The sequence below is a fragment of the Armigeres subalbatus genome, chromosome 3, assembly GCF_024139115.2.
Source record: "Armigeres subalbatus isolate Guangzhou_Male chromosome 3, GZ_Asu_2, whole genome shotgun sequence".
NCBI lineage: Eukaryota > Metazoa > Arthropoda > Insecta > Diptera > Culicidae > Armigeres > Armigeres subalbatus.
This window is the reverse complement of record NC_085141.1, coordinates 164261453-164506850: the sequence shown is the minus strand read 5'-3', so window position 1 is coordinate 164506850 and position 245398 is coordinate 164261453. Positions and strand designations below refer to the sequence as shown.

The 245398-nt window shown below is 38.6% G+C and overlaps 6 protein-coding genes and 5 long non-coding RNA genes across 20 annotated transcripts; 7 read left to right on the top strand and 4 right to left on the bottom strand.

Moving 5' to 3' along the window:
• The first annotated feature begins 19852 nt into the window (after positions 1 to 19852).
• On the top strand, positions 19853 to 20337 carry LOC134227883 (uncharacterized). Its single transcript, XR_009983783.1, has 3 exons — positions 19853 to 20025; positions 20083 to 20161; positions 20224 to 20337. It is a non-coding gene; the product is annotated as an uncharacterized LOC134227883 (long non-coding RNA).
• A 3392-nt stretch (positions 20338 to 23729) lies between these two features.
• On the top strand, positions 23730 to 24480 carry LOC134224569 (uncharacterized). The gene is made up of 2 exons (XR_009982981.1): positions 23730 to 24005; positions 24143 to 24480. It is a non-coding gene; the product is annotated as an uncharacterized LOC134224569 (long non-coding RNA).
• Positions 24481 to 41064: 16584 nt separating this feature from the next.
• On the bottom strand, positions 41065 to 42255 carry LOC134226668 (uncharacterized). The gene is made up of 5 exons (XR_009983535.1): positions 42012 to 42255; positions 41731 to 41944; positions 41561 to 41648; positions 41331 to 41462; positions 41065 to 41264 (listed from the first exon to the last, which is right to left on the bottom strand). It is a non-coding gene; the product is annotated as an uncharacterized LOC134226668 (long non-coding RNA).
• Positions 42256 to 42419: 164 nt separating this feature from the next.
• LOC134225966 (ubiquitin-like protein 7) lies at positions 42420 to 43889 on the top strand. Its single transcript, XM_062706434.1, has 2 exons — positions 42420 to 42710; positions 42777 to 43889. The coding sequence occupies exons 1-2, from the start codon at positions 42566 to 42568 to the stop codon at positions 43802 to 43804; spliced, it is 1173 nt and encodes a 390-aa protein (XP_062562418.1). The 5' UTR covers positions 42420 to 42565; the 3' UTR covers positions 43805 to 43889.
• Positions 43890 to 54364: 10475 nt separating this feature from the next.
• On the bottom strand, positions 54365 to 57137 carry LOC134219084 (uncharacterized). Of its 3 annotated transcripts, XM_062697766.1 has the most exons (5): positions 56981 to 57132; positions 56472 to 56913; positions 55269 to 56015; positions 54728 to 54885; positions 54365 to 54661 (listed from the first exon to the last, which is right to left on the bottom strand). In XM_062697766.1, exons 2-5 carry the CDS (start codon positions 56764 to 56766, stop codon positions 54536 to 54538), a joined length of 1326 nt encoding a protein of 441 aa, XP_062553750.1. In that variant the 5' UTR covers positions 56767 to 56913; positions 56981 to 57132; the 3' UTR covers positions 54365 to 54535. The 3 variants fall into 3 exon arrangements, with proteins under 3 accessions (XP_062553750.1, XP_062553749.1, XP_062553748.1); XM_062697765.1 differs by having other exon boundaries at positions 55269 to 56920; positions 56981 to 57137; XM_062697764.1 differs by having other exon boundaries at positions 55269 to 56913.
• A 5544-nt stretch (positions 57138 to 62681) lies between these two features.
• LOC134219595 (DNA ligase 1) lies at positions 62682 to 216237 on the top strand. 4 transcript variants are annotated; one of them, XM_062698383.1, is made up of 5 exons: positions 62684 to 63170; positions 63235 to 63345; positions 113865 to 113921; positions 134734 to 136098; positions 215902 to 216237. In XM_062698383.1, the coding sequence occupies exons 1-4, from the start codon at positions 62828 to 62830 to the stop codon at positions 136068 to 136070; spliced, it is 1848 nt and encodes a 615-aa protein (XP_062554367.1). In that variant the 5' UTR covers positions 62684 to 62827; the 3' UTR covers positions 136071 to 136098; positions 215902 to 216237. The 4 variants fall into 4 exon arrangements, with proteins under 4 accessions (XP_062554368.1, XP_062554367.1, XP_062554366.1 ...); XM_062698382.1 differs by lacking the exon at positions 215902 to 216237 and adding an exon at positions 205212 to 205425; XM_062698381.1 differs by lacking the exon at positions 215902 to 216237 and adding an exon at positions 211081 to 211347 and having other exon boundaries at positions 62685 to 63170.
• On the bottom strand, positions 75925 to 110575 carry LOC134219596 (uncharacterized). Its single transcript, XM_062698385.1, has 2 exons — positions 109618 to 110575; positions 75925 to 76934 (listed from the first exon to the last, which is right to left on the bottom strand). The coding sequence occupies exons 1-2, from the start codon at positions 110118 to 110120 to the stop codon at positions 76055 to 76057; spliced, it is 1383 nt and encodes a 460-aa protein (XP_062554369.1). The 5' UTR covers positions 110121 to 110575; the 3' UTR covers positions 75925 to 76054.
• LOC134219593 (HEAT repeat-containing protein 5B) lies at positions 165438 to 208687 on the bottom strand. 4 transcript variants are annotated; one of them, XM_062698364.1, is made up of 8 exons: positions 208560 to 208687; positions 206246 to 208236; positions 205903 to 206176; positions 205769 to 205801; positions 181608 to 184764; positions 177276 to 177878; positions 173588 to 173602; positions 165438 to 166036 (listed from the first exon to the last, which is right to left on the bottom strand). In XM_062698364.1, the coding sequence occupies exons 2-8, from the start codon at positions 208204 to 208206 to the stop codon at positions 165693 to 165695; spliced, it is 6387 nt and encodes a 2128-aa protein (XP_062554348.1). In that variant the 5' UTR covers positions 208207 to 208236; positions 208560 to 208687; the 3' UTR covers positions 165438 to 165692. The 4 variants fall into 4 exon arrangements, with proteins under 4 accessions (XP_062554348.1, XP_062554349.1, XP_062554350.1 ...); XM_062698365.1 differs by lacking the exon at positions 173588 to 173602; XM_062698366.1 differs by lacking the exon at positions 205769 to 205801.
• A 6249-nt stretch (positions 216238 to 222486) lies between the features above and the next one.
• LOC134224076 (uncharacterized) lies at positions 222487 to 223329 on the top strand. The gene is made up of 3 exons (XR_009982836.1): positions 222487 to 222577; positions 222637 to 223096; positions 223150 to 223329. It is a non-coding gene; the product is annotated as an uncharacterized LOC134224076 (long non-coding RNA).
• Positions 223330 to 226027: 2698 nt separating this feature from the next.
• Positions 226028 to 227197, top strand: LOC134223940 (uncharacterized). Its single transcript, XR_009982779.1, has 3 exons — positions 226028 to 226341; positions 226399 to 226933; positions 227010 to 227197. It is a non-coding gene; the product is annotated as an uncharacterized LOC134223940 (long non-coding RNA).
• Positions 227198 to 227634: 437 nt separating this feature from the next.
• On the top strand, positions 227635 to 243377 carry LOC134225751 (uncharacterized). 2 transcript variants are annotated; one of them, XM_062706096.1, is made up of 4 exons: positions 227635 to 229276; positions 229371 to 229440; positions 242064 to 242108; positions 242176 to 243377. In XM_062706096.1, the coding sequence occupies exons 1-4, from the start codon at positions 227780 to 227782 to the stop codon at positions 243240 to 243242; spliced, it is 2679 nt and encodes an 892-aa protein (XP_062562080.1). In that variant the 5' UTR covers positions 227635 to 227779; the 3' UTR covers positions 243243 to 243377. The 2 variants fall into 2 exon arrangements, with proteins under 2 accessions (XP_062562080.1, XP_062562079.1); XM_062706095.1 differs by having other exon boundaries at positions 227636 to 229276; positions 229368 to 229440.
• Positions 243378 to 245398: the final 2021 nt, after the last annotated feature.

Sequence of the window (245398 nt, the reverse complement as noted above, 5' to 3'; positions counted from 1 at the left end):
AGAAGTTACGTTATTTCTGGGTTAGAATTCTAATTTAACCTTCTGTCGTGCTCCAAAAACTAACGTTGTTCGTGCTCTGGGTCATATTGACCCCAAATTAAAATTAGATTATATCACAGACAAACAGACATAACACTCGTCAAATTTCCAGTTCGTTTATTTTACTGGTCAATTCAAATAATCATTAGTTGACCAATCAATCACTCGTGGCGCGACATCGGATTTGCTCTTGACGTTTGCACACTACCGCATCTGGTTCGTGATTTGCCCAACTAACTGAAATCACAGATGTCGTTAGTGTTTAAACGACGATGGATTTGATGAGTGAATGTTCAATGTGGTCTGTTTGTCTGTGACTATATGGTCAACTCCTGATTTTTGAATGTTACGAAAGATAAATCAATCATCTTTAGGACGTTACCTAAGATTGACCATAGGTGGCGGGCACCTTGTGGTGATTTTTGTGCTTATTTTAGTTGTATCTTAAAATCCTACCCACTTTGAACTGCAACTTTTCAAAAAGGATAGCAACAAAGCATGGATTTGATATGAGACATTGATTAGTTTAAAATTTGGTCGCTAGGTGGGGAGGTATGACTATTATTTTTGATCACCCGATATCTGATATATGGAATATTGTACTTGTAAATAATTCGTATCGAACAAATGTGGAATTTGTAAAGATGATGCAAAGGTCGTCTGAAGGAAATGGACTGCCCTGTGACAGGAAAAGTAATTAGGAATTTTGCAAATAGATGGCGCTTGAATCGAACCCGAACTGAACGTGTAAACACCTTAATTCACATCAAATTATTCGTATCAGCATAAAATGGCAGCTTCATCACATGATCCACAGGATGCAGACGATCCCCTGAGCAAAGAAGGAAAACGAAGGAGCTACAACACATCATGGAAACAGCGAAGATCAACGATACAAGTAAAGAACAATACAAGCAATCATCAACAATAGAGGCCTTGATAAGAGAAACGAGGACAGGTATGTGCTACCAATCGAACCGTCAAAAAAAACAGCAGCCAATCGAGCAAGAGACCTGTTAAGCAGCCAAAACTACGGCTCAAATACTGAAAAGGGCTAAATTCGATTTAACACCATTTATAAATAGAACCAATTTTTAAATGCATTTTAATTTGTTTCGCAAATCAATGATAGATTATGAAATGCAATTGTTTCATTTGTTGGATTCGATTGTCATGTGATGAACACATTAAATAGCGATATGTAAAATTTTACCTGGATAAATCATTTCTTCCTTTTCATCTGTTGTTCTTTGATGAACAAGATTGGCTGCAGTGTTGGCAGAGCTACATTTCCTATCCGCGTTTCTCTTATCAAGGCCTCTAATCAACAAGAAGCAGAGGAACCTACGGAAAACGAACTGACAACACTGACACCGATCGATGAACCGCTGAAGAGGCTATCGGTCCCCTATGATCAACACATCACCCACCAGCTACGCCATCGACTGAGAAAATTCGGCATCGATTTAGTATTCTCCAGCAGAAGCAATCAACTGAAGACACTGTGGGGCCCCACAAAGGATAGAGTAGAAATGTTGAATAAGGCAGGGGTTTATCAAATTAATTGTTCACAGTGTGATAAAGTATATATAGCTCAAACAAAACGATCGTTAGATGTATGGTTCAAAGAACACATTGCAGAAGTAAGTAAGGCTAAGAGGGAAACTGATAAGGATTTAAATTATGAGTTTAGGTCTAAGGTAGCTGAACATGTATATCAGGAAAATCATTCAATTACGACATCAAACATTAAAATTTTAAGAAATGTCTCTTCTCCGTGGAAACTTGATGTTGCTGAGAGCTTGGAAATCTATCGACAGGTACAAACGCGGTTGTTGAATAAAGATCAAGAAAATTGTAGCTCCTGGCTCTTTTCAAGTTTATACCTAAGCATTAAACGCAACAAGCGAGTAGAAGTAAGCACCGTAGTAAATGTAACTAGATAAGTACCAAGATAAATTATTATACCTACGCATAGTATGCATAGTGTAAGCTGCGATCATTTTCTTCAAGTCGAGTCAAGTAGGTTGAGTCACTGAAGATGGCCTTACTATTGAGGTCGAAATACGTATCTGTCAAGATACAATTAAGTGGTGAAATTTAATGGGATTGTACAAACTCAAACCTTAATTCAATTCACTTGAACGAAAAGAAAGTTGAACATGTTCAACTTTAGGAACGTCAATTGAATTCAACTGAGTTATTCAATTCACTTGCCCTGTCAAAACGTAGCATTAGTGTTACTATGGTTAAAATGTGTTCCCAGGTTATTTTCTTGGCCATCTAAGAATTCTCTGGAGTTAAGGCCCTTGGGTCTACAGGTGTAACCAAAGTTCAGCCAGTCTATTTCAAATATGCGCCATGCTCTTACTCTTAGTGATAAAAAAAATACGTACACAGTATATGTTCTAGATAATCCGACAAATCTCTGGAGGCCTTTGAATCTGTGTCACCAAATATGGTAGATACTCTTAGTGATACTTCGATTTAAATGCGTTCACAGTATATGTTCTCGGCTATCCAAGAAATCCCTGGAATTAGGGCCTTTGGGTGTACACAGGCAATCGAAGATCAATCAGCCTGTTTCAAATATGGTACATACTCTTAGTGTTACTATGTTCAGAATGTGTTCACTGTTCATGTTCTTGGTCATTCAAGAATTCCCTGAAGTTAAGTCCTTTGGGTCTACACACGTAAACGAAGATCAGCCAATCTGTTTCATGTTACACTACATGTTCTTAGTGATATAAAGAAAAAAAATATGTTCAGTTTACCGTATATATTCATGGCCATGGAGAAGGCCTGGAGTTGAGAATTTTCTAGACGCTATTTATATTAGAGTGCGTTCACAAAATTTTTTTGGTCATTCAAGGAATTCCTCGAGTCAAGGGCTTTGAGTCTACACCCGAACAAAAGACCAGTCTGCATAGTTCAGATATGACACATGCTCCTAGTAATACAAAGCGGGTACATACTTCTAGTAATTCATTGGAAATAATGTGTTCATAACATATACCCTAGGTTGACGATGAGATTCTTGGAATACAAGAATTTGGTTTAAATAGATAGTAATGAGTATTTACATAATAATTGGCATTCATTCAGTTTTTAAAAAAATAGAAAGCTGTAATGTTATAATATTATTACAAATTGGATGCGTTGAAGTTTTGGCATTATAGTTTTCTATTTTTTTTTCAAGCTGAGCGAATGTCAATTATAAGGTAAATACTCATTCGTAAGGTTTATTCATGCGTGATTTATTGAATTTTTTCTATGGTATTCATGCGTGTAGACCCAAAGGCCTTGATTCCAGGAAGTTCTTAAACTACCAAGAACATACAGATCCCATTCGATTTTGGTAACATAAATCTTCGAAACGCGTTGTCAAAATCGAATGGGATCTGTATAATGTAAACGCATTCTAATCAACTTATCAATAAGAGCAAGTACCATATTTAAAACAAACTACCTGATCTTCGGTTACGCCTGTAGACCCAAAGACCCTAACTCCAGGGAATTCTTGGATGCCTAAGAACATATACTGTGAACGCATTTTATTTATTTTATCATCAAGAGCATGTAGCACATTTGAAACACACTGGCTGACCTTTGGTTACACCTGTAGACCCAAAGGCCTTAACTCCAGGGAATTCTTGAATGTCCAAGGACATATACTGTGAACGCTTTTTATTCTTAGTATCACTAAGAGTATGTACCACATTTGCAACAGACTAGCTGACCTCTGGTTACGCGCGTAGATCAAAAGGCCTTAACTCCGGGTTTTACTTGGATAACCTAAACATATTCTGTAAACGCATTCTATCATTTGCATCACTAGAGCAAGTTGAATAAGAATAAAACCTTTGGAAGACCCTACCGTATTATTTATGTTTGCCAAAAATACTACGCCTCAAATACATGAGATCTTAGGGCCGATGCCCACGTAGCGTTTTTTCAACGCTGCGTGCACGTGGCGTTGAAAAAACGCAGGTGTGCATCGGTGCAGCGACGCTGCGTTACCGCTTTTTCCCGATGCACACATGCGTCCTTTTAACGCCGTGTGCACGCAGCGTTGAAAAAACGCTACGTGGACATCGGCCCTTACATGGAACAAAATACTCAAACATAACTGCTGACTAGTGCCGCCTCTTGGAAGAAATACTCATTATACTGAGCACCGCTTTGTAGTTCCTTCCCATTTCCTTCAGACAATCTTTGCATCATTTTTACAAATTCGAAATTAGTTCGATAAGAATATTTAAAATGTACAATATTCCACATACCGGAGTATCTCGGGTAGTCTAAAACAATATTATCATAGATAAATACCACCACCTAGCGGCCAAATTCTAAACTAATCAATGTCTCATATCAAACCACATGCCTTCCTGCATTACATTTTTGAAAAGGTGCAATTTTTGGATTTTTAGATATAACTACACTGAAAATTATGTTGCAGTATTTTTAACTATGCATCTGTGCTTGAAAATACTATTGCATTTTATTGTTATATTGATTGTATTTGTTATTGAAATAACTGCACGGTATTCAAAACTGCGGTACTAATGCAGTTATTTTTACTATACGCATAGTTAAACTAAGCATGATGCAATAGAAAAAAAAATTATTACTGGCTGCCATATTGCCTGTTGTGATCGTGTTGTGAACACTATTTTTTTCGTTGCTTAAAACTCCTCCGACACGCCGATTTGTGATTTGGGATAAAGATAAATAATTCGAGAAAGAACTCAAACAAATTATTAATATTATACATCCTGGATTAATGGTTTGTATGCATTATAATAGTAATTTATCTATGCAACTCATATTTATCATTTTCTCCGATGCAGTAAATAAAAAGGACGAGATCAGAGTGCAGAGTTGTTCCGAAGTAAACGAGACGATACCGAGAATATCAAGTTCCTCATAGCCGGGTTAGAGAATGACTTAAATCACAAGGGGAACGACACAAGTTTTCATGCCGAGAATATCATGCTCCTCAGCCGAATTAGAGAATGACTTTAATCACAAGAGGAACGACACAAGTTTTGAAGACCGTAGAAGACAAAAAAAACGCATAAAATATTGCGTCTTTTCAGCTGGATTTGCAGTATTTTTCGGCTTGGGAAAACTCGTGTCGTTTTCCGTGTTCCATCGTGAATCATTCGTAAAACTAAAACCAAGACTAAAACATGTAAAAAATAAATGGGAAATAAAACGTTTCCGATGCAAGCCAATCAACAAACTACATGTATTACATTATGACAATAATGAGCAATGCTGACGATTCCGCCGTCCAACAACTGCACCTAATTAGTTAATTTCACTAGAAAATTATTTTCATTTTAAAAACATCCCATGGTTAAAAATTTTACCTAATATTGTAGTGGAGTTGACCATGAAACATGGTAGATTCTACCGTTGTGGATTCATGACAATCCCATGGTAAAATTAAACGCACATTCTGTTCGAAACAAATGCGACATGTAGTCTTACTGCAAATCAAGTGGTGTTGTGCATTTAATTTAAACCATCAGAATGGTAATTTTTACCGCAGCGTTGTTCTCAGTGTAGAGGCCTTGATAAGGCCTCTAGATATAACTAAAATAAGCACAAAAAATCACTGTTTTTGTACTCTTTTTAACGAAAATCCCTCCCCGCAAGGTACCCGCCTACCTATGATCAATCTTAGGTAACGTTCTAAAAGATGATTAATTTATTTTTCGATCCATTCGAAAAAATCCGGAACAGACCAAACAATCAAAAAGTTACAACAATTTCAATTTGAGGTCAATATGACCCCAGAGCCGAGGGGCTGTCAACTCATGTATTTACGATTCATCTGCCTGAATTGAAAAGGCCGAGCCCCGAGCACAGACAACGTAATTTTTTTGATAAAATTAGACTATAGCCATAGCGGTTATTTTCGAGATTTTTTAAGCGAATTTGCACCTAGCGGACAGATCTCGGCGAGTTTTACAAACTATTATTGTCGCGCTTATCTTTTTCTAGACTTTCGCGGCGGTCTTACTCTCGCAGGCTCGACTGCGAAGGTAGACGTCAAGATAGCCGCCGGGTTAAAGATAGGGAAAATTTTCCCTCTCAAAACAAAACCACGTGGTTTTCGCCAAATGACAGCAGTACTCGATTGTATTAGTGAGAGGCAACCGAAGTCACTGAGTACATGGAGAGTGTTTATCATGACAAGTGCATACGGTGGGTAAGATTTTTAATGACTCTGTCGTGTTTAGTGACTGCTGCGATTACCTGAGAAGCAGCCAGCAGGACGCCGCAGTATTCTATATTTTCTCGAGATGCATAATATAAGAATCAGTTGAAAAATAAAAAAAAAAGATTTTCAAAGTAGCCTGAGGTCAGATCGTCCCCACAGCACAGACAAAATGTTAAAAGGTGTTGATGTGGTTTTAGCATAAACCAAATATAATCTATAACGAACCCTGAGATAACAACAGAGTAGTAGGATTATTAAATTAAAAAATATGTATTGTATTCAGAAAATATTCTAGAATAATTTTTGAAGGTATCCTTAAAATATTTCAAAATGAAAGTGTTGCGTCTGCTTGTCTGTGCCCAAAAACATCGGGAGGAAATTTATCCAAACGTTTACTCAAGGAATCCCAAAACGATTCCTGAAAGAATCCCGAAGCGATTGCGGAAAAATACCAAAACGATTTCGGAAGGAGTCAATAAACAATTCCAGAAAGAATTCCAAAGCGATTCAGGAAAGAATGCGCAAACGATTCCGGAAGGGATCTCAAAAGGATTCCGAAAGAAATTCCCGAATGATTCCGGAAGGAATCCCTAAACGATACCGGGAGAAATTTTTAAACGATTCCTAAAAAAAGTCCCCGAAAGACTCCGGAAGGAATCCCTAATCCTCACACGATTCTTTAAACTATCTCAAAATAATTCCGGAATAAATCCCCAAAAATCTCAGATGTATTGTGAAATGAATTCATACAAGATATTCCAAAACAATTCTTGGAGGAATCCGTAAAGAGTTCTAAAGGGAATTCATAGAGTCATCCAGAAGGAACTTCCAGAAGATTTTAGAAGGAATCTAAAAAAAAAGGTTAATGTGGAATCCTACAAAGATTCCCGATGATATCTTGATTTTTACGATAATCCTGAAAAAGTTGCACTAAGAATAAAAAAAAACATATATTTAAATAACCCTGAGAAGACTTCGAAAAGAATGCAGCTGAAATTCCAGAAGTTATTGTAAATAGGGAGAAGAACCATTTGGGCAGCACCCCATATTCCCGTCCGCTTCTTTTAAAACTCAATCGCGTTCCAATCACATGATTTGATTTTATGTATATCACTAGAAATCTGAAGATGCTTGCCATGTACCAAAAACCAAGTAATTTTGTTGTAATGCGTCCGAGTAGTAGACATTGAGGACGGGAATAAGAGTGCTGGTCAAATGATTCGATACCCTATTAATATAAATTGTCTTGACGGAATGAAAATTGAAAACATTAATACTTAGCTTTTTTGCTTTGATGTCAGGTAATCTCTACGGACTAGGAACATTGTTATCTGCCTTCCTCCTGATTTTGGTCGTGGTGGATCCTAATCGCTGGAGATACGATAGTTTGTCACATCGATCACAACCGAGATTGTGAACGCTTGTGCTGATTGTACCCATGTTGATATCCGATCACCTGCGAAGAGTTTCTTCTATTAGAGAACCGGATCTAATATTTTCTCACTGTATCTAGTAACCATTAGTAATGACATAGCGTGGGTGTATCAATAGTCGCCATATATAAGAACTTAAAAAAAAAATAAGTGAAGGGCATGTGGGTGGACTTTATATTTCATGCGAAAGGTTTCACTTCCTGCTTTGCTTGTTTTGGGGGAGATCAAAGGTGTTTTCTTATCACATGAATATGCTTTACCGATCTTAACTTGTTTTGTGGTGATTTGATTTGACAACTGGTGCTTTAGCTACAACTGGTACATCTTGCCTATTACGTTTTCAAAATAAATAACATCAACATGACACAAAGGAATGTAACAGGAATACACTTTAAGCACATTAACGTTTTTTAAAATCTTATTATCCTTAACCTGATGTAATTCTAATAAAAACATAAAAACATCTAAAGCTAATGAAGTAGTAAAGTATTCGACTCACCTCTATAGCATTCCCTTTTTCATTATCCTATAATCTATAATCCCGGTTTTGTATTAAAGGTCAAACCTGCATGTTGGCCACCTCCTTGTGATAATGCTTGATGAGAATTCATGCTCTTTTCAGACGTTTTTGAATCAATTCTCCTCCGGGCACTCAAGCAATTGTCGATGAACTTAATCTGAGCCGATAATTTCCGCGTTCAGTAGAACTGGTCTGTCCACATCTACATATGTACACTTGTCAAAAGTCTTAATTCTGTGAGCGCTTCCATTCCGCTTCCATTGCTGGTCAAAATCAATATGCGCATCAAAACAAAAAAAGTTTTGACTATGACCTAAAGTTTGACCATCCGTATGTTAACTAAGTTCGTCCACTTATCCAAAGTAATTTGTTTGTGACATGTGACTTATCTTGCCAATGAGCCACAAATATGCTGGTATCTAAACACCTCCAACTTTCACGGTTAAATCATCTAGTAACAGCACCTTTCCACGTTTCTGGAATATCCGGATGAACAGTGAAATTCGTCTCCGTTCCTCAGACCCGAAATTTGTACCACGATGCAGGTACAATTTTCATAACGGTGGCTATAAATTTAAAACAGAAATTGGTTAGGCAAAAAAAGTATTTCATCAGTTTAATATTCATAACATAATGAAAACTATTGCGAATGGTTTAGAACAATTCGACATTGTTGTTTCAAAAAGGCGAAAGTCGCAAACGTAAACATTGACTTCTTCTGCAGATTTCAGGAAGATAAGACTTCTGGCGGCATTTTCCACTTCCGTTCGATAGAAGGAGCGGAGCGCCACCAGTTCCAAGTGATTGTTAGCTGGGAGCCGTCCTAGTTGTTGAAGAATTTGCAGGAAAAGGCATTGTTTACGTTTGCGACATTGGTCCTTATGAAACAACCGTGTCGAATTGCCAATCAAGAAATTGTTGAAAGTAAGATGAAGACATGCATTTTAAAAGTTTCTTACCTTCATCCTGGTTAATCAAAGTACGCAGATTGTCATCCGAAACTGGAGTTATTTTAGTTCTTTTGCCTTGTTGATAAAATACTACGTGTCGCCGGTGTCGTATACGAGTATAGTATACTATTTCTTCTACACTGCTCTCCAATCGAATTATTCAGATCTCACCGTTGTTTTCGGTTGCTGGAGGTGTCTCATGCGAACACTGAAAACTAATCCACTCGTATATTGAGAAGACATTTATCTTTTTGTTGAAATGAACCAGTTTCTCCAACGCTTCGGCGTTTACCTCCAAATGCGGAACAGGGTGCAACCGGGCAAAATACTCCACTTGCAACAGCCGGTAATTGTTATGTTTCGGTAATGCTGGATCTATCATAATGCCGTTGGCGTTTGGCAACGCTAATGCCGGATCACTTCGACGCGATTATTTTGATGAAAACTGGGTCTGTTCGGGGTGGCTTTAAAATTAGCAATGGCATATTGAATATTTAGCACTACTGTGATCAAAGCACCTTTCAACACAATATAATCCTCTATTACTCTATTTGATCTCAAACGTTTCTTTAATCCTTTCAAAATACTATTCACCTTTTAAATCAATCGAGAAAATGTACTTTGTCTACGGACGCCGGAAGTAAAAAAAATTCCGGCACAAAATTATGGCGATGAGAAAAAATGGCAGTTGATGAAACCGTTGAACCGGTTGAACCAAGATGAATACTCCATCGCTTGCTTGGCATGTGTGTGTATCAGATGTATCACGATGAACACCGTGAATACATACGCATTTCGCTTTTAGTCGAAGGCACTTGGTTTGCGCCTAAGATGAATATGAAGCTTCACTAGAGTGGTTTGTGTCATATTTAGGTAGATTCCTGTTCGCTTTTAGACATCCTTCCATGCGGGCCGCTGCCACAGTTTATCGTTTTCTTCGGTAAACTGTAAACTACAGTGAAAACCAAAACTACCCAAGAGTGGGTTGTTTGCACTCTAAACCGTGGTTTGGGCCAATAACCCAAATTTGAGTAAAATGACTTTTCTGGCCTATACACGGTTACTGGCTAGAACCCATTAATGGGTAAAAAAGTATACATTTTTCAATAGTCCATCGATCTGTCAAAAAGCGGGTAATTTTTTAAATGAATAAATGGGTAAAAAAGTACTCATGCTCAGAATTTATTTGAAGTTTGAAAATGTGCAATTTTTCACCCATTAATGGGTGAAAAAATAGTTGTTTAAAATACTTTTAATTTCTTGTCGGGTGCAATTCTCCGCCTGTTTTAAAAATGAAAACGGTTCACGCAGGAGGAAAACGATGTGGATAATTAAAATAAACGAAACACGTTTACGTAAGTAGATATCCCATATAAATGTAAATGTAAATTAAACAATATTTACGATTTGTATTGATTTGTTATAATATGTCTACAGCGGATTCCCATACAATCTTGCCATACCGTACCAGAACCGGAACCGGAATAAGAACGCCTCTCCAAATGCATCAGGACAACTATCAGAATCAAGATCTGAACGGGGGCCACCGTTTCAATATCCAGGACGAGGCCAGTCATTATCGTGACTATCAGAAGCGGATCGTGGATATCAGCATCCAAAGCAAAGCCATGGCAGATGATGGCAGAAAAAAAAACGAAATGGGATGTGTTAATACATATTTTTTTTTTGTTTCATTCTGAATTATTGTACGTATTAATTGTACTTGATAAATAAAAAATATTTAAACTGTCGGTTTGTTATTCACTTGAAAATGCCCTTTAAAATAATCTGCGTATTAATCTGGGTACTGCGGATAGAGCCGCTTTTCTGCGCTCAAGCGAGCAGAGGGATATTTTGAAATCACTCCCATAAACAAAATTATTTTGCAGTTACTTGGCTGTCAAACATTTCCCGTTCTTCGAAATTCTCTTTCCACGCTGCATGAGAGCGCACAAATGCGCTAGACTCTACATGACTTTACGATTGTTTACATACATTCATGCTGCGATCAGCTGCTGAATCTCGTGAAATTTCGTAACGAATGCTTTTTAGTTGCATTCCCACTAAATTTCCACTTGAAATATAATGTGAGAATAATTGTTACAAAGAATACAAAACTCAAACAAAGTTTATTTTTATTTTTTCCCAAAATAATAACAATACTTCTCAATATTAGATCAGAAACGAACATAACCACAATCTTCAATGTTTGGCTCCGGCACAATAGAAAATTTTGGCTTCAGTTTGACAACCAAATCGATTCTATCCGCACCACCCAGGTATTAATAAATAATAAATCTATTGTTAAAAAATGGGTATTTATTTACCCATTTTGTCAGGAATTTCATTTCCTTCGATGGGTAAAATAGTACCCATCTTTTGACATAAACAGCATTTACCCATTAATGGGTAAATCGGTTTTACTCATTAAATGAGTAGTGGCGGTTTTGCCGAAAATGGGTGCTATAGTACCCATTAATGGGTTTTAGCCAGTAACCGTGTAGGTACACTCAGAATTAAGAAAAAACGAGGATAGTTTGAATTTTAATCATTTTAGTGATTTGTATCATTTAAACATTGTCTAGCATAAACAGTATACTAACAAACAATAAAGTTTATACAAAGCCGGATTTTTGCTGGAATATTTAATATTGTATTACTAATGTTTGCAAGTGAGACACGTTTCTGATCTGAAGACGTAAAAACGTCCCGCATAATTACAAACTGTACATGGATATTTTCCCGTACGGTCGACAACAGTATCCTTTACTGTTGACAACTGTAAATGAACAATTTCATATAAAGTTTTAACAGTTTGTGGTACGGTTATTTGACAAATAACAATATGTTGAATGGGTTGTTAAGTTATGTCACCATAAAAATCGTCTGTTTTCGCGGGCAAAATTTTCGCTCAACAGTATGATAAAATGTTGACATATAATGCAGGAAATAAAGAACATTTTAGAGACAGCATGTTATATGTTGACATTTAGTGATGATGTCGAGCAGTTATGGTTGAATCGATTGAAAAGTATTCGATAACCGCAACGTAAACTGTGAAGCTATATCTTACTTCGTAATAATGATTCTGACCATATAACATGTTGTTTTTTATTATGCGGGGTTTCATCTAATTATAATATTCTGCATTCATTTAATATATTTTTTCTGATTCGCCATTCATATTTCTAGATTGCTTTGAGAATAGGTCGTATGTGCAAAAGAGAGGCTCTCTTTGATCACGCTCTCTTTCGCTTGTACATAAGCTAGTTTTGCATATTTTGCCACATTTTCACTTCAGAACGCTAGACAAAACTATAATCTTTAGATATCTGCCAAGAAATCTGAAGTAAACTTTATTATAGATCTGTAATAATCGAAAGAGAATGGAGGCAAAGAGAGACTCTCTTTTGCACATACGACCTATTCTCAAAGCACTCTAGATTTTAAAATGTAAGTAATGCTGTAGAAAACTATAAACATATTTATAGAATAAATTAAACATGATAAATTTTACTTTTACAGGTGCTCCCAAAAAGAAAAAAATTTCTGCACAATCCGTAATAAATCAAATGACAATATGAGACCAAAGTTTTTGAACTGAAGTGATTTTTGTATTTATTGTGGCTGAATAAGTTGAACAAAAATGATTAGTTCCATTGTGACCAATCCGTAAAGATAACAGAGAAACAAATCAGCACCGAGTCCATTAAGTATTGGAATGGTGTTGTCAGGGACTAGTTGATCGATTCTGTTGAATTGAATTAAAAATAGCGACCGATGAGAAAATCCCTGTAGTAGGCTACCAATATCTAGAATACCAGAGTAGGCTATTGGAAATAAAGGATTACTTTCAAGATAACCACCATAACTACCTGACGTGTTTCTTTAGAACTCCTACATTGGCGACGAGGTGAACTGGATTTTCAAGAAAAGGCCGCGGGTTATCAAGAATCCATTACACAGAAGAACTAAGATCTGGATTTACTGCGGAAAATGACTACGGTAATTATAGACAATTGGGCAAATTTGTGGCAGAAAAAAAAGCGTACAATTTTATTTTAAAGCAAATCACATGATCTAATTTGGCAAATTTGAAACGTCAAGGATGACGAAGAGAAGTCGATTCTAGTCCGTGAACCTGGTTCGTTTGCGTAGAGAATGTTGAATTCAAGTCCGCACATAATATCCAGGAAAACGAAGGGAATACAAATTATTCCAGTCCGTATAACTGGTGCAATGGCGAAGGGAATGCAGAATTCCAGTCCGCAAATGAAATCCAGGATAACGTAGAGAAAAAAAATAAATTCCAGACCGTTCACCTGGTATACCGGCGCAGGGAATTTAGAATTCCAGTCCGCATTTGATGTTAAAAACGAAAGAGATCTTTTCGTTCAAAGTTCATTAAGAGAATAAGTTTTTTTTCTTGTCGCAGTTAGGACCTAAAATGAAAAAAAAAAATGTTTGAAAATTTTGATTGGCTGCCATGGTAACCACGATTTACCTCAGAACCATAACCGCCGTTACAAGGCAAATGACTTTCGCTTAATTTAATGTCTACTTGTTTGAATTTCAGTTACATTTCAACATAACTCCTTTCGTAGAAATCGGCGATGGTCCGACGTCTGCCCGGTGGGAGAGTTGGAGGGATCAGTTTGTTTCATATTTGGCGTTGAAAGGCATCGATGACCATGATGAAATGCATCGCGCGCTCATGTGTTTTGGAGGCTCGGATGTCAGGAAGGTAGCCCAAAACGTTTGTGCTGATGAACATTGTGTACTGGATAACCCATATCATGCGGCCATGGAAACTCTGGATAACTATTATGCTCCCCGAATGTCTATACGCTACGAAAGATTTAAATTTCGCCAGATGCAGTTCAACTCCAACGAGAAGTTAGACGATGCGTTTGCGTTCCCAGGCTTCGCTATGCGGTTATGGAGAGCAAATTGAGGAAATGATGATGGACCAAATCGTGTTCGCAACTACGAGTGATGACAAGCTTAGAGCTAAATATCTTGAAGCGGATACCTCGCTGGACGAAATGTTGAAAATTGGCCGAACCTACGAGTCTGTGAAATTTCAAATCAAAGCATTCAGGGGTGCACAAAAACAAGGATTCGAAACAACGGAGGAGGTAAATATCATTGAGAAAAAGGAATTTCAGAAGCGATGTGCGAGGTGTGCAGGAAATCATGGAGAAAATAATCGTTGCCCAGCACGCGATTCGCATTGTAATCGGTGTAAAATGCCAGGCCATTATGCGCGATGCTGCCGTAAAAATATGAAGAAACCATTTGAGCGAAAATTCAAGAAATCACGTGATTACAGGGTGAGTCCCAATAGGAAACTGAAATTTGTTCGCGAAGTGGATGACGTTATTGCTTTTTGCATTGAAACTTTTCGTTTCAACACTGAAACCATTGACACTTGTCTTCAGCGACTGCTTCCGCGATAGAGCATTTGCACATTTTATTCACTTATACATCTATATTTCTGTCAAAATGTGCATTTGACAACTAAATTTTCAGCTAAAAGCTCTATTTTTTGACACCGGGGCACTCACACAACCAATCGACATCAGTTGTCAAAAAATCAGGAGTACCAACTTGACCACTATCTCCTTTTCGCCGAGTGTGGCGCTGAGTGCTCGGCGCGGAAACCCAAAGGTGGGAATAAAATTTTGGGGCTTATGCGCAATACTGACAAGGTGGAAGTCCGAGAATTATTTCACCTCAGTGCAAAGAGAAGTATCACAGTATCTGTCGGCGGCGTGAATGTGCGTTTTGTGGTTGATACTGGCGCCGATGAAGATGTGCTTAGCGAAGATGACTGGAAGATGCTGAAACGAACTGGATTTGCTGCTTTCGATGTGCGAAAAGGTAGTAAGAAGATTTTTCAAGCATATGGATCTCAGAAGCCGCTAGTGGTCCTCGGCGAAGTGGATGTTGAAATAAAGATTGGTTCTACAAGCTGCATTACTACGCTGCATGTGATCCAAAACGGTAGATGCTCGCTGTTGTGTGGAAATTCTGCAGAGAAACTTGGAGTCGTGAAGTTCCTTCATGCTCTCTCCTCTGATGAACTGCCCTGCATCAAAGGTAAGACTTTTGAAAAAAATATTTGTCCAATTTTATTCCATATTAAAGTATCAAATATAATTAAAATACAGATATGTGCGCATCTATAAAAATAGACAAATCGGTCTCTCCCGTTAGACAAGCTTATCGACGTATACCCATACCTTTGGAAGAGATTACTCTGCTTAAATTAAAGGAGTTAGAATCTCAAGGAATTATTGAAAGAGTACACGAAGCCTCAGAGTGGGTTTCACCAATGTTAGTAAAAAGGAAAAGCTCTGATGAAGTTAGGATTATTATTGACTTGCGTGAAGCAAATAAGGCCATTATCAGGGAAATCCATCCTTTACCGACAATGGAACAAATGATAAGTAAACTTAAAGGAAGTACAAGGTTTACAAAGTTTGATGTAAAGCAAGCTTTTTATCAACTGATGCTCCGAGAAGATTGCCGGTACATCACAACGTTTATTTCACCGTTTGGTTTAATGCGGTATAAACGATTGGTTTTTGGGTTGTCTGCTGCGCCTGAGTTATTCCAAAAATGTATGGAAACAATCCTTGGTGATTTTCCGTGGCTCATCGTTTTTATCGATGATGTATTGATTTTTGCTCCGAACGTTGAAGAACTTAAGGTACACACATTATTACATAAAATTTACATTATAGAACTTTATAATAACACTATCAAACATGTTATAGCTCCGTACGGAACTAGTTCGAAAGCGCCTGAAGCAGAAAAATGTGATTTTGAACAATGCAAAAACTATTGAAAATGTCAGCCAGATTGATTTTCTTGGGTATCATTTATCATCAGAAGGCGTCAGAGTATCTGACGAAAAGCTTCAAGCTGTAACTGAATTCCGACAACCAAAATCAGCCGAGGAGCTTCGAAGTTTCCTTGGTTTGGTCACTTTCGTCAACCGGTATATACCCAATTTGTCCACCATTTCAAAACCTCTAAATGCTCTCACAAGAAAAGGAACAACATTTATTTGGAACGAAGAGCATACACAAGCTTTCGAAACCTTAAAATCAAGTTTAGCTAAAAACGAAACTTTGGCCTTTTTCGATCCGGAATTAGAAACCTTTTTAGAAGCTGATGCCAGCCCGGTTGGTCTTGGGGCGGTCCTGTTCCAGGTTATTAGCTATGCATCTAAAACGTTATCAGAAGTAGAAAAGAGATATGCACAAACCGAAAAAGAAGCATTGGCTTTAGTTTGGGCACCAGAAAAATTTCACTTTTATCTCTATGGAAAGTTCTTTTGGCTAATAACGGACCACAAGCCATTAGTGTCGATTTTTGGGGACAACGCAAAGCCATGTGCTAGGATTGAAAGGTGGAAACTTCGTTTAATGTCTTATGATTATAAGGTCATATATCGTCCTGGAAAAGCAAATATTGCCGATCCGTTCTCGAGACTATGCGCGGGAAATGGCTCAACTGTAAAGAGTTACGACGAAGAAAGTGAAAGAATCATATACCAGGTTGCACTAGATTCATGTCCAATCGCTATCCCTTTATCAGAAATAATTGACGCAAGCAAAAACGACATTGAAATTTCAGAACTAGTGAAATGGTTACCGTTTCCCGTAAAACGATGGCCCCAAACGTTGCGTCAATATAAAGCCATTTCGGTAGATTTATCGACAGATGGTGAAACTGTTTAAGTACAGGACACAAGATTGTCATTCCAAGAATCTTACAGCAACGGGTGCTACAGCTTGCTCATGAGCCGCACTTAGGGATCGATGCCATGAAGAAGCGTCTTAGAGAGAAAGTATGGTGGGTTCAGATTGACAAAATGGTAGATGCATACGTGAAGTCTTGTAAAGGTTGTCTGCTTGTGTCAGAGCCAAATGTTGAGCCAATGTGCAGAACACAGATTCCGGATAAGCCATGGTGTAAATTGGCACTAGACTTCACTGAAGTAACAAGCGGAATACACCTATTAGTATTAGTAGATTACTACTCCAGATATCCTGAAGTGGAAATTATGTCTTCAACAACTGCGAAATCAACAATATTCAAGTTGAGGATGATTTTTGCCCGATTTGGATACCCAGAACAAATAGTATGCGATAATGGTCCACCATTCTGTTCAGAAGAATTTGTAAACTTCTGTAGAATAAATGCAATTAGTTTAAATCATTCCGTCCCGTATGCTCCATTTCAAAATGGGCTTGTGGAAAGATACAATAGATCGCTACTAAAAACAATAAGGATAAGTTTCGCTATGGGCAGGGATTGGAAAAACGATTTATACGATTATTTGTTGGCATACCGTAACACTCCCCATTCAACAACCAATATATGCCCATCCAAATTGATGTTCGGTAGGACACTGAAGGACAAACTTCCAGAATCAGACAGTACAAAAGGACAATGCAGTTCGAACGATCTGAAACTGTTGAACAAAACAAGGAAAGAGAAAGGGAAAGAATATGGTGATAAAACACGCAGAGCGAAGCACTCCACGATCGACGTCGGTGATCACGTTATTCTGAGAAACTTCACGAAAAGAAACAAACTCACTACAAACTTTAATCCACAACCATTCCTTGTTGTGAAGAAAACTGGGACAAGGCTAACCGTGAAAAACCTAGCGAGCGGTGTCATAGTGGACCGTCATATAAACCACGCCAAATGTTTAATATCTAACAATCCTTTCAGAAATAATGAATGCTCAGATGTAAACCCAAACAATGCTCATCCGGAGACAACGGAGAACGAATCATCAAACACTATGAAACCACCTGCACCGTGTACTCGATTGAATCGTGAGAGAAGGAAGCCTGATTATCTGAAAGATTATGCTGTATACAAATGCCCTAGACTGCTTTAGATATTGTGTCAGAAAATGTTTCATTTCAATTTTCGAATTATGGATTACGAATTACAAGCTAGAATACCTTAAATTATAATTTATGTAACCTATTATTTATATTACTATAATTTGCTTTATGTTGTTAAAAACTATCATTAAAATATAGGAGAGATGTAGTAGGCTACCAATATCTAGAATACCAGAGTAGGCTATTGGAAATAAAGGATTACTTTCAAGATAACCACCATAACTACCTGACGTGTTTCTTTAGAACTCCTACAATCCCGACCGAGCATATACACCGGAGCAGATTGAGAATGGAGATTCTGCGAAGAACGGAAGGGAGTGAGGAAAGGAAGGAACAGTTCGAGGAGCCGCTTTACGATGCAATTTCCGTGCACGTAAGATTGTTTGATGCTGGTTTATGAGAAAACTATTGAGATGGTGAATCAAGCGATCTCCGAAAGATTTCGGGCCTGGAAGAACAGGATATCAACGTACGACATCCTGACGGGACGAATTATTGCTCCGAGCGTGAGCACCGTCATCGAATTTGCCGTTGCACTTTAGTTACAGAATATTTCAATTATACTTAATTACCTTCTGATGTGAAATAAATAATAAAATGTAATTGGTGTAACCTAAATTTTATGAAAGGAAATAGAATTATTTTTTATCAATTATTTTTGACAGATCAAAATCAAAACTATGATTATTAAAACGCTTTTATTCTATTTTTATATACTGGGAAGTTATACTATGTGCTAATAAGTTGAAGTTATACCACCGACAAACCGACGTGCCTGCTAGAAGGATTTGGTTGAAAAAATACGGTAATTATTTCAAATAAAAATACGTTAGAACACTAACTCCATCTGTCCAGTGATTTACACACCATCCAGCGTAAATATGTGTGCATCGGAAAAATGTAATTTGTTAACAAACAATACTCATTTATAGGTAAATGTGAGTGAAACTTAAGAATACACTGAAACTAAGTGTGGAGTAATTTTTACCATGGTCGTGTAGTAAAAATGACAATATCTGCGTACTGTCAAAATAAATTGTTGCCGGGGTATATTTTACCACATTTATTGCGAGAACAGAGAAAACTTCTAATTTTGCGGAGCAAAGAAGAAGAAGAAGACTGAGTGTCGGAAACTTCAAATGACATGCACTGTGCGAAAAGTGTTGATATTCCTGTATATCAAGAATATTCGATAAGTCTAAAATGTTTCAAAATCGCATAAATACGTTCCGAAATGCCTTTAAAGTACCATAAAACTTATTTATAATATATTGCGGCATGTAACACTCGTTTAAAGTTACATATTTTCTTTGATTTCAATAATCAACATTCACACCAAAAAAATCAAACAACATTATTTTCCGTGCATCAAGTAATTTGACGTTTGCGGAACCACTCTCCGACGGTCGACCGTCGGACCCTCGTTCGAATTTTTCTATTTTCTCGCAATATAGCACAGAGAAACAGACGACTCACTCAACATATGTTCCATCGTACACCTTTTTAACGGTTTATTTAACTTTTTGTAGGTGGTCAATCGGCCACCGATGGCGCTTTCATCGATTTTGCTTGTGTTTGACGTTTGCACACTACCGCCATCTGGTTGCTGCTTGGCCACTCACCGGGATTTTAGCATTGGGCGACACTGTTTTCGTGACGATGATTTGGATTGCAATTTGTTCTAAGTGAGACGTCTGTTTCTCTGTGTTTATAGTAAACATAACAACACCAGCTCCCGAAGCTCAATTAATTGCTTTTCATCAAAACGCGTCATTTTGTTTTCTCTCTAGAATTATTGGAAATTTTAGCTTTGGAGTTATTTTTGTTATATAATACAAAAAAAAAGCGCAAATGACAATCGAGTTATACAAATTGCTCGCCCAGGTTTTAGTTGAGGATGCAGAGCTAATTGATGGTATGTATGGCAGTTTATTGAATAAAATTTTTCGCTGAACACTATTTCTTTCTTCAGGCCGTTATGAAAACCCGGAGCTCCTGAAAATGGTCGAGAATAATCGCAACCGGAATCGTCAATTTATTCTGTTTTACCGGTAAGAATATTTGTTGTTGGTGTTTATTGAATTCACACAAAGATATTTTTTCTGTCGTCAAGAAACAGCCCCATAGGTGATCGGCCATTCGTCCATCATGGCATCCGACAAGTTATCTCACGAGAACACCCTCACCCTCTTCAGTCAGTATGATTTCTAGAGGACGCAACCGGAACGAAGGAAAAAGGGGAAGATTATGACACACTTTTACACCACCAGCGCTAAGCATGGCTGTCGGTCACTCCGGGCTTGACTATTGCATAGCGAATGGAAATATTAGATACACCCTGGTTTTTGCAATGCAGTAACACCTCAAAGAATAAATAAAACATTTTGTACATTGAAAAATCATGCTTTAGCATTATTTATTGCCGAATACTGTAGACAAAAAAATTCCGTCAAGAAAAAAGCTACATAATGCAGTTGAATTTACTACACAATTATTGTTATTTTAAATGCAACAAATGGTTAATTTTTTAACTATATAATTCGGTTTAGATAACCATGTTCCATAGTAATTTTGACATTTGTTTGTGTATTATGCATCCATGGTAAAAAATACTACACACTTCGTTTGAAATAAATGCGGTATGTAGTCTGCACAAATCAATTGGTGTTGTGCATTTAAATTAAACTATCAATATGGTATTTTTTACCACAATGCTGTTTTCAGTGTAAATTTTGCAATCGGCAGTTATAATAAATTTAACTTTTATTGCCCCTTCCTCTTATAAAATATATTTTTGGTATGTTCCGCTTAAATTAAACAATATTCCAATTTATTCTTCTCATAAAATAGTTCTTTTCTATATTGTCTATGCGGGTCATCGCTGGAACGTCGCTGGACCGTCGCGTCGCTCAACCAACGAGCGCTTTCCAGTTTGGTGCTGTAGCGATGCATTGAATTTGCCTGCGTCGCTGGAGCACTTACTGGAAAGGGTTGCCAACGACCAGCGACGTTTCAGTCGAGCGACGTAGTTGAGACAAGTTCATACGTTCTTGATTTTATCTGCATCGACAATACTATTAAAAATAGCAACGGAGACAAATGTTCGATTTAAACATATCTGACTATTTTTCGTTTGTCGTGCACAAATATCGGTTGTCAAAATTCATACAGTTTGTTTTGTTGTTGGTTGGCCGCAGTTTGTTTTGAGAAATTTGTTTTACCTCGGGCTTTGCATTCGTGTCGATTTTCGGAAGTGGATCCGTGAAAATGGACGGAATACGGTCAGATAGAGTGCCTAAAAATACAGTCTGTTGGTTGCTCTGTTGCGAAAAAACAGTTCGAGAACAAGGTATTTATAGTTTTTCCTACAGCATATCCACATTTTACGCATGTAACAATTTGATATTTCAGAATGTTTGATGTTTGTGGATCCTCCGGATAAGGACTAATTATAAAGCGGCTTCGAACGGGTTTTCAATACACCAAGGAAAAAGGAAGAACCTTAAGACGCATATCGTTTCCTGGAATGCCCGCAGAGCAAGAGCAACGGAACTAATCGTATTTTTCATGTTTGCTGATCCTTCATATGATTCTGGATAGGAGGCGCTGGCTGGAAAAGAACTCGATCCAGATCCATTCAATTTATGTGACATAAAAAGTAAACGGAGAAGTAATGGAGAGTGAAAGGGTCACTGGCAGATTTATTTTGAAAACGCTACACAAAGGTATAGGTGTTTCGAGAGCTGTACCAGTATACATACAAAGAATACAAAGTGATAAAGTAATGCATAGTGCCGGATACATCATGCCCTAGTGTAATAAATGTGTTATATAGGATTTTTTATATGGATAAAACGATAAAATATGTATGACGAAATAAAAAAACATTAACAAAAGACTTCTCAATAGACAATTTAATGTACATTTTATTTTCTTGAATAACGAAAATCACTTTTCAGGCATGCGAGCAATGTACCCAGCCCATCAACACCCACCGTATTTTATGCCATACCATGAATTTTTTGTTGTATTTTATTTAAGTAATATTCTGCTTTTTGCGTTATTACTCGAGCAAATCATGTTCCATTTCCAGTTTTTGTATCTATACAGCGATGCGCCATCCTGCACTATACTTGCGCTGCAATTAATACATAAAAAACAAAGCTTGTGTTTTCCACTACAAACATAAAAATTGCATCACAAGAGTTTTATTCAATTTAACTACTTCAAGCAACATAAGTTCAAAGTAACAAGAAAGTTAGGTACAACTAATCAGAAAATTTCAATGGCAAGCACATTCGCTGTGCCTTACGGTTTCGTTTAAGCTTTTTTGCATTATTCTGTGCATTTGTAGCCTTTACTTGCTTCAAAAAACCGTTTATCAATGTATTGAATATTTTGTCGACTACTATTTGAAAACAACCTTTACAAACAGTATCTCTGAAATATTCATAGTCAAGGCTGTCCTTCAACCGGCTTTTAACGCCTTGATGATTTTGGTAAAGAAACTTCCTAAAGTTTTGCTTGAAGGAGGCGTAGCAACATAAGCCGATGGCGTACAAATTATTATTTGGAATATTATATCTTCTGCCTGCAGTAATTTGTTTAATATTACAAAAATTGTACATAGCGTCGACTGGGGGACCGTTTTCTTCATCCGTCAATTGTTTGTGACACTTCCGGTGAGATAACTTATTCACTGAGGCTCCAAGTACATATACTAAGCCATTCAATTCCTTCATAGGAATTTCAAGTGGTACCGTTATATCTAACGGAATCCGTTTATAACGGATTATCGACTTATCGTGGCTACATTCATGTGTATCATTCTCATCTAAAAGAGGATGAACCGAGTCCTGTTTGCAATTACTACCATCGATTAGAAAATTGTTCTTTTCTACGATTGCATATTTGTAAGCTGCACCGAATTGCAGTGCATCAGGTGTGTCATTACTTCCGCATCGGCGACGTACTTCGGAAAATAAGTTTTCAAGGCAGTCTTGCATCAGGGGTTTAGTGGGTAGATAATCGCATTTGTATGTTATCACCAGCTCTTTCCATAGTAGTTTTAGAACATTTATGTTGTTGATTAATCCATTAACATAATTCGGATGCCTTTGCCTTACAGTTAATTTTTTCGATTGTTCAGCAGCCTATGGGTGGAAAATCATCAATCAAAAGCTTAGAACTTAAATATTAGTGCAGCTTACCTTTGTAATATCAAAGCACGTTTTATCAGTGAAGTACATTTTACTGAGAGTGGTTTTGGCAGCTTCCAAAAACTCCCAGTGACATGAATCTTCTTTGATAGCTGCCTTGAATATCTATAAATCAAACTTTCAACAAATTGAATAACTATGTATTCAAATATAAGACATACCTTAGAAACGCAGTCCCTTTGTCCAGAATTGAATGTGTCGAAAAGCTTATCATCACGGACAGAAATTTGAATCTATTGAACCAATAAAAAAGTTTGTTGCATTTATAGAACAGAAATCATTTGAATTTATGTTGAATATCATTGTTTATATAATATTAACATCCATTGTTTATAATTGAAAATATGTTTGTTTCTATGAGCAAGTTTTATCATTATTATTGTAAAAACAATAAGAAATCATTTTGACTTAATAAATATGCTTATTGAATTTAATGTGCATTCATCTGTCCATACCCTCGTCCGCTCTAGACACACACACCGAATGTAACATAGCATAACGAACATAACGCTGAACTGCGGCAAAAACACTGCCTACCACTCCCTCGTTGTAATGTCAGTCAAGCACAATCAAATAAAAAAGACAAAAATAATGCTTTCTGGATATTATTGCCTATTAAAAGTTTTTTTCCGCTGAAATTCGACTGTTTTCATCAATTTACGACCAAAAACTACAGGTAAGTGAAAGCATTATGGGTTTCTCAATACTAGTTCAACAAATTGTGTTATATTTCCCAAATATTCATATATTGCTACCATCGGCAAAATTAACCGTGAAATCGATTTTCTAACTAATATAAAACTTGTAATTTAGTTTCAGGTGTTTTGCATAGCTTCGGTACTTTCTATTCCCAGAAAACGAAGTAGTAAACTAACGGCACCAGTTGCACATGAAGCCACATCTACTGCGACTGCAATCGTGGGAATCAATCCGCTATCGCAACGGTGGCAGAGGTTTCGAGTTCGATTCCAAGTGCTATGTCTTAAATGGGAGATTATGCGATCATCGCAGTGTTGGCGGCTGATGATAACGTGCGCTGATAGTAATCACAGTAATGAATCGGGAGGTAAAATGTAATATTACAACAGCAATCTATCGGTCGTTTGATCACAAACTTCTGTTTGTGTGTAACAGAGGATACTTTAGCAATACAGTCCCGATTCGCTGGTTGGGCCACGACCTCGGCCCAACTAACGAATTCGGTTTTTTAGTTGGGCCAACTGACAGCCATTTGAATCTTATTGTTTTTACAATATTTTTTTCTGCGTGATGTATAGCTACACGCAGAAAAAAATATTGTAAAAACAATAAGATTTGACGTAAATTCAAAAAGAATCTCACATTGTTTTGGCGGTAACAAGAATCTCTTATTGCTTTTTGCATTGAAACTTTTCGTTTCGTCACTAAAATCATTGACACTTGTCTTCAGCGACTGCTTCCGCGATAGAGCATTTGCAGATTTTATTCACCCATACATCTATATTACTGTCAAAATGTGCATTTGACAATTAAAATTTCAGCTAAAAGCTCTATTTTTTGACAACGGTGCACTCACACAACCAATCGACATCAGTTGTCAAAAAATCAGGAGTACCAACTTGACGACTATCTCCTTGTCGCCGAGTCTGGCGCTGAGTGCTCGGCGCGGAAACCCAAAGGTGGGAATAAAATTTTGGGGCTTATGCGCAATATTATTTTTAAAATCAAGCAGATTCAAGTATTGTTGGAACAAAAAGAAAATGCTTTTGAATTCAAATGGGTTTGGATCTTGGCTAAAATAGTAACGTAGTCATTTCGCCTCGGTTTAATAAAATAATATTGTTGTTTTCATAATATATTTTTCATTGATTCAATGATAAACGTAATAGAAAACAATATTAAAGTATTGTTGTTTTTATTATCATTTTTATTAAAATAATGGAGTGTTTCAATTGAAATTACAAATATTTTTATTGAATTTGGCATTTCTTTCATTTATTATTCGTTCCACACAGTCATTTAGGAACAATTTTGTTGCGATTATTGTACATTGATGATCATTTTCGTTTTATTTACAGTCGGGATTCGCTGGTTGGGATTTTAATACTTGGGTCACTTTTTAGTTGGGTCTCCGCTGGTTGGGCGATGGCCCAACTAAAAAGCAACCGTACGTCAAAATTCAATGTAAACACGGAAAATCGGATTAGGCGTCACTGGACATCATTTGTGATGTTCAAGTCGAAATACACGCGTTCAAATGGCTGTCAGTTGGCCCAACTAAAAAACCGAATTCGTTAGTTGGGCCGAGGTCGTGGCCCAACCAGCGAATCGGGACTGTATTGCTAAAGTATCCTCTGTTACACACAAACAGAAGTTTGTGATCAAACGACCGATAGATTGCTGGTGTAATATTACATTTTACCTCCCGATTCATTACTGTGATTACTATCAGCGCACGTTATCATCAGCCGCCAACACTGCGATGATCGCATAATCTCCCATTTAAGACATAGCACTTGGAATCGAACCCGAAACCTCTGCCACCGTTGCGATAGCGGATTGATTCCCACGATTGCAGTCGCAGTAGATGTGGCTTCATGTGCAACTGGTGCCGTTAGTTTACTACTTCGTTTTCTGGGAATAGAAAGTACCGAAGCTATGCAAAACAACTGAAACTAAATTACAAGTTTTATATTAGTTAGAAAATCGATCTCACGGCTAATTTTGCCGATGGAAGCAATATATGAATATTTAGGAACTATAACACAATTTGTTGAACTAGTATTGAGAAGCCCATAATGCTTTCACTTACCTGTAGTTTTTGGTCGTAAATTGATGAAAACAGTCGAATTTCAGCGGAAAAAAACTTTTAAAAGGCAATAATATCCAGAAAGCATTATTTTTGTCTTTTTTATTTGATTGTGCTTGACTGACATTACAACGAGGGAGTGGTAGGCAGTGTTTTTGCCGCAGTTCAGCGTTATGTTCGTTATGCTGTGTTACATTCGGTGTGTGTGTCTAGAGCTGACGAGGGTATGGACAGATGAATGCACATTAAATTCAATAAGCATATTTATTAAGTCAAAATGATTTCTTATTGTTTTTACAATAATAATGATAAAACTTGCTCATAGAAACAAACATATTTTCAATTATAAACAATGGATGTTAATATTATATAAACAATGATATTCGATTGTGCGACATTTCGCGGTAAAACTTTCCGCGGTTAACCATTTCGCGGTGTACCAGTTCGCGGTCTACCATTTCGCGTTCAGTATCATATCGCGGTATAACATTTCGCGGTTTATATTATTTGGCGGTATACCATTCCGCGGTTAGTACTATTCCGCGGTCAATACCAATTTGCAGGTTTAATTTTACTAATGTTACAAGTAGTTCAATAATGTGTTCTTTAGCTTTGTGAAGCCTCAAAATTCACCTAATTATTATGTTGAATAATTGAGTTTACACCAGACTCATATAAATTCAAATCCCAACAAAATTATGTTTTTAAGCAAAACATATTTGCAAATAAGACTACCGCCACCGCACCGGGGGTGACAATGGGTCTGGGGGTGAGAATGGGTCATCGCTTTCACCGGCAGTCAGGAGGTCGAAGAGCAAAATCGTTTGAAAAGGTCTCTTATATTTTAATCTTCTTGCCCTCAGATGCATTCAATCCAATCTACAGGCATTCTAAGAGGTTGAAACAGTGACCCATTCTCACCCCCATTTGACCCATTGTCACCCCGATGACGGTATGTAAAGAATGCGAAACAACACACTTTGCCTTATACCGGGCAAATGCAAACATTTAAAGAAAGCAAAACATAACATTTTTGCTTTATACCGGGCAAATGCAAACATTTAAAGAAAACGAAACAACAGATTTTTCGTTATACCGGGGAAATGCGAACATTCGAAGAAAGCAAAACAACACACTTTGCCTTATACCGGGCAAATGCAAATATTTAAAGAAGGCAAAACATCACAATTTGCCTTATACCGGGCAAATGCGAACATTTAAAGAAGACGAAACAACACATATTGTCTTATACCGGGCAAATGCGAACATTTGAAGAAGACAGCACATGATATTTAGCCTAATACCGGCTAACATTTAAGGAAGATACATTTTGCCTCATGAATAATTTTCAGTCATTCCATCTTCTGAGCTCAACCAGAATACCATAGCCTTTTAAGGTATTAAGACAGCGACCTTTACCATATGATATAGTGTATCTTGATGACAAAGTTCATACATCTAATATTGACAATAATGTATATGTCTTTTGGAGATAACATAAAATAATGCGTAAAAGAAAAGAAAAAAATACTTGAAAAGGAAACGCAATGAAAGAAACGGTCATATAAAGAAGAGAAAATTAATAGTTGGTAGAAAAGATTGGCAAACTCTTAAAAATACAAAAAAAGTTAAAAAGATAAGCTATGCTTGAATACCGCGAAACGGAGCACCGCGAAATTGTAAACCGCGAAATAATATATACCGCGAAACGGAATACCGCCAAATTGTATAAACCGCGAAACAGATTACCGCCAAATGATACAGACCGCGAAATGGTACACCGCGAAATGGTTTACCGCGGAATGTTTTACCGCGAAATGTCGGACAACCATGATATTCAACATAAATTCAAATGATTTCTGTTCTATAAATGCAACAAACGTTGTTATTGGTTCAATCGATTCAAATTTTTGTCCGTGTATGAATGCAGCTGTCTGTTCAGCTCGCTGATCAAGTTCGCCTGTACTAGAATAATGAAGGAGTGCTGCTGCTACTGATTCACTAAGTGTACGAGCGGCCATCGAAACGTTCATTGGTGAGAATGGAGGTAACTTTATATGTTTCTCAGTCAATCTTGGGGCTAATCTTGGGTTGGCCAGTGAATCAATCGCGTAAAGTTGTTCAATGTCGCCGAAGCTAGCGATTTGACCATCGAAAACAGCGTTGCACTTTTTAAGCATATTTCGAGCGTTTTTAATGAGATGCGGTGAATCCCACATAACGTATACTTTTTCATCATCCACGGAGAAGAAAGGACTTTCGATGGTTACTCCTGCATCTTTGGCCATTTTTAAATTAGTAGCAAATTGGTCCATCACTAGAACTTTTGGAATATAGCCTGCCTCTCTAACTCGCCTTATCACTTCAAAAACAATGTTTAGTTGCTGATCGCTACCGAGCGTGTTGTGAGTTAAAAATATCCTAGACCCTATAGAAAAATCTTTAAAATTACAATGTTTGTATTACATAACCGTAAATATTACCTGTTTGAAGTTATTGAATACTCCTCTTATCATAACTGTCACCGCTTCGCTTGCCAATCGTAGTGGATCGTTTTTCTCAATTCTCCGTTTGGAACCGGTGTTAGGGAACCCGTGAAATGTATCGTTCTTTGCAGTATAACATAAGTTCGATTTTATTTTCATACCGTCTAAAGCAATGATAACCAAACGATCTTGTTCGCAGAGGTCAGTACCCCTTTGTTTCAATTTTTGGAAAATTGTGGAGTTCAACCCAGGGCCAATTCGAATCTCATTTGTCCATTTCTTAATGGTCCGCTTTGGAGGGAGACACAGTACCTTGGAACTTTTAATCATTCGATATGCCTTGGGGCCACAGAGGTAGGATGACGTAGCAAATTTTCTGAAATGTTGATTGTTTCTTCTTCCCTTGGGTTTCTTGGATGTATTCGACAAACTGTTCAAAAGAACCGGATTATTTCTAACTCCCTTTAAAAGATTTTGATTTGTTCTTGAATCTTTTCGGATCTGTTTGAGATTAGAGCTCTGTGCTTTGATTCTTTGTCGTAGTTTTTGAATTACAATATCTTTTCTTTTCCATTTGCGTTCTGAAGCGTAGAATTGTTTTCGGAGAACTTTCAATCGCTCCCTTAACAAACTGTTTGTTGCTCTTGCCGAACGAAGCTTTTCTTTCAGAATCTCGATTGCACCTTCCACTATTGTATTTCCGTTTAGATCTTCTATTAGCAGATCGAATTCGTCCTCATCTAACACTTGAACACTTGTATTCCCTGCATTCCAGACGTCTTTTTCAGGAAGAAGTAATGAATTACTCACAAGTTATGTGTTTATGTTGCTCCAGTTCGATTCATCCATCGATATTAGTTCGAATTCTGACTGATTCTCCGAAATTTTAGAATGACTAGCGTCATACATAACAATAAACTGCATATCGTCGTTATTCATTCGGAGCGGCTCGTATGTTCGTGAGTGTGAACCGTCTTGTGTGTGACCATCGAGGTATTCTACATTACAAAAGTGTTCAGTTTCTGTACGCTGATTGTCATCTTCAAATTCAAAGGACGTAGTCGAGCATATGCACCTTATTGAGGTGTCATCAAAGGTGGATACTGTGGGAACTGCTCCGATTCTTAAACTAAAAAGCAGAAATTTGATTTCAAAATACAACTACTTAGTTTATTGATTCTTACCCTTTATCATGCCTTCCGGGATCACGGAGCATAGTTTCAGAAAAATGGTCCGAGCAGATCCGCTTGCGTTGTAATAACTCCGATCCAGTAGAGGCAAAGATGCATTCCAGTTCCGGAGATTCGCAGAATCTTATCCATACACCGCAACTGCATGAGGTATTGAACTATTAATTTATTGAGCCGCAGCTGTTGACTCTAGACTTACAGTTCTTTGTCGGTTGGAAACTTGTAAAAGGACTTTCCCAAACATTTTGGCTCGCTGTTGGAACAATTTTTTACTTCACACGACCGACCCATTTTTCCGCTACACAAACAATGCAATCAACAACATAAAGATAAACAACACAATCGATGTAAACATAAGAAATGACAGCTTTATATATGTATTGATATTAGTGACAAATTGTTGACAGGTTATTTGACAGAACGAGTTACTGTCAATTTGAAAATATCTTTCAAATGTTCTTGCCAAAGACGATATTCGAGAGGCACGTCGGTTTGTCGGTGGTAAAACAATACGATATTGGATTTCTTAATTATGACAGCTTTACCGGTCAAAAATGAAGTTTTAAGAAAAATAATGCATATTTGCGGCAATAGAATAAATATTGCAATATGCAATTGCAATTTGAACAAAAATTTCAGAAGTTATCAATGCTAGATTGCTTTGAGAATAGGTCGTATGTGCAAAAGAGAGGCTCTCTTCGTTCACGCTCTCTTTCGCTTGTACATAAGCTAGTTTTGCATATTTTGCCACATTTTCACTTCAGAATGCTAGACAAAGCTATAATCTTTAGATATCTGCCAAGAAATCTGAAGTAAACTTTATTATAGATCTGTAATAATCGAAAGAGAATGGAGGCAAAGAGAGACTTACTTTTGCACATACGACCTATTCTTAAAGCACTCTAGAATGATTAAAATTTATGCACTAACATGTTCTAAAAACAATTGGAAGTATTGTTAGATTAGAGAACAATGTTAATATATTATATTTACGGTGTTGATACAATATGGACAACTATCGAGAAACAATATATCCTATTGTATACCGTAGAGCATATGGTAATTCAATTGCTTACACTGTTGAGCCTATGGTGCACTTTTATCCGAGCTGTAAGCCCGTTACCCTACTTATACATTATACAAATAATTATTGTCACATATACAATTGTCCTCTTAAAAATAATCTTAATCTATCACGAATTACTTCTGTTGTCATGTTTGTAGAAATTACATCTTGTAGTCTGTTAAATTCAGTCATGAACCTGCTGGTAGGCTCGTGCTGCGTGTAGTTCCTTGATCTAAATGGAGGATCGAAGACCCTCCGACGACGAACAGTAACCGGGCTAGTGTTGAAGTTGAGCCGGTTATAGAGATATGGGCTACTAATTCGCCCTCTCAAGATGTTACAGAAAAAGACGATGTCAGCAATTTTAAAGATGTCTATATATACGCAGTTATAAAGACGCAGGTGTGCATCGAAAAAAAAAAGCGTTAACGCAGCGTCACCGCGCCGATGCACACCTGCGTTATTTTAACGCTGTGTGCACGCTGCGTTGAAAATACGCTACGTGGACATTGAGCCTAAGAACTCATTTTGGTTACTGTAACAGTCCGTCAATAAACCACGTCTGGTACCATCGCTACGATACTTCAAGTGAATCGTTTATTCTAAGTAGCCTACTCTGGTTGAATCATATTATCTAGCCTACTACATCTCTCCTTTGTTCTAATAATGATGCAAGAATATTTGGATGTGTTGCAATGTCAAATGTACAGTTATATATTGTACAATTACAGAGTTAATGCTGCTTATACTTAGAACCTTGTTTATTAATAACATTTGTCTTTTTAATGATCTCTGATGAACAGTTGTTTATCAGGAAAGTTTCACACTTTGATCTCCTGGAATTTGGGTATCACAATAAAGAAGATAGGTTATATGTACTGAGCCTGTTGAGTGGCATTTTATCATTCGTTGAATAATAAATAAATTAATGTAGACTACATATGAATCTCTCGAAATTTTCAATAATATATAGTATTAATCTGTAAATATCTAACAAATAACATTTCAACTGAAAAAACTTGGGATTTACAAAATAGCATGCAAATAAAAACAACTATTCGCAAGTTTGCTTAAACTTCGGCTCAATATAATGGAAAAAGTAAATTTCAGCACAACGATAATCAAAGAAAGGCCGAGATTTATTATCATTGACATATTTATATAATAAAGAACACTCTTCTTGATTGGAAGTAGCACTTCGAATTGTGTGTCTTTTGTATCGCTTATTTAGTTGTGTAACTTGCTGTGATTATTTTACCATTTTGTGCCATTTCATTGCTTTTGACTCGTTGTACTTAGTGTTGTGAAATTTGTGTTGGATGGTCAGTGATAAATATTGCGAATCAATCGTTTATCATCGCTTCCCTGATAGTGATATTGTTGTGACTTGTGACTGTTTTGTTTTGCAATCTATTCGCACTATCCCCTAACTGCACTTTTTCGGCTACCGTACATCCACACTGCAAGTTTAAGAGCATCTCCATCGACGATGTCATCCGCTTGTGATCACTGCGCGAGGCCAGTTAAAGCTGACGACGAGGGTATTACTTGCATGGCTTTCTGCGAAAGAATGGTACACTATAGGTGCACCGATAAAAAACTCAACAAGTCGTTTATCAAAATCGTCCATGAGAACCAAAACCTCATGTGGATGTGTGATGAGTGTGCGAAACTTATGAAGATGGTTCGATTCAAATCCGCTGTTTCGTCATTCAGTGATGTTGTTAACACTATCACTGAGAAGCAGGAATCCGCGCACGAAGAAATCAGGATGGAACTAACAAAACATGGTCAACAAATCGCTCAGCTAGCCAAACGCATTGCTGCATCTTCTCCGGTCCTTCAACAACAAAGTGGCTCTACCCGCCAACCTCCATCAAAAAGACGTCGTCAAGAAGACATAGGGTCGCATAAACCTCTTCTTGGTGGCACGAAAATAGTTCCCGACGCCAGCGTAATAACCGTACCTGAGCCAATTCAACTGTTTTGGGTTTACCTTTCTCGTATCCATCCAAGCGCTAAATTGGAAGCTGTTGAAAAGCTAGTAAAGGATTGTTTAAAGTGTGAGGAAGCTGTTAGAGTCATTCCTCTTGTAAAACGAGGCATCGACACTAGTCGTCTGAGCTTCGTTTCCTACAAAATCGGAATCGACCCCAAGTTTCGAGAAGCAGCTCTTGACACTCAAACCTGGCCCAAAGGAATTTAATTTCGCGAATTCGAAGACAACAGCTCAAAAAACATGTTCTTGCCTCTGCTGAATACGCCAACCATCACGATTTCGCCCGAAGCCGGCTCGTCCCAGTTTACGACACCCTTATCCGGAATAAATCTAGAAGGTTAACTTATTTCAACGAACCTACATCATCTTCACTACCGGGACGCACGCTTGCCATCAGTACTGAGGAAGCCCCTAGTCGACTCATCACAGTCGAGCCATTCCTGCCAGCGATCTTCAGCCGTTCCGGTCCTGTGTTTGAGCTCGGTGAAGGGGTCTTCCGCACTGCAAGTATACACATGAAGGTAACACTGCTCTGCCTGAACAATCTCCGTTTTCCAGCGCTCTCGGTAGTATCAGCCCCATAGAGACAATAGACAATCCGGATTTATCGTGTGCTACATTGACCATCAATCGGTTGGTTCCCGGTACTCCCGTTGGTGCCTCTTCTGTATCATCACTGGGACGCACGCTTGTTGCCGCTAGCATTGAGGAAGCCCCGGATCCCCCAACGCAGTCGAGCCGTTCTCGCCAGCGTTCATCAGTCGTCCTGGTCCTGCGTTTGGGGCTAGAAATGGGGTCTTCCGAACTCCTGTGTTCGGCAAGTATGAACAACATTCAAATGGGTCTGTTCCTAAAGCTGCACTGTATTCTAGTGAACAATGTATCTCGCATATCTCCACGCCCTCCTATTCGCCCATCGTCGCTTGCCGGCCAGTCGCCTCTGCAGAGTGTCCAGGACGCACCGCAGTAAGCTTCTCGGGAGATTTTTCCAGTCCCTCTATCTCAGTCGCGCCATCTGCTGCCAGAGTTCATCCAAGTCGTCCTGGCCCTGAGTTTAGATGTGGATTGGAATCTCCCAGCACCTTACTCCAGGCAAGTACCTATGCAACAATGAACATGCCTGATTCGGATCTAACTTCCAGCAGTTCTCCGGTAGTATCATCAACCAGGTCGATCGATCGCGACACCGATGATCTCTTGATTTACTACCAAAACGTAGGCGGTATCAACTCAGAAGTAGACAGCTATCGTCTAGCAACATCAGCTCAGTGCTACGATGTTATTGTCCTGATCGAAACTTGGCTTGATGATCGCACACTCTCGAGTCAAGTGTTTGGTACTGAATACGAAGCGTATCGGTGTGACCGAAATCCTGAAAATAGTAGGAAATCTACTGGTGGCGGTGTCATCATTGCTGTACGGCGTGGTTTGAAGGCAAGGCTAATTGAAAATTCCACGTGGCAATGTTTGGAGCAAGTCTGGATATCCATCCAATTGAAGAAGAGCGCCATTTTCCTTTGTGCCGTGTACATACCTCCAGATAGAACACGTGACGTTGACTACTTAGATACCCACTGCCGTTCCGTCTTCACCGTAGTCGAGGGTATGGCAGCGGCGGATGAGCTTCTTGTCATTGGCGACTTTAATCTTTCCGGTGTTTCGTGGAGACCGTCTCACAATGGTTTCCTCTATCCCGATGGACATCGGGATTGCATCTTCTCGATGACTACAGCACGGCGATGCTATCTCAAATCAATCATGTAGCGAATGAGAATCAACGTTGCTTGGACTTATGTTTTGTGAGCAAGCAAGATGTCGCCCCGTTCATCGCCGCAGCTCCAGCTCCCATGGTTAAGCTCGTCCCTCATCACCCTCCTTTAGTTGTCCGAATTCCGGTGAGCCTGGCCAACGAGTTCAATGTATTTCCCGCTTCCGTATCATACAACTTTCAGAAGGCCGATCATCAAAGCATTGTCGACGTACTATCTGATATGCCTTGGGACGCTATACTTGCCGATAATGTCGAAAATGCTGCGTCGACTTTCTCGCATATCTTGGCATACGTTATTGACCGACATGTTCCCAAAAAAGTACACAAGAATAGCTCTCATCCGTCCTGGTACACTCGGGAATTAAGAGAACTTAAAACTGCCAAGAGAGCCGCCTTAAGGAAATACACTAAATACCGCACGTTTTCCTTAAAGGATCACTACGTCAGACTCAACAACGCCTATAAACGGGTCAGTCGTATATGCTATTCCCGATATCAAAGTAAGATCCAAACCAATCTCAAAACGCATCCTAAACTGTTTTGGAATCATGTCAACAAGCAACGCGGGGAATCTGGCCTACCTTCCTCTATGACATTTAAGGGCGAAACTGTATCATCACTGCAGGAGATCTGCAGACTGTTTTCGCTAAAGTTTGCTGACGTTTTTACCGATGAACAGCTTACCGACAACGAAGTACATCACGCAGCGGACAATGTTCTTCTATACGGTCATGTACTAGCTGTTATCGAGATGATCTCCTCTGCAGCATCAAAATAAAAGTCATCGATCAAACCTGGTCCTGATGGTATTCCATCCAATTTCCTGAAAAGACACATTTCCAGTTTGCGGTATCCGTTGCTCCTCCTGTTTCGGCTTTCCTTATCCAGTGGCATCTTTCCTTCATGTTGGAAGATTGCACAAATGTTTCCTGTGCACAAGAAAGGGAACAAACGTGACGTGGACAATTATCGAGGAATAACTTCGCTGAGTGCAATATCAAAACTGTTCGAACTCGTTGTGATGGATCCTCTGCTTTCTCACAGCAAGCAGTATCTGTCTGAAACTCAGCATGGATTCATAGCCGGTCGCTCCACTAGTACTAATTTATTGTGCCTTACATCTTTCATCACGAACAGCATGACGAAAAGAGCTCAAACAGATGTCATCTACACAGATCTGTCAGCTGCTTTTGATAAGTTAAACCACTGCATCGCTATCGCCAAATTAGACAAGTTAGGAGTAAATGGCACTCTATTGGAATGGTTCCGATCATATCTATCCGGCCGCCAACTAACGGTTGCTATCGGCGACTGCAGGTCTGATTCCTTCGTGGCTACATAGGGAATACCCCAAAGTTCAGTCATTTGGGTTCGTTATTCTTCTTACTATATTTCAATGACGTGAATTTTGTACTCGAAGTTCCCCGCCTATCGTATGCTGATGACCTGAAAATGTTCTTGCAAATCCAATCCATCGAAGATTGCTATTTCCTTCAACGTCAGTTAGAATCCTTCGCCAATTGGTGTAACGTCAACCGTATGATAGTCAATCCGGCAAAATGCTCGATGATCACTTTTTCTCGGATTAAAAATCCCGTTAGATTCGACTACACGCTTTTGAATACCAGCATAGAACGTCTGAGTCATGTCAAAGACTTGGGCGTAATTTTGGATTCCCAGCTGACGTACAAAATGCATATCTCATACGTTGTAGGTAAGGCTTCCAAAACCCTGGGCTTCATCTTTCGGATGGGTAAAGAATTTTCTGACATTTACTGTCTAAAGTCTTTGTATTGCTCACTGGTGCGGTCGATACTGGAGTATTGCTCCGCCGTTTGGAATCCCAATTATACGAACGGTGCCGAACGAATTGAGTCCGTGCAACGACGCTTCCTACGATTTGCTCTGCGTAAACTACCGTGGAGAGATCCATTACGCCTGCCAAGTTATGAAAGCCGCTGTCGGCTTATCGATCTGGAGCCGCTAAGAGAACGCCGTAACACCGCTCGAGCTGTACTTGTTGCAGACGTTTTGCAAGGCCGAATAGATTGTATATAGTGACATTTTGGAACAGATTAATATTAACGTACAGCCGAGAACACTTCGCAATAACGCTATGTTAAGAATGCCATTTCGTCGGACTAACTACAGTATGAACGGTAGTATTGAAGGATTACAGCGTATATTCAACAGGGTTTCTACAATATTCGACTTCAACCTGCCTCGTCAGACGCTGCGTCGAAGATTCAAAGAATTTTTCACTTCGCAATAGATAGCTGTTTTAGTGTTTGTGTCCATTTTTTTTTTAAGTTTTTGACGATATGTATACTTATATCTTATATCTTTTTTTTTATTACCATCATTAGGACATAAGTAGTCTGTTGATGTAGGCCTTAAATAAATAAATTAAATAAATAAATAAATTTAGTTTGATTGAAAACTATGTATTAAGTTCCTATTTAGATTCTCAAGAAACTGTTATTGAACAGCGTTGTTATTACATCTCACAAGTCACCTATTACATATTCCGTGCATGGAAGGTACCTCTTGTTTCAATACGTCGTTTTTAAATTTTAAGTTTGAAACTTACCGGTTTCCAAAATATGCCCGTCGATTTCCAGGTCATTTTTGATTCGAGATATTTAGTTTCAAGCTTCCTAAAGTAGTTCAGTGGGACTGTACTGAGAACCAGTCAAAAGTGTTATCATGACATTCCCTCTTCGTAGATGCAATATCTAGTTTTTTACATGAGGTGGAAGATGGGTCACTAAAGCATGGCTAAATTTATTGGATTATATTTTATATATTTAAAATTAATTGGATTATATTTTAATCCGAACGAGATTAAGATATCTTTATCATTGATTTCCTTCATTGTTTAAGAAAAGCTGTAACCATGGCAGCTAATGAAAATTTCCCAACAATTCAATTTCAGTTGCCAAATGGACTGAGAAACATTGGTTCTCCTACATTTGGTCTTTCGACGGACTAGTGTTACACATTAACCCTCTTCGCCGATTCTTTACTTGCGGACTGGAATTCTGCATTCTCTACGCTTCAGTACCAGGTATACGGACTGGATTTTCCCTTCGTTTTCCTGGGTTTGATCTGCGGACTGGAATTCTACATTCCCTTCGCCTGGGTACCAGATAAACGGACTAGAATGTTTTCATTCCCTTCGTTTTTCTGGGTTTTAATATGCGGACTGGAATTCTATATTCCCTTCGCCCAAGTACCAGGTGTACGGACTAGAAATCTTATTCTCTGCGTTATTCTGGTTTTTATTTCAAACTTAATTTCCACAGCATAATAAACGAACAGCGATAAAAATAAAGTTCAGTGTTTTCATTGCAGTAATATTTTTAAGCATTTTTTTCAATCACTCAAATAACCTTATCCTTCAACTCTTCTTTTCTTCTGAATTCCTGTAGCCAAAATTTTACTTATTCCAGCAATGATTTTCTTCCCAAATTTGCACTAACAGAAATTTTGACTTCATTCGCTTTTCTTGTAAGAAAAAATTGTCCTCGTCGCCAATGTAACAGTCCGTCAATAAACCACGTCTGGTACCATCGCTACGATACTTCAAGTGAATCGTTTATTCTAAAGAGCCCCGCACATAGGATACGTTTGCGTTGCGTTTGACACATTTCCCATGGGAAAACTGTCAAACGCAACGCAAACGTATGCTATGTGCGGGGCTCTTAAGTAGCCTACTCTGGTTGAATCATATTATCTAGCCTACTACAGTTACTTACCGATTAATCAATTAACTATTTACTTCGGCTTCTGAAATGGTAAAGTCATAGTGAGGCTGATACTTGTTCTCGTGAAGATAGCAGATTTTTCTGTCTGAAGGTTTTTGTTGTTATTTTTGCTTTATGGCAAGTTTTAAAGGTTTCGACTGCAATAATTTTTCACGTGTGGGTTTTTGCCGTTTTTGCGGTTTTCACAAACAACCGTGTAGACACGGCCCATAATGCTACGTTTAGACAAGGCAAGTGAATTGAGCAAGTCGCTTGAATCGAACGCGAACTGAACGTGTAAACACCTTAATTCAATTCACTTGAACGAAAAGAAACCCAGCAAACAAGGTTACTCTAACTTGACCCTAACATGAGTGTAACCTGTTAGAAAGTTACTCTAATTTTCTCACTAACGTTAGGGTAAAATGAGACTAAAATTAGACAGATCTGCAACACTTTTGTTAGATATGTTTATGTAAGTTGCATAAATTAATCTAACCTGTTAGCCTCACTTTAGAATAACGTTAGCAATGTTTCGCAGTGAGCGGTTAGGGAGTTGTGAGGGTTGTTTTGAAAGGGCTTTCATGCTGATTTATTTACATTCAGCTGTCATCCGAGGCAGAATGTACATAATATACATAACTGCCTCGAGTAACAGATGAATGTAAATAAATTATCAATAAAAATCGTCTTAGAAATTTTCTATATTTACCAAAATAATTGTTTTACATTTAGATTAACCACATTTAGCTTATTTATTATGAAATTATAATTTCAATATTTAGGATTAAAATTAAATTAAAATTAAATTAAAATTAAATTAAAATTAAATTAAAATTAAATTAAAATTAAATTAAAATTAAATTAAAATTAAATTAAAATTAAATTAAAATTAAATTAAAATTAAATTAAAATTAAATTAAAATTAAATTAAAATTAAATTAAAATTAAATTAAAATTAAATTAAAATTAAATTAAAATTAAATTAAAATTAAATTAAAATTAAATTAAAATTAAATTAAAATTAAATTAAAATTAAATTAAAATTAAATTAAAATTAAATTAAAATTAAATTAAAATTAAATTAAAATTAAATTAAAATTAAATTAAAATTAAATTAAAATTAAATTAAAATTAAATTAAAATTAAATTAAAATTAAATTAAAATTAAATTAAAATTAAATTAAAATTAAATTAAAATTAAATTAAAATTAAATTAAAATTAAATTAAAATTAAATTAAAATTAAATTAAAATTAAATTAAAATTAAATTAAAATTAAATTAAAATTAAATTAAAATTAAATTAAAATTAAATTAAAATTAAATTAAAATTAAATTAAAATTAAATTAAAATTAAATTAAAATTAAATTAAAATTAAATTAAAATTAAATTAAAATTAAATTAAAATTAAATTAAAATTAAATTAAAATTAAATTAAAATTAAATTAAAATTAAATTAAAATTAAATTAAAATTAAATTAAAATTAAATTAAAATTAAATTAAAATTAAATTAAAATTAAATTAAAATTAAATTAAAATTAAATTAAATTAAATTAAATTAAAATTAAATTAAAATTAAATTAAAATTAAATTAAAATTAAATTAAAATTAAATTAAAATTAAATTAAAATTAAATTAAAATTAAATTAAAATTAAATTAAAATTAAATTAAAATAAATTAAAATTAAATTAAAATTAAATTAAAATTAGATTAAAATTAAATTAAAATTAAATTAAAATTAAATTAAAATTAAATTAAAATTAAATTAAAATTAAATTAAAATTAAATTAAAATTAAATTAAAATTAAATTAAAATTAAATTAAAATTAAATTAAAATTAAATTAAAATTAAATTAAAATTAAATTAAAATTAAATTAAAATTAAATTAAAATTAAATTAAAATTAAATTAAAATTATTAATTAAAATTAAATTAAAATTAAATTAAAATTAAATTAAAATTAAATTAAAATTAAATTAAAATTAAATTAAAATTAAATTAAAATTAAATTAAAATTAAATTAAAATTAAATTAAAATTAAATTAAAATTAAATTAAAATTAAATTAAAATTAAATTAAAATTAAATTAAAATTAAATTAAAATTAAATTAAAATTAAATTAAAATTAAATTAAAATTAAATTAAAATTAAATTAAAATTAAATTAAAATTAAATTAAAATTAAATTAAAATTAAATTAAAATTAAATTAAAATTAAATTAAAATTAAATTAAAATTAAATTAAAATTAAATTAAAATTAAATTAAAATTAAATTAAAATTAAATTAAAATTAAATTAAAATTAAATTAAAATTAAATTAAAATTAAATTAAAATTAAATTAAAATTAAATTAAAATTAAATTAAAATTAAATTAAAATTAAATTAAAATTAAATTAAAATTAAATTAAAATTAAATTAAAATTAAATTAAAATTAAATTAAAATTAAATTAAAATTAAATTAAAATTAAATTAAAATTAAATTAAAATTAAATTAAAATTAAATTAAAATTAAATTAAAATTAAATTAAAATTAAATTAAAATTAAATTAAAATTAAATTAAAATTAAATTAATTAAATTAAATTAAATTAAAATTAAATTAAAAATAAATTAAAATTGAATTAAAATTAAATCAATAAAATCGACAAAAATAACAAATTAGTGTTTAAAACATTGCCATTTGAAGACGTGAAGATAGGATCTCTGTCCGACGATCTGAGATTCTTCTTATTGGACCAAGCAATTCTTCATGCACTTGAGCTTACAACCTAGACTTCATGCATCGCATAGAATCTTCCCCATCTTGCAGTGAAATAACGCCTATTGGTCCTGCAGCAACTCATCTCCTACACCCGGCGATTTCTCAGGAACCAACCAGCACCACCTGAAGCATAGAATAGAATTTGATTTTGAGAAAAAATATCTTGCTTTTCAAACAACAGTGTCTTACCCAGGCGAAATCCAGATGCATTCTGCTGGTTGAGATTCGTTCCCGGATGGAAATTAATATTCCGAAAAGACATTCCTCATCGCCTGGCAGTAGAGCTGTCAACCACCGAAAAGAAAAGTGCCTCCTCTGAATCTGAAAGTGAATTAAAAACAAGGGTCGTAGAAAGATATGTAGATAGGAATGAGAGCACTGAACTCATATTTTATATTGAAATATTGATTTAAACTTACTTGCTTTATCTCACCATTTTATGGTGGTCCCAACTGATGCGCATTCTTCAGGCCAGAGACGTTATGATTATAAAAAAACACCAAATCGCTGTTGGCAAAACCAATTAACCAAAAAAAGCCATAAGTAATGGTTATCTTATAATATATGCGCATTATGAAGGGAAACTTACTCAATGGAGCTGCCAAAGAAATGTGAATGCTGCCGGAGTATTCCATCCAAAACGCGGACCGTATCACAGCGACTATTCAGAGGAAACCCCATCCCATCTATGCGTTGCATCCTTGAGCGCTTCTCATCAGCGATTTCCGCCCTGGGGTGACCATGACCAGCTTCTCGTTGATGCCTGCAACTTAGTTTTGCAGATGCTGACACAAAGCCGAATGCTGAAATTCGAAGTTTAATATTAACAAGCTACCTTAATGTTCTTAATCAGTGAAAGTAAATACTTACATGAAAAAGCAATCAAACATCGCAATATACATATTGATTTTTCAGAAGAAAAAATCGCAAAAACAGCTTGGAAGCAACGTCACTTGTTTTTTTTTCTGTTTATGTTTCCAGTTTGTTGCCGGCGTTGCCAAGCACGAGAGAAAAAGAGGAAAAAGCATGACACTGAAGTGTATGTTATATGCTTTCTGAAGAGAAGCATAACTAACAGACCCTAACCAGACCCTAACATCTCACAGATTGTTACTCTGGGAAGTTGAACATGTTCAACTTTTGGCAAGTCAATTGAATTCAACTGAGTTGTTCAACTCACTTGCCCTGTCAAAACGTAGCATAATGGACCGACTTTTTGGTAGTTTTGGGTTTTCGTGTATAACCGATGCGATGCGTGAGTGACAGTTGTGACAGACGGTTTTTGTTTTGTTTTCTTGCAACATATTTGACAAGTCATTTTCTAATTTTTGCTCCGTGGAACTGCTGAAAAATAGGCAGATTATTCACAAACTGTGTTTTCTATAAATCGTTTAGTAAATTGCACAAACGTTATCATAGAAAAAATGCCGTTTGTTTATCTTGGTATCCATTTGCCGTTCAAATCGTATAAAAAAATCAAGGTGGATAATTTTGATTTGGACAACAAAACGGGTCAACTACGCGAAGAGGCCAACAAGGCAATCAGTGATTTTGTTGGCGGAGATTTCGGTAAATTAATTTACTTGATATTATTAATAACTTTATAAAACCATGTTTGTTATTTACCCCCTATAGATTTAATTTATTGCGGGGATTTGCTGCAGGATGAAGATGTTCTGAAAGACAAAGGAGTGAAAAGTGGCTCTATGATTCATCTCATTCAAAGAAAATCGGAATCTCCAATTCCACAAGAAATTCATAGTTTTACGGAAGCTGATGTCCAAGAAACATTGGGATTGTGGCGAACTGTGGATTCGTCCAACTTTCAAAAAGTTCGACATCCAGAATTTATGAAGAATGCCTTGGATGCAAATCCTGCCATTCGGAAAGATCTGTGGGCGCTCTCCATTCTCAAGGATCCCATTCTGTTGTCATCTATGCAACAACCAGAGACAATTCGTCGTGTAGCTGAAAAGCATTATATTCTAATAGAAGCATCGCGCTCAATTGTCCAGCTGCTCAACTCGAAAATGATATCGAAATCTACAACATTCTCTCCCACTATTGAAAGCGCTCTGGACGACGCTCTTTCGGATTCTTCTTCGAGTGATGATAATACATCTCCCACTACATCCACAGGCGCACGTTCCGCGCGTCGCATTACTGCCGACCAGCTGGCTTCGGCGCTGGCTATTGCGGGTTCTTCATCATACAATTCTCTGTCAAACATTTCTCAGAGAGACGCCGATAATCGCGAGGGTAGCACCACCGATCAGACTAATCAACCCTCCACATCCAGCAGCGCCCCGGCGTCAAACCGCATAACGTCATCCATGTTCATGAATGCCCTGTCGGACGTAATTCAATCACATCGACGCCAATCGAGCGCCAATTCAAACGATCCGGAACCGATGGATACTTCTTCGACACCTTTAACTGGGGCTGGCAGTGGGGTTTCGGGGATTGCAGACAACGACGTTGGTGCACAGGCACAGTCGCAACATTCAACGTTGGAAGCGAGCCTCAGCCAATACAGGGCCGAGCTGGATCAAATGAGAGAGATGGGACTGACCGATACCGAGACAAATCTACAGGCGCTGATCGTGTGCAACGGAAACGTAGAAGCCGCCGTGAATCTGGTATTCAGCGGAATGGCAAATTAATTTATAATCATATTTTTTGCATTAATGCTTATGGCACACATGTCGTAATTAGTCGAATAAATATTGACTCACGTTCATCTTAAGACATGCAACTTCTTTTGATCGATAGAGAAACTACTCGAACACACAACGCTAGATAAACACGTTAGTGTGGAAAAAGATTTACCATAGTCACTTTGCCAGTTTTAGATAAATCCTACCCCAATATGACACTCAGTGAGTGGTCGATGTTCGGTACAGATTTAGTTACGGAAGGATGTAGTAGAGAGTAGAAATAAGCATGATTTTGTCTAGGATTGGTCAGGTCGGCGACTTATTTTCCAAATGAAATTTCACTGATTTTTCTAGGTTTTTCAATAAATATCTAGGAAAACTGAGCTAATACTTATTTCAGAATAATATAGACGAATCCAAGTAAAAATAAGAAGAAGGCACACGACGATGTTAACTTTGACAGATCCTACAGCTCAGCATAGGGAGATAATTTTAAAATGATTATAATAAATCCTAGACAAAATGTAATTAAAATCTGATTGATGTACGGTACGGAAAAAGTTCTGAATTACATATCTGAAAGCTTATCTCAATTTTTTGAATATTTTCCAAAAATGTGTCTATCATACAGTTCGGAACTTTTTCCGTATCATACATCAATCAGATTTTAATTACATTTTGTCTAGAATTTATTATAAGCATTTTAAAATGATCTCCCTATGCTGAGCTGTAGGATCTGTCAAAGTTAATATCGTCGTGTGTCTTCTACTTATTTTTACTTGGATTCGTCAATTGGAGCAAGCAAAATGTTGAGTTTAAACAAAACATGACTCTTTTCTGAAATGTATTTCAAACTGGACATTCAGCTTCAACGAAAATCGATATAAATTAGATTCCCTCCCTTTATGAGGTGAACCGGTCAAAACCTCATTAATAAAAATAAAAAAAAAATAAAAAGATTCCCTCCCAAATTGTTAAAATTAAACACTTACATATAAGCAGGGTTTGAATCCAAAGGAGAATGAGAAAATCTCTCACTTATCATGTCTGTATACACTCTCGATAGGTAACATAGCTGTTACTATAATGAACTGATTCGGGGGGCTACAACTCATGATAAATGTATTTTTATAAGCCCCAATTGCGGGGGGCACCGGTTCTGATGATGTATTTCAACTTATTTTACACAGCTGTGCGAAAGAATAGGCTCCCCAACATAAAATGATCGAGAAGCGTTTTATTAAACCCCATCGATGGGGGCCGAATCAGTTTTTTTCCCAACTTGTATTATACAATATAATTTATATAATACAATTGCGATAGTTTTGTTTTCATGGCTTGTTATGATTCGAAGAGGTTCGTGCCTCTTTTTTAACGTTGTTCGTTATCTATTGAGAGCGATTTCTGCAAACCCTAATCTCTCTCATCGTAGTCGAGCCTCCCCAGCCAGCGTACTTCAGTCATCCCGGCCCTACGTTTGAGTTGGGAGACGGGATCTTCCGAGCCCCCGTTACAGGCAAGTATCGTTTTCTTCCAAGCACTTCGTTTCCTGATCCATTCACCGCTTTCAGTCTGCCGCATACATCTACTCATCGTGCATCGAACCAGACTCATGCCAGCCGCACTAAGAAAATTTCCTTCGCTGACGCCTCTAGCTTCCCACCAGGACGCACAACAGCCACAAGCACAGAGGAAGCCCCTAATCTACTCAACACAGTCGCGCCCTTCCTGCCTTCGATCATCAGCCGTCCTGGTCCTGTGTTTGGGTTTGGAGCCAGGGGCTTCCGCACTCTTCTTTCCGGCAAGTATCAACCATGTATGGACGTTTTCCTGTCTGAAAATTCTGCAGCTTTTAGTGAAACCATACAGGATTCTACTCTTCCGCAACTAATGCCTGTGATCAGCGAACTTCCGTTGCGGTCAGCTTTACTACTGTCAACCATTGTCGCCAGACTTTGAATCAACCTTCAGCTGCCTCATGCTCGACGAGATTATCAGCGGGACGCATATTCGCCGACTGCTCTGAGGAAGCCCCAAATCCCCTTAACACAGTCGAGCCAATGCCGCCAGCGATCAGCAGCCGTCCCGGTCCTGTGCTTAAGGCAGGAATTAGGGCTTCGAACTTCCAACGACGGCAAGTACGATCAGCTTGAAATTGTTACTACCCTGATTGTGTTCCGAATTCTAGTACTACCACCGCACAACGGCTTCCATCGGAAATCGCCATATACTACCAAAATGTTGGCGGTATGAACGGCCTCATAGACGACTACAAGCTGGCTGTATTGGATCACAGCTACGATATTTTAGTTCTAATCGAGACGTGGCTAGACAACAGAACAGTGTCAAGTTATGTTTTTGACGAGGGTTACGAAATTTTCCGTTGCGATCGTAATTCGAGGAATAGTAGGAAAATGACTGGAGGTGGTGTCCTAATTGCAGTTAACTCGAAACTAAAGGCGAAAATGATTGAAAACGACGACTATGGCAACGTGGAACAAGTATGGGTAGCTGTTCAACTTACCGACCGTCGAATATTTCTGGCCGCAGTATACATCCCTCCGGATCGTACTCGCGACTTGGAGCTAATTAATGCACACTGCCGCTCTTGCTCTTCGATTGCAAGCTTTGCTGCTCCTAGGGATGAAGTAATAATTTTCGGCGACTTCAACCTAGCGGGAATTTCCTGGACTCCGACTCACAGCGGCTTCTTCCGACCGGATCTCGAGTGTTCTACCTTGCACGTTGGATCAATTACTCTGCTGGACGGCTATAGCACTGCTAACCTCTCCCAAATCAATGGCATAACCAATGAAAATAGACGCTCTCTGGATCTTTGCTTCGTTAGTGGTCGTGACACAGCTCCTTTCATCAACTCTGCACCAGCGCCCCTGGTCAAAGACGTTTCTCATCATCCTGCTCTTGTAGTCACTATAGAGGAAAATATATGCCTGGATCACTTCAACCCACCGACTGCTGTATCGTACAATTTTCGGAAAGCCGACTACATCAGTATAATTGGAGTACTTTCCAGTTTGAATTGGGAGGATGTTTTACATGCCACTGACGTCAATATTGCCGCACAAACCTTATCCAATATCCTGGCGTACGTCATCGATAGACACGTTCCGGAGAAAATCGTGTGGCCCAATCGAAAAATGGATGACGCAAGGTCTTCGTTCATTAAAGAAGACAAAAAAATCTGCTTTAAAACAATTGACAAAATTCCGTACTCTACCACTAAAACGCCACTATGTTCGACTCAACTATGAGTACAAACGGCTGAGCCGTTTTCTTTTTCAACGCTATCAAAAAGACATACAGCGACGACTAAAAACCAATCCGAAATCGTTCTGGAGCTATGTGAATGAGCAACGTAATGAAGTAGGCTTGCCATCATCAATGACACTTAATGGGGAATGTGCTAACACACCTCAGGAGATTTGCAATCTATTTGCTACTAAATTCGCCAGCGTGTTCGAAGACGAGAGACTTTCAGCCGAGTCTATCACAGCCGCGACCAGTAATGTTCTAATGGCCAACCAGACGCTCGGCATCATCGACGTTGGCGTGGAGTCAATAACATCTGCCGCATCTAAGATCAAGACATCGTATAAACCTGGACCCGATGGTGTTCCAATTGCGTTTATCAAGAAAAACATCGCTTTGCTTCTAGAGCCGCTCCACTCGATCTTCCAGCTCTCCCTTTGTAGTGGAATTTTTCCATCTTGTTGGAAATTGGCTGACATGTTTCCCGTGCACAAGAAAGGAAGCAAACGAGACATCAATAACTATCGGGGTATAACTTCGCTATGTGCTATTTCCAAGCTATTCGAGATGGTTGTCGTGGAGTCGCTAAATGCACATTGTAAGCAAATTGTAAGTGTCGATCAGCATGGTTTCACAGCAGGACGCTCAACGGCCACTAACCTGCTTTGTTTCACATCTTACGTAACTGAAAGTATGAATACAAGGGCTCAGACGGACGTAATATATACGGATCTTTCGGCAGCCTTTGATAAACTCAACCACGACATTGCGATAGCAAAGCTCGATAAGTTAGGAGTTAATGGCAGCCTTCTTAATTGGTTCCGTTCATACCTCTCGGATCGTCAACTGGTGGTTAACCTAGGCGACTTCCGATCGACCGGCTTTTGCGCTACATCAGGTATTCCTCAAGGCAGTCACTTGGGACCTCTGATATTTCTCCTGTATTTTAATGACGTTCACTACATCATCAAAACCCCACGATTATCGTTCGCGGATGACCTTAAAATATTTCTACGTGTTTGCTCCATTGACGATTGCTCCCTTCTCCAGGAACAGATTCATGCCTTTTCCAACTGGTGTTCCCTCAACCGAATGGTGGTCAATCCGGCCAAATGCTCGATAATTACCTTCTCTCGAAAGAAACAGCCGATTATTTTTGACTACAATCTTCATAATACGATTATCGAGCGAGTACACTGCGTGAAAGATTTGGGTGTTCTACTGGATTCGCAATTAACCTATAGAAACCATCTAACTTTTGTAATTGACAAAGCATCAAGAGCTCTCGGATTTGTATTTAGAGTCACAAAGAAGTTTACGGATATCTACTGCCTAAAATCGCTATATTGTTCTCTCGTACGATCCACACTGGAGTACTGTTCAGCTGTTTGGTGTCCTAACTACAATAACGGTACCGAGCGAATCGAATCAGTCCAGCGTCGCTTCCTTCGTTTTGCTCTCAGAGGGCTACCCCCATCGTTTACCTGACTACGAAAGCCGTTGCCAGCTGATTGATCTACAACCCCTGCATATCCGCAGAGATGTTTGCCGAGCATTGACCGTAGCCGACATGCTGCAAGGAAGGACGGATTGTGAAACAATCTTGCAGGAAATAAATATAAACGTGCAACCCCGGCCGTTGCGTAATAATTCAATGCTACGACTCTCTCATCGCCGTACTAATTATGGATCATGGAGTGCCATTCATGGTTTACAACGTGTATTCAACAGAGTGGCATCAGTTTTGATTTCCATTTGACCCGTGACAAACTTCGACGGAACTTCTATAGAGTTTTTGCTGGCCGCGGTAATCGACGAGGGAATTCTTGAATAACTTTAGATCACATGTTTTATTTTTATATTTTATATTTCGACAATTTCTAATTGTATGTGTGTATTTTGTCATCCTAACTGTACTTTAGTTTTAGTTTAGTATACATCATTGGGACACATGTTGTCTGTTGATGTTAAACAACATAAATAAATAAATAAATAAATAAACCCTGCAATAAGTATACAATGCTCAGTTTCGTTTCTGCTTTCGTCTCGTACAGACTTTTCATTTCACTCAAAATTCGAACTTTTGATAGAAGTCCCGGAGATCCATAGTGGTATATACCATTCGACTCAGCTCGATGAGCTGAACAAATGTCTACCTGTCCGTGTGTGCGTGTGTGTGTATGTGTGTGCGTGTGTATGTGTGCACAAAATGCCATAAAAAACATTAGCCAAATTTTCACATAGAAACTCTTAACCGATTTTCTTGCAACAAGTTGCATCTGACAGAGACTGAAACGCTGTTGATCACTATTGAATTTCATAATAATTGCGAATTGCAAAAAATAGATAATATTAAAATAGTGATAGAACATAGTCACATAGAACAATAATGTGTTATGAAAAATGTTTTGCATCTATGAATATTTTCAACACAGACAAACAGACGTAACACCGAGGAAATTCCCATCGACCATGAGCTCAACGGTCGTTTTAAATTCAACTACTTGCGAGTTTCACATCCAGGGGTGCGCGCATCGTATACCTTTGTATTTGACACCTCACACTAGCGCCTTCTGTTGACATTGTCGTACTAAACTTTGTTTCGTACAACATGCACGTTAGGTGGTGGTAAAATAGCTGGGCGATGGATTTTAAAACAAATTGTTCTAGCTGTTACGTCTGTTTGTCTGTGTTTTCAAGGTTTATCCGTGGCTTGCTCCCATTAAGAGTACCATCGTACCGTACTATAAAGATGCTCGTGTTGCACGCATTTGGGCGTAAGTATGCTCTTCGTTCAGTTTCATAGTACTATGAAATTGTCCGAAAGTTAAAATTCGAACATAGGAAATTCGAGAAACTTTTGGCAGCGCCATCTGTCGTCTACTAGTGTAAATTTTCTATCATAACATTAGACGGTGTAACTGTTTTACCTTTCTTGTACATCATCGAGATGTAAGCGTAAAGGCCTGGGTGGTGCGGATAGAATCGATTTGGTTGTCAAACTGAAGCCAAAATTTTCTATTGTGCCGGAGCCAAACATTGAAGCACAGAGAAACAGACGTCTCACTCAACATAGGTTCCATCGTACACCTTTTTAACGGTTTATTTAACTTTTTGTAGGTGGTCAATCGGCCACCGATGGCGCTTTCATCGATTTTGCTTGTGTTTGACGTTTGCACACTACCGCCATCTGGTTGCCGCTTGGCCACTCACCGGGATTTTAGCATTGGGGGACAATGTTTTCGTGACGATGATTTTGATTGCATTTTGTTCTAAGTGAGACGTCTGTTTCTCTGTGATTGAAGATTGTGGTTATGTTCGTTCCTGATCTAATATTGAGAAGTATTGTTATCATTTGAGAAAAAATAAAAATAAACTTAGTTTGAGTTTTGTATTCTTTGTAACAAATATTTTTACATTATATCTCGAGTGGAAAATTAGTGAGAATGCAACTAAAAAGCAATCGTTACGAAATTTCACGAGATTCAGCAACTGATTGAAGCAGGAATGTAGAGTGAAGTCATGTAGAGTCTCGCGCATTTGTGCGCCCTCGTGCAGCATGGAAAGAGAAATTGGAAGGGGGAAATGTTTAACAGAAAAGTAACTGCAAAATAATTTTGTTTATGGAAGTGATTTCAAAATATTCCTCTACTCGCTTGAACGCAGAAAAGCGGCTCTATCCGCAACACCCAGGTAAAGGCTACATTTATTACCTTTTTGCTCGAGAAAGGCACCATCATCGCTAGGTGGATTAATTTGGGTTTTTTTAAAACAATTGGACACCGATTTGACGGTTATGGAAGCGGCCTACAGAATGGCACATGAACGTTCGATTTTCAAGTTCATCTCTGGAAGTAATAAAGGAATCGCTTAAGAAGAATATGGAACCAAACAAATTTCGTTATTCCAGCGGAAATTCGGTGGATACATTCGTGTCTTCGACTTACCGCCATAGACAAGTGATAGAATCTTATCAATGGCACTCGGACGATATGGGAAAGTGGAATGTTTAAGGACGAATATATTGCGACGGTCTTCATGATGTGTGTTTTCTTTGCCGGGCTGCGGGTCATCGGAAGGATTCTCGCCCACAACGACGCTCCGGAAATCGTAGGAAAGATCAGCCTAAAAACCAATTCCATCCGAGTTCATATGCTGGGGTTGTTCTAGTTGATCGTAACTCAGAATGCGCGGATAAGATCATTGAACAGTTGGTGGAAGATAACTTTGTGGAACCAATGGATAACGCAGCTACAGAACACTTGGAGCCGATCAGAAGAGACGGTCTTGAGAACGAAAGCAATGTGGAAAATAAAGGAAATGAAGTGGAAGAAAGAGAAGATAATGAGGCAAAGCGGATTCCGACAGCCGGTTTGCCTAACGGATTCGGAAAATTATGAAGATGTGCCAGATCCCGATCTTCAAACGATGAGGAACCCACAAGCGAATCAACGAAGAGCCCTGTTTGCGTCTTATGGGGGCATTTCGAGTTATCGTCCTAGGAAGAAAATCCGTCGAAAATTAAATTTCTGATTTCAATGGAATATTGTATGTTATAATATTTCAAAATACTTGCGGCTCCGTGGAGTCTTTAATTAAACAAATGAGCCTTATAAATAAACGATTGAAAAAAAGTATACAAGGCTAATAGAACTTTTTTTATTACTTTAGCACAAAAATACTTTCAATGAAGTAGAGATATGCTTCATCAAAGACTAAAATCACAGAGAAACAGACGTCTCACTCAACATATGTTCCATCGTACACCTTTTTAACGATTTATTTAACTTTTTGTAGGTGGTCAATCGGCCACCGATGGCGCTTTCATCGATTTTGCTTGTGTTTGTCGTTTGCACACTACTGCCATCTGGTTGCCGCTTGGCCACTCACCGGGATTTTAGCATTGGGGGACAATGTTTTCGTGACGATGATTTTGATTGCATTTTGTTCTAAGTGAGACGTCTGTTTCTCTGTGCTAAAATGATACAGCAACCAAGAACGCTTTCCTTATAGTTAAGCATAATTGATTTGTTGGCACTTATCGGTGAGTACAATATCTGAAGCTCGAAGTCCCTCTCTACTAAGAGTAAGTCACCATGCTACTACCCAAGCCATTCCTGTGTGGGTCAATACAGCCTGTTGATGTATCATATAAACAAATAAATGCAGAATTTCTCGAAGCTTTCTGAATAGTCTGATGGTACATTAAAATGTGGCTATACGTAAAGTAGCGGGTACATGAGGCTACAAAAGCCTTTTTTCACTGTCAAAAACGCAAAATTTTCAGAAATTTTCAATCACGTGGCTAAGAAAAATAATCGCAATTTTTATGACTGTAAAAGTTGCCTTGGGAAGGTTTTAGTATGAGTATTAATGTAACTAATAACATAGAACTTATCACATGGTGCAGATATGTTCTACGCATTTTTGGAATACAACTTTTTCACATTTTCCACAAGGGCGATTTTAACGCCTCTAATAACAATGAAACACATTTTCAAATTAGTTCTGATTACTTTACTTATGGATCCTGTACACCTCCGGTGGTGCAAAGGGCCGACTTGAAAGATCTCCATCCTGAGCGATGCCCGGCTATCGCTTTAACCTGTTGCCAGGTTAGATTTCGGTCGACTTCTTTTATTTCTTTATTGAGGCTTCTCCGCCATGAGCCTCTGGGTCTGCCTCTGCTGCGATGTCCCGCTGGGTTCCAGTCTAATGCTTGCTTACAGATTTCGTTTCCGCCCCTACGTAGAGTGTGGCCGACCCAGCCCCACTTCCGATCCCGAATTTCTGTTGTTATCGGCCTCTGGTGACAACGACGATGGAGCTCGTTGTTTGAGATCCAGTTGTGAGGCCACCAGGCCCGAATTATATACCGCAGGCATCTGTTAATGAACACCTGCAGCCGTTGAGTGTTCTCCACTGATACACACCATGTTTCGCTAGCGTATAACAGCACAGATTTCACGTTAGAGTTGAAAATTCGTATTTTGGTGCGTTCATTTATCTGCCTGTTTTTCCAGATATTTCTTAAACTCGCAAAGGCAGCCCTTGCTTTCTTGATTCGTGCGCCTATGTCGATCTTGGTACCGCCGTCTGACGCCATTTGGCTACCAAGATATTGGAAGCTTTCAACATTTTCCACTGGTTGCCCGGCTACTGTGAAACTGGAAGGAGTCACCGTGTTTACATCCAACGATTTGGTTTTGTTGACGTTGATGACTAAACCTGCCGAGGAGGAGCGATCGGCAAGGTCGTTGAGCTTACTCTGCATATCAGAGCGCCGTTGCGCGAGTAGTGCAACGTCATCCGCCAATTCGAAGTCGTTTAGGTGCTCCATGGTTATAGGCTGCCATAACAGCCCGCGGTTTGGTTCACGGTCAATCGCATCTACCAGAATCTCATCGATTACGATGAGGAACAGTAACGGTGATAGAATACATCCTTGCCTCACACCAGCTACGACCCGGATAGGGTCGGACAGGACCCCATTGTGCAGCACTCTACACGAAAAGGCCTCGTACTGTGCTTCGATGAGGCCGATGATTTTCTCAGGAACCCCCTTGCGTCTCAGGGCGCCCCACATATTCTCGTGATTGAGACGGTCGAAAGCTTTTTCGTAGTCAATGAATACCAAGTAATTAGTTCTGATTAGCATGTATAAAATATAGTTTATTTACTTTAAAATAAGATCAAAAAAAGTAGGTACATAATCGTGAAATCACGTTTTCATAGTTTTGGTCTTCCTTTTGGAGCCTAAACATTGTGCACTGATCATGAATACAACATAAATAATACATTTTGTGAAGGGAAAATTTCGAAGAAAAATGCTTCTAGATTCAACCAGTTGGGTAGAGTAGTTCATCATAATATATTGTATTTATAATATTTATAAATTATATTTATATATTTATATTATATATTATATAAATTATATATTATATAAATTATATTATATAAATTATATATTTATAAATCCATAAGCGAATCGAAGTGCAGAGATAGCAAAAATAAGAGTACATATTTTTTTCAAGTAGAAATTTAAAAACTCATGAATAATCACTGCATAGTTTGGAGAAAACGAAAGATCAGAGCATGAACAGGTAGCGGTAATCTATTACTTAGTACAAAAAGTAGGTACGTGAAAAGAAATTAGATGCGCCTATTATCATGTTTAGATGTACAGAACCACCATAAAATGTGAGTGGTTGCCTTTTCTCAGCAGATAAAGGCATCAGACCAGCAAAGCTTATTGTTAATTAATTGCTCCTAGTTTGGAATATTGAATAGCTACTATTATAGTCGGTTTGTTTTATTACAAATTGTTACACATCAATTTTGGAGCCAATGCCTAGGACTTATGTTTAGTAGTCGCATATCAATCACAATCACATTGCCACCAGACGTAGGGCGGCAGCTCATTAAAGACCAAACAAAAACAAAACTATTTACTGCAGTTATACGATACTACAATATTAGATAATCGAGGGCCTTGTGTTTATTGTTGTCGAATTTGACTAACGCCTCAGATATTTTTTTCTCCTCGAATCCCAAATCCAGCAACTCACTCAGCGGTATCAGATGCTCTACAATCTGTTGATAAATATCAGCACAAATAAATTCATCAATTACATTGCTGAATTGAACGGATTGACTTACCTTCTTATCGTCATTGCCTATTCGAAGCAATACCGCTGCCACGCGCTCCAATGGGAAACCCATAGATCCGATGCGCTTTACTAGATTCTGATCGGTTAACGATAACTGATTATAAAGAGTAAAATTCTTCACCGACTCGGGCTTCTCAACGCATTTGTCTGGAATAAGAAAGGCTCATGAAGGTTTTGGAGAAAAATGTGACACTTTTTGCTTCGCTTTTCGTATTCGTATTATTTAATTACGATGGGTATGAAATGGAACAACAATAACTCATACAATAATGGGAACATTATTGTATGAGTTAATGTTGTTCCAAATAATTAAATAAATGACAAGGTTTTCCAAATGTGCTCTCTATTGAATGATAGACGATAGATCTCTTACAATCGTTACAAGACATGAAAACAAACTGTGTATTATAACCCACGAATCCGTTAGTTCATATATCATTCAGCGAAAAGAAGTCTACAACGACATTCTTTCTAAATATCGTGAGAGTATACAAAGATGACAAGTGAGCGATTTTTCAATTTCAACTTACTCTCGTCGGGCTGTTTATCTTCCGCTACTGATTGACTGTTGTTCCGAGTCCTCCGTAGAGCAGAGTCCTTGACCTCGGCGTCCAATTGACGCACAATGTCCGGCACACTTTTCGATTTAGATCTCAGAGACGATGCTTCGGAGGTGGAAGTTTCTCCACCGGAAACTCCTTGAATGTAAACAGCTGAGGGTGTTTCTGTCGACGCTGTTGTATTAGTATGCCCCGGGTAGTTATAATTAGGCGTTGCCTGGGACTGGTGCCCGTAGGCGCTGTTGTAGAAATAGGCATTCGCATACGTGGATAGCGTTGCTGGACCATTCGAGGATCCCGTGTAGGGAAAGTAGTTATACGTCCCAGCCTGACCTTGGCTGTAGGATTGATGATACGAGGATTGCACCGGTTGTTGGTAGGAAGTGCCAGCGGATGAAGTGCATTGACCAAAGAATCGACTATCTACAGGCATAAAGCTAGCATTTGCGGCGGTCGTAGTAGGGACATATTGGCCATAATTAAAATGGTAACTGTTGAAGGATTTGTAATATTCATTCGCTTGATCCACCTGTTCAGAATTTTGAGGATATGCCGCTAATGGATACTGGGACTGCACTTGATAACCCAACGATTGTTGTGGTGCAGCAGTTTCTTTTTGTTCAACCGAGGTGTCTACCTCCGTATTCTTGAAATTAGATGTTTCATAATTCTCTTTCGTTTTTACATCACTTTCATTGCTATCACCCGGCCTTCGCTCTGAACCAGAATTAGAAATATCTAAATTATAAACTTGAGCTAGAATGTCCAAATCATTTATTGTTTTCAGTTCCATATTATCAAAGGGACTTGAAGTGTCATTTTCAAAATCTGAATAGTTAATTTTGTTATAGATACTGTTGTTATTGTTCAACAGATTAGTGGTCTTTGGAATGCAGAAGTTAAGTGGTGTGCTAGAATCTATCACTTTTTCAGTAGAAACCATGGCAGATGTGGCAACATCTGGGAGCACGGTTGGCATAAGAATTGTATCAAATTTATTCAAATGACCGGCCATAGAACTAGCTACCAATGTCGTACGATTTTGGTGAAGTCTTTCCTCGGATGATCCAGAGGGTGATGATTCATCATTATCTTCCTCTGAACCTTCGCCTTCGCCATCACTAGCACTGGATAGATCATCCGTATTGGGATAGGAAATTTGGTTCAACTTACGCTTCTGCTCCTCTTCAGCCAGTCGTGTCCGTTCGAGCTCTTTTACTCGAACTCGTTCTTCCCGCTCATAACGATCTTTTTCCTTGGCCACTCGCCACTCACTAAGTCGTTTAAGTACTGTTGATTCCAACTCAAAATCATAATTCACGGTCATCGATTGAAGTATTCTACCGCTGTCGACCTGAGTCAATCGATTAATGACACTCTGCGGTAGAGTGATCTTGGGAGGTGGTTTGAAGCGCTCCGAAATCTTCACCGGAACTCCATCCATGTAGTTGGGTGGACTTTGCGACATTCTCTAGTAACTACCTGCATAAGCAGCAAATCCACACAAAAGTCGATGATTTCATCAAGGGTTTTCTTCCTTTCTAATGTTATCTCCCAGTCGTGACCAAATTGGATTAATGTCCTCCTTTCTGAGTGCCTTTACCCATCGCCAAATCTGCAATCTTGAAAAATTATACAAATTTGAAACAACTTTTCCCACCCCACAATGGTAATGTTTGTACCTGGTATTTCACTATTATTATAAATTAAAATAAATAAATTTACAAAATTTTTGGCCGAGAGGAATTACAAGACGATTAGGATTATGCTTGCAAAATATTTTTTCCAGTTTTTCCACTGTTTTGTGACATTTTTGCGAATTGTCAACAGATAACGAGGGAGTAGTCACTTGTATACACGGAAAGCCCAAACTACCCATAAAAGCGCCCGAATAAAAAATATTATAGAAAAACAATACACCGAAAAAATTCTTTATATTAAATATATTTGTCGCACACATAAATTTTTGCAATTTGGCGACCCAAATATATGCAATTTGTACCCACACATAAATTCAATAACTGCATATTAGAGACCACACATACATTTTATTTGATTATAGATTATATTTGTATTTCGCGTGGAGAGTGGTTATGTGTGCACTAATTAGAATCATGAATTAAATTAATGGATTTTTGCCAATAAAAATGTGTGGAATTTTTGTAGTGTACAATGTGTTGTAACATCACTATAAAACACAATAAATTTACAATAAATTTGAATGTAGGTGAAATAATAGAAATACATTAGAATGTATTGTTATGAACCATTCATTAAATTGTAAATGAAGTTTTCGCATTAGAACGTACGGGTTGTTAAGCATCGTAACTATACAAAATTTGATATTTTTTCATACATATTTTTTTGTCAAACAATAGAGTGTATCGTAAATATATTGTTGAAATATCGAAAGAAACCCGTTCAAATTACATTAGGTTGAATTGTATTTTTATAGTAAAACAATACGATATTGGATTTCTTAATTATGACAGCTTTACCGGTCAAAAATGAAGTTTTAAGAAAAATAATGCATATTTATCGGGTACTTATTCAAAAGGACGTATGTTATTTTGTAAACAAAGATTTAAACGTCGATTTGTCCAATATGAAGGCACTCCCACGCAAACCAACACCACCAACAGGTTGCCGAAGGCTTCCCCTGCCTGCCTGTGGTGATAGTTTGCGTAGGAGTGCCTTCAGATTGGACAAATCGACGTATAAATCTTTGTTTACAAAATCACATACGTCCTTTTGAATAAGTACCCGAGATTTGCGGCAATAGGATAAATATTGTTATATTGCTAATATGCAATTTGAACAAAATTTTCAGAAATTATCAATGATTAAAATTTATGCACTAACATGTTCTAAAAACAATTGGAAGTATTGTTACATTAGAGAACAATGTTAATATATTATATCCACGGTGTGATACAATATGGACAACTATCGAGAAACAATATATCCTATTGTATACCGTAGAGCATATGGTAATTCAATTGTTTACACTGTTGAGCCTATGGTACACTTTTATCCGGGCGGCATGTTCTATAGATAATTTAATTTATTTTTAATTTTTTTAATTTAATAATTTAAAATCGTATACAGGCAAAACATATTGCAGTCGAAACCGAGGGTTATTAATTTAGATATTGTCTGTTTCCTTGGTAACAAAACGCGCCGACCATTTTTTAGGCACTATCAAAATCGTCGCCAACATCTTTATTCTAAAATTATGTTAGTTTTATTAGAAAATAATGTCAATCTGCATTAAAAACAGGGCTCAATTTTGGGAAATAATTTGATTATTGAGTACACGCAAAAAAATGTTGCGGTCGAAACTACCATTCCGAGGGTTAATTTAAGAATACGCACCGACGATTTTCAGCAGACAACAAACCCGTTTGATTTTACCATGCGCGCAGTAAAAATCAACTGTGGTCCTGGTGGAATGTTGTTGCATGAACTGAATCAGTGGTGAATTTGTCCGAATGCGTGGTTAATTTAACTGAAAATTTGTGGTTGTTTTAAAAACATGGCGTAGTCTACAAAATAGTAACCGTTACCATGGAATTTTTTTCTGTGTATATAAAATTTTATTCACAGTTGATTTGACAGATCTTATGGCCATTTCTGCTGGCGACGATTTTGGCGTCAATTTGTTTTGCGACGATTTCAAATCGTCGCGGCCGATAAGGTGAGAAATTGATAATAACAGATAGCAGATAACAAACACGTTTGATTTTACCATGCGCGCAGTAAAAATCAACTGTGGCTCATGCGGAATGTTGTCACATAAGGGCCGATGTCCACGTAGCGGTTTTGAATTTGCGTGCACGCAGCGTCAACGCAATTGCGGTAGGAAGTACCCAACATTAAATAGAATCATGCACACGCACTTGCGTTAACGCGGCGTCGACACGCGTCTCATTTGCGGCGAGAGTTACCGCAAAGTCACCGCAATTCCCCACAGGAACGCAGCGTGCACGCGAGTATTTTTTTGACATTTCTCTATTCTGTTTCTTTCCAACAAGATTTCTAATGGGAAAATCTGTGATGTGAAATAATGTGTCAGAGCGAAATCAAAACAAACAAAAATACTTCGCAAATCAGTTCATTTTGGTTTCGCAAATTAATTTGCAAATTGCAACACTTTTCAAATCTAGCTTCTTTGAATAATAGCAAAGCAATTGTAAATAGTTCGGAGCGGTAAGTGTTTCTTTCGTTCCTGCGTTAGTACCAGTCACAGTGTTTACCTTTGGAAAGAACTGACAAGCAACCATCCCATGCTGGTGGATAGAGTCAAAATCAACGCAAGTATGTGCAGAATAGTGTTGTGAATCAATTGATTTCCGAACAGACTTTGATGTGGCAGTTTTGAGTTGAGTGACAAGCAGGCAAAATTCAACCAACAAAGTGCATTCCGCGGGACCCTGTATATACACCAAGGAAGGCGATACCAGGTCCGCCATGGGCAGAATTATTAAGTATAGGTTCGATACCGAGGTTCCTCTATCTTGGCTTTTCTATTGCTGATATATGTTCATGTTTTTAGGAATGTCAACGGAAGGATGTCGTCAAATAATGTGGATTGCAATTGCAAGAAGAAACGAGATCAGATAAAAAGATGGCGAGCTACAGTAAGACTCTGGGACTAATGCGTTTCTTCTAGTGTTGTGGGCAACGCTACTGCGATCGGTCCGTGTTGCAGTGAAGTGAAAATTCCAATGATAATAACGATTCGTTTGGCATTAAGATAGCACTTCTTTGGAAGAACAACGACAAACGTAGCAACACGCCAGCAATCGCTTGTGATGCTTTCGGAGGAGGATTTTGAGCACCTTATTTGTAGGAGCGATTGCAGTATCTGACCAAAATGTTTAATGACTTTTTATTCCGGAACAAATGATTCGCCGATAAATGGAACTAATAAAAATCGTACCCCAAACGCAACAGATGCTCAATTCAAGACAAGAACAATTGAATGCCTGAATCCACTATTATTCAAGATTAATCTCCTCCTATGAAGTATGTAATAAATTTAAGTTGGAAATAAAGAATGAGCAGCATTATGAAATCGTAATAATATTCATCTATTATGATTGTAGAAAAGATATTGGGATCAAGCCAAGCGATGTCAAATATCTGTCTCTCTGTATTGAAAACGTGTTTATTCAACCAATCGAATTGTGCGGCACGATTTCAATTTCACAGCTCTACAATTAATTTCGAAAGTTCAAACTTTTCATTTTAGAAGTAATGGGTGACTTTTAAATCTACAGTGAGTTAATTTTTCTATTCTACTAAAAAGCATTAATTGAACTTTTTATTTTGGAATAATACTGAGTTACATTCACTAGTCTGTCATCACGACTTCCCGACTTCCGAATTCTAAGTTGGTGCTACGCCGACAATATGTGAATGGAGAACTCGATTCATATTGGAAGAGAATGAAAAATGACAGACTGACAACAGCTGGCAGGCGGATGACATTTGGCGTGACAGATAGGTTTGACGTTAGAAGTTTTGCGGCAAATTACCGCTTGTCGTGTGCATTCCCAGCCTGATTCAACGCCGAATAACGCTGCGTCAACGCAGCTTGAAAAAACGCTACGTGGACATCGGCCCTAAACTGGAACAGTGGTGAAATTTACTGAAATTTCATGGTATAGTTTTAAAAACAGAGCGTATAGTCTACAAGATAGTTAGTTTTTACCATTTCTTTCCGTTTGCACATTTATTAGTGTAAATCCCAACCGTATGGGTAATACTAAAGACACACTGATGGTACAAGGACCGTGGTATACCACGGTTATATACCCTAGTACATATTGTACCATGGTTTTACACGTTGTACCAGCATGGTACAAGGTGACACACCTGTGGTACAACTTGTACCATGGTACGAATACCACCAGTGTGTCATTAGTATAAGGCGTTTTTACGTTTTTACCATGTATTATTTAAATAGACGAATCCAAGTAAAAATAAGAAGAAGACACACGATGGTGTTAACTTTGACAGATCCTACAGCACAGCATAGGGAGATCATTTTAAAATGCTTATAATCCAGCTTTCCACGCTCGGTAATGGCGGCTTGTCGGTGTTTAAAAATCAATCGGTCACTGTACTATTTGACACTAGCTGGAGGAAAACTCACTGGCGAAGAGGCCTTTTTTCCCATCCCCTCACCCACGAACGCCAGTGAGCTTTCCTCCAGCTAGTGTCAAACAGTACAGTGAACGGTTGATTTTTACACACCGACAAGCCGCCATTGCCGAACGTGGAAAGCTGGATAAATTCTAGACAAAATGTAATTAAAATCTGATTGATGTACGGTACGGAAAAAGTTCTGAATTACATATCTGGATGCTTATCTCAATTTTTTGAATATTTTCCAAAAATGTATCTATCATACAGTTCGGAACTTTTTCCGTATCATACATCAATCAGATTTTAATTACATTTTGTCTAGAATTTATTATAAGCATTTTAAAATGATCTCCCTATGCTGTGCTGTAGGATCTGTCAAAGTTAACACCGTCGTGTGTCTTCTTCTTATTTTTACTTGGATTCGTCTATACCAGGGGGGTAATATGCTGTGCATCGCGCCTCCTCTGCATGTAGTATGAATTATAGATAGTGGAATATATAGATGAGCGAAGATAAATCCTCTGTCTCCAAACGAACTGTCAAACGTGTCTCCAAACGAGCATGACGTCACGATTTCAATGGAAACGTTAAGGGCTGTGACGTCATATGCGCGTGTGCACGGGCAAAAAAATCGACTCAGCCATGCTTTCGCTCATCTATAGATTCTACTATCTATAGTATGAATCAAATGTAAATAAACAATCCCACATTTTTTTCGTTAGTCAGCAGTAGTGTAGGTTACCAATATCCTACAAGATTCTAGTTCGAAAAATGTAACACTTGCCAAGCGGGGTGGCCCAGGGTGGCCCGCCTTTCCCAAGCGGCGAGGCCCGGATAATACATCTTAGGTAGGCTTGATTTGTTCGTGGATGACAGGCTTACTCCCCCCCTGGTCTATACATCGCGATTATAGATAGTAGAATCTATAGATGAGCGAAAGCATGGCTGAGTCGATTTTTTTGCCCGTGCACACGCGCATATGACGTCACAGCCCTTAACGTTTCCATTGAAATCGTGACGTCATGCTCGTTTGGAGACACGTTTGACAGTTCGTTTGGAGACAGAGGATTTATCTTCGCTCATCTATATATTCCACTATCTATAATCGCGATCGGTTCAAATGAAAATAACTCATTTTTGTGTGGAATTTTTATTTCCGTCTAACCGTGTATACCACTGTTGATTTTTCGTATTTTTATGGCGAAAAATAATCTTAAAAGAAAAACAAGGATATTTTTTTGTTTATTATTATTTTGTTTATGTTTACGTGATTTAATTTTGTCTCGGTCTCGCTGCGTGATCACTTCGAAGCTATTTAGATTTTTTTACTCGAGTCTGAATAAAGCGGTGTTTCATAAAATATTTTCCCATACAAAATGCCTACACAGAAAAAGAAATTGAAGAAAGTTAAACCTGATCCATTGGCAACTACGGTAGTTCCGGTCCAAATCAAAGCCGAACCGCTCGATATCAAGCCGCTGAGTGCGTTCGTCGAAGATCGAGTGGAACTTATCAGACAAGCGTTTTCTTGCCTGAAACCGAAGGAGGTGAAATGTCTGGTTCCAGATTTTCTTCAGGGCAAATCGATCGAATCGCTCCAGGAAAGTTGTCTGGATGAATTGCTCGGAATATCAACAAAACGACTGCTGGCGATTTTAAACAATACAAAATGTCCCACGGATACCGAATCGTCGTCGGATGAAGATGAGAAAATTGTCGGTGAGTGATTTGAACTAAAAAATGTCATTTTAGTTATTTACAGAATTCCAAAATCAAATTGTAGAACATATATCTTTGGATGAAATTTCATCGGATTCGGACGTAGAAATTGCTAAACCAATAGCAAAGAAGGTTAAGTCGAAAGATGTGAAGTCCAAAAAAGTCAAAGAACCAGGTTAGTCAATTTTATATTTTTTTTGTACATTGTAAACGTTGTAAGCGATCTCGGGAGTTATTCATTGTTGTTCCTTACTTTACAAACTTGTCCGATCTTTCTACGGGTGTTTCTTTTGGTCTAAATGAGCTGATTGTAGGCCAAATTTGGGGTCAATTTCAGTGTGAACTTGATGGTTTTCTGCAGAATTCCAACACTTGGAAAAGGCGTAGGTATGTGGACAAATAATCAGAAGGAATAAATTTTGATTGTTACCCCCTATTCAGGGTTTGAATCCAAAGGAGAATGAAAAAAAACCCAACTTATCATATCTGTATAGGGCACTGCACGGAAACATCTCTTTCTCTTTCGTTCCTCATAAATTCTGACGTTTACTGGCCTTGTTGTTTTCTAATTTCTTTGCAGCGAGAAAGAGACAAAGCAGTCCGTGCAGTGCCCTATACACTCTCGATAGGTAACATACCGTGAAAGACGTTTTTCGGTAGCTGTTACGATAATGAACTGATTCGCTGGGCTACTACAAACCATGATAAATTTATTTTAATAAGCCCCAACTGCGGGGGGCACCGGTTCTAATAATGCATTTTAACATTTTTACACAGCTGTGCGAAAAAAAAAATATGGTCCCCAACAAAAAATAAGCGAGAACAAATCGTTTTATCAAACCCCCTCAGTGGGGGCCACCTATCCGAATTTTTTTTTTCCAACTTGTACAATAGTTTAGTTCCAACTTGTACAATAGTGCGATAGTTTTGTTTTCATGGCTTGTTATGTTTCGAAGTGGTTTTTGCCTCTTTTTTATCGTTGTTCGTTTTCTATTGAGCGCGATTTCTGCAATCCCTGCCCCCATTTAAATGTTGATCTAGAAATTGTGACTGTTACGCCCTTTTCAAATGTTGGTCGAGAAACGTATATTTTTATATGTTCCACGTTCCTAGTGAGATGTTCTGTCATCATATACCTATAAATAGATATTTGCGAAATTGATAATCTTTTCGTGTCCATATCGTACCCTTCCGGCCTTAGCTACACCTTCTGCATGTTGGGTTCTCCATAGAGCTGGGCGAGCTCGTGGTTCATCCTTCGCCGCCAAACACCGTCTTGTTGCACACCGTCAAAGATGGTCCTATGCACCCGTCTCTCGAATACTCTGAGTGCTTGCAAGTCCTCCTCGAGCATTGTCCATAGGACCAAGGTTTGTGATACTAACGGATATGTTGTTTGTACTTTTTTTTTTAATTTGATGCAAACATGAGTAAAGTTGTAGCTTAAAATCATGTTAAAATATCAGTATTATTATTTATTTATTCAGACTAAGGCCGAAGTGGCCTGTGCGGTATATAAGAGTCTTCTCCATTCGGCTCGGTCCATGGCTACACGTCGCCAACCACGCAGTCTACGAAGGGTCCGCAAGTCATCTTCCACCTGATCGATCCACCTTGCCCGCTGCGCACCTCGCCTTCTTGTGCCCGTCGGATCGTTGTCGAGAACCATTTTCACCGGGTTATTGTCCGACATTCTGGCTACGTGCCCGGCCCACCGCAGTCGTCCGATTTTCGCGGTGTGAACGATGGATGGTTCTCCCAACAGCTGATGCAACTCGTGGTTCATTCGCCTCCTCCACGTACCGTCCGCCATATGCACCCCACCATAGATGGTACGCAGCACTTTCCTTTCGAAAACTCCCAGTGCGCGTTGGTCCTCCACGAGCATCGTCCAGGTCTCGTGTCCGTAGAGGACAACCGGTCTAATGAGCGTTTTGTAGATTGTCAGTTTGGTACGGCGGCGAACTCTATTCGATCGGAGCGTCTTGCGGAGTCCAAAGTATGTACGATTTCCAGCCACTATGCGTCTCCGAATTTCTCTGTTGGTATCATTTTCGGCAGTCACTAGTGAGCACAAGTACACAAATTCTTCTACCACCTCGATTTCGTCACCGCCGATGCCAACTCGCGATAGGTGGCTCACATTGTCTTCTCTTGGACCTCTCCCTATCATTACTTCGTCTTCGACGTGTTGATGACTACTCCGATCCGCTTGGCTTCCCTCTTCAGTCTGATGTAGGCTTCCTCCATCTTCTCGAAGTTACGTGCCATAATATCTATGTCGTCGGCGAAGCCAAATAGCTGGACGGACTTATTGAAAATTGTACCACGCGTGTTAATCCCTGCTCTTCGTATTACCCCTTCCAAAGCGATGTTGAATAGCAGACACGAAAGACCATCACCTTGCCGTAACCCTCTGCGGGTTTCGAAGGGACTCGAGAATGCCCCTGAAACTCGATCTACGCACATCACCCGATCCATCGTCGCTTTGATCAACCGTGTCAGTTTATCCGGAAAGCCGTGTTCGTGCATTAGCTTCCATAGCTGGTCCCGATCGATTGTATCATATGCGGCTTTGAAGTCGATGAATAGATGATGTGTGGACACGTTGTATTCGCGGCATTTCTGCAGTACTTGGCGAATGGCGAACACCTGGTCCGTGGTGGAGCGTTCGCCCATAAAACCCGCCTGGTACTGCCCCACGAACTCCCTTGCAATTGGTGCTAGTCGACGGCATAAAGTTTGGGAGAGTACCTTATAGGCGGCGTTCAGCAATGTGATTGCGCGGTAGTTGCTACAATCCAACTTATCGCCATTTTGTAGATGGGACACACGACACCTTCCATCCACTCCTGCGGCAAAACTTCCTCCACCCAAATCTTGGTAATGACCCAGTGCAGCACTCTAGCCAGTGCCTCACCACCGTATTTAAATAGCTCTCCTGGTAGTTGGTTTACCCCAGGGGCTTTGTTGTTCTTCAGCCGGCCAATCTCCTCCTGGATTTCCCGGAGATCCGGAGCCGGTAGAATTATGTTCTGCGCATTTGATTGGTCCCCCAGGCCCCCCCGTTCCCCCAGGTCCATCACCATACCGCCATCTTCGTCTGCCACATCGCCATTCAGGTACTCTTCGTAGTGCTGTCGCCACCTTTGGATCACCTCACGCTCGTTCGTAAGAAGGTTCCCGTTTTTGATCTTACACATATCTGGCTGTGGCACGTGGCCCTTACGTGAACGGTTTAACTTCTCATAGAACTTTCGTGTGGTATTAACGCGGTACAGATGCTCCGTCTCTTCACGGTCTCGTTCTTCCTGCTGACACTTTTTCCTCCGGAAAATCGAGTTTTGTCTGTTCCGCGCCTGTTTATATCGTGCCTCGTTCGCCCTTGTGCGGTGTTGCAGCAATTTCGCCCATGCTGCATTCTTCTCTTCTACTAACTGCTCACATTCGCCGTCATACCAGTCGTTTCTCTGATCCGGGGCACCGTGCCAAGTGCAGCGGTTGCGGTGCTAGCCATCTTCAAGCTGCTGCGCCTAGCTGCTCTTCCATTGGGACGTTCGTGATGTCGGAAAAGAATTTACCGTCGATTAGAACGTGGTCGATTTGGTTTTCCGTTTCTTGGTTAGATGATCTCCATGTGGCCTTGTGGATATTTTTGCGGGGAAAGAAGGTGCTTCGGACTACCATTCCGCGGGAGGCTGCAAAGTTTATGCATCGTTGGCCGTTGTCATTCGATACGGTGTGCAGACTGTCCGGTCCGATGACCGGTCTATACATTTCCTCCCTTCCTACCTGCGCGTTCATGTCACCGACGACGATTTTGACGTCCCGCAGTGGGCATCCATCGTATGTCTGTTCCAGCTGTGCGTAGAACGCTTCTTTCTCGTCGTCGGGTCTCCCTTCGTGTGGACAGTGCACGTTGATGATGCTATAGTTGAAGAAACGGCCTTTAATCCTCAGCTTGCACATCCTTGCGTTGATTGGCTGCCACCCAATCACGCGTTGGCGCATTTTACCCAGCACTATGAAACCGGTTCCCAGCTCGTTGGTGGTGCCACAGCTTTGGTAGAAGGTAGCCGCCTGATGCCCGCTTTCTGAAGTAATTTCACTAAGTAAGTGTTTACCAATTATTTGGAAGTGCAAATGTGCATAGACTGGGCAGTTACATATTAAAAGATAAGAAGTTCCATAATCGGATTCACAACTATCACAAACAGATGATTCAACGCGTTGAATATTTGCCATATTTGACTAAGACACTGCAATTCTATTTAGACAGATTAGCTAAATAGCTTGCTACTACCGGAGATGGCTCCCGGATGTACAATTTTGTTTGATGACATGAATCCAGACTACTCCAATGCCATTTGTGCTGAGTGACAGCCCAAGAGTTGATCAAAAGCTTCCCCCACACTTGAATATTGGAATAGCTGGCTCAGGATCAATAAAGTCATGTGATGCCCCATTACGAGCTAACTCATCAGCCAATTCTTTTCCAGCTATGGAAGAATGGCCAGGTACCCATATAAGGTGTAAAGTATTGACTGAATTCAGTTCCTCAATTTGAGTTCGACATGCGATTACTAACTTCGACCTTGAGTTGGCCGAGGCGAGAGCTTTAATAGCTGCTTGGCTATCTCAACAGAAGTATATTACTTTGCCCATAATGTGTTGCTGCAGTGCAGATTGCACTCCACAAATGATGGCAAATATTTCCGCTTGAAAGACAGTGCAGTGTGTACCCAGTGAGTGTGACTGTTCCAATCTCAACGCACACGAATAGACGCCTGCACCTGCTCTACCTTCGAGAAGGGAGCCGCCAGTGTAACAAACAATGCTGTTAAACATACTTCTCTCCAATTAACCAGATGTCCACTCATCCCGCGAGGGGAATTGTGTTGAAAATGTCTTATAAGGAAAACTACTAACGTATGTGAGATCACTTGGAGCAAGGAAAATTTTGTCCCAATTAACCATAAGCGGTAACAACGAAGTGTGTGTAGAACTGCGGTTTACAGGATTCTCTTCCATAAAACCGAGTACCCATAGACGAATTTCGCGCCAACTCGACCAGCGGTTGACAGCACCATCTCAGAATCGAATGAAACTTGGTGGGCATAAAGATATGGTATTTCTAAGCCAGAGAAATCTAACAGTACAAGTGTATTGCTGTTTGCAAATAATGTCATAAGATATAAGTTTATCATTTTTTTCAATAAAATACGATACAAAATCATCTACAGGCTTTATAACGGTTTCTAAATTACACCGTCCAGTGGTTAGCCTTTGCTGAAAAACAACATCTTCTTTTCCACTATTACAATTTAATATCACTTCAGTTTCGTTTCGGCAACATTGCCCGTTTTCAAAGTAATTATTTTTTTGTAATTGTTTTAAGTTACTTCGATACAAAAGTCAAATAAAACATAAACCCTTTTCAAATGTTGGTCCACAATTATATTAGATTATGCTAAATTGCTTCCCAAACAAATTTTTATACGTCCAAAATGTGTCGTTGGTTGATGATAGGCTGCTGAACCTATAATTGGCGCTGTAGGCATAAATCACGCTGATAAATTTTCACTCAATATGGACATGAAAAAAGGTTTTGTTAGAAAGCTTTTTTCCTTAAATATGTCACAGGAACATTATTCCCAGAAAAGTTAGATAATTAAAATACCTATCTGCAGAAAAATTTCATCGATTTCTGAGATGAGGTTTTTGTGATATCGATTTTAATTTTAAAACTATTTTTTTTCAGTGTAGAAATCGCTTTTTTGTTTTTGGATATTTTCCCAAAAAACTTGTGGGAATTTCACGACAGTCCGCCATACAACACTTTTTTGTAGGTCTTGTCATTTTAGAGTTACATCGATTTATAAAAAATCCATGAAAAAAAATTAGGCCCTCATCAAATGTTACTCTTGACAATTTTTGAAAAACCAAGTATGCAGAGTGGCTTAGAAATACCATATCTTTATGCCCACCAAGTTTCATTCGATTCTGAGATGGTGCTGCCAGCCCCATAGAAGGGTTGGCGCGAAATTTGTCCATAGTCGGTAAGTACAAGAAAATGCTTTTTGTTTGAGATGTTTGTGTAAGTGGGGTCAGACATTGCCATTATGGATCCTTTGAAGATAGCCTAATTTAGACTGAATTGTCCTCACTTCCCCCTTTTGCCACCACACAAGACATCCATAAGCCAAAATTGATCGTACAACTGTTGTGTAAATCCATTTGATATATTTGGGTTTAAGACCCCAAGTTTTACCAAAGGTTCGTCGGCATTGGCCAAAAGCCATACACGCCTTTTTGATTCTGAACTCAATGTTAGGAGTCCAGGGAAGCTTTAAATCCAAAATTAGACCCACATACTTTACTTGATCAGTTACATTGATTTCAGAACCAAAAAGATGTAATGGACGAATACCATTGCGATTACGTTTTTCCGTGAAAAGAACAATAGATGTTTTATTCGGATTGATCGAAAGGCCATATTGGCGACACCAACTTTCAACTACCTGAAGAGCATTTTGCATCAGGTCGAATAAGGTAGTAATGCACAAACCCACTATCAATGTTAGATAGTCGTCGGCAAATCCATAGGTAGGAACAGTGACGGGAAATGTCATATCGATGTCATGGGACTAATTTGTTAATAACTTTTTTCACAAGTTATTCACAACTGTATGTTATATATAAACATGTAGCCCTTAAATGATCCTAAAACTTTTTCTAAATTGCTCTAAATCTAAAATTGACGGCGTGAGAGCCCAATTAGGGTCAAATGACATTAATGTCATGACATTCCGTGACATTTTTTAATTTCCTTATCATGCCTCACACTTTGTATTTAGAACAATGGTCTGTTCGGCAAAGTTGTAGCATCCTTTAAGCATTACATGTTAACCGAAAAATCTGAATTGTAAACAACTTTTGAAAAAAGTTATTAGCAAATTAGTAATAGCAACCCCATGACATTTTTTTGACATTTCCCATCACTGGGTAGGAAAACCGCCATTATTGAGTAACCTCAATAGCGTATCTGCAACGAGATTCCACAAAAGTGGAGATAATACTCCCCCTTGAGGGCATCCGCAGACACTTAATTTCCTAATCGCTGATTGACGTAATGTCGAGTAGAGATGTCGGTTTTTAAGCATCTGGTGAATCCATTTGGTAATAATATTAGGTAGCCCATGACAACGTGCGGCTTCCAATATTGCATCGAAAGACACGTTGTCGAAAGCACCTTGAATATCTAAGAAAGCACCCAAGCACGATTGCTTTTGAGCGAATGCTTTCTCGATATCGTACACAACCTTGTGTAGAAGAGTCACGGTGGACTTTCCAGATTGGTAAGCATGTTGATTAACATGAAGTTGAAGAGGCATGTTTGCCAAACAGTCATCACGAATGTGATGATCGATAATACGTTCTAAGCATTTCAGAAGAAATGAGGTCAGACTGATGGGTCTAAAACTCTTTGCTTCTTCATACGAAGCACGTCCTCCTTTTGGGATAAACTTTACAGTGACATCCCGCCAGGATATGGGAAAATACCCAGTAGCAAAACTGCATACTAAAAGCTTTTTCAAAACATGTTTGATATGCTCAAAACCTCTCTGAAGTAGAACGGGATAAATCCCATCCTCCCCTGGAGATTTGTAGGGAGCAAAACTGTTAAGTGCCCATTGAATCGATTCAATAGCTATGATTCTACGTGCTTGAGCACAAGACCCATAGCTACATGAAAAGACATCAGGATCATCCGAAGATGTTATATCGACACATCCAGGGAAGTGCGTATCAAATAAGTGCTCTAACGATTCTTCATCAGAAGAAGTGTAGTCGCCATTTGGCTTGCGAATTTCGCCAACTTGGAAATCCTTGGATCTCGCAAGAATTTTTTTCAATCGACTGGCTTCACTCAAATTGGAAACATTTGCACAAAGGTTTTTCCAGCCGGATCGTTCAGCAGATCGTAGAGCCTTCTTGTAAGCTTTGCGAGCCAACTTGAAAGAATCCGACCCTGTTGAATGGCGTCTGTTCCAACTCCTTCTACACTGCTTCCTTAGCTTAGCCAAATCGGAATTCCATCTGACACATGCCAATTCGTCAACTCGTGACTGATTCTATTGGAGCAAAGGGTTATGCCTAACACTTCTGCTCTATTAGATACCATAAAGGTTGGGCGATTGCCTATGTTAAGTAAACTAAGTTCGGTACTACTTAAGTATTCCATCAAGCTGGAGCCTCTCAGATTGATATCCGAGCTACCCCAGAGATGTGATGAGCATTAGCATCACTGCCGACAATTAGCGGAAGGCCTTTTGAAGTGCAATATTTGACAACTCGTTTGAAAGCATCCGTAGGGGATGGTTCATCATGTGGTAAATAAACCGAACAATAGACGTATTTCCTGACGGGGGTTCCGCCAGTTGCGTCAATTGTGACAGCACATACATCTCTGGTTGTTAGTTCAGAGATAAGTGTAGCAACAATAGCATTGTTAACAAGCACACATGCACGCGGCATTGATCGAGAGTTTGCCATTTCTTTACTGAAAGCAGCAAAAATCGGGTTCACTAGATTACCTAGGTAGAAGCTACCCTTGCGAAAATAGGGTTCCTGCACCAAAGCCACTTGGGATTTGCCATTTTGCATAAGTCTACAAAGATTAATCGTTGCTGTTCTTTTATGCTGAATATTGATTTGAGCTATCTTAACTGAAGCCATTGCGAATTAAGATAATGCCCTCCACAACTTCAGCATTAATATGAACAGCAACGATGAAACTAAATTGGTATCTTATCAAGAAAGTCAAAGACGAAACACAGAGTACAATGTGTATAACGCATAAAGCGAATCCACATAGGTGACAATTTGTTGAAAAACTAAATAAAAACATGCTCACATTCCCACCTTTATTTAACCTCAAGTTGAGATTGAATGAGAGTAGCCGATTATTTGGAGAAGCAAAAAGTAAACTACGCCATAGCAGCGTTAGCGCAGTAAGGGCTAGATACTGTGAAGGGTGCCCTGGTGCTTCACAGGCTCCGTTTGCGGTTAGGTTCTTTTTAGACCCCCTTAACCATTCATTCGTAGGCACGGACAGCCGCATCACACCAAGAATTTGGGGTCACCTGTATGGTGGACTTCTACCACCGGAACAGGCAATCCGTAGCGTTATTCTTAGCCAGATAACTGGCTGCCGACACCACACAGCTATCTTGGCTGTTCGGGGAGAGAAGTTGACATTGACTTTACGCCAACTCTCAATGTGGCCGAACAGAAAATATTCCCGGGATATATCCGGGAAAATATTCCCGGATCCTCGTAACAACCTTGCTAAGGGTGTTCATTAGACTGGCCCAGCCTTGTATGGGGAGAAAAAAATTTGTCGAATTGTATATGCCTTTCATGGCTATCAATGAATTAAAAGTTCACAATCCAACTCCTAGTAAAGCAACCGAAAACAAAATAGGGAGTGAGTGCTAGTAATGGACCCCTTAATGACTGAAATTTGCTTCAGTCGCTCCGCTAGAGCGAGGTGAACGTGCCCCTGGAGCCGACGCACTGAGGAGTATTCCAGCCCAAATCCTGGCCAAAAGTCAAAAACAAAAATTTTAGATATTTCCATATTATTTTTCGTTTTTGAACTCTCAAATAGTAATACTAATTTGCCAAGGGGTTTTTGAAACCATATTGTTTGCTTGTAAGCAATGCTGACTGTCAAAACTTCACTATAATTTCAATGCAAGTTTAATCGCAACTGTGCATAAAAAAATGTTCCCTTTTTTTCGTGTTTATCTTGGTTATTAGTGATTTTGAAGATGAAAATCAATATAGGTATCAATGATGAGAGTATGTAAAACGTTTTCAAGCATGATTTGATCTGAAACCGTTCTCAGGTGATCCATAATCATGATATTATTTGCTAGCTTTTTTCTAACTTTTTTAAAATAATATGTTTTACAAAATTAAACTTTTAATAAGGTTCCAAACCCGTCCAAGCAACAAAATTTTCTGCGTTGGAAAGATTGGAGTTTCCTTAAAAAGCTCCTCAAAACACATTTCACGCATCCTCACGCAATCGTGACTTATTTGTATTTTAATAAAGTGAAGTTTGCTAAAAAGCTAGTCAAAAAGATAAATAATCTTGGTTTTGAGCGACAAAACTCACATAAATTATGTTTAGCTTCCAAAAAAGAGTGAGGCCAAAAATTTTGTAAGTAATGATAATCAAAGAATGAAGAATAAAATGAGAAAGATCATACTCAATGACGGATCGAGAGGTGGGCACCGCTCGTCGCAAGCACGCTGTAGTTTTCAAAGGCAGCGTTCTTGCGCCAAGGGCTGCTTTATCAAATAACAATAACTGACGCCACCGCACTGCTATGAATGCGCATAAAAACGAAAAATACACTTTGCTGTGTATACTGAATGCCTTTACAGACAATAAAATGATTGACATAGTTTTGGCCACAATTTTACTCTGCGTACTCCTATGTGCGACGTTCTGATGGTTCTATCGTATATCGATGAAAATAGTGTATTTCTAATGGCTTAGTATGTTTCAAAGGAAAAACACTGTTATTTAGTGAAATTTATTCAGTGGGACATTTATGCTGCGAAATTGAAGACAAAATTGATAATTCCAAGCATATTTGTCCCAGTGCTAGAGTATCATCAGATTACTTTGCGCTTAGCAAAAGTTCATTTTGGGTCTGTATAATAACCTGATTCAAATTAGGGATCATACACATATTACGTAAGCAATTTTTCTGGGTTTTTTGACCCCCCTCCCCCATGTAAGATTTTTTTCACACAAATGATTTTTTATTTATATGAAAACGACGTACCCCCCCTCACCTCCCCCCATAAGTGCTTACGTAATATGTGTACGGCCCCTTAGATGCATTAGGTCTTTTCAAAGCGTATTGTAGTAAGGGGCCGTACACTAATAACGTAAGCTTTTGGGGGAGGGGGCTATTACGCTCCATAGAAAAAAATGTGTATAAAAAAGCTGACATGGGGACGAGTGTGTCTGATGTTATACCTTACATAAGAGTAAGGACAGTGAGAATTGGTTCCTATACATAATTTGATCCTGAAATAAATTCAGGATAATTATGTTTCAGCGCAGATGGATTTTTGGAAGAAGCATCAAAATCAGGTTCCGTGGTAACTCAATACCGCAATACTGCGAAGGTGTTTAATGATTCCTATAAAATTTATTTCAGATTAGCATCTGATGTGTCGAGTGGAAAATTCCACCTGCTGTATGAACATTTGAAAACACATGTTTAGGACCATTTTTTCGTAATAAGTTGGACTCGACGGGAAATTCGGCCCAATAGCTTGCTATTGAAAATCGTTTAGTCACTTCGTTCCGAAGCTATTGCAAAAATCTTGTATATATGTAAATGAATTGGGCCTACCTTATAGTCATGCATTTAGAAGCACGACTACAAAGCGATGATGCTTAGGCGGCTTGGTTGGACTCACGGTCAAAGGAATTTTCGGGTGCAATTAGGCATAAAAGTATTTTCGTGTTAGCCTTATCATATACGAATGCAAAAATGGAAATGCCAATTAAATGAAAGAAGAAAAAGTGTAAATAAATACATAGAATTCGAATAAAAATGAGAGACTATTCTCACTTAAGTTTTAATATAAATATGCCAAATATGCTTCAATTATTACTTTTCAATTTTCATGATGTACAAGAAAGGCATCAACGATGTTAGGTGGATTAACCTTTTTTACCCATTGAAACTATACCACAACTCATATTCTATCTCTGAATGATTTGATAATGAAAATTAGCCTCTTCGAAGTAATTTAATACATGTTGTATGAAATTTGTTTCAATGGGACAGTTATGCTTGGAAATTCTACAATGGGACAAAATGACCCGATATTTTTTCGCCAAGTTTTCGAACAAACTATATGTATTTATTTGTTCACCATAAAATATACATTAATTTAGAACGTTTGTTGCAAAAAACTCAAAAATGATAAAAATCGACATGGGGCAGATATGCTTGGGACGGCAGTATAATGGTCCCCCCATTTGATTTATATGTTCCATTCCCACATGTTCCTGATGCCTGATGCCTTCAAATCATATGTGTCAGCTTATGCAACAAGCGTTTCAGCTGAAAATTTCAGATATTGACTTTCTCACCCGAAGGCACAATCCTGGGACAACTTTTTATATCCTGGGCCAGTCTACTGTCCATATTGCCTCTTGTCCCTCTAAATTCTTTGATAACACGTGCTATTTGTACTGCGTAGAAATTCTATACATCTGTGGAAGCATTGGAAAATGATTACGAAAGTTGTCATTCAGCAACGGCGCTCGATGAAGTAGGGTTGTGTGAGGTTGTGCCAGTTGGTCGTCAGATCCCATTGTACAAAAACTACATATGAGAGAATTAGTTCTGAAAATGCATTGCGAGAGTTCGGCTACCAGCCCGGTGCTAGGTTTCATCAGTACCCGCTAAGCTGCGGAGGACGACGGAAGTCCTTCGTAGCTTAGTAGGGAAAGCACAAGCGTACTGGTTTCGTGGGATCGAGTTTTATTTTTTGATTTGTCAATCATTTAGTTTAGTTATATATAAACTCGGCTGATCCCAAGACGAATCGATTAGTGAGGAAATCTCACATCCATTCGTGAGTTGTATTGCCTCAAAGGAAATGCAAACTCATTTTTATATATTTAGATTGTGCTCAGCTCAACGAAATAAAGTCGTTCGTTTTCATTTGTTCGTTTTGTGATTTTTGTTGCCAGTTGAGCTGAGCTAGTTGCGCTTATTACTAGGAATTTTTTTTTTAAATACAAATAAACTTGTTCACAAAGGTATTTCAATTTTGTTTTATTGCTCCCCAGAAATAAAATCATCTGGCACGTAACGCAATTCTAAACCTTGCACAAGGTGCTCACCAAAACCAGTTACGAGGAAATTGCCAGGCTTCAAAAATTCAAATTTCCGTCCATAAATCGTCGCATACTTAATAATTTGTCGAATGGATTTCATATCTTCTGATATACAAACTGGGAAACAGTATTTTCGCAGCAAAAGAAAGTACAATGCTTCTTCGTTGTCGGTTGTCACGAGCATCGGACAGGGTAATTTTCGTCTGGATAGTTTTTCTGCTTCACACAAGCTTGTTGTTGTGCAAAGAAGGATGGCATTAGCCTTGCAGTTCGCGCAGGCATATTCGATGCATTGGCATATAGCACGATGTCCTTGTTCCAATGGCAAGGGTTGTTCGGCAAGTGAACGAATTGCTCTTTGATTCAACTCTCTAAGACTGAATTGAAATTCTTCTATTATTTCAGGCTTTATGATGAAAACATCAATAAGATGGAAAGTTTCTTCATCGGGCAGTTGATCCATATCTGAAATTTCATACAAAACTGATTTGCAATTGTCTTTACATTGTCTCACGATTTCGAAGTCCACTGAAATGCATCCTGCCACGTGTTGAATCAAATGTTTAACACAAGGTTCACGAACTTCTGGTGAAATTCTAGCAATAGTGCGGATTGTTCGATCACAAGCCTGATGAGACTGAATGAGTTCATCAACAGCATGTATTATCGTATGGTTATCGACGTCCGGTATGACGATGTAGTGACAATTCATGCATAGTGCTAGCAAGCATTCTTCTGTGTCAATATTGGTTAAAGCTGTGTTGCCATTCACAGTAGTCAGTGTTACTCGGTCATACGGATGGATTAACATAGGGATTCTGAAAAAGGGAAGGTTCATTAAATGTCAGAGAAGGAAAATCCATACGATTTGACAGCTTGGTACCCAACATGTTCCGGACACAGCAGAACAAAGGGAACCGAAGCGACAATCTTTATCTAGTAACTAAAATATCTTTTCTTTGACTGGATCTTCAAGTACTAATGACGTGAAGCTTGAAATAAGTTACGTGTTTGATCAGGTGAACCTGACGTGATTTGTACGTACTGGTTACGTGACATTTTAGTGAAAGCTACAAGAGACTTCTACATTGAATGTTGTTGTCGGTGGATCGTGTACGTTATTCACTCCGATTTTGTTTTAACTATTCCCGTGTAATACCGGCTGAACCGCGTCGTAATTGTATATTTATTGCTTTCGGTTACTAGTGTCACTTTTCTGCAGTGGAGAATCATTTTCATTTTCATTTTGCAGCGTTTGGTGGGGCAATGAGAGCGCAAGTCAATCCAAAGCCGATAATAGAGAGGGTAATGGCAGAAGAGTCCGTGCAGACCACTTGAACGCCATGGGGTAGGATAAGGATGGGGTGAAGTGAGGTTCGGATTTGGAATCGACTCGACACTAATGCAAAATGTAATTGAATGCAAACTAGTCAATGATCAAAGGCTAAAATGATAATTTCAAGATTTCTAGTACAACGTTTTTCTAGTTATTAAAAGCAATATTTAAAATGCAATGTCTTCTTTTTTTCCTTAGAAGCATCTGATGTGGTTTGAAAGGCCACTTAGTCATATAGTACAATTATAAGTTATTTAATGTGTTAGCTTTTTGTGACCACTTTGAAAATATAAAAAAAAAATATTGCGTTTTAGTGTTCTATTTTTTAACTTTTATTTATGCAGAATGAAAATTAATTGACTTTGTTTGCTCTGAGTGTAGATTATGCGTTCGTCAAATCACTTTGTTTACCTAAGTCATTGTTTCGTCAATGTTTTTAAGCTGTGTTGACACTACAAACTCAATGTAAGTTGGATCCAGGGTTGCCAATACGTTTTGGGAAATGTCTGGCATGCTATACCTTAAGAATCTGGCAAAATCTGGCGAAGAAATTTGTCTTTATCATTTTTAAAATTAAGTCATTCGAACTTAAAATATGATCTAATAATGTAGACCTATTTTAATTAAGTCCAAGTTAAAAAAAAAAAATGTTTTTCTAAAAGAGGGTCTGCTTCCGCCTAAGATATTCCTCAAATCAATTCTATATTCGTAAAACTGAGATTCTTGAAGCTCATAACAATTTAAATATTTCAGAAAATTCAGATCGAATTGAATGATATCTAAGCTCTGAAAGATCTATAAATTATAAATAGAATATGAGTAATTATTAGAAAAACTTGACTTCTTTTAAAACAGCGGGGTTCGTTTTTAATTTGAATTTCTAAGTAACTCTATAATGATGTTTAATTTATTTGTAATTTGATCGATTAACAAACGGAGCTCAATTCAAAAAGTATTCAGATTAAAAATGGTAAGACCACAGATTTTCCAAAAAAGAATATTTCTAAATATAGATAATAATTGAATTTTACAAAAATTGTTCCGTCATAATTTTTATGAATTGTCCAATACAGAGGATTTTGATCTTCCACAGCCTAGCAAGTGCATCAGAAGGGGGTTAAGACAATCATTTGTTACTCAGAGTACCATAATGAAAAGCTTTGAACAAAATTGCACTCCTCTAAGACGAGTATCATGAATTTACCACTTTTACGGAGGTTCCGAATCATGAGAATGGGCTACTACAATGAGAATGGGCTACTACAATCATTCGTTATTCAGAGACTGATGAGTTTTATGAACTGTCCTCTTTACGGATGCCTCGAATCTTCCGAAGGACCTCCGGTGGCCATTCAGATCCATCAAAATAATATTCATGGTGTTTCGGATCTTGGAGGTCCAAGCCTGCCGATCACTGTACAGTGTACATGCTTAAAAATAATTGTAAAACAAAAAATGTTTAAATAAAGAAGAATTTTACTACTACTACTTTCGGATCTTCCAGAAGGACATCGGATTGTTGAATAACCAGGAATGGTGATAAACCTTGGAAAAAGACAATTTAATTACATTCTATTGGGATTATTATTACAGAACGTTGCAAGCATTTCGAGAACTCGAAACGCAAGAAATGACGCCAATAAGTGGCCTTGACATCTTTGATCTCGAATATCTGAGAACCTGCATGGTTAAACTGCAGTCCGGACCAACATCCGCGGAAGCTACACCTTCACTTTGATTACAAAAGATTGAAATTGATTCAAAAATTAGTTTGAGTTGCGGTTATTGAAATGCTAATGTACTGTGTATGACTGTTTGTACTGTAGCATCCCGAGCAGCAAACTTTTATTGGACGATTTTCTGTGACTCGATATTTTTTTCGATTCTGGTCACAAAAAATCTGTCTGATATTTGAAAAGTCTGGCATTGTGGATGGTTTTTCTTTTCTCTTTTGCTACCAAAAAGTCTTGCAGTGCCAGACATGTCTGGCATAATGGCAACCCTGGTTGGATCATGTAAAAGTGGAAACTGCTAAAGAACTTAGTTTGTTCCATTATATTTTTTGTCAAGGTTGCCTATAGCTTTAAACTGTTCTAACAAGTAGCTTTAATATCGTTGATTAATTACGGTGATTATCTATTAAGTTCTATTCAAGGTCAGGTATAGGATTCACTTTTCGGTGGCAAGCTAAAGCTTCATCATGCCTATTGCCTATCTGTTTGTAAAAATTATCGAGAATGAAGCCGTTATAAGATTGTTCATATACCATCATTATAATGTGTGGTATTTTTTATTATTGCTCTTCGAAGTGAGGCATAACAACTGACTAAAACTGGCACCACGTTCCTAGTTTTGAAAAACTTCTACTCCGTGAATCCAGCAGTCGATTGCCTACGAATGTCTTGAATACTTTGTTTTCAATAAATGCCTAGCTAGCTAAATATAAGCGTGGCTACGACTCAGCGTCACAGGGAACGCATCAGAAAAGTATTGCCGAAAAGAAGAGAACTCACATCATTATCACTGATGAAAAGGCCTCTGCCTGACTGCACTACCATTCAAGGCTCCAAGACACGATGTCCGTTGGATCACATGCAAATGCCGTAAATTAGTGCGTCAATGCCAGATATGTAACGCGGCACCAAACAAAAATAGTCAACATGTGATACCACCACGACAGGATATGTCTTTGGTTGCCATCTCAGTGCTAATGGCGTAAGCCGACCCACCGCGGCAAGGTAACATATCACTTTTCTGCAGTGGAGAATCGCGCGCAAATAATCTGTGATATGAGAACTTTGTGTTGATTTTATTGCTTACCAACGACGGCGCATCGTTTTCGCCTTGTGTTTGTTTTCCTGTGCTCTAGCTACACTTCTCTTTGCTACCGTACTTTTGCATTGCATCGAATAACAATTAAAGCGTCACGCAGATTAGAGCATCCCCATCGTTGTTTTAATAACAGTTTTTGTCTCTCACAACATCATGTCTTCTGCTTGTGACAAATGTGCGAAGCCAGTGAAAGCCGATGAGGAATCTGTTACATGCATGGGCTTCTGCGACAGAATGATTCATTTGAAATGCTCTGGCTCAAACCCAAAGCTGAATAAAAACCTTGTGAACGTGCTTCTGATCAGTCCGAACCTATTCTGGATGTGTGACGAATGTGTGAAATTGATGAAGTGTGCTCGGTTCAAAACCACCGTCTTGTCGTTCGGAGACGCGATCAATTCAATCACTCAAAGTCAGGAGTTGGCCCACGCGGAACTTAGAAAGGAGATAGGGAAGCAAGGTGAGCTAATTGCTCGTTTATCACGAGGAATCGTCCACTCAACTCCTATTCATCCTGAGTCTGGAGGGCGCCTGCGCCAACCATCACTGAAACGACCTCGTACAGATGGACTACTACCATCCAAACCACTCGCTGTCGGTACCAAGGTAGTGACAAATAATGACATTGTGACTGAGGTCATTATAGTCCCTGAGCCCGCAGTGATGCTCTGGCTGTACCTCTCCCGTATTCACCCGAGCGTCAAACCAGAGTCTATTGAGAAACTGGTGAAGCACTGCATCCAGTGTGAAGATTCAGTCAAAGTGGTACCGCTGGTGAAAAAAGGAATTGACATTAAATGTATGAGCTTCATATCTTTCAAAGCTGGGATTGACTCCAAGTTCTGTGAAGTCGCACTTAATGCAAATACATGGCCTTACGGGTCTTCTATTTCGGGAATTCGAGGATATCAGCTCAAAAACACGTAGAAGCCGCTGCTAAATACTCCAACCGTCACGGTTTCTCCTGTTGGCGGAATCTTCCCGTTGTCGACACCAACCTCTGCTCCGGAACCAATAAGCTAAATTCGGCAGCCACGATGCACGAGACCTTTCCACTAGGACGCACCGACAAAAGCATTTTGGGAGTCCCCAGTTCCTCTTACTCAGTCGTGCCTACTGCAGCCAGTGTTCACCATAGTCGTCATGGCCCTGAGTTTAGAGGCGGATTAGGGGACTCCCAACTTGTTATTCAAGGCAAGTACATCTCTTATCGACATTCATCGCCTGATGCCGATTCAAATTTCAGCATCATCGATCAACTCTCAACCTCTGCTGGTTGGTCGCCTACACTGCCGTTATACGCATATTTGTCCCGTGTTTGCTGGGATTTCCTATGTACATGGGACAGTTATGCGTAGAACGGCAGTACAATTACTCCAAACTTTCGATTCGCGCCAAGCCAAAATTCTGTTATCTCTGCTAACATCCATTCGGAATTGAGTCCGAGTTTCATCGAACGAACAGGATCGTCGCATTTGCAAGAATCAATTACCATTTCTCCGTCAAGTCTCTGCTATGCATTCATCTAGTTCTCAGCCGGTACGCACGTTTGACACCAGCTGTGAGGAAGCCTCTGTTCCACTCAACGCAGTAGAGCCATTCTAGCCAGCGAACAGCAGCCGTCCCGGCCCTGTGTGTGAGTTGGGAGACGAGGTCTTCCGGACACCAACTTTCGGCAAGTATGATCAGCCATCATCTCAGTCTCCATATGAATGTTTCCCGATTTGCAGCGAATCCACCCGAATGCCGTGCCTACAAGCATCACACAGTACTTCCGGACCTCATCATCAAGCCGCTGCAACCCAGTCGTCAAATTGTTCACCGGGACGTACAATCGATACTAGCTGTAAGGAAGCCCCTATTCCTCTCAGCGCAGTCGAGCTTCCGCTGCCAGTGACCAGCAGTCGTCCCGGTCTTGCGTCTGAGTTGGGAGACGGGTTCTTCCGAAATCCTATAATCGGCAGGTACAATCAGTTACCAGTATCTTCTGTTCCTGAGAGCATTCCGATTTCCAGTATTGCTACACCATCTTCACGCCAGTTCAACTCCATGTTACCGTATGTTTCAAGTGATAGGCGTGCGGTTCAAGAATCTTTGAATGTATTGATATACTACCAGAACGTCGGCGGGATCAATAGTTCTCTTGCTGATTATCATTTGGCCCTTAACGATGGCTGCTACGACGTATATGCCTTCACCGAAACCTGGCTCAACTATAATACCACCGTAAATCAACTCTTCGACGAATCATACTACGTTTATCGGCAAGATAGGTCATCTTCTAACAGTAACAAAAACACTGGAGGGGGTGTTCTGTTAGCTGTTCGCTCCTGCTTCAAATCTTGCTTAGTGAGTCCTCCTGGAAACTCGTCGGTTAAGCAATTGTGGGTCGCTGTAACTACTGCTGATGCCGCTCCCTTCATCTGCGTCATCTCGCTTCGTTTAACTGGGTGGTCTCGTAATTAGGACCTCGGTGACTTCAACTTGAGCTCAATCAATTGGCAGCGCCATAAATCGAGATTTCTCTTCCCGATTGCATTGAGATTCCTGATCGGCCAGACGTCTCGTTTGCTGCTTGACGCGTACAGCACAGCTGGACTGAACCAGATGAATGATGTGGAAAATGAAAACAACCGAATACTTGACCTGCTTTTCATCAGCAACGAACTCCGTGGGAGCTGTTCGGTTATGCAGGCCTCATCACCGCTCGTCAAGATTGTCAGACATCATCCTCCCTTCCAGATGCAACTCAAGATAAAACCGCTCCATAACTTCCACGAGCCGACTGAAAGCATTTCATACGACTTTTACAAGGCCAATTTTAACGGCCCAGACGATATCCCATCGCTTGTTATTTAGCGTTGCGCAGAGTAGCTTGTCAGACCACTTACTGCAGTATTCAACCTCTCGTTGACTTCCGGGGTGTTTCCGGTTTGCTGGAAGCAGTCATATGTATTTCCAATTTTCAAAAAGGGCTGCAAGAGGACCGTATCAAACTACCGGGGAATAGCTGCGCTGTGCGCCGTTTCCAAGCTACTTGAGTTGATTGTTCTTGGCAAATTGACTTCAAGCTACGCCAATTACATTTCAAACGACCAACACGGGTTTATGCCCACACGTTCAACGACCACTAACCTAGCGTGCTTCACTTCCTTTGTAATAAGACAAATAGAGAATCCATCAGGTGGCCATCAGGTGGATGCAATCTATACAGATATTTCTGCTGCAATCGACAAAATGAATCACCAGATTGCCATAGCAAAATTTAACAAATTAGGCATAAATAACGCTCTGCTCAGCTGGCTTCAATCCTATTTATCAGGTCGCAGTATAGCGGTGAAAATTGGAGATCACATTCCTCACCGTTTGCAGTCCGATCCGGCGTTCCACAGGGTAGTCATCTTGAACCGTTTCTCTGGACAAACTCAAGATGCAATGTTTCTGCGACAATAGTTTGAATCCTTTGCAGAATGGTGCCGCATCAACCGAATGACGCTCAATGTCGCTAAATGCTCGGTCATATCTTTTGGACGCAAACACTCTCTTCTCCAGCATGAATACGCTTTGGCAGATAAATAAACAGCTTTAACGAGGTCAGACCGCATCGTGCTTTCGTGCCGTGCGGTTCTTTCTCTCTTTGCGGAAGGAAGTTTTTAATACTACCCGAAGCTTTTTTTTTTTTTTTTTTTTTTTTTTATGTAACCCGTTGGCAGTCTCTCGACTCAAACTCTACTCCGGGTCCATCCCTGTTATTCCCCACGGTAATTAAATTTGCTTCTATGAGCCTCTATTTTAGATCAATAACAGACGTTCCTAAGCCACGTTGCTCAAATGGTCACTGTTTTAGGCCTGATCCAAATAGTTTTATTAAATAGTCCCCTTCAATAACATGATCACTGTTTTCACCATTATAACTATCACTCATCACTCCAACTTAACACTAGGTCTAATCCTGTTGATCCGGTGATTAAATTTGCTTCTACGAGCCTCTATTTTGGTCATTAACAGACGTTTCTAAGCTACGTTGCTCAAATGGTCACTGTTAAGGCCTGTTTTGAATAGTTTTCTACAAAATAATCTCGGTAGTATCACTTATTATCGTTTTCACCACCATACTATCATAATTACTATTGTCCCTGTCATCACCAATATCTTATTTACAGTCATGAACACACACACAATGAATCGACCTTCGAGCGCTGTTATATATCATATAAGAACCGACACTTCTACTAGCTTTCATTGGACATGTACCGAATATTTTACATTATTTCTAGTATAATTATAAAATAATTCCCACTTCTAGCACCTCAACTCAATATTGATTTTCATTCTTCATACTCACTGCGAACATGTTCCCATCCCAAATCAACTCTATCTTTTACCTAGCTTCTTCTGTCACTATGTCTACACCACCAATACCAACTTGTGTATAACCTTTTCACTAACACTTGCATAACCACACAACATCACCATTTTCATATCAACAACCACTTTTTCACAATTTCATCGAGATCAGCAATTATCATTACTATCCCTACTACAATGTTAACGCAAACAAAAACTAGTCAGTCATTTTTTTTTTCTAAATTTGCAGTTTCCATCAAACAAATGAAGCTCAAAAAATAATAAGCCTAAAATCTATCGCGAGAGTCAGTCTTATTGTAGATATGATGACAAAGAGAGAAAACTCGAATTGAAAAGCATTTTGAAACAATAATAACGCACTAGATTTTGATAAATATGACTCGTTTAAAATTTATTTTGGAATCTATTTAGTTTATTTACCAGGCCACAATTCTCAACTTAACAACTCCGAATACTGTTGCTATGGGCCTGTTGGTCTTCAAAAGCTTCGAAATCGCCTCCGAATAAAATTCAACAGGTAATAATTTTACAGACATTTCTTGAGCTTCGAATTTTTGCTAGGCTTAGGAAGGCTTATAATAGATCTTTATGTCTATGGATCTACTGTTAATCTAGTCATAATTATGTCGAATGTTTCGCACTGTGTCATTATTACTCTGTCTGTCTTAGTTATCTTATGTTTCCTACGTTATTCATTTCAATTCTATACTCATTGTAGATTATGTTACGTTTTGATGTCAGTTCATTGTCTCTATTGCTAAAGGTCACCTCCTCTCAGGCGAGTATCCTAGTTCAAGCGTATAACTAAGCACCGCTTAAGAGTTAAGCAAACGTGAAAAAATGCAGAATGTCTTGATGATATTTTCTACTGGTTAATTCCTACCTAGCTATGTTTAAGCGTGGCTACGACTCATCATCATCAGGGAACGCCTCAGAAAAGTATTGCCGCATAGCAGAGATCATTATCACTGATGAAAAGGACCTCTACCTGTCTGCACCACCATTCAAGGCTCCAAGATACGATGTCCGTTGAATCACATGCACATGCGTAAAATCAGTGCATCAATGCCAGATTATATGTGACGCGGCATTAAACAAAAAATAGTCAACATGTGATATCACCACGACAGGATATGTCTTTGGTTGCCATATCAGTGCTAATGGCGTAAGCCCACCCATCGCGGCAAGATAACCTATCCGAGGGGAGGGAGAAATAATGTAAGACAAATGCTTGAGAATATCATTTCAAGACCAAAGTCTCAAAACTACCCATACGCTGCTGCAAACAAAGACCCAAACGACGACCCGACGAATCCAACAGCTCTCCCATGCAAACCAACACCATCAACACGCACGCGAGGGTCTCTGCTACCTGTTGACAGTGCTGGTCCGCGCGAAAGCGCCACAAGACTCCCGAAATCGACACTCGAGCTCGAGTCCCCGCCCACAAAGACAAGTCACTGTTCAAACGAATGTTGCCTTAATTGACTCCCCCATCCCGGGCACAGATTCTTTCCGAAGGATACTCAATATAAGTTCCACCGGGACCGGGCCAAGCACCAGAGATTAAGGAAAATCAGATAATCCAGCATCAGGCGTCTCGCGTCTGTTATTTAAGCAGAGAAGATGTTATAGGTGATATTCTCAATACGGCCGTTCAGAATGGTTCAGCGGATGTAAATTATGGATCATTATTAGGTCTTGTAATTTTAAACAAAACATTCTGAATACACGCGATAAACTATGAATATTATTATATCGGAGTTTTTAATTAGGATCGCGAATCAAGTAAAAATACTGATAAGTATAAGTTTGTAATTAGTACCGACATTGTATTTGTGATCAAATCTGACATTGTGTTTTTAGTTAAAACTCAAGTATACTAAATACGTAACGGAATAAAGTAGTGTTATTAAAAAAATTATAATAATTTACATTATAAATTCTAATTAATATCAAGATACTGATCCAACATCACATCTTCAAGGGCTCCTCACAAGCTACACATTTCATTCAGGCACTTTAGAACGTCCATGTAGTAACTTGTTCACACTTGAAATCTGTCTCGACCAAGTTGGCAGAACGCGCCCTTACCCTTTCTGAACCAAAGGGGAGGGGTTTTTAATACTACCCGAAGCTATTTTAATTTCAACGGTGCTTCTTAGCGCTATTTGTACCCACTGATCCCGTTACGATCTTTGCAAGAACCCGTGCCTTCGTTTTACGTTGGACCCGTTTGCGGAAGTAAAATTCCGACAAGCGGTGGTAATCCTACAGGGACACCGTTCTGGGAAAAAACCTCTTAGAAGGTCACGTCTCCACGCTCAGCCTTCTTCTTCTTCTTCTTATTGGCATTACATCCCCACACTGGGATAGAGCCGCCTCGCAGCTTAGTGTTCATTAAGCACTTCCACAGTTATTAACTGCGAGGTTTCTAAGCCAGGTTACCATTTTTGCATTCGTATATCATGAGGCTAACAACGATGATACTTTTATGCCCAGGGAAGTCGAGACAATTTCCAATCCGAAAATTACCTAGACCGGCACCGGGAATCGAACCCAGCCACCCTCAGCATGGTCTTGCTTTGTAGCCGCGCGTCTTACCGCACGGCTAAGGAGGGCCCCTACGCTCAGCCATGAGCATTAATAAAAACAAGAGGAAGGGGGAGTCTCTGAATTCTCCACTTCCTTCAAAGAAACAAGGTTCCGTCCTGCCCAAGCGCGGAAAAAATAGAAGGAAGCTGGAGACTTCAGATATTCCTTCTAAATCTAACGTTGACATTATTTCTTCTCCTATCGAACTGAGCAATCAGTTCGATTTGATTGATGACGAATTTGAGAAAATCGAATCTACCTCTAGCCCAGGTGATTCGATTCATGCGAAGAAATAACGGATTCCGCCAATTGTGGTATCTGTTGCCGAGTTTTCTGGCTTTCGGAATGAAATCTTGAGTAATCTTCAGGGGATCAAGGTTTCATTTCAGATTGCTAGGAAGGGTGACTGCCGCGTTTTGCCGGGATCCTTTGACGATCGCAAACGTCTTCTTCAGTATTTAACTGAGAAGCGCCATAAATTCTTCACATACGACGACAAAACTGAGCGATTGTTCAAAGTCGTCTTGAAAGGTCTCCCCAGTGATGATAAATCACTGGATGAGATTAAAATTGAAATTTCTCAATTACTTGGATTTTCACCAGTCCAAATAATTAAGATGAAAAAGAAATCCTTCCCAGAGGGGCATTTCTCAAGAATTTTATTTAGTTCATTTTAACAAAAGTGAACTAAATAATATGAAAAGTTTGGAAAAGGCCTGTATTATGTCTCATGTCCGTGTTACATGGGAACATTTCCGCAGGCCTGGGGACATTTCCAAAACCCCACCCAGTGCCGTAAGTGCCAAAAGTGGGGTCATGGAACCAAACATTGTCACATGGATGCTAAATGCATGATTTCTGGTGGAACCTCTCACGCCAAGGACGCATGTCCTGTGAGAGAAGATTCCAATAAATTTAAATGTGCAAATTGTGGGAGCAATCATAAATCCAATTTCTGGGAATGCCCTTCACGCAAAAAAGTTTTGAATTCCCGTGCAAAATTGATGACGGGAAATTCCCAAATTCGCAAAATTCGGATCCCAGATTCGACGGGTAGAAATTTTTCAAACGCTCAAATTTCGAAACCAGTTACCGGTCGAGCAGTTCATACCCACCACAATTCACAAACAAATTTTGCCGCTCGTCAACGGGTTGCAAGCACTTCAATAAATTCCAATTTTTCGAATGTACCTACGTATGCAAACATCGCTGCTGGTAGACAAAATTTCTCTTCTCAAAATGAGGTTTATACCCATGCCCCAACGGAAAATAATGGTCATGTTGCCGATTCAGGTAACATGACTGCTTCCGATTTTGATTTTTTAACTGAAAAATTGCATCACATGATTGATGCAATGTGCAAAGCAAATACCAAAACTGAAGCAGTTCAGGTTGGTATAAAGTACACACAAAAAATTGTTATCGGACTCCGTTTTAATGGATCTAAATAATTGTGTGAAAGTTCTAAATTGGAATGCCCGCTCTCTAAAGGGTAAGGAAGATGAATTATTCAACTTCCTAACAGTTCATAATGTGCATATTGCCATTATAACAGAAACTTATTTAAAGCCCGGACTCTCCATTAAAAGAGATCCAAATTATTTTATCTACAGAAATGATCGCCTTGACAGCGCCTGTGGTGGGGTCGCCATTGTCATTAATAGACGTATCAAACATAAATTATTTTCTTCGTTTGAAACCAAAGTTTTGAAACCTTGGGAGTTTCTGTTGAAACAAATTTTGGTCAATTTTCCTTCGTTGCAGCCTATTTGCCTTTTCAATGCAATGGGCAGCAAAAGAATTTGTTGAAAGCTGATCTTCAAATTCTGACTCGCAACAAATCAAAATTCTTCGTAATTGGTGACTTCAATGCCAAACACCGTTCATAGAATAATGCTCAAAGCAATTCCAACGGCAAAATTTTATTTGAAGATTGTTCTGCGGGATATTATACTATTCAATATCCCAATGGCCCAACTTGTTTTTTATCCACTCGAAATCCTTCGACAATTGATTTGGTTTTAACGGATTCAAGTCAGCTGTGTGGCCAATTGGTAACTCATGCTGACTTTGACTCTGATCACCTTCCTGTGACATTTGAAATCTCACAAGAAGCCATTTATAATCCAATCAGCTCTACTTTCAATTATCATAGGGCTGATTGGAATTTATATAAAACGTATATCGATAGGAATTTTGATGTTGATATTCCTCTCGATACCAACAGTGATATTGATAATGCTCTCGTATCTTTGACAAATTTAATTGTCGAAGCCAGAGGCATTGCTATTCCTAAATGTGAAATTAAAATCAACTCCATTATTATTGACGACGATCTTCAGCTACTGATCCGTCTTAAAAATGTGAGGCGAAGGCAATACCAAAGAACTCGCGATCCCGCTTTGAAAGTTATTTGGCGAGATTTGCAAAATGAATTTAAAAAATCCAAATTAATCCACCTAGCGGTGACGATGCCTTTCTCGATTAAATCAAGATATACTGAAGGTGGTAACTTCGTTTTTTTACAATTCCTATCTACCAAAAATGTTGGCAATTTTGTTTTTCTGTAAAATAAGCAGAATACATTATGTTATAATCAAGTTATGACGATCGTGAAATTTTCTTTCATCCATTTTTGACAGAGAAATTATTTCGAGTATTGTTATTTGTAACACGTATTGATATGACTAACTGGTCGGGTTGGTATATAACATCATGGGTCTCCAAGACTTCTATAAAAGGTTCGATTTCGGAGTGAAATGTACACGAACATATTGAAAATTAAGCCAATAACTCTCAAGGCCGACTAGAATATGACGTCAAATACATTTAAGATTATTCAACCAACGACACCCCCACCCCCCTTCGCCAAGGCCCCAATGCCATTTTTGAACGATTCCTAAATATAAATAGAAGACTAACAAAATCGCGTACATAATATAATATGGAAATAAGGAGATGTATAAAACGAAAACTATATTCAAATTTGCCCTTGAAGGTGATTATAGAATGAAGCCAGAAATCGGCCATTTTGTAAACCACGTGCTTTTCCAATATTTTTTTCAAGAGCACGAGATGAAAGAACCATAACGCGTATGGGGCTGAAATAATGATAAATCGTTTGCTTAGTTATGCTGAACAATCATAATTTGAGCTTCGGCACTGTACGAAAACTATTACGCCAGATTTGGGGTTTTGGGAATATATGTAGATAAACATGTGGTGAATTTGAAATTCATCACGGGCTTCATTCTATAATCACCTGAAATCACCCAAACTTCACCATAACTCCACACCACCCATCATACCACACACCACCCAAACCAAACAGCATGTTGAAGCATCAATGAAACCCCTTCTTTTTCCCCTTCCAATGTATGACACAAAACAAACGCAAACACCACCATGGCCACGAGCGTACGAACCAGCAGTTAATCGTGTCGTTTTCGAGTGCAATTTCTGTTGCCAACGATGAAACGTACAACTGTGTTGGTGCGAATGCTCCGATGAAGTATAATGGCAATAAACATCATCGAGTCGGCTCTACACCAGGGTTGCCATTATGCCAGACATGTCTGGCACTGCAAGACTTTTTGGCAGCAAAAAGAGAAAAAGAAAAACCATCCACAATGCCAGACTTTTCAAATATCAGACAGATTTTTTGTGACCAGAATCGGAAAAAAATATCGAGTCACAGAAAATCGTCTAATAAAAGTTTGCTGCTCGGGATGCTACAGTACAAACAGTCATACACAGTACATTAGCATTTCAATAACCGCAACTCAAACTAATTTTTGAATCAATTTCAATCTTTTGTAATCAAAGTGAAGGTGTAGCTTCCGCGGATGTTGGTCCGGACTGCAGTTTAACCATGCAGGTTCTCAGATATTCGAGATCAAAGATGTCAAGGCCACTTATTGGCGTCATTTCTTGCGTATCGAGTTCTCGAAATGCTTGCAACGATCTGTAATAATAATCCCAATAGAATGTAATTAAATTGTCTTTTTCCAAGGTTTATCACCATTCCTGGTTATTCAACAATCCGATGTCCTTCTGGAAGATCCGAAAGTAGTAGTAGTAAAATTCTTCTTTATTTAAACATTTTTTGTTTTACAATTATTTTTAAGCATGTACACTGTACAGTGATCGGCAGGCTTGGACCTCCAAGATCCGAAACACCATGAATATTATTTTGATGGACCTGAGTGACAACCGGAGGTCCTTCGGAAGATTCGAGGCATCCGTAAAAGAGGACAGTTCATAAAACTCATCAGTCTCTGAATAACGAATGATTGTAGTAGCCCATTCTCATTGTAGTAGCCCATTCTCATGATTCGGAACCTCCGTAAAAGTGGAAAACTCATGATACTCGTCTTAGAGGAGCGCAATTTTGTTCAAAGCTTTTCATTATAGTTCTCTGAGTAACAAATTATTGTCTTAACCCCCTTCTCATGCAATTGCTACGCTTCGGAAGATCATAATCCTCTGTTATGGACAATTCATAAAAAATATGATGGTACTATTTTTTTGTAAAATTCAATTATTACCTATGTTTAGAAATATTCTTTTTTGGGAAATCTGTGGGCTTACCATTTTTAATCTGAATACTTTTTAAATTGAGCTCCATTTGTTAATCGATCAAATTGAAAATAAATTAATCATCATTTTGAGTTACTTAGAAATTCAAATTAAAAACGAACCCCGCTGTTTTAAAAGAAGTCAAGTTTTTCTAATAATTACTCATATTCTATTTATAATTTATAGATCTTTCAGAGCTTAGATATCATTCAATTCGATCTGAATTTTCTGAAATATTTAAATTGTTATGAGCTTCAAGAATCTCAGTTTTACGAATATAGAATTGATTTGAGGAATATCTTAGGCGGAAGCAGACCCTCTTTTAGAAAAACATTCTTTTTTAACTTGGACTTAATTAAAATAGGTCTACATTATTAGATCATATTTTAAGTTCGAATGACTTAATTTTAAAAATGATAAAGACAAATTTCTTCGCCAGATTTTGCCAGATTCTTAAGATATAGCATGCCAGACATTTCCCAAAACGTATTGGCAACCCTGCTCTACACTCAAAAGCGCGTACGTTGTTCGTCGATTAGTTTTCGTGATCAGCACGTTCCACATTGCAAGCTTTGAAAAGCTTTGCTCGTTGCGTTAGCGTTATCGATATTGCCGTAGCGAGGTTTCTAACCCATCGAGCAAACGTAATTTATATTACAGCATGGTAGCTGCTCAATGCTCGTAGTCCCGATTATATGGAAAAAATGGAAAACTGCCTAAACCATTTTCCTTGTCAGCTGCGAACGCATTAATCAATCTTGATGAAATTAAATAGCATGTAATTAGAAAAGTGGCTCTGCGGAATGCAACTTGTTGCGATAAAATCAGTTAAGTCTAAGTACATGAAAATCGTGTGAGTTTTTCAGGTTGAAATAATGACCATACAGACACACAAACATACACACACACACACAGACATCACCTCGATTCATCAAACTGAGTCGAATGGTATAAGAAATGTTACTATCAGATGTTCCTGTAAAAAGTTCGTTTTCAGAGTGAAATGATAGCCTTTCGGTACAACTTTGTTGTACGAGAAAGGCAAAACGTTTCGCTATTCTGAGAAATACCAACTTTGAGAATAATGTCTCGAAGTTGGATCCCAGTTCGAAACCCTTTTGGAAATTAACGAAAATTCTTAAAAAACCTCAAAAGCCAATTCCAGCGCTTAAAGAGGGAAATATAATTTTATTTACAAATGGCGAAAAGGCTCAAAAACTTGCTCAGCAGTTCGAGAGTGCCCATAATTTTAGTCTAGGTCTCACTAGTCCAATTGAGGATCAGGTTACACGAAGCTTCGAAGCCATTCTCAACCAAGATAATGTTTTTGACCCTTCGACCCTTCGGAACTAATTTGGATGAAGTGAGATATATTACTAGAAAATTTAAAAATATAAATGTGATGATGGTATTTTCTACATACTTATCAAAAAACTTCCTGAGAGCTCTTTATCCTTTTTGGTTAATTTATTTAACAAATGTTTTCAATTGGCATACTTCCCAGATAAATGGAAAAACGCCAAAGTTGTTCCAATTTTGAAGCCGGACAAAAATCCAGCTGAGGCTTCTAGTTATCGCCATCAGTTTGCTTTCTTCAATAAGCAAACTGTTTGAAAAGATTATTTTAAATAGAATGATGGTTCATATTAATGACAATTCTATTTTTGCTGATGAGCAATTTGGTTTTCGCCATGGGCATTCAACCACCCATCAGTTATTAAGAGTTACGAACTTAATTCGGCTCAACAAATCTGAAGGATATTCGACTGGAGTTGCCCTTCTTGATATAGAGAAAGCATTTGACAGTGTTTGTCATGAAGGCTTGATTGTAAAATTTATGAATTTTAATTTTCCTCTGTACATTATTTAACTGATCCAAAATTATTTATCAGATCGCTCACTGCAGGTAAACTATCAGAATTCTAAATCTGATAGATTACCTGTAAGGGCTGGTGTCCCCCAAGGCAGCATACTGGGGCCCATTTTGTATAACATTTTTACTTCTGACTTACCTGATTTACCACCAGGGTGTCAAAAATCTTCGTTTGCAGATGACACAGGTCTCTCAGCCAAAGGGCATAGACTTCGTGTCATTTGTAGTAGATTGCAAAAAAGTTTGGATATTTTCTCCACTTACTTGCAAAAATGGAAAAGCTTCTTATTTGAAACATTCTAGCAGACATATTGTCACTATGAATGGGGTTCCAATTAATTGGTCTAGCGAAGCTAAATATTTAGGACTTCTGCTAGATCAAAAAGTAACTTTTAAAAATCACATTGAAGGCCTTCAAGCCAAATGTAACAAATATATTAAGTGTCTATATCCACTTATAAACGGAAAATCAAAACTATGTCTTAAGAACAAACTTTTGATTTACAAACAAATTTTTAGACCTGCCATGTTGTATGCTGTGCCAATATGGACTAGTTGCTGCAATACCAGAAAGAAGGCACTTCAGAGGATTCAAAATAAAATTCTGAAAATGATTCTGAAGTTGCCTCCGTGGTATAGTACCAATGATCTTCATAGAATTTCTAATATTGAGACATTGCAACAAATGTCCAACAAAATAATGTCCAATTTTAGACAAAAATCGTTGCAATCTTCTATTGCAACGATTAACTCTTTGTCTTCTTCTTCTTCTTATTGGCATTACATCCCCACACTGGGACAGAGCCGCCTCGCAGCTTAGTGTTCATTAAGCACTTCCACAGTTATTAACTGCGTTTCTAAGCCAGGTTACCAATTTTGCATTCGTATATCATGAGGCTAACACGATGATACTTTTATGCCCATGGAAGTCGAGATAATTTCCAATCCGAAAATTGCCTAGACCGGTACCGGGAATCGAACCCAGCCACCCTCAGCATGGTCTTTGTAACTCTATGTAACTTTGGTAACTCTTTGTACCCTTAGTATAAATTGGGTTAAGTTTAGTTTAAGTAGAAAACATTGTAATTCCTACATGGTTCAATTCAACCAGAGGAAAAATTCTAACTGCCAGAGGCAATTGAAATGTATTAATAATAACTAAAAATATAACATAGCAAATAAGGATGATAGTGTTAAGAAAACACGGAACACCTAGTCTAAGAGATGAATGCATGTATTAGATAATTAGCAAATAAAATTGATGATGATGATGATACTACCATCTATTGTAGCAAGGCACCTGCCGATAGCACTGGCCATATCTGACAAACGATTTGATCATGATTATATTATTGTTTATATTTCATCAAACTCCTGTATGAAGGGCCAAAATGGGTGGGGTGGTTTCATAAGCAGAGACACTTATGCGAATCCACGGGATGAATAGAGAATCTCCTTCCAGAAGAAAGTTCGTACATACAATAATATAATCTAGCCCTCGTTTCCCAGATTGACCCAATAGATGGGGAGAAGAGCCCGCCCTTTATCCACGAGATGTTAACAATAGGAAGTTGGCGATTCCACTCTTCCTATCCAAATCGCTTCAATCGGGTGCCCTGATGGTTCTTTTATATAATCATATAGTTTCGATTTTATATATACAATGTAATATATACAATGAAATTCTCTCACCGAATTTCCACATGTTTGTCCTGGATGGGCGAGATAATTAGCAAATAAAATTAGTTAAAAAATAAAAAATAAAAAGCTTCAACGAGATGTTTTGGTCGATACGAAAATGACATTCAAGGACCACGTAGCATATATTCTTTCGAAGGCATCTTCACAGCTAGGTTTCCTTTTCCGATTTGCTAAGAAATTCCGGGATATGTACCTATCAGAACAAAATTCAGCACATCGAAACTATCCTACGCAAATTTGTCCGCTTTGCTCTAAGACATTTGTGATGGAGAGATCCAGTCAACCTTCCCAGCTATAGTAAACGTTGCATGCTCATCAATCTAGATTCGATTGAGGCAAGACGTAATGTGAATAAGCGTGCGGCCAGAGTAGACGCGAAGTGCAAAGCGAAGCGCCCATACGATTTGACAGCTCCTTATAGAGATGAGTGACGTTTAACGCTCGCACACTGATGTGCAATTCGGCATGTGTAAATACATGTTTGTTTTCCTTCTGCTCATAACCTCAAAATTGATCGAGTCATCACGATGGTTGCGAAGGAGTCAAAAAATATATGGAAATATACTCATTTTTACCCAAACTTTGCTGAGTAGCACCATCTAGGAGTGTTTGTTTTTCTTTTATCGCCACTCACACATTCGGACGTGAGAATCTCAATTATTGATTGTTATTTCTTTGTGTGCAATTTTCGCGCGGCGTCGCGTAGACGCGTCTACTCTGGCAGTCACCTAAAGATTGCTTCATCGGCGACCTTTTACAAGCAGACATCGACTGCCCAACGCTTCTTAGCATGCTGGACATCAACACACGCCGCCGTAACCTCCGAACGCACTCGTTCTTCAATCTTCCTGCATCCAGAACTAACTATGGGCTACATGAGCCCATACGAAGCATGTCTCGTCTATTCAATAGATGTTATTCTGTGTTTAATTTTAATGTGTCAGAGAAACTAATAAGTGCAATTTCAGTCGTGTTTTATGTTAATCTTGACAATACTAATGTATTTAGTTTTAAGTAAACGGTCATTGGGGTGACCATTTCACCTGTTGACAATAAATAACAATACAATACAATACAGCAGGTAACCACTACATATTTTGAAATGTAATATAAAATAGTGTTTTTGTATTGAATGCAAAAATGAACAGGGACTGCCCATAAAAGATTTTTTTACGTATTGTTGATGCATTGGTATAGGGAATGCCGTCATTTGGTCATTGCGCTTCGGAGTTATCACAGAAACACAGTTGAAAAAAAAACAAAGTTATCGGCGGATGTTTGAATAAAATTAAACAGATTTCTTGAGAAATGATGTCAATGAGAATCGCTGAGAATTTGAAATAAGTTTCTTGCTCGAAAATTGTCAATATTGTCGCTGTTAATAAACCAAAAAGTAGTGAAACCAAGACTATAAATTTTATACTGACGTGACCGGAAAACTGTAGCTCTAGAGTTCCATACTGCTTCCTTTTCTTTCACATCATTTTTCAACGAATCTAGGTAATAAATTTTATCCAAACTCCGTTGATTTTGTTTCAAGTATCAAAAATGCAGGCACGGAAAATATCTACCTATGCACCTGAAATATCACATACCTCCGCGAAGCCTTATTATGTTTAGGTTATGTATCTTTCATTCTTGTTTACAATGCAGGTCTTCCGCAAATGCCGAAGCTGCAATCACACTAACACAATCTCACTTAAATTGTTTACGCGGATATACAGTCATATTCAGGAAGATTTTTAGTAAAAGTTACGTGAATTTCAGGTGAGCATTACTAACGTAACATAACAATCGTCGTGATGATTTTTTTAGAGTTTTCTCTTCCAAGAAAGATAGTTATTGTCTGCTCGATAATGTGTGTCCATGTTTTATTTTTATTTTTAATTCTTTATTTAGGTGTTTTTTTAATGCTAGATTAAGTTCAACACCGGGGTTTGTCCATGTAATATTTCGTTCAAGATAGATATAAACTATAAAGTGAGCCATGCATAAGGGGATCCCTGGGCCAATGTAAATCTGAGAGCTTCTTCTTCTTATTGGCTTTACATCCCCCATTATTTAATTCATTAAGCACTTCCACATTTATTAACTGCGAGGTTTCTAAGCCAAGTAACCATTTTTGCATTCGTATGTCATGAGGATATCACGATTTTTATGATTTTTTCGCCGGTTTTAGGATTTTTTTACGCAAAAGAGTTATGACTGGAATGTTTGATGCTATATTGTATGGTTTTCTCAGTTTGATTGAGTCAAAACGATTAGTTTTGTTTTGCGTGACGTTTCGGCCTTATTTGGCCTTTTTCAAGATAGACAGTTTCACCATTAAAAAAGGCCACATATACAAGCCGAAATGCCGGGCAAACAAAACTAATCGGCCGACTAATAAACTGAGAAAGCCATACAATCTAGCTTTTTACGTTTGTTTAGAGGTCTAACCAGTTTTTTACGGACATTTTAAGATTTACGCGCTCTCAAAAATAAAATAAAAAATTGTATTGCCAAAATCGAATGGTTTTCTTGCCAAAATCGATTGCTGCCAAAACCGAAAGTTGCGAAAGTCGAATGGGTGCTATATGATCTATGAGCGTAGTATAAAATTTGGTGACAATGATAAAAAGGCCCTCCTTAGCCGTGCGGTAAGACGCGCGGCTACAAAGCAAGACCATGCTGAGCGTGGCTGGGTTCGATTCCCGGTGCCGGTCTAGGCAATTTTCGGATTGGAAATTGTCTCGACTTTCCTGGGCATAAAAGTATCATCGCGTTAGCCTCATGATATACGAATGCAAAAATGGTAACTTGGATTAGAAACCTCGCAGTTCATAACTGTGGAAGTGCTTAATGAACACTAAGCTGCGAGGCGGCTCTGTCCCAGTGTGGGGATGTAATGCCAATAAGAAGAAGAAGATAAAAAAGGCAATAATTGGAACAAACGTTGTTTGATTCGGTGAATATTATTTGTCCTTTCGTGTTCGGCCTAACGAGCGTTTTGTAGATAGTCAGTTTGGTACGGCGGCAAATTCTATTTGATCGGAGCGCCTTGCAGAATCCATAGTAAGTACGATTTCCAGCCACGATGCGTCTCCGAATTTCTCTGCTGGTATCGTTCTTGAGCTCAAGAACACGAATTCTTCGACCACCTCGATTTCGTCACCACCGATACGAATTTGTAATGAGTGGCTCACGTTGTCTTCTCTTGAGCCTCTTCCTAACATGTACTTCGTCTTCAATGTGTTGATGATTAGTCCACTCCGCTTCCCTCTTTAGTCTGATGTAGGCTTCCTACATCTCTCAAAGTTACGTGCCATAATATCAATGTCGTCGGCAAAACCAATAAGTTGAACGGATGTCGTGAAAATTGTACCACTCGTGTCAATTCCTGTTCTTCGTATTACCCTTTCCAAAGCGATGTTGAACAGCAGACACGGAATACCATCACCTTGCCGTAACTCTTTGCACGTTTCAAAACGACTCAAGAGTGCCCCTGAAACTTGAACTACGCACATCACCCGATCCATCGTCTCCTTGACCAACCGTTCCAGGTTATCTGGTAATCCGTATTCGTGCATTAAGGTCACTCCTGACGAAATCCAAGTTTCAAAGTGCTCGCGTTTTCGGGGGCACACCACTCGATACGGAAGTGGTGTGCCCCCAAAAAACGCGAGCACTTTAAAACTTGGATTCCGTCAGGAGTGACCTTAAGTAGCTGCCATAGCTACTATATTATCGATTGTATCATATTCGGCTTTGAAGTCGAATAATAGATGATGTGTGGACACGTTGTATTCGCGGGATTTCTACAATATTAGGCGTACGACGAATACCTGGTTCGCGGTAGAGCTGCCTCACAAACTCTCTCTTGGAATTCGTGTTAGGTGACGGCATAAAATTTGAAAAGAGTACCTGCAAGAACGCCGTAGCAATGTGATTCCGCGGTAGGTGCTACAATACAGCTTATCGCCATTTATGTAGATGGGACATACAATACCTTCCATCCACTCCTGCGGCAGAACCTTTTCCTCCCAAAACTTGGTGATAATTCTGTACTGCGCTCTAGCCAATGCTTCACTACCGTATTTAAACAGCTCTGCTGGTAGTTTGTCAAACCGAGCGGCTTTGTTGTTTTCAGCCGGCCAATATCCTCCTAGATTTCCTGGAGATCTGGAGCAGGGAAAACGTTTGTCCTGCGCGCGTGCTCCCAGGTTCGTCACCATATCGCCATCGTTGCCACATCACCATTCTAGTGCTTTTCGTAGTGCTGCCGCCAGCTCTGGATCACCTCACGCTACTTCGTAAGAAGGTTCCGGCTCATTTCCTTACAAGGACTTCGCAGAACTGGTACGAATATTGTTTATTTTCTAAATGATTGTTATTTATTTTGTGATTTATCGACCCATTTGCATATTGCTGAATCCAATAATAATAGATCATTCGTTTTATATCATAATTTGGAATAAATAAATTTGATCATTAAGGGTACATTTAGCTTGTTCGCTCAAAACTCTCGACGGTGATCAACACGCGTCGGAGTCGTCCGCCGCGGCTAAACATTGGGCGGCTACAAGACGGTAGGCTAGCCCAAGACTACGCGCAGCAGCTGGAGGTGGCACTCCCAACGGAAGAGCAGCTAGGCGCAGCATCTCTTGAAGATGGCTGGAGAGATATTCGATCCGCCATTGGAAGCACCGCAACCGCTGCACTAGGCACGGTGGCTCCGGATCAGAGAAACGACTGGTATGACGGCGAATGTGAGCAGTTAGTTGAGGAGAAGAATGCAGCATGGGCGAGATTGCTGCAACACCGCACGAGGGCGAACTAGGCACGATACAAACGGGCGCGGAACAGACAAAACTCGATTTTCCGGAGGAAAAAGCGCCAGCATGAAGATCGAGACCGTGAAGAGATGGAGGAACTGTACCGCGCTAATAACGCAAGAAAGTTCTATGAGAAGTTGAACCGTTCACGTAAGGGCCACGTGCCACAGCCCGATATGTGTAAGGACATAAACGGGAACCTTCTTACAAACGAGCGTGAGGTGATCCAAAGGTGGCGGCAGCCAATTTTATGTAGGCGCTTACCAAGGAATCCTACGTTGTGTTTGGACGGTAATCGATAAAATGACGGTAGCCAATAAAATTTGAATTCTTCACCAACAGATGTCTCACAGAAAACTTTATTCACCAACTCATAAACGCACACTACAAATTGACTTCTAACTAGATCGCTTTATTGTACTGGTTGTTCTTGCATGCACTACTGAAATCTGCCGCCACCAATGTTTCGTCCAGGGTGGGACGACCCTACGTTGTGTTGTTTTTGATTTGGGTGATTCTCCGGGCGACGAATGAAAAACTACTGCTTCTGAACTGGACTTCTAATTTATTGCCTCCGAGAGGCAGCGTGCCAGCTCGGAGGTTACTTTCGAGACACTGTACCAGACATTCAATTCAGAGTCGCCTTTTATAGGCGACTCTTAGTACGGAAACAAAATACAAATTATTGGGGACGTGCGCACAAACATTCAAATTTAAATCTAATTAGATTTGCAGCGCGCCAAACGCTACGTATATAACGCGAGCAGTTGGCGCGAAGCAATAGAACAAAACGATCACACAATTGAACGACAACTGCACGCACGCTTCTCTGCTGGGCTGAACCACGCTACGATGATGCGTGGAGTTAAATCAAATTCAATTAATTATCTTAAAGATAAATCGTCTAGCTCAAACCTTTGTAGGGGTATGTGGCGGGACCATCATCATCATCATCATCATCATCATCATCAGCACTACGAAGAGCACCTGAATGACGATATGGCAGACAACGGTGGCGGTATGGTAACCCAAGCAACCAAAAGTTCAGATTTTACTTGATTTTGTTCCTAACCGAACCAATTGGTTCACTTTTGGTTCACATTGAGTTCCAAGCACCTCAACGGAACTTCAAAGTTCACTTTTGTGCTCCCACCATACAAAAAATTACTTAAAATGCGAGCTGATTAAGCCAAAACATCCCCTCTTATCCGAACTTTTGGTTGCTTGGGAATGAACCTAGGAGCACGCGCGCAGGACATGCGACTTCCGGCTCCGAATCTCCAGGAAATCCAGGAGAAGATCGGCCGGCTGAAAAACAACAAAGCCCCTGGAGTTGACCAACTACTAGGAGAGCTGTTTAAAGACGGTGGTGAGGCACTGGCTAGAGCGCTGCACTGGGTGATTACCAAGGTTTGGGAGGATAAGGTTCTGCCGCAGGAGTGGATGGAAGGTGTCGTGTGTTCCATCTACAAAAAGGGCGATAAGCTGGATTGTAACAACTACCGCGCAATCACATTGCTGTACGCCACCTACAAGGTACTCTCCCAAATGTTATGCCGCTGACTAACACCAATTGCAAGAGAGTTCGTGGGGCAGTACCAGGCGGGATTTATGGGTGAACGCTCTACCACAGACCAGGTGTTCGCCATACTTCAGGTATTGCAGAAATGCCGCGAATACAACGTGCCCACACATCATCTATTTATCGACTTCAAAGCCGCATATGATACAATCGATCGGGACCAGCTATGGCAGCTAATGCACGGATTTCCGGATATACTGATACGGGTTGATCAAAGCGACGATGGATCGGGTGATGTGCGTAGTTCGAGTTTCAGGGGCATTCTCAAGTCCCTTCGAAACGCGTAGATGGTTACGGCAAGGTGATGGTCTTTCGTGTCTGCTAATCAACATCGCTTTGGAGGGAGCAATACGAAGGGCAGGGATTGACACGAGTGGTACGATTTTCACGAAGTCCGTCCAGTTATTTGGTTTCGCCGACGACATTGATATCATGGCACGTAACTTTGAGAGAATGGAGGAAGCCTCTATCAGACTTAAAACCGAAGCTAAACGGATTGGACTAGTCATCAATACGTCGAAGACGAAGTACATAATAGGAAGAGGCTCAAGAGAGGTCAATGTAAGCCACCCACCACGAGTTTCTATCGGTGGTTACGAAATCGAGGTGGTTGAAGAATTCGTGTACTTGGGCTCACTGGTGGCCGCCGATAACGATACCAGCAGAGAAATTCGAAGGCGCATGGTGGCTGGAAATCGTACGTACTTTGGAGTAGACGCTCCGATCGAATAGAGTTCGCCGCCGTACCAAATTGACTATCTACAAAACGCTTATAAGACAGGTAGTTCTCTACGGGCACGAGACCTGGACGATGCTCGTGGAGGACCAACGCGCACTGGGAGTTTTTGAAAGGAAAGTGTTGCGTACCATCTATGGTGGGGTGTAGATGGCGGACGGCACGTGGAGGAGGCGAATGAACCACGAATTGCAAAATAAATTAGCTTGTTCGTACACAATAAATACACATGTCAGGCTGTGGCACGTGACCCTTATACGTGAACGGTTCAACTTCTCATAGAAAATTCGTGTGTTATTAACGCGGTACAGCTTCGCGGTCTCAACCTTACTGTGCCACCGGAAAAAAACGAATTCGCCCTCATGCGGCAAACTCGCCCATGCTGCATTCTTCTCCTCCACATTCGCCGTCATACCAGTCGTTCCTCTGATTCGGGGGCACCGTACCTAATACCAATGGCGGATCGAACATCTCTCCAACCATCATCAAGAGAAGTTGCTCCTAGCTGCTTTTCTGTTGGAAATGTCGCTTCCAGCTAGTTCGCATACCCCCGCAACGCTGGGTAGACACGTTTGCGAGGTGCGTTACGGTGTAAGATCTACCACGGCCACATTGTCAGCTACAGGCAAATCCTGACCCAACGAATACCTTCCCCAATACCCAACTCCGTAGTACTTATGAGGGTGTCGCTGAGTCGGGGGCCTCTCATGAAGTAAGTACTACATCAACACTTCCTTCCCCTCCCAAGTTACGGTGAAGATGGTCGTGGCCAGGAGTAGTAATCCTCATGCTTTTGTGATTTTTATCCTAGATTGAGGTCAAGGACCACACCCACCTTGATTTCTGATAGCAATCTGAATAAGGATTTCAAAAGAATAACATGAGTATCACTAGTGTCCAATATACGAAGTACACCGTAACTATGCTATGCTAAATGTCACTTCCAGCTGCTTCGCATAGTCTTGAACTAGTCTATCGTTATGTGAATTTATGACGAAATGTCAAGCCCACTCGGAAGTTCTGATAATGCTTTATCGCACAACGATTCTGTCGGTTCGCGAATACGGTAGTTTTTGTTTCCAATCCGCCGGAAAACTCACATTTTGAAGCTACAACGTATTCAATATCGTTGTCTTCGTATCGCGTTGGGCTGTATGAACTCGACTCATACAATGAGTTTGGAGGTACTTGCGGGTGTACTTCCTTTAACAGATCGCCTTGCGGAATTGTCGATTAGGTTCCTCATTCGGTGCGAGGTTTTAAATCTATTGGTAATTGAGAATTTTGAGAAGCTAATCGAACGAAACTTTCAATAAAAGTTTATGACACTGTACCACTGGTACATGAGCCTGGAGATTGGCCCTTCCTCGATTGTTCCCAATCGTAGTTGCTTCTTAGATTCCTCCAGTTCTACTGTAGTTTTTGATCTGACCATGAGACAAGAGATCCGTGGGATACCAGATCCGCATCGATCGGAGTGCATACCATCAATTTTTGCGAGCAAGTACAGTGAGGTCAGTTGTGACAAAAGGTAATTCACCGACGGGTCAAAATTAAATGAATCCACTGGTTTTGGTGTTTTCAATGAATTTCATAGCGCCGCTTGGAAACTTCAGAATCCTTGTTCAGTATGTGTCGCGGAACTAGCGGCTATACACTACGCATTAGAGCGAATAGCCTCTCTTCCCTCTGATAAATACTTCATTTTCAAGGATAGTCTCAGCTCCCTTGACGCAATTCTTTCAATGAGGCCGGTGCAGCACTCACCGTATTTCCTGAACGAAATACGAACCACATTGAGTGCTCTATCGAATCGCTTGTACACCATCACCTTTGCATGGGTCCCTTCACATTGCTCAATTCCGGGTAATGAGAAAGTGGATTCACTTGCCAAGGTGGGCGCTATGGAAGGCGATATATACGAGTGTCGAATCGCCTTTAATGAATATTTTTCAAATGTTCGTCAACAGGTCTTGTTTGATTGTCAGAAAAAATGGGATGAAGGAGATTTGGGGAGATGATTACATTGTATTCTCCCGCATGTATCGAAGAAACCCTGGTTCAAGGGGTTAGATCTTAGTCTAGACATCATTAAAGTGGTGTGTCGTCTGATGTCCAACCATTACTCATTAAACGCGCATTCCTATCGAATAGGGCTCCTAGACAGTAATCAATGCAGCTGCGGTGTAGACTATCAAGACATCAACCGCGTAGTCTGGAACTGTCCCGAATACGGATTTGCGATTTATGTGTATCCATCGGAGGGATTTATGTGTATCTCTCCGATGAATGTGTATCCGAGTGCGTGTTGGCTCTTGTTTCGGACGGCAGAACGATCGCGCGATTTGCCGAAATTTTGTGTTTTGCATTGCGCGGCCGGTAATAAAGTTAATTAGTTCAGTGCGTGTTGGCTCTTGTTTCGGACGGTAGAACGATCGCGCGATTTGCCGAAATTTTGTGTTTTGCATTGCGCGGCCGGTAATAAAGTTAATTAGTTCAGTGCGTGTTGGCTCTTGTTTCGGACGGTAGAACGATCGCGAGATTTGCCGAAATTTTGTGTTTTGCATTGCGCGGCCGGTAATAAAGTTAATTAGTTCAGTGCGTGTTGGCTCTTGTTTCGGACAGCAGAACGATCGCGCGATTTGCCGAAATATTGTGTTCTGCATTGCGCGGTCGTCAGTGCCTGTTTTGTCGTGTTTCTGCTCAGTAAGCAGATAGTTCGGTAGCAGGTAGGATTTAGAACATTCGTAAAATCCGAGTTTTGGTTCTGATTTTAATGTTCGGTGAATAAGTGTGCGGTTGGACGTGTTTTGTATATAATGCGAAACATTTGTAAAATCCAGGTAACTTTGTCCTCCTTTGGACGGTTCGTAAGTAAATTGATGAATATATTTTAATATTTTTTCAGCATATAGGGGAGGAGGTTCGGTTGTGGGCACCGTTCGGTTATGGGCACCCCTATGTATCTTTTGACAGATAAGAGATGCTGTCATTCTGACAACCGTCATTTGTTTGCTATAATAGCATGATGTTTTGTGCTCAATATCAAACCGGATGGGCATCTCTACTTTGAACCTGGGTGCTGCGGATAGAGCCGCTTTTCTGCTCTCAAGCGAGTAGCGGGATATTTTGAAATCAATCCCATAATCAGAATTATATTGCAGTTCTCCGGCTGTCAAACATTTCCCGCTTTTCGAATTTCTCTTTCCATGCTGCACGATGGCGCACAAATGCGCGAGACTCTACATGACTTTACGATGGTTAACATACATTCCTGCCCCAATCAGCTGCTGAATCTCGTGAAATCTCGTAACGACTGCGTTTTAAGTTGCATTTACTAATTATCCACTCGAAATATAATGTGAATATATTTGTTACAAAGAATGCAAAACTCAAACTAAGTTTATTTTAATTTTTCCCCAAAAAATAACAATACTTCTCAATATAAGATCTAAAACGAACATAACCACAATCTTCAATGTTTGGCTCCGGCACAATAGAAAATTTTGGCTTCACTTTGACAACCAAATTGATTCTATCCGCACCACCCAGCTTTGAACTAGAAACAAATAAATTTTTCGTACAAGAAAAACAACACGAAAGTTTTTTTTGGCCTTTTTCAAAGTGTCATAAATTAAAGGATTTAATTCAAAAAGTGAGTTCTAATGCGTATTTACACAGTAAATTTAATCTATTTTGAGGCCCAATGTCGATTGCCATCAAAATTTGGCGCGATTTTTTTTTCCTTCTCGTTCCAAAAAGGCTGCGAAATTCGGTTGTGGGCATCTTTATTGGTTCGGTTATGGGCACCCTCATTTTATTGATAAATCATTCAATATCGTTTTACTTGTCCCTTAACTTATTTTTAATAACGTTTCACGCAGAGAAATGTTTTTTAAACTCAATGATATTATGTATGAAAACAACAAAAATAATTATTGTTCCCCGGCTAATAATTTTATCTGTTAAATTCAACAAAAAGTCATATTTGATTAGACGAAAAATATTGCTGTTTCTACAATGTTCCAAAACAGCACTCAAAATAAAAATTGTTGAATTTACAATATATTTTTTGGTTGCACAAAAATATTTTAAATCAAAAGAAAAGTTTTGCTTTCAACAATATTTTTCTTAAATTCAAAAAAATGTTGTAATCAAAAATTTATTTTAAATGTTATATAAAATTTCTTGTGATTATCAATATTCTATTTTTGGTTAGGCTTCGTGTGGAAAATATAACCACAATAATTATATCTGTATTTTTTTCAAATATTTACTTTACAAACTAGTTTATAATATACTATATTAATTTATACTGGATTGCTGTAGAAACAACAAGGAAAATGTTCGAATTAAATATATCTTAGTTTTAATTTTTAAAATAAAATATTTGAGTTTAAAACATATTTCAATAATTTTATTTTTTAGTTCAAAAAGGTAGATTTTCTCTGCGTGTTTAAGGCAGTTTTTATAATTAGTTTGACATAATTGTTCGAAATAATGAGTTTATTTAATATTTTTGTTCTTTGGGCATGTCTAGTCATTATACACACACTTTTTGGAACAAAGCGTTGACCGATTTGCTTGCAAGTTGCATTCGACGGGGAATGCTTTCCCATTGTTTCCTATTGAAAATTGGTCAGATCGGACTATGGGATCAAAATTTATGACCAAAATATTATTTTTTGAAATGAACGAGAAAGGCACTATTGCCGCTAGGGTGATTAATCAGGATTTTTTTAACTGTGATGCATACCAATAAAACGTAAATCAATGAAAAATTAAAACCCATTTACCTAAAGTGCTATTTAGACCTTTCTTATGTGATTTTTTTCAACATCCTCCTTAATGCACCGAGGGAGGCATCATCATTGCTAGGTGAATTGATTTGAATTTTTTTAGCGTCTCCTGGCTTTTAGAATGAATGAACTATTCCTTGTCTTTAAATCTGGGTGGTTTTTATTCATGCTTCTTTATATTTAGCTAAGTTTTCAAGGGTGCCCACAACCGAACCACGAAATGAAAATGTCCAAAAATGTCAAATTTTCTAAATTGTCAATATTTTTTTCTAAATCGATGAAATCATATTAATTTTTTTGCTAGTAGTAAGGTTATAAGTTAAGCTTTCGATTGCTATGCAAATGTCGACATAAGATCAACCAGGGCCAAAGTTATGGACCAAACACAAAAGGGTGCCCACAACCGAACCTCCTCCCCTACTGTTATTGACAAACGCTCTATATTGTCGAATAGCTCCCTATTATTCACCTTACCCACTAACACAAATTTTCCTTCCCGAGACATCTGTGAAGGTAGTATGGGTTCCCTGTATCTTCACTAGTAGATGTTGAACTAACATTTCTTCCCTTCCTTCCGTGATTGTAAGGACGTGGCCAGGTATACAACTGCTACTGTATAAGAAAAGGTACTAATCCCAAGTACCAATTTGCGACAATATACAGTAGATTGCTCAATTGAGCATTGTATAGCCACCCACGATTTGTACAATCACATATGCTATGCTATCTCTCCGATGTATGTGTATCCCTAAGCTTGACCTTGACTACATGGCGCTGGTATATAACTTTTTGAAACGTATAAATGTGTCGGTTTAACTCCCCTGGCTTTCGTTGGGTCATGTTCACCTCGCCTACACCCACTCCGCTCGGCAAAAACGCTTTGTTTGTATCTTTACAGTTCGTCCTCTGTTAGCAATGAGAACAGCACAGCAACGCTGCCCAAGAACAACGTTATAGATCTTCCCTTCCCTTCCTATTATTTTTTGTTGTTGTCCTTAACCTCAACCAAGCAGCGAGTTTTTCGGCTCCCCGGCTTCCCAAAGTCGCAAAGAAACGTAAACATTGACTTCTTCTGCTGATTTCAGGAAGATTAGAGACTTCTAGCGGTATTTTCTACTTCCGTTCGATAGAAGGCGCGGAGCGCCACCAGTTCCAAGTGGTTGTTAGCTGGGAGCGGTCCTACACAGAAAAAAATTCTATGGTAACGGTTACTATTTTGTAGACTACGCCATGTTTTTAAAACAACCACAAGTTTTTAGTTGAATTAACCACGCATTCGGACAAATTCACCACTGATTCAGTTCATGCAACAACATTCCACCAGGACCACAGTTGATTTTTACTGCGCGCATGGTAAAATCAAACGGGTTTGTTGTCTGCTGAAAATCGTCGGTGCGTATTCTTAAATTAACCCTCGGAATGGTAGTTTCGACCGCAACATTTTTTTGCGTGTAGTTGTTGAGGAATTTGCAGGAAAAGGCATTGTTTACGTTTGCGACATTGGCTCTTATGAAACAACCGTGTCGATTTACTCTTTTGCATTATAGTTCAGACAAGTGCATACTTTAGAAGAAAAAGACAAGCGCGTAGATTGTATTTAACCCATTAACATTATTTGTTGCTGACACTATATCAATAGTTTCATAGACAGGGCATGTATTGAAGAAAAAGAAATAATTGATCATACTGAAATTCACATCACGTTATCACAAATTTCTCGTGAAGCAGTAGGTCGTAGGTTCAATTCCAGGCTCGTCCCTTTCCTACTTTGTATTTTTATCATAACTCCTTTTGTGTTTTACGTTCTACTAAAACGATTCCTACTGTTATAACCTTCCCACAATTCCTAAAGATCCCGTGGCACATATGAGAGGTCGTAGAGTTCTCTGCATCTTTCTTAAGTCGGTTTCCAACTAACCATCCTTTCCCCGTCATCAGCATTCGCAAGGACGTGGCCAGGGCAGATCTCGACTGTTGGAGAGTGGATTGCTTTCATCTAAGAGATAGTGATTAGTTCCAAATCAATATCTGTGGTACTGAAAGTGATGCTACTCTCATACAATAGTGCAGACTTGTACCACCTACGAATTTGTGCGAATTGCTAACGCTAATGTTCCGGGAAATGGAAAAAGAGTTATATCGTCAACGAGACGAAAAGTGTAGGATTGCCAGTTTGTCAAATTAATATGTTACCCCGTTCGTTCGGGATTTAGGATAGATGAGCAATGGATGTTTTTGTTGAAAAAAAAAGTGGAGTACACCTCAGGTGATTCCTCATTACACTTACTCGATATTATCGTTAGGATTCACACAGCATTGCACAAATTTTCCATTAATTTTGCATACTTTCAATTGAATGTTATTGATGGTCAAAACGTCGCCTATTTTCAACATTGCTGTTTGGGCTTCAAAGTTTGTAACGAATATTATACCTTCCACTGCTTTGTCCTCGTACTTCATATCAGATGTCAGATACAACTTTTGTCCGGTAGTTACTTTTATCGGGTCCTGATACCGTTCAAATTTCAAGCGACAACCTTTACCACTTAGCTCGCATGCGATTCCAATAACAGGTTTCCAAGGGTTCGTTACGCTTGAAAATATTTCAATCGCTAGGTTTGCCATGTCCAATATATTTCGGTTTTCTTCTTTTGTGTGCAAGCCAAATTGGAGGTAAAGAATTTTGACTCCTTCCTGAAGAAAATGAACCATATCGTCGACGGTCACAATTTGATTTAAATTAACAGCTAGTTTTTGCCACAAAAAGGTATTTTTAGCAATAAACGACATGTTTCATCAATATGTTCAACATGAAGTGTCTAGTTCTTGCAAAAGTGACAAGTCTTGAAAAAAATCTTAATGTTAATAGTCAAAGCTTGCTTATACCACAAAGAAGAAGCTCATACAATGTTTTGTTGAAAACGTGTTTAAAGCTTCTCAGCCGTCAACGCAATAAATTCAATAACCATAGAGAAAAATTGTCGCTGCGATTCCCTTTGTTCTCGTTCCCAAACATGTTGGGTCTCTTAATATTAATTGTATGTTCTCATCCCCAAACACTGTTGGGTACACAACTGTCAAAACGTACTGAATTTTCTTTTGTTGACATTTAGTGCCCTATCCTCGCCAGCAAAAAATTGTTTCGCCAGTGACGGTACTCGACCTGAGAAAAAAGGAGGAGTTCGGTGGAATACCGCTCGACATTTGGTCGGCCGGATTGCTAGTTCTTCGAAACATCGATTCGTGGGTAACGATCGATGGACAGCAGGCCTACATTGCTAACAAGGGACCGATCATCTCTTGTAAATACTGCAAAGAGCAAACGCATACTGGCATATCGCGTGTTCAGAACAAAAAGCTGCTAGTAGAGAAGAGCTATGCGAACGTGGCGAAGCAAACTGGGCCACGACAACCACCGAAGAAAGCGAACGTTGCAAACCCCCCGAGCGCTAAACCGGTAGGTAAACGTTTAGTCCCTCCATTACCATCGCTGGAGGCTTTCCCCGAGCTGCCACAGCCGTCGAGTCAGACCGAACTGTCTGGCTAAAAAACCCAACTGCTAGCCAATCTGCTGCTCCATTTACACGAACGGTGTCTCCGTTGCAAGCACAAAACGCTCGCAAAACATCGTCGTCGTTGCGCACACAACCATAGGCCGCTGAAGTAGTCTTGTTTGACTTATTAAAAAAGTCAGCAAACGCGATGCGATCAAAAGATCGAACCGTCGGCAACGATACGGACGATTCGTCCACATCGACGAGAAGTAGCCGAAGCCGAGGACGCCCGCTCGGCAAGAAACAGCGAGCCACAATGGTGACAACGAGCAGGATCTATATAGGAACGAGCAGGATATCTCCGGATGTTCGATGTCATCCACCGTGAGTTGAACATGCTTACGAATGAAGCACTCAACGGAAATCTTCCCCATGCCTTCGTGGAGGGCGTCATCGTGTTAGTGAAGAAGAAGGGAGGCGACAACACAGCCCGTATCCTGAAAAACAGGATGGAACGCATTACGCAGGCCCACCGCCTCCTAAGCAACGGACAGAAATGCTCGAACGCACAGCGAAACATCTCTCGCTTTGAAAGATCGATTCACCAGTCTCCGTCAGCACCATCGCGCCGGTAAGCTCATCAGCTTCGATCCGGAGGACGCCTTCGATTGGGTGTGGCACTCGATCCTTTACGAAACCATGCAGTCGCTCGGGTTCAACGAGGAACTCATCTCTCTCCTCTCAAACATAGCCAGTCGGTCCACATACCGGCTGCTTATCAATGGGCACCTCTCTTGGTCGTTCGAGATCAAACGGTCGGTGCGGCAAGGCGACCCGTTGTCCATGCATCTGTTCGTGCTCTATCTCTATTCACTGGTATGTAGGCTTGAGCAAATGCCTACGCTGACAATATTAGCGTAGTTGTGACGTCATCGTGACAAATAGAAGCGATGAATGAAATATTTCGTCGCTTTGGGCTGCGAACGGTGGCGAAAACGGTTGCAGTGAACGTTGGCGTTTTCGAAGGTAAAGAAATTTGTACCCAGTAGTAACAGTAGTCAACGTAGTTAGAATTCTGCGTGTTACCTTCGCCAACTCGATTAGGCCGATGACTTCACTCAACTGGGATGCACTGGCGGGCAAGTTTTCACAGCAAATGTGGCTGCAGTCCATGCGCACACTAACTCTTCACCAGAGGGTGATTATGCTGAGTGAACAGTCTAGGGTGGCTCAAAAAACACTTTTTCAAATTTTTTGATGGGCCGCCCTCTTATTCGGTTCTATTTGATGCCCTGATGCTCTGGACAAAATTTCAGCCAAATCGGTCAACGTTTGGGCAGTGCTAAACTCGTTGAAAGTTTATATGGAAAAATGTATGCAGAAACATCCAAAAACAGTGATTTGCAGTTGGACGGCACAATTTACGATCAAGAACCATGATACTCATTCAATTCTTGTAAAATAAAATACAGAATATTATGCTGAAAACCGAGAAAAGATTAGAGTTTATTACGCAAAGATATTAGCATTTTACTGGAGTGTTGTAGGGGTGAATTTATTTCTTTTCAAAGGTAAAAGAAACGAAATTTGCTCAAACCCCACTGCAGAGAAATGCTAATAACTTAGCCGGGCAAACTCGAATCTTCTCGCGGTTTTCTGCATAACATTCTGTATTAAACTCTCCAAGACCTGAATGAGTATCATAGTTCTTCATGGTAAGTTGTGTAGTCCAGCTGCAATTTACTGTTTTTGGATGTTTCTGCATACATTTTTCCATATAAATTTCCATCGAGTTTAGCACCGCACAAACGTTAACCGATTTGGCTGAAATTTTGTCCAGAGCATCAGGGCATCAAATAGAACCGGAGGGCGGCCCATCAAAAAAATTGAACAAAGTTTTTCCCATACTAATTTGAGCCACCCTAGTGAACACGTTTGGCACATCGAGATTGTGGTACCTTTCGTCTGCACTGCCTCCGCTTGGTGCCCACACAGCGAAAATGACAGCAACGATGGGGATGTTCCTGTGGAGAGGAATGCCTGCGCGCGTTCCCATTATGCAACTGGTACGCAAGAAGAAATTCGCATGTTCTGGCATGCAAAAGTCGTAGTCTGGCCACCAATAGACACTTGTAAGAGATCGACTCCATTCCTTATTATAAATCCCTTCTATTCCACGCCACTCCTCACCCCGCAATTTCTATAGACAATCCTGACCCAAAATCAATCCTATCAAATGTATCCCAAATTCCCCACCATATCCAACAAAACCCCTCCGCCGATCTGATCCACCGGCGCTTCGTCCAGCAAACCGAACTGCCAAAGGTGGAACGCAACAGTCCAGCGCTTGACTGGCCACTTTACCTGCTGGTGAATGAGAAAATCGAACACCGGAAGCTTCTGCACGTGATGTAACGGGTGACGGACGAGAACTGTCAACACTTTGACATACAGATGCCTGAATAGCTCCAGCACAAGTTCTGTAGCTGCACCCGTGTCGGCCCGGCATGGACGGTCCTACAGCAGAGACTAGCCGGTTACACGAATGGTTGGAGGAGACTGTCATTCGAGGACCTTGCGAGCCCCGTTTTGCCAGGAATTGGAAGGGCTGCACGAGTGGAGATTCTCCGCTTGCTTATGCTTATAATATACATCGGCTTTGTTAACGAGTGTAACGGTAGAATTGATGTAGACGCTTTAATGTTCCAATTAGACTTAAATTATTTTGAAAACGTTTGAACTATAATTGTAAATAACTGTAAATAGAATAACGAAATAAAACTGAATTTTTAACTACAAAAAAAATCATGGGTGGATTATAAACTCAATCTTACCAAGCAAAAGCGGGGATGCACTATCTAGTGGTAAATCGAAATGAACACTAGCGCTAAAAAGTAAAATACGGCAAATTTTTATCAAAATTATCAGCACACTAACACCGCGCAACGGCACATAACGACCAGGGAATCCATATTTTAAAGTTCCACTTGGTTTACGACCCCAACCATCATCCTAACCAATTGTTTTCTTTTTATTGCAGAGGTCAAAAATGTGAAGTTGATTAGCGACAAACCAAATAAAAATGGTGACAAGAAAAGTAAGTACTAAACAACTTAGTATTTTAGTTGTTTGTTCCACGTAATGCGTAAATCTGTAATACTCCCATTTGTGAAAACTAACAATCAAATTAAGGCTTCTTAATCAAGTCCCTTTATTAGGAAAATGTTGTAATCAAATAAGATACAGCAGATGTTTTCTGTTTTAACCAAAAATATTGAATCTAAAATCTTTACATGTTTGGCCAACGTCAAGTCTGTGATCTAAAGGGGCTGCACATTACACAATAGTGAATGATCTTTCGGTGTCTGTGGAAGATGTTCTTTCTAACTGTTACCGCAGCCAACTGCATGTGGATCTTTAGAAGAGATCGCAGCATCTATATATTAGAGTGGGGCGTCATGGTCATTTTTTCAAATCGATGGTTTTTCGAAGCCATTCTGGGTCCTGAACAACTGTGCAAAATTTGGGACCGATTGGTTGCTTCCTCGCTTTCCGCATCGCGTTTGAAGTTGGTATGGAAATTATTATGGGAGAACGTATATTTTTGCATTTCTACTACTAGAGGTTTCAGTTCATCGTAAACTAAGTGGCACATTGCGTTAAAGTATAACCCAAAGGATGCCGAAAAAACTTTGCTGAAGAAGGCACGTTGCTGGAACGTACACGAAAAAAGTTATAACCACTTATAACGTTTCGAACATTGAGTGTTCAAACCATATGCAAAAAATCGTTTATTCTGCCAGCACTGCCGAACTACGTAGACCCAGCCGGGTGGCATCCCTATCTCACACAATAGGTTTGTTTTGCAGCCAACATTACTCGACCGTATCCCACTGACAGTTCTGTATCCTAATGAGAATCAAACGTGATGTTTGTAAACAAAACAAATACTATCATGAATTTTACATTGAGATGTTGGCTACAAAAACATGGCGTCGTGCCACCGACCTGCGTAGACCACGTAGACCAATAATTTAACTGAGTGTTATTTCAAAATAATTGATCTTATAGGGCTTTGAAGCTAATGGGAGCTATCCGGAATTATTTCACAAGGGAAAAAATCCGACAAGACGGAAGATGGGTTTTGCCCTTCGATAACCATAGGTTGTCCGCTAGTGCTAGTTGATTTCTTGCATATGGTTTGAACAATCAATTTTCGAAACGTAATAACATTTTTTGTAGACCTTCCAGCTAGGTACCTTCTTCGGCGAAGTCTTTCGGCATCTTCCAGACTATATGCTAACATATTGATTCACGTAATTGATGATAAATTGAAGCCTAAGAGCAAAAATGTAAAAAATTGCATTTTCCCATACTAATCTCCATGTAAATTTAAAACGCGATGCGGCATGCGAGGTTGCAACCAATCGAGCCCATATTTTGCACAGTTGATTGGGGTCCCAAAACGATTCAGAAAAACCTTGATCTCACTTGATCGGACGAAGTTTGCTTTTTTCCATACAACTGCGTCCCACTGTACTATATATACTATATATACTATACTATACTACTATATATAATAGCCCTGTTTGTCTGTCCGGTGACTAGCCAACCAGACGCAGCACGCGGGGAAATTCTCACAAAAAATAAAATATTTAACACATTTGACACGCTACTGCACCCACAAATTAACTAGTTAATTATAACAGGCATCCCACATCGAGAAAGTGAGAATTTTTACCAAATTCTCCAGAACATTGCAACCGTAATTGGAGTCGCTGAATCAAATGTTCCAGTCGTACATTCAAGCAAATGAACATACGAAATACGTAAGGCAATACTTATGAATGCAGGGGAAGGGTGTCGCTTGTTGGCATCCTTTTGGTTTTGATTAATAACTTTCGTCCCATTGCACAAGGTGGTGATATTTGCATATCAATAGAAGCCTATACTTATACTTGATACTTGATGGGCTACAGCTCTTCGATGAACCTTCGCTGAATGGAGTATCCTTCTCCACTGGACTCGATCCTGGACCAATCGCTTCCAGTCGCCCTGAACATTGAGCGCCCTCAGGTCCTCTTCAACTGCAAAAGGCCATCGTGTACGCGGCCTTCATCGAAGCCTGCGGCCTCTACTAAATATTATCTTTGCTTGAATGTTCTTCCGGCATTCGAGCAACGTGTCCAGCCCACCGTAGTCTGCTGTGTTGTATAAGCTTAATAATATCCAGCCCTTTATACACCTGGTACAACTCGTGATTCATGCGACGCCGCCAGATACCGTTCTCCTGTTTACCGCCGAGTATTGTCCACCTCACGCTCAAACACTCCGAAAGCTCTCCGATCAGCCTCCTTTAACGTCCATGTTTCATAGCCGTATAAAGCCACCGGAAGAATCAGAGTAGTATACTGCGCGAATTGTGTCTTCGTTTGTAGACTGCGGGACTTCAGCTGGTTACGAAGTCCGTATTAAGCCCTAGTTGCAGTTGCAATACGCCCTTTCACCTCGCGGGTAGCATCATTATCGCACGTCACTAATGTTCCAACACCGATAGATAAATCCACTGAAATTTACGCCAAAAATCATGCACATAAATGGAACGCCATTATTAGTGTAATTCCACACGTGATATAGTCTAAATGTATACAATATGTATACGTCAAATTTTGACGTTAATCGCCAATATTGCATACAAGTTGTAAGCAATCTTGTTAGGAAGAGGACCATTTCAGCGTAGAAAAGCGTAAATTTCCGCATGTCAAGTTTTACGCGTTGTTTATTGTTCATTTTTTTTCTGTGAAGATACACAAATTTTTCTACCACTTCAAATATACATTTCGCTACCACCACCCACGTTGATTCCCAGCGACCATGTACTTCGTTTTGCTGGTATTGATCGTGAGTCCAATCCTAGCTGTCTCTCTCTTAAACGGCACAAAAGCCTCTTCCATGGCACGGCGATCAATCCCGAAAATATCAATATCGTCCGCAAATCTCAGGAGCATATGCGGTCTTGTGATAATGGTGCCGCTTCTTTGCACACCAGCTCTCCTAATCGCTCCTTCGAGCGCTATTTTTAACAGTAGATTCGGGAGTGCATAACCCTGCTTTAATCCACCTAAGGTAACAAATGACGTCGATATTTCATCCGCAGCCCTTGCACTTGATTTCGATCCGTCCAACGTTATGAATCAGCCTTATCAGTTTCGCCGGAAAACCATGTTCAAGCATAATTTGCCATAATTCATTCCGTTTCACTGAATCGTACGCCGCCTTGAAATCAATAAACAGACAGTGGTGGAAATACTCGCTTCACGAGTAAGAAAAGAGTATAATTGGGCCTACCAAAAATGCCATACTCGCGCGAACCTACTGCCTGCATTTTTCTGGCGCTTGCTTTGTTCGCGAGTACGGGCAGAGCAAAAACAAAAAGCTGGGCTGTATTTTGTTCGGGAGTAAAAACACGGTCGCGAGTTTTTGTGATTACTTCGAATACAATGGATAGATTTGACTTGACATAAACACAATAACAATAAACAATTGTGTTCTTGCTCGAACATCAGTGAAAAATAAGTTCCAAGGTTGTTTTATTACTTTTAGCAAATTAACCCGAATGACTCGCGAAGCTTCACGAACATTTTTCGGGGTTCGTTTTTTTGTTTTCTCTGCGAGTCGTAGGTAGGCAAGGAAAAGGCAAAACAAATGTTCGCGAGTCTTTTGCATTGCCTACTTCTTGTTTTGTGAGTAAGGTTCGCAGATTTCCACCACTGTAAACAGATTGTGTCTGCAAGTTGTACTTCCGGAATTTATCAGAGTTTGTCTCAGGGTAAACATTTGATTCGTCGATAATCGTCGATCACGAAAACCTGCTTGGTATTCGCCAACGAAGACTCTTCAAGCGGTCTCAATCTGTTGAACAGAATCTTCTTCTTATTGGCATTACATTCCCACACTGGGACAGAGCCGCCTTGCAGCTTAGTGTTCATTAAGCACTTCCACAGTTATTAACTGCGAAGTTTCTAAGCCAGGTTACCATTTTTGCATTCGTATATCATGAGGCTAGCACGATGATACATTTATGCCCAAGGAAGTCGAGACAATTTCCAATCCGAACCGGCCAATAGACCGGCACCGGGAATCGAACCCGCCACCCTCAGCATGGTCTTGCTTTGTAGCCGCGCGTCTTACCGCACGACTAAGGAGGTTGAACAGAATACGGGTCATAATTTTGTACGCCGAATTGAGGAGGGTTATTCCTCGGTAATTGGCGCACTCCAGTCTGAGCCCTTTTTAAAAGAGAGGGCAAATGAGGCCGTCCATCCAGCTTCATAAATTTCCATAACATAGGGAAATGCTAATATCATCTTCTAAACTTAGATGTACATGTTCATGATAGAATTACAGGCGAAAGTATATAATTGATAGTTCCGTTAGGATACGGCAGGCATGAAGAATGTTTTTATAGAAGTTGATTTGAAAGCGAGCGGAGGGCAATATTTGTTATGGCTTATATCGCACGACCTTCCATCCATCAATTCAGCTGTTGTTGGTCGACGGTACAGCAGCAGAGCCTATTACAAATTTAGAGACAGTACTCGTCGATAAAAAACCCTTCCGCACGCGATGACATATGAGCAAATCAAACCACCTTCCTTTTGCCATATCAGATATAGCAGCTTCCACACTGATATCCCCCCCCCCCTTTTATACGGGAGTTTGGCAGAAGGAAGGTCGTGCGATATATTCTTCTTCTTCTTCTTATTGGCATTACATCCCCACACTGGGACAGAGCCGCCTCGCAGCTTAGTGTTCATTAAGCACTTCCACAGTTATTAACTGCGAGGTTTCTAAGCCAGGTTACCATTTTTGCATTCGTATATCATGAGGCTAGCACGATGATACTTTTATGCCCAGGGAAGTCCAGCCAATTTCCAATCCGAAAATTGTCTAGACCGGCACCGGGAATCGAACCCAGCCACCCTCAGCATAGTCTTGCTTTGTAGCCGCGCGTCTTACCGCACGGCTAAGGAGGGCCCCTAGGCGATATATACCATCACAAATATTGCCCTCCGCTCGCTTTCAAATCGACTTCTATAAAAACATTCTTCATGCCTGCCGTATCCTACAGACATCGTGTACGCGTACAAAAAAAGATGAGATTGAACAACGACTGCTACGCGCACATAAAATTGAGCGCACGCGAGTCTCACGAAGCTCACATTAACGTTGGTGAGTCGCATTGAGACATTTCAATGCGATCAGCTTATGCGCTATTTGCCATGGCAAACCTTTGCAAACAACAGCGGAGGGGCGTAAAACATGCTTGGGCGGAAAATTTTCATTCAATAATATCGTCGCCTAAGTAACGCCAGCTATGCATTCCTAGCGCATGAGATGAGTCTCATGAGACGTACATTGAGACACGCTCACTCAATTATTTTAGGCGCGCGCTAGCTTCTCTCGTCGCACTGAATCGATGCTACGTTAGCTTTTGTAGCTCATGGCATACTGTCTCATCCGTGTATACACGAGAATTAAGAGACTCTGCTATCCTAGCAGAACTATCAATTTATATACTTTATATACCTTCGCCACTAATTATATCATGAACATGTACGTCTAAGTTTGGAAGATGATATTAGTATTTCCATATCATTGTAAATCGTTTAACTTCACGTAGAAGTAATACACTCAAATCATTAATTAGTTCATAAAGCTGCTCACTGCCATGTTTGAGAAGTTCACCCGGGAGCTGGCCCTTCCCCGCAGCCTTATTGTTTTCAGCTCTTTAATAGCTTTTCTAACCTCATCTAGTGTATAGGTGACTCCACAGTTTGTCGATCGTCGCTAATATTTATTCTATTCAGTCACTTCCACTATTGACGAATTTCGCGCCAACCCTTAGTTTTTAAAAAAATGTCAAGAGTAACATTTGATGAGGGCCTATTTTTTTTCATTGATTTTTTAAAATCGATGTAACTCTAAAATTACAAGATCTACAAAAAAGTGTTGTATGGCAAACTGTCGTGATATTCCCTGAAGTTTTTTGGAAAAATATCCAAAAAATAAAAAACTGATTTCTACACTGAAAAAAAAAATAGTTTTAAAAATTTAAATCGATATTACAAGAAAACCTCATCTCAGAAATCGATGAATTTTTTTTGCAGATAGGAATTTCAATTATCTAACTTTCCTGGGAATAATGTTCCTGTGACATATTTAAGGAAAAAAAAATTTCTAACAGAAACTTTTTCCATGTCCATATTATGTGAAAATTTATCAGTGTGTTTTATGCCTACAGCGCCAAATATAGGTTCAGCAGCATATCATCAACCAACGACACATTTTGGACGAATAAATTTTTTTAAGGAAGCAATTTAGCATAATCTAACATAATTGTGGAACAACATTCGAAAAGGGTTTATATTTTCTTTGACTTTTTATATCGAAGTAACTTGCCCTTGCGAAGCTATTGGTGGCACTCTCAAACGAATTAATGGCAAACTAGCAAGTATTGCCAAAGATTATGGAAATACTATTAAGACTCCTCGGGAGTTGTATGAATGGGCAGTAGACCTCTTCATGTTTTCAAAAAAAGCAAAAACTATCACTGGCACACAAAAGTTTCATTCTTTTATACCAATCGCTCATAATATTGTGCCTTGCAACGAAATTACAACTTTCGTGATCATTTTGCAAGGTTCTCATAGATGTGGAAATTTTCTCCGCAGTACAAATAGCCGTATTTTTCTTGGCGACCAAAAATTAGCGGAAGAGTAGATATTTTTGTATGCTCGGTACAGTAAAATCCTAACTAAAAAATATTCCAACACAGATGAAGACTCAAAAGTCTTCAAATTGCTCGAGTAAATTAACAAATTAATAAGTATTCAAGTAGAAATAAGAATTAAATGTAGTAATAAATAAATGTAGTAACAAATTTTAATATTTACATTCATTGATTTATTTTCTCGGTGAACGAAACGCTCTTTTATGTTTCAGATTTTACAGTTCAGACAAATTTACAATAGTCCATCAAACAACACAATTTTGTAAATCTGGTCATTTGTGTGTAACATTGGTATAAGAAATCTAGGAAAATATACACCCTTTTCAAATGTTAGTCCACATTAATATAAGATTATGCTAAATTGCTTCCTAAACGCAGTCTACGGAGGGTCCGCAAGTCAAGAGGTGAAAACCTGATCGATCTACCTTGCCCGCTGCGCACCTTGCCTTCTTGTGCCCGTCTGATCGTTGTCGAGAACCATTTTCACCGGGTTACTGTTCGACATTCTGGCTAAGTGCCCGGCCCACCGAAGTCGTCCGATTCTCGCGGTGTGAACGATGGATGGTTCTCCCAACAGCTGATCCAACACGTGGTTCATTCGCCTCCTCCACGTACCGTCCGCCATATGCACCCCACCATTGATGGTACGCAGCACTTTCCTTTCGTAAACTCCCAGTGCGCGTTGGTCCTCCACGAGCATCGTCCAGGTCTCGTGTCCGTAGAGGACTACCGGTCTAACGAGCGTTTTGTAGATTGTCAGTTTGGTACGGCGGCGAATTCTATTCGATCGGAGCGTCTTGCGGAGTTTCCTGCCACTATGCGTCTCCGAATTTCTCTGCTGGTATCATTTTCGGCAGTCACCTGTGAGCCCAAGTATACAAATTCTTCTACCACCTCGATGTCGTCACCACCGATGCAAACTCGCGGTGGGTGGCTCACATTGTCTTCTCTTGAACCTCTTTCTATCATGTACTTCGTCTTCGACGTGTTGATGACTAGTCCGATCCCCTTGGCTTCCCTCTTCAGTCTGATGTAGGCTTCCTCCATCTTCTCAAAGTTACGTGCCATAATATCTATATCGTCGGCGAAGCCAAATAGCTGGACGGACTTATTGAAAATTGTACCACTCGTGTTAATCCCTGCTCTTCGTATTACCCCTTCCAAAACGATGTTGAATAGCAGACACGAAAGACCATTACCTTGCCGTAACCCTCTGCGGGTTTCGAAGGGACTCGAGAATGCCCCTGAAACTCGAACTACGCATATCACCCGATCCATCGTCGCTTTGATCAACCGTGTCAGTTTATCCGGAAATCCGTGTTCGTGCATTAGCTGCCATAGCTGGATCCGATCGATTGTATCATATGCGGCTTTGAAGTCGATGACTAGATGATGTGTGGGCACGTTGTATTCGCGGCATTTCTGCAGTACTTGGCGAATGGAGAACACCTGGTCCGTGTTGGAGCGTTCGCCCATAAAACCCGCCTGGTACAGCCCCACGAACTCCCTTGCAATTGGTGCTAGTCGACGGCATAAAATTTGGGAGCGTACCTTGTAGGCGGCGTTCAGCAATGTAATTGCGCGGTAGTTGCTACAATCCAGCTTATCGCCCTTTTTGTAGATGGGACACACGACACCTTCCATCCACTACTGCAGCAAAACTTCCTCCTCTCAAATCTTGGCAGGGCTGGCATACTGCTCAGAGCAGTCGAAATGTGCGTTTCTTTTGCACTCATCAAAAAGACCGGAGAGAGTGTGTTTCGATTATCGCTCATTTTTTCTCTTCCTCAACGCAGTGAGGCCTCTTTGTGATTTTAAAATTTCACCGTTTGCTTTCCCGTGCCATTCCTTTCGAATATCATATGTTGGCCTCTTCTTCTTCTTTTTTGTGCAACCCTTATTTGCCAATGTTATACTTTTCAGCATGGAGCGCCAAACTTAATTGAAACCCCGCCGAAATATGTTTGTGTTTCAAAGTATTTCTGCGAGCATCATGGAAAACAATATCATTTTAAAGAATATTGCACCAAGTGGCACAACTTTGTGTTGGCCCAACTCTCACCAGAATAATTCTCCCACTCTTCGTCTTCGAATCTTGGTAATGACCCAGTGCAGCGCTCTAGCCAGTGCCTCACCACCGTGTTTAAATAGCTCTCCTGGTAGTTGGTCAACCCCAGGGGCTTTGTTGTTCTTCAGCCGGCCAATCTCCTCCTGGATTTCCTGGAGATCCGGAGCCGGTAGAATTATGTCCTGCGCGCGTTCCCCCAGGTCCATCACTATACCGCCATCTTCGTCTGCCACATCGCCATTCAGGTGCTCTTCATAGTGCTGCCGCCACCTTTGGAATACCTCACGCTCGTTCGTAAGAAGGTTCCCGTTTATGTCCTTACACATATCAGGCTGTGGCACGTGGCTCTTACGTGAATGGTTCAACTTCTCAGGTTCAACTTCTCATATAACTTTCGTGTGTTATTAGCGCGGGACAGTTGCTCCGTCTCTTCACGGTCTCGATCTTCCTGCTGACGCCTTTTCCTCCGGAAAATCGAGTTTTGTCTGTTCCGTGCGGTGTTGCAGCAATCTCGCCCATGCTGCATTCTTCTCTTCTACTAACTGCTCACATTCGCCGTTGATGATAGGCTGCTGACTTTATATTTGGCGCTGTATGCATAAAACACGCTGATAAATTTTCACACAATATGTACATGGAAAAAGTTTTTGTTAGAAAAACTTTTTTCCTTAAATATGTTACAGGAACATTATTCCCAGAAAAGTTAGATAATTGAAATACTTATCTGCAGAAAGAATTTCATCGATTTCTGAGATGAGGTTTTTTTGTAATATCGATTTTTATTTTTAAAAAATATTTTTTTCTGTGTAGGAATCAGTTTTTTATTTTTTGGATATTTTTCCAAAAAACTTCAGAGAATTTCACGACAGTCCGCCATACAACATTTTTTTGTAGGTCTTTGTCATTTTAGAGTCAAATCGATTTTTAAAAAATCAATGAAAAAAAAAATAGGCCCTCATCAAATGTTACTCTTGACAATTTTTGAAAAACTAAGTATGCAGAGTGGTATATCTACCATATCTTTATGCCCACCAAGTTTCATTCGATTCTGAGATGGTGCTGCCAACCGCTGGTCGAGTTGGCGCGAAATTCGTCTATTCAACAAATTGTTGCTTCCACCTGGTAGCCACTTCGTTTTATTTGTCAGCAAATTCTCTTCTTGGTCGTTGCACATGATGGGAGATGGCGCTGTCTTTCTCCGCACCCCATTGACAGTCTCATAAAACCTCCGCATATCATTCTGCTCCATTTTTTCCTGCGCCTCGCTAATCACTTGTTCTTCATACTCTTTCTTCTTCCTGTGGTGGGTTCGTTTTTCGGCTACTCTTGCTTCCTATCTATTCGATCGTGTACCCGACACCAACATTCGGTTTCTGGCAACGTCCTTCTCGTCTGTCACTCTCTGACACTCCACATCGGACCAACCCGTCCTGGGTCGCCTCTGTGCAGTGCCTACCACTTCTCGTGCTTTTGTGCTCATCGCTCCAGTGCAATGTTCGGACGTCTGAATTTCTGCACATCGTTAACATCCGAGAAATGGCGCCCATCCACTAGAACATGGTCTATCTGATTGCAAGTTTTACCATTTGGGTGTATCCAGGTGTGCTTTCGGATATACTTTCGTGCAAAGTAAGTGCTACTGATGGCGCAGCAGCGAAATTTTACTAGCCATAGGCCGTTGTCATTGGTAGCGTAGTGAAGGCTCTCCCTACCAATTGTGGGACGGAAAAAGTCCTCTACCGACCTGAGCGTTAGCGTTTCCGATAACAATTTTCACGTCATGCTTTGGGCACTCTCTATAGGCTTTATCAAGACATTCATAAAACGTGTCCTTCACGTCGTCGAATTTATCGTTTGTCGGTGCGTAAACGTTCATTAGGCTGTAATTGAAGAATTTGCCCGTACCCTCAGCACACAGATTCGTTCGCTAATGGGTTTCCATCGTTTCCGAGGAATTCCTGAAGGAACTTCCGAAGGAATTCCTGGAGTAGGCTGACCATACGTACCTTATTTAACGGACCTTATTGTGCTTTCCCGTTGTAATCTAAAAAATCCTTTATTTGTCCCGTTTTTTCATTGATTCTGCCAAAGAGCTCCAAAATGGAATTAAAATTTGGTCAATTTAATTAGTGGTTTGAACGAAACTGGTACCTCGGTAGATAAGTGTATCCTGAAAATCAGGTCACGCTTCAACTTCAATAAAATGAAGCGCAGGGACAGACATTCTAATTTCCAGTTTAAGTTCATTTTCGATTTTTTTTCAAATCTTGCAAAGAATTTTAATTATATTTTTTTTATATATTTTTCAATCGTTTGATTATTTCGAAACATTAAGAAACCATTCAAGGTCTTTCTGAATAGTTCAGAATATTTCGAATTCGTCCACTGAAAAAAAAAATAATAATTTATAAATCAGCTGAACAAAATCGAGTTCAGGGCAGTTTCAAAACGAGTGAAAATTTGGTCGGATTTCGGTCCTCACGTACTTTAAGGCTAGTTAACAGTTCAGGAGCAGCTATATGTGTGTGCCTTTTTGGAAGCACATGTGAGAGTAGCAGGCTTGCCAAAAACTCCTTGCCGAGTCAAAAATGAGCCAGAGTAAGAGTTTTTTTGAAGAGTAGAAACACAGACAAACAGACGTAATACTAGAAAAATTATCATCGACCATGACTTCAACGATCCATTTGAATTTGATTGATTGCGCAATTCACAACTAGAGGCGCTAGTGTCGTAATCCTTCGGGTTTGACATTTCACTCCAGCGCCTTCTGGTGACGATGTCATACGAAACATCGTTTCGTGTAACATGCTCGCAAGATGGTGGTAGAGTAGTTGAGCGATGGATTTTTCAGAAAAATGTTCAAGCTGTTACGTCTGTTTGTCTGTGGTAGAAATAAGCATCAAAACTGACAACATTGAGCATCATTAAACCACATTAAACCCTAGCTTGTGTATCGAATAACAAGAACGAGTCTATCTGTGCATCTTTTTCTTGTGGTACCTCACTCATTCACACTAACACTCACAACAGCCTCCAAGATTTTTTTCACATACAAAGTGTCGCTCCGGAGGCTCAATGAGAGCTCTTTCGCCCGACGCCTAATTCACATGTGTTTTTTATTTTGCTTTTCCTCACTCTGTTTTGTGTATCTCTGTTACTCTGTTACACAGTTACCCTCAGAGCTCTCGCGCAGGACAGGCCGCCGTAGCTAAGAATAGATACAGCAACGCCTGCCAGTAGCCTACGTCTACATGCACACTAGAGTGATTCAAATTTTGACTTTTTCGCTCCCCCATGCTTAAACGATGGCATTTGCTATTAAAATAATCTTCCTAAATTTTTAGCTAATTTGGTTGTAATTTGACTGAGCACATGCAGTTTGATGTTTGTATGAAAATTACTATAAAAACTTTTTTTTTTGTGGAAACCCGTTCCGCAGCGTTGTTCAGTAAGTTCTAAAATACATGAATGCACTGCCAATATAGAAAATTTAGCAAGGAAACAGATCGTCTTTGTTGCGAAACGATTTGATGCTGGCATGAAAAGTTATTACGGAAAACCCGAATAGTGGAAAATTCAATTTACCATGTAAAAGAATAACATCAATATCAATAATGAGCAATTTAGTTTTCTTTATAACTTTGCTTACAACAGTCAGATCGTTTCGCAACAATCACTGACTTTCAGCTTAAGAAGTATTCTAAAAAGCTGAAGTGTAAATTATATTCAAATAGTTTGTGGGCCACCTCACGAGACATTCTTTCACGTAAGTGGCGATTTCCATAGCAATTTCCATACTTACTTCCAATTGTTTATGCATAGGGGAGCGAAAAAGTCAAAATTTGAATCACTCTAATGCACACACCTTGGAACTGTTGGACATCATCCTCGATAATTCCGCAACAGCAGTCGAAGCCCTCCTGCACGCATAGTCGACATAGCTGGCGTAAGTCAGCTTGTCGTGTATTACGACCCCAAGGAGCTTCAAACTCCTCTTTGGTGTGATTACGACTTTACCCACATGAATGCATGTTGAACCGACTTGCGATTGTTGACGATAATCACCTCCGTCTTATGTTGAGGCCTCTAGCGCTCATCCAATCCGCCACCGTGCTGATCGCGTGTGCTGCGGCGAAGTCGACGATCTTAACACCAGAAGGGAACTTTAGCTTCAGAACCCCGTCGTACATAGGGTTCTATAATACCGGGTCCAGTATCGAACCTTGCGTAACTCCTGCGGTAATAGGAACGATTCTCTGATCGGCATCGGACTCGTATAATAGAACACGGTTCTGGAAATAGCTTTCCAAAATCCGGTACGGCCCACCGGCGAGCTAAGCCGGTGTAACGAAAGCGCGATGACACCCAGCTTGCGCTGTTAAATGCGTTCTTCACATCAAGTGTCACTAACGCACAGTATCGAATGCCTCGCCTTTTCTATTGGATCGCTATCTCGGCGACTTTTACCACCGAGTTAATGGCGTCCAACGTGGAATTACCCTTACGAAAACCAAACTTGTTTGACAGGCTGTCCGTACCCTCTGCATATGATGTCAGCCTGTTGAGGATGAACTTGCTCGTCGTGTCTATAAGACAGATTAGTCTATTCGCCGATTTCGGGAAATCTACTCTCATCAAGGCATCTCTGCATAGCTAGTCTGAACATGTTCAGGTTACCTATGATTGTTGCCTTGAGAGCGCTGTTGGCCACCGCGAGTAACTCTTCGTTCGTCACAGCTCTTTTTGGTCTTAGCCATCACTATCCTGTAGGAGTTACCCCAAAGTTTCGCGTTGGCTCCTTCGCATAGGTTGTCTTAACACGCTCTCTTACTGCTCTTGATGGCCTTGTTGAAAGCCAGTTTCGCAGCTCGAAACACTTCACGGCAGTCCGCTCTTTCATCCTATCCTTCGTCTAGCCTTGAGGCAGGTTGATCGCAGGGCCGCGGTACTGATCTAGGTACTCCAGCAGTATACCGGGCGTCTGCTATTTCTTGGCACGCGCGTGATAGGATAGCTACCAAGGCATCCCCGCTTAGACCTGGCTTCCAGTCCCATAGCCGCGGTGAAAACTTCGCTGTCGGAGTGATTGGTCATCCACCTACGGATCTGACAGGGATCCTTGGCTACCTACATCAGTCTCAAAAATAAAACATAATTAATGTTACCCTGCAGATGGTTGAAAGACTCGAATTTCGAACTTCGTTTGAGGCTAAACTGTATACAGCGGAAGCAACTTTTCAAGCAATTAGTTAAACAAAAATAAAACCTGTGCCCATTGTCCTAGGCTGAACTGACTGCTAGAAAAATCGAGTTGGGGGTTTAAATACGTACTAACTTTCAAGCCCACTGCGTAATGCAGCGGAACGGCGACGGCAAGATTTGATAGTTAGCCCATATATTTTTTTGTCAAATTTGCCGTTTCCGTCACTGGCGTCACTATTTATTGACTATTTGGCGTCACTATTTATTGAAAAAAAAAAGTAATTTACCTATCATCTTGTGTGGGGCGAGACAGCCCTGTTGTATACCACTCTGTATTATATGCTGTTTATGCCGTCTTGGTGTTGGTGACGAGCAAGCAGCCAAGGATCGTTCTCCCTCAGTCAGAGTCCAACAGTGATCCGAGTAAGGCGATCCCTTCGTCGAGTGCAATAATGCGCAATGGGTGTGTTCCATCACGAACTGCGCTCACCGTCGTAGCTGCTGTTGAAGCCCAACAGTGCAGCGTGTGAGCTGCTATTCATGTCTATTTTTCGTTGTTCTCTGTTATCGCGCCAATTGCTAGCGTTATGTGCGTAGCAGTTGGCGCGCTGTAAGTCCAATTAGATTTTAAATTTGAATGTTTGTGCACACGTCCCCAATAATTGTAATATATAAAATTAATTGTTTTGCCGTACTAAGAGTCGCCTATAAAAGGCGACTCCACACTCCATGTAAAGTACAGTATTCGTTATCGTAACCTCCGAGCTGGCACGCTGCCTCTCGGAGGTAATAAATCAACAGTTGAAGTTCAGTCTGCAGTCGTTTTTACTTGATCGCCGCCCGGAAACCCAATAGAAGTGAAACACAACGTAGGGTCGTCCCACCCTGGACGAAACAGGGTGATTTCCTGGCGCAGCAGCCAGCTACACATTTGGCGACAGTGGCAGGTTTTACTGCTCATTTTTTGTTAGTATCAAGTGGAATAATGTTAAAACTAATGTGCTTGATAATAATACTGCGTCATGGAAATCACCTACTGCGCAATCTCAGAAGAAAAGGTAAATTCCTTAACCAAGAAGGATGTTTGCTTTTTGCATTGTTTACGTGGAAAGCGGTGCTCAAAATTGGGAGAGTCGCGGTGGCGTGTTGGTAAGTAAAACGGAGAAGATTCGAAATTGTTTGCGAGTTTTGAGGACCGCAATGGCGTGTTTGGAGGACCGCCAAGAAATGTTAAAATGACTGGCGAGTTTTGAGGACCGCAATGGCGAGTTTGGAGGACCGCCAAGAGAAGTTGAAATGACTGGCGAGTTTTGAGGACCGCAATGGCTAGTTTAGAAGACCACCAGAAAAATTGAAATGATTGGCGAGTTTTGAGGACCGCAATGGCCAGTTTTCAGGACCGCAATGGCGAGTTTTGAGGACCGCAATGGCGAGTTTTGAGGACCGCAATGGCGAGTTTGGAGGACCGCCAAGAAAAGATAAATGATTGGCGAGTTTTGAGGACCGCAATGGCGTGTTTGGAGGATCGCCAAGAAAAGTTGAAGTGACTGGCGAGTTTTAAGGACCGCAATGGCGAGTTTGGAGGACCGCCAAGAAAAGATGAAATGATTGGCGACCCGAGCAACACAAGTAAGACAAAAATGGTTGCAGCAACTTGGTTATGACTAAATCTGATCACATATGAGCTGCAGTAACCTATAAGGAACATGTGTACTACTAGGGGAGTTTAGAGGACCGCAATGGCGTGGTTAGAGGACCGCCAAGAAAAGATGAAATGATTGGCGAGTTTAGAGGACCGCCAAATAAAAATGAAATGTTTTGCGAGTTGAGAGGACCGCAATGGCGTGTTTGAAGCTCTGCCAAGTAAATATGATTTTTTTGCGGATTTTTTGGGAAGACCACCAAGAAGAGAAGAAATGATTTGCGTGTTTTAAGAATTGCCAAGTAAAGATGAAATGGTTAGCGTGTTTTAAGGACCGCAATGGCGTGTTTTGAAGTCTCCCAAGTAAAGTGAAAGTGATAAGCTTGTTTTGAGGACAGCAATGTGGTATTTGTAAACTCGCCAAGTGAAGCTGGAATGATTTGCGTGTTTCAAGAACTGCAATGGTGTGTTGGGAGGACAGCCAATGAAAGTTGAGATTTTTTGCGTGTTTTGAAAACCGTAATGGCGTGTTGGGAAGACCGCCAAGTAAAGTTGGAATGATATGCGAGTTATGATGACTGCCAGATAGATTGAAAGGAAGGTTTGCGAATTGGAACACAGTTCAAAGCATGTCGTGGGCGATTTGAAAGGTCCACCGTTCATAATTGAAATGAAATGATGATGAAAAACCCAATGGTGTGTTGAAATCACTAGAAAACACAAAGCATGTTTCTGAGGAAACAACAATGGGGTTGATCCAAAAGTATCATGCTACGATTTGACCGAAGTTTTGACAAGGCAAGTAATTTGATCATTTCAGTAAAATTCATTTGACTTGCCAAAGGTTGAACATGTTCAACTTTCTTTTCGTTCAAGTGAGTTGAACGAAGGAGTTTAGACGTTCAAGTCAAGTGACTTGCTCAATTCACTTGCGTAATATAAGCTTAGTTTAAGATTACCAATGACTCACCTGTTCACGTATCAAATATCTAGTTTACCTCAGCCTAGCAGCCAAAGTAACAGTACCATAAGTGTCAAATCGATGTAGGTGATAAAACAAAACATCCACTACAACATAATGCTCAATAATCTGCCCAATTCAGCTTATTGTAGCATGGTTTGATAATAGGTTTCTGATGAATACGGTGCTACTAGCGTTCTAATATCTACGCTTCTACTGGACCACCGTATGTGAGTATGTTTCTTGCATGGCAAGTACAATGGATACACTATGTCCAGGAAAACGAGAATGTTTCCCACCCGAAAACATCCTAACTGGGACTGAGAATCGAACTCGCCATCTCCGGAATGGCAATCCTACGTCTTTAGTCGCAAGGCTAACTGGAGACCCCAACTTGGTGCAGCTAATATCGAATGTCAGGAATAATATTGAATGTATCTCCAACCATGGTGGTTAAATAATACCCAGATCTTATGCATTATGCTTGGGTTTTGTATCATGCGAAATCACGATGTTTCGCTCCAAACGCGATTGGAATTAGCCGAGACCAGTACTGGAATTTCTCATTTTCAATAAGAGATGTCACGCGATGTTTACATATCTGCCCCTTTCAAAGTCTACTGAAACGCGAAGGACGAATGGCATGCTACAAAAATCTCACAAAATATTTGCTCCGTGACAGGTCATGAAAGTGTGCAATGTCTGCTTTTTTTTGTGTTTATTTTCACTTTCAACTCGGTGAATTAAAGAAGTATGATTAATTTATCGACTAGTCACTATTTTTCGCATGTATCTATTAAATTAACTTAGAAATTTAAATTTTAAAATAAAGCACAACATCCTTTCATGACTGCCTTTCATGCGAAATTGATCAAAGTACCCACGATTCTTTCATTTGGCCGCCTGAAATAGAAAGAGGCGCTTTGCTCTCTGTCTTATGACGATCACGACCTTTTCCAGTACTGGCCGAGACTCTTGTCTTTTGAGAAGAACACTGCATTTACAAAGTAGAGCATGAGCATGATAACCTTACATATTGTAGTTGCTACTCCGTGAATCACACCAGAACAATCGCAATTGCATAGAGAGCCAATGGCTGGGGTATGAGATTTGCACTCCAACCTCAATGTGCTCAGTTCAAAAGCTCTAGTAGGGGTTAGACAACGGCGCTGGTCACGTCCTTTCGGGCTACCGAAGATGAAAAGGAATTGAAGATGCAGTCATTCGCCCCACTGTAAACCAAAAACACTTCTGCACTCGCCCCGAGAATATTATTGGAATCGAGAGGATAGGTTCTATGGAAGATGCTCATTTTGATTAACGGGTTGCAATGGAGGCCGACACGAGCTTTTTTTTGCGCTTTTCAATTTTTAGAAAAGTCAAGTTGTAGATAAAGAATGAGAACGGGAACGTTATCAGCTCATTTCTAATCTTAGCGATTGCTAAAACATGAGAGAGAGAGAGATATATGGAGAAAAAAAGTAGGAGAATTGAACCTGGGTTTGATCCCACGACCAGCTGTGTATGAGGCAGAAGTAATAATCATATACACCACACCTTCCCTTACATGTTATGAGCACACTACAGAATAGAATACTAAAAATAAATCTGTATCGTTTTGTTATGTTCGTTTGCTATGGCATTTAATGCACGAATGTGAATTTTTGGATAATCTTACAAGATTAGTCAAGGCGACGTTGGAACGGGTAAGACGAGTATTTGAAATTACACGAACGCTTTCGATCCTTTTAGGAACATTCAGAGAGTTACGCTTTGGTATAGATTTACTCTATTAGTATGATTTGTATAATGACCGTTTAGCAATGTCGGAATTGGTGCTTTGACACGTAACTTTAACAAGATGGAGGAAACTTGCTACAGTCATGATCACCTGAAAGACGATGTACATTACAGGAAGAGACATAAAAGAGGACAATGTAGCTGCACCATGAGTTTGCATCGACGGTGATCAGCCTTGTGATCAGTCTTGTCTTGAGATGTATGTACCATTCAGATACAGTTTCATATAAAAAGAATTTGATATTTCTCTAGCTCTGATGCTCTCTAAAATATCGTCTCAAATTTGATGAGTACTCGGAATGTGGCATATATAGTGATGTCGATCACTATTATTAGAGAATGTGCGTGTGATTGCATAACGGAAAAAAAGAGATAATAAATGCAGAATTTTCTTATCTGCTATATGATGCCGATAATTTTGCTTGTGTAAGGAATGAAGGCTTTTGAGGGAATGCGAAAATGCACAAAATAGTGGTGCACTGCTAGCGTGTTTTGTCGATCATAGCATGCGAGATTTAGGCTAGAAGCCCAACTTCGGACGAAGTGCGTGAGATTCTCATAAAGATGCACTAAAAACGCATCATATAGTTTGACAGATCAAACTCTGAAAGAAAGTTCGTTTCAGAAGAATTTCGGAGCTGAAACTAGGGCGGTTATTGTGTTCGTGTACTTTGTTTGGCTGCAGATCTACGGAATCAATACCAGCAACGGAATTCGGAGACGCATCTGTAGGGATTGAGACGGGTACGGTAAATGACATAAACCGAATAAAGGGTCATAATAGATGGGAAAGTGACAGATGAGAGAGTGAAATATTTCGTAGGAGGTCGTGGTGTTGAGTTGATGTGGTTCGCTCAGCAGCTGGAGATTGACGCGCCAAAATTGTAGTAGAAAATCGTACTTACTTTGCACTCCATAAGACGCTTTCACCGTATTAACCACCTTCAAAATGCGAGGGCCCTCTACGGGTTGAAGACCAGGCCAACACTAGTGAAGGACCAGCGTGCAAATTGATTCTTGGAGCATGAACAACTGTCGGAATATCTGCAAATTGAATATCTGTGGATATACAATAGTAAAGCACATGTGGAGATTGGACAAATCAAGCATCCGAAAGATATTCAATTTGCAAAAAAGAGAGCTGTGGTGGAGGTTGGTACTCGGATTCTGATGGCTCTTCCGCAAACGTGACCTTTAAGTGGTTTTGTTGTGTAGGGGTTATCACGCCTATCTAGAGAGTAGGAGGTTGAGGGTTCGAGTCCCTCCAAGACACGTGGATTCTTTTTCGCAAATTTCATATCAATTTGTCCATTTCGAAACATATGCTGTGCATATGCACAGCCAAGATATTTAACAAAAAAATGGTTTTCGTACGGCCGAGTTGCCGAATAATATGCAATTAAACTTCAAGTATTCAAACCGGAAATATCTGTGCGATGCCCCAATATAAGACAATATTCCGGAGAAAATGGTTTTCGATTTCCTTGGCCTTTGAATGGTGCCTTCGGCGAATAAATCTTTATGGTGGTATTTTCACCGAGTGTTTAATTTTATATTTAATACATTTACAATAAAAGAGAAAACCAAAAATAAGCTACAATTGCAAGAGACTAATGAAAAAACCGGAGGGAAAGGGGAATGTGTGGGGCGAGACAGCCCTGTTGTATACCAGTCTGTATTATGCAACGTACACACCAGTCAAGCAGTTTGACGATCAATAATTATCAAATAACCCTGCTCGCAGAGCAAGATTACTTTTGACAGATATCGAATCATTTTCCATCGATGTCCTATTGGAATTGCTGGGTAGCACCAGCCATTCTTATAACGGGGTGATTTTTTAATTTTCGAACTGTCACTTTTAAGTTTAAATTTCCAAATGAGACAGACCCTGAAGATACACAAACCCCCATATATTTTTTGATGGTTGGTGCTCAAGTTGGCGCTTCGGTCGTTCGTATGTGATATTGTTGGTCGAATAAATTGATTGTTCGTGCTGCTGTTGGTAAAACTTGATGGATGTTTGAATAAACGAGAGGTGGAGTCAATGTTAGTCAAACTGCTTGACCGTGTGTACGTTCCATTATATGCTGTTTATGCCGTCTTGGTGTTGGTGACGAGCAAGCAGCCAAGCATCGTTCTCCCTCAGTCAGAGTCCAACAGTGATCCGAGTAAGGCGATCCCTTCGCCGAGTGCAATAATGCGCAATGGGTGATTTCCTGGCGCAGCAGCCAGCTACACACATCTAATCTTATTATTACATACCTGATTTTTTTCAAGAAATGGACAGGTAGAAAAGGTCAAAACATTTCATTTTCAGTATTTAATTGACAAAGGTGGATACACAGTAGAATAGGGTATTAGGTGGAGCTTCAAAATATGTAGTAAATTTATCAAAGTTTAAATTTAAATTTTTATTATCATTTTACTACTCTTTTTACAGGTGAAAAGGAGATGACTGTATTGGAGCTATTGGAGCTGCAAGCACGTGCTAGAGCTATTCGTTCACAGTTGGCTCTAGAACCAGTAACAAAAATTGAATTAGACTCAGACCAGGATGGAGATAACGTGTCTGATCCAGGGAAGATAATAGAACAGCTAAATAGTGGAAATACAAAGGCGGTGGGGAATAACAACACAAAAAAATCACCCCCGAAAGAACAGTCAAAGCGAGTGCGATTGAAAAGAAACTTCCGCATTCGCCAAGTAGGTGATGAAGATTTTCCTGAAGAAGTGTCGCAAAGCTCAATCCCTGAACCACAACCAGAGCGTAAATCTAGAAGTCAATCTAAGGAAAAGGAAGAGGAGATAAAACCATTGGTTCACCAGCAAACAAAACAAGATGAGGAAACAAAAGAATCAAAAAGCAGAGATAGCTCGCCTGAAGTTATTCCTGTAATACCCAGTCCTGAAACACTTTGCATATCCTCCGATTCTGAAGACGAGAAAGCGAGAAAAGTTAAATCTTCAATTTTTGTCGATAACATTGAAGAGTTGGAAAAACAAATAAAAGAGAAACAAGCGCAATCTTCTCTTACGAAATCAGATCACAAAGATGAACCGGAGGAAGGGGAATTGACCGAAGAGGACAAATCGCCAAAACGATGCAGAAAGGACTCTGTGAAGTCAAATGCGGCAAATAATGAAAAAACTCCTATAGAATCCCCTAAGGAGATGAAAGGTTTAGATCTGGAGGAAGAACTCGATTACGAAGTGCGAGAAGTTTCGGATTCAGAACCAGACGCTAGTAATCCAGGGAATAACGATTCAACTAAAACCGAAACAGAAGGCGTTGGAAATGAGCCACGTGAAGAAAACGACAGCGGCGAAAGTGAACCCGAATGCGATAGCACAGATGATGACACTAAGAATAAATCCTCTAGCGAGGCGGATGACGATCACGATCCCGATATCGTCGAAATACATGACTCCAGTGATGAAACGTTGCTGGAACAAAAGCTGGCTGAAGACGAAACGGAAAAATCGTGGGGTTCGCGTTGGCTGGAAAGCAAACGTGTTGCAAAGGTGATGGCCGCATCGAGATTGGGTAATAAGGTACGCGACAAGCTCAAAAAGAAGAAACAAAAGGAGCAGAAACAGCAGGAGCTTGAAAAGGAAGCCTCGAAAGAGCAATCTCCAGAACCGCCGAAGGAACCAGAAATTGCACCTAACGTTGAGGTGGGGTCAGTTGAACATTACAAAGAATTGGTGGCAAATGCTGGGGCATCTGTGTCAAAGGAAAAAGATAGAGCAGATGCAGTCGCCAATAATGCTGAATAGACGGGGATCGAAGCCCTGATATGATTATGTAAGTAAAATTTACATTTATCTAACACACATGAAACAATATAATTACATCTAACATTTACAAACAATTTGAACTTGATGATCAACGTTCTGTTTACTTGCATTACTAAAGAAGAACACAAAAGAAAGCATTTTTGTGTGTAGTTTATCTATTCGGTTTAAATCAGGCCCATGCTACGAAATCATTTTTAGTAGCCAACACCAACATCAAATAACGCACGTCAAAACTGAAAAAGCTTAACACCGTAAAGCATCAAATGTCAGTTTTGATCAATATGCAAACTCGAACCGTGGACCTCTTGATCTGCAGGCCCTGACACTACCACAGAGCCCACTCTAGATCCATACCAGTGGGTCGAGCATACTGGATGACATTGCTCATAAATCATGGTCAACTTTGTTTTAGCATGAGGGGAATGGTCTTGCTTGACTACTCTATTCTAATGTTGAGTATTTCATGAAAACTGAATTATTACATACCGAAGCTTATTTTTCAGAATTAAGTGATGTATGGACGAAACTTCCGCAACACTCGAAGAAAATGAAAGGAAAACTTGAATTGGGCACATATTGAAAATTTATACTGAAATGTACGAACAAGGTAAATTCTTTTATATTAAAAATGGTAAAAGCACGTCTAGTTTTGTCTAATGTTCAAACTACAATCAGGCAACCGAGGCCCAGCTTTATTCTCTCAAGCATATTATAATAAAATATCGTTTGCTCTCAATCCAAATAATATTCTCTCTTTATAAAATCTTCTCATAGTTTCTCGAAAGGGTATTGACTATTACCCCGAACATCTCAATCCTCCGTTCTTTAGATTCGACGTTATTTATATACATAATCAAAGCTATTATATTCGAATTCACGGTCTTCTATGAATTAAACTGAATTTGAATTCATTTCGATAAATATCTTTTCGATAACTTTTTTTTTCTTATACAACTCTATATAATTCTCAATATCTTCAAATGTTGTTCACTTAATTCGATAATTTTACAAAAATAGATCACTATCACTTTTTCTTTTTTTTTCTGAAGCATATTCCAGGACTCAATGATGTTTTACTGTTGAATACATTGCTGCTGGTACTTCTGTTGACTTTAACTGGATCGGTCATCCTTCCTAATCGATCTCGAATAACTTCTCGTGGCAATTGGACTGGTTCTCGTAAATTTCTGTCGCTTTGTGCTGTAGTTTCCTTTATCGCTTGGCTCGTCTTGGAATCCTAAGAATTCTCGCTCGGAGTCTAACGATTCTCTTCGTCGTTTCTCCTGCTGTATGTGCACTTGTATAGTCGACTTAGATTGTTGCGGACTGACTATTTTCAGTTGATCCCGATGAGCGTTGCAGTTGTGCCTGCCAAAAGAGATTTCGAAAATATTAGTTGACTAGCTGTATGTACCCGGTCTTGCCCGGAATTGCCAGTTTGATTTTGCAATTGCTTTTACAATCGGAAAATGATAAAACCAATTGGTCAAAAGGTTTATTGTGTTTTAATGTTGCTACTTCATCAATCGATGAGAAGGGAAAACAATATTTTAAAGAACATCCAATGATTGAAAGAAGGCAGATTTCACTGTTGAATATAATCATTCGACCATATATTTTTTATATGTCTTTATTAGCAAGACTTGCAGCCCTAAGCTGGCTCGTCTCGGGAGCACGACCAATTTTTTTTCTTTGCATTCTAGAAAATTATATTTCCGGGGAAAAGTTGTTTTCCCCTATGTTATTTTCTGGAAAATGTCATATTCGGCGAAAAGTAATTTTTTGGAAAATGTTATTTTCGGAGAAATGTTTTCTTTTGGATTTTTTTTTTCAATTTGGGGAATTGTACATTTTTAAAATACCTCTCAAGTTCATAAGAAGGGAGAATATAAATTATACTTTACGTCCGTTATGCCTCTCCGTTTTAACGTACATTATGCCAACATACTTATAGGTAACATACACTTCCCAAACACTCCTGTTTTTCCAATGACCGTTCTACCCTACCCACCACCACTATAATCGTCTCCATAGGACAGAGAATGTGCGTTCCAAATTTAGTTTAAATCGGTTCTAAGGGTTCGAAGTTACACTGATTTTTGTTTTCTAAAGAGTATCCCTCCCTCATACCCTTTCCCTTTTACAATGACCCTCCCACCCCTTCGTTACCTTTCACTGAGGATAAAGAATATTATTTCCAAATTTGGTTCATAAGTAGTTAGCTAACATACATACATACATACATACATAGATTGGTTTTATATATATAGATAGATAGAAAGAAAAAGAAGAAAGTAGAAAGATAGAAAGAAGAAAGAATAAAGATAGAAAGAAAGAAGGAAATAGAAGAAAAAGATAGAAGAAGATAGAAGATAGATAGATGAAGGTAGCTGTTACCCGGCGCGCTTTGCAACGCATCAATGATATTAAATTAAAAAAAAATGCATCGTGTTTTGTTTGAAAACTCTTTATTTGAATCAATATAAATATCAAAATTAATCTAAAGCGTTCAGATAAACAATATTTTTAGTTTTTCCATTTGGTGCGTAAATGAATAAATTTGTCGGCGTTCCTACTCTAGAGCAAGCAACGTACAATTGTCCATGGGAGAAACATGGATTTTCTAAGTTCACACCGCAAAATATCAAGGATTGGCCCTGTGCCTTATCAATAGTCGTTGCAACTGCGACTCGTACTGGGAATTGAAGCCGCTTGAATTCAAATGGCAAATCTGTTGGAATCATTGGAATACGGGGAATGAATACATTTTCGCCCTTGGATTTACCAGTGATAATTGTCGCTTCGATAACATTTGGCATTAATTTTTTACAGAAAGTCTGGTTCCATTGCATAATTTCGGTGGATCAATGTTTCTTAATAACATAATTGGTGAACCGACTTTCAAGAACAATTGATGTGGTGGCATACCAGATGGCTCCAAAGAATTCAGAAATTCTACCGGATAATTCACTGCTTCATCGTCTTCCAAATGTACTATCGACAGATTTGTATGTTGTGACTGGGCCTGGCAGTTGATGCTGAATTTGTTCATTGATGCGGTTAACGTTTTCATTTTTGGTGCCAATATTGCTCGTTCGCAGAGCCAATTATGATTTTTGTAGTTTGTTGATACATGTGGAAACACCTTTTAATTACATCTTCCAGTGAAGGCACCACCTGGCAAAAATCAGAAGGAAGTGCAATGTAGCCGGTTTCATGATCCACAGGAAATTCTCCATTGCCAATATTCAAGAGTTGTGTTGAAAAGTTTTGCGCAGCCACATCATTCAATAAATGAACACGCATATTAGTGGATAGTGTTATTTTTGAAACATATCGCCAAAGATAAGATGATTTCAAGCAAGCATTGATTTCGTCTGCAGGTGTTGATCGTGGTATAACGGGTAAAATTTGACGGAAATCACCTGCTAGCAAGATTAGAACACCACCAAATATTCGATTATTTCCTTTATGTCCTTCAATGTACGATCAAGTGCTTCTAAGGCATTTTTATGCGCCATGGTGCATTCGTCCCATATAATGATTCTGCATTCCTTCAGAACCTTTCCCATTCCAGAATTTCTAGTGATGTTGCATGTCGCGTTTTCCATATGGGATAGATTCAATGGCAATTTGAGAGCTGAATGAGCTGTTCGTCCGCCATCCAGTAACGTTGCTGCAATTCCAGATGAAGCGATGGCTAGTGCAATATCACGTTTTTCGCGAATAGCAGCAAGTATTAAATTAATCAGAAATGTTTTGCCTGTGCCGCCAGGAGCATCAAGAAAATGAGTCCACCGCTATTGTTCGCAACATGATTCATTACAGTATCGAAAGCCAATTTTTGATCAGCTACTAATCGAGATGTTTGATTTTCGATGTATGCACGCAACTCATCAGTATCATATTGTCGTTCGCGTAAAAGTTCTCTATCAAATAAATCATTGCTATTCCTTTCGGATGCTGGTAGACCTAATTGTACCAAAGTTTTGTTATTGATCGCAATGCATTTATCTTCAAGCTTTATAAGTGCTTGATTGAATATTTCTGCGGAAAAGGCAATTCATCATTTGAATTCACTCTTCGCAGTTGATACAAAATATCTTCGCTTAGATTTTCTTTGTATTTTTCCCACAACATTTTAGGATTCGATGGACTGCACGTAGTTAGAATGATTGCAAATAAATTGCGTATTTGATACGGATGGCAAGCTTCTGAAGCTTCTGCTAGCGTTGTGTCCCAATGTTGATCATTTTCGAGTAACCCAAGTTTCTCACACGCTTCTCGATATGTCTCGCATTGCTGTTCACCAACGATTTTCAATGATGCAAACGACGTAGGTCCTCTTACTTCATGTAGTAGTATTCGCAAAAATAACATTCGTCATTTTTGGATGAACGGTATAAACGCGACCTAGAACTTCAGCAGCAAAATACCATTTTGATCAGCAACGCGAGTGCCTTGTTTTCTTCTTTGAAATTGCTTTCGCGATGCATTCCACGTGTAAAACTTCGGAACTTCTGCATATAACAATGTCTTCGCAAATGGATCACTTGAACATAATTTGAAATATGCTGTCAAGGTAGTATTTGGTGGATTGGTAGCCTGTTGTTGTGCATTTTCCTCTGTAAAATATATTCTTTGGCCGTTTTCCAAATGAACGCTAAGATGTTGAACTGATGGATATCGCTTATGAATTGAGAAACCAAAGATCCGCCAGGCAGCCTCATTACTACTAATGTAACGACCAATTTGATACTGACTGACTTCATCGAGTGCATTTGCGTTTGATAAACCGATAACAGCCATATCACCGCCTTTATTGACATATTTGCAAATATATTTAATCGATTTTACGGAATTGCAATATTCGACATTAATGTGCGCATTAAATGCTTTAGATAAAAGCGGTGAATATGGCACAATCCACCGATTATCGATATCATTCCCATTCACCGTTGCTGTGAACCCACCATCTTCTGAGGCATTCCACGGGGGCATGTCAGTCGATCCTGAGCGACCATTTCGAAAATATTTGAAACTCTGCACAGTTTTTCAATTTCATCTAAATCGTCATTTTTCGATATCAAATCTTCATATTGGTCACGACTAACTTTTCAAAAGGGTGTATGTGAAAATGGTTCAAAAATATTTAAAAAGCTGCACAGCAAAAACGGAATGTTCGATTGTTATGATTTTTTCAGCAAAGTTAGTCAGCTAAATGATGATTCTTAAGAAAATGTGCACAGTAAAAAAAATTTTTTGCCTTTAAAATATCATTTTGTCACAAAACTCAAATATCTCAAAACCCTATCTTTTTCGAACGTAATTTTTTAGGAAAACGGTCCATTATATTAGCTATCTACAATAAAAATTTGATGATGGTAAACAAATGAACAAAAAAGTTATGACATTTCAAACATTTCACAATTTTCACATTTAGTAAAAAAATTTTTTTCTGTGTGTTATTTCGAGAATTGCAGTTTGATGCAGATTTTATTGTTAAGGGACGTGATTTAAACAAGTTGTTTTCATGATATTTTGATTTAATTATTCATAGCATCTATAAGAAACTTAGACACGATCCAGTGTTGTGATCAAAAGTATTGATAGTGTCATAATTTTCATTGCACGTGACTGGCGAAAAATTCTTTTAATAGTGTTGAAACCTGTTGATAATAACGTTGATAGAAACATATCAGAAATGTTATTTTTAAAACAAAAGCTGCAAAATCAAAGATTTATATACACGTGTACGTCTATAGTTTACCTGCAAAAAATATACCTCTTAGAGAATAGACTTTATGATCGGGAGGAAACGGGTATCTTCAACAACAACAAATGCATGGTAGGTACATACCATGACAATGCTCACGAAAAAGCAAAAAAATTACTACTACTAAGGTTGTTAAAGATCTTATAGTAATTTTTTTCTTCAGTCAAGCAAATGACACCAAACTAGTCAGTAAAAACTTAAAAGTGATTTTGTTTATTGAAATATTACGAACAACATGAGTAGCCGCTTTCTCAACTGTTGTAGGCCGTTTGATGGAAAAAGTGTTCAAAAGAGTTACGAAATCTCACCGAAAGCACCATAGATAAACTGAAAGCGACTGGTTATGCTCCAATGTCCACATTGAATACAAATTTACGCATTTGCACGTCCTGCCGTCTAAACGTTGACAAAAGAGCAATCTGTATATCATCGGTTGAGCAGAGCGCAGGAAGTTGGAAAACGACAGCAACTGAGGAATTGCCAGATGTATCGACAACAACTGAGGAATTACCAGAAGTATTAAGTGCTGAGAGCCTTGCCACCGTACCATCAGCGAAATCTGTTTCAACAAATCAATCGGAAGAAGAGTGTATCCAAAAGGTCAACATCGAACGCTTTAACGAGGGCATAGCTGGGATAAAAGTGACTCCGATTAAATGGAGTAAGATGGACTACGTTTATTACCCGGAGAAAAAATACCGTGAAATAAACGAAGCTGTACGAAGAAACCTCTTCAAATTAGGACCTGATGATGTGGAAAATACAGACTACGATGAGGTAATTATAAATATGAAGGAAAGGTTCTCGAATGCAGCCACGAAGTTCGTGGTCTGTTCAGGATGCCATTGATGAGTTCAAAACCAATAGAAATACAGTAAAAGAGGCAAAACAATTGAAGAATAACTGTCTTTCAACCAAAAATACTAGGTCTAGTACTGCATTAACAGATGAGACAAAAGAAATAGTAGTTCAATATTTTGAAGATGATGAAGTAAGTCGAGCTATGCCTGGTCAAAAAGATTATGTATCAGTAAAAAGATGGAAAGCGTCAAGCAATCCAAAAACGATTAATGATGACGATTTTGAAAGAAGCGTACACACGCTTCAAGGAAATTCACGATAATATTAAAGTAGGTTTTCCTCATTTGCAAGCCTTCGGCCAAGGCAATGTAAGCTTCTTTCCAATTCAGGAACACATAATGTGTGTGTGCACAACCCATGAGAATATTAATCTTATTTTACATAGTTTGAAAAGAATCAATTTAACAAAGGATATTAAAATGTTAACTGGTAGTCTTTTGTGTGAAAATACAACATCAAATTGCTATCTACGATCTTGTTCGGATTGTCCAGATTCTTCATCATTGGAAAATACTTTATTCGCTGAGTTTGAAGAAAAATATATTGATCAGTTATCATTTGAGCAATGGGTGACCACGGATAGGTGTGACATAGAAACTATTGTAAAACCTGTAGATGAGTTTGTGTCATATTTTTGCTTGAAATTAGAAAGTTTAATCCCTCACGATTTCATTAAAACAGAACAATCCAGCTTTTTTAAAAATACGAAAAATACATTACAAAATGGTGAATTTTTAGTCATTTGTGATTTTCTGAAAATTACAGCTTTGTATTGCAAGATGAAGTGCAGTCCCATCACTGGAACGTACAACAAGCTACAATTCATCCATTCGTTATTTATTTTAATGGAAGTACGCAAATTGAACACTTAAGTTTTATTATAATTTCCGAAGATTTAAGACACGATTCAGTATCCGTAAACTTGTTCATTGAAAAAATGATTAACTTTTTACGCGTTGATAAGCATAAAGAAGTCAAAAAGATATATTTCATGTCTGATGGAGCAGCGTCGCAGTACAAAAATCGTAAGAATTTTTCGAGCCTATGTCAATTTAAATCAATGTACGGAATTGATGCAGAATGGCATTGTTTTGCTACCTCACATGGCAAAGGTCATTGTGATGCTATTGGAGGAACAATAAAGCGCCTGGCCACAGGAGCCAGTTTAGCCAAGGAACGTGAGCCGCCAATTAAACTTGCGAAAGAACTTTTGATTGGGCAAATCGTAGAAAAGAAAAAGATTTAACCAAATTATCATTTTGTTTTACTACTACTGAAGAGTACGAAATAAAGGCTTCAGAGCTCAGCGAGCAATTTAATAACGCGAAAACGATCCAAGGAACCCAAAAATTTCACTGTTTCATTCCATTGTCGGAAAATAAAATTAAAGCAAAACTATACTCAAACTGTGCTGATAATAATTCAAAAGTGTTCGATTATTTAAAAAATTTGAATAAAAATAAATAAAAAATAAGTATTAATAAACTGTTTTCATGATATCATAACCCATACCAAAATTCAAACCCAAAACTCTTAGAGTTTCTATAACAACATTGTGTAACTGCCACATTTAATTTAATACTTAGGATAATATTAATTCATTTTTATTTATTTATACATATAATATTTATACATATAATATACATAATATCGATGAATACATAAATATGGAATATCATACAAACAACTTGTTTAACTCACGCAAGGCCCTTAACAATAAAATCAGCATCAAACTGCGATTCTTGAAAAAAAATACACGGAAATTTTTTTTGTTTACTATATGTGAAAATTGTGAAATGTTTGAAATGTCATAACTTTTTTGTTTATTAGTTTACCATCACCAAATTTTTATGGTAGATAGCTAATATAATGGACCGTTTTCCTAAAAAAATTACGTTCGAAAAAGATAGGGTTTTGAGATATTTGAGTTTTGTGACAAAATGATATTTTTAAAGGCAAAAAAATTTTTTTTTTACTGTGCGCATTTTCTTAAGAATCACCATTTAGTTGTCTTTAAATATTTTTGAACCATTTTCACATACACCCTTTTGAAAAGTTAGTCGTGACTCAATATGAAGATTTGATATCGAAAAATGACGATTTAGATGAAATTGAAAAACTGTGCAAAGTTTCAACTCAATAGAAAATCATGAATTAAAAATTTTCTTAAATTTTGATGCTGTTGCTTGGAATCGCTCTTCTGGCTTTCGTCGTTTGTATGTTGGATAGCCATCATTTCCGGTTTGAGTTTCTCGTATAAATTCACGTGGGTATCTTTTCGAACATTTGCCGTCTTGCATGCATGGTGAATTTCTGTTGAATGATCCACATGGCCCATGAACCATATGTTTTTTGATAATTTCAAAGAGTCCGGGGTCATTTTCTGGAGCAGGCAACTCAGCTGAAATAATATCGTCAATCTGATTCGGAAGGATTTTGTTCTCAACCAAACTAACAAATGTGCATGTGGTAGTCCTCGCTTTTGCCATTCGATTGAGTACATCCAACATTGCACATCTCCATAAATGTGGCTCTTCGTTATCAAACCTATGAGTTTGGCAAGCTTTTCTCTAAATACTCTCGCTATGGGGCCGTACACTAATTACGTAAGCATTTTTTCTGGGTTTTTCAACCCCCCCTCCCCCCATGTAAGAATTTTCCCATATTAATTATTTTTTATTTATATGGAGCGTAAGAAAATGGCAGACCCCCCCTCCCCCCATAAGTGCTTACGTAATTAGTGTACGGCCCCTATGACATCATGACGATCGTTTTTCGTTTGACCATCTAAAAGGAGCTCTTGAATTTCATTCCATGACGAATTACAGGTAAACGTAATAAATAAATCTGGACGACCATAATTTCGAACATATGTCATCGCATCTTGCGCATATTCTTGCATATGTCTTGGACTTCCAGTGAATGTGGCAGGAAGTATGACCATTTTTCCAATGTCATTTACGTTTCCGTCGTTTGCAATTGCATCATGCAAATGAATGTAATTGTCAACACGAAGTTTTTTGATTCAAACGAATAAATAGAAGGCGTTCCGTTTCAATTTTGGCATACATATCAACAATAAACTGATGGAAAAGCTGCCGATATTTCAAAATGTGGTTCGTTGAATTGGCCCGAATCATTAAACGATGAGCATAATAGTCCATGGCTGACACTTTTTATTTGTTTGCTCACCTGGTAAAATCCAACAAAAATATAAATTAAGTTGAGCCCAATTCGATGTTGATATCTTTTTTTATGTAATGCCTTGCGCTTATTATGTTAATCGTTGTTATAGATTTTGCAACCTCCTTTCCTCCACATTGGGTTTTCCCCATTTTCAAATTTTGTTTATTTTTGTATAAGGCCGTTACAAATATTTAATTAAAATTATGTCCTACTGCTCTCTGAATGGTCAAGGGGGGGGGGCTAGATAATAAAAAATAAATATTAAAATTGAAAATAATCAAAAAACTCATCGAATTTGTTAAAGAATGTTTCGAAAGTCCTTAAATTCCTCCAATTTTTTTTTTGCCCCGTCAAAATATTATTTTTGGCCTAACAAATCCGAGGGGGAGAAATAATTTGTTTTAAATATTTGTATCGACCTAATGTGCGAAAAATATGTTCAAAAACTTGTTCACATATTGCGTATCGCAAAAAACTGATATTTTACCCTCGTAGGTAATTATTTGAAATGATCACTAAATTCAAATATTTTCTCACAAAAAATTTCTCTCCCTACTTTTAAAAGAAAATGGGTGAATTTTTCACAGTGGGAATAATATCAATAATAAAAGAGTACCTATTAATAGGCAAATTCTTTTAACCGTGTAAGGTTTCAAAGCATATTAAAACATAAAAAATACTTTGACCTCCCCTTAACTATTTTTCATTTGAAGCCTTCCAATATCCATGCAAGAATCATCAAGTTTACATTTGTTACCTCCATTGAAGCGTGGCGTAATTTATAGGCGGTAGCCAAATAGTGCATTACTCTTTACTCACCAGTTGATGGATTTATTTGCATAATATTGAAGTGATAGCCGTCCTCTCCTTTCCAAAATATCAAAGGATATTGGAGTGCGTCGTAAAGTCGGTGGGTTTCGCAAACACGCTGTAAGGTATCGTTCCGTCGTCGAATTACAATATCTCGACGATCATGCTGTTGGTCAACCAAAACAACTGCCATTTCGCTAACAACTGGAGCATTGAAACGTCGCTGATGCTCCCCAGCCGGTGTTCGATCCGCTTTAATTACGACTTTGGCTTCATCCGTTGGCATTTGCTCTAATGCCGTTTTGAACAGTTTGACTAATTCATTATGTTGATGCAGTAAATTTTGCAGGTCTTGAATAACTGGACGTTTGGTACCAGGTACAATTCTATTGCGTTGATCGACTTCGATATTTTCATTGTCCATAAAATAAATTTGCAAAAATTTTGGACTGCTGTCTTGAATTGGCAAAAGGGATCCGATTTGATGATATATTTGCCCTTGAATTTTGAACGTGGGCATAAATCCGCCATGAGAAATCTGTTTTGCGCCAAACGAAGTCATTTGAAAACACGAATTATATTTACGGATATTTTGTAGAAAATCCTTCGACGCTGATGTCCTCCCAGAAATATACGATCGAAGTGGCTCCGGTGGCTCTTCAATTAACGGCACACGAACTTTTCCATTGGCACAGCACATTCCAGGTGGTTCAGTACTGAACTTAAGAGCATGACAATAAGTGCACTCCTTATCCATTTGACCAACCAAGACATCTGGATGGGTAGCATAATTGCAAGTGTTGTCATAATTAAATGCCGCTAAATTCCAAACGAAGTGCATTCTTTGGTTGGATACTGCATTTCGTAAGCGCATGGAGTCCAGTCGAACTATACGCTGCGCACTTGTTTCACTTGCTCGTGAATCTGCATTTCGCTGTCGCATGGTTTGCAAACGCACGCTACGTCGTTCAATTGATTCATTCGCTCTTGCAGTAGAGTTTCGCAATCGATTTGCTTCCAGTCGGGCATCGCGCTCTTGACTTGTTTCTAAAGATCGTGCTTCCCTCATTCTTTTGCTGCGGTGCTACGAAATGAGCTTCGACTTCTACGGGGCATTTTGTATACACCTTGTACTATGTGTTCAGAATACGGTATTATTACATTAGAATTGCATCGGTATAGATCATTGTACCACTTACTTTTTGAGCAGCAATTCAAAAACCAAAAGATGATTATGCTTTCGAAAAGACAACAGAACAGATCGATTTTTTCTTATAAACTCGTGCCACATTACTGTCACACGAACGACGACTTTACGATGCGTTTATAGATACAAATACAGTACACACATTTCCAAGTACTTAGGTGTATGTGGTACCATATTTGCAGAAAATTACTAAGTTGTATTGGAACTCGTTAAAAATAGGCTAAATGTGAAGAGCTCATACTAAACGTTAGCTTCGAAGGAAGAAAAGAACGACAAATAAAATGAGATGTGAGCTGAACCTGGACAAAAATATCTATCGCTTTATTTTTATGAACATGGTTTGTAGCCAGTAAGACACATTTTATCAGAACATAAATATTATTCACATGATAACATTATTTTTAAGCAAATCAATTTGATTTGCTGTATGATTGCAAAATAAAATAAAAATATCGATGGATAAAAATCGATGTACTTGATTTTTGCCAAGTTCTTCCCTCTAGTAACAATGCCCGTGACAGTAAACTCTCATCTATTGGTCTACAAAAATATATTGGTAACTGGATCCAGCATTTTCAGCTGTTTTGTCCGGTTTTTCTTTTATATCAAACTCATGGCCCAGCCGTTTTAATTGATATTGCGTTACTTAAATTTCGAACAATTCTCCCTCTCACTTATATTTGTCAACCCTCCCCCTCTTTCCATGATAATTTGTTTAAGAATATGTGTTTAAAATTTGCACTGAATTATTCAGTTGCTGAACAAAACATATCTTTTCAAGTTCCCACCCTTTCATCCTCTCTACAATCGTCTCTCTATGAATAAATAACATATGTTGCAAATTTGGTTGAATAAGGTCAATGGATTCAAAAGTTACACTTAGTAATCTAAACATCAAACCCTCCCTCACACCCTCCCCTTTTACAATAACCTACTCACCTGCACTAAAAAGTCTCTATAGGACAAAGAATATGTGTTCCAAATTTGGTGGAAATCGATCAAGGGTTCAGAAGTTACACTAAATTGATCGTTATCTAAACACCAACACCTCCCACCACACCTCCCCTTTTCCAATAACTCCCCTATCCTCACTATAATTGTATCCTTAGGACAAAGAGTATGTGTTCCAAATTTTGTTTAAATCGGTCCTGGGAGGTGGAAGTTATACTGGTTTTTTCGACTCAAACAGTATCCCTCCTCCCACACCCACCCCCCTTTTCCAATGACCCTCCCACTCCCTTTGTTATCTTTCTCTGAGGATATAGAATGCGGCTTCCAAATTTGGTTGGAAGCGGTCAAGTGGTTCAGAAGGAGTTAGCGAACATACATACATAGATTGGTTTTTATATATATAGAAGATACTCTTTTGACGTATTTTGCCTCAACCTATTTCTCAATAACTCGCTTATCATTGTTTTTATACCAGATTTGTTCCCCCACTGATAAATTGAGAAATGGATCATGAGAGGGCGCACCATCAAAATTGCTATCGATTGTTTTCTTCTTGATTGGATTTGGGAATGGAAACCTATCCAAATCCAAACAATATTTATATCCTCGTCTAGGATGTAAAAGGTCGACTAGACTTTTTGGTTTGAAATTAAACAATTTTTCCGATGGAACTCTTTCATCAAAAGCGGAGCAAGTATTTCTATAGTTAGCTAAAAAATAAGTAATTCTATCATCATCTTCAAGAGATTTCGTCAAAGGATCTAAAAGAAATTTTTTTAATACATCTTTCACTAGTCTTACCATGCGCTCGGCCTGCCCATTGCTACTAGGGTTATAAGGGGGGCTTTTTAAAACTTGTATGCCTTGCTGTTGCATAAAAGTAATAAAATGACTAGAATTGAAGGGTGGTTCACCATCGGTTACAAGAACGTCAGGGAGTCCGAATCTTGCAAAAATAGCGGTAATTTCTTTATAACTTTGTTTGCATCTGTCCCATATCTCATAATTTCTACTTCCAGCCACTTTGTGTAACTATCTACCACTAAAAGATATGTCTTCGATTCGAGGAAGAAAAAATCAGCATGAATGCGACTAAAGGGACGATCTGTTGGAATCCATGATGAGTTGCAAACCGGTTTGGGGACCACCGACATTTTTATACATGGTTCGCAATATTTTACATACTGTTCAATGTCCTTGTTTAAATCAAACCAAAATACCGACTGGCGAGCTGTTTGTTTCATTCGAACAATACCGTTGTGGTTGGAATGAAGTAATTTTAAAATATCATTCCTTAGAGATAATGGTACAAATACTCTATCCTGGTATAAAATACAACCTTCTACTATCTCTAGGTCATACCGAAGGGAATATATTTTTTGCCAAATCTTTTCAACTCTCTTAGGCCAACCTTTATTTATATAATCTGCAATTTTTGAAAGAAATAGATCTGTTTTACTTTCTTTAGCTATTCGGGAGTAGTCTAACGGAAAAGCATTGAAAAAGTTTATACTTTTAATGCTGCCATTATCTAGATCTTTGATCCAATGGAAACCGTGAGCAGAAGTCCGCATTGCCCATCATAGACGAAGGTCGATAACATATTTCGAATCCATAAATAGACATCTCCATCACATATCTCTGTAGCATTGTCACACATAATGGTTGTTTTCCGTCTTTACCAAAAATTCCCAAAAGAGGCTTGTGATCTGTATAGATTGTAAACTTCTGACCGAATAAAAATTTGTGGAATATTTTTACTGTACATACCAACGCTAATGCTTCCAAATGTAATATAGGGTATGTTTTCTGGGCCGAATTTAATGAAAATGATGCAAAACTAATTGGTTTCTCTTTGCCATCTACCATATGAGCTATCACTCCTCCAAGCCCATAGCCGCAAGCATCCGATACTACTATAATCGGTTTGGCTGGATCATAAAATTCTAGAAAATTTGCATTTAATAAAGCATTCTTGCTTTCCTCAAAAGTTTGTTGACATTCTGAAGTCCAAATAAATGTCATGTTTTTACGTAATACAGCATACAAGCAACCCAATTTTGCCGATAAATGCGGGACAAATTTTCCATAAAAATTAATCAAACCAAGAAATGCTTTGAGTTCAGTAATATCAGTTGGAACTTTGGCCTTTTCGATCGTCAATAATTTCTCTGGTGATGGAAGAAGTCCATGCTCTGTTACCAAATGTCCAAGATAAGTAAGGGAATTGACAAAAAACTTGCATTTCTTATAGTTTATTTTTTAATTTGCGTTTTGTAATCTTCCAAGTACTAGATGTAAATTAAATAAACACTCCTGAATAGTCTCCCCTGCAATCAATACATCATCCAAATAGCAACGAACGTGTTTTAAACCTATTAAAATTTGGTCCATGACTCTTTAAAAGATGGCGGCACTGGCGGTTGTAAGTGTACAGCCCCTTAATTGTATTTATTACAACAAATTTCTTTTATCGTTCTGAGAGTTTGAGTTGAGTGTACGCCCCCGCCAAATCAAGGCAACAAAACCATTTGCAACCAGCTAAAGACGCAAATATGTCCTGCGCTAGGGGTAAAGGATATGTGTTGGGAATAATTTGCTTATTTATAGAAACTTTACAATCTATCACCATTCTTATATCATTATCTTTTTTTTGCACAATTACAACTGGGGAAGCCCACTCACTAACCTGTATTGGTGAAATAACGTTCTGTTTTTCAAGCGAATCCAGATGCTCAATGACCCTTTCTCTCAATTTAAACGGCACTTCGTAAGCCTTTCTGAATATGGGTCTATCATCTCCAAGCACAAGATCCGCTTCAAATCCTGTTATTGGAAATGAAAAATCACCGTCAAACAGTTTATGAAATCGAGATTTTATATTTGATTCAATTTTACCCATGTCGAGGGATTGCTCCGAATTTCCATCTGTATCATTAGACAAAGTATTGATTCCAATTGGATTTCCAAACGATTTTCTCCAGCAAGGATAAAAAATGTCTAACCAGTTCCTTCCAAGCAATGGAACGAAATGCCTTGAGCAATCTAGTATTACTAGTTCCGCTTGATGCTGTATATTATTGGCTACTACTTTTACGATTATTTTATCAAAAATTGTAAGCTGTTGACCATCAACCACAACCAAACGACTACTACATTTTGAGACTGCAATATGTTTGAATAATGTTCTATATGTTTTTAAATTAATAACTGAAACCGCTGCACCGCAATCTTCTTCCATATTCAATGCAATTTTTTCAACAAACACGTTTACCAGTTTGGCTTGCTGAAATGATTGCCTGCTATCATCATGCAAGGGTAGTCCTTATCATCGTCATCCGAATCCCTTATCTGTAGCCGTTTAAAATCGTAGCTATTGATTTCAATCGGCTTTTCTTCAACAAAGTTCACAGTTTTACTATTTTTCAATTTATAACAATTGCGTTTTATGTGACCTTTCAGTTTGCAGAAATTACAAATTACATTTTGATGCGGATTATGTCCGTGATAACCACGACGATCTGAATAACTAGTACCCGGCTGCTCTTCGTAACGGTTGCGATTACGTTTAAAATAGGCGTAACGATTATAAATATATTGTGCTCGCTCATGGTCTCTACTCGAGCTCCTACTCCTACTGCGAAAACGCCCGCTATATCCTATTGAACTTTGTCTACCGTCTCTTTCCAAGTCCATCTCATTCCATCGAGACTGATTCCCTAATCTGTATTTCACCGAATTGATTTCTCTGGGTTCTTCATGACGCTCTATTAACTCTTTTGCACGGCACTTAGCCAATTCAGTACGGATCACCATTTGCTCGACCTCTTCTAAACTCATGTCATCCTTCATCAATAATTTATGCTTTAATTCCTGATCCCTAAGACCAAACACTATTTTATCTTTAATGGCTTCCTCTTTATGTGCGCCAAAACCGCAATGACTAGCCAACAATTTCAGTGCTAAGACATAATTTTCGGCAGGCTCATCTACACCCTGCATACGTGCATGAAACTTATGCCGATGCATCATGTTAGGTTGCACTTTGTCTAATCTTTCCTTCAATTTGGTGACCATATCAGTGTAAACAATATCTGCTATATCGACTCCAGGGTAAATGAGTTCTATCTCGTCAAATATAACAGAGCCACTAAGTGCAATAAAAAGATTTTTCTTGTTGGCTTCTGAAATATTGTTTAGTTGGTATATTATGTTCATTCTTTTGATATAACTGGCGAAGCTTGAACCACACACATAATGGTCTACACTTCCAATCAAAGCCGACATGCTGATGAAAAAATGTACTAAGCAAAAGTGAGTAATCAAAATTACACCAGTGTGATATGACTTACTTGGTTCACTGTAGCTTACTCTGTTAGGATGAAAAACTCTCTTGCTGTCGCCCACTGCAATGTTTTTTTCCTTTGATCAATTCACCACTGGTCGTCCTCGCTGAATTTGTCTCAACGGCTGGCGATAGTTGACTTCACTGGTATTCTCCTCTCCAACGTACGTCTCACTGATGATCACTCTCTATCTCTCTTTCTCACGAAACTGCTCGCTCTGCCCGTTTTGCTGGTACGCTCTTACATCCGATTTATTCTAACAAGACTCTCCCTTTACATCTGCTCAATTATTATTGTTCTCACTTAATTGCTTGTCTTTGTCACTTTTGTCTTTTCGCTATTTTTTCAAATCTTACTCTCAATTAAAGCTTTCACTTCCCTTGTCACTTAAACTTTGCAATAGTTTAGCTTTATCCGGGGCAAATTTGTCTGGTTTATCACACTCACTCTCACTTTTATTCCTTCAGCACTCTTCTGTTGAGCTTCTATTATCTTCCCGGTCGTCACTCCTGCGCCTTTTAAAAATGGCGGACTGAGTTGAGCAATACAATATGCAATATACAATATGACCACGCTATACTATCCGTACCCCACGTGATGAAATTAGGATTGATTTTTATAAGTTTTTTTTTTACCAGAATCCTTCTAACCACTTTTGCAAGCTTTCAGCACTTGTCAGCTACCTTAATTCCAATGCTACAGTCTCACTGACCAACTAATATCATGACAACGCGGGTAATTGATGAATAACTTGTTTCAGTGAAATTTATTCTTCACTACTGTAATAAAACTATAAAACTTTTCTTTTGAAATTCACTTTCACTTTTTACTATTTCTAACGAATTAATTTTATTTTTCCTCGTCGCCACTTGAAATGTACGAACAAGGTAAATTCTTTTACATTAAAAATGGTAAAAGCACGTCTAGTTTTGTCTATAGTTCAAACTACAATCAGGCAACCGAGGCCCATCTTTATTCTCTAAAGCATAGTATAATAAAATATCGTTTGCTCTCAATCCAAATAATATTCTCTCTTTATAAAATCTTCTCATAGTTTTTTGAAAGGGTATTGACTATTACCCCGAACATCTCATATACTACCCCCAGAAGCACCTAAAATTATTTTTCTGGTTTTCAGGCATTTTTTCAGCTAAATCTAATAAAAAGTCATAGAATAAGCCCTCTAAACATCCTAGCTATCAACGACTAATCCTTTTATTATGTGGAGTTAAATTGGTGTATTCAGACGATATTTTTACGAAAAAGTCTGTAAAATCACAAATCTTGTTTGATGCACCTCTAAATCTCCATGGATTTGGCTGAAAATTGGTCAGGAGACTCCATTTAAGATACTCATTGAAATAGAGGGGTGGCACTTTGAATCTGAAACACTTTTGAAAATGGTGAACAGATCTAGTGTGTATGTATGTGTACACTGTGTATTGGTGTGCATTTGTGTTAGTATGTGCTTGTATGTACATGTGCAAGAAAATTGCATAAACATATACGCTCAGTGCAAGGTAGATGCAGAGTATAGATAGTGGAATATATAGATGAGCGAAGATAAATCCTCTGTCTCCAAACGAACAGTCAAACGTGTCTCCAAACGAGCATGACGTCACGATTTCAATGGAAATGTTAAGGGCTGTGACGTCATATGTGCGTGTGTACGGTCAAAAAAAGCGACTCAGCCATGCTTTCGCTCATCTATAGATTCTACTATCTATAATGCAGAGGGGTATCTGACCAGTGTTTTTATTGGAAAATAACCCTAACGCATGCTTTAGAAAATTATGTTCAAAATGCACTTATATTCATCCGATTTGCTCGCAACAAATTGCATTTGACGGGGATTGAAGTATTGAACATAAATAAATATTAATACTAGGACATATCTGTTCTGTCCAAAAGAGGGGGTTTTGGAATGGGATTGGAGAGGCTGTTTAGTTGAGAGCCGATAATAAACTGACGGCGTTCATTTATCATTTATTTAGCTTACATCTAAACAGATAACACTGAATCAACAATTTGATGCCACAATGCACGGTTCGAGGCCGCATCTCTCCATCCTCAAATGCGCCCCACGCTCGCCAAGTCGTTTTGAACCTGGTCAGCCCACCTCGCTCGCTGCACTCCACATCGTTTCGTACCTACCGGATCGTAGGCGAACGTTATCTTTGCACTTGCAGGGTTGCTGTCCGGCATTCTTGCAGCATGCCCTGCCCATCTTACCCTTCCTTCTTTGGCTACCTTGGGATTTGTTCTGCCAAACTCAAGTGATTCTATAAGCCCCTTGGTAAAGAACTTTCGTCTTGTTCGAAAAATTGCCGAACAACGGCATAACAGATGCTCCGAATCTTCTTTTTCTATGTCACAGAAGCGACACAGATCATTTTGAAGTTCCCCTATAAAGCTATAAATGATATCGACTTAGACAATGACCTGTAATGAGACCCGTATAAGTGTTTAGGTCTCTTCTAGATAATTCTAAAATGTTGCGAGTCATGGAAACATTTGGAGTGATAAAGCGTTTCGATTACTAGGCATTGGTTGTGTTCCTGAAATTGGTTTCTAGTTTCTAGATTCCCATACCTTCAGCTCCATACGAAGAGAAGCAGTTGGCAAGCTGCAAAAACGTTTCGGTTCTGTAAACCGACTTGATGATTCCAGTCTCGCCAGCATATCGGTTTTTTCGTTGTCATCTATATTTCACAGTGTCCTGGAGCTGAAATGAAACCCAATATAGATTGCCTTGGTTGCGACAAGTCAATTTTTGGAGGGACTGAATGCATTCCCAAACTTGTTTTGAAGTGCCTGTTGCCGACTTTAGACCATTCAAAGACACTTGAAGACGCGACGCGATACAAGACATAACACTTATTGTTCTTACAATCGTCAAAGGAGTTAAAAATTTCCTTTGTGTCGACCGGTTTCGGGCGCGATGTCACCCATCTTCAGGACAATGTCCGACTAATTACTTTTAGGAGAGGCTAATGTATAGCTGTGTTGGTTAAACTGTAGAGGCAGGACATAATAGGGAGATCATCTTCATTCATCAATGATTTTTTGGTGTTGGTGATGAAAATTGATTCCCAAGAGTTGAGGTGTGATGGTTTCGTAATGGATTTGATGAGTTTCACGCTGTTCCAATCAATTTCATGATTGAGTTCGTCCGTGTGTGCAGCCACGCTTGATTCATTCGGTTTTTGTGTTCTTTTTAGGCGGGTCTTCACTTTTCGGCGTGTTTGACCGATGTAAACGGCTGGGCAATCCTTACAAGGAATTTGATATATTCCATCATCTGGGGGTACTTTGTCTTTCAGGTTACAGAGCAAGTCTCGTAAACTGTTATCACTTTTATGGACTACGTGTAACCCTTGTCGTAAAAAAGTGGATTTGATCGGATTTGTCAACTTCACTTCACTTCTGGTGTGAGTGTTGTGATGTTCTGTTGATTATTTTTGCGCTTGTGCTTGCGGAGGATTTCATTCACAAACGACTTGTCATAGCCGTTTAGTATGGCAGCTATTTGAATCTTGTCCTTGTCTCCTCTGCAAACTCTGGCTTCTCCATAGGGATATTGTAGAGTCTATGTGCCATCGAATGGAAGGCGGCTTGTTTTGAGCTCCGAAGTGATTGAAGTCGGAGGTAATATAACGATCAGTGGAGGTAGGTTTGCGGTAAATTCCAAATTTCAAACTGCTGTCTTCTTTTCTGCTGATCATAAGATCAAGAAAAGGCAATTTTCCATCTACTTCTTTCTCAACCGTAAATTTTATGGTGCTGTGTAGAGAATTCAGTAGAGCAAGCGTTTGATCAACATACCTTTCTTTCACTGGAGCAAAAATATCATCCACGTAGCGTATCCACATACTTTTTCGGCTCTATTTTCAAAATCGCTCATGAAAACTTCCGCTTACAGAGGAGAAAGCTTGCTAAACATGTTTAAAACAAACATTTGTTTTTATTTTTTTCCTCTAAAAGTAAAAAAAAATCTGATTCATACACACCTGATCTATGTAGATACATATATGCCTCGATATGGTTGAAAGGAGCTCGACTTCTTTCTAGATGTCGGCGCAAGCTTTGCACAGCTTCAGTGACTGGTACGCTCGGGAAAAGGGCGGCAACATCGAACGAAACAAGAATCTCACCTCTGCGCACCTTCCTGCGAAACCTTCCAACTTTTTCACAAAATCAACTGAATTTTTAACACTTTTCCCATACGCCACTGGGTATTTCTTCATTTCATTCACTAGCCAGGCTGCCATTTTTTTCGTGGGTGTACGAATATTTGACGATATAGGGCGCATCCTAACAAACAATTTTAGCTGAATAAGCTAGTTTTAACCCGAAGAAGACTATTTTTGGTTATATAAGCGCTTTACCCACCTCAAATGTTTGTTGGGATACCAACTGGATTCTTATGAATCCTTTTGAAGTGAGCATTCAAAGAAGCTGCTTGGCTGTCAGCAGGGTTTGAATCCAAAGGAGAATGAGAAAATCTCTTACTTATCATGCTTGTATACACTAGAGTGGGGCGTCATGGTCATTTTTTCAAATCAATGGTTTTTCGAAGCCATTCTGGGCCCTGAACAACTGTGCAAAATTTGGGACCGATTGGTTGCTTCCTCGCTTTCCGCATCGCGTTTGAAGTTTGTATGGAAATTAGTATGGGAGAACGTATATTTTTGCATTTCTACTACTAGAAGTTTCAGTTCATCGTAAACCAAGTGGCACATTGCGTTAAAGCATAACCCAAAGGATGCCGAAAAACTTTGCTGAAGAAGGCACGTTGCTGGAACGTCGACGAAAAAAGTTATAACGCTTCGAACATTGAGTGTTCAAACCATATGCAAAAAATCGTTTATTCTGCCAGCCCTGCCGTCCTACGTAGACCAATAACTTAACTGAGTGTTATTTCAAAATAATTGATCTTATAGGGCTTCAGAGCTAATGGGAGCTATCCGGATTTATTTCACAAAGAAAAAAATCCGACTTGAAGGAAGATGGGTTTTGCCCTTCGATAACCATAGGTTATCCGGTAGTGCTGGCAGAAACATTGATTTCTTACTATGTCTGAAACTTGATTATGCATACATATGTACAACATGTGATAGATTTAGTTCGGAAAAGGTATTGGAGGGTAACCGCCCCTTCGGTGGGAGCTTTTCTGAAGAATGCATAGTCTGACCGTCGGAAACCAAAGCTCTTTTGCCGCTACCACTCCCTCCGACAAACCGGTTCCAGTCCTGTCTGATTCCGTCAGTGCCATCGATCTGCTGCAAAACGACCACCCTAAACACCTATGGATCGATGACGGATCCCGTCCCGGGAAAGTGTGGGATGCCAGGAAACGTCACTGTAGACATTTTGGTTGGAATCGATCACCAAGGCTAGCGTTTCACGATATCGGTTACCCGGCTGACGTTATAGGATCAAAAAGATCGTCAGCCCAACGAGAACCAATGGTCAAGTTCTAGAATATTGCAGGTACGGAAGTTCAAGGGATCCACCGCACCAGATTTTGCTCCACAACGCTCATTTGATCCTGTCTTATGTTCTGAATGTCCTCCAAAACCTAAGCTGATTAGGATAAACACTTATTCAGCACAAGCCGTTTTAAGTTTGCATAGAATTTAGTATCGAGAAATTATTTTGTTCATTGTACTGATTGTAACAAAAGGAAGTTCAGTGCGTGTTGGCTCTTGTTTCGGACGGCAGAACGATCGCGCGATTTGCCGAAATTTTGTGTTTTGCATTGCGCGGCCGATAATAAAGTTAACCAGCTCTTGTTTCAGACGGCTGATGAAGCAAGTGTGTAGGAGCCGGACAATACTAAATACTCATCCTACTTGGTTGACATGTGTACAAAATACATTTGAGAGAGTTAGTTCTGAAAATGTATTGCGAGAGATCGGCTGGTACCTGGTGCTGGGAATTTGGTTTCATCAGTACCCGCTAAGTTGCGGTGGACGACGGAGGTCCTTCGTAGCTTAGTAGGAAAAGCACCTGTCATGCGAACTGGGGTCGTGGGATCAAACCCCACCGAAGGGGTGGTTACCCTCCAATACCTTTTCCGAACTAAATCTATCACATGTTGTACATATGCATAATCAAGTTTCAGACATAGTAATTAATTTCCACTCCGGGTGGCTTAATACCCGGCATATAGGCAATTAACTTTGAATGTACTGATTGATTTCTTTCATATGGTTTAAACAATCAATTTTTGAAACGTAATAACATTTTTTGTAGACCTTCCAGCTACGTACCTTTTTCGGCAAAGTCTTTCGGCATCTTCCAGACTATATGCTAACGTGTTGAGTCACGTGATTGATGATAAATTGAAGCCGCTAAGAGCAAAAATGTAAAAAAGTACGTTTTCCCATATTAATCTCCATGTAAATTTAAAACGCGATGCGGCATGCGAGGTTGCAACCAATCGAGCCCATATGTTGCACAGTTGATTGGGGTCCCAGAACGATTCAGAAAAACCTTGATCTCATTGGATAGGACGAAGTTTGCGTTTTTCCATACAATTGCGCCCCACTCTAGTATACACTCTCGATGCTACATACCGCGAGAGATGTTTTTCGGTAGCTGCTACGATAATGAACTGATTCGATAATGAACTGAATTTCTTTTAATAAGCCCCAATTGCGGGGGCACCGGTACAGCTTGTGCATTTCAACTTGTTATACACAGTTGTGCCATTCAACAGCTAAGGATGCCATTCAACAGCTAAAGACCAATAAAGCAGCTGGTAAGGATGGTATCGGAGCTGAGCTCATCAAGATGGGCCCGGAAAAGCTGGCCACTTGCCTGCACAAACTGATAGTCAGAATCTGGGAAACCGAACAGCTACCGGAGGAGTGGAAGGAAGGGGTTATATGCCCCATCTACAAGAAAGGCGACAAACTGGAGTGTGAGAACTTTCGAGCGATCACCATCCTTAATGCCGCCTACAAAGTGATATCCCGGATCATCTTCCGTCGTCTGTCACCATTAGTGAACGAGTTCGTGGGAAGTTATCAAGCCGGCTTCGTTGACGGCCGCTCGACAACGGACCAGATCTTTACTGTACGGCAAATCCTTCAAAAATACCAGGTCCCAACGCACCATCTGTTCGTTGATTTCAAGGCGGCATACGACAGTATAGACCGCGTAGAGCTATGGAAAATTATGGACGAGAACAGCTTCCCTGGGAAGCTTACCAGACTGATCAAAGCAACGGTGGATGGTGTGCAAAACTGTGTGAAGATTTCTGGCGAACACTCCAGTTCGTTCGAATCGCGCCGGGGACTAAGACAAGGTGATGGACTTTCGTGCCTGTTGTTCAACATTGTGCTAGAAGGTGTCATGCGGAGAGCCGGGTGTAACAGCCGGGGTACGATTTTCAACAGATCCAGTCAATTTATTTGCTTCGCGGATGACATGGACATTGTCGGCCGAACATTTGCAAAGGTGGCAGAACTGTACACCCGCCTGAAACGTGAAGCAACAAAAGTTGGACTGGTGGTGAATGCGTCAAAGACAAAGTACATGCTTGTGGGCGGAACCGAGCGCGACAGGGTCCGCCTGGGAAGCAGTGTTACGATAGATGGGGATACCTTCGAGGTGGTCGACGAATTCGTCTACCTCAGATCCTTGCTAACGGCTGACAACAACGTTAGTCGTGAAATACGAAGGCGCATCATCTGTGGAAGTCGGGCCTACTACGGGCTCCAGAAGAAACTGCGGTCGAAAAAGATTCGCCACCGCACCAAATGTGTCATGTACAAGACGTTAATAAGACCGGTAGTCCTCTACGGACATGAAACATGGACAATGCTCGAGGAGGACTTGCAAGCACTCGGAGTATTCGAGAGACGGGTGCTTAGGACCATCTTTGGCGGTGTGCAAGAAGACGGTGTGTGGCGGCGAAGAATGAACCATGAGCTCGCCCAACTCTACGGCGAACCCAGTATCCAGAAGGTAGCTAAAGCCGGAAGGGTACGATGGGCAGGACATGTTGCAAGAATGCCGGACAGCAACCCTGCAAAGATGGTGTTCGCTTCTGATCTGGCAGGTACGAGACGGCGTGAAGCGCAGCGAGCGAGATGGGCAGACCAGGTGCAGAACAACTTGGCGAGCGTGGGGCGTATCCGAGGATGGAGAGATGCGGCCTCGAACCGTGCATTGTGGCGTCAAATTGTTGATTCAGTGTTATCTGTTTAGATGTTAACTAAATAAATGAAATACACAGTTGTGCGAAAAAAAAATGGCCCCCAACATAAAATGAGCGAGAACAAAGCATTTTATCAAACCCCCTCAGTGGGGGCCGCCTATTGGCGCTTTGATGTTGCATGAAGAATCTCCACGGGAAACCATACGAAGTTTTTAAAACTCTTCTCAAAAATTCTAGAAGCAATTTAATTAAAAAATCTAAAGGGTTATATACAAGATACAACCGCCCGACGTAAACTACGTAAAGCAGATCATAAGATAATAATTAATTTGCTTAGAGCTTAGAGTGATTGAAATTTTGACTTTTTCGCTCCCCTATGCTTGAACGATAACATTTGCTGTTTTGATGAACCTCCTAAATTTTCAACTGAATTGGTTGTAATTTAACTGAGTACGAGCAGTTTGAAGTTTGTATGGAAATCGCCCCGTATGTGAAAGATCGTTTCGTGAGGCGGCTCATTAACTATTTAGGGGAGATTCCCTAGCGACCTCCCAATATCGGATACTTCTTAAAACGATACTTGCAGAGATCCCTCCTTCAACTTATTAAGTACAAAAGGAAGCTATTGAAAAGGCTTTTAACGGCATGGGATATCAGATCTTCATGTGGTAAGCTCTGTACAAAATTTGAAATTGAATAAAAATGCTTAACATTTTGATGTTTCCCGTTATTTTAGAAGGTTTCATCAACAATATTAAAATCAATCTAATGCATTCTGATTATGTGAATTATGGTCCATATTAGCCATATTTTAAATAATGTGATGATTTGTTAGATGTACCATGTAATTGTGGTGTTCGGATGTTGCGATTTTTCATGGCCATTGTTTACACCTGTTTTGTTACACTTACATCAATTCAATTGTTTCTTCTTGCTGAGAAAGTCACAGAAACTAGCAGAAACAAAAATTGAAGAGGACATTCAAAAAGGTGAGAATTTGGATTAATATGTAAAAAATTTAGCTGAAGAGTCAAATAAGCTCTATTAGGGGGAATGACGGCTTTGGCAGGTTTTGTTCTATTATTGTCAGGGGGTTTTTTATGACTGATTTTGCTCAAATTTGGCCTAAACATTCTTTGCATATCAAAGAATATTGTGGCCAAATTTCATAAAATTCGGTCGACAAAAACCCCCCTGCCAATAATAGAACCAAACCTGGCAAAGCCGTCTGTTCCCCTAACAATTTTTAATATTTACAGCTTGAAGCACGTGAAAAATATTATTCTGAATGATGTCTTTACTCATGTAACAGGAACTTTGTCACATTTGAAGAATATTTGAACATTTGATGCAATAGTGTCCGGTACTAGGAGACATTTTTCTGAACCGTGGAATTTTTCTCCAATATTCATCGTCGTAAAACATGTTCAAATGATCAAATATAGCTTGTATGTATAGATGTCGCAAATTAATCGATTATTTCGATTAATCGATTAATCGTTGTGATAATCGATTAATTTTGAATCGATTATTACCCAACGACTAATCGATTCAATAATCGAGAAGAATCAACAGTAATCGATTAGTTACTAATCGATTAATCGGGATTTTACGACATCATAAGGATGTCGCAAATTAAGCGATTACTTCGATTAATCGATTCATCGTTGTGATAATCGATTAATTTTTAATCGATTACTACCCAACGATTAATCGATTCAATAATCGATAAGAATCGAGAGTAATCGATTGGTTACTAATCGATTAATCGAGATTTTACGACATCTCTACTTGTATGAATCATCAATGGCCATATTTTATGTATAAGGTATAAAAGGAAACATAGTTCTGATAGTTTTTTTTTGTCAATTTGCTTATGTGTCCGGCACTGGAGGATCTCCCCCTAAATATAATCAACCCGTAGACTTCGAAGAATATTTCCTAATCTGTAAGACGGTTGTTGTTGCGAACCGATCGATTTCGTAAGCAAAGTTATAATGAAAACAAAAATGCTCATTAGTGATATGTTATTCTTTTACGTGCTCAATTGAATTTCCCACGATTTAGTATTTCCTTACTAATTTTTCTTGAAAGCAGCAAATTGTTTCGCAACAAAAACGATTTATTCGCTCGCTAAATTTCCTATGTTGCCAACGTACTCATATATTTTTATATATCAATGAGCAACATTGCAAAACGGTTTTCCAAAAAAGTTACTGTTTTCATAGTAACTCTCAGATTTCAAATAGCGCGTGCTAAGTCAATTTACAACCAAATCTGCTAAAAATTAGGGAAGTTCTATAAAGACAACTGATGCCACCGCTTAAGCATAGGGGAGCGAAAAAGTCAAAATTTGAACCACTGTTATGAGCATGACTGCCACGGTTGTTACTCTGTTTCTGCCAGGCCAGATGTAATTACCAAACAATTACGAACCAACAGATGACATTTGAGAATAATATAACCTTTAATGTGTACAAACGGGTGACCCAGATTTAAGTAATACCGGCGCCGCCCGTGTCCGAATGCGGGCCAATTAATGAATGGTTAGGAATATTTTGACGTGATATTACTACTCTTATTAATAGAGTCCGACGAGTCATCTGCACTTCCACGACTAACCATTGGGATGTTGGATATATGGGGTCGGGAGGTAGCGAGGTTCGTTTTGGTAAACGTTTTGCCGTGTGTAATGTGTAGTTTTTCCGCAAATCATGCTCGATCTCACACCAATTCATTTGTGTTTCGAACAAAATTAGCGTAACTCAATAATATGAAAATGGTTGGATATAACAATTTAAAATTTTCATTTAAAAACCCCAAATTTATTATTCCGCAGTGGTGATGATGCCTTCACTTTCTCCGACTGTTGTGTGACTTTTGAAGTGCTATTTTAAAGGGGTGCAGCCTAAATAGTAAGATTATCTTGTTTATAGGTGATAATCAATTTTAATGATCACCTCTTGCTTACATCAACATGTCCTGTAGCACGTTTTCATAAACACTACTTTTTTGCTCCGACCGTGGTCATTGCTCTGGTTCTATTGTTGTACTTTTTGTGCGAATCACCGCACAAAAGTAGAGCGCAAGAACCAACTGCACCACACGGCGGTCGTAACGAAACTCTGAAATTTTACTAGGTTGATAAAGAATTGAAATTTTCAATGTTTTAACATTGATAATCAATAGGCTTAAAATGGGCAATGGGCTTAAAAAATGCTGGAGAGTTTCCGATTCGATTGATAATAAAATCTCGAAAATCCATTGAAAAATAAAGGAGCTATTAACGTTTGAAATCTTACATGATTTCGTGACGGTCTCGAATTTGGAAATTTTCATTTGTCACCCTGTATCCGAGTCTTCCCCTTAGACGTAGTTTACGTCAAAACGGCAAGCAGTACGGGGTTGGACTTTTCTTCTACTATATAATAAACACAATATATATATTTATATATAGAATTGCGTGAAGTTCCGCTTGGAATACCAATACGGATGGCTAACTTCCCAAGAAAATCGATATGTCTATCCCAGGGCCAGTATCTCCTGCCCCCACTTGGTTGGCCTCTCCTCTATGCCATTGTAGCATGACACTTTTGTTTTCATTTAATGCCTGTCTAACCCGTTGTGGCATTTCTGCACGGCTACTACTGTCAATTTCACCACTACTTCGCCTTCTCGTTCAACAGTCGTCCTTTTACGAAATTCAGAGCTAGTTCTTCTTCTGGCCTTGACTCAAGCAACATTGTTGAAAAACTGTATGATTCTGGGAGGCTCGAAAGGATAATTGAGATAATTGATACAATTTACATTTTCCATCATCCACTAATATGCCAGCATTCGATCTTCTTCCTCACATTAGTACAGTATCTATCTCTGGCGGCACGTCTCGGGAGGTGCCAGTGTTCCTCTTGTTTTGGTCATCAACACCTGGTAATTTACACACCATGGGTTCGTTTTGGCGGTCTAGCATAATATATTGAAGCAGGTTTCAGGCATTTTTTTAGTAGCGGATGTTCAGAACAAATAAAACCAAAATCTGTTGTGAGTATAATGGTAATGCTTTATTATTCAGTAGATTTTACAGATATTAACAATTGTTTATCAGTATATTATAATGTAAATAAGTTTCTACACATTGTTCTTCCATTAATAGATGTATTTAAATTACCTGAATTAAATTAAACAGCCAATAGTATTACATTCCACTAATTAGAAATTTATAGCATGGAAGATATACTATTACAAACGATTATTAGATTAATAGTTAATATCAAGAAAAGCCTAAACTGAAAACCTAGTTTGCGCTAAAGTTACTAAAGTCGGTTTTCAATTGAATAGTAGGTTTCTGTTGCTGTGTTGCACTGGCACGAGCCGCAGCATTGGCCGCTTCGCTTTTGTTTTTCGCCTGTATTGCACTCATCTGATTACGTTTGATGGCCGCTTCCAATTTGATGCGCAAATCCGGGGCCTGGCCCATGAACGCTTTGAACTCCTGGGGATACTTTGGTCCAATTTTCATAAGCCACTGCAAGGATTGTTCGTGCAGTTGCAAACACTGTTTCGACCTTGCACGAAGTTGATCCGGTTCGAGCAAGTAGTTTATCAGTATGGGAACTAGCAGAGTCAACATTTGAACGCCTGGAAATAGAGTTTGAAAAATGTTAATGCAAGATATTTTCACTAACAATTTATAAATGGAAATTGAATCTTGGGATAACTATTATATAGTGAGTCACAGTAAAAATAGTCCACCCCTTATTTTTTCTTTTCAATTACAAAATCAATTGTATATCAAAACAAAATTCTTTTAGTCATTTCATTCTTTATTTTAACACCATTTCTAATAAATTAAAATTTTATTTCCGACTTTATTAAAAAAAATTTTAAGATGTAAAAATAAATAATTGAATGATATTAGTAAAACCGCTCAGTGAAAATTGCCTTCAGTCAGATGTTCACAAAGTTTTAAGCGCAAATCATTAAGTATCTATCCATAATCCGTGTAGGTTCGTTTTATAAAACTTCGTAGAAGTCGATTCGTTGACTATCGTACGAGTTTTCAGTGTAAGCACGGATGACCTGATCCCATCCGAAAAATTTACATTTTTAGAGAATCCTGATCAACATCTTGTACTTTCTAGTATTGACGCCATACCAAGCCAAAGATTCTCGATCACATTGGGTTCTGGTGATCGTGCAGGTCTTTTTATTACTGTGGGATAATTTTTGCCATTCGTGCCTTGGGTTTGCCTCCGTATGCTAAGTTTTTCTGGTAGAACTTAAAAGTAATGGAAATCCTCAATTTCTTCTCGCTCAGCTTCACATTTTTTCATCAGCTCCGGATAAACTGATACTGATCTATTAATTATGCCGTCAATAAAATGCAAATTACTAACACCATCTGCCAACATACATCCCCAAACCATTATGGAGCCTCCACCATGTTTGACAGTTGCGCATTAAAAAACTTGAACTATCCAATTTAATATTCCACCACTTAATTGTAACATTACAGATAGTTACGTGTTTTGACCTCAACAGTTAGTTCGACTTCAGTATTTCGTACTTGACTTCAGTCTTTAGTATCTGTACTTAGTAAGTGGTAGGATGGGCCCTCCTTAACCGTGCGGCTACAAAGCAAGACCATGCTGAGGGTGGCTGGGTTCGATTCCCGGTGCCGGTCTAGGCAATTTTCGGATTGGAAATTGTCTCGACTTCCCTGGGCGTAAAAGTATCATCGTGTTAGCCTCATGATATAAGGTACACCGGGGCAAGTTGAAACGTTTTTTTCAAAGTTGAAATTCGAAGTGCTGTAAAAAAATCACCCTTTGATATATTTTGAATCCGTTTGCGGTGTTTGCTAGTTCGGGCCAAGTATTATGCATAAAAAATAAACAACCTTAACAAACTTTTTTATAAATATTTTTTATATTTAAATTATTTTTTTATATGCATCGTTTCAACTTGCCCCGCGAATCGGGGCAAGTTGAAACACTGCGTTATATTCAGACGTAAGCTAATTTTGCCGTATTAATAACAAAATGTATGTACTCAGTGAGACTCAATAAGCACGAGGTTGTAAAGGGGACTATAATACTGCCAGAATTGGCATAAGAGTCCCATGTAAGTTTTTGACGATTTTGATTTTCTTTCAGAAATTAGCCTAAAATTGTCTCCTGTTTAAAAAAAACTTTAGTAGGCTTTGTTCTACAAATTTGAAAACAAATCCCACTTTTGTTGTTTACTCGCATAAAAATCAGATTCCAGATTTTGATAGGTACTCTTTTACACAAAAAATAAACTTAAGTATGGTTCATTTGATTCTCCCACAGCAATAAAAACGGATAAAGAATATAATGTCAATTTTTTGGAAAGATACCAATTTTTCCAATTTATTAGATTTTTTTTGCATTTCTCCATGTAAAACAAGTTTGATAAATTCAACGGCATATTATAAGTCGGCGAAAATTACATGGGACTCTTTTGCGAATAAGGGCAGTGTACAACAAAGTAACAAGCGTATTTTCAGAGACCAAATTCTGGAGAACGCACTATGCTGAAAATTTATCAAATTGATATTCTCCTACTGGTGACCACTCGGATTACTTTTCAGGATGCTTCATTATTTGGTTCACTTGTATATTGTGCACTTGATTATTTTGGTTGTAGCTTCTTCATAATTGCACATTAATTAACCAGCCATCATATCTCTCATAAACTCTTCGATTGGAGAAATAGGCAGCTGGGGAAGTGAAAGGTGGAGTTAACGAAATGTTTACATACTCTATGTTTTATTTTCTGAGAGTCAGTGCTTAGTAGATTAACAATCTCAGTAAAAATTTAAACTGCAGTTTAAATATGACCCCTTTTTATTAAAGTGGAGATTGTAGTAAGGTTGCATTCATGACAGAATGGGCGAAAATCAATTAAATTTATGTTTAGAAGTTTGCATGTTTTTACAAATTTATGTTTTTGAATGTATTTACGGACCATGTCGAATTTTGAAAAAAACTTAATTGCGAGGGTGACGTTTTGAATCGTTGTTTCAACTTGCCCCGCACCACGCATTTCTATTTGCCCCGATGAGTTGAACATGCAGAGCAATATCAAACAACCAAAATACAAAAATTAAAACCGGTCGTTTATCGATTTTTCATAATCATTATGCTTATTCAACATTGAATGATTACCTCCCGTGAAAATTTGATGAAAAAACTCTTCCAAACATCGTTTTGAGACCTGTTTCATTGGCACGTCAAATAGTTGGTTTGGATTTTGCAAAGGGCGAAAAATAACCAATGGCAGGGATTGCTTTTGAAAGCTGCAATCTTTCGGGAATGGCAGTCACAAGATGCGTTTAGGCGAGTAGTTTGTTGAAAAATTTATCAGAACATTCGGTCATTTCCTTTCTGAATTACAGCTTCTGTTTCAACTTACCCCGCATTTCAACTTGCCCCGGTTTACCTTACGAATGCAAAAATGGTAACCTGGCTTAGAAACCTCGCAGTTGATAACTGTAGAAGTGCTTAATAAACACTAAGCTGCAAGGCGGCTCTGTCCCAGTGTGGGGGATGTAATGCCAATAAGAAGATGAAGAAGAAGAAGAAGAAGAAGTGGTAGGATTGTGAAGGATTTTGGCCAGTGCAGAGATATATCAGCTTTCACACTGATATTCTTTCCCCCCCCTCAATACGGGAGTTTGGCAGAAGGAAGGTCGTGCGATATACACCATCACAAATATTGTCCTCCGCTCGCTTTCAAATCAACTTCTATAAAAACATGCTTCATGCCTGCCGTATCCTTACGGAACTATCAACTCTATACTTTCGCCTCTAATTCCATCATGAACATTAAAAATCTTTTTTGAGATTTTTGTAGCATGCCTTTCATCCTTCGCGTTTCTTTAGAGATTAAAAGGGGCAGATATGTTAACATCGCGTTAACATCAGTACTGTTGACTCATGGAGGTTTGACTGTACTTCTATAAAAAACCCCTTTTTTCTCAAAACAAGCCAATCGAGGATATGGTGCAAACTTCAAAGCAAAATAAGATGTGAATTCTTCTTCTAATGAATGCATTTACAGTTAGGGCAAAAGAGGATATGACTAAAGTCACTGACCCCTGTTTTAAAACACGCATTTGCTCGGCGCAAGGCGAAAGAGGGGATATGATCCCTTCTTTGAAAGCACGCATTTGCGCCTAACAATGCAAAATAGGATTTTTATTATGCATGGATTTGCCCGATGAGCATTTCGTAGTTGCTGCTCCGTGATTGACCAGAACAATCGCAATTGCACAAACAACCAATGAATGGGAGCATGGGCTCTGTCCCAGTGTGGGGATGTAATGCCAATAAGAAGAAGAAGAAGAAGAAGAAGAAGGGATTTGCCATCCAACCTTGACGTGTACAGTTCGAGAGCTCTAGTATTTTAAATGGTCGATAACGGCGCTTGCCACGTCCTCACGGTCATTTGGGATGGGAAGGAATTGACGATGCAATCATTCGCCCACTGTAAGACAAGAACACCTCTTCACTCGCCACGAGTTCATGCGGAATTTTATTGGAATTTTGGGGTCTTTAGGTTCTATGGCAGACATTCGTCTTGGTTAACGGGTTCCCAATGTGATTAGTAATGAAAGGGAGTGTGTAATTGGATGCCGAAATGAGATTTTTCGTTCATTTTGAATTCTAGCAGTTAGCTGATAGAACTATAGTTAAGTTTTGTAGGTATAGGATAGCAGATGGAAATAATACCCTCAGAAATAGACTAAACCTGTAATAACATGCAAACAAATCATTTTTAATATTTTCAAAGTTTATACTAAGCTAGAATAAAAAAGTAATCTATGCTAGATTAAATCGTTACACGGCGAGGATAGGGAGGTTATGCTAATCGAGTATAAACTGCACGTAAACGAACGTGGGGTCAACGAGAAGAAAAGCAGTTAACATAGATTTTTCCTCAGAGTGCAGGAAAGCCCATTTCCAGTTCTAGCGATTGCTACAGCGTGAGAAATATATGGAAAGATACAAAGTAGAAGAAATGGAACGGGCCTGGGATTGAACCCACGACCTCCTGCGTATGAGGCAGAAGTGGTAGTCATATGACCACCAAGCCCGTTTGTCATGCATGGATTTGCAAGACGTAAAGCAAAATGGATATGATTCCTTCGTCAAAGCAGTTTAATATGTATTATGAATATTATCTGGGGAATGAGTTTTTTGGTTTCCTTTTGGTATTTTGGATATTTTGGGGAATGTCTTTCTGGAGATTGTGATATTCTGAATGGTTTTTTTGAGGAGTGGTGCATTCTGGAGAAATGATTCCTGGAGAATCTCTTTCTAGGCAATCGGTAAGAATCGAGTGGTAGACTCAAATTGGATAGTAACTATACGTGCAACTGTCCAACATGGTGGAGGCTTCATGATGTTTTAGAGATGAATGTATGTCGGCAGGTGTGTTAGAAATTGTATTGACGATACAATAGACCAGTATTTAGATTCGAATTTGCTGAAAAAATGCGAGCAAAAATTGGGAATGTCCATAACTTTTAAGTTCTACCACAAAAAGGTTCAATAGCGTACGACGGCAAACCCAAAGGCATGCTTGAAAATAATTGTCAAAAATTAATAAAAACACGCACTTAACCACCATATCTAAATGAGATCGAGAGTCTTTTCCATGATTCGGGTGCCAATATCAGAAAGCGCGAAATATTGAAGTAGGATTATCTGTAAAATGATCTATGTATTTATTGAATGGCTATTGGCAAATAAAAATAAGGTTAGGTTTCGATAATTTTAAAAACTGGAAACAATATTTACGCTATTCTATCACTTCAATTGCATATACCTAATGCATTAATCATCAATCTATCGCTTGATGATCTTCCGTTTTTTAACCTAACTTTTTTCCGCCAATTATCAATCCGGAGATGGCGAGTTCGATTTTCGGTCCGGTTTAGAATGTTTTCGGGTGGGAAACATTCTCGAGCTCAGGGGGCATAGTGCAAGGGGGCATAGTCCAAGGGATGTACCCTTGTAAGTCGTCCACAACCAGGACGTTAGACAAGAAGATTCGCGCTTCGATTGTGTGCTGTTCAATAGATGGTCTTCATACCTCCCTTCCACACTCTATAGCTTCATACTTGTTCGCGCCCTAGAGAACGGCTTTCAATCTGTTGATTTTCAATTATCTAGAATAGAGTGGGGCAAGAGTACGCACTTAGTTTTCAATCGATCATGTGGCCCTTATGAAGCAAGCTTCTGTATATCAAATCAGTGTCGATGATTCATATACTCTTCATTTATGTTACCCAGTGGAAAAAATATTGAAATTATTGAGATTCGTTATAGTAGAACCCTTATTGCAAGACAAGTGAAAAACGCACTCTTACCCCACCGGTGGGGTAAAAGTGCGCATCGGGTGGGGTAAGAGTACGCATTTATCCAACCATGTGCTTTAAGTAAATATTAACACAAATAAGAGTTAATAACATTTAATTGATGTTTAATGAGCATATATTAGGGAATGTTTAAAGATTACGTAACTCTTAAAGGGGGAGGGGGTCCTAAAAATGTGCACTTTCATACGAAAAACCATTGCTCTTTATAAATACAAAAAACTACAAAGGTAAAAATATATATCAGGTTTCGCGTGGCGTATACAAAAGCATTTTCCTTAAAGAAAGTCCACCAGTCACGTGACGTAAAATTTGGCTATTTCATCACCCTTCCCCCCTATCTTACACAATTTGTATAAATCCTCTAAAAATTATATGGATCGTCACACATCTTGCAACCCCTCCCAGCTAAACGTTGCGTAATTTATGAATGTTTCTTTTGATTAAATGAAATTATCATTTAGATGAAATTGTGTTTTCGTACTATGTTTAGGTGTACAACAAGTCCTAATACAATTTCATTATTTTGCTTCAGTCCTGGCTTCAGTGCTTTGTTCGCTAAGTCCTTTCTAACACGGAATTACTTCAACTTATCCTAAAAACTTGTGATAGTTTCAAATTATATCCCTTTTTTTCTTAGTTGTGGATCTTTACGCTTTGGAAGAAGTCTAATAACGGCCGGAGATACGGGTTTGACATTATAACTTGAAGATTCATATGCGTACTCTTGCCCCACCGGTTACTGCGTACTTTTACCCCACAGTCCCAAAAATCATTCAAGTAATGGTTTTGACTTCTTGGAAATCCAACCAGATTGGTGTTCTGTACCATAAAGTACTCTATACAATAGGTTATCGAAATGGTATAATGTTCACCTGATTGAACGTATATATGGTAATGAAATACTAGTTGCGGAAATCCAATTATTTTTAGCAAAATGACCAAAAAGTTATCTAACTCCATATCTCCCTTGTTGTTTATTCAAATCGTTTACAATTACACATGATAATAGTTGGCCTGAATACCTGTCAAACTGATGCAGTGCTGCTAGTTTATCTTTTTTTATTACTTCAAAAAATCGAAAACGTACTCTTACCCCACGCGCACTCTTGCCCCACTCTACTCTACTCCCTCATACTTTGAGTAGAATTGATTGATAAAGCCGATAAACAAATCATTCATCACAACCACGATCGTAAAATCTGTTACAATTTAGAATCAGTAAACGGTTTTCACTGTGAGACTTTTGCAGCTTCTTCTTCTTCTTCTTCTTCTTATTGGCATTACATCCCCACACTGGGACAGAGCCGCCTCGCAGCTTAGTGTTCATTAAGCACTTCCACAGTTATTAACTGCGAGGTTTCTAAGCCAGGTTGCCATTTTTGCATTCGTTTATCATGAGGCTAGCACGATGATACTGTTATGCCCAGGGAAGTCGAGACAATTTCCAATCCGAAAATTGCCTAGACCGGCACAGGGAATCGAACCCAGCCACCCTCAGCATGGCCTTGCTTTGTAGCCGCGCGTCTTACCGCACGGCCAAGGAGGGCCCTTTTGGGACTTTTGCAGCTATTATTATTTAAATTGTTATTTTCACATTTGTTTTGTATTACTCCATTGTCGTTGAGAGTAAAATTGTGACATTGTAGAAACGGTGTAATAATAAAGAGTGAAACGGAAAAAAAGGATTTTGTTTTGATTTGCAAAAGATTCTGCACTTGACTGCACTGTGACTCAATGTTGTAGTTAAAACCAAAAAAATAATGAAAGATCGGAAATTTTACCTTGTATTAGTTCATCTATTGTCACGTGAAAGCAATGTGAATTAAAATCAATTATTAGTTTAAGTTTGTTTGGGTTCAAATAGAATTTAAACAAAACGATACACATATTAAGTAGAAATAATCAAACATAATAATAATGATTAAAAATCAAAAAAGTGCTGCAGTGTAAACCCAGCTGATTGAATTGCTCCCTTGATGCGAAAGTCGGGCAAATATTAGACTACATCACCTTTTTTTAAATCCTGTAATTTAACTCAAATTAAACTTGAAACGGAATTTAACTCAAAAATAAACTTGAAAGTGATACATATTTTTTAAATTACCCAGTAAGAACGCTAAGGAGACTCAAAAATTAAAAAATAACTTTGCTCTGTGAGTAAGGGTCTTCCACGAAAGGCTGAATCACATAAGGCTGAAAACTCGTAAGGCTGAACACGAATAGGCTGAAAAGTAAAAATCTCACGTAAAGCTGAAATAACAAAAGGCTGAAACTCGAAAGGTTGAAAATCGTGAGAAACCAATATTAGTGGAAGAATTCATATTTGACGTTAAAAGGGGTACAAACATTGTCGGCCGAACATTTGCAAAGGTGGCAGAACTGTACACCCGCCTGAAACGTGAAGCAACAAAAGTTGGACTGGTGGTGAATGCGTCAAAGACAAAGTACATGCTTGTGGGCGGAACCGAGCGCGACAGGGCCCGCCTGGGACGCAGTGTTACGATAGACGGGGATACCTTCGAGGTGGTCGAGGAATTCGTCTACCTCGGATCCTTGCTAACGGCTGACAACAACGTTAGTCGTGAAATACGAAGGCGCATCATCTGTGGAAGTCGGGCCTACTACGGGCTCCAGAAGAAACTGCGGTCGAAAAACATTCGCCACCGCACCAAATGTGTCATGTACAAGACGCTTATAAGACCGGTTGTCCTCTACGGACATGAAACATGGACAATGCTCGAGGAGGATTTGCAAGGACTCGGAGTATTCGAGAGACGGGTGCTTAGGACCATCTTTGGCGGTGTGCAAGAAGACGGTGTGTGGCGGCGAAGAATGAACCATGAGCTCGCCCAACTCTACGGCGAACCCAGTATCCAGAAGGTAGCTAAAGCCGGAAGGGTACGATGGGCAGAACATGTTGCAAGAATGCCGGACAGCAACCCTGCAAAGATGGTGTTCGCTTCCGATCCGGCAGGTACGAGACGGCGTGGAGCGCAGCGAGCGAGATGGGCAGACCAGGTGCAGAACGACTTGGCGAGCGTGGGGCGTATCCGAGGATGGAGAGATGCGGCCTCGAACCGTGCATTGTGGCGTCAAATTGTTGATTCAGTGTTATCTGTTTAGATGTTAACTAAATAAATGAAATGAGGGGTACAAACTAAAATAATCTGCAACCTTCTTGTGACTTCTTGTTGTCTTTCAATTTTTATACGGAATTCTTATTTTGTAGTCTTCTTTTTTTCTTCTCCTGTTCGGGTGTGCCACTGCGACCAGTTATTAGATCTTTTGTAGCGTTACTTGTATCCTTAGTGTTTAAGTGCATGTCGAATCACTCCATTACTATTGATAAGCAATGCAGTATCGGTTTCGATACAGTTGTTGTTTTGTTTTCTCAAGAGCACCATGACAAGGTCCCGCTATTTAGACCCTTCACAGAGAGCAATCCCATTGAAGGCGCGCCCCTTATCAATCCTGTCTTGAGAAAACAAAACAGTAATACTGTTTTTGGCCATGCATCGGAGCCCTAGCCACATCCTTGTCTTGCTTCTAGAATATCACCAGTAAAACTCTTAAAACCCGGGATTTAGCTCTGTCTACAAGACCATTTCAAGCAAGAGAATTTGTTCAGTAATAAGAACTTCCGTGTGTTCCTCTCACTACCATTGTTCACCAGCTCAAGAAGAGTTAGTACGTATTTAAACCCCTAACTCGATTTTTCCAGCAGTCAGTTCAGCCTAGGGATGGGTTTCGAGGTTTTTTTAAACTAATTGCATGAAAAGTTGTTTCCGCTGCATACAATTTAGCCTCAAGTCAAAGGAATTCGAGTCTTTCAACTGTCTGCAAGGTACATTAATTATGTTTTATTTCTGAGACTGCTGTTGGTAGCGGGGACTAAATACGATGAATCCTTAATTACCACAACTTATTGTCCTAGCTAGGAAAATGGATTAAGCTAGGGCTCTGTTTGACTCTGTTTTGTAGTCTATACAGCTCATAAAATTTTGAGGTACTGTCGTCGGGGGTGACAATGGGTCAAATGGGGGTGAAAATGGGTCACTGAATGAATGCTTATAGAATGCATTGAATGTATCTGAGGGCAAGAAGACTAAAATATAAGAGACCTTTTTGAACGATTTTTCTCTACGACCTCCAGACTGCCGGTGAGAGCAAATACCCATTCTCACTCCCAGACCCATTGTCACTCCCGATGGCGGTAACATAGAAGGGAACAAGACTTAATTGTTCTTGGTTCTTGTATTTAGTTTTTGATTCTTGCTAGATTGCTTTCTATTTTTTTTAAATTCTTTATTCTTCTCTCTTCTTCCTTCATTTTCCTTTTTTATTCTTCCTTCTTTCTTCCTACTCCTGTTTTCTTCTTCCTCCATTTTCTTTTTCCTTCTTCCTTATTTTTTCTTCATTCTTGTCCCTTCTTCTTTCTTTCTTCTTCATTCTTTCTTCTTCATTCTTCCATCTTTATCCTTCCTTCTTCCTTGTTTATTCTTGCTTCATCATTATTTCTTCTTTCATCTTTAGCTTACTTTTTCCTTCCTCTTTCTTTCATGTTCTTTCTTCAATCTTTCACCTTTTCTCCTTCTCCCGTCTTCTGCCTTCTTTCTCTCTTCTTCCTTCTTTTTTCCTCCTTCCTTCGTCTCTGTGAAATTTTTATTCTTTATTCTTTATACTTTATACTTTATACTTTATACTTTAATCTTTATTCTTTATTCTTCATTCTTTATTCTTTATTGTTTATTATTTATTACTTATTTTTATTCTTTATTCTTTATTCTTAACTCTTTATTCTTTACTCTTTATTCTTTATTCTTTATTATTTATTCTTTATTCTTCATTTTTTATTCTTTATTCTTTATTCTTCTTTATTCATTATTCTCTGTTCTTTATAAATTATTCACTATCCAACCACTCAACATAGTTGATCGTATGGTGGGGATTAATTTCATTCCATCAATTTCAGCCTTTCGATACGTTTCAGCCTTCTGATACTTTCAGCCTTTTGAGACTTTCAGCCTTTCAGACTTTCAGCCTTTTGAGTTCAGCCTTTGGAGTTCAGCCTTATAAGCATTCAGTCTTATGTGTTTCAGCCTTTCGTAGGACACCCGTGAGTAAGGTCATTAACAAATTATTTAACTGTCACTTTTAGGTTGATTTGAATTAATTTAGGAATTTATAAAAAGCCCCAATCATAATTAGAAGTATTATAGAAGATGCTCAACAAGTAGGGTTGGGTGGAACGAGAAGGTTTTTTTTGTCAATCAAAAACCGCCAGGGCAAGATGGTCAAAAAACGGGGTCAATTTTGTAATCTACAAATAATATTGTTTATATTCATAAAAAAACGATAAGTTTCCAATGATTTAATGGATGAAATGTTTCTGATCAAAACACAGCTATATAAGCTAATGCATCGTGTAATGAACTAATGTAATGATCATGTACATATATCGATACTTACGGTTTTGAGGTTCTGCCAAGGCGATCAATGCTTCTAATGTTGTGATGCCTTCCAATATGATTGCGAGATCCATGTCGTTCAAGGGATTGCGATTCGATTCAGCAAACAATGTTTCAATCAATCTGGGAGCCAGTGCATGGATATATGGTGTCGACACTTTCAAATCAGCATTGACAAATATCGAACGCATAGTTTGAACACACTTCAATCTAACCATTGGAGAACCGCTCAAAAAGCACTGTCGGAAGTGATTTATGCACGGGTACTGCAAGTTTGGTACCGATACTAACGAGGATGGGGTGTGCAACAGGAAAACCGCAATTGTCAGCATCATTGTTACCTCGTCCAGCTTGGTTTCATCGCATCCGGTTTTAGTGAGATCAATTATCTTACCGAGAGCACTCTGAAGTAACTTACGCCATTCGTCAGAGGATAGCTCGTGCTTACTGTACCTATCCGTTGCGAGGGTTTTCAGTAGTTGCAGTGCGGCCTGAATAACATTCGAGTTGGCAATGATGGTTTCATCGTTGACAGATTTCGTTGCTACTTCTTTGATCACTCCAGTTGTCAGATAGAGCATTGTTGGTAGAATTGATGCTGCTCCTGAAATGGAGAAAGCATTTTTGACGCTTAACTAAAAAAAATCCTGATTAAACCACCTAGTGGTGATGGTGCCTTTCCCTAAAAATTTTTTTTAATTTCTTTGTTAACGTAATTTTTTCATGTATGAAGTTCATCACTTGCCTTTCTCTAAAAAAATTTAGTGAGATTTTTTGTTAGCGTGTTCTTTTGTAAAAAATCCTGTTTTGGGCATAACTTTTGATCCCATTGTCCGATCTGGAAAATTGTCAATAGGAAACAATGGGACAGGATGCAGCTTATTGTAAACAAATCGGATTAAGATAAGTGCTTACACACTCAGTTTTTATTTCTGCAGCTCGGCAAAATCCGCACAGCCGTATATTTAGCAAAATAAAAAACTGATATCCCGTCAAAAATGAAGTTTAATAGCTGGGTTTCAGTAAATTATTTGCTGATTTCCAGCAACTTTGACAGATATCTCGGCGAAAAACATGTTTGCTGGGGCTCGGCTGTGCGAATCTCCGTAAAAGTTGAGCAAATTGATGAGATCCCGGTAAGAAAATTGAGTCGCTTGGTATATAATACTATGGGTCTCCGGACCTTCTATCACAAAATCGTCTTGGAAGTGAGTATATAGCCTTTTCGTTACACCTTGGTGTACGAGAAAGGCAAAACTGTGATACAAACATATTCTACGACCAGACTAGACATCATACATGTAACACAATAGATCAACCATCTGGTCGCAGTGGAAAATGTACCCAACAAGAAAGAAACAACCAAATTAATCCACCTAGCGTTGGTGGTGCCTTTCTCGTGCATTATAAAAATGAGAAAAACATATAAGAGAGGAGAAATTTGCACTTTAGGGGTATATAATTTACTTTTCTCTTTAATTTATGTATATAAGCGGTCATTTGAGTGCTTTGCAGCGGTTTTGTACATTATAAAAATCAGAAAAACATGTAAGAGAGGCCAAATTTGCACTTTAGGGTTATATAATTTACTTTTCTTTTTTATTTATGACTATTAGCGGTCATTTGAGTGCATTGCAGCGATTCCTGTAAAAAAAAAAATTTTATTTTGAGATTGGCAAAAAAAAAAGTTTTTTGAATAACTCTGGAACGCAATGGCCGATCAAACCAATTTTCAATAGGAAACAACTAGACCGCAATCCGCGTCGATTGCAACTTATTGCGAAGTACCAAAAAGTGTGTCTCACATTTTGTACACACACATACATACATACATACATACAGACATCACCTCAATTCGCCGAGCTGAGTCGATTGTTACATAACACTATGGGTATCCGAGCCTTCTATCAAGAGTTCGGTTTTGGAGTGATCCTATAGCTATATACTTCGTATACGAGAAAGGCAAAAATATACGTAAAGGCTTTATGTTTCCTCCAAAATCGAACTTTTGATAGAAGGCCATTCATAGTGTTATAATATACCAATCGACTCAGCTCGACGAATTGAGGTGATGTCTGTTATGTGTGTTTTACAGTGAGGCGCAGTTGTATGGAAAAACGCAAATTTAATCTAATCTAGAGAGATCAAGGTTTTTCTGAATCTTTTTGGGACCCCAATCAACTGTGCAAAATATGGGCTCGATTAGTTGCGTCCTCGCTTTGCTTATACGGAGATTAGATGGCAAACGTATATTTTTACATTTTTGTTCTTAGCGGCTTCAATTTATCGTCCTTCTTGTGACTCCATACGTTAGTATTATAGCCCGAAAGACTTTGCCGAAGAAGGTACGTAGCTGGAAGCAGAGTGTAAAATAATCGAATTTTTTTGGTGAAGTCCCCCTTTCTTCACTCGTCAGCTCACTTCCAGACACATTCATAGTCGGCTCTGGACTGTCAATATTCAGTTGAATATTAGTCATTAAAAATTTATGCACATTCTACAAATTGATGAAATATATAAAATCTGAACATGAACATCAATATAAACAAGTTTCATTACTGCGTATCTGTTGCGCTGTATAGCGCATCTAGTTGCGAACAATGTGCACTAGTTGCGCAATGATGCGCTATAAAATCAATTTTCGCGAGTTCGAAATTCGATTTAGATTACAATAGGAGGTCGTCAGTTGCATTTTAGCCAAAATTCCGCTTGAGGTTCTTTCAAAACATTTTAACAACAGCTACTACACCTGATGGTATAATTGCAATATTTCATTATCATGCGACAGGTGGTGTTGCTGTGTATTTGTATCAATGTAATTTTGCATATACACTAGTGACATCTGCTGTTCGATATCGTAAGTTGTCAATGTTCCTTCCACACACACGTGGTGGAGAACAATCCTGAAGAAATTTAAAGTAAACAGCTAGAATTTAGTATGAAGGTACAATGAAATCTCCTATTATTTAGAACTGTAAAACAAAGCCGTGGGAACAAAAAAATCTAAAAATTATTCGTTGCTTTTGGACCTAGCTTTCATATTGATCCGATGCGTAGTTGATGAGAACGAATGCATTGTCCATACAAGGAAATCAATTTTACTTTAAATGTTGTGGCGCCATCTCTTTCAAACAACACCTTTGTCTTTGCCTTATAGTCTAACTATTTATTTTGTAAAATTAGGGAAAACACTGTATGAAATCAAATAAAGTATAATTTTCCGTTGAGCGTTTTCGCATGGCTTGTTTTAAAACTTATCCTTTTTCATTTGGACTGTTCAATTCGGTCGCTGCAAGGAATCGCCTTGCAGCTTGCGCAGGAACTTTGCGGATGCCTATTTCTCCTCCTGCTGGAATGCCCGTAACACTAACATAGAATCTGAAATTCGTTTTGATCTTGAGGAACCCTTCAAACTTAATGTGCCAAGCTTATACGGCATTCGATGTTCTCGGCAGGTCATCTTCGGTACTAGCCGCTACCGACCACAATGCAGGAGCAAATCAAGGTTTTTCTTGCCGTACGTTCGGTTTAAGTTTCCCTTAACATATGTTTTTTGACTTTCGCGTATACTAAGTGTACGTAAAGGCTATAGGATCACTCCAAAACCGAACTTTTGATAGAAGGCTCGGAGACCCATAGTGTTACCAATCGACTCAGCTCGACGAATTGAGGTGATGTCTGTATGTACGTGTGTGTACAAAAAAAAAGTGAGACACTTTTTTGTTCTTAGCATTATCCGATTTGCTTGCAACAGGTTGCATCGGACGCGGAATCCTTCCTTATTTTTCGCTATTGAAAATTGGCCCAATCGGCCATTATGTTCTGGAGTTATTAAAAAAAACATTATTTTTTTCCTCATTTTTCCCAATTATACCCCCCCCCCCTTGGAAAAAAAATTTCGAAGTCGAATTTTTTTTTTTCAAAAACTGCTGCAATGCTTTCAAGTGAACGCAAATAAATGTGAATTGATTGAAATAACTGAATCTATCTCCCTAAAATTCATTTTTACCTCTCTTATGTGCTTTTCTTTGTACTCTTATGTGTTTTCTTGTTTTAGAATACACAAGAAAGGCACCATCACCGCTAGGTGGATTATTCTGGGTTTTTTTTTTTCGAAATAGTCGAAGAATGGTTTCATGGAGTTCTATCGAAAGACCTTAGTATTACATATAGGGTTTTCAGACTACGAGGTTTGTCAGAACTCGCCAGAACACTCCATTATATTTTTTAGTATTTTTTTGGCACGAGAAAGGCATCAACATTGGCATCAACACTTAATCAACGCTACAATCCCTAATCAGGGTTTTAATCATAAGTATTTGAAAAAACTTACCGGTAGGTGAACATAGTCGTGATAGATCAGTCATACAGTTGATAGCGTTCGCAACCAGCAAGCTGTTGTCTTCAGAAAGCTTGAACAATCCATTTTTGGTCAGTGCCATTTGCCGCTGGAGTTGTTCGTTTGCCACTCGAGCCGATTGAGAAGGACTCATTGCAGGAATTTGCCTAGCCAACAGACACAGCACTACTTCCAAAATAGCGTACACATGCGATTTGCCCGGCAATATTTCACCTTCTTCTCCCCCCTCTCCAAGGTTGTCAATGTTCGAGTTCTCACCATTTCCATTATCGGCCTTGTCCTCAAATTCTGCCATCTTCTCCTGCTTTTCTAATTCTAAGCATTCGTTCGCCGCAACTATTGTTTGCTTTAAGATCGATATACATAAAAATTGTACTTCCATGCTGTCTCTGGTTAATATCAGACGATGTAGAACATTACACAATTCAACTGGAAGAGACTTATTTTTGGTTAACATCTGGCGAGACCATTTTGAGTCGAACATAGTATAGAGTGCTTGCAAACAAGCTATGACACTCTCCAGCTTTTCATTTGTTCGTGTACTACAAAGAGCTTCCATGCAAATCCCAAAAACTAGATGGAAACGATCGGCACTTACACTGCCGTAAGAGATTGAAGTGGGACAGTTCGTACCGACGATCGTTGCTGCACTCTGATTCAGTTTATCCGTAATTTTGTTACCATTCGTTACATCATTGGCATTGGCCTTATCATCCTCATGGATTGTAGTTGTTACATCGGAATTGGTTTTGTCAAAGCCTTCTGCATTTAGCCAAAGCGTTGATGCGTACAAAATTGGTGGCCATGACGTAAGATAATGCGGTTTGGATAAATTCATTGTATCGTTTGTATAGAATGCGCCACCATCATGTGGCAATTGACTTGCGTACTCCGCAGGAAGCGAAAGTAGTGCATAATCCTTCAGGGCTGATAACCAATGAGTAGATAGATTAGTTAATTCCGGTTGTACCAACGATAACAAACTTTCACCGCGACTTTCAAAGTCTCCGAAGTCATCGTCCAGTGTGAGACGATTCATGTTGTTCGTTGGTGCCGTAATTGATGCTGATGAGGATGGAATACCTTTCAACAACATGCTTGCTGGGGCAGTTCCGTTATCAATCATTGCCATTATATAAACTTGGCCCCACGCTTTGAGAATGCTCAATTTTTCCAACGTGGCCATACTTTCATTATACAATTGAGTACTGTTGGTTTTATCGTTCAGTTTGCTTAAGTTCGACACTAACAGTTGATGAACGCGTCTTAGATCATTTAAATCCCTCGCAACTCCGGAACCAATCCAAGCCGAACAGACCTCACATGCTGCGGCTGTGACATGAGATGGCGTGTCCTGCGAAAAGGCAGGCCTCAGCGCTGCACCGACTTGAGCCTGAAATTGCTCAAGCAGAAGATGACCGGGAAACTCAGGTTCAGGAACTCTAGCAAATTTATCTATTATTTCCTGCAGAGTTTTCAATCCTTCCAGTCTTAACTGATCTGAATCGCTTGTGGCGGCCATAAATGCCATTCGAATGAGATCGGATAAATGTAATACTAAATAATCGCCACGTGATTTGGTTATTTGAATTTCCTTCGCCATCAATAAATCGAAATGTGCAGCATTGGCATTTTCGCAGGTTGAAATGATTTTCCGAACACATTCCGCTGCAAACACGCGAGTTGGCCATCGAGGTTGAACCGCAGGGTGAGTTGCCTGGTTGTCCTCTGCGTGGAATTCTATGTTATCATCATCTGCTTCCGCATCTTCAGCATCATCAACATCGTCTTTGATTGTGGCGACTTCCGCTGGTCCAGACGTTAAAGCAGCCTCCGACGCAACGGTTAGAACATTCTTGCACATGCTGAGCCACTGCGAAAGGTTATCTGCAGCCAATATTTGTAGCATTGAAGTTATTGTATCGTGGATATTCTTAATCATTATGTTGTCACTTTCGGTATCAAGCATGCCGAACAATACTCCAGGAAGTCCGTAATCTGACAACGCAAATCCATCATCGTCGCTTACCAGAGTCATTGCATGCTCACAAACTTCCTTTGCTTCACGGGTAGTTAATTGACGAAGACAAGAAACTGCAGCCTTTCGCAGCATTAAATAGTTGCTGCTTAAATTTTGACACAAGTTAGGAACTAAAGTTGATAAATTGACATGGCGAGGTGCAAAAAGATGAAGCTGCTGAAGACAGCCGGTTGCCTCTGCTTGAACCAGTGGATCTGAATGGGCTTGCATGATTGCTGCTGCACAAAGGAATGATGATCTGGCGGTACAAATGGTTTGACCATTGCCTTGTAACTCTGGGCCAATCGTAGTTATTAGCGCACTCAGCACTCTTCCAATACACTGATGTACATCAACGTGTGACTGTGGAACAGACAATAGCAATTTTAGTGCTAATGAAAGCGTTGGCTCTACATAACCCCTAAACATTGGTCCACCAGAGTCTGCTATTAACGACAAGGCATACAATGACCAAACTTGGACAACAGGAGAACTTCCATCCTGTGCCAGTGCCAACAATATTGACACACTAGTATTTAAATGCTGTGACGAGCCCATTCCACCAACGTAACGATGCAAGCAACCCAACGCTAGAGAATGTCCAGTGCGTGTCACGACATCCCTTGCCGACTTTAATCTATCGAAGCTGTTCTGCGCTAGTTCAGCAGTGATACGTGAATCACCAACAACTTGGGCTATTCTTCCGAGTGCCTCTCCAGCTGCACATCGCAGTATAGGATTTGTACAAATTAATGCGTTGATGATTAAATTAGTTGCACTCTTCCTAACTTCCTCCTGGCCGATGCTAGACTTAGTTTCCGTCAGACCTTTCAATCCGCTCAGCAGCGCTGTAAAGATGTTCATCTGCACTGCCTCTTGGCGTGAACTCTTTGCATGTTTAATGCATTCGCCGAAGTGTTCTAACATCTGCAAACGGTGCTTATTCGCCACTTTCGGGAAGATGAGCCCAAATAAGGCAACGGACATATCAATGACCGCGACGCCTAATGGAAGTGGGCCAGGACACTGCTCGCCACTGGATACCGCACGATACAAGCAGCAAGGATCATGTTCCAAGGCGCCTGAGCCGGCAGCACTGTTAGGTTGCAGCTGTAAATAGAAAAACAAATTAAATATTTTTGGACATGACAATATGACACCACTGCACTATGGATGACTTGTTACTATAATGGCAAAGAAAATGCTTTCTTTCTCGTAAATTTGCTTCTCTCGTTTTAATGTCTAGTATCAAGATACCCTTAGTAATGTGATGATTTTATAATTAAGTTATGAAAGCATGAAGTTTTTGATCACCAATTCAACATGAGGAAGCGCAAATTCAGTCAATCAATTATCTCACAAAGCCTAAGTTTTGTTTTTCATGAAGTAAAAATGCTTCAGCACTTGGAAATGTGCCTTTATGAATTTCTTCCTACACAAGAAAATTATTTTAGGATTTCGGTAGAATGTCTTCACTTGTTATAAGACAAATTTTTACTAATCCCATTTTAATTCCACCACTTAATTGTAACTTTAACAGATACGTATTTTGACCTCAACCGTACGGCCGTCTTCAGTGTCTCGTATTTGACTCGAAAGTCGTGTCAATATACTGCCGGTGGACGCATAAGTGTCCCATGTTACAAATTGGGGAATGATGAAAAACGGATTTGAAGTTCAAAATTTTGTTTCGCATTTATCTTACTATTCATGCTTCAAAAACAGTTCAAGTCACAACTATTGATAAATTAGTACTATTTTCTATGCAGCCCGAAAAAAATTTCCCCAAAGTTTTGAATATTCCAATATTTATTCGATCAAAATATGTACTGGGACGCTTATGCGGCGAATTTCTCTGAGATTTCGGAATATGGACGCATAACAGTCCCACTGAGGTACAGTGTTTGTTGTTGCGTCTGACATTTCGCGTGTTTATGTTTTTATTGTAGTGCGCAAAACGGAGGTGATATTTAAACTAAGTAAAGTGAAGTTTTAAAATGGCTTTGCATTATTTAAAGCAGTATGGTTCAGGTGAAACTGATTCCGAAGAAGAATTCCTTGGATTCGATTTGGAGGAAGCACCTGGAAGTGGCGTTCTTTTCGAGTTGGAACGAAACATATCCGAATCGCTTTACACAAATACTACCGGCGATACAGACATGCCAGCTGAAACAAGCGGCGGATGTCCGATTTCTCGTTTGGATGGCGACAGATCATGTTTCGCATCAGCTTCAAGTTTTTCAAAACCTGAAACAAGCGCCGTAAGTAACTGCCTTGAAGCGACCGGAGGGAATATCACCGATTCTGATTTTAATGATTCGGACGACGAAGAAGGGCAACAAAAGCGATACAAAAAGAAAACTAAAAAGGATTTGCTAAAGGAAACTAATGCCAAAAAACGACAATCATCCCATTTGATTATTTTGGAAAACTGTGGTTGCCGCTAATAATGCAACAATGAACTTTCGAGAGACGACAGATTACGGTTCTATGAACAGTTTTGGAAGCATGATATTGCCGGACAAGGAAACATAATAAAACAGTTCGCCCATCTTAAACCGATAGTAAGACGTCGTCAACGGGACAATAACAAGAAGGCGAATTTGTCGAAACGACTAGCGTATACGTGCTCTCTTCCCAGTTCAAGTTCTGATCCCGTGGTGGTTTGCAGGAAAATGTTTTTGAACACGCTCGGATTTCGCGAAAACTGCGGGTACAAGTACATTTTACAAATTAAATTGGTAATATTCTAATTTTGTGTATGATTTCAGAAATTTAATTTACAGAAGTCTTCAAGGGGAACAACAGGACGGCCCACGAGCTTACAAACGTGGAAAATACAAAAGGAACAACAGTGCCCGAGAAGCTATAAGGGAACATATTTTTGCATATGGGCCACAAATTTCTCACTATCGAAGGGAGCATGCGCCGAACCGCCTCTATCTCCCTTCTGACTTGCGAACGTGCGAATTTCTCCATCGAAGCTAATGTACTGTGGCAAAAGTCACCACGTGGCATTGATAAGACCAGGAAGGATTCTCTTTTAGCGGTTGTTCTACCTATCGTAACTGATGAAGAAAAATCGTTTTTTGTTGATCTTCCTACAACGACTACATCGGACGATTCATCAAATGAAATAACTGAATAGTATTATGGTTAAGTTTGATTTTTTTCTCAAATAAAATGTTTAGTTGCAGAAAAACACACGGATCTTAACTGTTATATGATTGATAGACGAGACTGACCTAAGTACGAACATTTTAAATTACAGTGGTTATGCATAAACCTCAGCCTCAGATCCTCCAATATATTAACTTTACACATTTTCAGCATTCGAATGAGAAGTAGATTCTAACAAACTTCTCGTTATCTATCTATCTCATTATCCTTTGAAGTTGTGTGGTTTATGAGCTTTCCCAAGTGTGCTTTATAAATAACTTCTGAATCGTACATATATCAAGTTCTTACGATGCAGAATATAATTGATATTATTATGATTGTCGTTATTTATTATCGAAATGATTTAGTGGGACAAACATGCGTCCATTTTTTTAAATGTGACAAATATGCGTCCACTTTTCAAAATGTGACAAACCGGCTCTAAATTTTTTCAACAATTTTCAAAACAAACTGCTTTTTTTTATCTCATATTCTGAAAATGCTTATTAATTTAGGATGTTTGGCGACATAATCTCAAAATTGACAAAAAGTCACATGGGACACTTATGCGTCCACCGGCAGTATAGGACCAGTCGAAACACTCAATGCAAGAGGTGGCGTTGTTTCAGTGGTAGTCAAATCGAAATTTCATCAATATAAAACTAAGTCCAGAAGATAATCTTTTCACTTTTCACATTCACTGGGAGTGATTTTTTTTTATATCAAGCTCCACAAGACTTTCAGGACTTTCGGAGGCTTCCGAGCCTCTTGAAAGGCAGCTTGCAAGCCTCTTGAAAGGCAGCTTGCAAGCCTCTTGAAAGTAGGATTCCGAGCATCTTTAGAGAAGGCTTCTGAGTATCTTCACAGGACATAGCATCTTGAAAGACCTCTTGAAAGAATTCCGACTAACTTGAAAGAAGGCTTCCAAGCCTCTTGAAAGGAGAGGCATCCGAACCTGTTGAAAGTAGGGGCATCAGAGCTTCTCGAAATGAGGAGCTTCCGAGCCTCTTGAAATGAGGCTTCCGAGCATCTTGAAAGGAGGCTTCCAAGCCTTTTGAAGTGGCACTTTGCCAGCCTCTGAACGAACTGATAGAACACTGAAATCTATCACCAGGGTATTTTTCCGAACACCTCACATATTGTAAGCGACAAAGCGAGAACGAGAGTGGCGCAAATTGGGAGATTGTCACACATTAGACAGAAAATATAGTTGTAACAAGTTAATAACAAGCCTTGGTGGAATGCTCAACTCAGAAACCTGCGCAACAGATTGAGGAAGTAACGCAAACGGTACATCGCTAACAAAACAGAGTTTCCCTCCATCAGGTAGAAACCTCTTATAACGACCTCCTCGATGACAGTTACCGAAGATATATGAACGACCTCTAATCAAATCCTAAAAATAATCCGTCCAGGTTTTGAAGATTCATCAAATCGCAAAAGACGGCTAATCAAGTTTCGAACAATGTTGTTTATGGTGACACTACAGCTACCACATCTGATGAAGCTGCGAACCTCTTAGCCGACTTTTTTCAGAGTGTGTTCAAAGTGAACCCTCCGCCAAACTCACCCAGGTAGTTTTTCGAATGTTCTACCGCACGATATTGACCTCGTGCCCTTTCTGTTCTCCGATCTAGAAGTGTTGAAAGCTATTCGCGATTTGGATGCTTCAAAGGTGCCAGAGTGGATGTCCTAACACCTTTCCTGCTGAACGTCTGTGCTGAATCACTAGCGGCTCCACTAACACTACTTTTCAACAGATCGTTAAGTGAAAAAACGTTCCCTGGACTATAGAAAACAGCAACGATGATTCCAATTCACAAATCTGGAAGTTTGCGCAAAGGTAATAACTACCGTGGAGTTTCCATTCTTTGTTGTGTTGGAAAACTTTTTGAATCATTAGTTCATAAAGTTTTGTTATCTGCTGTCAAACCATTCATTTCAATTCATCACCACGGTTTTCATCCTCAACGTTCTAATACAACGATTCTGCTATGCTATTCTAATGCGCTCTTCCGTGAAGTCGGAAAGCGCAATCTGATGGATTCCGTATACGTAGATTTTTTGAAAGCTTTTGACACCGTACCTCACCAACATGCCGTTACAAAGTTACGCCACCACCTGACTGGCAGAAAGGCTTTCGTTCGTGTTGATGCCTCACGGTCTAGGACTTTCAGCATTACCTCGGGTGTGCCCCAGGACAGCGTGCTGGGACCTTTACTGTTTAGGCCCGATGCCCACGTAGCGTCTTTTCAACGCTGCGTGCACACGGCGTTAAAAGGACGCATGTGTGCATCGGAAAAAAGCGGTAACGCAGCGTCGCCGCATCGAAGCAGACCTGCGTTTTTTCAACGCCACGTGCCCGCAGCGTTGAAAAAACGCTACGTGGGCATCGGCCCTTGTCCTGTATATCAATGACTTGACCAACTGCCTTACCTCTGCGAAGCTTCTGTACGCTGACGACCTCAAAATTTTCAGAGTAATTCACTCTTTGCTGGATTGTGTTGCTCTACAAACTGATATTGACGTACTCCTCCTTTATTCCGATGAAAACGGAATGAGCGTGAATGTGGCGAAATGTAAAGTAATCACCTTCTGTCGAATCATATCCCCAATAATGTACAGCTATACTTTTGCCGATGCTGCACTAGAGCGTGTTTCGTCGATTCGTGATTTGGGCGTTACAATGGACTCTAAATTGCGGTTCAACGAACATATTCCTGCAATAACGGCAAAGGCATTCGCAGTTTTTGGATTTCTTCGTAGAAATGCAGCTCATTTCACCGATGTTTACACCTTGAAAGCTGTGTACTGTGCACTTGTGAGGAGTATTTTAGAATATGGACGCCGTACCATACAACCCAAGTGATTCGCATTGAACGAGTTCGAACGAAGTTTATCCGTTTTGCTCTTCGGCACCTACCGTAGAACGATCCAATGCACTTACAGGACTATGGGGCAGTGCCAGGGATGCCAGATGATATTATCCAATGTCTTCACAGTCGTTTAAAAATGTCTTCAAATGTCTTCAATATTAAGATTATGATTATCAGCGAAAAATTTCAAAATCCAATAGGTCTTCTTCTCTTCTTCTTCTTCTTCTTTAGCATTTCCTCAGTTATTAATTGAAAGCTTTTCTATATGCCCGCCATTGCATGAGTATGTATCTTGTGTAGCAAGGGGCCGTCCAGAAACCACGTGGTCATATATGGGGGGAGGGGGGTTTGGAAAATGACCACGATAAGCCACATGGGAGGAGGGGGGGTGTTGCTCTCGAACCACGTGGTTTTTTTACACGAAAAACTTTTGGTGAATAACAATAGCGGTGTAAAAAATACAAATCATTAAAATTTAATGATTTAATCATTAAACGCAAAGCGCATCTTAGGGCCGATGCCCACGTAGCGTCTTTTTCAACTCAGCGTTGAAAAGACGTAGGTGTGCATCGATAAAAACCGGTAACGCCGCGTCGGTCGTAACGCCGATGCATATCTGCGTTATTTGACCATCATAGCCTTAGATCCTTTTTCCATAAAAAAATAAAGGAAAGAACAGGTTGCGATTCAGTCTCAAAAAGGAAAAAGGAAAAGGAAAGGAAAAATGGGAAAATATAAAAAAAATTCCGCCGCGCCTCCGCCGCAGATGGTTTTTAGCATAAGGCCGCCGACACTTTTGCATCAGCGGACTGCAGCTACAAATTTGAAAAATATTCATGTTTTTACAATAATCCAAGAAAAAAACTCCAAAAGAATTTCTTGTGGATATTCAGGAAAAATCCAGTAAAGAAATTTCCTGTAAAAACTTTGACACTACTTCACATCATCCTGATGAAGTGCTGGCATTCAGAATGATTTTTGAACAATTCTCTCTGAAAAATTTTGCTTGGAAATTTTGCTACAAATTGTTAGTGAAAAAAAAACAAAACATCTCCAGTGTAAAAAATTTCCTTAAAACTCCGAAAAAAATTCCATGTGTCCCGTGGGAAATCCATATAATTTTCAATGGAAAAAAAATGTCCAAATTTTCATATATTTTTTTTTACATTCTAATGAAATTTTCTACGACAAGTTCTTTCGAATCTTCACCAGAAATTCTTCTTTATTTCCAAAAGAAGTTTTTCGAACATTTTAAGGAGTGCACTTCAAAATGTTCAGTCTCCAGTTAGCTTTGCGAGAAAAGGCGTAGGGTTGCCAATCCGGAGATGACGAGTTCGATTCTCGTTCCTGTCTAGGATGTGTTCGGGTGGGAAACATTCTCGACATCCTAGGTATAGTGTATCCATCGTACTAGCTACACAAGATATATAATCGTGCAATGGCTGGCATATAAAAGCTTTCAATTTATAACTAAGGAAATGCTAATAGAATATACTAAGTTGAAAAGCAGACCAACTTCCAGTTGGAATATAGAGCCATAGAAGAAGAGAAAACTTTTAAATTTTTCAATGAAAACTTCTCTGAATTTCCGGAAGATATTAAACAACCAATGCCACATGAAACACTTTGATATTTCCGTTGATATTTTGTTTTTGGATTTTTTTTTTCAAATTTGAAATGAAATTTTTTCGGATTACTTCTTTACGCTCTTTGTGAATTCTATCACATTTTTTAAAATTTACCAAGTATTTTTTTATTCGAGGCATTATTTAGAATTTCCACGGAAGAGTCTATGGATTATCTTTAAAAATTCTATGGATTTTCAAAAAATAAATCTTTAGAATTCTCGAGATTCTTGTTTTTTTTTTTTGATTTGTACCATAAATTATTCCAAAATTTCATCGGTGTCGTGCCGGTATAAGGCGTCATCGGTGTATGGCGTATAAGGCGTATGCAACAGAGGGGGAAATTCCTGTTTTGTTTTGAGTGACTTGTCTTATTCGCTTACGCCAGTTGCTATCTTCCCGCATTCAAATGAACCTATTTTGTTTCGCCGGCGGATCTATGCTTAGCGATAAAATGCTATTTCTGTCTTACTATTTGAAATCCTACCCTCAACTCTTCTCCTTGAGCACGGAAATAAATAAGTTGGATAAATCGTTTTCACGCATTTTTCATCACACTTTATCTACTATAATCGGGAATTCATTTTTCTTCGGGAAGTCATTTTGATTTCTTTGTAGGTTCAGCTAAACATTGCTTTAAATCTTTACCATGCAAAGATGCACAGGAAATGATTTAGAAATTTTAAGGAATTTTCACATCAGAAAATCTAAATTTTGATTTAATTTTTTAAGGAATTCCTTCAAAAGTACATTTTTTTCGTTATTTTCACTTGTAAAAACATCGGAATTTCCTCGGGAAATTCATTATTGGTGTTTCAGATGAACTTTTATCGATTTTCTACTGGAAAGTCTTAGGAATTTCCATCGGAAATATTTTGGCATATTCCGAATAATTTGTTTTGGAAATTTAAAAAACTGCTGAAAATGTCTAAGAATTTCTTTTGGAAAACGAAAAAAAAATCCATTGGAAATTCAGAAGAATTTGCTTTGAAGATTCATTAAAGTTGCCCAGGATTTTGAAAAAAAAAATCTTGAGAGATTCTGTAAAAAAAGTAAGCTGGATTTTTTTTCTAATTTATACTGAAACTTGTTAATACCTGTTAGTATTGGAATGTAAACTAATTTGATGATTCTGAAAGCAAAACTGGAATTTCTACAGGAATGCTACTCCAAAGAAACAACAGTAGGAGGTTTTATTTGCATCTCTAAGATTACATATTAACTTTGTGATTCTCTGACAAACTTTTTGTTGTAAGAGTTCAGCTCAGATGCTTTGCTGAGGTTAATATATCTTAAGAATTTCCAGTACCTCCAGAGCTACGGAAGGTCCCAAATACTCTTAGGAATCTATAGGGATATTCAGTGATGAACTTTATAATTATTTAAAAAAAATCACTGATAAAAAAATTTAAAAAAAATTAATATTATAAATATTTTGGAAAATTTCTAAACCATTACAATTTTTTCTCGAAATTTTTATAACATATTCGCGAGTCCACATTTTTTTGTATCCTCCTGATGCATTGAAGGTGTACGAGTTCTAGATATCCTAATACACGATACACACTACAACATGATAACATCCTCAAAATGTTTGAATTCATCAAAATTTATAATTTCCATGCTGGGTTTAGTTTGATTTTAAATCAGTTGAAATTGTCAGTCTTCAAAATTAATCGGTTTAACCATATGTTTTAGTTACATAAGGTTTTTTTTTTAAATTTTTGTACTTGAGGAAAAACCACGTGGTCATAGGGGGGGGAGGGGGGGGGGTCTGCCAAATGACCACGTTAAGTCACATGGGGGGGGGGGGGGGTGAAAATCTTCAAAAATATGACCACGTGGTTTCTGGATGGCCCCCAAGTACAATGGATACATTATGCCCAGGGTGTCGAGAATGTTTCCAACCCAATAACATCCTAGACCGGACTGAGAATCGAACTCACCATCTCCGAATTGGCAATCCTACGCCTTTGCTCGCAAGGCTACTGGAGACCCCATTAGGTGTGTAAATTCAATAATCTCCTTGTATTACTGGTGTTGAATAATGTTTTTTTTTTACATTCAAATTGTTAGAATTCAAGAGAATATTTTTTTAAAACGAGTTTCCCCTGGATTTTGTACTGAGTCGGAATTATTAACTCAATTTTCAGTGGAACTATTCCAAATTTCTTTTTAGAGAATACCCTGTTGGGATTCAAACTTTACTGTGAAATACTTGAAAAACATCCATAGAATTTTCTAAAGGAACGTCCGGATAAATATCTAGATCAACTTCCGGATAAATTCCCGATGGAGCTGGAGTCTCCTGAAAAAATTTCCTGAGGAATTCCTGTTGGAACTTCCAAAGGATTTACTGAAGGAACTTCTGGAGAAAGTTCTGAAGGAACTTCCGCAGAAATACTTGTAAGAACTTAAGAAGGGCCCTCCTTAGCCGTGCGGTAAGACGCGCGGCTACAAAGCAAGACCATGCTGAGGGAGGCTGGGTTCGATTCCAGTGCCGGTCTAGACAATTTTCGGATTGGAAATTGTCTCGACTTCCCTGGGCATAAAAGTATCATCGTGCTAGCCTCATGATATACGAATGCAAAAATGGTAACTTGGCTCCGAAACCTCGCAGTTAATAACTGTGGAAGTGCTTAATGAACACTAAGCTGTGAGGCGGCTCTGTCCCAGTGGGGGGATGCAATTCCAATAAGAAGAAGAAGAAGAAGAAGGAATTCCTGTAGAATCTTCAGGATGAATTCCGGAGGGATTTTCAGGAGGAGTACCTGAATGAGTTTCCTGATGAATTTCTGAAGGATATTCCTGAGGAACTATTGAAGCAATTTCCGGTGGAATTCCAAAAGAAACTTCTGGATAAATTCTTGGAGGTAGTTGGAGAAGCTTCTTGAGGCATTGCTGCAGAAAATTCCGAAAGAAATCTTGGAGGAAATAGAAGTATACTTCGCGGAAAATTCTTTCAAAAGTTCACGGAAAATTCAAAGAGTTTCCCGACGGATATTTAGAGGAAAGTCACATATAAATGCCGAAAAGATCAAATGAATTCAAAAAGAAATTAAGATAAAGCATTCAATCAATTTTTGCGTTCCGATGTAATAATATCTAGATCAGCAATACCTTCTTACATACACGTCAAAAACTCCGCCGCCGCCAAGAAAAATTCAAACAAATTCTGCCATCGGGAATTTTTTAACCAGCGCACAACTCAAAGTTAAGTGCGTATGAGGTCTGAAATGCGTTGCAGTTATCAGCACGCTAGTGTGAAGGTATTTTTATGTTTGAGATTCTAGGCCCGAGACAAAGACTTTTATAACTTTTGTGATTTTTGTTGTATAATTTACATATAGAAGTCGCAGAAGTCGCACTCGTTGGCTTATTGATTGTCTTCAGGTATCTTCAAATAAGTTAATATGTCTTCAAATATTTTGAAAAGTCTTCAAAATGTCTTCACGAAATAAATGTCTTCACAAAGATTCAAATGTCTTCAAATTGAAGCCATGTCTTCAAATCTGGCATCTCTGGGCAGTGCGCCGAATGAACACTTTGACGTTTGAGCGGTGCGCTGTTTACTAAAAATGAACACCTTTTCATACATCGAATTCATTCTAAATGAATTTCGGCACCGCTCAAACGTCAAATAATGAACCTATGCACTACCCCATAGAGTATGATGTCAGCTAATCGACCTGGAACTACTCTCAACGACTCAACTTCAGAAGACTTGTAGTGTATGACATCATCAGCAGTAACATAGACTGTCCGGACTTGCTCGTGGATGTACAGTTGAGCTTACCTAGCCTGCCTCACGCTGATTTAATCGCTGTCCCATCCCACCGAACAACGTACGGATACAATAATCCCTTTAGCTCTTGCCTTAGAGCTTTTAATAATGTTTGTAATTTGTTCGATTTTAATGTATCCAAGTAGGGGAACAAGGGGCAATATGGACACCCTAAGATTTCTAGCAGTTACATGATACTATTACTCGTCAACTACCAGTTCTGTTTTGAATCGTATTGAAAATAATGCAATTTCAATCAAATATGACGATTTTGTGATAGTTAATTTTTAATACCCTCGGAAAGGTAGCGGGTCAGTATGGACACCCTTATAAAATATGAAGAAAATTATCTTACTCGTGATTATATGCCATCGTAAAATATTTTATGGATCATCCAACAAAAATATTACCCAATTGCTTCATCTTCCTGTCATGATTTTGTATGAGACACCTAAAATTGTGTTTGAATCATCAACATCCGACAATCTATTTCTCTCTTCTTAAGCGAGGTCATATATGTTCGTTTTCTATTTTAATTCCATGGTGAATAGAAGAAGATTGATTGCGTAACGCAAAAATTTGCCACTTTCAGCCGGCCTCATACATGTTTGTCGAACTTTTTGTATGAAGCAGATGATTTTTTTTATATGGATCCTCACACTTATTGCAAAACCCCTTCCCAATCGTCTCTCCTCTAAACATTGCATAATCTATGCATGCTCTTATCCACCATACTGGCATCGCCAATCCTTTCAATGGGTTGTACCGATCAACTTGCCAACGAGATTGCCAAATCTATACAAAACACTTCCTTTTTTGTTGCACTTTCAGCGACTTCTATGGTATACATGTCATCTACTGGAACTTTTATAGCGATTTATAATTCCGCACCATGATAACACGAAAAAACACGATATGAAAGCCTAGTTCGATGAGTTTGAGGTTATGTTTTTAATTTTAAAGGTGTCAGTTCTGCCCCCATATAGAGTGTTCAGTTTGCCCCAACAGGAGAACATATTTTAAAACTGTTGAAAATTTTGTAAAAATCAAGGAAACTTGTCACAAATACATGCCAATAATTGAGAAATTATCCTCTATGGCAAAGTAAAGCTTATTTTATGGGAGATGAAACTTATAATTTTTAATCATTTGGAAAACATTTTAACCAGGGGCGTCTCGTGGACTTTTGCTACACCTGTTCTACCATGCTGATAAAAAATATTCATCAAGCTGAGTGGTTTCGAATGAAAGTTGTGCATTTAATCTAATATTACAACCTTTTCTTGTACAACTTAACCAAATATTAGAAAAAAAAACAATTTAAATAGAAAGGATTTACAAAACAATAAATAGCTTATTTATCTCTTTTGTTACAAAAATGTTTTAAATTTAACAGTTGGCAATAACTGGATATTGCTCAGAATAGAGATCTTTCAAATCGGCTCATTCCACAATTCGGGGTACACGGGTCCCATCGCCGCTAATATTTAAACTCTCACATATTTTGTTGCTATAAAAGAAATGTTATTAACCATTATTAGTATAATAATTATAGTATAATAATTATAGTATATAATTAGTATACAATTATTGTTTGATGCGACCCCAGATTGTGACAACCAATTAGTCACATTTAGAAGCTGAAATGTGTTCAAGTTATTTAATTCTTCAAATTTAGTGAAAACTATACCTTTTTCTCTATGTTGATTGATTTTAAGTATTCTTAAAAAACCATTATTTAATGTCTCTTTTGAAAACGCAACATCAATTTAATATTGTTCTTGATGCATTGCATATTCATCAGGAGAAAAAAAGAAAAATAAACTTTTTCTAATCATCGAAGTATGAACGAAAGCGTACGGCGGTGCGCCTTTCGGCAAAGCACAGCACAGTCGACACTACGATCGAGTCTAACCGAAGGTGCGTCGCGTCGTTGATTGTTCTCGCAGCGCGTCGAACGGGTTCGACTCCTGCTGCGCGCATAGCAGAACTTGCATCTAAACGTGCTTGCTTCGCATGCGAAAGAGTATGATGTGAGGAAACGGAGAAAGCTGGCAACGCTCACGCTGCACGCTTAAAATCAATAACACAGAGATGTGTTTGCATCACACAAAACGGACCTAAGGGGCCGTCCAGAAACCACGTGGTCATATAGGGGGGGAGGGGGGGTTTGGAAAATGACCACGATAAGCCACATGGGGGGAGAGGGGGTGTTGCTCTCGAACCACGTGGTTTTTTTTAACACGAAAATTTTTGGTAAATAACAATAGCGGTGTAAAAAATACAAATCATCAAAATTTAATGATTTAATCATTAAACGCAAAGCGCATCTTAGGGCCGATGCCCACGTAGCGTCTTTTCAACTCAGTGTTAAAAAGAATTTAGCATTAAGCATCGAGAAAACCCGGTAACGCAGCGTCGGTCGCAACGCCGATGCATATCTGAGTTATTTGGCCAACTTAGCTTTAGATCCTATTTCCACAAAAAAAAAATAAACGAAAAAGCAGGTTGCGTTTCAGTCTCAATTTTCACCAAAAAAAATTGGGAAAGAAAAATGAAAAAATATTTTTTTTAAATTCCGCCGCAGATGGTTTTTGGCATCACGCCGCCGACACTTTTGCATCAGCGGACTACAGCTACAATTTTAAAAACTGTTCATGTTTTTACAATAATTCAAGAAAAATCTTCAAAAGAATGTCTTGTCCAGAAAATCCAGTAAAAAAATTTCCCGTAAAAACTTTAACCTTACTTCATATAATCCTGATAAAGTGCTAGCATTCAGAATGTTTTTTGAACAATTCTCTCTGGAAAATTTTGCTTGTAAATTTTGCTACAAATTGGTCATAAAAAAAACAAAACATCTCCAGTGTAAATGCCGAAAAAAATTTCATTTGAATTCTGTCTGAAAATTCAAAACAGTCTCGTGGGAAATACATATAATTTTCGGTGGAAAAAAATGTTCATATTTTCATTTTTTTTTTTACATTCTAATGAATTTCTTCGACAAGTTCTTCCGAATCTTCACCAGAAATTCTATTTCATTTCCAAAATAAGTTTTTCGAACATTTTAGGGAGTGCACTTCAAAATGTTCAGTCTCCAGTTAGCCTTACGAGCAAAGGCGTAGGATTGCCAATCCGGAGATGACGAGTTCGATTCTCGTTCCTGTCTAGGATGTTTTCGGGTTTCAAACATTGTCGACACCCTAGGTATAATGTATCCTTCGTACTTGCTACACAAGATATATAATCGTACAATTGCTGGCATTTAAAACTTTCAATTTATAACTGAGAAAATGCTAATAGAAGAAACTAAGTTGAAAAGCAGACCAACTTCCAGTTGGAATATGGAGCCATAGAAGAAGAAGACTTCTAAATTTTTCAAGAAAAAATCTTCTGAATTTTCATGAGAAATTAAATAGCCAATGCCACATGAAACACTTTGATATTACCGTTGATTTTTTGGTTTTTGGATTTTTGTTTTCAAATTTGGAATTTTGAAAAGAAATTTTTTACGCTCTTTGTGAATTCTATCACATTTTTTAAATTTTCCAAATATTTTTTTATTCGAGGCATTATTTAGAATTTCCACGGAAGAGTCTAGGGATTATCTTCAAAAATACTTTGGATTTTCAAAGAATAAATCTTTAGAATTCTCAAGGTTCGTGTTTTTTTAATTTGCACCATAAATTCTTCCAAAATTTCATGGGAAATTTATTCTTCTTCGGAATGTCATTTTGATTTCTTTGTAGGTTCAGCTAAACATTGCTTTAAATCTTTACCATGCAAAGAAGCACAAGAAATGATTTAAAATTTTAAAGATTTTTCACATGAGAAAATCTTTAAAATTTTGATTTAATTTTCTAAGGAATTCCTATTGGAATTGCTTCTCAAGTACAACCTTCACAAGTACTACAAAGTGCAATTTTTTCGTTACTTCCACTTGTAAAAGCATCGAAATATCCTCGGAAACTCATTATTGGTGTTTTAGATGAACTTTTTCGATTTTCTACTGAAATCTTAGGAATTTCCATCGGAAATATTTTGGTATACTCCAAATAATTTCTTTTGGAAATTAAAAAACTGCTGAAAATTTCTAAGATTTTTTTTGAAAAACGAAAAAATTCCATTGGAAATTTAGAAGAATTTCCTTTGAAGATTCATTAAATTTGCCCAGGATTTAGAAAAAATCTTTAGAGATTCTGTAAAAAAAGTAAGCTGGATTTTTTTCTAATTTATACCGGAAGTTCTTCGGAATTTGACGTTTATTGGAATTTTCATCGTAAATATGCATTTAGGATCCTTCTACGGATTCTTCTAGTTCTTCAAAATTTCTACCGAACCTTTATTAGGAACTCTTCCACAGAATTTCGAAAAAAAAGTCGTTGAAATACTGAAGATTTTTCCGTGGAGACTCCGAAGAATTTCATCTAACTATTCTGAAGGGTTTCCCTTGCAACTCCAGAATAATTATTCTTGAAAATTAGGAAGATCTTGGAATTTAAAATTCATCCAAGCAATAAATGTAGGCAATTATTTAGGATCAAGAAGCCTAGTTCTTATGATATTGAATAATTAGGCTAATTGATCGAAAAATGTAATAATGCATCTAATTAGAACATTTAGGTGCATTTTTAAATTTTTCGATCAATAATGCACAAAATTCTAGTAGTGCGTATGAAAAAGGTTATGACATAGAGAAGTTTGCATTTAAAAAATCAACATGAAATTTTAAATAAAATGCTTTTTAAATTCATAAAAGGGTCTTAGAACTAAGCAGAGTCCGGCGATATGAAAAAAAGTGGCAGTGTTCCAGAAAAAAAACACTCCAATTCCTAAAACAATCTAGGGTAATAAATAGTGTTATAATAACGATTGAAATTGAATTCTCAACCCTTTCAGGACGGATGGGTCATATATGCCCAGCGTTTTAGATTGTCTATTAAATCACAAAAGAGAGCTAGACCACCATTTTCTTCAGTAAAATTGTTCATCTAGATATTGGTTTTACAGAAAAAAAAATATGGGAGCTCAAATTTGACTGACCCTGAAAACTCAGTTATCCGAAACTTTGGGAAGATTTCGATTCTAAGAACATGCAAATGAAGTTGAAATGTTTGAATCATTCTGAACACTCACATAAGATGGGTCATCCTGAACGTTAAGCCAGTGATTGCTCTCAAGTTCAGCCCACGACTTCTCGGGTGATCAATCATGACATTTGTAATGTCCTCATCATCGGTATGTACCCAATCCGATGAAATAAGCATATGATCCTAATTTCCATTAACATGAGATCTAAGAGACAAGGTACCCAAAATTATCTTGAGTCAACATCAAGCTGCACAATGACTATGCCTTTTTTGTAGGGCCTTAGAAGCACTGGGTTCACGGACTTGAATGATTAAGTAGTTCAAACATTACGACTTCCAGGACGTTTTTTGAAACCTAAAAGTTTTGTATAACCTAAGTCGAGTCAAGTACGAAACACTGAAGACGACCTTACTGTTGAGGTCGAAATACGTATCTGTCAAGGTACAATCAAGTGGTGGAATTAAATGGGAAGGTACAAACTCGTCTTATGACAAGTAAAGACATTCCATTAAAAAGCTCAACATAATTTTTTTAACTAAAAAGTCTGTAGTAGCTTGTACAAATAACAATTGTCATATCAACCCAATGGACCTAATGGGATATTATATCATACATCATTCATAATTTGGTTAATTGGATAAATCGAATGATCCGAACTTCAAAATGATAATTGATCTATAATACATTCATTCTTCTATGAGTCGCTTATGTAAGGACCATTGACTGAAGCATATTCGAGATATGGAATAGAAGTTCCTTGGGAAATTATTCGAAAGACATCAGAGTGACCGAGAAAATATGTTTAGTATGGCATCATTGGATTCCACGAGTCAATATCAAAATAAAATTTCAATGAAGAATTAGAAATTTTGAGAGATGAGCCAGCTCTAGATTATTTATTAGAGAAAAATAGAAATTTTCCATAATAGAATTGGAAATTGCCAATAAAGAAATCAGGGTATGAGTATTAAATAAATATAGAATTACTGCAAATAATGCAAAATTTCCATAAACTGTTGAAAATTTTCCACAAAACAAGCAAAAATTGCAATTAAGTATTTAAAAAAATCACCAATAAAGAAATTAAAAAATATAGGGATATTTTGGAAAATTTCTAAACCATTACAAATTTTTCTCGAAATTTTTAAAACATATTCGCGAGTCCTCATTTTTGTATCCTCCTGATGCATCGAAGGTATGCGAGTTCTAGATAACCTAATATCTGATATACATTACAACATGATAACATCATAAAATCATCGAAATAATGAAAATTTATAATTTCCATGCTGGGTTTTAGTTTGATTTTGAATCAGTTGAAATTGTCCATCTTCAAAATTGATCGGATTAACCATATGTTTTAGTTACATGGGGTTTTTTTATTTTTGTACTTGAAAAAAAAACCACGCGGTCAAAGGGGGGGGGAGGGGGGGGTCTGCCAAATGACCACGATAGACCACATGGGGGGAGGGGGGGTTGAAAATCTTCAAAAATATGACCACGTGGTTTCTGGATGGCCCCTAATGTGGAACATCCCCTAGATGAGCGACAGTTACACAGGCACAAAAATGCCTCGTACGGTCGTGATAACGGTCCTTTTCAACACGTAAACGTTTGTACAGATTCCTTGTTTCATGAGGAACCAAATACTGTTGAAAATATTGAAATCCAAGCTTCAATAAAATCACACGAGCTATTTTTGTGGCTGTGTAACTATCGCTCATCTAGGGGATGTTCCGCATTAGGTCCGTTTTGTGTGATGAAAACACATCTCTGTGTTATTGATTTTAAGCGTGTGGTTCTCTGCGCGCGGAGAACGAGTGAGCATACCACACGGAAGAAAAAAAGTACCCAAAATTGAGTACTTTTAAACTTACTTTTGAGTTATTTTTTCTCTTCGCTTTCATCCACTCTTTCTTTTGTTGTCAAAAACAAAAGAGCCAAACAATCCAACGACGCCAGTTCAATACGGGAAGCCAATTTTGAGTTTTATTACCTGAGGTCGAAATTGAGTGAATTAAACTTAAATTTGGGTCAATAAATTTTCCGTTGGGTACTTTTTTAACATGGGAGTAAAGGCAAACTACTTCGACCCTACTTACTCAATTTTGGCTTCCCGTACGGATGTTTGAGGTTGGGTGAATTAAACTCACTATTGGGTAGTTTATTTCTTCCGTGCAAGGAGGAAATTATTTCAAACCTTTGTCATGGCGCAAGACTTTAAATTTGGCTTCTGGCAACGCTGCTGTTGGTTCTTTATCATGAATCGTACTACTGGCAAAAGCTTTCTTTGTGATGGGGTGTGGTGTGTCGGGGAAACACACATTTAGCTGCAAATTGACTGTACGCCAAGCATGTGGCGTTAACTTGATCTGCCTACGAAATATTTTGTTTCTTTAGATGTTTAGATGTTAAAATCATTGGAAATATTACGTGAAACTTTGTTAAAAAATTTACTGAGTAAATTATTTGCCCTAATAATTAATTACCAAGAGTCAAGACATTAATTTCCTACTTCTGACCTAAAAATGGTTACCTGTTCCATGAACAGGTAGAACGTATGGACGAGTCGCCTCTGATTTTAACTTTTTTTGTCAAATTTATGCGCTAAGAAGATAAAACAATGACTTCAACGCTATAAATTAGTTGTTTATGAAAGGATTATAGTTCACTGCATTGAAAGTAGAAAAATGATTAAATTAACAAGATTATTGGGGGTGTCCAATCTGCCCCGGGTGTTCATAATGCCCCATTTTAACTTTTTTTGTCAAATTTATGCGCTAAGAAGATAAAACAATGACTTCTACGCTATAAATTAGTTGTTTATGAAAGGATTATAGTTCACTGCATTGAAAGTAGAAAAATGATTAAATTAACAAGATTATTGGGGGTGTCCAATCTGCCCCGGGTGTTCATAATGCCCCCTGGTCCCCTATTGTCTCAAATCTAGAATAAAAAACTTAAAATAAGAGTAGTCTGTACGATCCAATCGAAGACGAATAAACAATTAATTTAATTTAAAAAACTTCAACGTCTAGCGTAGATTGCTATTATAGGAGCGACGCAAAGCACTCCAACGAAGACTTTAAATGCTATCCTCAATTTACTTCCTCTGCATGAATAGGTGCAGCTGGAAGCTGAGAAGGGTTGTTAAGGCTTGAACAATTTGACAAGTTTAAGGCAGGAGATCTTGTCCATCACTTGAGTGTGTACCAGCTCTTCCAAAGAAAACCAGAAATGAGTATAATTGGAGATTGGATGAAATCTGCAAAAAACTATGATATTCCCTACAAGACGCATGAAACATTGCGAATGGAGTGGGAAGTCGGGGGTCATACGGTCCGCCAAGGCTCTATCAAATTCTTTACAGATGGATCGAAAATTGGAACACAAACGGGAGCAGGAATTTTTGGTCCTAGAATTAATCGCTTAGTGGCAATGGGATAATACGCAACAGTGTTCCAGGCGGGGTCTTTGCGATATTGGAATGTGCGAATATTTGCATTGCTAGGGAGTACCGACATGTAAATATTTGTATTTTTTGCGATAGTCAAGCAGCGCTCATAGCTATGTTTACTTATAAATGTACGTCTCTTATTAACCCTTAAATGCGCAAGGCGATTTTTTTAGAAATCGTCGGAAATATTTTTAACGTAAATAACTATTGAAATCATTGCCATTAAATGTATTTTCGGTTTGTTGTTTTAAAACAACATTGCGCATTTAAGGGTTAAGAACGCTATGTTAAAAGAATGCAGTACATTTGTATTGGGTTCCAGGGCACTGTGGTATTGAGGGCAATGAGAGGGCGAAACAAGGTTCCAATCTACAATGTATCAGCCCAGAGCCTTTCTGTGGAGTATCGTATTGTAGGATAAAAATGAAACTCAAATGTTGGGAAGAACAAAGGATGATGACCAACTGGATGGCTGTCACAACATGTGCTCAATCAAAAAAAAAATAACGCCTAAAGCAATAATTACTAAAAGTTTACTCGAACTCAGCGAGTTCTGAGTACATTCACGGGTTCAGTAACTGGGCACTGTCCGAGTAGATATCATTTGAAAAATATGGGCCTGGTTCAAAGTGATATCTGTCGTTTCTGTAGCATGGAACGTGAAACATCGGAGCATCTGCTTTGCAGTTGTGCTGCATTACAAAAACAAAGATTCAAAATCTTAAATGGTGTATACATGCATACATACATGATTTGGATAGAAAATCCCAAAACTACCCTTATATCAATGCCATCTCACCTGACTGGGGGAGGACGCGTCAAGAAGTTTAGTTGGTTATCATTAATTATTGATTTTCCGGCCAAGACCTATGGCTTTACTTCCTATCCGAGGGAAAGCATGACCAGTAGGGTGGTTCAAAAAAATGATTTTGCTCCACAGCGCTCATCTGATTCTTCATCATGTTCTGAGTGTCCTCTGAAAATTTGAGCTCCTTTGGATTAAAACTGATTTAGCACAAGCCGTTTCAAGTGTGCATGCAAATTAGTATGAAGAAATTTATTTTTTCATTATACCGATAATGACTCTTCCCCATTAAGCGCAGGTTAAAAGAAAACCTATATAGCTGAAAGGAATACTCAAGAGCTTTCACCCAACGAAAACCGCATCTTAATTAATCGTTCCAATAATTAGTAATCGAATTTAATCTAAACCGCTAATTGCGTAACTCTTCACACACACACACGCACACAAATTCAGGCTACTATGTTGCACTGCACGTTTCGGTGATGCCCTCAAAGAAGTTTAACGATCATGACTAAAGATTCGCAACCTGAATTAAAATCGATTACTAATTTTTGGGGCGATTAATCAATATGCGGTTTTCGTTGGGTGAAAGCTCTTCAGTATTCCTTTTAGCTATATAGGTTTTCTTTAAAACTGCGCTTAATGGAGAAGCGTTATTATCGGTATAATGAAAAAATAAATTTCTTAATACTAATTTGCATGCAAACTTGAAACGGCTTGTGCTAAATCAGTTTTAATCCAAATGAGCTCAAATTTCCAGAGGACACTCAGAACATGATGAAGAATCAGATGAGCGCTGTGGAGCAAAATCGATTTTTTGAACCACCCTAATGACCAGACATCTTTCGTCTTAGAAAATGCCAACGGCGACGAGTGAGATGCCTATGCTCATGCATCCAATTTTCTTTACCCACCTTAACACGACCGTTACAAATATTATATAACAGTGTATTTATATTCTAGTGATTTAAAGTGGAAAAAGGTAGGTATATTAATTTAAATACAAACAAAAAAAAACAACTGTTATAGAGTATTTTTTACGAATTAATGATAATAAATACCTAAATGAGCTTTGATTAATCATGAAACGTGATGAAATCGGCTGTCGTTTGGTTTCAGCTAAACAAGGTATTAAATTCAAGTAGGTAGTCTCTTCATTGTTTGCATTTATGAAATCACAACTACTTTCAAGCAAAAAAAAGGTATTTGCACGCAGGAGTGCAGCTTAGCTTACGATGTTGCAGTTTGGTAATAGTGGAAAGCTTAAATTCAACAAAACTCTTTACGACGAGCATCACAAAATGATTCAAAACTTACATAGTCACCATCTGCTTTACGATTCGGTTCCATCTTGTATATCAAAATATGTTTGTTTAAATAAGACAAAGAAGAAACGAACATAAAATTCCAATAACAGTTCAAAAACATATGAAAAGTTAGAGGTTTCTTACCTGATCCTCTATTGTGCGATGGTCGGTTTCTTGAAGCCACGTTCCAAGAATTATGGAATCGTCTGCATGGCACATCTGTCTCAACAAAGAAGTGGTCGTATTGGCTGGATTCTCTGTTAATGTAAATTCGGATACAAGCATTCGTAGAAGGTGTGTGTAAGATGACTCCAGTGCATTAGCCGGTAGCAAAGAGAGGGTTTCGTACAATCGTAAACGAACCATCGCAGTTGGAGCTTTAAGATGTTGTCCGTAGCTTTTCAGAACCGATGTGATACTGGAAATGGTGTACAAAAGATTATGTTCGATTCAAGCCAATGTGTGTACTTTGCTTTCAATTACTCACTTGATCAACATAGCCAGAGCACTTTCAATTGGAGTCAGCAATCGTCTTGTTATATCGTCTGTTACTAATTCCGGGCAATGTAACAGAAAACTATGCATGACCGACAGTGCGCCGGCTCGTCCCTCTAGCGTGACCTGCCAAGTAAACGCATCTCCACGAGCTTTTTCTGAGTCAAGCTCTTTTGTGGATCGAGGGAAAGCGTTTCTCCAAAGCAGAAGCATTCGCGGGAGCAATCCTTTCACCACAGGAACACCCAAAGTCATGATAGCTCCAATAAGTAACCACCCTGCTTGGGTTCTGTTGAGAGATAATCGACTGTTCTGGCTAGCAGTCCGCAAAAGTTCTTCAGCTGTGTTGAAAATTATTTTTCCCCTCGTGTGAGGTATACCAAGCGGTGAGAAGCGAACTCCTCCAAGGACAGCAGCCAAAGCTCCACTGTAACCGGAAATAGCGTCGGGGGAAGTTCTCATCTTTTCGATGGCTTCAATGAAACGGTCAACCAGCGGTGTGATTTGGCCGGGAACAGCCACACAAACGCAGCGCAAACACCACGCTGCGGCAAGCCTGGCCGCCATGCAAGGATGAATTAGCACAGCACAGGTGGCATCAATAAAATTTAAAGACTGGTCTGTTAGTAAGTTCTGAGCTGTGGTTCCCAAAAGCAGAACTAAACTACCAAGCTCCTGGAGGGCACATACTAGCAAGTGTTGACTGAACAACGTTTCTTGGTTGGAATCCTTTGCATTCTCTGGATTGAAGTCAATCGAATTCATTTGCTTGGCAATAATGTGGATTAGTTCTTTGCAAGCTGAGCTTTGAGCTTTTTCGCCAAGCATTTTACCGATAACCGAACGTAGAATAAAGTTAATACATTTTCTTGAATATACGGCATCTACGTGGGATGAAGCAGCTTTTGGATTAGCCACCAAATCAAGCACATGTACGAGAAACGTCTGCATATTTCTTTCCAACCACAAACCACCCATTGTTTGAACAAATACAACGTACGCATGTGTTACTCCCACGCGTACCTCACGATTCACTCCTGAACTCCCCTTTATGATTTCTCCAGTACCTTTCAGAAAAGATACACCACCTCTCAGAAATCCTGACATCAGTACACCGAGTGCTTCATCCAAAGAAATAGAACGGGCTGATTTGGCACTAGAACTCGATGAAGTCATGCTGCTAAAGTTCTTCAAACTACCATTTTGGGTACACGCAATCAACGTTCCCAAAAGTTTAGCCACAGCGCATCTCACTTCGTAGTTACATCCATCAAATGCACGAAAGCATAGCGAAGGCAAACTCTCCAGCTCGGTTGTATAAAGGAAAGGTGCATGTTTGGTCATTTCCAGCAAGCAATTAGACGCTGCCACACGAACTGCCATAACACGATCAGTCAGGCAATAGCGCACCGCTTTATATATATCTTTGTGCACATTGGAAATGGCCGATCCCATGCCGGCGCACACTTTCTCCAGGGTAAGCATTATCTCGATCCGCATTTGTGATTCCGCATTCTTCAACGATTTGATTAAAATTTGAACCGTCTCTTCATACGAACGACCCATCATGCGACCCAGCTTTTCGTACATACATCCCACGACGCAAATCGCTGCCAGGCGGGTCCCCAGATAGCTCGGAGAATCATCCTTGTTCTTCAAAATATCGTTACACTTATTGACAGTTTCAAATAGAAGAAACGTATCCCCCACGGAGAAAAGCGTTGCCAAACAGCGGGCAATCAGCTTACGAGTTGGAGGCCCGGGTGATCCCTGGATGTGCTGAGTCAATTGCTCGACCAGCTTCTTCTGGCAGCCCTTGATGTCTGATTTTTGCGCAGCTACCAGTACTTTGTCCAAAAAGCGTAACCACTCAAAAATGAAAACCGGACGTTTCTGCTCCGGGATCTGATTGAGGGCATCCTCATTCAGTGTTAGACTATGAGACAGTTCCATGACGACGCCTGTATGTTCTCTTAATAGAAACTGTAAATTTGGAAAAGAGCATAATTTAAAAATTAACAATCGCACTAAAGTGAAGCAGCTGAAAGCAATGATAAAAAAAAAGCCACAACTAAAAATAAGATAATTCTTGTTGAATAATAGGTAAATCCCTATTAGGGAGTATGGATCATGGATGGTATGGCTTTATAGCTTATCGAACCTGCTGCTGACCAGTCTTGTGTGATATCATCGAAAATGGGTCACTACCCCTACATGGCACATAGCATAAAATGGTTTTTTAATTGTAAGCATTTCAAAGATCATTCTCCTCCGAATTTCAATGCAGATTGAAGTCAGAGACTTACCTATTTAGTAATTTTCATACTATTTTTCACATTGAAGTTTTTTTTAAATATTTTATCTGCAATTTTTGTAGCGAGAAAAATTTAGCCACTGAACGATTACTATTTTTTTTTTGTATCATATTTTTATTAGTCAGTGTCAGTGTCAAAATAGTAAAACGTCAAAAACACGCTATACACTGTAAACCCGGCATTACTCATTAAAGAGTATAATGGACCCATTTTTTGACGATATATGAAACTGTCAAAATAATGGGTATTTTAAAAATTTGGATAGTGGGTAATTTGTGTCCACTTTCAAGTTCAATAATTCTACCCATCTGGGTGGTGCGGATAGAATCAATTTGGTTGTCAAAGTGAAGCCAAAATTTTCTATAGACCAATGCAAGATCTTGACTTAACCTCAATTATTTGACAGTTCACAGAGCTTGTTTACAGTGTGTTAGAATTAAAATCGATCAGCTGGAAATAAAATTCCGTAATTTTCGTTCAAAATCATTTTGATCCGAATATTCTAGTGATATGCTTTGATTCCTACCATAAATCCACCACAGCAGACATTAATATTCTTAATTATTCGCAAAACAGTTTTTCCGGAAGCTGCTCCAGAGACTAAGTCCCTGTAAACAAGCTCTGTGAACTGTCAACCTACGTCATCATGCACTGGTCTATTGTGCCGGAGCCAAACATTGAAGATTGTGGTTATGTTCGTTTTAGATCTTATATTGAGAAGTATTGTTATTTTTTGGGGAAAAATTAAAATAAACTTAGTTTGAGTTTTGCATTCTTTGTAACCAATATATTCACATTATATTTCGAGTGGATAATTAGTAAATGCAACTTAAAACGCAGTCGTTACGAGATTTCACGAGATTCAGCAGCTGATTGGGGCAGGAATGTATGTTAACCATCGTAAAGTCATGTAGAGTCTCGCGCATTAGTGCGCCATCGTGCAGCATGGAAAGAGAAATTCGAAAAGCGGGAAATGTTTGACAGCCGGAGAACTGCAATATAATTCTGATTATGGGATTGATTTCAAAATATCCCGCTACTCGCTTGAGAGCAGAAAAGCGGCTCTATCCGCAGCACCCAGCTACCCATTAATGGGTGAAAAAATAGTTGTTTGCGACAAATCTACACTCAGAAATAAATGTATGCTAAATAGGTTAAAAGTCATACTAATTGGCTATTCGCCTGGTTGACCCCAAATTAGTTTTAGCTTGAACAATACGGAGATAGTATAAATTCAACTTATTAGCGCATAGTATAACTTTCCAGTATATGAGAATAGAATAAAAGCGTTTTAATGATTTTAGTTTTGATTTGGATCTGTCAGAAACAGTATGTAAATTAAAAAAATCTATATTTTTAAATAAAGTTTAGGTTAAGCATATTAGATTTTATTGCAGTAGAATATATAAAACTGAGTATAATCACTTTTTTTTATAACTGAATTGCAACGGTAAATTTTTAAAAGGTGTCCACGCTCGGTATGCGAGATCTTAGTCTTTCAGACCCAAAATCAGTCGACCAGATAGCGTAACCGATGGCACGTATGATGTTCCGGCGGAGCGATGATGGCCATCCTATGCACCTATGGTGCAATTGTGTCAATAAGTCCCCACTGATGACATCGTTCCTCCAGCTGAGTGAATCGTTCCAGATACCCAGTGTACAGCCACCGATGCTCAGAAAATTTGTCGTACACTAGATGTGTCTCACTACGAACTATCTCCGTCGAGAATAGCGCATTACCGTGGCAGTTTTCAGCTGGGTTCCGCTTTGGTCCTGCTCCAGTGCGATCCAATTTGAGAGAACCATATATATTTGCTGTTCTTTGTGCCCTTCCTCCGATCAGCTTGGATTCCGCCCCGTTCATTGAACATATGAACATCATTGAGCATCTGACACTTGATGGACCCGGGTGCTGATTTTGACCTGAGATATATTAGCATCTACATGTTGGTGTTGGAACTCGTCGTTTTGGATCAATTACTGCAGCTACATCGAAACGATCATTTCAGACCAATAACTTCGATTTCCTCCTATTTTATTTTTATTTCGCAACGTGCGATAACTGATGTTTGTCCGAAAGCACCTGTAAAAAATTACCCATGTTTAATGTACTCAATCAATATGTTTATCAGTTTTTAGAGAAAAATACCTACAAACTTACGCTTAAAAATATGTATGAATCGCCATGTTGCAGGTTTTTGCATTTTCAGAACTTGAAACGCGTATCATCACACTTGAGCAAATCTTAGTTATACAACTGTAAATATTTCAGCACAAACCAGCCTTAGTATACATTTGAATGTTTGATAGTATAAATTTTATTCATAGCCATGTTTTAATGTTGAAAATCACTAAAATGATTAAAATTTAAACTATTTGCGTTTATTTTAAATTCTGAGTGTACATAAGACTGCCGACATGAAAAGTTGACTAAAGTTAAAAGTGAGAATTATTTTAGTTTTATTTGGTTTGTATGTTTTAATATAATATAGTTTTCTATCTATTGCAGCCAATGGATTTTTTTAATCTTCGCGGACAACTGATTGTCGGAAAAGCATTAGGTTGGAGGAAAAATGTCGATGGATGAGTTCGATTGAAAATAATCGCTGGCCCGCTAAATCCCCGTGAAAAATATGCGATGGTTCCGAGAAATGCCGGAAGCATTGAAAGAGGAGGGTTATTTTCATTAACGAAATGTGCCAGCTGAATTTGTGAAGAAAGAATGCTCTCGTGGTGTATGATACTGTCATATAAGGATGTGGATTATTTATTATTGGTGAAATAAAATGATTTTATTTAATGCAAATATTCGGCAAATGTTTATTTGATTGAATTACAAATGAATTTAATTTTATTATTAGCAATTTTTAAAATGATAAAGAGTGAATTTTACCCATTGTCAACAAAAAACTTTTTCTAATAATGGGTGAAATTTACTCGTTTTTTTTGACGTACAAGTTGTTTACTCATTAATGAGTAAACGTTGTTTACTCTTTTAATGAGTTGAACTATTTAACTTCATAATGGGTAGAGAGTACTGGGTAAAAAATGGGTAAATGGGTAAAAAAGTACCCATTATGAAGTTAAATAGTTCAACTCATTAAAAGAGTAAACGTCGTTTACTCATTAATGGGTAAACCGTTTGTACGTCACATTAACGGGTGATTTTTACCCACTATTGAACAACAGCTTGCTTGGACAATGTGTAAAATTTACCCCTTATTGTTTTCAGAAACAGCTACAAGAAATAAATATTCCATTAATCGAACAGTAAAAGAAATTATTTATGGGGAATATAATCGTAATGTTTATTGAATGTATAAAAGGCATAATAATATACATGAACTATAACATGTGAGTATTGTTTTTGCACTGAAGGATTGAGATCTCACTTATCATTCCCAACTGTATATGATCACAAGAAGGCGGTTCCGTTTCAGTTTGTAGATCCAAGAGCCCACAGGATCCTCCATTCTTCGCAGCTTAATCAAATCAGTAACCAGTAACTCCAATAGAGGCGGATATTCGTCCTGACAGGCGATATTGTTTTTTGACCGCTGCATCACTTCCAGGGAGCAAAAATTCCGCCAAACAGGATCCTTTTTCATCACCGGATCCAGCGGTTCACGGTAGATCCGGACTTCTTTATTGATCGCGAAACCAAACCTGTGTGGTCCCAATATTTGTATACGGCGGTATAGAGGTATAGAGGCGGAATCACATTCTGTCCGGTAATGATTCTTTTTTGTTCCCCGACGATCGTCATTTGGCAAAACAAATTGAAACGCCATTATCTGCAATAACAAATGATTTAATTCCCTTTAATAACGCAAAAAACTAAATAAGGCAAACATAAAACTTACATTTAATCCACACGAAATCTTGTACAGCTCGTTCAGCTTCTCTGCTTTTCCTCTCGATTGGTTGTCACCAGGCTATAGACATCCCTATCTAACTCCCTTAGCCTAAAAATAGCCACCATGTCTCGGGCACAGTGTACAGATAGACCGCTGTCAGTTGCATGAGATGTCAACAATCGTCAACAACACCAATGATTGTAGCTTGATAATTGAAAATATCCACAACAATAAAAGAGCAGGATTTATTTTTAAATTCTGCTCAAGCTTTTCACGGTGAAATAAAAGACAAATTGTTGTTCTCCATGTAAGTAAAATCAAAATTGATCATGTAGATAAGTTTTGAATCAATTAAACTCATTAGTCATATTTAATTAAAATTCCCGATTAAAGTTGAATATTGAAGAAAGCTGAATTTGGATGTTTTATGATGTTAAGCTTTTTTAGATTTGACGTACGTTGCTCGGCGTTGGTGTTGGTGTTGGCTACGCTAAACATGAGCTCTTAGCATAGGGCTGGTTGTCACGGTTGTCACAAAAATACTCAAGTAGATTTTCACCCATTAATGGGTAAAATCTTTTAACTTCCAAATGAGGTAAAAGTACACATTATCAAAAATTTCAAAGTACCCATTATTTTGACAGCTCCATATATGATGAAAAAATGGGTCTTTTCAACTCTTTAATGGGTATTGCCGAGTTTACACTCAGAAATTAATTTATACTATATAGTTTAAAAGTCATTCTAAATGGCTATTCGCCTGGTTGACCCCAAATTCGTATTCCATCCAACAATACCGGGATAGTATAACTTTTAGAAAATCGTTTTCTAGTATAAATAAGATTTATTACCATTTAGTTTATTTTGGATATGGTTATGTTTTCTAGGTTATGTTTGTTATTTTTATTTTTTCTTCTAATGATTGAAAAGCATAAGTAGAAAGGGAACCACAGTTTATATTATTTTTTATTAAAAATCATGCGATAATAAATGTTTGTCAATGTCATGTGATCAATCTGAGCACCACCTGGAGATACGGAACCGGGTCTCAGTTGACTAAATAATAGATGCATGCATGTGACTGGTCATATTCCTGTGTCACCGAGGATGCTTTCTCCTGCACCAGATAGCGTGTCATTTTACTGGGGCGAGGCTTTTGTTTTGGGCTCAATGATCTGGAAATATGTAAATAATTAGTTGGATATAAACATCCTTCAAAAATGTACACTGGCTTACATTTAACTGCCGACATAACCGGATCATATAACAGCAGGTTCTTTTGGTCCGATGATCCGTGTCGTAGCTGGGAGGTGTTGGATCGTCGTCTCGCGCGTTATTTGAATACGTTCCGTGCGTAAGCACGGATTCAGCACAGGAACCATCAACATGGTGGGAGTTCCGTTGATGTTGTAGTCGTCGTTATTGAGGTCCTAGAGCATCAGTTTTGTTTTAAAAGCGTCCAAATGGGCCAACGATCGACCGTAAATCGAATGCTCTATTCTTTATGCAGAACACGGGTAATAAAACATGGAATAATCAGAACACTCGCGACGGAAGTACCGGTATATTCGACTGAAAAAAAAATCACCGATGATATCCGCGAATTATCACTCAAATGGACTTTGTTACAGACTTTCCATAATAACTTATTATTAGTTTTTGTGCATGCGGAATTTCACTGGAAAATAAATTAAAATTCAGCAATCAAAGCGGTGACTTGGCAGGATTAATCAAGTGAATGGAGAAGAAATCCAAAGACATAATGCTAAGGAACAATATTTCCGCGTTATTCCGGCTTAGAATAAATTGAAATGCTGCATAGTATACTCTTTATACTATGTAAGGTATAAAAGTCAAAAATGACTAAAATGATTTATTTCAAACCTTTCACGGATTTATTTTATTTCTGAGTGTACAGTGTACGCACTGCACTGAGCCCAAACCTCCACCTAATGTCGACTGAAATAGCATTCACCCTTATTTTCAAATGACTGCTTCAAAAAGCGCATGATTATCCGAGGCGAATGAAGCATCTGCAAAAATGATTAAAAAATTCATTCGAAAGTCGACTGATTTTCACACCAGTGCAAAATGACACATCAGTTGATTCGAGTTTTGTATTCCATCGAAAGAAAATCATCCACTAAACGGATGATAAACGATTAGGGTGGCCCCTAAAACGCAAATCATACGATACCCGAGTGTTGACGAATGATGCTTTCTGAGCTGTTGGAGATGCTTCACCATTTTGAAATTGAAAGTGTAACTAAGAACATCAGGTCTCCGCAAGCAGTAATGGTAAGTTAATTAATGTGAATTTATTTGAAAAGAAAACTATTTGTACTAATTATATTGTAGCATTATTTACAGGAATATTTATTGCGAAAACGTTTTGCGTCGACAACTCCTGAAAAAATACAAACTCCTGTGATTTTCAGCTCAGCACGAGAGAGCTTCGTCATGAGGAATCCGGATACTGCTTGGACTTCCGTCGGGATTCCGGCAAAAGTTGCGGTAAATGTAAGAATAAATCTGCGCTTTTTCCGCAAGGTTTTCCGTCTGCCCTACGTTATGGATATCGCTGCACCTCGCGCATACAAATCTAATAGTGCACCGAGACCGAGATATGTGCGACAAAATATTTCCTCATTCGCGAGCTCATCCGTACAGAAAAGAATTTGATTCAAACCAAAAACAATAAACGTTTTAAATAAATAATCAAATTTAATTTTATTCACACAAATCATTCCTCATCTCCTTTATGATTTTCATTTCCAAATTCAATGGTTTCTATTCATTATCGATATTTATATCATCTGCTTACCATCGTTTCCGCCTTCGTATTCTATTCGAACTATCATTCATATTCGGTTTTAGCATCATTCGGTTGCTGGATGATTCGCATACAGAGGATCATCATCCGAGTCGCACACAGTCGAATGCGAGTCATCCGAAAAGTGGATGACAATTGTTAAAGGGCGGGAGCGAAACAGCTATCAGTCAATATGAGGAGGATGTTTGGGTTCAGTGTGATGAAACGCATAGAAAAAAAATAGCCAAATTTGGGTAGTTTTCCTTTATTTTTCCACACACTGTAAACCCGGCATTACTCATTAAAGAGTAAAATTGACCCATTTTTTGACGATATATAAAACTGTCAGAATAATGGGTATTTTAAAAATTTTGATTGTGGGTAATTTGTGTCCACTTTCACTGTTAGATGACTTTACCCATTAATGGGTACTATGTTATTGTTGATATTATTCCCACCGTGAAAAATTCACCCATTAATGGGTAAAGTCATCTAACCGTGTTCAAGTTCAATGATTTTACCCATTAATGGGTGAAAAAATAGTTTGCGGCAAATCTACATAAGACTGCCGTCACGAAAAGTTGACTGAAGTTAAAGTGAGCATTGTTTTAGTTTTATTTGGTTTGTATGCTTTAATTTATATTATTTACATTCATTTCAGCAAGTGGAAACTTTTCAATCTTTGCGGACAGCTAATTGTCGGAAAAGAATTAGGTTTGCGAGAAAATGTCGATGGATGAGTTCGATTGAAGCTCATGAAGTAATCGCTGGCCCTCTAAATTAAATCCCCGGGAAAATACGTGATGGTTCCAAGAAGTGCCGGAAGCATTAAGTGAGGAGGTTATTTTAATTATTTCTACGAAATGTGCCAGCTGAATTTTTGAAGCCTGTTCCCGCAGAGAGAATGCTCTCGCGGTGCGGAACTCTTGGCGGTACTGCCATTGAAAGATGTATTTATTTATTATTGGTGAAATAAAACGATTTTATTTAATGTAAATATTCGGCAACTGTTTAATTATTGATTGAATTACAATTGAAGTAGATTTTACAGGTATCTGGCACCCCCAATCCTACCCACTACGTTTGACAATAGCCAACATCTTTGAGTTTCCCATTGTTCGGCTGAAATTGGGTTTCCCACTGACAATTCTATTTTGTAAACAAACCACTATTCCGAACTGAATTTTCCAAATAGACGTAATTATTTTTCACCATTTTTCGAGAACTTGTGCGAAATTATGAAAACGAGGTGTGTTTCAACAAGAATACTGATGCTTTAAATAAATGTTCATATTTTGATCGGCACCAAGCGCTCTATTTCGCAAAAATATCACGGTATTTGAAACATATTTTTTTCAATGACTATAATTACGCCTTCGTGTTAAATTAATCGATGATTTTGATGCTGGCATCAAAAACATGGCCGCTTCGCAGACCCCTGAGATTTTATTATTAGCGATTTTCAAAATAATAAAGAGTGAATTTTACCCATTGTCAACAAAAAACTTTTTCCAATAATGGGTGAAATTTACAATTTTTTTTGACGTACAAGTTGTTTACTCATTAATGAGTAAACGATGTTTACTCTTTTAATGAGTTGAACTAAATATATTTAACTTCATAATGGGTACTTTTTTACCCATTAAAGAGTACTTTGGTGGCACCAGTGCAGGTAGGAAAAAACCCAGATTAATCCACCTAGCGGTGACCACCCGAATAGAAATAAATGGTACACTCAGAAATATAACAAATCCAAAAACGATTTAAAATTATACTTGGTTGATATAAGGCATTTTATGAGACAGATCGAAACAGCTGTTTTTCTCGTGTTTATCTACTTTGACAATTAGTGGGAGCCCGTTTGTTTGGTAAATTCGCGCTGAACATTCCGATGGGTCCCATCATCAATTCTGCCTGTTTTACTTTTCGTCTACCCGAGTTTTAGAACAAAGTTTTTCATGTGATTCTTAAAATGTGTAGTTAGATTATTCATATCATTGCTTTCTAAGCATGAAATGCTGAAGAAAACACGAAAGAAAAGCAAAACGTTACAAACATTATTTTGTGTTCGGACCTAACGAAATGTTCACGTAGAATCATACCAAAACAAAACATTAGAAGTAAAAAATCGGGCCACCGCGAAACGTCTCATAAAATGCCTTATTTATCAAAAATATACACAATTAGAGTGAAATCAGGAGTGATTCAGTTTCATTCCAAATTTTCGACCACTATTCTAGTTTGAATCTGGAGCCAAATAGAACAAACTCGCTGGTTTCCCCAGCAGTGTTCTATTCATGCTTTTCAAATTTTCAATTAAATGAAATCATCATGTTGGCGCCAAGAAAGGCGCCGTAATTGCAAAGTGGATTGATCCGTAGATATTGCGAATTATGCGCCGTGTTCGACTCCCATGCAAAAAATATTGTCCCACCAAAATATGTTCCCACCAGTTTCTCCATATATGGATGACGTCTCCACTACAAGAAAGAGCTTTTTGGGGTGTGAAATAAGGTGCAAGAATGATGTTTTGGATTGTGCTTTCGCTAATTTCTATACAATCGGACGTGTGAGCATTTGTTTTGGTACTTCGACAAATTTGCACGGTAGTCTATTCTTCGGTGAGAAAAGCAATAAAATGACGAATTCATACACCAAAACAATTGGAAAATATTTGAATCTCGTGATTCAATCGTGGTTTAAATCTGCAGAAAATAGAACGGAGCGTTATACCAGTTTTATTTTTTTGACATTTGACTGGTATAAAAAATGAATCTAGAACAGCTGCTGGGAAAATGAATGTTTCAGATTCATATTCAAACTGACAGCCCCGAACGATTTGAATCACTGCTGATTTTACCCTTAGTATAACAATGTATCCTATCAATTATTACAATTTATACTACACTGAGGAAAAAATCCATATCAAGTTTATGTGTGAGCGATATAGATTTTTGCAATAGCTTCATTCTAATGCACTTTATGTGTGGACCTTATAGAAAATTTATAAGTGACGACACATATAATTTATTTTTTACCATCGATTAACTTTAACGTGTTTTGTTAATAAAATCAAATGGATGTTTGACATAAAATTCATTTCTTGATTCGTTTGAAATTGTCTATACGAGCATATTGATATTCAACGCATGGAAAAATAATTAAGCAATTCAGAAATAATTATTGGATTAATTTTATTCCTTTATCATATTAAAACTTCCGCTTCCGCATCCACTTATTTTCTGCGATCATCTATGATTCTCGCGTCATCGTATTTTTGGGCCCCAGCAGCATATACCTACGTACTCCGCGTAGAGGTCTATGTGGTAATCTGCTCAGGATGCCAACCTTCATTTATCACCGGCTTTCTCGTTGTTAATTACCATCAAAGTTGAATTTCCGCATTACCTACAGCAACATCCTACGTCGTTGCAACATCCATGAATACTGCCGGATCAACCAGGGGACTGAAGAGAAGGCTAATACGCCTACCCACCATTCATTCAATATGGCGTACAATGTTTTTGTTTTAATTTCGTTTGTTTCATGATAACAAAACTTCGGAAGTATCGACGAGCTATTTTTCGACATAAAGAAGCCATACAAACACAAAAGGATCGATGTATTTCAACCAATTGCAATTTTTCGCCAGGAGAAGTTAATTGCCGATAATTAGCACTAACTGCGTACCAACCAATCACCCAAAATGAGCGCTGAATTCGGGTATACTACCCAGACACTGGGTACCAAAAACAGAAGTACCAAAAACGATGTTGGGTAGAGTGCCATTGTACCGCGGATGACAGGTGTTTCACCCTCCTGGGATCAACAACCGTCTCCGCCGCAACTGCCGACATTATCTAAGGGAAGGTAAAAATATCCCTCCGGAAGTGCGAACTGTGCACTAGCACTAGTCTCATGATCCTCATGTTACGAGCTCCAACATTCCGCCTTCATTCCGCCTCCAAGCATATCGCATTCATTCCGAGTTTAATCAGTGCCCTATTGACTTGTATCCACTCGAATTAAATCTGGAATGAAGAAATGCAAAAATAGTATGCATTAAACATAAAATTATAACGAACAATATGTCCTACCTGCAAGAAAACCCAAATTCTCGATGCGCAGTTTTTCTTACATGCGTTCACTCGCCATTTTTTTCTTTCCTTTCGACCGGGCTTTCTCGGTTTCTCGCGTGATTCGTATCGGTATCAATGACATGTTTCAACATAATCAGATTTATGTGTGAGATGTTATGGTTTTTAACCATTAGTCTCCACATATACTTTTGAAAAGGGATGGAATTGTTCGCGATAACTAATGCATACATAAGATATCTGTATTAGCTTGTAAATTATAAAGCCCACATAAAATATATAGCGGCTACATTCTGATCGTTTTATGTGTCGTTGCACATATAGAAAATTATTGATTTTTTTGTAGTGTATGCTAGAATTAAGCAAACATATTTTTCTTTAGTATTCTGTCTGTTTCGATGAGTTGCATTCGGACGTGAGAATGGCGATTCATAATAGTAGATAAATATAAATCACACAGATCTAGAGTGCTTTTTGAATAGGTCCTATGTGCAATTCACATGAATCAGAGAAATCGATGTTCGAAATTTCCTAAAATAAAATCAATTGCTAATTTTCACAAAAGCATCGAAAGCATTCAAATATTACATCAAAAATTTGATAAAAATTTATATTTTTAATTGTAGTTTATAATCGACAGTTCTTACTGTTAGAAACCTAGTTTTTGGATAAATACTATTTTAAGTCTTTCTGCAAACTTGTGCAAACATTCGACCTAATCGATACGACCTAAAATCAGTCACCATGTTACTTTCGACTAATATGTTTCGTCGTTCTGTCAACTGGCATGCTCATGCGACCTGATAGATCAGACCGGTTGATGTTTCTAGTTGTACTTACGACCCAGCGAAATACAAACAAAAATATTGTGTTGTTTAAACTAATTTAGTTAAATAAAATCTTTTATTATCTTTCTGCAATTACCAGAGGTTTGTATTATTATTTGAATAACGGTAATAGTGTGGACAGTGTGGTACATTTTTTCCTTATGATATTATTTTTAGTGCGATTCATTGAGTTCCACGAGAACCAGCACTCGACTTGAGCCACTAGGATCAAGAAAATAGTCCATCTCTAGGAAAGCGACATTATTCCCAGCATACAACGGTGCATCATAACAGCGCATAACAGACAAGATAACAGAGCATTATCAATACTCTGAGAATCAACGAAACAAAGCAGAAGATTATCAATATGATATATGCTCCGATACGAGCTATCTAGAGGACTACCGAAAACTCGTCATGGACTCACTGGCATTGGTGGTACCTATAGGTACCTTTATAAAGTGTAGAAGTACGAGCAGATATGACCTGGACATCATTTTCGAATTTGAGCTCTATAAGCGTGCAACAGTAACTACCAAACCTCTCAGGACTTGCGATGCTGAAACTCTTATGATAAGGCGATAATTGTTGATTCCTTTCTTAATAATATGTTCGTCAAACTTAATAAATTGAATTTACTTCTTACAATTACTTCACCGACTTATGAAATATGCTCTACATTCAATAAACTTCATGTGATGGATCAATGGAATAGATAATGATGGTCAATACAATGCATTTCGTAGTCGAGCAAACATCGAGTTACAAGCATAGCCATGCTGGAAGTGGTTTGGGTTGGAAATTTTCCTTTTTCGATTTATAAATGAAACATTGTGAATATGGCATAGTTGTGAATGCATATCCCAAAATTACACGTTTTTTGCTGCCATAATATTCGTTTATGGAAAGATAACAATGCGACATATTTTTTTCGAATATGCGATTTTTAAAACATTACGACAGCCGCACGGTGTATTTTTTTATCGTATTTGTAGCACAACTATGCCCGAGAAGGAAACAAGCATATCAGTAGTTATTAAACATATTTCCTCGGAATATATTTCAATATGCTTAACTAAACATGACTGTTTGCAAAGCACTTAGCTACTTTTGCATCAACTAAATTTTTAGATTCTGGTATTTGTACCATGGTGTATCATTACTTGGTATTATTTAAATCTCGATATAAATACTCGATTGAATAATAATTACTAACACTTCAAGTAGGTATGATACCTCATTGAGGAATTGAATATCTTAGCGAAGTGTTTTGTAGTTGATCTTTCTTGCTCGCTTTCTTTCTTTCGATTTAGAGTAACGTGGTGTTTCATGTCAAGATACACTTTATCAAGGAATAAAGTAGCACAAAGTAGTCTAAGTTTTATAAACGCGATTTTTTGTTTCCAATTCTTCCAACTTGTTTATTGCAGAGATTTGTGATATATTCGTCTGATAATGGAAAAGCACTAATAGCGATCTTCACATCACCAACAGTTGAGCCTAGATATCCTAATACATACAAGGATAGCCGTAGTGGCCTTTCCTGATCATGATCCTAAAATAAAGAGGTATTGTACCCAAGTTTTAGAATTGTTACGTAGAGCATTCTGAATCTTCGCTCGTAGCATCTGGAAAATAAAACAATAAACCTTCAACTTTTTTTTTTTTTTTTTTTAATCCTTCTATGCGTATCGCAACATGCAAATGGAGTGAAACTATTTCATTTAAGAAAATCGATCAAATACACGACACTCCTTGCGACACTCGGTCCGGTTTTCCGTTCGTTTTGCCTTTTGTGGACTGACTTGTTCCTTTTTTTTCCTAAATACAAATTGGAACGATACTAGTTGTAATTTGGTAGTATCAATGTAGCAGCAGAAGGAACGTCGACCTTAGACCTTAGGGGACAAAACTACGTGATTATGATTGTGACGATAACTGCCCGGCCCGTCCTCTTCTCCGGATGAAATAATATTTCCGGTCTAAGGAGTCACTCGACTCCGAAGTCCAGCCCTTACGGCTACTTGATGATTGCATTGATTCCGCATCCACTTGGTCGGTTCCGAATTGTACTTGGCTATTTTCTTGGCGATGTTCGGGCAGATGTAGCTGTACACTCAAATAAAACCAATGATATATTTTAAATGTTCTCGCACTTAGAACCTTAACTGCAGGCATATTTTAAGATTTATGTGTGCCTAATAAAAACCATGCATAAGGTTCTTGTAATACAATATTGAGTTAGTTGAAATTGAAGTGAATCTAATGCACCCCATGTGCTGCACATAAAATGCCAATCTAAAAAAACAACAAAAACAAGCGAGCTGATTTTCGAAATGTACAGAAATTCCCTTTTCCTCAACAGCACGACTCGTGTTTTGTAGTTGCATTCCTGGTTGTGTATCATGCAATCGTAAGCTTTTCAATTTTCACTAGCCGTTATAAACGCTATATTGATTTTTTTTCTTTTAGGAACAGAATACAATTTTATACTGTCAGCCTAAGAACCCCGTTTTTCCAGAAAAAAAAACGACATTGCAGTTTTCCCACCAATCGTGAGAAAAGAGAAAAATGCATCCACTCCCTCTTCAGATTAGGACCTTTTTCGTGGCTTAACGCAATAGCAACAGCCGTGTGCAGTTGATTATTGGATCAAACGATCGGTTATGGAACTGCCGCAACAGCAGCGCAAATAAAACACTACGACCTTTTTTTCTGATGCGTTCTTTGCTGGGAGCAATGCAGGAGGTGGAGCCAGCATTGGCTTCCGTAAATTAAGCTATGTATATTGTATATACTTTCAAAGCGCTAGCCCTGCCCGACAAACTGATTTCCAATAACGTGAAGTGTTCATAAATTCCAAATTCCCGCAACAACTGATGTTGTTCTGCGATTTCCAGGATGTTGAAGATCTGGCCTAGAACATGCAATAGTAAGTTCTTTTGTTATTATAAACAACGCTATTCTGTATTTGTTTTTTTATAGGACCAACAACATACTGGTGGTGAACCTGATGGTTTTGATCACCATGAAATTTTCCTCCGTTTTCCTCTAACTTAAGCAACCCGTTTTCCAGAAGTAACCGACATTTCAGTTCTCGCGCAAAATGTAAGAGCATAACTAAAAGGAAAATAAATGCGATCCTCTCATTAGAAATAAATGAAACTTCCATTGTTTTTTTGTTTATACTTCCTTTGATTAGAATTGGAAAATATTAATAGTTGCTTCCTCCTATTTAAAATTAAGTGCAAAACTAATGAATCATTTGCGTTGCTTCTTTATAAAATCTATGTGCATATCTTATCGTGCTTAAAAGTTCTGCACATATAATGTATCATGATTGAATCAACGAATAATTATTAGAGCCGCACATACTTTACAAAAGCCAAAGTAACTGGTCAAAATATATGTGCGAAAATTATAGAAATAATATGCAATTTATTCTGAGTGTACCGTTCTTTGATCCCCTTGGTTGTCTCGAGGCTCTGTCCATGGGAAATCCAACCTCACGCCCACGAAGTAAGTTCTGAATACAATAAAATGATGTTCCGACCAGCGATTGGAATGTACTTGATGCATGATCCTATGACGTAGCCCTCGGTCACATGAATCCCGCGCGTCGCACTGTCGTCCACAATTCCTCTACCGGACAAGATGCCCAACTGGCTGGCAGCACCAGAACCGCCGCGCTACGATGTACAACCCCGGTACGTTGAACGTCTCGAATATAATCTTCGCGGTATTCTCTGTTCTCCGGTGTGTTTGGCGAGGGCTCTGCCAGCAAAAACATTTATCTTCTGGTCCGGCACGAAGGTATTTGAAAATGCACTGCTCCAGGAGTTCCATCGAGTCCCAATCTTTGACCAATCCGTGGCGTACTTAACCGAATATTACATAGATAAAGAATAATTTTGATGTTACTATAGAAAACAAAATTCACAGCCTGTCAACGAAGAGTCGTATGTGCTTTTTATTTTCATTTGACATTTTCTGTACATGCGACCTTTTGTTGACAGAAGGTCGAATACACGGAATAATGAATTTAGAATTTTTTGTAGAAAAGGCTTTTTTTGACAACAGGTCGAATGATCAATTTTCGTTATTCAAGAGGATTCGTCAAATACGTCGAATTGTTTTGTAATTATATTTTAATGAAATAATAAAATATCAGATTCATTTTTTTTACACAAAAGGGATCTCATTCTCTCTATCATATGATGTAATTAACTCAAAATGTCTGATTTTGTTACATACGACCTATTCAAAAAGCAATCTAGAGATATTCTCCGGCAGTTTTATCATAAAATTTAATTGAAACCCCTGCACTGGTGATATTCGAATACAAAACATTATTAAAATCGTTCCCTTTCTATCGGACGCTCCTTGATTCATATTCCCATTGGCATGAATGAAGTACTTGTTGTACTTTTCATCCGGAACCAACTTGTTACCGCTGCTACAATCCAGTCCAGCTTCTCCCCAAGCACCAGTTTCCGATTAAGCTCCAGATACTGGAAATCAATTCATCGAGCCTACCTGTGCACGTTTTACGATCCTCCGTTGCATTAATTCGATTTGCGTCGCATGCTTATGGTCGCATATGTTCATGATTTTGTTGTTTTTTTTTTCAATCGCGGCAAGAGGCAGCTTGATGTTGACATTTGGAAGTGTTGCCGAAATTTCCGATTGTCAAAATGACAAAGTGTCATACACAAGGTGAAGCACAACTTTATGGCACAATGTGGCACAATAGTCACAAAGAATAAAATGAACACAAATTTAATTGTGCTCACCCGAATAAAAAATACAGTAGAATAACAGTACGATTTATTGTAACACTACTATTAATAACATTGAATTGGCGATGGATTATATTGTAAATGGAACCATAGAAATACATTTGAATGCATTGTTATGAACCATTTATTCAAATGTAAATGAAGTTTTCGCAATAGAATGTACGGGTTGTTAAGTATCGTAACTATACAAAATCTGAGTTTTTTCCACACATTTTTTTCGTCACACAATAGAGTGTATGGTTAATATATTGTTGAAATATCCGAACAAATCTGTTCAAAATACAATGGATTGTATTGTATTTGTATAGTAAAACAATACGATTCTTGATTTCTCAGTTGTGACAGCTTTACTGTTCAACAATGCAATTTAAAGGGAAAAAATGCATATTTGGCGCTATGAGGCAAATATTGTTAAATAGTTTATATGCAATGTAATGAAATATTTCAAAAGTTATCAATGTATGAATCTTATGTACGAAAACGTTTCAAAAACAATTGCAAGTATTGTTACATTAGAGAAATATGTTGATGTATTGTATCCTCAGTGTTGATACAATCTGTGCAACCATCAAGAAACAATGTACCGTGGACCCCCGGTAATATGACCGTTTTTAATCTGAACACTTTTTAATTTGAACCCCGTTGGTTTGAACATCGTTCAAATTAAAAATGGTTCAAACGTCATTTACCACGTGGAATCGAGAGAAGAAAAATGGAACATCGTGAAATGGAACGCAGAATCAAAACAAACAAGCAAAGAGAGCAGCCAGAAACCAGTTTTTCTGATGCTTATAGAGTAACCAGAAGTTCAAATTAAAAATGAACCCCGTTAATTTGAATGAGGTACCGTTCAAATTATCGGGGGTCCACGGTATCCTATTGTATACCGTACATGGTATGGTAATTCAATTGTTTACACTATTGAACCAATAGTACATTTTTATCCGGGTATACACCACAAAAACGAAAACGACATTATTCAGGCCTCTAGTTTTGCTCTTCATCAAATGAAAAAGGTTAGAAAAAAGTACCTAATTTTAGGTACTTTTTTTCTCTTGCACTCAGAAATAGAACAAACCATTCTTAGTATAGAATCAAATCTTTTTATATATAAACGAAACTTATACTTTGCCTAGTTTAAGAAGTATTCTATCCAAGAATACCATTTAATCTATTATAGAATTTTGCGAAACTATATTCCAAAAGTATATTTGCGGCTCTGAAATTTGCTGGCGATCACGTTTTTTTCTATGTGATTTTTTAAATGGGTCATCTAAGATCTCTAGATCTGTTCGACGCTACGACACCTACGGAATCTTTAAGAATATGCAGAATTATTATAGAATATACGGGGTGAAGTGAGAAACGAAAGTTAAAGGTAGGTTTTTGAATTAATTTTCCGATGAAAATAATGCTTATGCGGTTTTGATTTTAGTACCGATACGATTCCGGTGGCTCTCATGATAAAGAAAAATGCCAGCAAAGATGGAATGCCGGCAATCATCCCGCTTTAGCAAAAAAGGTATCGAGATTTGAATTAGTTCTCTGATGCCAGAATAAAGGAAATGTGTTCGGAACGAATGGCAGCACAAGTTGTAGTCCCTCAAAGCAAATTAGATCGTAATCATATTCCAAGTATTGTGATCCAGAATCAAACTTTGATCGCTCTACAGTGCATGGAATGGTCGCTGGTGTGCTCAGTTTCGGTACGGCAGCTGCATCAGGTGATTTGTATAGTCGGATAATTAGGTCAAGCAATAACAGCTCTGTTGGCGTAATTGACGACCGTTAGATAGAGCCGGCAACAAAGTATGGATGCCTTGATGGATGCGCTTTCCTATCAGTTGGAAGAATTTGGCAAAGCGGGTAGCCTTACCCGCAAACAATGTCCCACGTCCGCGGGGCAATTTTAGACATTGACATACTAGAGTAACCAGACAAAAGACATCGGCAGTACTGCTCGGGAACAGGTGAGTTCTTTGAAAAATCTTTATATATAGGTATATATATATGTGTATCATATTTCATCTTCTCAATTATTTACAGCAAATTGAGACGCATCGCCTGTCGATATAATCCGTTGAGGGAACGATTGCATATTATGAACTGCGAACTGAAAACACTACAGAAGCGTCTGAAGAAAATTTCATATTAACAAGCTCAATAGGCTCAGTATCGTTTGTTACATTATGCTTAAATTAAATAAAATGAATAAAATAAAAAGTTTGACAAAAATGTTTTCCTTCTTTCGTTTGTAAACACTGAATAATTCTAATCAAATCTTTATAAACTCAACTAATACTATTTTCAATATTTTCGCTTTATACTATTTCCACTATTTCCATATACTATACATGAAACTTATACTAACCGAATATAACTGGCACTTAAACGAAGCTGGGGTCAACCAGGCGAATAACCAATTAGAATGACTTTTAATCTATTTAGTATAGATTTTTCTCAGAGTGTGCATCTCCCTCCCTGTTCCCTTTGTTGTTATAAAATTTTTATAACAACAAAGGGAACAGGGAGGGAGATGCAAGAGAAAAAAAGTACCTAAAATTAGGTACTTTTTTCTAACCGTGTAAATTAATTATTAATCTAAGATTTTAGCGTGTTATGTTCATGTTAAGCTCAAATTTCAAGCCGTTCGACATATTTTTCGTTAGCCGTGTATGTATCGCCGCCATATTTTTGCCCTGATCAGGTTTGGGGTTTGATAACATTAACGATTGGGATCTGAAAATCCTAAAGTTCTGCCTGTTTTTTATTACTTTTTCCATATCTAATGAGTTCAAAGTTATTCCATTTGTAAAATGAGTGATTTGGAAAAGGCAATCGAGCAGAAGCTGGCAGATGCCAGAGCTCATAGTGACAAAAAAGATGTGAAACCCGTGGATTCAAAAAAGGCTGACCATTCCGGTGAACAAACAAGTGCAAAGAAAACTGATGGGAAGTCTGGAGTTCAAAAAGCAAACACTGCTACTAATGTGAACGCAAAGAAAAATGTATCTAAGCCAACTAATGCTGGTGCAACTGTGAAAAAAGATCCCAAGCAAACAACTCCAAAGGCAACAAACGTTGGAGCTGCTTCGAATGCAAAGAAAAATGAAGTTAAGGTACCTAATACGGGAACTCAAACGAATTCCAAAAAAAATGTAGCAAAACCCATAGCTCAAAAAGCATCAAAACCTGTACCACAAACTATTTCCACTACAAAGAAGAATGACGGAAAAGTAGCGAATCAGGCTTCAATTGTAAAGAAAAATGGTGGTAATGCATCGAATACAGGTTCTGTTGCGACGAAAAATATCGGTAATTTAACGAATAAAAATGCATCCAATGCCACAGACGCTAAGAAACCTGACGCCAAGCCTTTGAATCAGAAAACAAACACCGCATCACAATCGTCTTCAAACACGCAAAAAGTTGTTAGTAAAGCAAATACTGCGAAAAAGAATGATGAGAAGTGCAAAATTGATAGTGGCAAGAACTGGGACGAAACCGACGCACCAGTTAAAACCAATGACGATAAGGAACCTTCCGGAGGCAAGGAAGCTGTAAACAAAGCCGAAAATAATGTTAAAAAGGAGGAGAATGGCGACAATGAGGATTGGAAACCGCGGACAACCAATAGAAGTAAAAGCAGCCGAGAGCAATCAAAAAGTCCAATTCCATCCAAACGAAACTATTATGGCCGTAAATGGGATCCGGATTACCGTAGTCGTGCTCGAGACTCCTACAGACGCTCTCCGGATCGCAGGAGAACACCACCGCGCAGGAGATCTCGCTCTCCGTATTACAAAAGGAGTAGCCGATCGCCAAGAAGGTATGATTCGTACAGACGAAGCCCACGACGGCGATCTCGCAGTCGGAGTTACCGCGACAGGTCACGGAGTCGATCGTATCGCGGGCGCAGTCGATCCGCGGGCCGTCATCGAGAGCCCAAAGCACTGATGGCTAAAAAAAGTTTCTTGGATGATTTGGCGGTCAAGTTTGCCCAGGAAGGCAAAGAGTTTCCAGAGTTGGAGCAGTATCGGTGCGAGATTAACAATCAGTTCAGTCAGTATCCGCACACGAGTCAGTTTTCCAGGAATGCGGTGGAACATTCCTGTCCGAGTAGGGATCCATACATAGAACTGGAGGTACCCCTTTCGACTGATCACATGAGCAATCCGATAGTGCTGACGGATCCCTACAATGCTTACCCGTTGTACTCGGATACGCAGCCAATGGTTTCCTATCCGATTCAAAGCGCACCGTTGGTGGAACATTCCCCAGCTTTAGATAGTCCGCATGCGTCGCTGGATTCGGTAAGTATTGTGCGATGTGTGTTAAGAATTTAAGTAAGGCACGCTGTAAATTATTATCTACTGAACGCCTTGTTTTGTTAATACATCTTAGCAGTTTCAACTGGATAAAGTCAGTGTGGCGAGTTCAGCTATCAAAGGTCGAAGTTCTGCTGTTACAGAATTAGGTAAGACATTTTTTAAAACAAAAATATAGATGGTTCATCCTTTGGGAGCGAAACATTTTTATAAGACAAATCGTGTTTTTATAAATTTCAGTCAAATAAGTTTTTATAAATTTTATTATCGTCGAAGGTGCTGTCGAAGCATCATTTATAACATTTATAACAGAAAGATAAGAGAAAAGCTAATTTGAGGATTTTTTTTTTGCAGTTAGGACTAGGGGCAATATGAGCCACTCTCAATTTAAGCTTCTTCTTCTTCTTCTTCTTATTGGCATTACATCCCCACACTGGGACAGAGCCGCCTCACAGCTTAGTGTTCATTAAGCACTTCCACAGTTATTAACTGCGAGGTTTCTAAGCCAGGTTACCATTTTTGCATTCGTATATCATGAGGCTAGCACGATGATACTTTTATGCCCAGGGAAGTCGAGACAATTTCCAATCCGAAAATTGCCTAGACCGGCACCGGGAATCGAACCCAGCCACCCTCAGCATGGTCTTGCTTTGTAGCCGCGCGTCTTACCGCACGGCTAAGGAGGGCCCCTTAAGCTTATTGACAAGTTTAACAGGTTAAAGTTATATGATCTCTAAGATAATGCTCCACATATGCCTCAATGTAATACCGCAATCAAATTCATTTTCAACATGAAAATACACTTGAAAATGTTAATTTTCGCCACATAGGCAGAATAATTTGATTGAAAGATTTGAAGTTTATAAGGAAGGAGAGTTCTTGGAGTTAGGGGGAATGACGGCTTTGGCAGGTTTTGTTCTATTATTGGCAGGGGTTTTTTTTATGTCTGACTATGCTCAAATTTGGCCTAAACATTCTTTGCATATCAAAGAACATTGTGGCCAAATTTCCTAAAATTTGGTCGACAAAAACCCTCCTGCCAATAATAGAACAAAACCTGCCAAAGCTGTCTTTCCCCCTACTTGGTATCATTTCAGCAAGTAAATATCCGGGTAAAAGTATTGCCCTCTAACTATAATAAGGTAGCCCGGTTGTGCTGGCAGAAACATTGATTTCTTGCATATGGCTTGAACAAGTAGGTTATCTTCAAAGCGTCATAACTTGTCTTATAGACGATCTAGCAATGTAACCTTCTTCGGCATCTTTCAGACTATACACTAATACGTAAATGACGATAAATTAAAGCCGCTAGGAGCAAAAATTCACGTTTTCCCATACCGTGCTGTGCCCTTATTCCGTTCACCTAAGGCAATGCACGATGTTTAAATATTCTTTAAAATCGCCATTTAGTATTTAGAAGCTGCAATTCCGTTACATAGTATCATTTTCTATGTATAATTTAAATTAAAATATGTTGGTATGCATTCATAAACTTACGTTCCAATGTGATTACTTGAGCAATTCTGCGGTCCTAATTCCAATCATCTGAAACGGCATTGTTCCCAATTCCGTTCATTCGCGTTCCTGATTCCAATCACCCGAAAAACACTTTATTTTGTGGAGATGGTAATACCAGATATTATTTTTATTCACTTTTCATATTTGCCTTTCTCGTACAACTAAGTTGTACCGAAAGGCTATCATTTTACTTCGAAAACGAACTTTTTATAGAAGCATCGGAGACCCATAGTGTTATATACCAATCGACTCAACTCGACGAACTGAGCAGATGTCTGTCTGTCCGTGTGTATGTATGTGTGTATGTGTGTGTGTGCACAAAAGCCAAGAAAAACAGACAACTTTTCATATAGTAATGTTTAATCGATTTTCTCGCAACAAGTTTTATTCGATAGGGAACAAAGCCTTGTTGATCACTATTGAATCAACTTGAATCACTCATAACGATCGACCGCTGCATTTGAAAGTTATGAATAAAATGGTACATCAAACCATATAAGCCCCACACAAGGTTGGTGTCTTGACTAAATGCGAGAAAGGCAGCATCACTACTCGGTGAATTAAAATGGGTTTTTTATTTAAGGTACAGTAGGGCAAGTGGGTAAATGAAATCGTATAGTTCTTGTTCATCAAGTCATAAAAGTTGAATATAGGATAGAGAACCATTTGGGCAGCACCCCCTATTCCCGTCAGCAACGTTCTTATGTAGCTTCATGGTTACTTCGGCCCTACACAACAAGACCACTTAAAGGTCACATTTGCGGAAAAAACATCAGAATCCGAGTACCAACCTCCACCGCGGTTAACGCTTTTTTGCAAATTGAATATCTTTCGAATGATTGATTTGTCCAATCTTCACATGTGCTTTACTATTGTATATCCATAGTCAAGCGAGTGCACATTGTTTATTAGGATACAAAATATTTGGAAAACCAAAAAATCTGTTTTAATTTGGGGGCCGTACACTAATTACGTAAGCATTTTTTCTGGGTTTTTCAACCCCCCTCCCCCCATGTAAGATGTTTCCCATACAAATCAATTTTTATTTATATGGAGCGTAAGGAAATGACCGACCCCCCCTCCCCCCATAAGTGCTTACGTAATTAGTGTACGACCCCTTGAAAGTGAAAAAAAATTTAAGGTTTTTTCAATATAAGAACACATTTTCTGTTCATATATTTCATGCAAACGATAATTATACTGAAAAAGCACAATAGGACGTCGTCAGTTGCATTCTAGCAAAACATCCGCTTGAGGCCCTTTCAAAACATGTTAACAACAGCCAGTGGCGTTGCCAGCAAATTTGAGGGGGGGGGGCGTAGGGGTGGTTTTCTTTTCAGAACTGTTTTTTTTTGGAAAAAATAATTCCTAAAAATTTTGTCTCTGGGGGGGTTTATATCCAAACCCACCCCCGTGGCTACGAAACTGACAACAGATACTACACCTGATGGTATAATTGCAATATTTCCATTATCAGGCGATAGGTGGTGTTGCTGCGTGTTTGATCAATGTAATTTTCCATATACACTAGTGACATCTGCTGTTCGATATCGTAAGTTTTCAATGTCCCTTACACACACACGAGGTGGAGAACAATCCTGAAGAAATTTGAAGTAAACAGCTAGAATATAGTATGGATTACAATTGAAATCTCTTTTATTGTTTAGAACTGTAAAACAAGTCGTGGGTACAAAATATCTAAAAAAATATTTGTAGCTTTTTGACCTAGCTTTCATATTGATGCGATGCGTAGTTGATGAGAACGAATGATTTGTCCATACAAGGAAATTAATTTTACTTTAAATGTTGTGGGGCCATCTCTAATCTAATCTAATAGCACTCCCACGCAATTCAACAGCATCAACAGGTAGCCAAAGCCTTCACCTACGTTTTACGGTGCTGATTTGCGTGGGAGTGCTATCAGATTCGTAAAATCGACTTTTGAATCTTTGATGACAAAAGTAAGATAAGTCGTTTTGAAAATTTGGTATTGAAATGAGAACCGTCAAATGTTTTTTAACGTAGGACTTACGTCTTTTTTACTATACTAGGAGTCATTTAGATTTTTGAAAATCGAGCGCGTTATGCTGAAAGGGAAGATTTCGAACGTTTCTAGCGCCTTTATATTTCGATGGATTTTAATGATTTATATATCAATCGACTCGGACACTCTCCACCAATTTGCAAATTTTATTGAAACTTAAGATTATATGCGATAACCCCTTTAACCCACCGCTTGACCATTTTACCCCGCCCAAAACAAAATTGAACTATTTTGGACTAATTTTGAAATGATCAAAATAACATGAAAAAAAATCCTACACTATTGAAAATAGAAATTTGATTAAAAATAACTATTTTCATTCATTCGCAGAAGGCATTGGCAATTAAATGATACACATTCAGCAATGTTGAATTGTGAATATTTGCCATATTACATGTAAATGTTTTTAAAAAAGTCCGCAAAAAAAATAATTTACAGGAGAATACTTGAATAAACATTATTTTATGTTCTCATTTTCTGAGATATTATTTTTTGTTATGTCCTTATTTACGAGACTTTCAGCCCTAGGCTGGCTCGTCTCGAAACATTATATTATTAAACTGGACTTAGTCGAGTCGAGTCAAGTACGAGACACTGAAGACGGCCTTACTGTTGAGGTCGAAATAGGGTATCTGTTCCCATATTAATAACAGCCCGTATATTAATCTCAACCGTCGATAAACCAAATGAAAAATCAATTTGGTTACTATTTCTCACATCGTATGTACACAATAATGAATAGACCACCTTCTCCAATGTTTGGAATATTATTTAAAATTCCGTTTGAGTAATGTTTTAGTTCACAAGACTCAAATTATTGAAAACAAAATTATAAAACACATTTATTTTCTTTTTCCTACCTCTGAACTGTTGATTTGATGCACTGCTCGATTGCTACTAGCAGATTCATCTCATTTCACGCCGTTGTTTTCCACTCAATTTCAAGCTAAAACAAATGTATCCTTTCAAAATACACTTCACAACACATAGAGCACATGACATTTTCACTATAAATATAATCATATTTGAAAAACTAACGCGATTTCCTATAGTTTGATATAGGTTTATTTCGAACAACGTCTAAATTATTCTTGTCCGTATTCCAAACTATTTACATGGCCTGCAGCATCTGCAAGGGTTGCCGACCTAGATTTTTATTTCAAAAATGTTTGAATGAACTTTCATTGTGAAATTCAATTCTTATGTTTGTAAAACAAGGTATATCGAAGAGATAAGCTATGACAAACATAAAATTAAACTGATAAGTTGGAAAACTACAACAAAAACTGGAATTTTGTAATTATATTTCAACTCAAATACAAAACATTGTAGAATTCGGCACCACTGCAATCATATCGTTACGTATACACACAAGTAATAGTGTGCGTATTTTATATTGGAAACAGTATTATTGATATAGGTACAGTCATAGGATTAATTGTTTTTGAATGTTATTGAAATAGGTGCATGGCAGTGATGATGTTTTTTAGCCAAATACTTCTATAATGTGATAACAATTTCATTTTTGAAGTTACCAAATTGTTATCAATTAAAAATGACGTGAGCTGAGCATAATTATTTTTATGTCACTTGATTATTTGGTGAAAAATAAATGCATTTCATATGTGCATTGGCTTATTGTTATTGATATAGGAACAGATACCCTACGTATCTGTCAAGATACAATTAAGTGGTGGAATTCAATGGGATTGTACAAACTCGTCTTATGACAAGGGAAAAATGATCATGTTAAGTAAATCAGTTTGTATCGTTTTGCTTCAAATTTATCATATTAAGTGAAGACATTCCACTAAAAAGCTCAAAATAATTTTCTTAACATGATCATTTTTACCAACAAACCATCTTGCTGCAAATAACAACCACTATAGGATTTCGGGCGGTCATTAATCGAAAATGTCATGTCTTCCGAATTATTTTAAAATATTTTCTCTCCATTGTCAATACTCTAATTAAGAGAAATTCTGAATTTGAAGTCTCTAGGTGCACTAGTTCCAAAGATATAAGGTGGCAAAGTCAGAAATGGGTAAAAAGTTAGCAAATTTTCTGAAAAAATATTTTATTTTCAACTATTTATTGAAATATTTTTTAAATGTTTTTCTTCAATGTTAATACATCATTACAAAGGTTATTGTATAAGCTTTTAAATGGTGTGCAAAAACTAATGGTTACACTGTGAAAAAAATTGAAAAAATGCGGAAGCAATATTTTTTCCAAAAACGACGCTATTTTCAACTTTGATAGTGAAGAACTTTTTTCCTCAGGAATCCCAGGTTCTTTTATGATACACATCAAGGACAAAGCTTCGACTAAAATGTCCCGAAAGAATTTCTTGCCAGTATTTGCAATTAACAGAGTTAAGTCACTCTGATTTTTTTCATTTGTTTTTTTACCGTGTTTTGCCTCTCTCGTACTCCAAGGTTAATGCTCATTCCAAAACGAATGTTTGATAGAAGGCCCGGAGACCCCTAGTGGTATATATCAACTAACTCAGCGCGAAGAATTGAGGTGATGTCTGTATGTGTGTGCATGCGCGTCTGTATGTATGTGCGCAAAAGAACGCAATCGCCATTTAGACACTTATTTGTGTCCGATTTTCTCGCAACAAGTTTCATTCGACGGGAAATCTAGTCCCATCGTTTCCTATTGAAAATGGGTCAGACTGAACTATGCGCTCAAAGGGTATGGTCAAAATACATTTATTGGTAATAACTTCGACTTTATTTATAACCATTTGAGCTCATTTAATTAACTTTTCAAAGGAGTAAATGAATAAAACCCCCAATGCAATGCAGCACAACGGTAACGGAAGGATTTAACAGTTCGCTCATATATTTCCTGTCAAATTTTACCGTTTCCGTCGCCATTCCGCTGAAATGCGTTTGGGGCTTGAGTGGTTTGAGTCATTCTCTAAACCTAATTTTCTGAGCTATTCATTAGCTACTGATGGAGAACTAAATATGAGATTTCATAATATGTAAATATTTATAAATCTCCTGGAATCAATAATTCCCGACATGTTTATTGCAAAAGTAAAGACGAACAATATCTTAGTTAGAACGGAGCGTATGAAATTCCTGCTAGTGTTCATGAATGTCTGGCTAATGGTAGGGAAATATTTATTCACTCATCTACACTTTGAGGTTCACTGGCTGAACAACCAGCGGAAAGTCAATATAAACAGTTGAAGAAATTTAGAACTCATAATGCAAGAAAATGATCAAGAGAGGCAAATGTTGACATTTTCCTTCGTGCCTTACATGAATCAGATCCATTTTAAGCTCGATTTGGATAACGAGGAGACGTTGGAAAAATTTTTTTCACTTAGTTATTCTTATGCCATGCGTAATTTTGTAATATTTGAAGATTTTCAAAAGTTCTTTATCTTCTAATACTTTAGATGAATTTATCTCATCTTCCATCGTTGATGGAATTGAAGAAAATATCATTGAAGACTTAAACCTTGACACAGAAAAAGAATGATGCTGTATATAACTTGTAGAAATCATGAAAACAAATCAAAAGTAATTCAAATAGTGTTGTTATTTAAATTAAAAGAATTTTGCTTTTCGGAAGAATGGAGCATTCTTACATTCCACAATGAATGTCCACATTTTTGAGAATATATTAATCTCATTTTTGAATAACTTGTACACGTAAAAATGTCATGGGATTGCGATTTCTAATTTGCTAATACCCTTTTTCAAAAGTTATTTTCAATTCTGATTATTTGATTAACATTTAATGCTTTATGATCCTTCAGATCCTAGTACTTTGTCAAACAAATTGTTCTAAATACAAATTGTGAGGCATGAGAGTGAGAACAAAAAATATCACGGAATGTCATGAAATTAATGTCATTTAACATGATCGCCGCCATAATGTCCATAAATTGCTGAACTTAGTTTTGTACAGCCCCTTCCTTCTCCTTAAGAAAACGCACGAAATTTCAACTTCCCAAATAGGTTTGCTTTGTCACGTTAATCGAACCTATGAAAAAAATAATTACGTAATTCATAGACGATCCCCAAAGGGGGGGGGGTTGGAAATTGTATATTCATGCTATTTCGACCATACACAGCTAAAACTAAGTGGAAAATCACTTTAAAAGTCCAATTTTATTTTTGACCGCTCGCTTGTATGGGGATCCCCCATAGTGCAACAGTATTTCATGTTATCGTGCCACATTGCATAGCTCAACAAACCTTGAAGCGATAGATGAACTTGTCTTTGGAAAATGAGCTATCAAACTATTGAATTTTGTACATTCAAAGTTAATTGTCTATGGTCAGGGTATTAAGCCACCCGGAGTGGAAATTAATTACTATGTCTGAAACTCGATTGCATTTGCACAACATGTGATAGATTTAGTTCGGAAACGGTATTGGAGGGTAACCGCTCCCATCGGTGGGGTTTGATCTCACGAAACCAGTACGCTAGACAGGTGCTTTCCCTACTAAGCTACGAAGGACCTCCGTCGTCCTCCGCAGTTTAGCGGGTACTGGATGAAACTGGATGAAAAAAATTCTCAGCACCGGGCACGTAGCCGAACTCTCGCAATGCATTTTCAGAACTAACACTCTCATATGTATTTTTGTACAAACGCCAACCAAGTAAGATGAGTATTTAGTATTGTCCGGCTCCTACACACTTGCTTCATCAGCAACGGCGCAGAATGAGGTAGGGTTGTGTGAGGTTGTACCAGTTGGTCGTCAGATCCCAACCCGACCACATCAGCGAAGAGAGATCGCCACTCGAGTTCAGTACATTCAAAGTTAATTGCCTATGTTCAGGGTATAAAGCCACCCGGAGTGGAAATTAATGACTGAAACTCGATTATGCATTCGCACAACATGAGATATGTGGCGAATTTCGGTATATTTCCGATCTATGTGATCTATGATCTGTGCAAAAACGATCTATATTCGTGATGTAGCGACACTCCTTATTATGAAAATCAACATTACCTACGCGAGGAAACTTAACAACCACTAACTCCAACTTATGTTGACGAAAATGGAGGCGGAGTACCAATGCCCAAACTGCATGATCCTGAATGGGTGAGTGGCTTGGCCTTTATAGTAGATGCCACCAAACATCTCGATGACTTGATCATAATGCTGCAAATCAGGGACGACGTGAACTTTTATTAACCAACATGCAAACTATAGAAATAAAGTTGAAACAATTTCCCACAATTGATTGTCGAAAACTGATATCTTTCTTCAACCCTGTAGAAAACAGTCGAAGCCTTTCAACGGAAATATTCAAGCCTATTCGTTAAGTTTTGAGACAGTTCCTCAACACCGTTTAGTGATGTGAATTATATATATATATATATATATATATATATATATATATATATATATATATATATATATATATATATATATATATATATATATATATTTATATATATATGAACACTTAATTTCTTTCACCGTGATATCAGCATTTTTTGTTTATTTTCCGGAGGTGAGTTCCGCCGAGTTTCACCAAACATCATTTTTGCCAAAATCTCGGTAAAAGTGATGTTTCGGTTGCTGCGATACGGTAAATATTTTGCTGAAAATCAGTAACGAACGAAATTTTCTGCCGAGATTCAGTTTTTAAATTTACTGAGCTACACTGCCGCGAATCGCAAGTCAGTCCCATCTGTAAAAAAAGTGAAAACGAGAAAATCCCATCCAAAATTTTAGCATGTTTTCTCTATTATTTATGTGTTTAGGACTGATTTGATATAAAACAAGCTATGCTATAATACAGAATTTATGGGTTTTTAGTAGAAACATTGTTAAAACTATTGATAACAATTATTTTTCTAATAGTAATTCGAGTGTGACTGACATGCGATTACATTCTCCATCCACGCGAAAAGTAACCGCAAGTCAGTCACATTGCGGAGACGATTCTCTCATTGCATCGTTCGTTTGTAGCAGCGTTAGTCTAGGTGACGCTTTGTTTTATTTGTCCCGGTGTCAGAATAATACCGTAGTGCAAAAATTAAAGTTTTTCCACAGACATACAGACATAACATTCAAGAAATTGTCATGGTTAACTGATTTACTGGCCATTTTAAATAATTCTCACGCTTAGTTTCATAGGGGCGTAACTGTATTGATCGATTTCTCCTAAACGATTTTATATTTTGTTAATAACTCAAATGTTTCAAAAGCTACAACCGTGATTATTAATTGTGGTGCAAGATATAATCATCCTTTATCACACCAAATCATTAAATTATCGAAAAACTAGCGAACTTCGATATAATACTAAAAAGAAAACATCGACGAAGAGAAATCGATCAATACAGTTACGCCCTATGAAACTAAGCGCGAGAATTATTAGTTGACCAATCGGTCTAAAGGGGGGGGGGATGTGGTAGGTAGGACTCCTTAACCTAGCGGTAAGATGCGCGGTTATAAAGCAAGACCATGCTGAGGCTGGCTGGATTCGATTCTCGTTGCAGGTCTAGGAAATTTTCGGTTTGGAAATTGTCTCGACTTCCCTGGGCATAAAAGTATCATCGTGTTAGCCTCATGATATACGAATGCAAAAAATGTAATCTGGCTTAGAAACCTCGCGGTTAATAACTGTGGAAGGGCTGAATGAACACTAGGCTGCGAGGCGGGAAGTGGGGAATGTAATGCCAATAAGAAGAAGATGAATCGGTCACAAGTGGCGCACGCATCGGATTTGATCGAGTTTCACGTTTGCTCTCTAACGCCATCTGTTTCGTGATTAGCCCAACTAAGTGAAAACTACAGATGTCGTTCGTGTTTGTACGACGATGAATTTGATGAGTGAATGTTCAATGTGTTATGTCTGTGTTTTTTTTTTCTATCCGTTCCGAATAATGTCGGCGTTACAATGGTGAGTTCCATGGATTTAGCAACAAGGCGCAAAGCGTGGAACAAGCAAGAGCCGCTGCGTTTGAAGCTACGGTAGCGATTGAAATCGGACCGAAAGTAAATCTACCGTGCAACATGATTCAAAGTGATGGATTCCTTCTGCAAGACACGCTAAAATGATAAGCTGCCCTCGAAGGAATATCAGAAGAGAGCAAAGCTTCTTTGCTGAAAGTTATTTTACCGCTCGTCAATAACGATAGTAAATCATACTGGACGAATTTGACAGAACAGTAAACCTACAGAAATGCTTCAAAAATGCTATCAAAAATCATTTCTTAACTTCGATATCATTAACCATTTTTATTTCTGAAGAAGTATAACTAAACAAATAAGTTATAATGTCTTATTGCAAATTATTTTATGCTATTTTAATTATTTTTACTAATGGGACTGACTTGCAGTTACTTCTCGTTATGGGACAATCCGAATTGCAATGGATTTTCAATTTTCTAGAACAAACTTCTCGTTCCTACCAGCATAGCTAAATATATATACAAAAAGAAAGTGAATCCCGGTTCTAACTCAAAATTGATTAAAATGCAGATGGGACTGACTTGCGATTCACGGCAGTACAGTGGTGCCCGATTTTGCCGAGCACGAAAAAGAAAAACTTAGTGTGAATGGAATGTTCCAAATGGAGATGATTGATCTCCAATGCACCCGTGCTCAAATCTAAATTTTAGAAAGATTCATCTTTCGTAAGATATTTTCTTTTCCCAGAAGTACATATCAGTGTAAACAACTCTCATCCATAATGAAAGCAGTAAAAAGTAATTCCAAATTCGATCACCGATTGCGAATTCAATATTCTTCGAGTATTGGAAAGAAGCCAACAAAGGATTAATGAAAAAACTAAATCTGCCGCTATGAAATGAATAGATAGCGCCATCGTAGACCAGTTCCTTCAAAACCTCTCGCATGTTAACCTACATATACAGTAGCGACTTTGTTTTGATGCGGTGAGTGCAAAATGAGTTACCTAAAATAATCCATTCCATGTCCTGTTACGTAAAAAATAAAATGAAAATAAGCACACAAAAAAGATTGCTCAACCGCAATTAAATCGTGTTTAGTTTTCCTTCAAAACCATTTTAGCCATGCTGTATTATAGTTCCCATTCTTAAAAAAATATATATTTTACTTTGGTTATTTTTAAAATGTATAAAAAATATGTACCGAATATTTTCTGGCCCGCCATCAAGTGGCCATTCTGGAAATTGGCCTGTGGCTTGAAAAGGTTGGGCAGGCCTGATCTATCACATCTATCTAAATAGCTTCTTCGACAATGAACTCAATCTAAAATAAAAAAACACCTTGATAAAGTTTTAAAAAAAACTTCGACAATCACCTGAAAAGTTTTTAAGCTATAACGAACACTATCGTATCATGTATATAAACACAACCATTTCTATCTCTACAAACAATTATCTAATAAATATGTTCCATAGCAGTCGCTAGAGCCGGAAGCGGACAACAAGCCGCTCCACATTCTCATCCTCTACTACTACTCGCGGTTATGTTTAAAACATTACCCATTACTTTGCTTTTCAAATTTATAATAGGTACAATAATTATATTTTCTTGGTTCAACTAAGTTGGCTGCATTTTTGTTAGTTTCTCTTAGCATTCAAGATTTGTACGTATTCAACATTAAAATTGAGGCTGGGTAAATGACCAGAAGCATTATGTACCACAGAAAAGGCCAGATACGATTTGTCAAAGTTTTCCTCCTTATCATAATTTCTCTAATGTGTAACTGTAAGAACAATTTCTCTGTTTGAAATTGTTCGTACCGCTGTTTCGTCCAAATTGAATATTTGCTCAACGTTCTTTACAACTCCGGATAGTCCTACTTCTTCTTTGTGACTCAGAGACATAACCCATATCTTGCCCCACCATCAGGTAAAAATGGGAATAGCAAAAGGAATAAAGGATGGCAAGATAATGAATAAAATAAATGAAAAGACGAAAAAACAATAGAAATACAAAGTTGAAAAAAAAGTTCGATGTAGACGTGAACAAGGTACAAGGCAGAGCCAAAAAAGTAGAAAAATAGAACAAGACAACCAAATAAAAACGAAACGAAACCAGATCGAAATAAGTTAACACATGAAAAAAGAATGGAAAATGGCACAGCAAAAGTATTGAATGAAACTAATTTAAAACTGAAACTGAAAAAATATAACTCCTGAAATAAACGATATAAACAACAAAAATGATAATTTGTACTAAGCTTACATTTGCTAAAATGCGCTGCTAATATTTGTTTCTATATCAATAGGGTCGCAACCTTCCGAAACGACAGAAGTCTGGACAAAGCAGGAAGGTAAATTGAACAGTTTTGTCCAAACCAAACACATGTCGATTCCATTAAAAGACTATATTTGTTTTAGTTAAAATCCGCATTAAACAGGCTATCAAACTGTTGAACGATGCTGAAGGAGGAGTACCAAAAACTGGCAAGTTTCTGTATCGTGCTCCAACTTTTCACGGTAAAGGGATTAACGAAAATCGGTCTCCTGTTCTAAAGAGTGGCCGAAATCCGGTTTACGCCTTCAGCTGTCGTTCTAAGGAGAGCAGCGATCCGTTTGGAAATATTCCCCGGAAGCTCAAAGCCGTTACCAATGCGCTCCGCATGGACGAGGGACAAATATCTCACAAAATTTTTCAACGTTACCAGGAGAGGCTGTTGGTGGCAAACGCAGTGAAACAAAAACAGGAGGTTGAGACATGGACCAAACGTCAACAAGGAAATTCGATACTGAAAATGTCTCTAACGAAAACCACCCAAACGGATCCATCTGTCTGCACTGAGTGTTTATCGCGAAAAATAAAAGTTAGATATAATGGCGAAACCCAAACAGATGTTGTTTGTACCGTCGATTCAGCTGCACAAACAAAACCAATGCCTGTGCAGGCTGTCTCGGAATTTGGCTCTATAACCGAACTCACACCAAACCAAGTGCGAGCGGTTAGTGAGTTGATAAAGTACATAAAACTTACCGCTACCAGCGGCACTTTATCCGAAATGCGCGATTCTCTTAGGGAAGATCAAGTTTATAATCTGAACAGTGATCTTCGTACGGCTTACGATTATTTTGAAGCAATGGTTGAAAACAAAAAACCAAGTGTTCCTTTGGCAAAGGAACAAGCGGTTGAGAAGAAAACTTTCGCCGAGACGGACAATTATACCGAACCAGATACGTTCATCGAAGATGAAAATTTTGCTGACGAATATGAAGAATTTCACAAGAACTTTTGTGATGATGAGGGAGTCGAATACGAGGATGATGAGTATAGCAACCCCTTGCTGCAGAGTCAACCGTCAAGTTACAGCCGAAGCACTGGAGGAACTTACGGAGGACCCAGCAGAGAGTCGTCCAGACAGCAAAGCGAGCCAGGAAATCAGCGAGGAATGGGTAGAGGAACTCACTTTATTCCATTCAATAGAAGAAATTAATTGATTAAGTGTAAAATATTCATTAAGTTGTGAATATCCCATTGTACAACAAAACTATTTGCTATAACATACAATGTAACACAATTGTATTTTAAAGTATATACTATATATGAATAAACATTTTCATTCAATGTACATCTTTTTTACCTGGCCTACCTATTATCTGCCATCGTTGGAAGCCATATGCGAAAACTTGCAGAACAAGTTAGACCGCTAACGATTGTAAGGATCCGAGGAACCCTTAAACAACTTTAGCTAATTCAAAGAACATCGGCAAGAAAATTAAGAATGTAAATTGGACTAAAATATGTACGAATCAATAAAAAGGTAAATAAACAAACCCACTTTAAAATGTGTAGTTACGCTACAATTATAGATAGTAAACTCTATTATCTATATTAACAATCTAAAAACCATACTTGAAATGAAATCACAGAAATACCATGTCTATATAGTTTTAATTTATTTTAAGTACGAGTAATGTTTAATGTTATTGTTTGTATTTTTTTTTGTTTTAAATTACATATCTATATTCTATGTGGAAAACGATACTGAAGACAGAAAACATGTGTAATTTATATTTGAGCTATCATCAAAGAGTACTTTTATTCACAAATAGTCGCGGTGAGGATTGTTTCGTCCAAGAATAACGATCGTACGAACTTAAGACGGGGACCAACAGAAACTCTGCTTCAATGGCGCTACGGATATTCAAATTTAATGCTGCTCCCAATGTCGACATTATGATCCGTGAAATGCTGATGATCCGAAAGTTGATGCTCGATACCACAGCGCCGGATGAGATGAAGTTGGCGGTCGAAGGAGTTTACCTTATAGCCTGACAATGCACCCTGAAAACAGCCCTGCGGTTCCAAGCGATGCTATAATGTTGGATTTCTTCTTCGTGGAAAGGATTGGCGAAACAGCAACGACAAATACAATGATGTTGACACAGTGTGTGATTGAACAATGTTATTCACATTATAATAAATGTACAATCCTATTGGGTTTACCATTTTGTTGATATAATTCATGATAAATTGTATAACAATAAAGTCGCAGAGGGGGAGAGGGTGATAAGGGGCGGTAGTTACTTAAGTACCGTCGCAAAATGGTACAAATCGCGAAGTGAAAAGCGCAAAATGATACAAACCACACCGTGTTACCAGCGACGCCCATGCGTCTGTGGCATGGACGTCCGCACGTCCCGAGACAGCTCACTTCTATTGATCTCAGGGCCGGCACAATACCGCACTAAGGAACATTTACCTCTTTCTGTAATTAGTTCTCAACCTGTAAAAGAATTGGTGCATGCAAAGAAAGTACGCGAACTCAAATCTAATTAGTATCTTTAGGAACAACTTTTAATCACGGAATTATATCTTAAACCACTCGACTCACGATTTTGATGCTTGGAGGCCCGGCGGACTACCGGATGGACTGGTGACTTGCCACGATGCGAATTCTAGCACGTGCTTGCCGGATGGGGAGTTTTCCTGCTGATAGGCCAGCACCTTAAAGCGACTTCGGGCTCCGGAACAAAGCAACACTGGAGCATCTGTTCGGTATGCACACCACAACTTTCTTGGGTTCAACCACTTATAGTACTCAGGGAAAAAGACCATTAATAGTGGGCGGTCACAGAGCACTAGAACCGTATGGTGACGGACGGTTCGTTTCGTCCTTCTGGAAGGCAAGTAACGCGTTTCGAACTGTTCTTCACAACCAGATGGTTCACAAACGCGATTGAAGGATACTAGAGGTAAGCGAGCAACGGCTTCTTAACGATTATCCCTTTACACTCTAGTCCACGTGTGCGAGATATCGTGACTCCACACGATCCCATCCACCCAATGTGCACTTCATCTCGTTCGGATTTTACGCGCTGCGTTCGTAGAGACGTTGGTAGCAAACATTTCGCAGGGCAGGGCTGGTTGAATCATTTGAATGGTAGCTATCGTTTCAAAGTTTGTCGGAATTCAGGGGCAGAGACGTTTCGTAATCGTTTTTTTACATATAATTGAAACTTTTCTTGACATGTTATTTACATTTAATGACAATGTTCGAATAATTCAGCAAAACTATTCCACCAATTGAAAATATAGGTTGGAAACTCTGTACGAGGTTACAATGCTCTCCTCTTCGGGGAAAAATTA

What these genes read in the sequence shown, in the direction of transcription:
- LOC134219595 (XM_062698383.1), top strand. Translation starts at nt 62,828, where the DNA reads ATGCCTACACAGAAAAAGAAATTGAAGAAAGTTAAACCTGATCCATTG. An exon ending in TGAAGATGAGAAAATTGTCG is followed by an intron (nt 63,171 to 63,234) that starts GTGAGTGATTTG and finishes ATCAAATTGTAG; the next exon opens with AACATATATCTTTGGATGAA. An exon ending in CAAAAAAGTCAAAGAACCAG is followed by an intron (nt 63,346 to 113,864) that starts GTTAGTCAATTT and finishes TTTTTATTGCAG; the next exon opens with AGGTCAAAAATGTGAAGTTG.
- LOC134219596 (XM_062698385.1), bottom strand. Translation starts at nt 110,120, where the DNA reads ATGTCGTTTATTGCTAAAAATACCTTTTTGTGGCAAAAACTAGCTGTT. An exon ending in AATCCTAACGATAATATCGA is followed by an intron (nt 76,935 to 109,617) that starts GTAAGTGTAATG and finishes TCCCTTTTTCAG; the next exon opens with AATCCCTATGTTAATCCATC.
- LOC134225966 (XM_062706434.1), top strand. Translation starts at nt 42,566, where the DNA reads ATGCCGTTTGTTTATCTTGGTATCCATTTGCCGTTCAAATCGTATAAA. An exon ending in TTTTGTTGGCGGAGATTTCG is followed by an intron (nt 42,711 to 42,776) that starts GTAAATTAATTT and finishes TACCCCCTATAG; the next exon opens with ATTTAATTTATTGCGGGGAT.
- LOC134225751 (XM_062706095.1), top strand. Translation starts at nt 227,780, where the DNA reads ATGAGTGATTTGGAAAAGGCAATCGAGCAGAAGCTGGCAGATGCCAGA. An exon ending in CGCATGCGTCGCTGGATTCG is followed by an intron (nt 229,277 to 229,367) that starts GTAAGTATTGTG and finishes AATACATCTTAG; the next exon opens with CAGTTTCAACTGGATAAAGT. An exon ending in AGTCTGGACAAAGCAGGAAG is followed by an intron (nt 242,109 to 242,175) that starts GTAAATTGAACA and finishes TATTTGTTTTAG; the next exon opens with TTAAAATCCGCATTAAACAG.
- LOC134219084 (XM_062697765.1), bottom strand. Translation starts at nt 56,766, where the DNA reads ATGTCGCAAAGTCCACCCAACTACATGGATGGAGTTCCGGTGAAGATT. An exon ending in AGATAAACAGCCCGACGAGA is followed by an intron (nt 54,886 to 55,268) that starts GTAAGTTGAAAT and finishes TTCTTATTCCAG; the next exon opens with ACAAATGCGTTGAGAAGCCC. An exon ending in TAGGCAATGACGATAAGAAG is followed by an intron (nt 54,662 to 54,727) that starts GTAAGTCAATCC and finishes ATTTATCAACAG; the next exon opens with ATTGTAGAGCATCTGATACC.
- LOC134219593 (XM_062698364.1), bottom strand. Translation starts at nt 208,206, where the DNA reads ATGGAACTGTCTCATAGTCTAACACTGAATGAGGATGCCCTCAATCAG. An exon ending in GCTCTGGCTATGTTGATCAA is followed by an intron (nt 206,177 to 206,245) that starts GTGAGTAATTGA and finishes CACCATTTCCAG; the next exon opens with TATCACATCGGTTCTGAAAA. An exon ending in ATCGCACAATAGAGGATCAG is followed by an intron (nt 205,802 to 205,902) that starts GTAAGAAACCTC and finishes TTGATATACAAG; the next exon opens with ATGGAACCGAATCGTAAAGC.